Consider the following 243,793-nt stretch of genomic DNA (forward strand, 5'->3'; position numbering starts at 1 on the left):
TAGCTTCTGGGGCTGAAGAATGAAGCCAGTGTGGAAGAATCTTAAGCCTGCATTCCTTCTCTTTTCTTCTCTTTCCAGGTTTTTGTAGTTGTACTATGGTCTGAAATTGGGTATGCTTTTTAATTCTGCTTTATGTTCATCGTGCCAAAATCATTCGTCTCATTTGTGTGGCTGAATGCAGTTTGGGTCAAATATAAACCAACTTTAGATTTCTTTGGCAACAAATATGTAGATCAATAAATTTTGGAAATAGTCCAACAAAGCATTAATTAAACCATTTTAATATTATATTTAAAAACAATCTAAGCTACAATGTTGTCATTGATCTGCAAACACTTTGTGTGTGAGCAGCGAGCAGCAGTTCTCTGGGAAGAAGTGCCTTGTTAGGGTCAGAGGTCAGAGGAGACTGCTTCAAGCTGATAGGAAGGCAGCAGTGACTCAGATAACCACTCGTTACAGCCAAAGGGTGCAGAAGAGCATCTCTGAGCAGACAGCACATGAAGCAGGTGGGTTACAGCCCGAGTACCACGCCTGTCAGCTACCAACAGGAAACGGAGGCTAGGATTCACACCGAAGTAGAATATCACCAACAGAAGATCAGAAACACGTCGTCTGCTCTGATGAGTCTCGATTTCTGCTGCGACAGTCAGGGTCAGAATTTGGTGTAAACAACATGAGAGCATGGATCCATCCTCCACTACAGGCTGCTGCTGCTGCTGCTGGTGTAATGGTGTGAGGGATATTTTCTCAGCACACTTTGGGCTCCTTAGTACCAAATCAGCATCACTTTAATGCCACACACGACCTACCTGAGTATTTTTGCAATCCACGTCCATCCCTTTATGACCACAGTGTACCCATCTTGAGACGGCTGCTTCCACCATGTCACAGAGCTCCAGTCATCTCAAACTGCTTTCTGAACATGACAGTGAGTTCACGGCACTCAGATAGACTCCACAGTCACTGAAAAGAGTCACATCATGGATGTCAGCTGACAAATGTGCAGCAACTGTGTGGCGCTATCATGACAATGTGGACCCAGATCTCAGAGGGATGTTTGCAGCAGCTTGTTGTTGTGTTACCAGTAAAAAAAAAAACCTCCTTTTTAAACATAATTATCACTGACTTTTCAGTGGAGTTTCAGCATGTTTTAATGTCTTTCAGGTGGTTGTTCTGGTTTACTCTCAACTCTTTGGCAAAAAGAACATTTTTGTGTCTTCCTGGTAAACATCGCACAGCAATTTGCAGCTAAAGAGCCACTCGTCTCCCTCAGGAGTAAGTGGAAATGGAACGAGAGCTGAATGGAGGGGAAATATTGGACTTCCACTCATCAGGTCAGAACTAACAGGGCTCTTAATGAATGCTAATGTTGCTTCATATCTGCTGCGTGTTCTCATTCAGCAGGTTAAGTTTAAAAGAAGAAATATGGCTACAGAGTTTATGTTTCCCCCAAGTGGTGAAAACTCATTTATCATTTATTGGCTTGTCTTTGAGTCATGCTCAGCTCCACTGTATGAGTAAATAAAATAAAATTTTTTCTTAACAAACATGAAGAAGTCTCACAGTATGTGTAGCACACCCTGGAGTTTTGTCTTATTTACAGCCCCAACCCCGGACCAGCGATCGATGTGTCGCCTGGGAGATAAAACGCTGCTGTGGGAACACAACGAGGAAAACTGGGACTCCTCAGAGTGAGGCTGGGTCTGCATCACAGTTACATTTGTCCTATAAACATGAGCTAATGGCATATTTTAGGTTTTAATTGAATTGATTATATATTGTATAATAAAATAAGAAGAAGAGCACGAGGGTCATGTGCAAAGAAAATGATGTAAACGAAAAGCAGATGATATTAAACTAGTTATCCATGGTTTTACATTTCCAGAGGGAACAGAAGAAAAAATTACAGCCAAAGATAATTATGTCTGATTTTATACCTAAAGACATAAAAGCTTAAATCTGCACGTATAAAATCGGACACTGTGCTCTGTCCTGCAGCTATTTTTACAAGGCTGATGAAAACCGTGGAGCCCCGCTGCAGAATAAAAAATGGGACCTCTGCGTGTTTTGCATACATACAGTTGGTAGATCTCACAGAAACAAAGCTTCCAGGCTCTGGCTTTGGCTCAGGCAGAAAAACTTGATGCCGCGCAGCAGCAGCATCACTGTCACGAACCAGTATCTGAGACTTTGTCCATCTCCGAGCAGAGAGAGTGATCAATGCGCAGCCACTAATTGGCTTGTGTTTTTTGAAGTCTTCCTCTGACATTTGGCTCCAGCACGTCCTCTCTGCTCCGTTTATTGGCTCTGCAGAGGCAGATGTATCTGTGACACTTGTTTAGCTGCATTGTCAGCGGACACATGAGAGAAAAAGCAATAAAGCCGCGAAATAAATGGCTCGTACATATAAAAATAGGCACCGTGCCTTTTCGGAGCCAGCTCTTTTGCTGAGTGCTCATTTAAAGTAATTATTAATTAAAAGAAGGCCGAGTGAGCCAGCGTGGAAATCAATTACAATCATTTTTTGCCTCTGCTTTTGTTCGGGAATACTTCTAATGAGCTGCATGGATTCCTCCTTACTCCTGTCTAGGCCGGGGCTTAGAGCTTGTGCTCTCACTCCAGCTTTTCTCTTTGCTTGCTTCCTCTCTCCTGCCTGCATATTTCACACAGCTGCCAGGACTCAAAGCCATTTAGCAGCTCGCTTCAATGCCGAGAAGGAGGAAAAAAAAAAATCCCAGTTATTAAAAGCAGGATGGCTAATCAGGGTTTTTGACTTTGGACATGAAAACACAGATGGTGTAAGTCATACTGTACCACCCCACTCCACCGTGTTAGGAAACGCAGAGAGGGTTTCACTTATCTGCATCCTCGTTAATAAGGACTAATCATCAATGCCAGGCTTTAATTAACCCTGCTTTGTCGGGAAAAAAGACACGCTCAGTATTCTGTGAAATCCTCCCTGCTGGCGCCGCAGCCTGAGCCCAGCTTTAGAGGACATCCTCTGTACGACTGTCCATTCAGTTCCACCAAATCGATATCCTCCATATCCACATGCAACACATAAAAAGATGAATGTTTTCAGCTATATTAAAGTCTTCTGAAAAGATCCCTTTGGGGGGAAATAGTTCACCTCTTCAACTCTGCTGGGGAAAAGTGGTTAGTATTCTCTGTGATAGATTATAGGCTCTATCATCTTCCCCTTGAAATGCAGGCACACAGCGTGGTAGGGATGCCACAGCATTAGATAAAGGCTTCATGCTGTCTGGAGTGGTAGCTCTAATTTGAATACGACTTTACACTTAAAAAGTGAGAGCGAGGGGAGTCTGTGAGCTGGCTAATGAGCAGATTGGTAATGCAATTATTGCTGCTTACTGAATATGGAACATGCAGGCCTATTATTATGCATCAGGACCAACGGGGCAGGCTTGTTATTAGGGCCCGAGCACGAACTGTGCGAAGGCCCTATTGTAATTGCTTCGTTTATTATTATTATTATTATTATTATTATTATTATTATTATTATTCAGGCAAATGAATTGGCTTTTTGGGGGCTTTATCATATTCAAAAACTCATGAAACTTTGCACATGCGTCACACCTGGTGAAAATTTAAGTATTTTAATGGGCTCGGGCAAGGGCGCGCCCAAATGGCTCGCTAGCGCCCCCTAAACTGGAGCCCCACCGCTGTGTTTCACGTACATGAATGAAACTTCATACACATGTATATCATGTCCAGGCGCACAAAAAATCCTCTTGGAGCCATGCCCTAAACCCAACAGGAAGTCCGCCATTTTGAATTAATTATGCAAATTTGGCGATTTGCAGCCCTCACACTTTTTCTAATAACTCAGAGGTTTTAGACGTTATCATCTTCATATTTGGTTTGTCTAACCTACACCCCCAGGGGAATCTAAATCTCGAAAATGGTGAGTTTTTGCCAAGGGGGAGGGGTCCTTATGCCCCTTTGAACTTTGATCATTCGCCATGAAATTTTGATTGCCTCTCATTCATACCTACATGATCCAATGTGCATCAAACTTCTCCAGTAGGATGAGGGTGCCCCCCTGAACACATACATATGACAATATTTAATATCAGTCGCAGCGCCACCTAGTGGGAACAGGAAATGTCATATTTTACACTTGGAGGTCCAGCTCCAAGGTGGTTTAGCAGAACCATCTCAAATTTCACCTGGAAAGCCTTAAGAAGTTGGACTTACTGTGTTTTCAAAACTGTGAGTTTTTGACAAAAGGGCGTGACCCTTATGGGACGGCAAAGTTCGATGATTCGCCATGAACACAAAAATGGCTGTAACTCAAAGCCAACTTGCCCAATCTGGCTCAAACTTCAGTGGTGTGATAAGCATGCTGCCCTGAACACACTCATATGCATAAAGTCCATAAACGTTAGAGCGCCGCCTAGTGGCAGCTCGGAATATCTTAAAATAGCAAGTTTTTTGAGTAGCCCCGGAGCTACGTTTTATCTACATGTATGAAAATGTACATGCTCATGTAACATCCTAAGACGTACAAAAAAGTCTCTTGGACCCATACCCTAAACCCTACAGGAAGTCGGCCATCTTCAATTGAAGGTGTCAATTTTTGCGATTTCCACGCCTGCTATTTGAACGAACTTGTCCTAGGGCATTTCACCCAGTGACACCAAATTGGCTCCAGATCATCTACACAAGTAGCCCATCAAAAGTTATTCAGGGTTTTGTAGAATATTGAACGGTGTTGCCATGGCAACCCTCTGAATTTGGACTTTTTTCAATTTCAAATTCACAGAGATTCTAAACATCAGCCCCTGGGCTGTGCTTTCTCTATGTACCTGAAAATGTGCCTGCTGATGTAAGATGCTAACATCTACAAAAAACTCTCTTGGACCGATAGCCCAAACCCAACAGGAAGTCAGCCACGTTTACTTTAAAGTGTCATTTTTGCAGCATTTTTCGCCTTTTTCAGGCCTTTTTGCCTCAACTCCTCCTAGGGCATTTGACCCAGTGAGACCAAAATGGCTCCAGATCATCCACACAAGTAGCCCATCAAAAGATATTCATGGTTTTGTAGAATATTGAACGGTGTTGCCGTAGCAACCCTCTGAATTTGGACTATTTTTCCATTTCAGGCCCAGATAGGTTCTAAACATCAGCCCCAGGGCAGTGCTTGGTCTGTGTACCTGAAATCGTGCATGCTGAAGTAACATCCTAACACGTACAAAAAAGTCTCTTGGACCGATAGCCGAAATCCAACAGGAAGCCTGACATGTTCTAATTAAGGTGTCATTTTTGCAGCATTTTTCACATTTTTCAGGCCTGCTATTTGAATCATCTTCTACTACAGCTTTTCATCCAGTCACACCAAAATGGCTCCAGATCATCTACACAAGTAGCCCATCAAAAGATATTCATGGTTTTGTAGAATATTGAACGGTGTTGCCGTAGCAACCCTCTAAATGTGGGATTTTACTCATATACCACAGTGCACCAAATTGTTACATCTCTGACATACATTGTCCGATCTGCCTCAAACTTCACAGGCTTAATGGGAGGGTAAGGGAGACCGGACACACCCCTCTATCAGCTTTGTTTCACACTCATAACGCCACCTAGTGGCAACAGGAAATCAGTAGGACACTGATACTCATCATCCTATGGTCATTACAGTTTCATTGATGGCTGCAGGCATTACATAGAGCATTGTGACATATTAATTAGTGGGCACTCACCGACGCCACCTAGTGGAAGCGGGAGACGATCGACGCGAAGTACGGCTAGCCTGCTGAGCCGTCAGCAGCCGGGTGAGCCAGCTACTCTCTCGTCTGCGAGAACCTCCGAGCGCGGTTCGGCTGGAGCGTGCCACGGGTCGACGCGCGGCTTGGCTGGAGCGCGCCAGGGGTCGACGCGCGCCGGGTGCGAGGGCCCGCTCATCGCCGCTTGCGGCTTTAATTCTATTAGTTATTCATTATAAAGTTCCAGTGACATCACCGTCTAATTAAAAGTGTTACCTTGCATGACATGTATTAAACACTGTTACCTGCACACAGGACTGTGTTGCACGCTTGTGTTACGGGACGTGTGATCAGAAAGGTTCCAGAAGTCGGCCGATTAAAAAGCAGAAGCCTCACCTGATTTAAATATGGCGGTTTTCCCACTTTAGGTCCTGTTATTGGTGCAGTCAGCTTTCAGGACGGCACCTATTTTTAGATGGCTGCTCAGTCCTGTTCAGGCGACTTTCACTGCACGGCTCAAACACGACTTCTGTTTTAAAGTGAGTTTTACTGGTGATCAGAGTCGAGTCTGCAGCCACCACAGAGTCCACGCTAAAGAAAAGCACATCAGTGAACACGTCCTCCAGAGTGAGACTCTTCACGAGGGTTTCTACTGTAACCTCCTGCCTCCCATTTAAAGGAGCCTGGGAGAGTCTCACTTTCCCTCCCAGACTAAGCAGCTCTCCTTTAGATCAGAGGAGCCTGTTTTTCTCGGTTGTGTCTGTAACAATGACCTCCTGCTCTGTTTGCCAGATTTGACTCCACACTCCTAAAACAGCACGAGGAGATGATCTTAGAGGGGAGAAACTTAAATCAGGCAAAGTTTGTGTTTTTTTATAGGCACTTTTCCAGGAGCTTTTATATTTAATGAGGTGACCTGTTTAGAGTTAAGGATTGGGTCAGAGTCAGGTCTGACACTTTAGCTGGAATTTTCACCAATTTGATGTTCCCAGAACCAAATCTTATAAGAGCAAAACTGTAAAACTTGTTTAGCAGGTGGTTAAACAAATGCTCTCCAACCTTAACCCCACCCCTCAGCTGTGTGCCATCAACCTGTTAACAGCTTAAACTCTCCATTCAACTTAGTAAGCATTAGTTCCACCTCATTAAACATGTTAAACTAGTCTGTAAACAGCGTTTAATCAGGGCAGCATTCATGTGTGCACATCGTACCTAAAACCCAGTAAAAAGCTCTTTCCAAGAACGCAAAAATCACATTAAACACCTGCTTATTTGACCCTTTATGCATTCAGCCAATCACGTGGCAGCAGAGCAATGCATGAAATCGTGCAGAGACAGGAACCTTTGAATGCATTTGCCTTTTGATATTTTATAGCAGCCATGTTGGCTGCTTATCTCTGCTGGCTGACTAACAATCCTGTTTTTGTGTCATAGCAGGAAAAGCACAGGTGAGACCAATTTTATTAAGAAAGCCTCTGTTTCATGAGTGTCCCAGTAAATCATGACAATGAGCCAGCATGCACAATACAGCACCCTGCAAGGAGCTCAGCTGAACAGAACACAGTCATTCTTAATGCTGGCGTTTATACCTGTGCTTTTTCCTCAGTAACAAATTAAAGTGTCGTCTCAGAAGAAGGTCCACACTGTTGGTGAAGGACTGGAGGCTGTATTTAAAGTGGCCTGTCCTACAAATGGACCAAAAGCAAGAGGCACTGTTCCAACACAGGACACTGCACAGATAACAGAGAATGAGCATTTTTTTTTTTTTTTTTACATCTGTTGGAAGTATTTATAGCACACCTCAAAGGAACAAAACCAACAATATATGAACAAAGTTGAGGTTTTTGGTGCATTTGATCCACAGACAGGACCTACTGTAGTATTTGAATCCCCCCAAATCCCTAAAAATGGCAAAGTCCCAGCATGAGCTCCACTTTGGTGATGTTGGCACATCTGCAAAATCCGTCCTCCTACACTCAGGATGAAAGTGTACAAGAGTACACAGTTTATGCAATCCCCACCTTAATGATTAGAAAATGCTGCCAAGTGCAGAAAAACTCAATCTTTATTCTAAGAGCAAAATTAGCTTAAAATTAGCTACTGAACTGCAGCGTCTCCAGCAGCAAACACTTTATATGAACTCGGTGAGTCTTGTATCTTGTTCTCACACAGGTTCAGGGTATTGTCTGCATTTTTACAGTGCTTTATTGACCACTGAAAGCCACATTTACCTTTTACACACATGTTCATTGGCTCTGCCTCGTATCCACACCCATGGCTAATTTGGAATCACTAATCAGGCTAGCATGGCCGTGTTTGGAGCAAACAGTCAACAACAGGAAGCTGTCTCCACACTAAGGCCCCGGGTGGTCTGTTCTGTGTCAGTGGGTCCCTTTCTAGTCTCTGACTTCCTGTTTCCTCACTGCAGACTTCACATAGATTTTTAAAGATTTTCAGATGCTTTTTTTTGACTTTACTTATTTTAAATGTTTTTCTGTTAAAATAATTTAAAGTTGTTGTGAAATAACTAAAGCTATCAGCAGAACATGAAGCAACACCGGCCACGACTTTATGTCCAAAGTGTTTATGAAGAGATATCCAGTAGAGTTGAACTAAGGCCGGGCTGTACTCTGGTGTAATACCAACGTTTACCACAAGTGGTGCAGTGAGTCAATGAACCTTTTGTTTAATCAGGAAAGTCATCAGGAGGCAAGAAGTGTCGACGAAATGCAGGTAGCTGAAAAGAACGATCAGTAGTTAAACAGCAGTGTACCCACCTGTAAATGGTGCCCTCTAGTGGTAGAAGATGTTGTAAAAATGTTTAAAAGGTAACGTCTGTGTAGATTCGTCAGTATTTGGTTGAGAACTGAAGAAGCGTTTTGTATGAGATGTGAAACGTCTTTAAGAAACAAAAAGAAGTCCAGTCGCCCTTTTTCAAGCTCTAGAGACTTTAAAAGGTAACAGATATCACAGAAGGTTTGATTCAGTAACTTCATCATCAGTAACTTGAAGTATTCATTTTCTGTGATGTTCGGTGTTTCACATTATTGTGGAGGAATTCTGAACCACTCTTCTTTATAGCGTTGCTTCAGGTCGGTGAGGATTGCAGGAAGCTGTTTATGCACAGCTCCACAGCATTTCAATCAGGTGGAGGTCCGGAGGTCAGGTCTGTATTTGGGATCATTGTCCTGCTGTAACATTTAACATGCTAACTGAGGCATGAAGGCGGGGGGTAGCATCTGGCTGCTACTTTTTCACAGGACTGCTTATAAAAACTTTCTATGGTTATATTTGTGGCCAATCATGCCCAGTTTTCCACTCATACTTCCCTGAATAATCCATTGTACTGCACATAAAACATTTGATGTGCCAACATGGCTCAATAATATAGTGGTTTACACATTTGCCTCATATTTGAGGAGACACGTATCCCTTTGGGGTTGTGTCAGGAAGGGTATCCTGCATAAAAATCTGTTTTCATGACCTCCTGTAAAACAGTGTTCTTAACCCTTCATGACCCAAACATGGGCGACCACCTCTGAGCGCCTTTGCCTCTGGGGACAGCTTCATTGTTGTATTACAGGCCCATCGATATGTTTCCCAAACTTGAACTGACACCACTGTAAAGATTTACACACACACACACACACACACACACACACACACACACACACACACACACACACACACACACACACACACACACACACACACACACACACACACACACAGTAAAATTCCATTTATGTTGCCATGCTAGGCTAAACTTCTCTTTTGTTGAGGCCTTAAAGGTCTCCCCCCTGCAGTGAATTGAAGTGTTTAACTCAGCTGTTTGTGTAGTTGAGTACATATGCCACAAGCTGCAGCAGGTTTGTGATTTTACATACAAAACAAGAGGGAAGTTTGATTCGCACTCCCCCAAGCCCATCAAGAGATGTTTACGCCTGGTTGCTTTTAATACATCAGCAGTGTGGAGCTACAGTGGGAGGATTTTTCACAGGTATAGGGGAGGTGTAGATTTATGGCTTATGCCTGCCACATTCACTTCTTTCTCTAGGCCTGAGATTAACCAAGCCCTAATGCAACAACTCAGACATGACTGCGTCTGTGTGGAATCAATATCTCATACCGTTGTGAAATTGAGTTTTGGGAGCACAGAGGCTCTGAACAACCGAACTCCAGTTTAATTTTGACACAGAATTAAGATCACTGTTTTCTTTTTTCAGGCTTCATAAAGTTCTCACATAGGACGCAGTTAGCATGTTAGCATGTTGTTATCATACTAGTTAATTTAACAGTTTTGGTGGAGATTTGACAGAATTCTGGTCTGAAAATAATGAGGAAGGAAGTTACATTTTCCATATTTTACACCTCTGCATTTCCATCCATCCATCCATCCATCCATCCATCCATCCATCCGTCACTTATTCAGGTGTGGGTTGTAGAGGCAGCCTCGCCTCCCTCCAGCTCTTCTGAAGGGACACCAAGGTGTTTCCAACCAGCTGAGACAGTTAATCTTTCCTCCTCCTCTTGGTAGGACATGCCTACCATCTCACCTAGGACACACACAGGAGGTATCTTGTTTGATGCCCAAACCACCAAAAAAAAAAAAAAAAGGAACCAGCGTCTGCATCACCTCTGAAATCTGTCATGTTTTAATACTGACAAATCACTGCTGACCCTGTTTTATCTGCTTTTATTGAATTGGTTTAATCCTGGGCTTGGTGGCGTGGTTCGGTAATCTGTCTCTTAAAAATAAGAAGGACCTGAACCAAACAGTGAGGTGGTGCAGTACGCTGATGGCAGAGCTGCAGTTAAATCCAGAGTCTCCAGGCAGCTACAGAGGATCTGCAGATCAGTCTTAAAGGACACTTCTCACCCTCAGCCGTCAGGACTCAGATATAAAATACCCAAATGTAAAACCAAGTGTTATAAAAGCAGTTTTGTTCCTACGGCCATAAGTTTTAACAAATTTTAACCTCTTGCTGTATTTTTATGCTCTTACTATGTTTTTACTTTTTATTCCATTTGTTCTTATTTGTTCTTATTTGTGGTGTTTGTTTTTAGCAGGTTGCGTCTTAGCTTTTTTAATCATGAGCTGACTCACTACACTGCACAACAAATTTACCTTTCGGGTACAAATAAAGGAAGTTGAACTTCAACCGACTCCTTTCAGTGTAGCGGAGTCTCTATTCTGAGCCCCTCCCAAAGAATCCTGCTCCTCAAACCATCTCAGCCCCGACGCTGCAGAGGAAGCTCATTTCTTTGTATCCACAGTCTTATTCTGTCAGTACCCGGGGCTCTTAGCATACGTCAGGCTGGAAACATGAACCAGTAAGTCAGCAGCTTTGCTTTCATGCTCAGCTTCACCACAATAGATATGCAATGTACAGCCTCCACAACTGCAGATGCAAATGTCAATGTCAATCTCCCCTGAGACACTTAAACTCTGCCCTTTTCCACCTGAGGATCATGGCCTCAGATTTAAATGCTGATTCTCACTTCTGCCCCTTCAGACCTGAACACATCATCCATAAAAAGCAGAGAAGTGAAGTTAAAAAGGAAGGCTAAGCTAACTGAAGAAATGATACCTCACAAGCTGCTTTAAATGAAAACTATCGTCCCTGAAATAATAATCATTTTGATGCACTGGCTACTGGGAAATATCTGGATCTTCAGCCTAACCACCTGCTCTCTGATGCTGGGCTGATCTGATCTTTGTGACACACAGCTATGAGGTGTCTCTTCTGATGGAAAATTAAAATGATTTGCTTTATTATTGAAGGCTTTATAAAGCTCTCATATAGGACTCAGTGAGCATGCTGACATTCTGATACCTTATAACATTCACAGCTTGATGAATGAACCATTTATTAGTGTGAAACATTCAAACAAAAATGTTTTATCCAGCATGCTCACCAGCATTGATCGCTATTCTGCAATCTTTGAACCAAGGTCACATCAAGAAAGGAATAAAAATTCGAAAGAATGTTATTCCATGAGAGTTTCTTGGGTTGAGGTTGTCCTGTAACAAATGTGAGGCCTTGAGAATCACACTGTTTGCATCATGAATCTGCAGGTAAAGCTAATTACAGCTACTCAAGTGCATTGTTGCCTCGGGACAGCATGAGCCTCTGTGTGGTAAAGCAGCACCTTTGTTTAAGAGGTGACAAAGCTGAACGCGGTGGTGTAACAGCACCGTCGGCCTCGTGAAGCTAAGCTATTATTCTCAAGCATAAGATATACAAATATTTGCTTTACAGTGCTGGTTGCATCACCTGCAGGGACTCGATTCATTCTATTTATTTAAACATAAAGGTTTTATTGTTTCATTACAGTTACTTTATTTATTTATTGATGTTTTAACGGCCTGTTTTACGTATCGGTGTGGGTGATTTTCTTCAGTCTGCCGATGCAGATTCCTGCCAGCTGCGCTGAGATAAAGTTTTGGATGATTTTCATTGAGACGTTTGAAAAGGATGCTGCTGAACGATGAGTGCATCACACGCACGCAGAACCACGGCTCTTAAATTATCCATCTGAAACTGACGGTTGCCGGTTTGTGGCTTCAGCAGGTTTGCTGCACAAATCAAAGGACAGAGGCTGAAAACAGTGAATCTCAGACTAACAGTGCATATAAAGGTAAGAAGTCTAAATGTGTGATCATAATGTTGCTGTGTTGACAAATATGAAGCATTTCTAAAAAGGAATTTGTGACATTTGGGTAATTATCCTTGAACTTTCTTAACCTTCACCAATAATATGAATATGTTTGCACGCTGCACAGTATTTCTGATACGCCTCTCACCTCTCTGTGTGTTTTTAACAGGGTGCTGTGCAGCATCTATCCCAGCTGTCTCCTAATCGTTCCTGGTAACACTCTGAAAACATACCAGCTTCAGCAGCAGTTCAGTGGAGCACCTGGTAGGACTGAGCTGGATCAATACGTTCACACACACACACACAGTGATCGATGCTGTTTGGTACTCATTCGTTTCTCCTGTTTTACCAGCCTCGTGAGTTGTTGATGCTTTCTCATATAAAGATGTGGGCCTTGAAAAAAACTACTCGCTCTGGTCTCCATTAGATCAGTGGATCCTTCATCATGCTGCAGTTATTTTTTTATTTTTGTCTCACAAAAGACACTGAAGAGATCCTTTAGTTTGCTTTGACAGGAAAAAGGATTAAGAAATTCACAACTGACTGAGAGAATGAGCTGCTGGATACAGAAATTAAGTTCCTGCAGAAAGGTGTCTGTGCTGAGCAGAGCTGCTGCTCCGACTTGGAGGAGATTTCAGAAGGTGTTGGAGAGATAACGTCTATCAGCTGGCTTCAGATCCCAGAAGAGCCTCAGGTTTAGAATGAGGAGAGGGAGGTCTGATCATCTCTGCTCAGACTGCTGCCCCTATGACCCCGATCCCAGATATGATCCGTGTTCACAGGATGAGTGTAAATCAGCCTCTAGATCATCTACACACACAATAACACACACTGATGAATTTTTTCTGTCATCTTTGTGAAGAACGTTTTATTTTTTGGACTTCTGGACTGTGCAGACACGCAGAGCAAATTAAAATGGTCATGATCACCGTATGTTTACATACTTCAGAAATTTGAGTTCTCACACAAACGTTTAACAGATTATAATGTTGCTTTACTCCTCTCAGATCATATTTTAGGATGTGTGTGGTGCTGGCTGCAGGTGTCACATTGAATAGATAACTACACAGACTGTCACTCCTTCAGATTATGGAGCCACAGAGATCCTGGTTCCTTCCTGGTGCCGCACTACACTCCAAATAATTAAAGGGACGCAGATCAGATTTTAATGGAAAAATGGATATCTGTACTGATATGGTAAATGGACTAGTTCTTATATAGCGCTTTTCTACTCAGTATGAGCACTCAAAGCGCTTATACAACATGTGCATTCACCCATGCACTCCCATTCATACAAGCACTTCCATTTTTATGAAGCTAAGTGCTTTTTAATTAACTAACATTCACACGCATTCATACTCCGACAGAACAGTCAGAGAGCAACTTGGGGTTAAGTATCTTGCCCAAGGATACATTGGCATGTAGCCTGGAGTAGCCAGGATTCGAACCGCTGACCTTCCGGTCAGTAGGTGACCTGCTCTACCTACTGAGCTACAGCCACCCCATGGATATGGATTGGGTATTGTGTTAGGAATGAAAGGATGCCACATTGTTTAACAGAAATGAAAGTCATGAACCTACAGAGGCTGAATTCAAAGATAACCTGAAACACAAAGTGATAAAATGAATCATCAGCTGGAACATTTAGCTGAAATTTCACTGCAGCAACTCTAAATGGTTCTCAGCAGCATCTGTTTATGGAAAGAATAAAACACTAATAATTTAAATAAAACTAAAACACAGGAAAATATAAAACCAAAAAGATCAATTTGAAATATATACACACACACATTCTTGTGACTACAATTAAGGCAGTGGCTGATAATGACATAAATCTGGAACATACTGTCTGTATATGTACACATAATAAATTACACTGGTGAATCGTAGTGTCACCTATTTAGGGAGGAGTTATAGGGTTTGATGGCCACCAGGTAGGAATGACCTCCTGTGGTGCATTTTGGTGGGCTGAGTCTTGCACTGAATGTGCTCCTGTGTCCCATCATTGTGCCATAGAGTGGGTGGGAGCCATTGTCCATGATGGCCTGCAGCTTAGACAGCATCCTCCTCTCCAACACTGCCATCAGTGAGTCCAGCTCCTCTCCCACCACATCACTGGCTTTGTGGATCAATTTATTGATTCTGTTGAGATCAGCCACCCTCAGCCTGCTGCCCCAGCATGCAACAGGATGGCACTCACCACCATAGTTCTTCATAGATGTTGAAGGACCTCAGGCATCTCAAAAAATAGAGATGCCTTTGACCCTCCCAGTATAGGGCATCAGTGTTCTTAGCCCAGTCCAGTTTATTGTCAGTGTGTACTCTCAGGTATTTGTAGTCCTCTACAGTGTCCACACTGACCCCCCCGATGGACACAGGGGCCACCGGTGCCTTGTTCCTCCCCAAGTCCACCACCAGTTCCTTCGTCTTCAATTCAATTTTATTAAGTCCCTACAATAATACAGAGAAACTCAACAGTCAACACAACCCCCTATGAGCAGCACTTGGTGACAGTGGGAAGGAAAAACTCCCTTTAACAGGAAGAAACCTCCAGCAGAACCAGGCTCAGGGAGGGGGGGTCATCTGCTGAGGGGGGGCTGAGGGGAGAGAGACAGAGATTAATAATAACTAATGATTAAATGCAGAGTGGGGTATAAACAGACTCAGTGCCTAAGCTGCTGGGAACCCCCCAGCAGCTTAGGCCTATTACAGCATAACTAAGGGAGGGTTCAGGGTCACCTGATCCAGCACCAACTATAAGCTTTAAGGAAAGTTTTAAGCCTAAAAATAAAAATAGAGAGAACTACCGTATTTTCCGGAGTATAAGTCGCACTTTTTTTCATAGTTTGGCTGGGGGTGCGACCTATACTCCGGAGCGACGTATATGTGACATTTATAACACATGAACCAAAATACTCCAGCCACTTGACATCTCCGTGAACTGCAGCTTTAAGGCAGTCTTGCGTAACCTGTGGGCGCAGTGGATGATGGATGGAGAGCACAGCTTAACGGCAACTGGGAGAATGTGCCACCCAACTTTCCTGGAAGTCATTGGATGGATCAAGAAAACATGGGCTTCAGTGACAAACCATCCTGTTGGGATTCAGAAAGGCTGGAATAATTGGAACTGCAGCTGACGACGAGTCTGACTAACGCGACACAGAAGAGGAAGCGGCGCTTCGTCTACGGAGTGTACGGAATTGTTTAGAAGTGACACCGAGGATGAAGAATTCAATGGATTGATGGTTTGGTTAACTTGTTAGTATGTTCTTTATGCTATGGTTATCTGAATAACTTAATGTTACGTTAACATACCGAACACGTGTTCGTTGTGCGTCATGTAGCTGAATGTGCTACGTTAGCATAACGTAGGTGTAACCGTGTTCGTCCTGTTCTTTAATCCATTATTATTTTAAATTGCTGTTCAAGATGGAATTTGTGCTCTGAGTCTCGGATTCTATCAAACCCCCCCCCCCCCCAAAAAAAGTGCGACTTATAGTCCAGTGCGACCTATGTATGTTTTTTCTTCTTTATTATGCATTTTTTGGCTGGTGCGACCTATACTCCGGAGCGACATATAGTCCGAAAAATACGGTAGATACAAACACCTGTGAAGCCATTCCTGTCTGGGGGGGTGTCTCATTGTTGCCCCTCAGGTGCACCTGTTGGTAATTTCATGAACACCAAAGCAGCTGAAACTGGTTAACACCCCCTCTGATACTTACTGACCTCATCAATATCACAGAGGTTTAATTGACTTGATGCTGAACTCTGATTAAAAATGCTCCTTTAATTTTTTGAGCAGTATACACAAGGTCACATGGTAATCACAAGGTAGGCTAACCCCAAAGCATCTCCTGGTTTATGCTCCTGTGGATGTAACTCATTGAGGTCAAAGGGCTGTAACCCTGCAGAATGCATGACTTTCTTAGTTTTAATATTTGTTCTGCTAATTTGTGGCAATCAGGGAACAAATAAAAATGAAAACCCAATAAAGTTATTCCAGGTTTCTTTTTGTCTTTACCCAAAGCAGAAGTCTGAAGTTACTTGTCCTCATTGATGACTTACACCTCCCATTGTGTGTGTTTGAATTACCGCTGCAGAGTTTCATGTACGGATTTTTCCATCATTGTGTTTTTATGGTGTTCCCTAAATTTATAGAAATGTTTGGATTCAAAAACTTTCTGCTGCAGCTGCAGGTGAGCGAACTGTTTGATGACAGGCAGAGAGCCAGACACCAAAACACAGCTGAAAGATGCTACGACGGTCATACATTTATTCATTGTATTATTTAATATCTTTAAATTAAATCAGTTTAAAAAGTTTCACGTTGGCATTCTGGACTGTAACCAGTCTCCCTGAAGGAATTCTGAGTGCTCGTTTGGGCAGTTATTTTCAAGGACATCTCCAAACTAATTTACATTTGTTTGATTTCCCAAAAAGAAAGTTTGGAAATCCTTTTTTTCCCCTCCTGGGAGTCATAGACCTATCAGCATCGTTGCTGCTGCAGAATAATTTCAACTCAGGATTGTTTGAGTGCCAAGTCTGTCTCTGTTAAAGGGTACGACTGGAACTGCTTACAGTACAAATGCACGAATCAGACGGCATTTAAACTCCGCACAGATTCAGCAGCAGGCAAAAGTCCACAACTATCACACCAAAACAAAAACAGCAGCTTGCATGATAAGTAGACCACACTGTGAGACTGAAGATATTAATAAAATACTTGGTGGTGTCTGATAGGCAGCCAGTACGATAGTTACTGTGGACACAGACTTGCTGGTGTCCTAAACCATAAAGAGACTCTTTGTCTTTTTGTGTCTTTATGCACGGAGTTTATTTTCCTTAAGAATCTGGTAGCACCACGCTGTGCATGCTGTGCATGGTGCTGAGTAATTGTCCTGATAATCACAGGTGCAAAACTTTTATTCCCACCTGTGGTTTTGTTGAAGGTCATTAATGACCTCACAACAGAACCTCGCTCAGAGGATGTGACAAAGGAAAAAAAGATGGTGATACGTACATGTGTTACTCTGACAGTTTCCCCACATTTACATTTAGTACAGACCTAACCCAGTGAGGTCTAACTAACCTTTGACCCTGTCAAAGTTTGGGATTTTTCTGTTGCTTCTCAAATCGGAGCGATCTGAGGACTGTTTCCTCATTTCCCTCCAATCACAGTTATTCTCATCATTGGTGAGTGAATTTGAATGTGAACTGGCGTACACCACCTTATCAAATAAATCCAAACATCCATCCATAGATCATCAGTAAATCACTTCCACAGTGACAGATGATGCCCCCCCCCACCCCCATTTTGTCTGTCCTCCTAATCATGTTTATGAGGATCCATTACCTCTTCTCCTCTCACAGCATCCCTTGCTCTCTCTCAAGGCCTCCCGTCACTGACGACTGATGATGAATCAACAGCACGCTGCAGTGTAGCTTTCCAAAAATCAAGCAGCTTGTTGTGTTCCTGTGAGACACGCTTCCTGCCTCCCCCGCCTCTCGTCTGTGAGGACGGGCGCTGGACGGTGTAGGCATTCCATACACATCGACAGCTGAAACGCCCAATTTAAAGGGGAGGTCTGGGAGTTGAGGCCATAGCAAAGGGCCCATAATTGGCATCCTTCTTGTCTTATTAAAGGTGAAAGCACTGGGATGGATCCCCGAAGCCTGATCTCGGCCTTTGTTATTGGCGGTGTATAAACACAACCTCACACAGAGACAGCAGAGACAGATCATTCTCAAACTCACTGCAGCATTTTTTCCCCTCAAGCTGCAAATGAAAATAATTAATACCTGCAAATTCACTGTGGCTGCAACGTCACTCAAATGAGAGCATTAAGGTAAAACTGATGGCAGATGGTCCGTGTCTGAATTTTGTCATGATGTTATTCAGCAGACTGTTTTAGGTTCATCAGGAAAGATTAATGTTTTCATTTAATTCAGACGCATCAAGACTTTCTTGCTCCCTTTTCAAATCTGCAATGATGCTTGTTTTTCATACAGCTGTTCTTTTCATTTGGGCTCAGCCTTGAAGGCTTTTAATGCAGTGGTATTTTGTGATGCTCCCAGACAAAGACCGGGCTGATAGATTCACAGCTGCTCTCCACAGCCTCTTCTGCTTCAGTAAAGCGCGGTGGTTTAACAAGTTTGTGCCGTTCGATGCTCAAGGACTTAATCCCCTAAGGGAGGCAACAAAGATACGTTCAGGGCAAAAAGTGCTCTCAGTTCTTCTGACTGCTCAGTGTTTTCTTCTCTGCATTCTTCAGCTGCCTCCAATGAGGAGAACTATTCAAGATCTGCCGCCCCCTCTGAGGTTGCAGCTACAAGGGGCCCCACTCCTGCTACCGCTCTCAGCTGTGCTAGCAGCTTTTTCCCTTCATGAGCCCCATTTAGAATCCGCTGACATGTGAACAAATCTCACAATTAGCAGTTTGCTGCTTTAGTCAGGCTGCTGCAGCACGGGCGAGTTAATATTTCCTTTGCCAGCTGAGTAAGAAGGTGGAGACGCTGAAAAGGCTCGAGAGAGGGCTTTGATGAAGATGCCACATGTGCAATTATCATGTTGCCCCCTGTGGTTTTCTTTAACGGCCTGTTTTTCAAACGGTGGGTAAATTAGCTCTAGGTGCAAATCGCTGGGCTCTAAACACTTATGTACCGTATACATCGCTGACATTCTGCAGCGTGGACACGCTTTCTGCTTCGCCGGTAGTTTCATTATCCGTGTTCTGTGGAGGCACGAATATGCCTTCATTCTATTGTCACTGACACTGAAGACACTGTAAGAAAGATCATTTGGTAAAGTTGAGTAACTGTATTTGCATCATGATGACTGCTGGCAGAGACGTTCGGCTCTCTGGCAGCGACAGGTCGAGTTTTTATAGGAGAAAGACGAACACGTCTGCATGTTTGTTCTGTTAATGTCGTCAGTGAGTTGGTGGTCATCAAAGACCACAGACTGCGGCTGGTTTTGGGTTTTGTTTTAGACATATGCTAAAAACTAATTTTGACTTTAGATATTTTTTATGCAGGTCTGAAACCTTTTTAAACCTTCTGTTTGCATCTCCTGGTCTTTCCTGACTGGCCTGACTGACTCCAACTACCTACTAATGACTTAGTCCTTAAACATTGTCCCAACAATCAGCAGTCATTGGCTTCTCTAAGCAGCTGTTTGCCACTTTGAAATTTAAACTATCTGAGGCCCTCAAAGCAAGAGAAGGTAAATCAAATCCCCTGTTTGAATCCCATTAGTAGATCCTCAGGAACACCTGCACAATCATGACCTTCATGGAAAAGTCTTCGGTATAAAAAAAATGATTTTGTGCTCAGTACAAAGTTTAGCATCATACTCTGGCACGTGATCGTGGAAAGAAGTTCTGTTGATTGAACTCTTTTGTCTGCAGTGGTTGAAGGTACAGTACCACTCACAGGTTTGGACACATGCTGGTGCTGTGTGTTTGGAGCTAAAGAGGAACTGCATGGAAAGAACCCCTCTGACTGAAGCTCAGGGATGATGATGATGATGATGATGATGCTTTGGGCTCGTGCTGCAGGCAGTGGCACGGAAAACATTACAGCAGATTCAATGAAATCCAAGTGAATTAGTGAAGGAAACAAATGCTGAATTCTAGAGGAAAAGATGATGAAAATGATGCTAAGAACACTTCAAAACGCGCTACAATGTGATTTGCATTGGCCTCATTGTGACACAGTTGATTTTTGCTGCTGTTGTTGGAGGTTGAAGTAACCTCGGCTCCAAGATCCTTAACTAAACTCTACTGTTGCTGTTCTCACAGGCAAAGACTGCTGAGTTATTTTAGAGCTGCAAACACCTGTGTCATCACTATCCAACTCTGCTACAGGAGAGCAAATACAAGGTTCATCGTATCAGCACCATCAGTCACAAGAAGAGAAAGGACCAACTAATCAGAGCAGTTCAGGAAAAGCCCTTTCTGTGCAGATGGCACCAAGATCAGTCTATAAGGGGAAGAATCCTGGTGCAGCCTGATGTGCACGACGCTAATGTCCAACTGGAAATTGTGATTTATAAAATACCCATTAATTTAATGGATTTCTGACTGAAATCATCATCATCATCCTTTCACCTCATTCTGTACGTGTATACCAAAATTATACAGGACACACCCAGTCTGAGTACTTTTCTGTCCTATTTGGCATCTTTCATATGCAGCAGTTTAGTCAAGCCTTAATAGGAAGCTCTCTGGGTGTCTTTCCTGAGTCAAAACAATTACTTGTGATTACTTTATTTATTATTTATCCTAGAAAAGCAGCATGTGAGTGCCTCCTGTCTATAATATGTGCAGAAACTGCACAGCTATAATTAGAAGCTGTTGGATTGTCTTTATTTTTCCTCTGGTTGAAAGAAGCAGCAGCATCATGTGATCATAATGGAGGTGAAATCTGTGAGCATACAGTCTCTGACAGCTCTCTGCTTAATCAAACACTGTGCAGCCACTTGAAGCTCCTGAGCCTTTGTACAGCTTTAATTACACTTTTAAGAAAGTCACACGTGTGAATCCAGGTCAGCCAGGTCGCACAAACCAACAAAGTGACTAAAGGCAAAACACAGAGATGGACTGAAACTGTAAAAACTCAATGAAGTTGTCCCATTCATGCCACTGAATGAGTGCAATTAAAGCAGTCCTTGCTGTGGTTTGTCAAGAGACCAGCATGTTGTCCTGCATGTGCCAAATGTTGTAGCACGCGTCTGGGATTTCAAGTTTGTCCACCAGCTGTTTCCATGTTGGCAAGCCACACGAGCATTGCAGATTGCCTTTGGACATTAAATCTGCTTTTTCTATGAAACTTTATCTCCGTGCATCATTATGAGCCAGTGAAGAGAGGGAGCGACAGAGGAGTGGAGGCGAAGAGGGAGACAAACGAGAGACGGCTGTTTAGAAGAAGTGGAGATGTAGCCTCCAAGATTTTGATCTAGAAGACAGAAGCAGTGACATAAGTGATGTATCTCTGCAGAGGCATCAATAACACCCAGAGAGGACCTAATGGAGGTGTAAAACTGGACAGATAAGACGTTTTGCTCGGAGCTTTCATAAATCAGCCCCTCAGAATGACCTATATAAAAGTGGACAGCACTGACAGGCTGCATAAATTACAAATGGACACTGTAAGAAGCGCTGTTATAATTATCACGAAGCCAGTGAACACGTTAACATTCATTCACGAGTGATTTGTAGTCTCACTGATGCTGCTTTATAACACAGTAACACGGACCTTTATGGGCCGGAGCTCCACCTCCTGTTATCAGCAGCCATTTTCACTGAAATTAAAATAATAATCATTTAATCATGTGCACAGTTGGCTGTGGTTTGGACCACCTGAGTGATGCTGCGTGTGTGTGTGGGTGGCTGACCTTGACCTGGTAATGACTCTGCATCTGAGCTAAATATCAACAGAGTCCATTCTGCTTTGGAGCCGGCTGCCATTTAACAGGGAGCGCGATATTAGCGGCAACCTCCTCAATCTAACTGGAAAATGACCTTTCAAACCCCCACACGTTTCCACGAGAAACAAGAGGTCGATGATGAATTGCATGAGTGTTCCTGCCTTTACACCGTACACCTCACGGTGCCTGCAGCCTCAGGCCAGAACCGCTGCTGCTCTCTCACCATGTTGGTGGGAGAAGGGGGGAAAGGAGAGCCTTCGATTTCTTATTATGACTTTAGAGAATTTATGCGTTGTTGTCAGATGGAAGAAAGATGATTATAGTTATAATCACTGATTAAAGTTTTCACGTGAAACAAGCAGCGCATCACTCCTTCTACCCACAAAGTATTACCCACAATGCACTTGAGCGTGTTTTGCTACGGGTAGCGTAGCATTAACCAGCTTTCCATCCTCAGACCCCCCGCAGATGTGGGCACAGCCCCCTGTGATAAGCCTGATCTGTTTATGGTGATTACTCTGAATATCTGATTTTACAGTCACAGCGAGGAATCACATGCTCTCTTATAAAACTGCTCTCAGTACAATCGTACATGTGTGACAGAGCTCACCACGAGTGCTGCAGTCACCAGAAAACAATGCATTCACCTCTAAAGCTTATTAGTGTGTAAAATTTGATATTTTTCATACCTGCTTTGGTGACACTGGATTATCCTGCTTGGCTATTAACCAGTGACGTCTGAGCAGGCTTTAGTCACATGCAGGTGAACAGTTCAGCACTCAGTTCATCTTTTGCTTTTTATACAGTCCACAGCGGGGAAATAATCATCTGATCCCTGCTGAATTTATACGTTTGCTCACTGACAAAAGAAATGAACAGTCTCTTATTTTTATGGTGGTTTTATTTTAAAGGAGAGAGACAGAATATCAACCAAAAGTCCAGAAAACAAACACATTTCATAAAAGTTAAACTGTGTGTTGCATCTCACTGAGTGAAATATGTATTTGAGCCCCTAAAACTCACAGATTGGCTGTGTGCCACAAGGACACAGATATTACAATCAATCAATCAATCAATCAATTACAGATGCTCCAGATCTCAACTTTTATGTGTATAAAGCACACCTGTCCACAGACTCAGTTTCTTCCATTCCAGCCTCACCACTGCCATCGGCCAAACTAAAGAGCTGCCACAGGCTGTCAGGGAACGGGCTGCAGCACCTGTCAAACTGCAGCCGCCTTCAGTCTGGAGCTCCAAGCAAGATCTGGCCTCTTGGGGTGAGAACGATCATGAGAAGGGTGGTGGATCAGCCCAAAACTACACAGGAGGGGGTTGTTAATGATCTGAAGCCAATCACCAAGAACACCATCAGTAACACTCTACGCTGTAATGGACTGAGCTCATGCAGCACCTGCAGGTCCTCCTGCTTAGGAAGGCCCATCGTAGGTGAACAGCTAAATGCTTCAGAGAAAGCTTTGGAGATGTGCTGCAGTCAGATGAATCCAACAAAGGTTTCTCCTCCGAGTACTGAGTCATGTTTTGCTCGGGGATCAAACACTTATTTCACTCAATGACATGAAAATCAATTTCTAACTTTTATGTGTTTTTTCTGGCTTTTTGGTTGATATTCTGTCTCCATTAAACTGAAACTACCATAGAAATTAGAGACAGTTCATTTCTTTGTAAGTGACCAAACTTAGAAATTCAAGTATTATCTGATGATCTTTAGCTTTTTATTACCTTTTATTTTATCTGCATTAGTAAACAGAACACACAGTCTTGCACACGATCTGCCAAAAACAGTGTAACCCCTGAAAAATTAGCTGCTATCCCCGGAGGCTGCAGACTCACCGGTGGGCTCCAGACTGGTTCCTTTGTTACTCCAGCAGGTAGACGCAGGAGCAGTACGAGCAGAGCCGCACGCCTTCCAGGAAGCAGCAGCAGCACGGATGAAGCTTCAGAGCCGTGCTGTTGTCTAAAAATCATGCTCAGCCTCTGATCAGCATGTGCTTCCCTCGCTCAGCATACTGTTAAACACCATTTTCAGTGGCTCTGAAGGTTTGGCATGCTGTGACGTCCACAGCAGAGTGGTACAGAATCATGATCATCTGCACCCCCCCACACAAGCAAAAACCTCCCACTAGAGGATAACTGTGCTGACCCATGACATGCATCACTGCATATCTGTGCCCCTGCCAACTAGAGCGGCAACAGGAGGCTATTCTCAGTTTACTTTAATACCTCAGTAGCTCATGTCCAACACGGTCATTATAACATTTACTTTGCTTCATTACTGATGGGATGCATCTACATAAAATGCTAATTTACAGAATAACCGCAGCTATTAACTACCTGAATATATATATATATATATATATATATATATATATATATATATATATATATATATAAAAATATATATAGTCACCCCAGAGCTTTGTAGGTCAACAAATGTTGGATGGATTTCTATAAATGTATTTACAGGATGAAGACCACCCGCTCTGATGATCCCCTACTTCCTCTGGGACCACCAGTTTAGTTTAAAGCATAGACTGTATATAAAAGATGACCGTAGCCATTGTGATGTCACCCGTTGTGTTTGGAAGTCTGATGGGAACATCATGACAGATTCAGTGAGATTTAAAATTCCAGACTGAGAGTGTAGACTCATCAGGACGGTGTTCATCGAGAGTAGGCGGAGCTCAAAGCTGGTGGAGTTCATTTTCGCCCCCTGCTGGCCATTAGAAATAATACAGGCACCTGAACATTGGCATCACCTGAACAATGAACAATGCGTTCACACCATGTCTAAATCTGGTGCCCTGATGTGTGTTCCTCACAGTAAGACGTGGCCTGGAAAACCTCACCGTGTTCAAATTTGGCACCATGAGACTTTGGCTATATTTATACAGCTTTATACTCACAATCCAGGAGAATCAGGTATTTAAATGAGTAAATCTGTAGTCAGACCCAAATGTCTTTAGCTATTCAGTAAGGCTACGGCCTCACTGCCATTATTTTCCACCGTAGCTAATGCATCATACTGCAGCATTCATTCTCAGCAGCACAGCTCATTTCCCAAAGAGGCTGTGGAATATACAGAAAAATGTTTTGGATATGCCAAAAAATCTGTGACCCTCTACAATACATCAAGCTTTTCAAAATGTGAATAAACAGCATGCTCTGTAGAAACGTCACTTTCTACATCCTCGTCCTCTTAACTTAAGCAATCAAGTGATGCTGGCTTGGAGACGTGTTTTCCCTTAAACTTCTTAAAGGAAAGAGTTCTGTAACGAGATCTAGCCCTGCCCGAGCAAATGGAGAGGCAGCTGTTCTCAGCCAGTCAGGATGGAAGCCATGGCTTTTTTACTGAGGAATTAGGAGTGATGGAGGGAGGCGAGGGGAGAGAAGGAAAGGGAAAGAGATGTAATTAGGGAGCAAGACAGAGAGATGCAGGAGAACAGTCAAAACGAAGAAGAGATGGAGGGAGAAAAGCATTGAAGGAGAAACAGAGAGAGGGGGAGGGCGTAGCGGGGGAGAGAGGTCGGAGACAGAGACAGTTTGAGCTGAAAATCATTTAGCACTAAGCTAAATGCCAACTAAGAATAGACTTTGAATCAATCAGGCCCAGCTATGTGGCTGGAGAATTAATATGTCCCCTACAAAGCATTGCCTTTCCCCTAAAGGCTGAAGCGGGGCATATGTTTTCTGAAACCTCTCTGAAAGAATCAAAAATTGAACGCTTTCAGAAACCCAAGGGGACCATGCTTATGTAGACAGATTACTTTCATGTTGCACAGTGCAAAGATCAATGAATTTCGAACAACATCCAATAAGAGAGTGACAATCAAATGCACTTTAATATCAAAGCAACTGAACAAGCTTTTGGATAAAGATTGAAAAAAGAGTGCATCAGCAGTAAAGTACATTAAAAGTCAACCCGTATCTAAGCAGAGAGCTCTCTTTGAAGCACCGCAGGTAGTGTGCTTTCTCTGGAGGTGTGACAGCTTGGTTCGGTCCCTCTTCAGAGATGGTGCGACGTGTTGGAGGAGACACAGTAACTGTGTGACAAACGCGGTGCTGAGGCATCTGTCCTCAACAACAAAGGCTCCTCGAACAATAGAAAGGGATGCGGGGTATTTTCCTTCATGCACAGCTTTGTTTAGCGTTAGCCCCATTTTTGTAGCATCTGATTATGTGCAGGGAAAACGAGCTGAGCTAAAGATAGACAGACTGTGCCATGCATTTTGCATTAAACATCTGTGATAACTAGTTCACTGGCTAATTGTCAGGGTCTAGGTAAAAACATTTGCACTTAGAGTTTTAATCCCAACAATATGACAAATTGTTGCCTAATTGCCAAAGATTTTTTTTTAACTCAATGAAACATTCATCAGAGAGCTCCTATTATTGTAAGCAAAGGTTTTTAGGTTTATATATATATATATATATATATATATATATATATATATATATATATATATATATATATATATAAAGACGATGCATTCAAAGACAACATTTCTGCTGCCTGCTTCAAAGGCATGAGCAAAAATGTGGTAAGAGCTTAGAGAGATTTCTTTAGCTGTTGCCACCTTGTGCTTTGAAGAGGCCATTTTCACCATTGATGATATAATGGATGCTGCACGAATCGCCATCCTGCAAAAAAATCCTGTGTCCTCATTCATCACTCTTAATCATTACCAACAGATTTCTCAAGACCACATTTATTGAACGCATCTATCTTTCTCTTGTTGTGGCGGTGGACAAAGATGGATCACTCCAGCCACCAGATTTAAAGACTTCTCAAGCCAAGCAGAGCACGGCCGACAGTCCTTTTAAATTCTGACCACTGCTTGATCTTAAGCATTTTCAGGCACAATTATCCAACCTGTGGACTCACACAATCCTCGATACAAATACTTTACTCTGTGGCAAAACCACTGCATTTTTCTCCAAAACACCCAATATCATCGGAGCAAACTGGGGCATCATCTCGTGTCTCCACCGCAGGGATTGGATGCCAGATTTGTGATATTTATTATTCACAGATTTGTGCTGCACCAGAAGAACTATACTATCTAATATTATGAGGGCTTAAAAGTATATCCAAGCAGCACCGTCCAGGGCTAAAAACATGAAGCTAATGTTAGAAACTGCCGCTCCTTTAATGGCCACTTGAACTCCCGTGTTAAAATGCCCAACTTTAAAGCATGTAACAAAAATGTTTTTTTGCCTCTGTGAATATCAAATCAACTGTACAGGGGATGATTTAAAAAAAAAAAAAATACCATCCATCTGGATACTGTCTTTAAGGGTTTAATGGGCTCCTGTACAATTTATGAATACAACTGGCTTCCTAGCATTAGCTTATAACTTAGCACCTCACCCTGTCATCTAAATATTTCTTCTGGCTTCAAAAAGCTGCCACACTGACGCAAAGAATCTCGCGGAGGGCTCTGAACGACTGACTGCAAGCAGTCTGCAGAAATTTATGGTGAATGGGAAATGTAAACAATCGACTGTGTGACCTGATGAAACAGAGCACGTGCAGATCATGGAAAATTCTGCAGAGAGGTGGCGCCTGTGCAGACGGCGGCCATTTGCGGAGAGTTGATGTGCCGGCCACGTGTGTTGCTGATGGCGGCGGATTGCTCTGTACTGACGGCGGATGTGGTGGAGGGATCACAGCATCCGCTGTTCATCCGCACCAAAAATCATCACAGATGGTCGCGGAACGGCTACAAAAAGGGCCGGAAGCAGATGACGCCAACGCATGCACCCTCAAAATCGGGTAGCAACAGCATCAGTGAGCTAGCAGTGTGTAACAAACGTGAACAATCAGGTTTCTGACCTTTGAATGACTTCTAGCAAATAAAAGCTGCATAAAGGAATCAGTGTTTTCCAGGTAACAAGGAAATGACGTACGGAGCTTCCTGATTGGCAGAGCTAACTCGAAATTTCGAGTTAAGGATGGCAGTTATTTTTTCAAGCTCACACAGTGAAGACCTACCACAAGCTTTCTGCCCTCAGCACCTTAGAACAGTGTCTAACTGTATGAGCGCTGCAGTCAAGAGTGCATTGTATCAGAGCTGCCCCCTGCTCCGCATGCAGAATATGATGCGTACTGCATGTGTGATGGGTTAAATTTCACCACATCTACGTCTGTATGTGACAAAGTTGTTGTGGTTCTTCTATCTATGCCTTTCTTACATTTCAGTCTCAGCTCCTGGTCACACAGTGCAGTTGGCCTGGGTCCACAGCAGCCTGATATGGAAAAGATTCCTCGGCTACAATTGAAGTCATTATCAAACTATCAGACTGAAGAGCCTCTGTGCACTTCTTTAAACTGGCTTCAGATGCAAACCTCCATTATTCATGCATCTCTCCCACACTTGCTGTACACAGAAATCTTTTTCTGTTGCATGTGCCCAGCCAGAGGTCACGACCCACATTAGAAGATGCAGAGGAAGACGTTTTTTAGATGCCTTAAAAGAGTTCAAATATCTTTCTGTTAGCATGTTAGGAAGTGCTGCCTCTGCCTCAGTGCTGCTAATGCTGTGGAGAACTACTTTCCTGTTTTGCCCGCAGTACCATTTCACTATGTAATCACCTAACTCATGAAATTTGCAAAGGTGGTGAATAATTTAAAGTGGCTGCGTTAAAAATTATGTGTTGTATGGTGTCATAACCACGGTGGTCCAGAAACAGGAAGGGAGGTAGTGAAGTAGATAAAAAGAAATTGAAGTGAAACATTTTTCTTATTCACTCATTTATAGTGCTCACATTACACTTTCTTCTGTTTCTAATATTTCGTTATTGTTACTCGAGGGCATGTTTAAATTGAGACGAGGACCCGCAGTTTGGCAGCAGAGCAGGGGGGACGTACTGTACTGGACCTGTGGCGTTACCCATTCTAATCTTGTGCACATGTTGTGCGTGTTGTGAAATGAAATGCAAAATGTTGCATGATTGACTCAAAGTACAATAACTGGCAGTTTGAAGTTAGACCGTTTGCCCTTGCAAGCTGTTCAAGTGAAGGACAGAATATTGAACTAAGCCGTTCAGCCACCCAGGAGAGCCGCGCTGATTTTATTTGATTAACTGCAATCATGAAATCCCAACTCACCGGGGTGTGCTCGAGTCAAGCCCTTCATAAAAACACCATGTATTAAATAAATATTGCTTTGTCAGGGGCAGAATAAACACTGTTATTTGTGCTGATGTATTTGTCTGCTGCTGTGCTGCATGTTAACTAAGCAAGTAATGAATGGTTTCACAACAGCTTGTGTAATGGGTATATTGTGTATTGGCACATATCAAAATCAGCAAGGCATTCCCACATAAAAGGTTCATTAGCATTAGTTATGTCTTTATGTTGTACGGTGCCCCCTAAAGCCCCGTAAGGTGACTTTAATTTGAGCACATTATTTTCCATGAACATGTTCTGTTCTTGTTTCTAGACAATTATCCTGTGCACACTTTTTTTTTTATCATATATACTAAAAATCATGTCTCACCAACAACTTCAGGTCCTCACAGGCACCGTGAGACGTGGACAAACAAAAAACCCACAGTGATCACTGAAATAACTTGAAACTGACAAAAGTAATAATATATAAAAATTTACTGAAATAAACTCGTGAAAATCAGGCATTGATTTTGAATTGTGGTTCAATAGAATTATTTTTTAAAAATAAACTCATGAAACATGCCTGGACAAAAATGAGGGTCTTCTTAACTTAATATTTGGTTGCAAAACCTTTTGATGTAATCACTGCGATCAAGGGATTTCTCAATGAGATGTCTGCACCTGTCGACAGGTATTTTGGCCCATTGCTTGTGAGCAGACTGCATGTTTCAGCTCCTTCCAAAGATGCTCAGCAGGATTTAGATCACGTCCACTGCAGAATGATCTAAAGTTTTGTTCTTAGCCACCTTAAACTTCTGAATAATATGTGCAGCTGTAGTCACAGGAACATCACGCTGCTTGGAGATGGTCTTCTCATCTCCTGAGACAGCTCTCGGCTCAGCTTTCCACACCACACCATGACATCAGACAGCACAGTGACACCCTTTAAATAAGATGGGTCCATGCGTCCCTGAACACGTTTTGGAGAATTCACCCCACAAGATGTCCAATAAGTGGACATGTGTTTTTCAACCTTCTGAAACCACAAACCCTTCACACCATTCTAGGAAAATGTCCACGTCTGAAAGCGATTCATCCCTCAGCTGACAGCAACAGTCCTGTAGCATGTAGTGTACTGCCCGCTGCATTTATACAACACCCCATAATGTCCCATCAGCTTCTTCCCGCTGGAAAAACCCAAACCTTCAGTCCAGGAAGGGTTTCACGTATGTATATAACCATAATATCAGGAAGTCTGGCCTGGAAGCGAGATTGATTTTGTATCAAGTTTAATTGTGGAAGAAAAAAATGAGATGGTCGGAGACTTTTTGCCTTTAGATTTTACCCAGAACGGCCACGAAATAAAGTTTAAATGCCTTTCGTTGGCCCTTCTTTAGCCTGTGGCTTAAAATCAAAGAATTATTCAGTTTATATGTATTTAAAAAATCCCAAGCTATCAGGGGCTTCCTGCTCTGTTTGAATCGGTGCTCTGTTCTCCGTTTTTTCGCTCTCTCCTTCTCCTCAGTGGTGTGTGAAGCTGAAGTCCTGCCATGGCATTTCAGGAGGCGGGGTTCCTGGGAACTGATTGCACACCTGGAGATGATGATCGCACCTGTGGCTCATTATCTCATTTGTTGTGGCTTCTTAAGCAGAAGCGGGCCATTCAGTCAGCACCGGATTGTCAGATGAGTCCCGTTAGTATATCAGCTACTGTATTACTGCTTGCACAGATATTCCACTGCCTACCTGAGTGTGTGTTTTTCCCCTGAGCGAGGCGAGAGAGAGGAGTGACCTCGGAGAATCCTTCTTGGAAACCTGAACCCCTGCTGGATCTGGAGATTCCCGGTTCAGTCCCCAAAATCAGTGTTGGACAATAAACTCGTGAACTTTTCATCAGAATCCTGCATTTTGAGTCCCACCTGTTCACTGAACATTATGACACAAGGTTAAATAATGCAACTTCCTTCCCCACCCCACCCCTCCCAGCCCAAGCATTTCCAGACATTTAGTACTGGCCTCCCCTCTGTCCGAGTCCGATGGCTGTACAGCAAGTTCGGATTGGAATTTCAGGGTACGGGCGAACGCATTTGCACTCAGTGTTGAATATACTGTTTCTGTGCATGAATGGAAGTTAGGAAAGCATACTCACTGATCTTTCTTCTAATTTCAGAGCAGTGGTAGTGTTGGTATCTGTTCATCTGCCTGTGATGGAATTTGCATATCCATTTACTGATGATTCTTTGGCCTTACTAGTGAAGTCTTAACACTACTATTTGCTGCTGATTCAAGGTTTTATTTTCTATTCAGTCAAGTCGACTCTTTATAGACTCAAGAATGTGAGATAAGCAATGATGGCGGTGCTGTAGGAGAGGCGGCAGCAGCTCGGCTTTCATAGAGTTTATCAGTTAAGGAGAGAAAGTGGTTTCCTCTCCTGATGCACTAACAGACAAACACAGTTAAAACAACTTTCTGAGGACCAAAGTTTTTCTGTTATAACCAACACAAAATGGTACAATTACATGTGTGTTGACTGGTGCTTCAAAAGGAAGTTATATAGCTACATTTTTCCTATAAATATAATTTTTATTTATACCAGTGTTGGACTGTCTTACCAAAAAGATGATCTCTGTCTCACTCTCCATCCTGCCAATTATGCCTCACCATGGCTGCTGCTGAGCTGTGAAATATTAAAAAGTAGGTATCGCTGCTGCTTGCCAGCAGTGAGTTATGTTGTTCTTAATAATATAAACTCATCATTAGACACATGTATTTCTTTATTTGCTTTATTTCAAAACATTTTCGTTTTCCAGCCATCGTCTTCAGTTTGGACACACCCAGAAAGTCTCCAATCAGCACAGCTTTGCATACGAGTATGGTGATTCTCTGGTTCTGGCATCAGTTTCCTTGGAAAATATTGGCTCATGTAATTTTGATTTGGACTCATGAAAACAGGCTTGAGAAGAGACACTCGAGTCTACTGAGGAAAACATGAACTCATGGAAAATCCTTAGTGCTACCACTGCTGAATGCAAGTTAGAAGCAAAACTACCAGCCTGATTCATACCAAATCTGATGGACAGTGACCCCTAAATTACATTTTTGCCATAATGGGGTCAAGGTCAGAGGTCAGGTTTCTGAACATCTTGAGAACAATGTGAGGTAGGTTGCTCAAATTCACACCATAGATGCACCTACTAAAAGTCTTGGATGAGTTCCAATCCTGGCACACTTGAGGTCAAGGTCAGAGGTCAAGTTTCTGAACATCTGTGAATGTGATAATTCATGAAAAATGTGACTTAGCATGTTCAAATTCATGCCATAGAAGCATCTAATAAAAATCTTGGACAACTTGGTTCTTACCGTAATAATGCCAATCGCTGAAAATGACAGTATTCTCAGTGGTTTACATTTATTATGATTATAGCATTTTTTAAAATTCCTGGTTCTTATGTAACCATTTGCAAGTCACTCAGGCTCATATATGAGACAGACAATGTTCAAATCAATTGAAACATCTGCTGGGAGCAGTTTGTTGTGCCCATCACCACTTGTTTCACTAGTTCTGCATTTGGCTAGGGTCAGAGTCACTGCTGGTAGCATGAGGTCATACCTGGACCCTACAGAGGCTGCACAGGTAGTCCAACTCCTCCAGGATGGCACATCAATACGTACCATTGGCAGAAGGTTTGCTGTGTCTCCCAGCACAGTCTCAGAGCATGGAGGAGATTCCAGGAGACAGACAGGTACTCTAGGAGAGCTGGACAGGAGAAGGTCCTTAACCCATCAGCAGGACCGGTATCTGCTCCTTTGTGCAGGAGGAACAGGATGAGCACTGCAGAGCTACAAAATGACCACCATCCATTGTCTCATTAGGAGCATGCACCAACATTGTCCGGCATGCACACAAGCATCTTAAATGTTAGGTTCATCACAGTACAATTAGAAAAATGACCAAACAAGTACAACTGTCAGCACAGTGGTGGAGGGGTGATGATTTCGGCTTCTTTTAGAGCCACACTGCTTGGGTGCCTTTCAGTCATTGAGTCAATCACAAACTCCTCTGTATCCTCTTTATTTAAGTGTTTTAGAGTCAAATGTGAGGCCATCTGTCCAACTGCTAAAGCTTGGTCCAAACTGGGTCATGCAGCAGGACAATGATCCCAAGCAAACTGATAAATCTGCAGCAGAAAGACTGAAAAATAAAAGAATTAAAGTGTTGCAATGGCCCAAAGTCCAGACCTCAACCTGACTGAAATGCTGCGGTGGGACCTTAAGAAAATTTTGGATAAATGAATGAACTGAATCAACGCTGTAAAGAAGAGTGGGCCAAAATTCCTCCACAACAATGTGAGAGACAGATAGTCATACAGAAAACAATTACTTACTGTAAAGTAATTAATGCTAAAGGTAGAAAAACTGCATGTGTAAGCCCAGATCATCTTGTGCAAACAAGATCAAATTTCTTCCCTTTTTGGACCAAATGCAACTTCCAGGGAAGAAAAATGAAGCTACTGTCAAAAACTGCAGTTCCTCTTGTGGCCACTTGAGGCTAGCTCAGAAAGTGAGTCATTGCCCATAGACTCCCATGTTAATACTCTGGGGTCGACGGACACGGCAGCATGTCCAATTTACATCACCGGTTTAGGATGACGTAGCAGCAGGACGTTGCCTCATGGAGTCTCCATTTCAGCATGTGTCGAAAGTGCGGACTAAATACTAATTTTTAAATTGTGTTGATAGGCCAAAAAAAAAAAAAAACAAAGTTATGATTGATAATTTACTGGGATATTTGCTAGCAGGAAGTGCTTACGAGCAAAATAAAACCCAAAAGGAATCATGACATCTGCTTTGGTGGAAAAATGCACCACAGCTACCAAACAAACAATTATATGGTAACATGTGACATTTGTTTGCTGAGGAACCGGTGAAAGGGTGACGAAAGACAAGACAGTGATAGCGATAGTGAGGTTCGCCTGTGACAGCGCCCTCTGTCTGTGGTGGACAGGAACTGTTTTTTGGAGCGGTACAAATCATTTGTGTGACACCTGATTGTTCTGTGAATAGTTTTACAAAAATTAGTTGTAGACTGGTTAATAAGGCTTTGTTTAGTTAATATGAAACAACAAACAAATGATCAAAGAATTGGCACGTTGTTCAGCTCTTACCACTTTTAAAAGCAGGTTTGTGGCTTCTGTTCCCAAGGCAAACATGGAATCACAGAAATTACTACGATCCAACTTTAGAGCATAACCTTGCCCAGCGGTATATGCTAAAAGTTGATGCTGCTTTTATTTAGAAATGAAATTGTTTCAGATTTGAAGGCACTCGACGGAGTTGCAAATGAGTAAAAATGCTTTGGGGGTTAAGCAGGCTTGTCAGAGAAACTCAGAAGAATTTTCTCCAAGCATGACATCTCAGTATACTTCAAACCAAGTCACACCCTAAGACAAAAACTGGTTCATCCCAAGGACAAACCCGCCAAACACAAGATCAGCGATGTAGTGTATGCTGTTCAGTGCAGTGAAGAGTGCTCGGACCTCTACATTGGTGAAACCAAACAGCCTCTTCACAAACGAATGGCACAACATAGAAGAGCCACCTCGACAGGACAAGATTCAGCAGTACATCTGCATCTGAAGGAAAAAGGGCACTCTTTTGAGGATGCCAATGTCCACATTTTGGACAGGGAAAACAGATGGTTTGAAAGAGGAGTGAAAGAAGCATCTATGTCCACTGTGAACAACCATCATTGAACAGAGGAGGTGGATTACGTCACCAACTTTCCCCCGCTTACAGTGCTGTCCTGAGCTCCCTTCCCAGACGTCTCAACCCCCATTCACACCTTTGTTCCAGTGACCTCAATAGGCCACAGGAAACAATGGAGCGGAGTCCTAAATTGGTTTCAACTGAAACCACTGATTAAATATGACCCACGCCCCCTTCACACCTGGGCACATGTGTTCAAGCACATGATCAATAGAGGGTCATAACCACCTCCGGGGGACTACGCCCACAGGGGTTTAAATACCTGGGTCTCTCCACCATTTGGTTGAGAACTGAAGAAGCCTTTCGGATGAGAGGTGAAACGTCTTCAAGAAACAAAAAGAAGTCCAGTCGCCTTTTTCAAGCTCCAGAGATGACCTGGATAACTGAGAATCTACACAGACTTTGGGGGTTAAAACAAAACTCTCAGCTAGTCTGCTTCATCGTGACTGTGTGGGTATAGTTTAATCAGATCAGAGTCACCATAATTCTAATTGGTTCAGAGACACAAAGTAAGTGATGTCACCTTTTCTCTTCCTAGGACCTCATCAGCCTCCTAAGGAAACGAGCTGTGTGAGAAAACATTTTGAGGGATTTAAAATTTTCCTTACAGTAGAGATGAGAAAAAGGAGCTGCAAGCTGTAATACTAGAAGAGATGTGGGTGGAAAATAATGATGATAGCTTACTGAATGATAAATGACTGGATTATGAAATTCTACATGCAGGTGCTTCTATGGACAGTTTTAGAACATGGATACTAAAGGGCAGCAGTACGAGCGAGGCGTGGATTAGTGAGCGACTGCACTGAGAAATGAAACACTGGCACGTGTGGAGGTGATATCAGGACTTCAGCTCAGCTCCACTGCCCTCTAACAGGGCGCTCAAATCCTGACATCCCCTTTGGGCCATCCACTGTTTCACTGACTGTTTGAGTCAGAAATTTGATGATTTCCTTTATCCGTCACATTCCTTGGAGGGGTTCTATTTTAGGGAAACATGAAAATCTGCCAGTTGAGGCTCACTTAAAGACTTACTAATAAGGCAGCACGCATCTGTGATACACACCAGCACTGAGATTAAACATTAATCAATTAGTTAATCAGATAATGAACTTTGGTTTGGCTTTGGTTAATGATGACCCCTGTTTATATAATTCCTGCCTGTTGGGAATCACCAAATGGAAAAGCTCTTAGTTTCTGAAAATGTTCCTGCTGAGCATGTACCAGGACCAAATCCCAACCCTAACCCAGACGAGCCGCTGGTGAAGTTCTAAAGTTAACTGACCATCAAAGTCTGAGCTGTGAGGGCCCTGATGGTTTCCTGTTCCCTGTAATTACTCTGATTGGTCTGTTTGTACGATCATGTCTGAATATTTGAGATGGGCCTTGGCCAACTTTGAAGTGAGTCCAGATCCCTGTGGATCCAGGAATTTCACTTAATAGTGAAACTGGGCATTTTGTGTCATAATTTCCATCTTTATTTCCAGTTTCATGTGTAACTGGAAATATTGTCCTGATTTTCTCAGGAAAATATCACAAACTCGTCCTGTTCCAGAAGTCGTTCAGTCTCATGTATGTTGTGCGTGTAAATCTGCACGTTGAAGGATGCAGTCGCTGCATTTTGTGCTTCCTCTTCCTCGTGTTTCTTGCTGTTCAGCCTCTCTTTGATCAGGGACCAAAAACATAATCAATAAGCACATTTCAAGTCACCCACTCATCAAAACCCGACAGTGTTTAAACTCATCTCACCATTCCACACAAAACGATGAGATCTCACATTTGTTGGTTTTAAAGAATCTCCTTTAAATTTGTTACAAATTAGTTTTTTTCTTCAAGTTTACTCGAGTCATTTGTGTTATTTTAACAAAATACTGTTTTTATTTATTTACTTATGTGAAGTGGTTCCAGCTGTGTGAGGTTAGTGATCAGAAAGTGACTGCATGAGTTAACCTGTCAAAACAGTATTTTGTTGAAATAACACCAATAACTCAAATAATCACTGTTTGTTTGGAGTTAACACATCTGTGTGGAACCACTCGACATAACTTTTTTGAGTGCACATCATAAAATCAGTGTGGTGGTAAGTTTATAACCAACATCTTGTTGTTGTCTGAAGTTATAGATTTTTAGTCTTGATCTCTTGTTTCTCTGATTCAGGTGCACCAACACTCGTCAGTGTGCCGGCTGCATGAACGAGCTCTGTAACACCTACTCTGCCCGGGTGAAGCCTGCCTGTGCAGAGCTCCACTCCACACCCACCAGCAGGCCTCTGGGCGTCCTCCACCTGCCATAGCCTTGGTTACTGTCCAGCTCCTGCCAACCTCACCTGCTCTCTCCAGCTTTTAACCTAAGTAACCAAAGCTGCAGTAACTGAGAGGAACCTTGCTCTTCTTTGTCATGACAAATTTTCAGTTTGTTCAACTTAACAGTTTTCTAGCATTGTGATGTGTGATCGTATAATATAGCGAGGGTTACGTGACATGCTACACCAAAATCCTCACACATGTAATTCTTTAAAACATGAAAATATGCAATACACCATTATGTGAGTAACAACCCAGCTCTGCCAGTAACAATATAACCCAATGCTGCGTTTACTCACTCGAGATGCTCCGCAGGCCTTTGCTGCAGCCACTTTCAGTTGTTTATGGGTCTCTGCCTTCAGTTTAGTGCTCACTATCTGAAAGGCTGCTCTGCTGGTTTCAGTTCAGGAAACTGAACTAAAAAAATAATCCCACATTTTTTGCCTTGAGAAACTCCTGGGTTTCTTATCCTTTTGCTCATTATCCATCTGCACTGTGAAGCTCTGTCCAATTACTTATGAGCCACTGAAATCGGGAAACTTTGTATAAAATCATCAATTACCAAAAAAAAGGGGCCATCGTCCAAATACTGACTGAGCTAACACCTGCAGCTCTGTGAGCAAGGCTGAACCTTCTTTCTACAGGTAACATTTGGACAGCAAATCAAACGCTTCCCTGCAGCAGATGCAGATAAATGGTGCAAAATAAATCCAAGTCATCCGGATGTAAACTAGTCGCGTCTCTGTCACATCAACACACCGAGTTAGCCCAGAAAAATGAGCTGTCTGGTGGTTTGTTTGAACACAGTGGCTTGAGATGAATGTGCCTCTGCATGGCTGTAACTGTGCTCATCTGTGTCACTGCAAACGTCGGTGGGACCCCACACCTTCCTGTGCTCCATGCATGTTTGTTTCTGCATCAGGCGTTGTAGTTAAATGGCATCACAGTTCACTCTGATTTTATCCATCATCATGTTTGAATGGGGAGAAACTGGTAAAACATCCAAGCTGGAAAAGGAAGTGAAACTGTGGCACGCTGGAGGTCGGGCTGTCTTTCAGCAAACTTATTGCTCCTGTGAGACCGTCCAGCGGTCAGTAGTCAGAGATACTTGTCACGTGGCAGGCAGGTGTAAAAGTGTGTAACTGTGCAGAATTGAATGTGAAGCGCAGCCCTGCTTACAAAAAGAGTGTGCAGTCAGCAAAGCCTTTAAAGTCTCCCCACAACACACAGAGCTAACTTTCTCTGTGGCCCATCAGTACATCTACACCGGTTTAATCAGCCTCACCAGTGCTTAATAAAACATTCAGAGTTATCCAATTAGACGGTGACCTTTTTAATGTTTGTTGCTATGTTGTGTTTTTTCACATCACTGTGGCATTGAGAGGTTTAGTGAGAAATCTTAGCAGACACTGCACTTCTCCCTCTGATCCAGTCACTGAGCCAGGAGCTGCAAATGCCATCACATTAACGATGCCTCCAGGGTATAGACGGGCCCGGCATCCCTGTGCAGCATGTTTGTTAAACGCTGGGTGGTCACATCACTGTCGCCGTGCGCTCCTGACTGTCCAGTGTCATAACCACGCCGTTTAACTGCAGCCGCGCTCTCACTTTAATTACTTTGCTGTAATGAACTCGAAGAATGAGGCTCCTTTATCACTAAAAGAAATGCTTAGATGGTGGATTTTTCCCCCCTCCCAGATTCATGGCACATCACACACATCTACACCCTTTGATTAATTTTATAGCCACAAGACACCTGAGACGTGTCACACATCCCATTTAAACAGCGAGTCTCGTTCTGCACCACTCATTCCATTTGTTTCATGCTACGATTGCTTCCTATTAAATATGTGTGCGTATGTTTTATACAAATTCACGTCATAATCATTTTTCAGCCCAGACTCACTGAGAAACATGCAGTAATAGAAACACGAAATGGAGGATTAGGACGAGGAGCTCGCGTCGCACCGCTGTCAACGAAAGATTTATCTTTTTATATTATCTGGAGATGAAAGGTTTAATAAGAACGATCAGATCATTCCAGCTCAAATCATCAAAGTTTCAGAACATTTTCTGCTCAAACTCCTCTGATTTTAAATCTGCACAAATATAATGGCTGCTGTGAAATTTCAGCTTCAAAAATCAAAAACATTTTAAAATATATGTTTGTTTTTTTAAATTCCAGCATGTTTTTTTTTAATATGAATATCTCAAAAACTCTTAAAGATAAAAACCTGAATTTTTCACAGTAAAAAATGAACCAACACCTGTAATCTGGTGCAGATGCCGGTTAATTTTTTTACTTTAAAAATAAGCCATCCTGTAACGTTACATATCTGAACACACACGAATAAACAAACAACATTAGCTGTAATTCACAATAATGCAAAATAAAACATGTAGAAGACTTTTTCTCATGAAATTCTTAATAAAAATTTAGAAACTGTCATTTTTATTCAAATTTCATGCTGGATTGTTCAAATATGACAAACAAAAACAGCAGTTTAATCCAGATGTTTCTCTAATTATAACTGAGAAAATAATTTTGTTAATTATCTGCAAATTTTTCAGTTTTTAAACCCACTTTTTTGGCATGCACACCAACCGTAGGAGTCTGATAATAGAGACATTAAAAATGTGAGATTGTAGCATTTTTATAAATATTACAGTTCTTGCAGCATTCATTCCAGCGGTCACTATGGCGATCACCTCATCCCTGCCTGTTGGGATGTTCGGGTTGGGATTAGGGAGTCGGATATATTTCATAGCCACTGTATAAATGCTCCCTCAAAAATGACCTGAAATTTGGCATTTCTCTTATTATGAAATGAATGTTTCACCTGTTTTCTTTAGTTCTCAGGCTAATTTGAGATGTCAGGTGGGATTCTTTTTTAAATTTGAGTAATGAAGATGAAACGACCCAAAAGGTGAAACAGTGACCAAGGTTACAAACACAAGCTAAAATGGATTTTTGACCCCTTCATGTTCCAAATAATGTGACTTCACTCAGCATCTCCATGTTCTTAATAAAGACGATCTCCTCCATAAAGACCTCTGCTGCTCAGAGACCTGACTGCTCCTGTCACAGTTCAGCTCAGGTGTTGCTGACGTGCTGTTTTGTTTCTTAGACCTCAAATGAAAGTGAAAATTCAAAACTTGGAATTCCTGATTTTATGGTTTTATGGATCGACTTTTTTTTTTTTTTGGACTACATAGATGAGCACCTCTCCGTGTGCATGCTAACAACACCATCACATGTGCTGTATGGAGCTGTCCCATTACAGTCTGCACTAAATAATCATGTTTAGTGTAAAATTTTAGTCACTTCATCTAAATACTAATTACTACTGCATCTAACAGGAAAATATATCTCATGTTAAATTTCCACATAAAAATGAACCCTTTCATGCAGATGGTCACTGCAGTGGACAGTTCTTCAAAAGCCGCGTCGTTACCAGGGTTATAATAGTTTTGGATTTTACATTATAGTTTAGTTTTAGTTAGTTTTTACTTTTTTTTCTCTAATTCAGTTAGTTTTAATTAGTTTTCAGAGTGGTTTTGCTCGTTTTTATTAGTTTTTATTTTTGGTTTTATGCTTAGTTTTAGTTAGTTTCAGTATTAGTTTTAGTATTTTCATACTTAATCAGGTACCCTTTAAAGATACCCTTTAAAGAAATATATTCAGCAACCAACTGTTCACAGACAGCAGAACTACATGCTAAATGTGTGTAATATTAAGGACACACATGAACATCAACAGGGAGAAACTGCTAACAATATGAACTCCAAAACTCGATAAATTCTACAATAAACTCCCAATAAAGTTCAGCCTCAGTGCAGCAGATTAACAACAGCTACATGTGGTGTTTGACAAAAACAAACTCTTTGAAGGAGTCAAAGCTCAAATCCAGCTGCATCCTGATGTTCTCTCCACCTGATGCTGCTTCTGTTTTGGAGCTACTTGGTTAGATGCTCGCTGATTAGACTTGCAGGGACTTTGCGGCCTATGTAGCCTACGGAAGTGTCCGACCTCATGTCCGTATTTATGCATGTATAGCTGGATTGCGTGTGTTAATTACCTTGTGGTTGTGTGCTGGGGGTTTTTTGGTCCTCGCTCTTTGTGCTCAGTTTTTAGGGTGCAAACATATTTGTCCCTGTTTTTTCACTTTCTTCATTCCTTCACGTCCATTCCCATAGTTTCAGCAGCTCCCTCCAGGAATTTGCTGACATTTGTGAGTCCTTATATTGATGCTTTGATTATTAGTCCTGATTGTTATTATCTGACTGATAAAGTAGCCGGAAACGCACAAGGACTAAACACAACGTTGTGGGCTGCGTTGACCCGACGAGTAGTCACGTTTCTCTGGAGGTGCAGGCCAGGTTGCCTTGTAGGATGAGAGCGGTTTCCGTAGCTGCCTTGTGTGCGCTTCTCAGGTCTACTTTGATGTTGGTGTTTTTTTTCCTGACTAAGAAGTGTTCCGTACATCATCCACAACATCATCCACAACAAGACACTCGCTGCTATCTGTGCTATCATAGTAAAAAAAAAAAAAAACACCACATGGGACTCTCTGAGGAGCAGCGCGGTGTGCGCACACACACACATGCGCACCCATTTGCCCGACGGCGTTCCGAGCTTAAACTCGGAGAGAGGAAAAAAATGATTTCATATCAATCCACAAGACTTTTGAAAAAATAACAATATCTATAATTTCAGTTAGTTTTAGTTAGTTTTGTAAACTCACAATTCAGTTTTAGTTAGTTGTCGTTTCTTCCTTTTAATTTTAGTTTTTATTTATTTCAGTTAACGACAATGTTTTTTCAATTTCAGTTTTCGTTATTTCGTTCGTTTTCGTTAACTATAATAACCCTGGCTCTTACATATGCATGTGTTTTATTGTTATAGTTGCATATCAGCCGTCACAGTGGATGCTTGTGCACCGTTCAACACACTGCCACCTATTGGCAGTCATGGGAAGTTGTTTTTGTCATCCATCCGTTCTCTTCTGCTTATCCTCTTCAGGGTCTTGACTGAGGTTCTCATGATTAAAATGTTCTTTTCACAGTGAGCATCAACAACAGTGAAACTGCCGCGTTCTTAAACATAAATGCTAACTTGGTGTCGATGTGCTGGTTTGTTGGGGCTGCTGCAAAGCGAGAGGTCAAAGGAGGAGGAAAATTCAAACATTGTTCGGTGTATGGCCAGAAAAATTGGTCTTTATGAAGAAAAATATGTTAATGCAGTATTTAAATCAGCTTTGTAGGACTAATAAACCAGTATCACCTTTTAAACAGACACAAAGCCAAAGGGAAGGAACGGTGATGATGACCTCTGTGCTTCGGTCTCATTGTGCAGTCAGAGGCTCAGCATGGCAGGAATACACCCCCGGGTGTCCTGATGTATATGATTCTCATAAAGCTACGTAACATGAATAAAAGCTGTGTTTTCTGAATGAGCGCGCCCTCAGGAATGCTGACTGGCTGGCTGAAGCTGACTTCCTGCTCAGAGCCCCTGCCAGCAGAAACATGAAGTGGTGACCGTGCAGTCAGCCTGCTGATGGAGCCCGTCTAATAGGAAAGACAGACTGACTGTTTTTCTCGCTCAAGCCCTTTTATTAAACCATAGATTGCAGAGCAGAGCCTCCTCAAAAAACCACAACTCTCCTCGATAAATCCAGAGGCTGACAGGGTGTCTATTTAGTCATAAATATGCACAGTGGACTCAATTACTCAGGATGTTATTTCCACAGCCGCTCTGGCCGTCGTTTACCACGAACCTCTTTCAGAAACCAGAGTGTTATTTATGTGCCTCAGGTGAAGGAATCTGAGCTGCAGGGTAATTGTCACCAGTTTTGAAGTGATTTTGTTTGCGTGCGGTTTCGCAGCAGTGATGGCTTTTGCCATTTTAGTGATTGAAAACAAATGATTCTCCTTAATAGGACAACACAACACAGCATTCACTTTTCCGCCATCAGTGCAGCGCATTCATTGATTCTTAATTTTTTTCCCTGCACCACTCTTGGAGTGAGTTTATGAAATAAGGGGTATAGAAATCCCCCGGAGCACCTGCCCCTCGATGGAACAGATGTGTCCTAATATTCAGATCAGCTCGATCCAGTAATTACGGCCAGTATATTAAATACAGAAAAGATGGAAGATGCTCAGAGAACATGTCTCTGATGTTTAGCAAAAGACGGGGAGCTGTGTTTGAGCTGTTTAGCCAGAAGCAACCAGGCAACGTGACTCTCACCCCCCCGTTTTTTAAATAGATGAAAACGTGTGTGTAATTTCTGAATTCTGAGTAGGCAGCTTCTAATCTGACCACGCATTTAAATGCAGGTAAACAACCGTCCTTCATTATTTTTCTCTGAACTGCGACGACTCCAGACATAAATCATAAACACATAAGATTCTGTCGCCTCTTCTCGTCATTATTCAGCAACATCTCACATCAGGGAACAGATGCTAATAGCTGGTGAGGAGTGAGACAGACTGCTTATTAGGCATGCTCCAACTCAACTGAAAGACCACCCACTGTCTTGCAATTATTCTGCGGTCTCTGCCTCAAATTACAGCTTAATTGAACTTCTCACAATCGTACCACTGCAAACTCTTCCTTGGGTCAAAGTTGACTGAGTGGCGAAGGGCACTGAAACTTAAAGACATCATTAGCACGGCTCATCTTATAATTATCCTCTTAGGCTGGTGGCTCTGCTCAGATGTGAGGTCAATTACAAATATACTTATTTGCATGGAGGTGCATGTCAGTGGGAGGTGTGCAGCTTTATCCTCATGAACAAATTAATCAGTTATCTGACAACTGCAGGAAATACTGCAAAAGATGTGTTCTAACAAACGTCCGCGGGTCTTTAACGCCAGCGTGCCGACAGGTTCGGTTATTAGACTAAGTTTGAAAGAAGCAAAATTCTTTTTTGTCTTTCTCTAATAAATACAAATGAAAATAAAAACACACATTTACTCATTTCAGAGGTTTTCTTCAACCAACAGCTTTATGGGTGTCCAAGATTTTTAGTAGATGTGCCTACGGTACAGCATCTTTGGTCACATCGTTCTCAAGTTATTGTGTTCACAAGATTTTCAGAAAACTTGACCTCTGACCTTGACCTTGAGGTCACAGAGATTCAAACTCGTCTGAGCTTTTCAGTAGATGCATCTATGGTGTGACTTTGAACATCCTGGGTCACATGAGAATTGGCCCCCTGCCCGCCCGGCTGGGCCATCAGCCTGTTTATGCTGAGGGGCTAAAAACAATAACCTAAAAACACCTTGAGGTGAATCTTGGATAACCCGGAGAGCCGCTGATTAGTCTGCTGACTGCCTGAATTTTTGAGTACTCAGACCACATGAACAAATGATGAAGGCCTCGCCACACATCTTTAAAATGAATACTAGTACTATACATGAATACTAGTAGTACTGCTGCTGCTATTACTACTACTAATAATAATCATAACCTTTTGATTTGGATGGTAAGAACAAAAATAGGCTACTGCATGAATCTGACTGCAGATCTGTGAACGCACTCATACGAATGTTTCTGAATACAGCAACACAAACTCATTTCCAACTCATCACGTACTCACACGTGGGCAGGAACTACTTGTTGTTGTGTTTTGGTGTATTTGCACCTTAGTTACACTTTTCTAACACACTGTCAGTGCTGATGTGAACAAAGACCTACAAATGTCTGCTTTAGAAGGCAGGTGGGGGGTAGCAGATGGTACACATCAATTCAGTTTTATTTATATGGCACCAATTCACAATATCTGTACTCTCAAGGAGAGAGGAGAAAAAAGGAGAGCAAAACATTAATTGTGGGAGAGGCAAGAAAAAAGTTAACGACATGCAGCAGAGGGAGTGAAGAAGGTCTTATTGGTCTTATTTAGAAGAGAGTAAATATTTTGATGCTCACTGCAGAAGCCATTTTTAAAGTTTATTTCTCTCTATACTGAACACTTAAATTAATAATAATCCCAATACTTCTTCAGACAGGAAGTAGCAGAGAGCAGCAAAGAACAAGATGCAGGAGAGATCCTGAGCACAGGAAAGTCAGGTGAAGGCTGACGGGTCCTTTGGTCCGTCAGCTGAGACATTAAACAGATCCAGTATCAGGTTCATCACAATATTCAACTTAGTGCAGGTATTTGTATTTAAATGGCACCAAATGACAGCGACAGTCATCTCAAGGCACTGTGCAAGGTAAAGGTAATAAAGAGCCCACGTTACAGCCATCGATCCCCGCGAGTGTTTGGGGACACTGAGGAGAGTCTGTGTGCTGTGAAGCAATCTGAGCAGCTTATAGCTTTTAGCATTTAGCATTTTTTTTATCTTCAAGGACCTCGTGATTACTCAACACGACTCTGTGTGAAGTGGCGCTGCCTGTTTGCTCGAAGAGCCGATGAGTAAAAGAGAGCCTGAACGGTCTATTCATGTGAGAGTGGGGCATCTTCTGGAGTGATGTGGTTTTTTCACGTGTTTATGAATACATTATTTTGAGCACAACTGCTGAAGTAAACAAATCAGCGAGATGAGCTCCATCTGCAATCAAAGAATTGAAACAGATTGTTCGTTTCTAGTCTACTGACTCCAGATAGAAGGAGATGCTGTGCTCTGCCTTCCCTCTGAAGGTCACAGGCACTTTGAGCATCCAGCACAGTGCCCTGAAAATGAGATTCATTAATAATTATTGTTGCCTCACTCTGAGGATACTGGTAATGTTCTTGAGGAGCAAATATTAATATTTCAGCCCCAGTAGGAAAGCTTTTAGAGCCGTCACTCATTTGGCCCTTCAAATAGATTAAGACAGATCTTGTTCTACCTCTTAACCCACCTTTTTCAAACTTTTTTCCTTCCTACTTAGGGTTGATATGAGAACTCAAAATGTTAGCAGGAAGCTGCAGTGACAGCCCCAGAAATGTGCCCCTACCACTCTGCCTCTCTCGAACAGAAAAACCAGCCTGATGAATAGAAGCTAATGGCTTATCTGTGCCTGAATAAAACCTAGTGGATAAACAGCAGGTGGATTTGGTTTCTACTCTGAATGTCAGAAGCACAGCTGATTATGTGTTCAATCACCAGCACTTTATGGAAGAGTCATTTCACCCCTGCAGGATGTTGAAATGGAGGACAGGAGGGGGGGGGGGGGGGGGGCTTCTAGAAAGGCAGAAGAATCTGGATGCTGCTGGTGAGAGCTGCCTTTGTTACTGAAATATTTGCAGTATGAATGAAGCCACTGTGCAATGAAATCCTTCCTCCTTCCTCTGTTGTTCACTAACAATTGTGCCTTCACCATCACACAGTAGTTGTTTCTTTGCCCTGGTAGGTTATATTGCAAGAAAGCAATTTGCTGCTTTTTTCAGGACTGTTTGTGATGTGTCCCCAAAAGTGTCGCTGGACACTGGGCAGAGGGGGAATAAAGTGCTCCAGGATGAAGTGCAGTGTGCTGGGAATTAAAAAAGAAAGTAATCAGTGCATGAAGTGAGCTACCGGTCACATAGAGGTTCTCACATGATAGACTGCACAGTTTGATCGGCTCTGTCAGAGGTAGAGGACATCATGTCAGGGATTATAGCATTACTCAGTATCACTGACATGAGCCCTCACTGCTTTACGTTTGGGTTTCATCCAAGCAGCAGCCTCTGGCTGAAAAATAACACAAGGGCCAAAAACTGCAGTTCCTCGAATGTCCACTTGAGGCTCACCCACAGACCCTGTGCAGTCACTGCTGACAGGTTGACCTCTCTTCAGTCACTCTGCTGGATTTGTTGGTCATCTTTGTGTTGTTGGTGTCTTCTGGAGCAGTGTTAATGAAATGAGCTTGCTCCGGAGTTTATTGTACTGACCGACTGTCCAGAAAGTCTCTGCTCCAGTTTGGTGAGTGAAATTTCAGGATTTTATTAGTCTGTTATTTTTATGTTGCACCTGTGCAGTTTGTGCAGTCCAGTACTTCCAAATATGGTCACTTCTGGCTCCAAAAAACAAACAGGTTTCAAACTGTGCAGTGTCTCAGAACCATGGTTTTATCACCATGGATTATGCAGTTACTGCTTTTCAAATATGACACTCCAGTGCAGCGCTGCAGCTGCCTCGTCCTGTTTGGAGCACTGACTTTGGAAGTAACTGACTGCAGGTCTTTTTCTGCTGGTATCCCTTCTCTTTTTTTTTTCCTTGTGAAAAAGTGGCTTTGATTTAGGCTGCAGCACATTTCTCACAAACTCATATTGTTATGGGTGGACGGTTTTGCAATTAATTGCAGGCTGAGACACAAATATGCCAAAAAATGTTGGAAATTGAAAGATGTTGAACTCAGATGTTGCACCCCTCTCCATGAGCCCATGGCAAACTGATTGCTCCTGACCCCACGTCTGCTCCCTGCAGTGTATGAATACCAATAAAGTGTGTGTGTTACTGGGAAGCTTATTTATCTGGAGTAACTTTCCATTTCAGTTGAACACAGGGAATATAAAAGAGCCATTTACTTAATCTCCCCACCACCCTGTGCCACCCCCGCCCTCTCCGTCCTTGTTTGGCTTCTGTTCTTTACTTCCTTCCTCTTTTCAGCTCCTGCTTGTTCACCTAAAAAAAACCACAAACTTAGCTCTTAAATTTATTGGACTTTTGTCTCTCTTTCTCTTATTTTGAATGTTTTTGGTTTGGAAAAAAAAAGGGGGGGGGGGCATCCCTGTTTGCTCCCCTGAATCCAGCTCCTGTTTGTGATGCTGCTGAGAAGCTTTTATTGGGCTGAGAGTAACCTTAGGAGCTGACCGAGGGAGGGGGGACGCTGCTGTTAAAGTTTTGGTGCCGGTGTTCAGTAGAATGGTTGAAATAATGTGAAGCTTCGAGAACGATAATAAGCACTGTGTTTGGTATATTTTACATTTAATGTTTATCTGAAAAGCCAGACAAGCTCACGGCTACAGAGGAACATTTCAAATGTCAGGAAAAGTGTTGCAGATGCACCGATGCCACAAATCTGAAGCTCTGATCAAACTCCAGCAGTGATGGTGACAAGAAGGACTCCTGTTTACTCAGCTGCTCAGCAAGAATGAGGCAGAAATGGGTACGAAGCCCATTTAACACTTAAGTGAAACTTTTCAAAAGTAATTAGACAAAAAAAAAACCAAACAGCTCAGGCGTCTCAGAGCTCACTGAGACCTGCTATTATACTCATACAGAGCTGTGTACCTGTGCAGGTGAAGACGATCATATTAAAGCCCAAAAGAAAACGGTTGATTAAACAGAAATTAAAGGCAGTTATTTCTCCTGGAGCAGCAGCTGGGGTCATTCTAAAACCTCACACTGACATTATAAATGACTTCATATGGAGCACGGGCATGTTCAAAAATCACTTGCATGATGCTCTTTGAGTGCACAGCAGCTATCACCAGGATGTAAATGGTTACTTTTTAACAAAGCAGACAGTAACATAGAAAAAGAAACCAGCAGAAAACAGGAGGGAAGTATGAGCCGTACACGGTGCATGGAACAGATGTACGCTGCTTTTTGAAGCCTAGCTAGTTTGGTTAGCACACAGCATTCAGAAATGCATATCTGATTATTGCATATGAGAATTTCTGTACAGCAAAGCAAGTCGTGTTATTTGTCAGATAACTCCATTAAAGTGCAAAAAAAAGGCACCAGCACCACAGACACAGTTTGCCCAGCTCAGTGACTACAGTGAGTCACGTTTAGGAGCCCCCAACGTGCCGGTGTGACCATATCTGACAATATTAACCTGTGTGGAAATGATAGAAGCATCTCATGAGCCAAGCATCACCTCATCTGTCCAACATGGTGGTGCTTCCGGCAATTTATTGATGATTTCATCAGCAGGGTACGAGAGCATTTGGTGGGCTCGCATTCAGACAGCTGTCAAAACTCATTGACATTTTTGGGGGCTGGTATATGGCTGATTTGTCACACGCCATCTGTGTCCGACTACGAGGTGTCTTTTAGCGCCGGTCCCTTAATGCTGCTGCAGTATTTACAGGAGTTGCTGTGACAGCGAAAAAAAGTTGCAGATTCCAGAAACCACATTAGGAGCTTTGTTAGATGGTGTTTAAATAAGTCACAGGTTTATCAGCTGGAGACTGTGGCTCATGTCACCGCTCCGCTTTGTTTTCACTCACTCTGAACTTTTCCTGGTTACGTTAATGCAATAAAAACTATAACACATGACCAAATTAACTACCAAGCCTTGGAATAGCCTTTGTTGGCTACGTCAGTCAGCTGACTGAACTGCTGATGATCAGACTGAAGGCAGGCAGATCCACACTGAGCTCAGCCTCTGGTAGGAGATACCTGTGCAGGTAAACGGTCACCTTGAGATGACTGTTTGTTGGGACTGGGCGCTGAATAAATTGAATTGATGTCTGTGTTAGTGACTCCAAATGATTTTTTTACTAAATATCAAATATGATGTTTCTTTGAGCACTTTGTGTTAAAAAGGCTCACACAGCTCTCTCTATGCTCATGTAAACATACACAAATTTGAACTGAGGCTTTAAATTCTTAACGAAAAAGACAAAACTGTCAAACATTTCCACTCTGGACTGCAGGAGTGGAAACCTGAGCAGCTCCACTTGCCTCTGGAAAGGCTTAAAGGCTCATTTTACTATGTTAGATTTGTTTGAAGCCCTGCGGTATATTCCCCGTCCTCATCTTTCACACAAGAACACTTTTCTCTGATTTCTGAAACTCACCACCTTGTTGTGCATTCATAGTCCAAAGGAGTACGCACAAATCAGACAGCCCAGGCCTGCATATTGCCTTTTGCAACATCCTCAAAAATCCATCTCTGCTATTGGCAGGACATCGATTCCCTGTGAATGGATGGTGAGTCCAGACAGGGACAGGAGATGATGTGCTGTGAGACAGTCAGACACACACACACACACACACACACACACACACACACACACACAGACACACACACACACACACACACACACACACACACACACACACACACACACACATACACGAGTTGATAAGTGTCTGCAAGTCATGCAGGCCCTGCCCATTGCAGCACCATTAATCCAGTACAATATGTCTGCCTAATGCTGCGTGCCATGAAGAAAGGCAGCACTTATCATCTTTAACGTCTCTGGTAGAACACGGCCGGGGAGGGTCGGTCACAAGAAAAGTAGGGAGGGTAATTTAAAGGGTCATTTCATCCATATTACCAAAGAACAATATTGAGGGTGAACTGTGAGGTGCAGCAAAATCACGAGTATAGTTTAACCAGACTAATCCAGAATATTTCAGGTCAATATGAGAGTTGATATTTGTGATTTTAAGACAGTATGGTGTGTTCAAAACACACACCCTTAATAGGATTATGCAATATTGATCTTAACCCCTTACATGTGTATTGTTTTTAGAGCAGGTAGAGGCTGACTGTTAAATCCACCGTCATTGGTGCAGGTGTGCACACTGCTCATTGGTGTCTTTTCAGTCACCTCGAGCTCTGTTCCCGTGGAGCAGTGGTGTATTTTCGTGGCAGTGACACCTGTCATTTAGGAGGAGACTGCGGTGAATTGTGCTGATGTCACAGTTCGGAGTGCACACTGATCCCAAACAGGCAGCCGAAGCTTGATTTTCAGCAGGTACCAAAGCAGAAAGACTTGTAGGAGTGTGTATTTCTACAGTGGAATCACTGTTATTACAGCACCTTTCTGTGGAGCGTTCTCTGGGTTGTTTTCACCCACCTTACCGTCAGTTTTGCGTTATTTGTTTGCAGATATGAAAAATGTAGTGTTTTTAAACCGGTAATTACACAGGCAGTGCTGCAGAGTCATTAAAAGTAATGTAACAGGTAGTGTAGCAAATTACTTTGTACAGGAAGAAAATAAGTTCTGCATTACTGTTTTTAAAATGTAAAGAGTAACATGACATATCATATCTCCACGATGCTGCAATAAACTAATATTTTTCTCAGCATCGTTCGGGCTAAAATGAAAGAATAGGACCGTCCTGCATTAGAAAAGATAGAATTTCAGTACAATATGAACCACAGCTCAACTTCACTGTGACAGCCCTCGAGTGACCACAGGAATTATGATGGTAGCAAATGAGGTGGTGAGGCTGGACGGATCCACAAAACCTGAAGGTTAACATGGAAGACTGCTGCTCATTTCCTGTTTCTTTTAACCACGCCCCCTCCAGATCCTGTTTGTAAGCGTCACAGTGAAGGCCCATCGTTTAACTCCTTTGCTAAAGCTAACCAACTTGTTTATGAAGGGGTTAAATCGCAGTGTAAGGCTACACAGTATCAACGATCATTTCTGCTAGACAACTTGAAAATGACTGTTTCAGTGACACTAAGCTCTGAACTCACTCTCACTCTGACACACACAACAAGAACTAACTCAAAATCATGACAGTGTAACACGTAACAGGCTACTGAGGCTGTGTATCACCTCAGGCATGCAGCTCTGCCTGGGAGCACAGCAGCCCCGCCCATATTCAGAAGCTTTTGTTTGGGATGGCCAGCCAATCAGAGGAAAGTTGGCCCCAAAGGAGGGAGTTTCCAACAGAGGATGAACTGAAGGGCTGCACCAAAGCAGAAATAAATACATAAATGAATAAATAAATAAATAAATACAATCCCAATTCCAAAACAGCTGAAACGCTGTGAAGTGTAAATAAAAACAAAGTGCAAAGGGCTGCAAATATCACGTATTTTATTCACAATAGAAGACAAAACATAAAACTTAAACTGATACACTTTAGTATTTCATGAAAAACACGAGCTCGTTCTGATTTTGATGACAGTGATACGTCTGAAAAAAAGCTGGAACAGCCAACAAAAGGCTGGAAAAATGTTACTAAAAGAAACAACTGGGGAAACGTTTTAGAAATAACCAAATATAATTTTCCTGAGTGTAAATTTTCAGAGACTGAATTTCTCATCATCTATGGTGCATAATATCATCACCAAAAGATTCTGAGGATCTGGAGAAATCTCCAAAAATCAGTACTGATGCTCCTCCATCCTTCAGACTAAAGAGGAGAGGGACCAGCTGCCTGCAGCTCTGATTGCACGGCTCATCAGTGCTGGTGGAACTGACAGCTTTCACATCTGGAAAGGCTCCATCAATGCTGAAAAGTATTTACAGGTTTTAGAGCTCCGATCCAGATTCAGGTAAGGCCCTCCTCTTTCAGCAGGACGATGCTAAACCGCATACTGCAGCTATTCCAACAGCACGGCTTTGTAGCAAAAGAGTCCGGATGCTGAACTGACCTGCAGTCCAGACCTCTGACCAACTAGAACATTTGGAGCATATGAAACCAAAAATATGACAAAGACCCAGGACTGCTGAGCAGCTAGAATCCTCCTGTCTGTTAAAAGGAGGCAATGCCGTTACATGGTCCTGACACAACTTTTTAGAGATGTTTGTCATGTGCGCTGTGTAGCTGGAAGGAAGAGGACCCAATCTGCAGACTCCAGAGGCAAAACTCAAACTGAAAATGCAGCTTTGTTTGCTGGCAGTGCACAGAATGAGAGTTTTCTCCTGACCTGCTTCACTGTAGCCTAACTAACTAAGACACAGGACAAGACATGAGTGTGCACAACTGGCAAGGAACACAACGACGACAAAGAACTGCAGAAAACAGACAACACAAAAAGAAGGGTAACAAGGAGAGTGGAAACAGCTGGGGAGAACGGGTGAACAGAACGACAGCAACGAGACAAGGGAAGCAAAACTGAACACAGTGCACGTGATACAAAAGACGTGATGCCAAAGTAACACAAGAAGAAGACGTGAAAACGGAAACGCTGACAAAACATGGGAGCAGGACACAGAGATGAAGCACACAAAGAGTGACCTGGGGAACACAGGAAAACAGGAAGCCAATCTAATCAACTGTAACCAAGAACATGACTGATGACTAAACTAAGAAGCCCGAAAATACAAAACTGCAAAACCCACAATGAATCAAAGGCAAAAGCAAACTAAGAAACACAACTGAAGAAATGAAACAATAACAGGACTGAAACAGTGAGCAACCAGCCGCGGACCACCACGCTGTTCCTGCCATCAAATTCAAACATTTAATGTTTTCTGTGTTTTGCTGTGAATAAATCACTGAATTCTGTTTGTATTTACATTTTACAGCATCCCAACTTTAGGCAGTATATAAATACGTTTTTACTCTGAACTGTGAATTATGCAAAGTTAAAGTTTAAAACATGGAGCTGGAAATGAGCAGAACGGGTCCCTGAAACTTATGAAACTTATAATAACTGTCTAAGCAGCAGCAAACAAAGACAAAACAAGTATCGCTAATGAATTTTCATCAGGAACCATGTCTGTAGTATGGAAACTTGTTTAAAAAAAAAGCTGCCAACCATAACTTGAAATTTCGAGTTAGCTCTGCCAATCAGGAAGCTCCGTGAAGGTACGTCATTTCCTTGTTACCTGGGAGCAGGAGGCTGAAGCACAGTTCAACATGAAAACATTGATGACGTTCATGCAGCTCATTCAAAGGTCACAAACCTGACGAGTTTGTTCATATTTGCTACACACGAACTCCTACTGTCACTGCCCGGTTTTGAGTGCGCATGCGTTGGCGTCATCTGCTTTCGTGATTCACAGAGCTAACTCGATTTTTTAAGTTATGGATAGCAAAAAACAAACAAACAAAAACAAACAAGCTTTAAAGAGTCGCTCTCTGACAGCAGAGGCAGAGTGAGCAGCTCCGTTATCTCCACAGATGGGCCGTTATCAACATATGACTGAAACCAGTGAGTTGATATTCAGCGCACTTTTCCAGAACACAAATGATGCAAATATGTTGGGAGGAAGTATTTTTTCTACACAGGAGTGTTGTTTGGCAATAATTCAGTAAGATTTTATACTTTAATCTGTCGCCTTTAGATATTTTTCCTTGTGGTAAAATAATCACCTCTCCAGGCACAATCTGTCCATTTTATTCCCTCATGGCTGCAAAACAGAACGCAGCCAGCTGCTGTAGTAGTCTGTGGCCATTTGCAGATCCCTTTGTGCTGCTAAATGCTCATCATCATCATCATCATCATCATCATCATCATCATCACCATCACCATCATCATCATCACTAACCTCAACTTATTAGACACAGAGACCTGCAGGGTCAGACAGAAATGAATGCCCAGCCTTGTTATTCCCACTCGCCCCTGTTGCCTGACACTGAACCGTACACGGTGTCTCTCAAAGCATTTAAAGACTCATGACTCAGTCCGCGCTGCGCCGCACAGGTGCCTCTCAGCGTCCCCTCAGCGGGACCGGTGCGCACAGTAAATGCAAACACGTCCTGGAGGGATGAGAGATCAGCTGCGAAATGTACGAAGATGTAAGGTGTAAAAATCTCATGTTCCTATGTGGGCTGCTAAATTCTTTATTGCTGTTTAATAGGTCATGATATGCCATCTATGACAGGGCGCTTAATTGGAAACACATTACTGTGTTCCAATTACCCGAAGCCCCCGCTGAGACCCAGAGGGCCCGACCCGAACAGGTTCATCACAGGTACAATAATCAGTTTCATTTGCTAAATCAAGAGATTTTCCTCCCCGGAGGGAGGCTGGGTGATAAAAGCAGCAACAGGAGAGGAAGAAACTACCTGCAGCAGCTTCCTCTAAAAATGTGGCCGTGAGGAGAAATAAAAGAGCAGCAGAACAAAATGACTGTATCACTGACTGCTTTAATTATAGCCGACCATATGGTGGAAAATAACAAATATGGAGAAAGACAGTCGCAACGTTATCCTTCCATCTCTCAGTCTGGATCTCTCAGCTCCTCCCCCATGCGCGCGGGGCTTCATTTGATCAAACCCTTCAACTTGGACCACTTAGTCTCAGTCGCACTTTTTACAACACCGCATTTGGGCAACGCCGCAACTTGCAGCAGTTCCTCTTCCACAGCCGAGCGCCAGTTTACACCCCGAAAATTCAGAGAGGAGAGTCGAGGGGGGGAAAGGACTTCTAGCATCCACAGCATCCTTCGCTGCCGCCCGCAATGAAGAGGGAGGTCATATTTTGCCCAAAGTGGCACCGCGCGCTTTGGTTTTGGCTTTTCGCGGTGCCCTGCTTATTTCACGCAGCCAAGGCTGAGATAACCTGCCGCTCGTGCCAGCCTGGACATAAGTGGCGCGGACAGGAATTACTGCTGAAATTTCACACAAGTGAATCCGCAACAGGGTTCGGCGGGGAAGTTTTGGGGAACAAGGCGCGGAGATCCGGAGCCGCGAGTGCTGAAACTCCGCGGCTCCGTTGCGCAGCTGGGTCCGCTGAATGCGCGCGAGATCGGGTGGAATACCCGGAGCAGAGGCTGAAACGGAATACAGGAGGTCTGCGCGCAGAAGACGAGAGCGGCGACAGCGAGTTTGCAACGATGAAAGTTTCCAACGTCTTAATGAGTGGCCAGAAGAAGAGCGGCCACGCCGCGGGTTTGAGACTGCGCGCCAGGAGGAACAGTGACGGTAATGAAGTCAGAGCCCCTCATTCAGCCCAGAATCAAGAGCAGGGAGAGGGCACGGGCTCGGCGGCCGCACGCAGACTGACGCGCTCTGAATTGCGCTGGAGCGGAGAGGAGCGGAGAGCAGCCGGTCCGAGGCAGGAGGAGCTAAACTTAACAGTTCGACGTTCGCTTTGACCGGAGATTCGTCTCACAACCAGGCTATGGTGCACTGGTCCGGGCAGAACAGCAGTGTAAGTCATTCAGTATGTCAACTTTAAGCACCCCCGGCCATGTGCGCGAATCCACAGGAGCGAAGTGTGAGCTTAGGCTGGCCGTCAGACGGGCACACACTGCCCTCAGGACACCTGAGTCTGTATGAGGCACCGCTTAAAGTGTGTGTGTGTGTGTGTGTGTGTGTGTGTGTGTGTGTGTGTGTGTGTGTGTGTGTGTGTGAGAGAGAGAGAGAGAGAGAGACACTGAGAGGGAGTGAAAGAGAAGCACAGACCTCCACTTCTTTAATTAAATTGTCAGGTATGAGATGAACTTGCAGCGTGACATCTGTCAGAATCTGCACATTTCATGGTTCAAACGAAGGATTTTGTTTCTAAAACGCACATCAGGACTCATATTCCATAATTTGCACAGGAATCTTTTAGGCCATGGTATTCGGGTCTCATATGAGGCCTAAAAATGCATGTGGTTTTGGTCTGGTGGGTAAAGAATGACCCCCAGGAGGAGGTACAGAGAGGGGGTGGGGTGGGAGTGGGAGCTTTATCTCAGGAGCTTCTGCAGTCTGAGCAACTCCACTGATGTGGGGATAAAGCTGTTCGTGTTGAGCAGGGAGCATCTGTGGCCAGAGGGCAGGATTTTCAAGTAGTGCTGCAGGTTGTGGGAGAGGTGAAGCAATTTGAGCCCCCCCCTCCTTTCTCTAATGCTGACAGGTTTCCTGAGACACTCCAGTAAAAGGAGCTGCAGAGGCTACAGCTGCATTTGCTTGCTGGACTTGCTTTCAGTGGCAGGACTGAGAGGTTTGTCAGGGTAGGAGCTCCTCGTGAGGCAGGAGGAAGAATCCTGTCAGCTCCTGTAAAACGTTGCTTAATTATTGGTTCAGTTTTCCAAGTTCCAGCTGAGGATGGAGCATATTTACAGAGCAGGTGACCAGCAGCTCCAATAAGGTTTCAGATGTTTCAGGGGATCCCCAATCTTCACCCTAACCCTGCATTTTGGAGCAAATCAACTGAAATTTTTGAACAATTACCAAAATAAAAATGACATATTTTGATAGCATAGGGTTAGGATTAATGGTGGGGTCATCCCCGAGGAGGACTTCACCCTCACAGGGTTTAAATGGGGTTAGGTTCAGCTGGGCAGCGTTACAGACCATTGATTTTTTGTGATAAAAGAAGCAAAAATATTAATCAGAAAAAATGTAAATTTGTTAAATGCAATTCTTTTAGGATGCATCAAGAAATTTGACCTAAAATATTATTATTGACCTTTGATGTCAAATATTTTTCTCTTTTCAAATCAATCTTGAATGAGCTAAATATGAAGAACGTTTCTTTGTTTCAACCCGAGGGAAATAAATGACAACAAAAACAGAAAAACTTTGATCAGACTTGTTTCAGATGTCGATGTCAACCAAGAATTTCACAATTTCACAATCGCAGCCATAACATTTTTTAAATTAAATATTCATAAAAATGCATTTTAATGTTTCTTGATTCCAAGATATTTTTAACACTAGTGAAAGAGAATCCAAACGTGCATAGTTATGGAATTTTTTATGTTTTTCCTCGAATAATAACTGCAGAGAGGTTCTTTGTGATGGAGACATTGGTTTATAATTTCAGACACACTCGGGCTTTTCTTTTAATGGACCAACAGGATGAAGAGTGTTAATTGTGTGAGTGTTTCCACATCATTGCCGCTGTCCCGATGATGATGATGGTGCCACACACATCCTTTGCCTTGGTTCAGCTCTCAGAGCAGGTTCACAGCTGCCACACTGCTGGGATTTGAAGCCCTCCACTTAAGTGTAAATGGAATAAAATCAGTGTTAGATGATGTCTAAGAATGTCACAGGGCCCTGTTTCGTTTTACCTCTGAGCCTGTTGGAGTATTAATGTGGTGTGGCTCTACCTCTACATTAGCTGGCAGTGCCACCGGATGTGTCATTCTGCGCCATGTGGTCCACATTTTATCTGAACGTTTTTCCAGCTGCCTTTCATGCGGCATTTTTGCTCCCTCTTCAGAGACCACAAACAGTGGGTGTAGGAGGAGGAAAAGAGCTCAAAGCTTTGTCTTGGCTTGGATCTGAGCATGAATCAAAACCTATACAAAGCATGCTTTATCTAAGCCTAAATGTTTTTGCGATTATTGCTTTAAACTTTAATTAACATCAGGAGATGGGAAGACAGACTTTGGGAAGCTTAACAAAAAAAAAATCACTGGAGCACAGTTCAAATGTATTCATCTGCTGCGAGCGCTGATATCTCGACAAGGCTGCTTGTTCATCTTCAGAGTCAAAACATAATTAGCCGAAACCCAACCCACCACCCCCCACCCCACCCCCCCCCCCCCCCCCCCCACCCCCCCCCCACCCCCCCCCCCCCTCGACTCCGTGTGTCCTCACCCATCCACGACTGCACAGCTCCGTGTTACACCCACACCACGTAGGCCTGCCTGTAACCAAAGCCATTACAGTCAAACACGTATCACCAGCTCCCATGGCCCACACTTGGCTTTGGACTGAAATCCCATCCCGTGCCTCGGGTGTTTCTGTGGGCTTGACAAACTAGCATAGCTCATGACACAAGATGACCGTACAGTGGAGACGAGGGAGGGAAAAATCCTGAGTGTCACAAACTGTTAGGATATTTCCCCCGTTTTTCATTTCTCCCACCGGCTCGTCTTCACCCTCAAAACCCTCTGCTTGGTTTGGTGATGTGAATAGACTCGTGTGGCTCTGAAACAATTTGCCCCTATTCTTTCAGCTGATGCAGGCGACTAACTCGAGGCGCGCGAGAATAGAACATCCTGCATTAAATATGTCGGCTTGTTGCTATAAGCAGGAGCAGACGTGCTCGGTCTTCACAATCGGAGCCGCTGTATAAATAAACAGATGAGTCAACGGCAGCCACGGAGCCAGAGTGAACGGGATGCAGATCAGGGCTCCGGCGCTCCTGATGTTTAACCTTTGAGGCATTTCTGTTTGTCTCTGAGCTGTCCCAGATTACAGGACGCGTCTGCGTCAGGCTGGATTGGAGGTTCTAATTATGACTCATTACACTGTGTTCACAGGAGCCACACTAGCCTCATAAACAAGGAAAGAAAACTACACTCGCAACGAACCAAAACGCTCCCGACGTGCTGCTGAATGTTTGTTTACTGGATTGATTTCAGTAAACAATAACAAACAATAACACAGAGCTCACCCTCTCTCTGACTGAGAGACGGTGAGTTCTGTGTTATGCCCATGATTTGCACTTGCATATTAAGTTACACTTAAGCCTGAGTTGATGTCCGACTCCGGTAAAAATCTATAACTCCAGTTTTGTTCCATGTTGGTCACTGACCTGAAGTTTAACCTCTAAAACGTTTCCCTCTCCGGTGTTTATTAAGGATCGCACTTGTCATTCTGTTGGATTTCTTCCTTTTTTCTTTGGTGCTTGTCAGTCCTTTTCCTTTGTGTCTGTCTCTTTTACTTCCTTACACTCTCCAGAATGATGTTTGACAGCACAGAGAGCTGCTGTGAACTTGTTGTGTTGAGCTGTGTAGGTGGACAGCACTGCACTGGAGTAATGACACAAGCAACATCTAAAGCCCGTGTCCCGGTGCCACTAAGAGTCAGCCAATACTCAAACAGGTCATTTAGAGGCTTTCAAGTCTCTAAATTACAGTTTTTTCTAATTAATTTCCAGTAAAAGTTGTAAAAATATGACGATCATATTGTCAATGAGTCAAACTCATACAAACTGCAGAGTAAATTTATTGTTGGAATCAACAAACAATCAGCAGCACAAAGGTCTCAGGAAGTTTCCTAAAATAGCAGCAGTGCTGGAATTGGTGCAGCACCGCCCGAGGAGATGACCTGTCAGGGGAGGGATCGCCGAAAAATGAAAAATGGAAGAAAAAACAAATTAAAAATAAATAAAACAAAAACAGAGGCCATTTATTTTGACTCCTGGAACTTTCTGACCTTTTTTCGCTGCTCTCTCAGCATTTGATTGTTTCAACACATTAAATATGGCCGTCGGATCTGCTTTAAATATTGCATAAGGAACCAGAACAAAGATGAAAGAACTGCGTTGAGATCTTTGCTTGTGGCTTCAGAGACGGTGGTCTGATGAGGGGTTTATCTTTGTGTTAAATCAAAACCATTCCTGTAACCGGACAGAAATGTAACTACACGTCACCATCAGTGCACAGGTATCAGTGCAGGCCTGTGTTGGCTACATTGTTCTACATTTATTCAAGTGAGAAGTATAATTCAGGCGTTAGTGTGAGAGCTTCATCGCTGTGACCAAAGAAATTTAGGATGACGTCTAAGAGTTTGACTGCTGCTCTGATCTTTTGCTGCCTTAAATTAAACTGGGACTCATGTTGGAACAGAACAGTAATAATTTTGTATATTTTACAGAAATAAAATGTACAAAACCAAAAAAATCTAAGATTCCAAAAAAGAAGAAAATCTAGTTTTGTTCTCCAGACAAAGGGGGCACAGCCTGAAGTGAATCGTGGAGGAAGAGCAGTTGTAGTAGTCCTGTCTACATTTATTAGATCCATGTCAAACACTGTGACCTGCAACAAACTGAGGAAATTCCACAATCCAGGATAAAATCCAATATTACTTTAAAATCGCTCTTGTGTAATTCCAGCTGTTTAATTCCAGCTCTGTTACTGCTCGATTCTTCATTGTCTTGCGGTTTGCTGCAGGATTGATTTTTAAGGTGGTAGTGTTTGCTTTTAGTTCACTGATTGGATTAATGAAGACCTGCATCTTGAGCTTTGATGTATTGACTTCCTCCTGGGAGCTCTGAGCAGATGCATCTGGTTGTTTTAAGATCTACTTGGAGCTCCGAGCGGATTGAGCTGAAAACTTTGAACAGTTTATTCCTCCCAATGTGACATCACAGGCTTTGCATATTGCTGTACTTTAATGCCTGAGCAAAGATTTATGGTGTTAAATGACACGTGTAAAGGTTATTATGATGGTTGGGGTTAGTGGGCCTTTCATGGCAAGTGTAGCTGTATAAATGTGCCACCATTTCATGATCCCAGGCTTCCTGTCTGCAGGCTGGCATCACTGAATCTTAGGAGGTAGGATCAGAAAAGTCTGCAGCTCCACCCATGAAAACAAAAAGCCAAACTTGATGGATGGAAATTTCCACCTTCAGAGGCGTCTGCTTGTGTAGCTCTGCACCACTTCCAGCTCTACTTAGATTTTACGCTATTTTCATTCTTTTCACCCTTTTTCCTTAATGTTTTTGATTGTTTTACTTCTTCATACATTTACTTCATGTGTTGTTCTGCGACTCTGGAGACTGAGTTCAAGAGAATTCATTAAATTGCTGGAGTGGCCTTTAAATATAGGCTCATTGGAGCACCATGAGACCCAGTGGAATAGTTAAATACTACAGTCTGTGCACATCGCCGTCAGAACTGCCAACTGTTTTCAGCTGACATCTACAAGTAATGCAAATAGAGAGAGTCATATCTAACTGATCAAATACTTACTGTGTTCTTGGTACCGGCAGGAGCAGCATTGAAATTCTATGAATAAAGGTTACAGGTAAAGAGCAGAGTCACTTTGGGACCGGTGGCATATTGCTCAGATGGATGTAAGACATGCACCGCCACAGCATTATTTATATTATGAAATGTCAGGCATTAAGTACCTTGGTCTGTCACTCAGAGGGAGTCAGGCTGACATATTGTCTGTCAGTCTAAGACGTTTGCTTCTGAGCTTCCAGAGACATAGGACGAGCCCTGGGGGAACGTAACTAATAAAAGCAAACAGAAGCAGGTAAATTATGAGATGAAACCCCGGAGAGACAACAGAAAGTGTCGGTTTTTCTTACACACACACACACACGTGTAATGCATCATAAGATTCTGTCACAAATTAATGAGGAGTCAATCACGAGACGCTGTTTGAAGACTTGTGAGAAACTCGCTCACATATGCTGTCTCAGCCGATAGTCTCACACCATCTCTGGAGGTGTTGAGAGAATCTATTTGTGCATCCGGTCCCAGCGCCACGGCAACACCCAGTTTACGGCAAACCACAGATCTGTTTCACCAACGCCACATCGCTGGTTCTCTATCAGGCCTGCACGATTTGAGGACCGTCAGCACCATATGGACTTCTGAGACAGAACAGAAACATTCACAGCCTGCTCATCAGACGTGCCATCTAGAACAGACTTGTGCCAAATTAAAAGGAACAATGAAGAAGGGAACACTGGTTTGGCTAGTGAGCTGTATGTGATGTGGGATAAAGCTGATGAGCCCCACCATGAAGATAAGGGAAAGAGTTGTTGGAGCTCGGTTAAGGAAAGAGGTGACAGTCAGTGAGCAGCAGTGGGATTACATCAGGGGTCGGGTCTGAGCCCCTTCCTGTTTGTGATGGAGACGGTTAACAGATGGGGTCGGGGCCCGGCGTCTCCATGGACGAAATGATGGTTGCAGACAAAACTGCGATCTGTAGTGAAAGTAACGATCAGGTGGAGAGAATCTGAAAAGGTGGAGGTATGCTGTGGAGAGAAGAGGAATGAAAGTCAGTAGAAGATGAGAGAATACACGTATGTGAATGAGAGGGAGACAGGTGTAACAGTCAGAATGCAATGAGGCAGTGAAGGTAGATGAGTTTAAATACCTGGAGTCAGCCATCCAAAGCAAGAGGGGTGGAGACGAGTGTCAGGGGTGATTTGGATGTAGTGACGGAGGACAGGCAGATGGCAGGCAGATCATCCACTGTGGAGAGCCTTAAAGGGAGCAGCTGGAAGAAGGAGAGTAAATGTCCTCCTTATAAAAACAGTTTGTTTGTAATCCAATTGTAACAATTATCAGATTTACTGAAACAGAAATGAATACTACAGTTAAATAAGGCAGACTTGTCACTTTTTCACAGACTGATGGTCTGATGGGCCGCCGGGCGGGTGGCCAAGTTTCACCTTTGTGATTGTGATAACTCAAGAACGATGCGGTCTAGGTTGTTCAAATTCACACCACAGATCTCAGACAAGTTCAAATCTCGGTGACCTTGACCTCGAGGTCTTGACCTCTAACCTTGAACTCAAGATCAAGTCAGAAGTCATGACAATGCAGGTAAGAATGTATGGAGATTAAGAGAGCATTCATACATTAAGGCTCAATAATGATGTTTGCTTCAGATGTCATGGGAGTACGGGGGGGGGGGGGGGGGCACACGCGCTAATTAACATGTCAGTTACAATCAACAGTACAATCACTGCTTGTCCACAAAGCTCTGCGGGGTCATGACCTGATCATATTCATCACCTCCCATGTGCCGAGAACCTTCATCGTTTCCGACCTGAAAACATTTCTTCAGTACTTTGTGATGAAGACGACCGCGCTGCATGTATGAGGCAGAGTATCGCAGTGTTTCATTTACACACAGAATTTGCTGCATGTGTGTGTAATAGCTCATCTGATTAGTCACTCTAGTAACTCAGCTTTCAGTTATAGTTCTTACCATAATAATGCCAATCACAGATGATTGTAGCATTTCTTATTACTGGTTCTTGCTCAGCCATTTGCTGTTTTGGTGATGAAGTCACTGAGGCTCATATCCACCCAGTAAGATCTGCAGAGATCGTTCCAGAGCTTCCAGGGGCTTTGTGCCACCTAAAGATTCGACTGTCAGGAGGCTGAGGGGGAGCGCTGGCAGCCGCCAGCATTTCTATAGATATTTTCTTGGCGTCTCCTGACAGTGAAGGCGAGGCAGCAGCTGAGCTATTTCACAGGTGTAATAACACTGCTCCACAGAAACAAATGGTTGTTTAAGATTCACTAAGATTAACTAAGTTTGCTGATGAGAGGATTGGCTCAAGGCTTTTGGGATTTTTATCTAGATAAAAGTGCAGTGATTACATTTATGAGCTGCTTTTTGAGACCTGTATTTTGTACACGAACATCTTTTTTGGAGCAATGCAACAAGTTATGGAGGCTTCAACAAACTCAAGATGATTAATAGAAATGAGCCTGAGTTTAAAATTTGATTTAAAAATCTGATATTTTTATATTTCCTTTTCTTTTGGACACAAAACATAAAGATTTCCAAAAACATTTGTCATGTGTAGTTGTTTATTTGCTCATTGATGCTTTGCGCCCCCTACTGCTAAACTATGCAACGTCAGCACTTGTAGTTGACGGGTGTTTCTCCTTTTTGATTTTCATCAGTTGTTATAAATTCAGATACCTATAGATCAACAAATGGCTAATATTGGCTGTTATGCATGGGCCTGCCCATAAAGGTTACCGTGCTCCCTCAGATGAAATTCTACTTTTACGGTAAGTAAAATTAATCGTACCATTTAAGAATGAAAATTTAAACACTCACATCACCGTTATTGCAGTAACAACCAAACTTGCGAATTATTCGGTAGCTCACCACATCTGCAGCTACTGTGGTAGCATAACTGAGGAGGACGCTCATTTTGGACTGGATGGGCCTATGTGACTCAGTGTTGGTGAGTTCAGATATTAGAAAATCTCTCTCATGACACAATGGCGCTGTGTGTGTGGCTTGCCGTTATGGTCGATCTGGTTACATCTATTTTCTTCAAATCGTCTCTACTCTTCTGGTTTGAGACCATCAATTTCTTCATTGTTGAAGAGCAGTCCTGACTCTGCGCCTTCACCACGGCCCACCTCGCCTTCCTTCCAGCAAGAAACCCCACGGAAAACAGGGGAAACGAGGTGGTGCATCAATGAAGTTTAAAAACTACCAGGCGGATTCTCCGATGGTTGATCCCCGCATTCTTCTGAGCTGACTTGCCCCGGACCTCAAGTGGTTCCTCTCCTGAGAGTCACTGGAGTCCATTTATTGTGGAAGCGTACCTGTGGCTACGCATCCCACTGTCCAGCTTCCACAGCATATTCCCTGGCTCACCGGAATCTTTGTCCCCTGGCTCGTGCATCCCAGTCGGCTAGCGACTCTGTTTTAGCCAGGCTGACTCTGGTTAGTGCTAGGTCACTGGCTACGAAGACTTTTATTGTGAAGGACTTCTCGACGCTTGGATTTTCTTGTGGCTACAGAAACTTGTCCCTCCAGGCTGTAACTACCTCAGTTCACCTGTGATAACCGGCCCAGTTACCCGGTTAGCTGCTTTCTATAAGAAACAGGTTAAACTGCTGGCAGCTAACAGCTGATCTTTACTCCAGCTTTGACCTGCAGTTGTTTGAAACCCAGCTGTGCACTCCGGTGCTGCGTGCTCTTATTTACCGAGCACCAAATACAACAAGGGACTTTATCCAAGACTTCTCTGAATTCCTGACAGGAATCATGCGAGATATGACAGTGGCAATTTTATTATTCACGTTTGCTCCTCTCGCATCTAGCAGTGAAAACCTAAAACTCAGTCTTGCTGAATAGTGCCACCAGGGAACTCCGACAGGTGTGTAGAAATGGAAACAGGATAAACTGCAGGTGTCCTTAGATGCACTCAGAGAATCTCTGTTAAATTATCAGAAGGTTGTAAGAGCAGCTGAAACAAAGTATTTCTCTGAGATTGCGTCTAACAGTTGTCACAGACCTTGTATTTATTTAGCGTTATTAACTCTGTTCTTAATCCTCCCAGTGCTGTTCCACCTTTGCGATTATCAGGTCTCATATTATTCCTCCTGTCACTAACTCATCTACTCACACATCAGCCTCTGTTGCTTTTGACCACTTTTAGCCTGTGTCTTTTTTTTTCACTGCTGAATGAAGCAGTCAGCCACTTGAAACCCATGAGATGATGTCGCCTATTGAAGGATGTGTTTGACACTGTGGGAATGAGTGTGCTGTCTGTTATCAACAGCAGTCTTCATTCTGGGAGTGTCCCTGCTGATTTTAAACATGCTGTGGTGGATCCTGTTCTTTAAAATAAAACCATAATCCAGCAGTTTTATCCAACTTCAGACCAATGCTGCACTTTTTTCTAAAGTCCTGATTAAAGTCTGTCAGAGTCAAAGGGACTGCACTGGAATGGGTAAAATCTTATTCATCCAACAGAAGTTTTACAGTTAGGCTGGGGGATACACCTTCCTCAAAAAGCCTGCTCTTATGTGGGGTCCCCCAGGGGTCCATTCTTGGCCCAGTTCTCTTTTCTTTTTTTTATTTATATGCTCCCCGTGGGTTCAATTCTTTAAAACATGGCATTGCATTTAATTGTTATGCAGATAACTCAAAGATTTACCTGCAAAGGAAATGTAAATCAGTGAGTCCTCTGTAGGCCTTACTGGACTGCTTGGAGGATGTTAAGACATCGATGGCTTTAAGTTTACACGAGAGCGTTTCCAGTGGAAACGGCATCCATTTTGCTGTTGTCGTTTCTGAAAAGTGACGCGTTTACACAGAAACATTTCAGAACCAGTGTTGACACGCTGTAGTTCCCATTCCCAGGCCACAAGTGTTGCTGTTTTTTTTGTTTGTTTGTTGTTTTTTGCAAAGTTTGTTTACATGGAGGGACTCCGAGGGATGCATGGCATTGTTCCTTATTTGTTCACAAAATTTGTTTGTTACAAAATGACCAATGTGAGAACCTTTGTGTGGGCTGATGACGAGGTTGGATTGTGACACTTTGTTGAAGAAGCGCTGTTTAAGGTCAAAAGACTGAGCAGCACAAGCAGAACTGGCGAATTGTTGTTGCTCTGTCTGCGCATTTGCAGAAAAACGTGGCGTCGCAAACATAGTGCGCACAAACCAGTGCCCCCGTTTTCAACAGCAGCATTTTTGGTCCGTTTACACAAAAAACGGAGACCTGACCATTTCAGAAACGCTGCACTCTGGAGCCCGTTTCCAAAAAGTATCGTTTTCACTCTGTTCTCGTGTAAATGCATCAAACTTATCTGTTTTCATCTGGAAACGTTGTTGTGTAAACGGGGCCTAAATCTTCTTAACATGGAGTCAAAAGTTTGGACACACCTTCTCATTGAATGTTTTTATTTTTTCCTAACTTGCGGTTTTGAGGCTGGTAACTCTGACGAACTTATCCTGAGCAAACAATCCTGGGGTGGTCCTGATGAGAGCCACCTTCATCATATCGTTTGATGGTCTTTGCGACTGCTCTTGAGGATGCTTCCAAAGTTATTGAAATTTTTCAGATTGACTGACCTTCATTTCTTAAAGTAATGATGGACTTCTTTGCTTTACTTAGTTGAGTCGTTCTTGCCATAATATGGATTAGAACATTACTCAAATAGGGCTATTCACTGTATACCAACTCTACCTCTTCACAACACAACTGATGGTCTCAAACACATGAAGAGGGCAAGAAATTAACTCTTGATGAGGTGCAGCCGTTAACTGAAAACTGAAAGGTGACTGAGAAAATGCCAAATGGCAAAGCTGTCATCTAAGCAGGAGGAGCCTACTTTGAAAAACTGAAATATAAAACATATTCTGGTTTGTTTAATACTTTTGTATTTATTCTTAGTTTGGATGATTGTAGTATTAATCTACTACTGACTGTAAGTGATCAGAAAACAGAGGTCATTGTGATTGGTGCTCCTGACCTCTATGACCTCGGCCCTTTAAAGATTTATAATAAAAAACCTTTTCAAGGAACGTGGGAGTGATCTGACTTTTGACAAACACATTAATGCAGTCATTAAAACGAGTTTCTTTCACCTCTGGCTGCTTGCAGAAGTGAAGCCTCTGTTTCAGAGACTTTGTTAAGGCATTGCATGGGTTGGTGCCTTCTTACCTCTCTGATCTCTTAACTTTGCACATTCCCTCTACATCACTGAGGGCTGCTGAGCACATGCTCTCAGCTGTCCTGAGGTCCAGATTAAAGCACACAGATCGGCTCTTTGCAGTGTGCGTTTTAAAACCAGATCAGAGAACTCATTTGTGTTATTTTTACTCAGGTTTCTTTATTTTATGTTTCCTTGTTAACGCTTGTCATTTTGTCCTGTTTTATATTAATTGATTATTTTAGATCAACTTTAAAATGTGATATAGAAATGAACCTGACTACACCATCAAAAACAGATACTGTGTCTTTGCGCTTGTGGCCACATTTCTCTGAGTGTAACTAGTGACCGGTCCATGATGTGGTGCAAAGCAGGTTGTTTATGCTTGAATCTGTTGTGTACCGTAAAGGTGTCCCACTGTGCAGGTTATAATTACACAGGACTTCTTTTTAATGTGCATGTCAGTTTATAACCTCTGTTTTGTGTACATAGCATGTGTGACTCCAAACACAACTGGGACATTTTATTATTATATTAATGTTTTTTTTGTTTTGTTTTGTTTGTACATGAAATTGTAAAGTGAGTTGAGCCAAATGCCCAGTTGTCAAGGCTTGTGTCCCTTCCAGTCCATATGCTCTGGCACCCGCTCTGTAAATACCAGCCAATAAATTGGCCTGCCGATTAAATTTGCCGGGCTCTAATTATTAGTATTAACTGATCTTCTCATTATAAACTTTTTGGGTATAAATGGAAAAGTCTATATAATATAATTCCTTAAAATTACTAGTTATACATGATATGTTTACATCATCCTACACACTTGAATCCTAAGTGTGCCCATGAGTGACTTATCCTTTAATGTGACATCTTTTGAAGTTGATTCGGTCACATTTGGTATTTGTACACAGCCAGTTCTGTTTCATGTTTTATTTTCCTTAATCTGTATCCATGTCTGTTTCTTTCTGTTCATTTTGCTCACATGCATCCTGTTGTCTCGGCCAGACTCTTCCTGTGTAACACTTCAATTACAGTGTGAGCTTCCAAATCAGGTTGTGAACATCCAAATTTAATGCGAGTGAGTCTAATCTGTGTGCTTTCAGACCTGTTACTTAGCACATCCTGCTGCGCGACAGGAAAAAAAGCATAAAAGACACATTGAAACAACAAATATAACCGAAGCTGCAGTGTGGGCTAAGCGATCCTTCGGGTACGTGTCTGGGAGTGATCAGGAAGGAGGGACGTTGTCACGCTCCGCCGAGCAGCGTTTACTTGCATCAAGCTGCACATGCTCATAAACAAAACTAGGTTCCCAGTCCCTTTCTCTTTCTACAAGTAAAATCCCAAGTGAGCTTCACACAGATAAGTCCATATTTCTGTCAGTCTGAAGTCACATGCATAAATTCAGCATCTTCCTGCAGGCAACCTCCCTCTTCACGAAAATATACATTTTGTGGATTAATGCTGGATGTCGGGACACTGTCAGCCAGGCTTGTGAGTCTCTTAGGAACACACACTATTTAATAAGTGTTCTCAGGAGATCCTGAGAGTAATACGCCTATAATCCTTTGGTTTTGAATCGTGTAATTATACTGTTTCCACACAATTTGTGACTCCCTCAGTTTTGCAGGAAGTGAGTGAAATTGATAAAGAGCATGGATTACTGAGGCTCTCATACAGGTAGCTGGTGGTTCATGGTTTCCTGTAATATCTGTGAAAACCGTCCAGAATAACATCAGCTGAGAGAAACTTTAAGTCTTTATGCAGGCATCTCTGCCTTTGGCTCATGCCTCCTCATCACTGTACATAATGAATCACTGACACACCCTGAACATTGTTTTCTGGTGATTTCTAATGTATTGTTTAGAAATATGACCTGAGCTGGGATTAAATGAAAGTCTCAGAATTCCCAGAACTGTAGAGCGCCTTCCTAAAGTTATTCCACAACCTTGCAGGAAGGTTAGTGCATAGCAAGCCGGCTCTTTCCCTCTGTGACCAGCTCACAGTCTATATAGACGGCTCAAAAAAGGTAATGGAGCAGTTTTTAATCAGAGTATTGTATCAAGTTCATTAAACTTCTGTGATACTAATGTGGTCAGGTAAGTATCTGAGGGGGGGGGGGGGGGGGGGTGTTCATCAGTTTCAGCTTCTTTGGTGTTCATGAAATTACCAACAGGTGCACTAGAGGGGTGACAGTGAGACCCCCCCCAAACAGGAATGGCTTTACAGGTGGAGGACACTCACATTTTCCCCTCCTCATCTTTTCTGACTGTTTGTCACCAGTTGTGCATTTAGCTAGGGTCAGAGTCACTGCTGGTAGCATGAGGTCCATACCTGGACCTTACAGAGGCTGCACAGGTAGTCCAACTCCTCCAGGGGGAGGCATATCCATGGAGGGACACACAGACCTCTACAGGCTAGGCAATAGACCCTGACTGCCATCAGGTATCAGAATGAAACCCCTGGACCCATTATCAGAGCCTACGCTGGTGCAGTGGGGTCTTGGGTTCCTCCTGGTGCTCAACAATGCCTGGGCGCCTGTGGTGAGAGGATGCAGGCAGTTCTGGAGGAGAGGGAATCGATACCAGTGACTGGCCCCACGCTCGCCTGACCTATCAATAGAACACCTCTGGGACATTATGCTTCAGTCCATTTGGTGCCGCCAGGTTGCACCTCAGATGGTCCAGGAGCTCAGTGATGCTCTGGTCCAGATCTGTAAGATCTCCAGGACACCATCCATCATCTCATAATGAGCCCCGACATGTCAGACATGCATACGAGAATGTGGGGCCACACAAAATACTGAGCACCATTTTGAGCTGCAGCAGTAAATTTCAGCTAAATGTTCGAGCTGCTGCATCATTTTATCACTTTGATTTCAGTGTCTTGAAGTCAGCCGCTGTAGGTTCATCATTTTGATTTCCATCAAACGATGTGGCATCCTTTCATTCCTAACACATTACTGAGTCCATATCAGTGTAGAGATCCAGCATGTTTTCTTCCCCCATTGAGAGCTGATGTGTTTTCAGTGTGTTTCTTTAATTGTTATTGAGCCGTATGCTGGGCTAACTTTCCTTTTGGCTTCTTGGTTTTAGCTTCATTCATAAACCAATGACTGGAACAGATGTTTTGGCTCAGTGTTTTAAACTTATGTCATGTGCAAGAGCTAATCTGCTTCCAATCCTGATTGAACTTTTGATGGAATTTTTACCTGTAAACCAATGAAATCTTTTTCTTAAAATGCCACAAAACAAAGGTCACTAACAAAATGTTTTATTTTGAATTTCATTGACCCGTTTCCTGTCTTAAAGGACATGAAGTGCTCTCCAAGCTAAAGTCTTTTTAAGTGATTTACAGTTCAGTGTAACATACAGTAAGTGTGTTTATCAGGTGAATAATGGGCAAAGAGAAGGTGTGTGTTCTAAGTGTAACCGTGAGACGGCCACATGATTAACGTCCTAAGTCGCAGCTACGGTACGTATGATCTCAGAGAAAAGAACGGCCTTGTGGGTGGATCTCTGAGCGTGAATGACTGGAATCACTGAGTGCGTCTCTGCTTGGTCACTTACTTTATTACTTCCTGATTGTTCAGAAATAAATGGATCATTTCGAAAACGGCTCAGTTAAGTTTGTTTGCCTGAGACAGCAGTTCTGTTTTCTAGGAATTAAAGATTTGATTAAAGATATTTTAGCTTTGTAAAGAGCATTCATAATGAAACCTATTAAAATCCAAACCTGCGAGCTTTAGCCTTGACTTGTTGCATACGCCTCTATATATGCCTTTGTGATACAGCAAACATTTTTTTTACAGCACAATGCCATTTTCTCCTCAGTGCACTCATTTTCTGCTGCTCCTGGTGACATTACTGCAGCTGCCCCGCTGCCCCTGCGATGTGATTGACACTTTGATGTGAATGATGGTGATGGGAGTGATGGGTGTATGGGAGAGAAGAGCTCTGCACACTATTAGGAGAGCAGTGAAGCGTGCCTTAAAGGCTGAGCTGTGAGGTGGAGCACACTCACAGATCAGATTTTGTCTGGACATTTGTGGAAGTTGTTGAAGCAAATGTAATTTATGCAGCACACCGAGTGTATTACACAGGAGCAAGGAGTTAAAATTACTTTGGGATATCTGAAAAAGTTCAGCTTCGCAGGATTGAGTTCATGGAGATTCAGCTGATACCCTCTGAGTGCAGATTTTCACTGTGGCACAAGCATTCAATTGCTGGTCATGGTGTTTATATATTACGCGCTTCCTTTGAAACCTCTTCCCCCACGTAGCAATTCAGATTGACAAGGCTGATTCTTGCAGCTATTGCAAGGCAGCCAGGAGGCTGGAGCCCCATCTCACTCGCTGATCAGGTTGAGAATTGCAGAGGACGTTTCTGTGGCTCAAATTGAATCCCTGGCAATCTGTAAACGACAGGAATGCGTCTGAAAGATGAAAAAAGCTGTTTTCTAAGAACTGCATTGACTGAGAGAAGCAGATGAGACGGCCGGTCAAGTTAATTGACCAAGTGTGATATAACATGGAGACAGGGTGGCAGAAATAGCTCCTGAATCACAGGCAGGGAAGCAGGCGATGGGTGGAGGGGCTCTACTTTAGAAACGCACGCCGGGTGCATTTGATAAGTAGCTGTTTTGCTGTTATTTTATTTATTTCTTTGCTCTGCATTCATAACAGAATACAGCTTCAGAAGAGACTTTGTGTTGCCCACTCATGCTCTTGAAATTGAAATGGTGCATGCCAAACAGTTTCTGTTCAAAAGCAGCAACAAACGGATCCTTTTTCCCTTTTCTCTGCCTTTACAATAGCCCACACTCTGCCTGGCTGTGCTTGCGGAGGTGACCTAACATCACAATTCACAAGTCTTAGAATGAGTCCGCTGTTCATTATGATCCATGTGTTTTCCTGCCATAAAAGCTGCGGCTTGAAAAAAGCATTTGTGTTGAAATCTTTTCCTTGTTTTTCTCTTATCTCATTTGATGGTAAAGTTCACAGTTTCTTTTCTGAATAAGCTGCTGAGGGCTGGAGAAGGCAGTGGACGTGTCCTGCAGAACCACTGAGTAAATAAACCTTATCAAACACAAGACTTTTTAATTATAACTCCCATTTGAATATTTAACATTATTAGAAAAGTTACAGTTAACTGTCTGCTCCAGAGTCTTTGTGCTTACTTATAATTAAGATGTATGAAACATGACTGTAAATCCATCATACACGTGCCATTTAAAGCGTCTGTTAGCCGAGTTAACGCCTGTGTTTAGTGGAAGTGCGTAATACCACATTAGCGCTGCAAATCAGTGCAATGAATTTTAATTGAAAATGAGAAAGTCAGAGTACACGGCGCACACTTGAAGCCGATCCTGTAATTATGATGTTTTGTTGATGGAAAGGTGATGCAGAGACGGTCTTTGCAGAGAGGCTGAGAGTCTCACAGCCGTAATAGAAATTCCCTGCAGATCGCAGAGATTCGGTGCAGCTGAATGTCAGGATGCTCTTGACTGCTGAAAGAGAATCACCTGACAGTTATAGTGTTTTACTTGGTTTACCGTCTTGCTGGAGGTAACATGCTTTGTGAGCTTATGCTGTCAGATGTACTGCAAAGGAGAACTGACACCTCAAACCTTAGGCTGTGTTTTTTACACCCTTTTCTTCTCAGTTATTTACAGATTTATCTTTAAGCAAAGGAACACTCAGAGACTGCATACTGGTTAAAGATGGATGGAGGCACTCTGATGGTACCCATAGGTTCCACTGCCATATCATATTTGTTGGAGACCATATTAGTACAAAAGTGGAGTGCTGAGCTAATGCTAGCAAATGTAGTTAGCAAACGCCACCAGAACTGGAGCACACACTTCTGGGATGGCCTGTATTACACAGGAAGCATATTATCTATCAGATCACTTCATTAAAATACACTGCTCAAAAAAATAAATAAAACAGCCTAGATCTGAATGAATGAAATATTCTCATTGAATACTTTGTTCTGTACAAAGTTGAATGTGCTGACAACAAAATCACACAAAAATCATCAATGGAAATCAAATTTATTAACCAATGGAGGCCTGGATTTGGAGTCACACACAAAATTAAAGTGGAAAAATTCACTACAGGCTGATCCAACTTTGATGTAATGTCCTTAAAACAAGTCAAAATGAGCCTCAGTATTGTGTGTGGCCTCCACGTGCCTGTATGACCTCCCTACAATGCCTGGGCATGCTCCTGATGAGGTGGTGAATGGTCTCCTGAGGGATCTCCTCCCAGACCTGGACTAAAGCATCCGCCAACTCCTGGACAGTCTGTGGTGCAACATGATGTTGGTGGATGGAGCGAGACATGATGTCCCAGATGTGCTCAATCGGATTCAGGTCTGGGGAACGGGCGGGCCAGTCCATAGCTTCAATGCCTTCATCTTGCAGGAACTGCTGACACACTCCAGCCACATGAGGTCTAGCATTGTCCTACATTAGGAGGAACCCAGGGCCAACCGCACCAGCATATGATCTCACAAGGGGTCTGAGGATCTCATCTCGGTACCTAATGGCAGTCATGCTACCTCTGGCGAGCACATGGAGGGCTGTGCGGCCCTCTAAAGAAATGCCACCCCACACCATTACTGACCCACTGCCAAACCGGTCATGCTGAAGGATGTTGCAGACAGCAGATCGCTCTCCACGGCGTCTCCAGACTCTGTCATGTCTGTCACATGTGCTCAGTGTGAACCTGCTTTCATCTGTGAAGAGCACAGGGCACCAGTGGCGAATTTGCCAATCCTGGTGTTCTCTGGCAAAAGCCAAGCGTCCTGCACGGCGTTGGGCTGTGAGCACGACCCCGATCTGTCATGGAGTCGGTTTCTAACCGTTTGTGCAGACACATGCACATTTGTGGACTGCTGGAGGTCATTTTGCAGGGCTCTGGCAGTGCTCCTCCTGTTCCTCTTTGCACAAAGGCGGAGGTAGTGGTCCTGCTGCTGGATTGTTGCCCTCCTACGGCCTCCTCCACGTCTCCTGGTGTACTGGCCTGTCTCCTGGTAGCGCCTCCAGCCTCTGGACACTACGCTGACAGACACAGCAAACCTTCTTGCCACAGCTCGCATTGATGTGCCATCCTGGATGAGCTGCACTACCTGAGCCACTTGTGTGGGTTGTGGAGTCCGTCTCATGCTACCACGAGTGTGAAAGCACCACCAACATTCAAAAGTGACCAAAACATCACCAGAAAGCATAGGTACTGAGAAGTGGTCTGTGGTCCCCACCTGCAGAACCACTCCTTTATTGAGTGTGTCTTGCTAATTGCCAATAATTTCCACCTGTTGTCTATTCCATTTGCACAACAGCATGTGAAATTGATTGTCAATCAGTGTTGCTTCCTAAGTGGACAGTTTGATTTCACAGAAGTTTGATTTACTTGGAGTTATATTGTGTTGTTTAAGTGTTCCCTTTTTTTTTGAGCAGTGTACAACAGAAGACGCAAACATGGTGGAGTTCAGTCACTACGTTAGCTGAGCCAAAGCCTAGGAGACATCTGTTGATCAAAACAGCCACACTCAAACTCCAGTATCCAAAAGGATGCAATATAATGTATAAAAATGTTGTTATGAAGCTTGAACTATCCATAGAGACCAAAACCATTTTCATAGCAGGCTGTAAACGAGCCTTTTAATGATGGAAGGCTGGACAGCTTTAACACGGTCTTGAAGGATTGACTCACTCTTGGAGCTCACTCAAGTGGCCATTAGAGGAACTTTTTTTTTTTTGGACTTTTGTGTTGGCTTAATTTTTGGGGTTAGCATGTCTTTGTTATTATATATGTTCTGGAGCTCTTCAAGACTCAAAAGTTGCCATTACTGTCACATTTGTGCCATCCTGTCTGTATATGTGATTACATTTATGAACTGAATTTAATTACTTGCATCGGGCTCAAACCAGAAAAAGCATCGGGCTCAGCCCAGCGCGGGGGGGTCATCCAAAGCAAGGTCCGGCTGATGCCGAAGAGTACGATGGAATGCGGTACGAGCTATGTGTGTACACAAAACATGGCATGGGCGGAGGATTTCAGCTTTCTGAGCTATCTCCAAAAGTTGCTGATGTCACCAGAAAAAGTTGCTAAAGTTGTTGCTTTTTGGAAAAAAAAAAAGTCACGGGGGGGTGGGGGGTGGGGTCTCAAAAGTTGCTAAAACTATCTTGCTAAGTCGGCAACACTGAGCTCCTGGAAATTTATGGTTAATAGGAAGTCCAGAATTATCCTTTGAGCCCCCTTTTCCTCTGCTTCCGCCTCGCTGTAACGTGGTCGCCATTTTGCTTTCTGTAGCCCCATGAAATCCAGTGTGAACAGGACCATCGTGAGATCACGCGTGCACGTTGTGAATGGAACTGGTCGTACCTGGTGGTGGATGCAAATTGTGGTGAAATAATACTATAGTGCAGCGATCTAGTGACAGATCACAAACCAGTCCGGTATCAGCGATGGGGTGCACACCTGTCAAGTCTCTGTTTTGGCCGGGAAACTCCCGTATTTTACCCCTCTGTCCCGCTGTCCTCCCATGTTATTTTCCCGTAAATTTCCCGTGTTGTAATAGAATAATTAAAAAAAAGTATTCCTGCCGCTCCAAATTGAATTCTGTCACTAACCTTGCAAGGACTGCCACCTGCAGCAGCCTGGGTGGCAGTCCTCGCGAGGTTAGTTCTGACAGCGGGAACAAACCCGGAACAACAACTGGACCTCAGTTGGGCTCAGCGTTGCCAACTTAGCAGCTTTTCAGACCCCCGCAGTAACTTTTTTCCAGAAAGCGACTAGCGACAAATTTAGCGACTTTTTCCAGTAACGTCGGTGACTTTTGGAGATAGACCAGAAACCTGAAATCCTCCACTGTTGCCATGTTTTGTGCACACAAAAGCCTTCGTACGCTTTGGCATTGCTCAGACCTCACTTCGACTCCACCCTCCAACCCGCGGACCTCACTTAAACACCGAGCCTGCCCACCCGCTCCCTCCGCTCCCATCCCCGGTCCTCGCTTCGGCCTTATCGACCTTTGAGAGCCGACAGAGTTTTCTTACACAAGTTGGCAACAGTGGACCAGATAAAGGAGGAGGGTTGAATGTGCTAGCAGTCTCACCCCACACTGTTTTCATTAAATTTGATAATCTAACATTAAACACTACGGGACAAAATTGATCTATGTAATGTGGGTCTAGGCAAAGCATTAAAGTTATTGTTATTTCATTTGTAGTTCTAAATATATTTATAATGATTTTTTTCTTCACTTTTTGTCTCTCCAAAGATGTTTTTCCTCTCTCCTACAGCCTCAATTGCAACTACATACAAATGACCAATTATGCAAATTAGGTGATGACATCATATAGCGACTACTATTTTTGGTGGTGGAAAATTTCCCGTATTTTTTTAATACAAAACTTGACAGGTATGTTGGGGTGGGGGGTGGAGGGTGCGGGGTGCGCGCCCGCTTGCTAATTGCAGTGATAGCAAAGAGTTTGCATGGTGCAGCGCCAGGCCATCAACCGCTGGCTAGAACCCTGTATAATAATCAATAGAGGGGCTGTTGGGTGTTCCAGAGATGAACAGTAATTAATGAGGCCATTCTGAGTGCAAAAACATTTTGTAATATAAAACCAAACTAACCACACGTGCTGTGGGAGACAGTATGTGCTGTGAGTTTTGTCCTAATAGTTTGCATCATGCTTTGGACGACATATAATGTGTAATGTTGCCACAGCAACAAAACACAAACACTTTAATTTAAGACAAAAACAGCCACCAAACATTTTTAGCTGAATTTGGTTCTGTTTGGATTATTAAGCTTCGCTGCATCAGTTATGAACATGTCATGTAAATAATTAGGAAACTTAAATTCTGTGGTAGTTTTTATCCTCCCGCTCCAAATAAAGTGGGAGGATATTGTTGTCATTTAACACTGTTAAGGTGGATCATACATGTCAGAGGAGCAGCAGTTTATTCTAACAAGATGATCAAAGTTATTCACTTCAGCAGTTTTAATGTTGTGACTGATTACTGTACAGAAACCCTCATTAACCCTGTCTGAATATGATCACTTTGTGTCATATGCTTATAAACAGTCTTCAGAGACTAATGCTTCATGAGCCGTCCTGCTGCTCAGTTTCCTTTTTCTTTATGGCCTATATGGTAATAGAGGTACTGACTGAATAACAGCATTTATGAAGCAGTAGTGACTGAAACCATTTCACGTGTGAGACACATGTCATGGACAGATGTGGAATCGTGCATTATGTAATGTTCAGAACAAAAATGTGGACAAATCAAATTGTCCTGAGCTGCTGGTGACTTTTGGCACAGGTTTGTCTTCGTTCCTCTGCGGGCAGTGCCCTGCAAGAGGCGCCCGTGTGTCTCATGAACCTGAAATACCTTCTCTAGAAAAACAAATCACTTCCTGCTTTTTGGCAGGTCCCATCTGTGCATATCGTCATCCTCGAAAGACACACCGGGGAAAGATGAAGACATCTGGAGATACAGTACCTGCCACATCTGCTGATGTCTAAAGACATTTACCTCAACTCTGTCATTATCATGTGAATTACCATGTATCCCTGAGATGATGCTTTGATCGGCCCAGCTTCCCGTGTCACGGCTCCCGAAGCCAGCGCCCAACAATCACCGCGCATTAGCTGCAGTGTCAACAGCCTCACTTTACTGCTGTGTGGAGAAGCACCGCTGGATCAGGTTTAGAAAGCATCCATATGCTCTTAACAGCTCTGAGACAGGCACACAGGACATCTTTCCAAGTTAGTGCATACTTTAAAATTATAAATAATTATAGGAAATACTCAGATAATGGTTTGGGTATTTATCCCAGAAAATAGTATTTCTCCCTCAAACATACAGACTGTTCCTTCTTCTTCTTCTACAGGGTCATTTTCACCAGTAAAGCTTTAAGTTTCTGTGTAATAAAAAATATTGGTTTTAGTCACCACATATTTCACTTTCTTCTGCTTTGTCCTTCTTTGCCCGGGGTCAAGCTACTGCGAGGGTAACCTTTATGAACAGATAGCTGCATATGAAGCTCCTGGAAGGCCTGAAAAATTGGCTGTTGTACTTGGACTCAGTCAGCTGATGGTTCTCTTTGCTCTCAGGGAAACTCAACATTTCCTAAAGATGTTTCACATTAAAAGCCCACCAGGAAAGGAAGGACTGTAATGATTCTTTAGTGCCACTTAAAGGCTTTTAGATGTAAACCTTTTTCTTTTACAGTAGTTCCACACTTAATAAAAGAAAGTGGAAATTCAACTAAACCACGAATTGGTAAACGAGAGTATTTGTTAGAGCTCCAGAGCAGTTTAGCAGCACCAATCCAGCTTCCAACAGTTCAGATTAGAAACTGATCCAATACCAGTGTGAGAGTAATGCAGTCCTCACTCTGAGGAAGAGACCGGGAATATCGGCCTGATTTAGGCTTCTGCTACGATGTAACCAGTCATTGCAGCATTTATGCTTGTGCATTATGTGTTAGTGACCAGGTTGTGTCCTGGTGTTTTACAGTGCTCAGATTTTTGTTTGTTTTTTCCAAGAAAAACACATTTTTCCCCTCACGTTTTTCCATGTTCCTCACATCCAATCCAGTAGTTTCAGGAATTTGCTGACATTTGTATATTTCTCAGTAAGATCATAAATGACAACAGGACAAACCTTTTGTAAAAAATGTGTTAAAAATCATTGGATCAATGGATCAGCCATCTTTTCCAGTCACAACTGGACCAGTTGGATCCAAATACCAGTTTGGTCCATCCCTAATAAATAATAATTAATAACTAATTTGATCACTGTTAATATGTTCAAAAACATAAAGAAGCTCAGCACAGTACGATAAAATGTGCTTTCATAAAGTGGAGAGAAAAATCCCTAAAATTAAAATGTGTAGATTTATAATTGGGCAGCCTACTCGCTAATTTGAATCCGTCTCATTGTCATTCATCCTCGGCTGATGAGATGCGGTCACAGCCAAACACTGTATACCAAACTGGTTCTGGGATGGAAATAATGTTTGTTTTGCTGTAATCTTTATGTAAATCAGCGACTGCAAATGGCAGGGTGATAAATTGGATAAGTGTATCTGACTACAGCAGGAGTTCGCTCATTAGTATTTTAGGTCCTCCCGTTGGACAAGAAGAATACGGCAGCATAATCAATTCATCTTCTCAGCAGTGAGTCGGTCCGGGGGGCTGAGAGGACCTTTTAAAATAGGACTGCCTCATACTGGGAATCCTACTGGGCTGGGGCGGGGGGGCATAAGGCATCGCAGCACTTCAGGTCAAGTAAAAAAGTGGTCGTCACGCCTAATTGAGTGCCGTGTCCACGTGCCGTACCCTCCACGCTTCTTTGTACCGTGGAGGTTCTGCACCGAGTGGAGCTGAGCTCTGTGAGATAAGGCGATACTCCATGTGATTACCATTGTGTGAGCGCTGATAGGCTCTTCACATCTTTGACTCACCACTTGCCCCAGAGGTGCAGTGTGGAGGTGTGGTGGTGGTGGGAGGCAGATAAAAGCAGATTGGTGAATTCGGGATATTGCTTCTGATATTTTTTAAGAATCCAAAACAGTCGCTTTAACTTCCAAATGTTACAATAATTCAGGAATCTGTGGATTTAAAAGTGGAGACATTAGAATTTCTAAATGAGTTTCCTGATCTGCTGAATTTGAGCGCACTCATTAATTTATTAATAAAACCAGCACTTAAGTATTAACTGACTCTAAATCATTAAATCAGTGATTATTGCTGTTTTTTTTCAATCAGTTTCCAGGTGGTAAAAATTATTTGACACACATGAACATTTCTTCTGTTTCGATGTGCTAATAAGAAAAGCCTAAAATAACAAACTGATGCTACGGGATTCGTTTGTGCTGCCAGAACCTAATTTAGCATCTGTGCTCAATATCTCCATTATCTGAACTGTGTCATCATTAGCACTACGCTAACGTGCTCGTTCATCACCACAAACATAAACTTTACTTTAGACTGGCCCCAGTTACCTCACCTGGTTGAGCAGGTGATCCATATGCTAAAAGCTACTGGAAGGGCCTGGATTTGAGGCCATCCTCTAATAACCCAGTCTGATAAAGGCTGAATGCCAAAAATAACATGTTAAAGGAAAAAAACTGACACTGGCTAAATAAATTCTAGCTGTTCCAAATGTTACTTACTCTACAGAATATCTTCAGATATCTTTAAAATGGGGCCGGAGATGCTGAATGAGAAACAAGAAGGATCTAGAAGTTCTGAGGGGTGAAGATTTGCACTTTGAATTTGTTGGAAGGACACGAGTGTGTAAAGTCTAAAGATCTCGTGTATGTTAGCGCAGGGATTTTTGTTGATATGTGTGTAGAACAGAGCTTCATATATGTGAATTCAAATGAGTCAGTTTGTCATCAGCATGGCCATGTGACCCAGAGGTAAAACTTTCAGCAGAGTGCAGGAAATGAAGGCGCTCAGAGTTTTCGCTGGTATTTCCTTGCTTTAAGCCCAGCAGCAGTACATAAACCACTCGTATCAGGTACGTACAAGTTTGGTCTGCGTGGGGTTTCTTTGGATTCTCAGTGCTATTTTTGGATCTGACTTCATGACCTCCTCATCTGCTCTGTGCAGCTTGACATGGCCAGTAAAAAGTGGCCCGGTGATATTTTTAGCAGAGAGCTTGTGAGACGCTTCTGAAACGTGCTGCTCGAAGCTCGGCGAGCTGCATCAGAAGCAGGACGCGGTATTCCTGGTGTTAGTCTGGAGACGGGGTCGGGATCCTCAAACCATTAAAAGATGCGATAGTTGTTGATGTGTTAATAATATTATTACAGAATTTCATCAGGTTTAGACTTCCAATCCTCTCAGTGTTGTTTCAAAGGAACTCGTTATTTTCTACAGTTTAAAGAATCTTATAATAATTTTAGTGTAAACTGCGTTTCTGACTCCATATTTGTAGATTTATTTCCTTATGAGGCTGTTTAAAAACCGTCCCTTTTCAGTTTTGTGCTCTTTGCCAGTGTGAGAAGCACATGCAGCTCCAGCAGAGCTGCCCTTTGAACTTCCCGTGCTCCGTTTGGTAACGTTCCAGCCGGAGGGTCTCCCTGCTGAGCGGACCATCCAAATCAAAGTGGGATCTTTCCAGAGTTGGCGAGTTGCCAGAGAGTGGCTTGCCAGCTTTACCAGGTGCCTGTGGCCCTGGTGTAGGGGGCAGAGTCAGGTAGAGCGCTTCAGGCCAGATGGCCCCTTCACGGGGCTACATCACTCAGCCCTCCCCCTGAGTCCTTCTGGAGACCACTGACCATGAAAATGGCAGAAATATTACTACAAAAAGGAGTAAGGTTGGCAAATAGTCTATAAATATGCTGCATGTGTCTTAAATCAGTATCAGGAGTATGGATGCTCTCTGAGCATACATCTGTCTACCTGCACATTACAGTCCAGCTAAGCTTCAAAATGAAATGGCAGCAATTGTTCACACAGTGTGGCCAATCAGGACAGATTTAAATTCAGAGTCCATCGATGTACTTTACAGAACCGTCGGCCATGTAGCCCCTTTTCAATACCGTGCTCGGCACCTGATTGCTGTAAATCATGAAAGGACTGATCGATGCGTAAATGACAGACTGCACTGCAGCACAGCGTGCTGAGGGAAGTAGGGGCTCAAAGCGATGTGGCCACTCGCGCCACACATAGCACGCGCTTCCCCTGCAGACCCGCACAAGGTCAAGGTTGCCAGCAGAAGAAGCTGTACAAGCATATCTATTTGCTTTATATCTGTAAAAAGCAGCTGAATTGGTGGCACATGTGAAGTGTCCCCGGGGCCTGCATGTCTGAGCTGTCTGCAGATGGAGACCTGAACAGAGATTTCAGGAGGTGATAATGTGTGTGAATGCAGTCAGATCCAGGTTATTTTGACCCTGTATATATTTAGATAAATTCAAATATACACAAACGATAATTAGCTGCATTTTATGAGTCTTATTGTAGCGCCGCTGTTTTTGTCTTTATAAATGTCTCATTGAATATGTTATTACTGCGGTGCAGGAAAAGAAACTTAAAAAGGAACTGCTACCCACAACATGGCACTTCTCAGCGGCAGAGACAAAGATGGGAACAGTATTTGCTTTGTGTGGGGGTACTTCCTTACATCTGCCTCTCTCTCCTCCACCGTCTCTTTTTCCATCTCAGTCTCTGCTGTCAGATGTTGACTGAATCAGGTTAGAGAGGGGAGGCGCAGAAACAGAAGCATCGCTGATGAAAATGACAATGCTTCTCCCCTGTTGTTGGTTATTGAGATGCACAAACTTGCCTCTTTCCCCAGGAAAAACACGAGCTTATGTAACCTGTAAAAACACAGAAGACAAAGAAAGTCGGACCTGCGAATGTGTAGCAGGTGTGATTGGAAAGGAAAACAGATGGATTAAAAACTTACGAGCAAAGACGACTAAGATATTCCTGTAAGCCTGAGACATTTATAATCTCCAACACTTACACAATGCAGAGGTATGTGAAAACAAATGTTTTCTGATTCTCGAGCAGCACAAGACAAAAAGTAATAAAGTGCTTTGTAGATAGCGCTGCAATGATGGAACACTCTGCAGGTTTTATTTGATGTGACTCTGACATTTACTGATTTGTTATTCAAATAAAGTCTGACACAATGAGCACAGATAGTCTCGACATAAAGAGGTTCGATGTGTCCGCCTGTTGTTGGTACTTATGGAGTCGGTACTTGCAGCCAGGACGTGTTCCTGTTTTCCACGCTGTCCTCGCCTCAGACTTCACAAAACAGCAGAATTACATGCAGTCCAGTGTAGATGACTAAATCAGAGTGCCTCTAAATGTTAAATCTTTTTTTTTTTCTCTCAATGCTTTTGGACCTCATTAACACCGGCAGTCAGACAGCCGTGTGTTCATCCACTTTTATCCGACTCAGGGTCACTGTGGTAATAGGAGGGTTTTGACTGTACTCCATCCAAAGACCACAGTTCAGCTTCCAACGTTTGATCGTGTGGTAAACGTTACACCCAATCATAGCTTCAAATCTATACTTACTTAATAATGTAGGACATGTGAGTACCAGAGGAAAGTGTAATCTGAAGGTTGAACTGACCAATTTCAAAAATTAAAAAAATATTTTGCACTCGCAGAACTTCAGGCTCTTTTGGCCCATGTGTAAAATATCTATATTATGATCCGAGATCGGGAATGGCCCAAACCGCAGGCGGAGGAAGAAAAATAAGAAGTCGATTCTTGGGTGGATTCAGATACTGAATGGGCTTTGACGGATGCATCCCAAAGGATCTTGATGTCTGTGTTTCACCAGAACATCTTAATGTGCCTTGGCACTGATTCTGGAAATCTTTGGATCTTTGCTGAGGGATCAACACCCTTCTTCCAGAGATATTCACTTATTTTGTGCTTTCATGATGATGGTGGTTCCTAATGCGTTGGCCAGAAATGTACAATATGCTAGGTGATGTATAACACCGCCCTGAATCATATTGGCTTAAATCTTACACTTGTTCTTTAATAACTTTGGGCAACCAAGCCATGGATACCTGATTCAGTTTGCTCAGTGTGTGTCGAAAATCTCCGAGGATGGACTAAAGGATGGAGGGGGGTTGGGTTTTTGTAGTATGGTTTTGATGACTGCTGCTTCTGTTTAGTCGCTATTTCTGGATACAGTTTCAAAACGAAATCATCTGTCAGTTCCCCAAATCTGCTGTCACCAGTGAGACCTAAAATGCCACCTCTCATTTTTACTGGCTTAGCTGATGAGAAACAAAGAGTCAGACGATGTTTTGTCTCCAGATGTACAACATCCTGGTGATGAGGAGAAGATGAAGAGAAGATCCACCTTCCAGTAGCTCATCTGTCCCCTAGTTATCCACTCAGTGATAGTGTGAGATTTGGACCTGCCAAAGGAAGCAGCTGAGCTCCTCGGGTCGAGGCTCAGTGAGAAAAACCTCCCGGCTTCAGGAACCAAATTTTCTTGTCATAGGCATCAGGAGAAGGATCTTATTCCCTTCTGTGAAATGGATGATGTCTGTATTACTCTGCAGCAACGCCAGCTGCTCATTCTGTCCAGTTTAAAGAAACCTATGAACCTATGAATGAGCACAAAAAGATCATGTGTGAAACAAATGGATTTGCATTTGTGACAAATTGTACATGATTGATTATTTTATTGGTGTTTTGAACTCAGCATATTTAATTAGGCCCATAAGTGTGTTTTCTGGAAAACACACTTATGGGCATTATCGTGACATTTCCTTTATTTGTCAGTCATCTGTATCAAATGAATACATGATTAAATGAAAGTAGCTATTACAGTATCTGTGGTGGAAGATGAGGTCAGAAGCTCAAACCTCTGAGCATCTTAGCTGATGACACGTTCATATTCTGATGATACAGTAATGAACGAGTAAAGAGAGCAGATTGGCAGTAGACGTGTTTACCTGTGCTGTGAAAATGAGCATTTTAACGTGATCTTCTGTGGGGATTGACTTGCCTTTGAGCTAGCCTCAGGTGGGCATTCTAGGCACTGCAGCTTTTGGCACATCGTGCTTTGGCTTCATTTCTTTTTAGCCCCGGAGGGTCCTGCTCACCTGGCAAATGTAAATCTAATATTCACTCTTCCCTAGCTCTATTTTGTTATCTCACAGCATCACCTGAGGGAAATCTCAGAATACACCACTGTGTTCACAAGCTAGCTGCTAACTGCACCTGGATACTGTAGTTCATACTTTGTTTTTGTTTTATTGAAAACCGCTTTCTGCTGAGAGAGGCACGAAGCTAAATGCTGAACTAATCAGTGTTCCTGTAATGTGATGGGGTCACTGTGGACCACATTTATTGTCTAACAGCACATTTTACTTTAGGTTTTCTGTTGAATCTTTTTACCAGCTGGTTCAGCCGATGAAGCTGTGCGGCTTCCCCCTCAGCTGCAGACATTCCCAAACATTAGCAAACTTTACCTGCAAGTTCCTGTAAGGTTAAAAGTTTAAATAAGACAAAATAAGCATTTTTTTATTATTATAATGTTTTGTTTTGGTTTTTTTTTGGGGGGGGGGGGGGTATCAGATTACAAAATGGTCATTTTAAGCATAGCCCCTATCAGTTTGTACTTGAAATGTTCTGGTTAGGTTGCCATGTAGTTAAAGCATTCATGGTCCTCAGCTGATGAACCTCAGGATTTTTGATCTAAAATCAGACCAAAATATCAGCTCTGATCACTGTAATACTTCTCGATTCTGTATTTCATTGTGACTCAAACAAAATTCCTTTTTGGTGACCATCCATCCACCCATTCGCTTCCGCACATCCTGTTCAGGGTCGCGGGGGGGCTGGAGCCTATCCCAGCTGTCATAGGGCGAGAGGCAGGGTACACCCTGAACAGGTCGCCAGCCTGTTGCAGGGCCAACACAGAGTTACAGACAACCTTTCACACTCACATTCACGCGCTCAGTCACACCTATGGGCAATTTAGTGTAGCCAATTAACCTAACCCCATTAAGTGCATGTCTTTGGAATGTGGGAGGAAACCGGAGTACCCGGAGGAAACCCACGCAAGCACGGGGAGAACATGCAAACTCCACACAGAGAGAGGGAGAGGCCTGGGCCAAGGTGGAATCGAACCCAGGCCTAAGCTCACATTCATGGGGGGATGACAAATCTGGAAATCCAAAGAATGGAGATTTATTATGAATATTTAAAAAAAAAAACATAGATATTAATAATTGCTGGCTGTGTGATGATGTTTCTGCAAACTTGGCCCATTGAGGAGGGAATAGGATACATACAGACATATTTACATACACTGTCCATTTTTATTAGCAGCAGAGAGAGAGAGACAGGAAATTGGGGAAAACTGGTGACGAGCCGCGACTTGAACCCGCGCCGCCCACGCCGTGGTATATGCATGTGGTCACCGGCCTCGCCGGGTGCCCCTACACTGATCATTTCAGTAAGATAGTGTGTATTCCCAGGATATTAACCATGTCAATTTATCATTTAGGCCAAAATGTCAAATTCAAAATATTAAATTTCCAGTCCTCATCACTAAGAGAGAAGGTTCTGGGTTCAAACCTGCTAGCTGGTCGGGGCCCAAAGACCTGTGAGGTTAATTGGTGATAACACTTAAATTAGTTCGAGCTAAATTAAAAGTGAAAACGCTGCTGTGGTAATATCCTGAACAAAGAGTTGTCACAGCACAGCTGTTGGATAGCTTGGCAGCTAGTGTGTAAATGCAGTGGAAAAATTAGCTGCTTAAAAACAAATGTTTTCTCACGAATTTGAGACCAAATAAATCGATCTGGCCCGATGGCTGCCGGTTTCATAAACAGCTAATAACTGAGGCTCAGTTATTATCATTGCCTACAGTAATAAACTACCAGATGATTTCAGCCCACAGTGGCAATAAAAAAGAGTTTACTTGATCTTTTTAAAGAAAAGAGAGTATTAGTTATTCAGCACTGCACTGACCTCTGAGGTCAACCACATGCAAAGAACCAATAATGTGGATAATGTGACCTTTGCTTCATTAGTATTAAGATTTCAGTGACTCTTGCTGATTAAAAGTTTATTTCTAAAAACCAAAGTAATGCACTCTTCCTAGCACCAAAGCTCGTAGCTGGCCTCGGAGTTTGCTCCATCAGCGCCTCTTTAGCCGGAGAGTCGACTCGCGTAGAGGTTTCTACCCTCAGCAGCATCTGAACCGCGTCTAGACCTGTTTGAAGCTGTCTATTTATACCTCACACTGACTTTATTCCTGTTATCTTGGGTAGGCTTTTTTCCTGTTTATATGTGCTTCCTATGCGAGAGCTTCTGTTCCTCCACCTGGGAATCTAAAATATTGCTGGTTCGAGCACTTTCACTTCATCTCGCGGTGGGAAATTTGCAGCTCGGTAGCTTTTTTTAAAGACGTCTGTTTCAGTGCCACAGAGGAACATTGAGGCGAGCGGGACGTCTTTGTTTCTTCGGGTTTCTGCTTCTTTTTTTTTCTTTTTTCTTTTCCTTAAACTTGACTGCTGGGATTCCTTAAGCACGACATTGTGATGGGGCAGCTGTGCAGAAAAAGTATTGTGCCTAATGAGATTTCCTTGTGCTTTCCCTTCGCCTGGGGGCTCCGAGCGCCTTGCTTAGTTCAAGTGGAGGTCTTATTACCGTATTCCTCAATCGAAGCACTTCTTCTGATTCACATCTCAAGCAAATTCCAGCCCGTTTGATCCCTCAGTGCTGCACTGATGAGTTGATCTGAGGGTTAAAAAATAAAAGCGCTTCACTCTCAGACAATGAGAGACGGAGCGTGCTGCCTCTACCAGCACTGTGCAGGATTTAATTGCTGGAGAATTGAGGCTCAGGTCAGAATGACGCCTGCATTGTGTCATTAGAGGGAATGAGAAATTTTCTGTCTTGTCAACCAGGATCCATATGGAAAGCATAACTGCAGCAGCTTTAATTAGTATATCTTCAAATGACAGATGGCCGTGTCTTGCTATGTCAATGATATCCAAAAGACACCTTTTTAAAACTTGCAACTTGTCAATCCCAGCGTTTCATTTCCTCTGTGATAAATCTGTCGCCGTTTTTTTATTTGGGGAGCTCACAGACGGCAGGTACAGCTCAGTGTGTTTGTGTGTCTCTGACAGTTTGCCGTTTACATTCCCAGAACTCCAACATAACACAAACTTCTCATTATGGTAATCACGCTGCAGATAAAACAGACATCTCCAGCATCCACGAGGGTGCTGAACTTTGCAAATGGAGCTCACAGGGGAGAGTTGAGGCAGTTTTTTTTCTTTTTTTCATTAGCATCAATCATGAGATTGTTAATTTCAGTGATTAATGTCTGCTTCAGTCTCCTTTGCTATTTCTGCCTGTCTCGATACACACATTTAGCTCATAGGGATGGTTCCAGCCAAAGCAATGTCACAGGAAGGAGAAATGAAGGGTTTTTTTCATATGAATTAATGTTGCAGAAATGAATGTGAATGGATAATTAGAAGTCTTCATTAACGGAGAGCAATTTGAGACTTAATGATGAATAGAAATGAAATGTTTGTTTAAGAAATATGTTATTGAGATGGATAAAAGATGGCTGCATTCTTATGCCTGTGGTTTGGGAGTCAACATGTTACTGTTGGAATATACACTGCTCAAAAAATTAAAGGAACACTTTATAACCAGAGTATTAGTATAGTGGGTGCTGTGCTCACTGCTCACTGTGGAGCATGAAAACCATAGAATGCCAGAATCAGCAGGTCCACCACTGGAGCTCTGTGCTTTTCACAGATGAGAGCAGGTCCACCCTGAATTCAATTCAATTCAATTCAATTTTATATATATAGCACCAAATCACAACAAACAGTTGCCTCAAGGCGCTTTGTATTGTGGGTAAAGACCCTACAACAATACAGAGAAAACCCAACAGTCAAAACGACCCCCTATGAGCACATGTGACAGACCTGAAAGGGTCTGGAGTAGGGTTTAATATTTTTCCCGAAAATGACATGAATCAAATCCCGGGAAATGACGAGCCATTTCCCGGGAATCCCGGGAAAAAGTTTATTTATTTTTTTATTTTAATTAGGCCTTCTGTAGCCTGTGTCGGCCTTAACCTATTCTGATATTGTAGAGGTAGCTTTCCAGCTATGTCCTATTATGCCCAGTAGGGGGTAACGTCGGCTTGATTAATGCAATAAAACCTACATCTCGACATTGGAGTGCTCGAGCTATGCGGTGTTGTATCGTTCCTCAACACTCCCTTAACAAATATAATTCGAATATTCCTCCACTGTACATGGAATTATACCAAGATATTTTACAACTGCTAGTGCAAAACAATACGGTTCATCTCCACAGCATTGATAAAGGCTCAGCCACGCTGTCGTGGCGACATCTGTTGCGCTATATCTCCACCAGTGGAACGCTATAATAGTCATTGAAAAGTTAACTACCGTACTACACTATAATATGACATAACACAGGGCCTTGAGTAATGCACTACGACTTGGTCATTGCCATTCTGGCAACAGCAAATTTATAACACTGTGTCTGAGGGTTAAAGTAGGTTCGCTGTGAATCGTCTATTGAAAAACTGGCTGATCCTTATAGCCTAAAAAATATACATTTTACTCAACTCCATTTTAAAAGTGAAATATGTTAAAGCAATCTATTTCATGATACTTTCTTCACACATTAGGCCCGTATCCTAATTCATGATTGTTAGTAAGCGGCTGCAAACGAGGAAAAGAAACACTCGAAGTTACACAGATATTTCTTTATTGTTCAGGGCAGGCATATTTTATAGGCTATATAATGCAATATAACAATATATAATAATTGTCATGGCCGGGGAGGAAACGGACGAGGAAGGACTCACATGAAGGACTCCAGAAGCAAACATAACTAAAAAGGGGATTTATTTCAACGGGGAAACACAAATACAAAAACCTTGGAAGGGAGGCACAGGGAGACGAAGGGCAGGCACAGGGAACACAGGAACATGCGGGCACAAAACATCAACGACGCGACAAGGAACACATGGAAACTGAGGGCTTAAATACACACTGGGTAATCAGGGCAAGAGGAAACAGCAGGGAACAACAGGTGAGGCAAATGAAACTAATTACACAGGGGAAGCAAAGCTGAACACAAAGCACAGGAAAACCAGACTGTCAAAATAAACAGGAAGTGACAAACCAAGGAACATACTGACTAAACAACAGGCACAGACTCAGGACAGAGACGCAGACATATCACAACACTAGGAAACACAAGACATCAACCTACTGGGAGGACACACTCAGGAAATAAACTAACACAACACGCTGGGCCAACGGCCCAGGACATGACAGTACCCCCCCCTCAAAGGCCGGCTCCCGACGGCCAAAACAAGAAACAAAACCAGACCAGGGCGGGAGGCGGGGGACCAGGAAGGAGGGCCCGAAACAAAAACAGACAGGGAGCAAACAAAGTCAGGAACAAACCCAAAAACACAAGGAAGCACTGGAGCAAGGGTAGAGCACAAGGGCAAAAAACAATAAGCACAAGGAACCGAACAAAGAAAAGCAATGGCACAAGCTGAATACAGTCCAAAAACCAGAGCAAAAACACGGGGATGAGAAAACAAAAAAAACAACCGGATGAAACAAAAAGTGACGGCACAAGGCCGGAGAGCTCCAATGTCCAAAACAGGGGGTCGAAAACAAGGAACAGTCCAGGAGCTATGACAAAACAAAAAACAGCAGGGGAAAAAACAGTCCACAGTTCAGGGGAGTCAGTGGGAAATCCAAAAACAAAAAACACACAGTTCAGGAGGCCGCAGAGGCCAAGGGGCCACAAAGCAAAATCCCAACGAGGGAGGCCGACCGCGCTCCCAGCGGCGGCGGCGACGAGGACGAGAAGGAATCACTGGAGGCCGACCGCGCTCCCAGCGGCGGCGGCGACGAGGACGAGAAGGAATCACTGGAGGCCGACCGCGCTCCCAGCGGCGGCGACGAGGACGAGAAGGAATCACTGGAGGCCGACCGCGCTCCCAGCGGCGGCGGCGACGAGGACGAGAAGGAATCACTGGAGGCCGACCGCGCTCCCAGCGGCGGCGGCGACGAGGACGAGAAGGAATCACTGGAGGCCGACCGCGCTCCCAGCGGCGGCGGCGACGAGGACGAGGGGGAGTCACTGGAGGCCGACCGCGCTCCCAGCGGCGGCGGCGACGACGAGGGGGAGTCACTGGAGGCCGACCGCGCTCCCAGCGGCGGCGGCGACGACGAGGGGGAGTCACTGGAGGCCGACCGCGCTCCCAGCGGCGGCGGCGACGACGAGGGGGAGTCACTGGAGGCCGACCGCGCTCCCAGCGGCGGCGGCGACGACGAGGGGGAGTCACTGGAGGCCGACCGCGCTCCCAGCGGTGGCGGCGACGAGGAGGGGTCACCGGAGGCCGACCGCGGGGCGTGCGGCGGCGGCGACGGGGAGCAGACACTGGAGGCCGACCGCGGGGCATGCGGCGGCGGAGAAGGGCGACCCCGGGCTCTGGTGGGGAACCCTCGGGTGACGTGGAGCGCTCGGACTGAGCAGAGACCCCCACCGGCTCGGACTGAGCGGGACCCCCTGGCTCGGAGCGCTCGGACTGAGCGGAGACCCCCATCGGCTCGGACTGAGCGGGACCCTCGTGCGCGGAGCGCTCGGACTGAGCGGAGACCCCCATCGGCTCGGACTGAGCGGGACCCTCTGGCGCGGAGCGCTCGGACTGAGCGGGACCCCCTGGCTCGGACTGAGCGGAGACCCCCATCGGCTCGGACTGAGCGGGACCCTCTGGCGCGGAGCGCTCGGACTGAGCGGAGACCCCCATCGGCTCGGACTGAGCGGGACCCCCTGGCTCGGACTGAGCGGAGACCCCCATCGGCTTGGACTGAGCGGGGCCCTCTGGCGCGGAGTGCTCGGACTGAGCGGAGACCCCCATCGGCTCGGAATGAGCGGAGACCCCCATCGGCTTGGAGTGAGCTGAGCCCATGGGCTGAATGGGGCCTACATAGTGAGGCACCGGATGCGTAGGCTGGGACCCGCGGAACAGGGCACACTGCTGCTTTATTGAGCAGCAGGGGCTGCTCGAGGAATAGCAGAGGTGCAGGGGACTGCGTGGAAGCAGGCCGGGAGACGACTGGCTGCGTGGAAGCAGGCCGGGAGACGACTGGCTGCGTGGAAGCAGGCCGGGAGACGACTGGCTGCGTGGAAGCAGGCCGGGAGACGACTGGCTGCGTGGAAGCAGGCCGGGAGACGACTGGCTGCGTGGAAGCAGGCCGGGAGACGACTGGCTGCGTGGAAGCAGGCCGGGAGCCAGAGAGAGCGGGCTGTGAGCTAGGGAGATCTGGCTGCGTGGAAACAGACCGAGAGCTAGGGAGATCTGGCTGCGTGGAGACAGACCGAGAGCTAGGGAGATCTGGCTGCGTGGATACAGACAGAGAGCTAGGGAGATCTGGCTGCGTGGAGACAGACCGAGAGCTAGGGAGATCTGGCTGCGTGGAGACAGACCGAGAGCTAGGGAGATCTGGCTGCGTGGAGACAGACCGAGAGCTAGGGAGATCTGGCTGCGTGGAGACAGACCGAGAGCTAGGGAGATCTGGCTGCGTGGAGACAGACCGAGAGCTAGGGAGATCTGGCTGCGTGGAGACAGACCGAGAGCTAGGGAGATCTGGCTGCGTGGAGACAGACCGAGAGCTAGGGAGATCTGGCTGCGTGGAGACAGACCGAGAGCTAGGGAGATCTGGCTGCGTGGAGACAGACCGAGAGCTAGGGAGATCTGGCTGCGTGGAGACAGACCGAGAGCTCGCTGACACTGGGGCCTGAGAGGGAGCTGACACTACTGGAGCTACAGAAGGAGCAGGAGCTGAGGGAACTGGGACCAAAACCGAAGGAACTAAGACAGGGGCTGAGGGAACTGACTGAGAGGGCACTGAAACAGCTGACACTGGGGACCGAGGAAGAGTTACTGGAGCTGACTGAAGGCGAGGGAGAGCGACTGGAGCTAGAGCTGACTGAGACCCTGCTGCTGCAGCTAACACAGAAAACCGATGCGAAGGCTTGGACCTGGTTGCCCCCACCCGCGGAACAGGAACGGGTGCAGAGGTCAGCCCGTCCGTGGCTGCCCCCACCCGCGGAACAGGTACGGGTGCAGAGGTCAGCCCGTCCGTGGCTGCCCCCACCCGCGGAACAGGTACGGGTGCAGGGGGAGCTGGAGCCAAGGGAGCGGGAGCAGGGTGAGCAGAGGGAGCTGGAGCTAACTGAGGGGTCTGAGACTGCGACTGAGGAGGAGCTGGAGCTACAGCTGACTGGGAACACTGCGACTGAGGAGGAGCTGGAGCTACAGCTGACTGGGAACACTGCGACTGAGGAGGAGCTGGAGCTACAACTGACTGGGAACACTGCGACTGAGGAGGAGCTGGAGCTACAGCTGACTGGGAACACTGCGACTGAGGAGGAGCTGGAGCTACAGCTGACTGGGAACACTGCGACTGAGGAGGAGCTGGAGCTACAGCTGACTGGGAACACTGCGACTGAGGAGGAGCTGACACTGGAGGAACTGACACTGGAGGAACTGACAGAGTGCTAGGGTGAACAGACATTAGGGAAACCGACTGAAGGCTAGAGGGGCCTGAGTACGTCAAAACTGGCCGCGTGGAAGCAGGCCGGGAGACAGAAAGAGCAGACTGCGAGCTAGAGAGAGCAGGAGCTAAGGGCGTTAGAGCTGACTGCGAGGAGACTGACTGCGAGCTAGAGTGAGCAGGAGCTAAGGGCGTTAGAGCTGACTGCGAGGAGACTGACTGCGAGGAGACTGACTGCGAGGAGACTGACTGCGAGCTAGGGAGAGGAGCTGACTGCGTGGAAGCAGCCTGAGGCACAGCTGACTGGGGAGACTGAGACACAGCTGACACCGGGCACTGAGAATGCGCTGACACTGGGGACTGAGAATGAGCTGACACTGGGGACTGCTGTAGGTGAAGGGTGGAGGTTAAGAAATCCTGCACTAACCCATGCAGAGAGCCAAATAACCAAGGGTAATCATCGACTAGCCCTTGCAGCTGGGCCGTGAGCTGTTGCTGTTCCTGCTCACATGGGTCAGCCAGAAGGTCCATAACCAGTGAATCCACCCAACAGATAATGGTCTGCTTTGCCACCTCAGGGAGGGGAAAGGCAGGGGGGTGACGGGAATAATTGTCCGCAGGCATAGTAGCGTTGAAGCCAGTGTTACTCACGGAAACGGAGGATTGGGTGTGAAGTGGTGAAGCGGTCCGCGGCGTTATACCGCTCGGGTCTCGGGGTGCCTTCCGCCGTTGCTGCCGGGAACTCCCTCTCCTCCGCGGCTGCCGAGGAAGGGAGGGATCAGCGAAAGGGGAGGCAGGTGAGTGACGATGACGGGGACTGTTCAAAGACGCCGGGCCCCCCAGCGCTAGACGAGTGCCGTCGAAAAAATTGGAGCCGGAGGGGGTTTTGTAATGGTCGCGTCGTTCTGTCATGGCCGGGGAGGAAACGGACGAGGAAGGACTCACATGAAGGACTCCAGAAGCAAACATAACTAAAAAGGGGATTTATTTCAACGGGGAAACACAAATACAAAAACCTTGGAAGGGAGGCACAGGGAGACGAAGGGCAGGCACAGGGAACACAGGAACATGCGGGCACAAAACATCAACGACGCGACAAGGAACACATGGAAACTGAGGGCTTAAATACACACTGGGTAATCAGGGCAAGAGGAAACAGCAGGGAACAACAGGTGAGGCAAATGAAACTAATTACACAGGGGAAGCAAAGCTGAACACAAAGCACAGGAAAACCAGACTGTCAAAATAAACAGGAAGTGACAAACCAAGGAACATACTGACTAAACAACAGGCACAGACTCAGGACAGAGACGCAGACATATCACAACACTAGGAAACACAAGACATCAACCTACTGGGAGGACACACTCAGGAAATAAACTAACACAAAACGCTGGGCCAACGGCCCAGGACATGACAATAATATAAAATTATATAATACAAAATACCTTAGGGTAAACACATTGCCTACGATTTCAACAAATTAAAGAGGAAAAAAGTACAACTGTGTAATACCTCTATTAAAACGCTTGAGATGAAGGCTGAAGCCTTAAACGGAGGCTGAACGTGCCTGAAATGAAGAGTAATGCTTTTCGCATTAAACGAACCCTTCTCTCAATATTTCCTTAAATTTAGCATTCTGAAGCTTTCTTTTCTTTCTGAAAGTCAAATCGACGCGCGCGACTTTTTTCCCGGTTTCCCGTCTAACGTTTCCCGGGAAACGGGAAATGGTTCTGATCGCATTTCCCGGGAATCCTGGATCCCGGGATTAAACCCTAGTCTGGAGAAGCCGTGGAGAACGTTTTACTACCTGTAGCATCATTCAGCCCGACCGGTTTGGTGGTGGGTCAGTGATGGTCTGGGGAGGCATATCCATGGAGGGACACACAGACCTCTACAGGCTAGGCAACAACACCCTGACTGCCATCAGGTATCAGGATGAAACCCTTGGACCTGTCAGACCCTACACTGGAGCAGTGGGTCCTAGTTCCTCCTGGATTCCCAGCCTCATGTGGTTAGAGGATGCAGGCAGTTCTTGGAGGATGACGAAATTGATACCACTGACTGGCCCCTACGCTCACCTGACCTACATCCAACAGAACACCTCTGGGACATCATGTTTTGGTCCATCTGACGCCTCCAGACGGCACCTCAGACTGTCCAGGAGCTCGGTGATGGCCTGGTCCAGATCTGGGAGGAGATCTTCCAGAACACCATCCTTCATCTAATTAGGAGACCCGACTTTGTGAGGCATGCATACAAACACATGGAGCCACACAAACTATTGAGTATCATTCTGAGTTTCTGCAGTGAAATTTCAGCTAAATGTTCGAGCTGCTGCATCATTTTCACTTTGATTTTCAGTGTCTTTGAATTCAGCCTCTGTAGGTTCATCATTTTCATTTCCATCAAACAATGTGGCATCCTTTCATTCCTAAACACATTACTGAGTCCATATCAGGATAGATATCAGCATCATCTTTTTCCTATTTAGGACCGTTGTGCTTTTAAAGTGCTCCTTTAATTGTTTTTGAGCAGTTTATTATTGGGTACAAGTGATGCAGCAGAAGACAATAAATAGAAATGAGGCTGCAATCTGAAAAAGCAACATGCATTCATATTTGTAATTTTTTTTCTCCTTATGTTGGCTGAACTGCACAAACTGCCTCAGACTGGAACCCAAACACATCTTATCTCTCAGCAGTGAATGTGGCATTTGTTATAAATAAAGTCATATACACATCATTTTAAACATTTCAATCAGTCGGTGGTAATCCAGGTAGCTGCTGCTAGAAACTGATGTAGCATAAGTTTAAGATATTTAGATTGTATTTAATTTAAGTTTGTTTGGTTTATCCTCAGCTGTTTCATTCATGTCCCGCTCCAATATTAAACTATTATTATTATTATTATTATTATTATTATTATTATTATTATTATTATTATTATCATTATCAATAGTAATACTATTAGTAGTAGTAGTAATAATAATAAACAGATTGGTGCAAAATAACAGGTTCAGTGGGATGAGTGGAGGCATAGCGTAGGTTTGGTATTAACATTGGAAGATACATAGACCGAATCGGGGAGGGGGGAACATAACAGCCGCCATCTTGGTAGAGACGTGTCCCTCCCAGCCCCCCCTAATTCTACGGCCCTGAATGTGGGAACTGTGTCAAAAGTGATGGAGTCAAATTCAGAAATGGTTTTAAACGTGTGAAATAATAAAACATTTCAAACAAGAATGAATGAGCGCGTTAAAGTTAGGGACTGTCACAATCTTTATTATCTTTGCATCAAATTAATAAATATGGTGCCAGAATAAACTATTGACTGTTTTTGATTAGTTTCTCTTTTTTAATCATCCACAGTTGTTTTTTAATATAACTAACTTTCTGCAGTCAAATCCCCAGGTTATTTCATTTCCTCCTCCTGTTTTTTCTGTTCTAATACAGCTGTTTATTTCATTTATTCTGGTAGAAGTTTTAGATCATGTTTAATTTGTCTGCAGAATATAAAAAAGGAGAAAGAAATGAAGGAAATTAGGCCCAAATCCATTCAATATGAAGAAAAAGGCCGACCTGACCTGTAGCTGACTGTAGAGCTCTGGCAGTACGCTCGTATAATAGCAGTAAGTTTAATTAATTTATCTACATTCTTACCACACACTGCCTAATATATAGCAAATGAATTACCTTCAAGCTAACATGCTGCAGTTGCTTCTCACGTCGTCTTACCTGCAGGAACCCGGCGCCGGCACGAGGAAGCTCTGTTCCCGTTATTGGCAGCGTGGCCTTGGCATATTTAAGTGACAACATCTCATGTGTGAGAAGTGGAAGTCGGCTAACATAGAAACACGTGCCATGAATTATTAGAGCATTTTACCTGAACCCGCCGTCACCTCTGTGTTGATGTTGTTTTGCTGTAGTTACAGCAGATGCAGCAGAATGTGGACCGATGCACTGATGAAGCCACTGTTCTTTATATCAGACGGAGACTGGAGCAGGAGACGGCGGCTGTGCGTTCTGATCATCTCCAAACTTCTGTGCAGAACCTCCCTGAGAAGTTTGATCAGTAACCTCCTGGTCTGCATTCACAATCAGAGGCTGTGTGTGACAAACGGAGAAATTGGATGAAATGGAGGATGAACAATTTGCAATCTAACTCTGTTTAGCTGTAAATCGGAGAGACAGCTGTTTTCTTTTCCTTTTATATTGGCACGCCCCCCACCCCCCCACGTGGGGGTGATAATCCAGCTGTCATCTGAATAGCCTGCTCGTACTGATCCTTGCAGCGTGTGACTGTGTGATGCGTCTGTAGGACCCCCCCCCCCCCCCCCCCCCCTTCCCCCAGGAAGACCATAACTCTCTCTGTAATGGCACTGGCACTTTTTACGCTGCCTTCAGCAGAGAGGACAGGTTGTGTATATCCATCAGTCATTGAGGGCAGTCATTACATGGAGCAGGTAGGAGTTTCAGCACTGTGATGTGCAGCATATTGTAATTTGTAATTCTTTTTCACACCTCCTCGTTGCATCGGGGAAGATTAATGTTGCTGCACAGCTTGGTTTGGAAACTTTTTTTTTTTTTATCTCTCATTGCCGTATGACGGGCATCCTCATCAGAATCACCAAAACCTGAATTAAATCAGCATGTGGCACTTCTACCAAGTCATGGTTTAATGTTCGGAGTTCCTCATCACCAGGAAATATTAGCTAAATTATTCCTCTATTAAAGATAAATGAAAGCAGTTACTCACTGCTTATGAGCTTGTGAGGAAACGAGGATGCAGCAGGTGTGATAAGCCGAGGCAGCCTACATCTCACTAAGTTAATACCTCATTAGGACGTAAAGTTACTCATGCATGTACATTTTTTAATAACAGCTCGAGTCTTTTAGCACTGACTAAGTGCATTCCTGGATTTTTTCCTAAATTAAAGGACCAGACTTTTGTAGAATAAAGGCACATTTTCATTTAATGTTTGGGTTCAGACTGGGAGCCATTTTGTTGCTGTCATGGTGAAAATGAGAAATAAATGAGTTGGTTGTGTTTGTTTTGTGTGAAGAGCAAACCAGTACAGGAGTCTGGGCCTCAGAATAACAGCATGGACTTCTAGGTTTGATGTACACATGGGAGATAAATGACCCTGTATATAAATGAGAGCATGCCACCGTGATGTCACCCAGGGGTTTTTCAAGTCCCCCTTTTGGAGCCGTTACTTCAGCATTTTGGCCCTCATCATTTTTGGGTCCTTGAGTGAGAAACGAGGGTTTGGGGGGGGCGGGGGACTAAGGACACTGTGCTCTCATGCTGTGGCCACTTGTCATCCACGAGCCCCGCCCACCCTAAAACATGGCCAACTTGATCGTGGGGCTGTGTGATTGAATTTTAATTTTACTTGCTTATGAAAATAAGACATTCTGGATGAAACGATCACTTTTTCAACACAAAGCTGATTCACAGTTTAGTTCTCCTCAAACTAAAACGATGGAAGGACAGCCTTTGGTCAACAAGATCCAGTAGTAAAAGTCTGTATGTGAACCTGTGGGAGGATAACTAGCAGCTGCTTTTACTTCTGCGGCTCTTCCAGAGTCACCTGGTCCACTTTTGGTGGTGCACAACTGAGCTGCTGTTTGGCTGTTGGCTTCTAATTGATCTAATGAGCCGTGCCTTTGAGTTCTTCTGCCAAACTAGAACTCAGTTACATGTGATAGGAACATGACTTCTGTACAAACGTTGAACTAACACAAGCTTTAATAATGTTGGCATGTATCATCTTGGGCTCAGGACAGATTGACGCTATATTGACTCACTACACCATCTTGTGGTATAAAGAAGTATTACACCAGAGTACAGCCTAGCACTATTTTAACTTGAGCAGATATCTCTGGAACACAATAGACTGATGTCGGGGACAATGTCATAGTCTTCACATTCTGTTGATAGTTTGTCAATTTAAACAAAGTTTTAAACTCTCTTTAAAGGGTTAACACAAAAACTTTTAGCACACTTTTAGCCTTGATAGCTACAGCTGTGGTCAAAGGTTTACATGCACTCATGGGCATGAATATCATGGTAAGTTTGATTTCTTTGGACTGTTTCCAGGGTAGATTGATTGTGCAGCAGACAGCATTCATCTGTAATGACTTGAATAAAGATGAATTGGATACAACTTTGAAATTATTTTGAATTTTCTCGATCCCACAGGGAGTTAAAAAGTATACATACACCCCCCACAAATACTTGGTTAAATGTCCCTTAGGAAGCTGCAGCTCAGCCAGATGTTTTTGGTATCCATCAACAGTCTTCTGGCATAATTCTGGCTGGATAGATGTTCACCAATTCTGCCAAGATTTGTCGGAGTTCATTTAAATTGCTTGGTTTCCTGACATGGTCCCAGCTTTTTATTTCAATAGGGTTGAGGTTGGGGCTTTGGGAAGTCCATCCCAGAAGCTTAATGGGCCATTTCTAAACAACTGAATATTCCAGGATCATCCATTTAAACAATTTTACACAAGTGGAAGTTATTCAGATGTGGTGTTACTTTGCTGAGGTCCAGAAGAAGACCCAAACCCGTGACCCTGAGAAGAGAAGAAATTCGTCAGGATGTTCAAGAGCAACCCAGGAACCACCAAGACCTGAGCCTGCCATGGACTGGAAACACCTGGAACACCAGCATTAATCTCCACAGTGAAGTGAGTTTGACATCACCGTGGATCACCCTGCTCCAAAATCGACACCTTCAAGCTCGACTGAAATTTGTAGCTGCCCACATTAACATTAAGCTTCTGGAATTTTCTTCCCAAAGCCCTGATTTCAACCTTACCGGAAATTTGTGGACTATGCTTAAAAGCTGGATCCGTGTCAGGAAACCAACCAATTTAAATTAACTCTACCAATTATGCCAAGAAGAGTGGTCAAACATCCAGTCAGAACTTCCTGTAATGTCCTAAGGGACATTTAACCAAATATTAGTGGGGGGGTATAAATACTTCTGACCCTTTTAAAAACCCAAACTTACCATGACATTCATGGCCATGAAGAGTGTATTCATCATTTGGACCTCCAGTTAACAGATCAGGGTAGTGACTCCTCGTGCCCTTTGGGTAGGGGAAGAGACCTTCACGACAGAAATATTTCATTAAACGGTAAACGTGATGACTCAGAGCACGCCTGGTACAGCGTAATAAAGCTGTGGGGGTTCAGGTTTCTGTGTTTTGCAGCTTAGAAACCAAAACATTGCTAAAGGGAGAGTGAACATTAAACTTCAAACTGCAACACTTACAGGAATACGGCTCTAATTAAATTAATGCTAATGTGCCTTTGTGCCTGCTGGATGTGCAAATTGAACACTTGTTGCCAATATTTTAGCTATAAAAGTTTTCAGTGACTAAGATGAGCAACAATACTTTGAGTTTCTCTCCTGCTCATCTTAAACATATTTTAGATTTTTTTTATGTCTGCTGTACATCCTAAAGCTCAGAGACTCTGATCCTTAAATTGAATCCTTCATTTATCAAACATCAAGCTGGAAACTGTAAGAATGACGTGACTCAGCCACTCGACTCTGAATGATTCAGAAATGTGCAGCCCAGGAGGTGAGACAGTGTTACCATTTTACAGTGTGTCGGTCTCTGTATTGATAAAAACCCTTTTCTTAATTTGAAGTGTTTCATGGTCTTGCTCTGATATTTCTCACACCTTTATAACATATGAACCTGCTGTGAGGGGGGAGAGAGACAGGGATTAATAATAACTAATGATGCAGAGTGGAGTATAAACAGAGTAAAAAGATGATATTTTGTTTCTTTCATTCTTTTAACTGCTCTTACTTTCACTGCATGCTTTCATTATACTATTTAAATTGTATTTGTGATGTTTTACCTTTTAATTTGCTTTAAGCTGCTCAGTGCTGCGTGTGATTTTCCATTTTGCTGTTACTCAGTCACCTGTGAAGCAGTTTGAAGTGCACTCACCTGCCTGAAAGGTGCAGGTGCAACACAGAAAGATGTGATTGATTCACTGAGTACATTTAAGTTAGAACATGCACCAGAGTGTTTTTATATCAGAGTCAACAGACTTTAAATTAGACACTACCATATGCTTCTACAGCTGATACTGATGGAGAGCCAGGAAAAATAGACTCCTACCTATATAAGTATTATAATTGATGATGAGCCCCCTCCTCACTGTAACTCTTTGGCTCCTTGGTGCCATGACACAACGTGAACTCGTGAAGACGTTTGTAGCCTCAAATACGATTTCTTTGAGTTGAACAGAGAAAAGTCGGCGTGTCCTTTTCTGCAGTGTTGTGTGTGAGTTTGAATGCTGGCTCTTTGTTATCCCCGTTAAACAGCTGGCTCAGACAGACTGCTGAGCTGCAACCGATTCTGCTTTGGGTTTGTTTTCCCTATCAAAAGGCTGCAGAGAATAGAGCTTTATGGAGAATTGCATTAGTCTGCATAATTACAACAAATTATGCATGATCGTTTGTCATCCCGGCCTAAAAAGCTCATCAGACAAATGTTTGTAATAATATCAACTTTCTCTTCAGAGCAGCAGCAAAGTCTGTCGAGTCATTTAGAAGAGTTTTGGTTGTGTTCACACAAAGGGAAAGAGCTGCTTTCATATTCATGTATATTCAGTGTATTATAGTATATTCACGCTATTATACCTTTAAAGTAGTTGACTAAAAATAAAAGTCTTCCTCATTTTTGAGCTCCTCCTGTTCTCAGCACAGACGGGTGCTCAGAAATAGCCCGTTACAATTGTGAGCTCTTTTTTATTTTAGACCACATTCATTAAATATGATTGTGGGTGCAGCACATATGCAATAGCAGAAATTTCTGCCAACACGTTCTCTACATCATCTTAATGTATTCATAAAGCTTTCATATTTAAAGAAATAGTTCATTATTTATGGGCCTGAGAATGAGCTGCGTCCTGGAGTCCGCAGCTTTGGAAGCGTACTTTGAAAAGTGCACGGAGCAGATCGACTTCCTGCTTCAGCGCTCCAGCAGAGATGGCCGGGGGGGGGGGGATAATGTCACATTTAATATGGAGGGGTAGAGCATTTAGCACATTTGAACTTTACTGGGTGGACGGCCCGGGAATGTTAACAGCTGCTCAAATATATTTTTTATATAATTTTTACATAATTTATATATTTTAGCTTTATTACTTTTAAAAATATAAATGAGGAATTTCCCTGAATTCTTTCACTGGGTGAGTTACATACAGATCCGCACTCCCAACGATCCCCATGGATGTGTCTAAATGAAGCCCTAAATAACAGCAGACTTAGCAGCCTGTGATAAATCTGTCACTTTGTGCCCAGGAGAGCCAGGGGAACAGGCTTCAGCTAAATTTGCTGTCCGACTCGGGACGTGCAGGAACATCGAGCAGCTCGACCCGGGGACTTCAGAGCCTCACAGAAGCTACTCCAGATGATTTATGTGGATTTTTGGGGGTGTAAGTCCCGAGGCAGGCAAGAAATGCAAGAAAGGTCCGTGTATGGGGTGGAACGGTCACAGGACCCGAGACAGCGGATCTTTTTTTTGGCCTGCGTTTGTAGTTAATGAGTGAATATGAACTGTGATGCAGAAATTAGTTTCAAATCATGACAAATTCCAGTTTTTAGCAGCCGAACAAACATCAGCAGCACGGGTCCAAAGGCCTGTTCGTACTTAATGCCACATGATGCAGCGTGAGGCTCTACTGCAGCTTAGCTTCTGCAAATCAATAATTACATTTTCTGTCATTAGGTAACAAGTAACAACTCTGAAAACGTCTCCTGAGAAAGTATCCAGCTGTTTTACTCCCTCCCCTCATGCATCCCTGAGCCATTTTACCCTCTGGCTGCACAAAAGTGCAGAAGATTCAGCGATCGGGCTAAAATGTCGATGCTGCAGATTTCTGAAAAGTATCACTTGAACGTGTCTGAACGCTCTAACGTGTGTGAGCGGGAACGTTAGAGCCGGCGATCTGAGCTCGTGGCGTTTCTCAGCCATGATATTCAAATTTTTTTCATTTCCAAACAAACTCGTGAAATTTGTAAGAATAGCCTACAGGAAATATGTGTGTTTGTCATAGAAAATTAAATTATGGCCGCAGGCTGTCAGCAAATGCACATAAATGAACAAAACCAAATTGGATATCATTGATCCAAACGCTTGAAATATGTGGTGTGAAATAAAATAACTCATTTCATTTTATAACCAGCACAGCTCGCCATCATTCGAATCCCTCATAAGCACCATGGATGTTTATGAGCTATAATGTTGATTGTTACATTATTCACTGACTCACAGTTTGACCTCACAGGTCAGGTGAACTGTTGGGTTCAGATGTTCCTCATCTGTTATGTTTGCGTTATAAATGGGTTGAGAATCTCATTGGGATGTGTGGTCCATAGCATTGGTCCAATCCTCCTCCTTATTGGCCCGGGATGCAGAATATTCAGCTGCAGATGAATTACCCCGGATCCCCGGGCGTTTCATTTGTCAGCACTAATGACCAGAGTTCCTCCCTCTCGCTCTGCTGTTGTTTTACCTGTAATAATGGATTGATTTGCGACTCAGAGGCAAAGCAGCTGTGAGAGAGTGAGAGAAAGTTTGCATTGAACTCATTAAAGTTTGTATTACCCAGTGTTTAGCACACTGATTATAGCAAAAAGAGCCATCTGCTTGGGGGAGCAGGGATCCCATCACAGCTCCGGATAATTTAGCAAACAAAGTTTGTTGCTACCATCAAAAATCAGCAGTCCGGAGGCGTAGAGCAGAGGTTTGTGTCACCCCGTGAACTGAGAGGTGTAGGTGTACCTCGTGTGAATGAATATTATGTAGATGATGTTTTCATGGGGTCCTCCTTGATGCTCTCTGTGTGAGTCAATTAATGAAGTTAGCTATTAATCTGTCCTTGAAAATTGGATTGGCTTGCTCAGAAATGAGATTGACTTGTTTCTCATTAAAGGTCCGTATCGCAGAGCGTTTCCACAGGTCCTTCCTCTGGACGGCATTAGCATATTTCTCTTTAGCCTCGTTAGCGTCCTGGACTGATATATAAGAGCCTCAGGCTTTTTAGGGCCGTAATGAGCGCTAATTAATTTACCTTTATTTCTTTATTTGTTGGTCTTTTCATTGATATACTCAGCTTCCTCTTACTCATATAATGGACATGAGGATAAGATTATTACCGTATTTTTCGGACTATACGTCGCTCCGGAGTATAGGTCGCACCAGCCAAAAAATGCATAATAAAGAAGAAAAAACATATATAGGTCGCACTGGACTATAAGTCGCACTTTTTTTGGGGGGGGGTGGGGGGGGGGGGGGGGGGGGTGGTGGTGGTTGATAGAATCCGAGACCCAGAGCAGAAATTCCATCTTGAACGGCAATTTAAAATAATAATGGATTAAAGAACAGGACGAACACGGTTACGCCTACGTTATGCTAACGTAGCACATTCAGCTACATCACGCACAACGAACACGTGTTCGGTATGTTAACGTAACATTAAGTTATTCAGATAACCATAGCATAAAGAACATACTAACAAGTTAACCAAACCATCAATCCATTGAATTCTTCATCCTCGGTGTCACTTCTAAACAACTCCGTACACTCCGTAGACGAAGCGCCGCTTCCTCTTCTGTGTCGCGTTAGTCAGACTCGTCGTCAGCTGCAGTTCCAATTATTCCAGCCTTTCTGAATCCCAACAGGATGGTTTGTCACTGAAGCCCATGTTTTCTTGATCCATCCAATGACTTCCAGGAAAGTTGGGTGGCGCATTCTCCCAGTTGCCGTTAAGCTGTGCTCTCCATCCATCATCCACTGCGCCCACAGGTTACGCAAGACTGCCTTAAAGCTGCAGTTCACGGAGATGTCAAGTGGCTGGAGTATTTTGGTTCATGTGTTATAAATGTCACATATACGTCGCTCCGGAGTATAGGTCGCACCCCCAGCCAAACTATGAAAAAAAGTGCTACTTATACTCCGGAAAATACGGTATATGGATAACATGATCTTCCTGTAGTGTTGAACACTCTTAGAAAATAAAGGACCTTTCGGTCCCTTTATAGGTTCAACAGCTTCCCACTGTGGTGGGTCCTTATTTTGTGCCCTCGTAGTTTTTACTTCATGGAGACCCGACCCTGAACCTCTGGTGATTTATCTGTACTGTTCCATTAAGGTGCAGTGCTACTTGTTAGTGTATTTTTCACTTTCTTTAAATCCATGTATGTATTTGAGCATGGACTGGTATCATACTGCTCCCTCAGTTTTATCTGCTGCACGTCGACGCTCCAACAAGGTTCAAACCAGCAACCTTGTATCTGTTTGATGCTAACCTCGGTATCACCACATGGTCAAATACACAAGAGAAACTTTTCTGAATGTTATTTAACTTAAACTATGAAAATGGCCCCGTGGTGTTTCTGCAGCTCGCTGTCCACGTCCATCCCGTCCTGCAGCTCCTCAGCCTCAGCTCCTGCAGGCCGGTTCAAATACGCTCTCATATCTCAGTGATTGTTGTTCCCTTCACTGCCTCTCAGATTAATCATGGGCCACTTTGCTTGTTTGTTTTTTTTGTCGTCTAACTTCATGTAGCACAAACCTTTCGCTCTGTCACAGTACAGCTGCTCTGATGACATTTTGCTGGCAGCTGTACTCTTATTATTCTCTATAAAAGCCTCAAACATCACTGACACACACACACACACAGATGGATACTTTATGCGTTTGTCTGCTGATTGTAATTTCAGTACCTGGAACTCTGCTGTGACCCTCTGCTTTTTAAACTGTGGACCTGGTAAAGGTGATTATTGTTTTAATTATGTCCTGATGTGTAGATGTTAATTTTTCACATCTCCAGCTGCATCACAAACACATTAATGAATTCACTAATATGATTAAATTATGGGCACTTTTTATTATTATTATCTGAGTAGGATTATTATTCTAAATAGTCTAAATATTTTTGTTTCTTCATATTGCAGAATATATTCAGTAGAATAACCTGAAAGCCCGTCTCTCATCATAATTTGCTAATTTTGGGCCCGTGGCTGCCTTGTTCTGATTGGTGCATCTTTAACACTCAGCTGATCACAGTTTCCATCCTGCAGCTTTGAACGTAGTCAAACCTGCAGAAACGCTGGTAAAAAGTTAACTTCAGTCTGAAAGCTGAACTGAAGTGAATTTAATGGCTGTGTGAATCCTTGTTTTGGATTTTTGAACGTGATGGACAGCAAACCGGCCGCCTTCCATCATCACAGGAAACAAGATTAATGATGAATTCAGCCTCCATTCTTCAAATGTCAAAACGCAGCCTGAAGCATCTGATGGTCTTAGATCATCTCTGCCTTTGAGGAGTCTTTGTGGAAAAGTGGAGAGGAAGAAGTTGGAGAACAGAAACTCTTCACTGTTTCACATTTTCTCCTGCAGCTCTGGGATTAGCCACCTTCGTATTTTCAGCCAACCTCCCTTTATTAGAAGTCAGTTTTAAGTGTCTGATGTAAGCTTCTTGCTCCAATGTTGTTTCAGCTATAAAGACAGCAGCTTCATAGGGTAAAAAAAATGTTCATGTGGCAAGCCGCAACTGCTTACTTGCTAGATTTTTGAAATGTTGGACCTTCTAAACCTCCCGTCCTAAACATTAGCGATCGATACAGTTGATATTTCTCCTCACGTGTCATTATGCATGTCACTCTGCTTCAATTACTGCGTGCTGCTGGAGTGGATATTGATGCAAAGCTGGTCCTGTCTCCAGTGTTTTACACAGTGTTAGTTAAACTCGTGACAGAAAGATTAGCTCTGATCCTCAGCTAATTGTGGCGAGTTTTCATCATCTATCTGCTGGTTTATTACCCTCAATCCTGGCTCCATCTTTGTGAACCTCTCAGGCAATACTCTCCTCAAGCAGCAGTTCATCTCCATCGTTCCTTCTCTCGCCATCCAGGCGTCTCTTCCGTCTCAGGCAGCTCCTTGATGGTCCGTCTGCTTAGTTTTGTGTTGGTGTAACAGCCCAGAACTGACGCTGATCAGCGTGAACACAGTGTGAGAGACCAAACTTTTTCTGTAGCACCTACGACAAGCCTCGACACATCAGTGACAGTCACGAATAGTTTCTCCACTTTTCCATCACAGGGAAGTTTCAGACAGCATTACAGCGGCTGTAACTTTCTCCGCCCCCTCCCTCATCCTCTCACATCAAAGTTTCTTTCTTCCCCTTCTCCGCCCCTCTTCTCCCCGTTCGCTCGTCACATCTTATGCCTGCCATAAATATAGACACTACCTTAGTATTTTCTAATGCTATTTACATTCAGCCCTATCTACCCATTTCCTTACCTGTTGTGCAGTGCAGTCATTTATATGTATGTGTGCAAGCAGCACTGCGTCTCCCTGTCATCCGCTGATGCAGAGGATATAAATATAGATTCGGATAAACAACATCGTGACTTTGAGCCCCTTAATTGTAATGTACTGTATGCATGTAACACAGTATACTGTTAAAGTATTAAAGCTGTATATCTTTCACCTGGCTCTAGTTCCATTATTCGTCCTAGATAAGAAAAAGCTGGACGCTTTGACCGATGTGGTGCAGCTTTTTTTTAAGTTGGACATTTTATTCTGTTTGTTTTTGCCATCTTTGTTGCATCACCTCCCACTGCTCGGGTTATTGATTAGTTGGATATGGAAACAAAAATAAATCAGCTCAGAATAATCCCTTCAAATGGGCGTTGTTTCATATAAATGCTGCTCCAGTGTTTATAGCACCCGACTGATTCTGGACTTTTTGTGTAAATCTAAATATAAACGCGTGAGAGAGAAAACCAGCTTTTTCTTAACGTTAGTCCTGTTTGGGGCTTTCTTAGCCGCTGCTTGGACATTCTGTATAATGGCAGATTGATAAAGGCATTCTTCTTGTAATTTTTAAAGTGTTCTTGAGCAATACTTCTCCAGCTTTGTGAAGCTTTTTCTTTGGACATTGGCTGCTTTTTCACTCATTTCCAGCCAGTCCATGAACCTGACTATTTTCAGAGGAATGCATTTTGTCATATCACTAAACACTGACCTATGAATTATCCAAGCATTTAAAAAGGCACCCAAGTCAAGGGATTACGGGGACATATGACAGACAGCACCACATCAAATTAAATCTTTAGGCAGTTTCTTTGTTTTTGCAAAAGGCTGTTAGTAACAATTTGTTCTCATTTCTTTACTTGAATCTTTGAAAAATGCCAAAGATGACACAGTTTGACCAGAATAAAATTTTATTTTTGTACCAACAAAGTGATTCAAAAAGAACTATTAGCCAAACACCTGGCACATCTCAGCACAGTGTGCAGTGTGTCCTTAAAAAGATCTGAGGGAACTGGACAAGTGGAGGATAAAAAAAGAGGTGGCACATTTAAAAAGTTATCCACAGCAGAAGAACGGGATCTGAGAGTGATGTTCTCAAGAAATAGGAAAAAATCCTGAGAGATACAGCTAGCCTGTCACTTGATTCATCCACAGTTCACTGGTCATAAATGGTCTCAGTGAAAGGGCGGCTCAAGAAGCCATTCTTCAGGCAGGGAAACGGAGAAAAGGCTGAGGTATGCAAACTTACACAAAAACTGGACTGAAAAATCAGGGGCAGCAGGTCTGATGGAGGGATGAATCCACTCAAATTGTCCACTCAAATTTCAACCAAGATGGCGCCGCTAATGGATGCCCTGGTACTTCGGTGCGCTCTGTTTTGTTTGTTTTTGTGCGTTATTTCTGTGTCTGGACACTCTTCTGGTATTCTTACACCAGAGAAGAGCTTTTCACATGAGGGGGTCCACAACACCTTCGGATTTATTTCCTCTTTTGTCGCATCTGCGGCGGATTTGTTACACACAATCTGGCCGCAGAAAGTGAGACGTCCGAAGAGAGGGAAGCGCGCTGGCGTCCTTGTGAGGCTAAGGAGACGTGGATTACGCACAGCCTTAACCTGGGGATTTTCCTCTCCAACGTGCGTTCACTTAGGAACAAAATGGACCGAACTGACACTGATGAGGACATGAATAGAGACTTTTCCATATCCGGTGTGTTATGCTTCACGGAGTCATGGCTGTGTGAGGAGATACCGGACTGCGCGCTCCAGTTGGAGGGATTTCATCTCCTCCGCGCAGACCGGCAAGCTGCGCTTTTCCGGCAAGGCTACAGGTGGAGGAGTCTGCTTCTACATCAACATTGGCTGGTGTACGGATGTGACAGAGATTGCTAAGCACTGCTCTCCCCTCACTGGAATATCTTTTCATTCACTGTAAAACCGTTCTACTCTCCGCGGGAGTTCGCTTCATTCATACTGGCTGCTGTTTACATCCCGCCGGACGCGGACGTGCACGAGGGCCCAGTGCGCGCTCACAGAGCAGATTCTGTGCATGGAGCGGACATACCCGGACTCTCTTATCATCGTACTTGGGGACTTTAATAAAGCCAGCCTGAGACAGGAACTTCCCAAATATAAACAATATATCACATGTCCGACCAGAGAGGAGAAGACACTAGACCACTGCTACAGCACGATAAGCGGGGCTTATCACGCAGTGCCCCGCGCTGCACTCGGCCTCTCTGACCACGACATGATCCACCTGATCCCCGCGTACAGACAGAGGCTGAAGCTCTCAAAACCTGTGGGTGAGGACAACAAAGCAGTGGACCCGTGAGGCTGTGGAGGAGCTCCGCACATGCTTCGAAACTACAGACTGGGACTCAATGAGGGCTGCCTGGTGACAGTCTGGATGACTACACGGACACTGTAACCTCGTATATCCACTTCTGCGAGGACAGCATTGTGCCATCAACGCAACTGAAGCAGCTGTGGATAGAGAATAGGGAGGCTTTTAAAAAGTGGGGACAAAGACTGCTACAAAGAGGGCCAAGTACAGGTTTAGCAAGGAAGTGGCCACTGCTAGATCACATCACTCTGAGAATATACAGCAGCAGATCTCAGAGAACGACGCGGCCTCTGTATGGAAAAGCTTTAGGCAGATTACCAACTACAAAGCCTAAAACCCCCCACTCCACAGACGACCTACAAACTGCAAATAGACTGAACGAGTTCTATTGTCGTTTTGATGGTCAGGTTCAGCAGCCTTCACACCTCCACCAGTCCCAACCACAATACAGCCAACACAAATATTCACCCCCCAACCTCCCCCACTCCCCCCACAGCCTCAGAGAAGCCCACATCATCAAGGACTCCCACCCCAGAGTCCCCTCCTCCCCCACCCCACAGTCTTTTGTATTCAGGAGGACCAGGTGCTAAAGCAGTTCAGGAGTGTCAAAGCTCGCAAAGCTCCAGGTCCAGATGGTGTCTCACCTGCCACACTGAGACACTGTGCTAACGAGCTTGCCCCATTGTTCACGAACATCTTCAACTCCTCACTGGAGGCTTGCCACGTGCCTGTCTGCTTTAAAACCGCTACCATTGTTCCTGTCCCCAAGAAGCCAAGGATCACTGGACTAAATGACTACAGACCTGTGGCACTGACTTCTGTGGTCATGAAGTCATTTGAGCGTCTGGTGCTGTCCCACCTCAAGTCCCTCACAGCCCCCCTTCTGGACCCCCTGCAGTTTGCCTACAGAGCCAACAGGTCTGTGGACGACGCCATCAACCTGGCTCTGCACTTCATCCTACAGCATCTGGACTCCCAGGGAACCTACGCCAGGATCCTGTTTGTGGACTTCAGCTCTGCCTTCAACACCATCATCCCTGATCTCCTCCAAGACAAGCTGTCCCAGATGAACGTGCCAGATCCCATCTGCAGGTGGATCATTGACTTCCTGATGAACAGGAAGCAGCACGTGAGGCTGGGGAGAATGTCTCGGACTCCCGGACCATCAGCACTGGCACTCCTCAGGGCTGTGTCCTCTCTCCTCTGCTCTTCTCCCTGTATACCAACTGCTGCACCTCTGACCACCAGTCTGTCAAGCTTATTAAGTTTGCAGACGACATGACTCTCATCGGACTCATCTCAGATGGGGACGAGTCGGCCTACAGGATGGAGGTCAAACGTCTGGTGTCCTGGTGCAGCCACAATAACCTGGTACTGAACGCCCAGAAGACAGTGGAGATTATAGTGGACTTTAGGAAGCACACAGCCCCTCTACCCTCCATCATCCTGACTGACACCCCCATCACCACAGTGGACTCCTTTTCGCTTCCTGGGAACTACCATCACCCAGGACCTCAAGTGGGAGCCCACCATCACCTCTGTTGTCAAAAAGGCCCAGCAGAGGATGTACTTCCTGCGGCAGTTGAAGAAATTCAACTTGCCAGCAAGGACCATGGTGCAGTTCTATACTGCCATCATTGAGTCCATCCTCACCTCCTCCATCACTGTGTGGTACGCTGGAGCCAACCACTAGGGACAAACAGAGACTACAGCGCGTTGTGCACTCTGCTGAGAAGGTGATTGGCTGAAACCTCCCAGCTCTCCATGACCTGTACACCTCCAGGACACTGGGGCGTGCAGGTCGGATCACAGCCGACCACTCTCACCCTGGGCACAGACTTTTTGACCCTCCTCTCCCCTCAGGCAGGAGGCTAACGGTCCATACGGACCAGAACCTCCCGCCATATAGAACAGTTTTTTCTTCCCCTCTGCTGTTGGACTCATGAACAATTACCCTAAGACTGTTACCACCACCCTCCACAAACGCTGATGACCCTATGTTTATGCACCTGTCTGACTGCACTGATGTACATATTAGTGGAATATAGTCTACATTTTTTTATCTTTTAATTAGTCTCTGCACTGTATGTTTTGTAATTTTGTAATATTGTGCTATAGTTATAGCTCTAATATCTCTGTATATTTGCAATTTGTATACTTGTATATTGTCTTATAGTTTTTATACTTATTTGTTTTTTTCTGTAAGCAACGAAGTACCGCAGCAATTTCCTAATGCTGTGAACCTGTTCACCCATATGGCAATAAAAACCTTCTGATTCTGATTCTGATTCTGATTCGATCAACATGTTATGAGGAGGTCAGGAAAGAAAACAGTGAGGCATCTACAGCCATCTGGAGAACATGGTGGAGGCTCTGTTATGGTTCTTGAGCTCCATGAAATATCATCTGGAAAGTATCTGATTGGTGTTTCACTGTTTGGCATGACAATGATCTCACACACATGACCAGTGTAGTAAAAGCATATTTGTATAGAAAAATAATAGAACACTATCAGTCATAGATTGGCCTCCCCAGAGCCTGGACCTCAACATTATTAAAGCAGGCAGCCAACATTCAATTCAGTTTTATTTATATGGCATCAAATCATAACAGTTGCCTCAAGGTGCTTTATATTGTAAGGTAAAGACCCAACAATCATACAGAGAAAACACAACAATCAGACAACCCCCTATGAGCACTTGGCGACAGGAAGAAATCTCCAGCAGAACCAGGTTCAGGGAGGGGCAGTCATCTGCTGTGACTGGATGGGGCCTATAGCAGCATAACTAATGGAGGGTTCAGGATCACCTGACCCAAAACTAACTATAAGCTTGATCATAAAGGAAAGTTTTAAGCCTAATCTTAAAAATAGAGAGGGTGTCTGTCTCCTGAATCCAAGCTGGGAGCTGGTTCCACAGAAGAGGCTCCTGAAAGCTGAAGGCTCTGCCTCCCATTCTACTCTGAAGTATTGGGGTGATACATCTGTGATAATATCCAAAGAAGAGCTTTGAAATGTTCTTCAGGAAGCTTGGAGAACTCAGAGAGTTCAGGCTGTGTTGATGAATGAAGGTGGTCATACTGTACCAAATATTGACTTTCAGGCTCATTAAAACTGCACAAACTCTGATTTTGCCTAATGTGCTATATTTACTTATTGAAACACGTTCGTATATGTTTCAATAAATCATTGCAGCTGTTTCCCATTTTGCTAACAATTGTTGTTGTAAAGAAATGAGGGCTGGCTCGAGACTTTTGCGCAGTTCTGTATAAAAATCACATATAGTAAACGCTGCTCCTCGCAGCACACACCAACTCAACTTTACAAAGCCCAACTCCACCATTCATGACTGGTTAAAACAGCCAGCTTGTTGTTTAGCCAGCTAAAATATCAGGAGAACGGTTCTGCTCGTGCTAGCTATAGCATTTATAAAACTATAGCTTTATCCTAATATTTAGGTTAATAATTTAACTTAAGAAACTACAGCACTCTTTAAAGAATGGGGGGGGGGGGGGGGGGGGGAATCACGATGTCTTTCAATCAACGTTTCTATCAGCGACCAAAGAAGTGAACCAACCACTCACAGAGTCAGTGTCATTTTTTTTAATGCTCTGACTTTCTTAATATGTACAGTCACATTTTCAGCACGTTTCCTCGAGCACAGCGTCTGACATTATTTCCTAACATGAAGAAAAGATTACTGCTTGGTCCATTTATCAAGTCACGCTCCTTTTGAAAGTATCTGTCTAATCAGTCTTAGCTCAGAGGAGATATGGTGATGATGCATGATTGACTTTGGTTTTGTGCTTAATTAGCCAACCAGCCATATGCTTCTCAATTAACTGGGCACAGCACAGACCGAGCTGTCCTCACTGTAAACCAGAGATTACTTGATTTGATTAAGCTCTCATGTCATCTGTTTGTTGTAATGTAGCAACAGCAAAATGTCACATTTAAAGATGCCAATTTTTTTAATAGACTGAGTCTTGCAGAAATATTGTGAAGTGACACATTTTTTTATTATGAGTTTGTTTAAGGAGCAGATGGACATTAAACACAGTTTACATTTGAGCTATATACTGAAGATTTTTGAAAGAGGGAAACTGTGTTTCACTGATAAAAAGCACACAGTCTGTCCCGTTGGCCCGCTGTCCCATCCCTGCCGTGCAGCTGTATGATTAATCCGGTTGCTCTGGTGCTCCGGCTGGAAGCCAAGGCTCCTGCCCGAAGCACCTTCCTTACTTCGGGGATAGACCTCTGTGCTTTTAAGCACTGAGAAGAACAATGACCTGTCTAAAGTGATTGATCTCCCTGAACTGGCAGTTGGACGACATATTTCCATTTCTTCCTCCTCCTCGAGCTGAATGTGCAGGAAGACTTGTGAAGGTCAGACAGGCAGACATCATTCACAAGTGACTGCAGGAGTATCCAACACACACATCAGAAACCCTTTTTGGCTCTTACTGATATATGTACAATTTGCTACTCACCGTGTATAACGTTAGGCTGACTAAAGGCTGAGATTATCTCATCCTTGTCACCGTGCTGCCTTTTGCCTTCTTTCTTAGAGAGTTTGCATGAAGGCCCATTAACACCGCAGTTTTATTTCCAGCCAGAACAGATTTGCTGCTCTTAGCAAATTGGGGTAAAGCCATGAAAATTTTGGATGTCGACTTTTAAAAGTGAAATTAAGCCATTTATCAGTTGCAAGTTGTTTGGGGTATGCTAATGATTCATTTTAGCAGGACAAATGGATTCTTGTCATTACAATGAAAAGTATGAAGGCCAAGAGCGAATGAGTCCTCTAGTACATATTTTTCAGTTCAATTCAATTCAGTTTTATTTATATAGCACTAAATCACAACAACAGTTGTCTCAAGGCGCTTTACATTGTAAGGTAAAGACCCTACAATCATTACATAGAAAGCACAACAGTCAAAATGACCCCCTATGAGCAGCACTTGGTGACAGTGGGAAGGAAAAACTCCCTTAACAGGAAGAAACCTCCAGCAGAACCAGGCTCAGGGGGGGGGGGGGGGGGGGGGGGGGGGGGGGGGTCATCTGCTGAGGGGGGGCTGAGGGGAGAGAAAAGACAAGCTGTGGAAGAGAGCCAGAGATTAATAACTATTAATGATTAAATACAGAGTGGAGTATAAAGAGAGTGAAAAGAAGTGAATTAAAAGACCCCCCCCCCCCCCCCCCCCCCCCCCCCAGCAGCCTAGGCCTATAGCAGCATAACTAAGGGAGGGTTCAGGGTCACCTGATCCAGTATAACTATAAGCTTGATCTAAAAAGGAAAGTTTTAAGCCTAATCTTAAAAATAGAGAGGGTGTCTGTCTCCTGAATCCAAGCTGGGAGCTGGCACATATTTGTTTAATATGTGCATTGAAGGACATATCCTGGTCAAAAATGACTCCAAGATTTCTCACAGTGTTACTGGAGGCCAAAGTAATGCCATCCAGAGTAAGTATCTGGTTAGACACCATGTTTCTAAGATTTGTGGGGCAGAGTACAAGAACTTCAGTTTGATCTGAATTTAGAAGCAGGAAATTAGAGGTCATCCAGGCCTTAATGTCTTTAAGACATTCCTGCAGTTTAACTAATTGATGTGTGTCATCTGGCTTCATTGATAGATAAAGCTGAGTATCATCTGCATAACAATGAAAATTGATGCAGTGCTTTCTAATAATACTGCCTAAGGGAAGCATGTATAATATAAATAGAATTGGTCCTAGCACAGAACCCTGTGGAACTGCATAATTAACCTTAGTGTGTGAAGAAGACTCCCCATTTACATGAACAAATTGGAGTCTATGAGATAAATATGATTCAAACCACTGCAGTGCAGTACCTTTAATACCTATAGCAAGCTCTAATCTCTGTAATAAAATGTTATGGTCAACAGTATCAAAGCTGCACTGAGGTCCAACAGGACAAGAACAGAGATGAGTCCACTGTCAGAGGCTCTAAGAAGATCATTGGTAACCTTCACTAATGCTGTTTTTGTACTGTGATGAATTCTGAAACCTGACTGAAACTCTTCAAATAAACCGTTCCTCTGCAGATGATCAGTTAGCTGTTTTACAACTACTCTTTCAAGGATCTTTGAGAGAAAAGGAAGGTTGGAGATTGGCCTATAATTAGCTAAGACAGCTGGGTCAAGTGATGGCTTTTTAAGCAGAGGTTTAATTACAGCCACCTTGAAGGTCTGTGGTACATAGCCAACTAATAAAGACAGATTGATCATTTTTAAGATTGAAGCATCAATAAATGAAAGACTTTTCTGAGCAGTCTAGTAAGAATGGGGTCTAATAAATATGTTGCTGGTTTGGAGGAAGTAACTATTGAAGTTAACTCAAATATCAATTGGAAAGTCTAAATATCAGTAGTCTTGAAAGTACCTTTACATAATGATACATCTTCGAGATGTTTTTTCTCTAATGGTTAAAATTGTATTTGTGAAAAAATTTATCAAGTCCTTACTATATATATATATATATATATATATCTATATATGTATATATATATATATATATAAGATATCTATAGATATAATATATCTATAATATATATACTATATATATATATATATATATATAATATATATAATATCTCTCTCTCTCTTCTCTCTCTATCTCTATCTCTCTCTATCTCTCTCTCTCTCTCTCTCTCTCTCTACTCTCTCTCTCTCTCTCATCTCTCTCTCTCTATACTCTCTCTCTCTTCTCTTCTCTCTCTCTCATCTCTCTCCTCTCTCCTGCTCTCTCTCTTCTCTCTCTTCTCTCTCCTCTTCTCCTCTCTCTCTCATCTCTCTCCTAGCTCTCATCTATCTATCTTCTACTATATATCCTCTGCTATGGAGAGCGAGAGAGAGAGAGCGAGAGAGCGATGTCTAGATTCCCCTCAGAGCTCTGACTCTGACTTCCATTTTGGTTCAAAAATGTTGAAACATTTTCAAGAATTATTTTGGGGTTTTCAGGATATTAGCAACACCTAAAAACTGTAAAGTGAACTGGAGTCATATCATTCTGTTACTCATGTGAGCTAACTGTGATGTGACTCCCAAAAGGAGATTTAGGCCAGGAGAAAGCCTGTGTTTAAATTAGTGAATGTAGTTGTTAGTTTGTAATATTGAGTAAATTGAAAATGAGAGATGTCAGAGCAGCCCTGGGAGTTATATGTAATGGATACAAATTGCTTATACCTAACATAGGCAGTTTATTGGCTAACCTTAACTTGCTTCCTCATGCTGTCACCATCAAATACTGTCATTATTATCAGGCTGTCCTAAAAGCTCCCTGAAAAGCCTTCAGCTGATCCAAAATGCTGCAGCTAGAGTACTGACAGGGACTAGAAAGAGAGAGCAGATTTCTCCCATATTGGCTTCTCTTCATTGGCTCCCTGTTAAATCTAGAATAGAATTTAAAATCCTTCTCCTCACCTACAAGGTCTTGAATATTCAGGCCCCATCTTATCTCAAAGACCTCATAGTACCATATCACCCCAACAGAGCACTTCACTCTCAGACTGCTGGCTTACTTGTGGTTCCTAGGATACTTAAGGTCATACTATCATACTCAGCCCAACCGGTCACAGCAGATGACCCCCCCCCCCCCCCCCCCTCCCCTGAGCCTGGTTCTGCTGGAGGTTTCTTCCTGTTAAAGGGAGTTTTCCTTCCCACTGTCACCAAGTGCTGCTCATAGGGGGTCGTTTAGACTGCTGGGTTTTCTCTGTATGATTGTAGGGTCTTTACCTACAATATGAAGCGCCTTGAGGCGACTGTTTGTTGTAATTTGGTGCTATATAAATAAAACTGAATTGAATTGAAGTCATGACAGTTTTTTGTGCTTATGTATAGTTTGTGTTGGAGTCTGTGTTAGGACATGGCTCATGGTGCTGCTCATTGGGAGCATAAATCAATACATATTTTATTATTTAGCATCAAGACATAATAATGCCAACAATTATGCCCAGTTTCTCCAACAAACAGCTCTAATGTCTACATGATGTTGCTACACATGGTGCTGGCTCGCAGCCTGGCTGAACTATTATAATCTAGTTATACAGGAAATGCATATTGTAAATGAGGACATTTGGTTTCATTACAGGTACTTTTATTGTCATTTCTGTAAGCAACCCAGAGCCCAAATTAGAGCACACCTTTTCCAGTAATTGGGACTCCCTTATTAAATGGTGTTCCTGCCAAAATATATAAAGAAGCAAAAGCTTTTTCATGAAGAGAGAAACTCCCCGGTGTACTCTGCCCCAAGGCTTCATTTGCTGTTTGTCTTTGGCTGGCTACTCATTAGGCCCGTGGATGACGCCCACCTGCCAACATTTGGCTTCCTCCTGATGTAAAATCCTGCGTTCATAAACCGTTTTCTGTATACATGAAGAGTGAAGGAATTAAAGGCTCCAGATAAATCATTTAGCACACAGACTGTTCAGAAACAATCGTCGGGCTTTGGAGAAGCAAACTTTTGATTTTCTTCTGTCAGAAATGTGCCGCTGCTGCCTGCGGACCTTTGAACCTCTCTCGGAGGAAAGCAGCATTGGTGCATGATCACTCCTCGCTGTGAATGATTGATACCACATGTTGGAAGGACTAAATTGCCACAATTTGTTTAGATCCTTGGCAGAGAATATTTTGCATTAATAAAACATTATCAATCATTAGCATGAAAGTGTGTGTGAGCCTGGCTGCAAATTACTCTCCAAATTTAGCCAGAGATGTGCTTCTCATGAAAACAAAAACACATATGTCTTGTCATCTGCAATCCGCCCAAGTCTGCAGATTTGAATAAGTCAAATGAAATGTGTGTTAGTGTGCTCGAGGCTCAGAGCTCATCGTGTTTCTAGGAGCAACGCTGAAAGCATGGCTGGAAAAAACAACAAAACCTTTTTAGCAGCTCTTCCTGGGAGCATACTGTCATCATCAGCTGTAATATTCACAAAACTTATTGGCACTGCTAAGCACTGCAACCTCTGTGTGACTATAGTGACAAGATGTAAAACAAAAAAAAGAAGAATAAATGATGTGAACTTTTAGCTGTCGTGCTTCTGTACATACATCCAAACTCTGTTCCCTAAAAACAGATGACAGCAAAAGGAGTCATAAATAAACCTGAGGCAACTTACCAAAAAAGACAGAGACAAAAAAAAGTAGATCTGATGAGAAGAGAGAGTGAAATATAAAGGCCTAGGAATGGGTAGAACTTCAGAAAATAATTAGTCTCAGTAGAGATGAGAATAAAAAAGAGAAATGTAAACCGAGAGGAGGACACGGATGAAGAGCGAGACAGCTTTTCATTGTAAGTGCTGGGCCTGCTCGGTGCCAAGCCTTTCTTCTTCAGTCCCAGAGAACAGTTTGTTTCTCCTACCTGTGATACTGAGTTAGCGATTATTACAGCTCTGTGTGTGTGTGTGTGTGTGTGTGTGTGTGTGTGTGTGTGTGTGTGTGTGTGTGTGTGTGTGTGTGTGTGTGTGTGTGTGTGTGTGTGTGTGTCTGCAGATCTTTTCTGGGCCAACCATTTTGTGTTACACATGACTGACAGATGTGAAGCTAAATATCATCCACTTGAGTTTTAAATGCTGCATGTGCATGAATGACTGCTGTCTCAGATTTCAGAGGAGACATAAGCACACCTGCCTGCAAATCCTCACACTTGCCTCTAAACGAACCCGGAGTTGTAAAATATACATGGAATAATAATCTGTGCATTACAACTCAACTTTATCATTTCTGCATTCGTCCCACTCGCTGTCTTTCGAGGGTCTGTACCCCCCAATAAACAGAAGGTTGCTGTCTGCAGCTTGGCAGTCTCTCTGGTCCCGATGCTTCACACATGCAAATTAAATAGACAGTATGGCATTTAAGCAAGTGCCATACCGTCACCTTTGACTCCTCCTAGTCCGTCATGCCATCTCATCCTGGAATCGGATGCAGGCAGTCATCAACAAGAAAGCTTTGGCAGAAGAACGTGTGGAACACATATCCTTCAATTACGTCCGACACCAAATTGGCAAAAAAGCCTGCAATCTGGAGGAAATGAGGTCGTGGTGTTTTTTAGAAGGAGCTTCCTGTGGCAGATCACAGGGCCTCCTGCTCCCAGACTGAGTCCTCCAGGCTTTCAGGGGATCCCATGGAGGCCTTTACAACATGTGGTCAGGTCACAGAGAACCAAACCAAACTGGAGGACGATGGATGTCATCTTTTTATGTTACAGCTCAAATGAGAGCTTTGTTAACTCTTTAAGGCTTTGTTTCAGTCCAAGTTACCCCCCCCCCCCCCCCCCCCCACACACACACACACACACACACACGCCCTAAAAAGGAGAGCTCATAAACCTGCACTCTCTTTTCTGTCATTTCTTGAGGCATCTTTCCATATTTATGGAATCTGAACACTGTTTCTTTGAAGGCGATGTCTCTGCAGCATATGAAAAATGTACAAGCTCCAACTGTGTAATACGTCATGTTGTGTGGTGTATGGTGCGACCCACAGTCCTATCAACCCCAGAGAGGCCCCTGTCTTTGGAGCACTACAGACAGCTTCCAGCAGACTGGTGCCTCCATCCTCTTCAAGGTGTTTAAGATAAGACCCCGGTGGTGAAGATGGAGAGGGAGGTACAGGAGACCATTTTCTTTTGTTATCAATCATGCCGGCAGCTCTGCGGGATTTCCCATGAGGTCCAAAGTACAAACCGACCTTATGGGGAATTGACTGAACAAACCTCCTGCAGAACCAGCAGGGCGGCTGCTGTCCCGAGACTTCAAACGTAAACCTGTGTGGATAGCGTTAGCCAGTTAGCCCCCTCAGAGAGCTTAATTCAATCAACACGTGTTGTGCAGTTGCAGCTTTTTTACAGTGTAGTGTTGCAGGGATTTCATGTACGCGTCCTGCCCCTTTAGACCTCATCATTGCTTAAATCAAATCACTCCAAAGAACTTAATCCCCAGTTAAGGTTCAGGTTTATGTGCTGATGAATTTAACGATGCCTCGTTGTTCCAAATTGGATCACAGTTTTCAGCATTTCATTGTGTTCCCCTCAAAGTCTTTGGCGCGTTGAAGCCGTAAGATGCAGGCTGCAGTTTACAGCTGGTCAGCAGTAACGGATTCCTTCTAATCTATTCAGGCTCATTAGCATGCTCGACGGTGCGCATTCACCTACAGCTGTCAGTCTTCAACATGTATTTACAGCATGTGTATGCAAAGTTCTGGATGAGGGGATCAATAACTGTGGAACAGAAAGATCGAACTCTAATGTTGGATGTTATTTTTGGAGGTTCACTCTGAAATCCATCCGTGTGTTTGGGACCAACTCGTTCTCACTCCCCAGCAGCCGGTGATGCAGAGTGCTCTGTGGCACTGCTGCCTTGATGCACTGGTCACTACAGTATTGGATGCTAGGCTACTACCTACATGTATGAGTGGCTGTAATAATATTGAGTTTGTCTCCCTCATTTTAATTATGATTACAGTACCAGCCTTTTTTTTTTTTGCCCCCTTCTCTCTTGTTTTGCTGCTGTTAGTATGAAACATGTTCTCTGAGTCCTTTGTGGTTGCAGAAATAGTGAATATGAGGGCAGAAAGTTCATAATCATATTTTCTTCTATCAATATTTTTCCCCAAGTCAGTAACCACAAGCAGCATCCATCTCAGAGAAATGAACGCTGCTCGTTTCAGTCGATTGTGACTTTGTGAAACTGAATAAACGGATTCAGTGTAACCAGGATGATCTCGGATCACTGAGATGAACGAAAACCCCTCGCAACTGTAATCATAATTAAGAGAAAGACAAACTAAATATTATTCCATCCACTCATACTTGTAGGTAGCAGCCAAGTGCATCAAGGCAGCACTTTGTCTGTATCTTAGAGAGCAGCTGCAGCAGTATTTGGTGCCCGGGGAATGAGGAGGAGTTGGTCCCAAACACATCCATATAAAAGATGGATGGAGCCCCTGTGAAGTCTCATTTTGAAGAGTCAAATGGATCTTTTTCTTGGTGGTTTTAAACTGGACGTGGTGAGAGGGATGCATCTGCTTGAGAAACTGAGGATACTGCACAGGATGGTAACTGTTACATCTGTTTTACCAAATTAGGGGCCATATTTTACACACTGAATATCACTTTTTTTTTTATTGAATTAGACTTGAAACTAGTAAACGAGCCCATGAACCCACCAGGAAATTGTTCACCGAGGTCAAAGGTTAAATCAGCTGTGGAGTCATTTTCTCATATTAAAAGTTTAAAGGAACTTCTGCAATGGCTTCACTTCTCAGACCAGGATGCACGCTCCATCTTTTATGTACAGTCTATATGCCTTGATCCAGTAATGAAAGGTAAACACTTCATATGCAGCTCTTCGACTGCCCCAGTGGAAATCCTGGGTACCTTTAAGAGGATATTCTATTACGGGTTCTTCAGGTACGTTGCAGAGACAGTTTCTCAGTGCCAGTGGGGAGAGAATGACTTTGGTGTCTGGCAGAAGTCCCTGGCCCCCCAGTGGGACATGGAGGACTGAATTTACATAACTAACATCTTGATTTGCTGTAAAGTGAAATTAGGGCCTGCGCTATGTTCAATTAACTCCGCGGATCTTCCTGTAATTAAAACGCAGCGGTTCCCCACTGTTCAATAACTCTGTGCCAGGAGAGGTAGAGAGACTGAAGGGGGGGGGGGGGGGGGGGGGGGGGGGGGGCTGAGAGAGGTAGGTAGAGCCAGAGAAGGAGGGAAAGAGGGAAAAGTGGAAAGATAAACTGCTGCTTCATCATGTTTTCATCAGATATGACCTTGGCAGTCATAATGGTGTGGCAGAAGATATCGCTGGAGAAGAGCCACGGTGTCCATAAGTTGAAAGTTAATGGGAGAAGCATCAGCCACGGCGGCCCTTTTATAGCACCCCTGCCAGCTGTTGTATGGAGATCAGTGGCTGCGCTGCTGCTCCCTAATGAGATGTTTCTGCTTAAATTGATTACATAGGGGAGGGTCTGTGTCCCAGAGTATAACTCCTTCAGGTTTTAGGTTAACTATTAACTATATCCCCTCCTTAATTCCAACATCAAAGGGGTGAAAGTGCACTTTGTTTAATCCTCCTGGAAGGACGGCACTCAGAGCGCGTGACTTTATCTCTGCGATGTTTCTTGGCTTTTTGTTTTTGATTCCTGGGGAGTCACGGCGAGGCGTTACCGAGCGGTGCTGCAGTGCAGATCGCAGTTTGTCACAGGCGGTCATTATGATATGCTGCCATTCTAAAACTGCAGTTTAGCTCCCCAGCTTTTCTTTTATGCAGGCCATTAATCTTTATTATACATTTACCTGAAAATTGCAAAGTGACAGGAAGGCAGCGTCTGTAGTCTCTCCTTTTCCCACACAATGCATCTAAAGTGGCTGTTTTATGGCATCAGTTAGAGAATTTTAACTAAGCCATAATCCCCATATTGATAAAATTGCTTTCAAATCTATTGCAATGTTTAATTCATGAGCAATAATAATATACAAGCAATAAATCTGAAAATAAGAGAAAAGCATCTGCAGCTTCTGCCACATACTGTTCCTAACTTTTAGTTTTTAGTTGGTTGTTGCTGTTTTCATGGCTCATAATGATAAAAATGTGAACTTTGTGACCTCTGATAAATACATCACGTTACAAGGAAAGGCTAAACCTTCAAAATAAAACATATAATCCATTTTAAATGCATTTATTGAATTTCTCTCATTCTATTTTAGCTTCTTGAAGCCATAGAGCAGCGCGGCCGTGCTAATTTCTTTGCATCTTTTGCTTATACGTGCAATTTGTGGTCCAGGCTATCAGCTAATATCCCCCAGCTTACTATAAAATGGGCTGCATATATTATATGTTATTAACTGCTTCAGCCCCTCAAAGCACACACACAGCTGCCTGTTGTGAGCACTTTTTTTTATCCATAAGTCCATCTGCAGCCTGCAGTTGATTCACAGACATAATTAGATTAATATGCACTGTATATAAATTAGAATTAGAGGGCGTGTCCTGCAAAGAAGCTCAGGCTACAGTGTTGGCACTGTGTGTCCACTCGGGACCGTCAGAGAAACGTGGGGCGTGCTGTGAAGCACAGCTCGTGGATATCAGACTTTCGCTGACAGTAATGGGGGCTGTGGGTGGCAGCGTTCAGGGTGGTGGGAGCAAAAGGCAAGGCTGCCTAATGGCCGCACCGAGGTCCTCTTTGAAAGAAGGTTTTTAATCACGAGAAAAGTTAATCCTCAATCAATGAAAATGTAAAGCACTGGCTTTCTGTTGTATTTGTGCTGATAGCAGCTTAAAGGATCACTTTTGAGGGGCTCAGACCTCATTTGCAAGTCCCTGGCACGGCTCCTAGTCATGTCTTATATGGCGCGCACACTGAGGGGAAAAAGCTTCCTATTTTTATTCTTTGGACGCCCCTGAAATGTAGAGAGGGTCATCAATTAATGCCCCAAATTTCCCCCCAATGCTAACTCGTACAGTAAAGGCCTTTAGAGGTTATTAGAAGAAACACACACACACATATTCATATATGACAGTTTGATCTGTTTCACCTTTAATGCCGTCAGATGAGGGTCGTGCAGTCGCCGTAACCACGCTTTGTTTAGCTGACACCAACAACTCTGCTAAGTCATGAAGCTGCACTGTAGTTTGTTCTGGTGATACTTTGTCAGCTGGTGTGTCAGAGTCTGATAAGAGAAGTCGGGACATTATTCAGCCTCGAGTCTTTATGGCTCTCACTAAGCATCTCCCTTTAAGGCAGGCTGCATCAAAGGGATTCAGGTTGTAGAGTAATAGGCAATATTAGAGCTGCATTATGCAGTTGTCAGTGTGCAGTGACAATAAACTGCAGCTTAAACTCGTATACATGTTTGGGAGATGTACTTTAAGTAGTTCTTAGCCCTCTTTTGCAGTTTCTTGGCTCAGAGGCACTAAAGGCACAAACTGAAAATGTCCCAAAGTAATTTTGGAACCAAACCTTGGCTCACCTGTGCTAAACTGCCCCCAGATCACACTCTGCCTCCCCTGCAGGAGGGCGCAGCGTCCCCCTGATGTTGCACAGGCGCGGGGGGGATGGGGGTTGGTTGGTATCATGTGAACACTCCTTACTCAATAAATCATATCTGCTGCCCCTCAGAGGATAGCTCAGAGCTAATACAGACCCCACCACCACCACCTCGACATAGCTGTAATCAGATTGGCCACCTGTTTGTCTCCTTCTGGGACGTTTTTCACCTCGCAGACACCCAATTATGCATCATCTGATGTTCTTTTTGTGATGAAATTATGGGATTGCTGGAAAGGCTTCCACATTAGATTTATGTGAGCGAGCGATCGTGTGTGCTTGTTCATCATTTTCTTTCTGCTCACAGTAGAATTCACTGCATTTAGATCAAATTGAAATGATATCATGGTGCAGCCGTTTCTTTGAAACTGCCTCCTTTCAGAAAGTTAGTGACTGAAAAGTTCCCCGTGGCATTCATCCCGTAGGGAATCTAATTTTAGCCGGGCTGAGGGGGCACTGTGGCTCTGTGCAGTGTTGGAGCGTTAAGCCACAGCTCCGGTTGTGTTGGTGGGTGTCGGCATGAACATAAGTCTGAATTCTTAACTTTTTAAACTGGCATCATCGCTCTCATCATGTCAGATTGCAATTAAGGAGAGTCATCACTGATCATTATCACCGATGTTACTTTGTGGCTGTTCACCCTTATTTATGATTTCATGTCATTCGCCCATTCAGGCCCATTCAGGCCCATTCAGGCCCGTGGAGCTACCTCTGGTGCTAAGCTAGCAGGTTCATCAGCTGCTGCAGAAGAATCCATAAAAATAATTCTTCTTCTTTTAAAGTTTAGTTTCAGCTCATTTCCAGAGCTCTTTGATTTTTATTGTTTAAAATTAGTTATTTTATCTATATTTATATTTTAGCACCCCCCCCCCCTTCCCAATCATATCTGCTGTGTTAACACAATTAAAGTTGAGACTAAAAATAAAGACATATTTCCCACAGGGTTTAATTTGATTTCAGTTAGATTTGCAGGTAAACATTGTTAGTTTCCACAGTTTTTTTTTTTCTATTAACTAAACTGTTTTTATGCCTAGTTTGACTTTTTTAGTTTTAGGTAACTAATAATTCTGATATATATGTACTTTCAGTTACACAAACAAACTCACAAACAGGAACACTTGCTGATACGAGCGGCATGACATTCTTCACCACCGTAGTTAATGACTGCCAAGCCAATTTATTTATAGAGCACTTTAAAACAGTAAGCACTGACCAAAGTGCTGAACATGGAAGAATAAAAACAACAAAAGATAAACGTAAAAGTCAACACCCAGAAATAAGAGCATCAATAAAATATAAAAATAAATAAGAGCATCAGTAACATAAAAATAAAAGAGCAACAATAAAATAAAAATAAAATACACAATCAAAAGTCAGGATAAAATTAGACTAAAAAACAAATAGATACATAAGAAATAAAAACACTGCGATACAAACATCTCAAGCTTGTTTGAACGCCAGGTGAAAAAGGTGGGTCTTAAGAGAAGATTTAAAAAGATTTAAAAGCTCTGCAGTAAGGACATTGAACTGCTCGCTGTTGGTATGAGACCGCACTATCTTCCTCGGGAGTTTTCACATGTTATTGTGATAACTGTGTATGTGCCGCCCTCTGCTAACGCTGCTGCAGCCTGCGATGTCCTCCATGCTACTACCAGCAGACTCCAAACACAGCACCCACAGGCCCTCTTTCTGATCTCAGGGGACTTTAACCACGTCTCCCTGTCCTCCACTCTCCCCACCTTCACCCAGTATGTCACCTGCCACACCAGGAATACCAACACACTGGATCTACTGTATGCCAACATCAAGGAGGCATACAGCTCATCACCTCTGCCTCCCCTGGGGGGCTCAGATCACAACCTGGTTCATCTCCAGCCTGTGTACAAACCCTTGGTACACAGAGAACCAGTTGTGACACACACAGTGAAGAAATGGTCTGAGGAGACTGAAGAAGCTCTGAGAGACTGCTTTAGCTCCACTGTGTGGGAAGAGCTTTGTGCCCCTCATGGGGAGGACATCGACAGCATCACGGACTGCATCACTGATTACATCAATTTCTGCGTGGAAAACACTGTGCCCACCAGGAGGGTACGGTGTTTTTCAAACAACAAACCCTGGATCAACTCTGAAATAAAGGCTCTCCTGAAGGAGAAGAAGAGAGCCTTTAGATCAGGAAATAAGGAGGAGCTGAGAGCCGTGCAGAAGGATCTGAGAAGGAAAATCAGGGATGGAAAAAACATCTACAGGAAGAAGATGGAGGACCAGCTACAGCAGAGCAACATCAGTGGGGTTTGGAGGAGTTTGAACTCAATTTCAGGCCACAAACCAAGCCCTAGGGTTGTGGGAGACTTAGAGTGGGTTAACAACCTGAACCAGTTCTTTAACAGGTTTGACCAGCCACCCACCCCTCCCCCAGCCCAGTCCCCCCTGCTGTCAGCCCCACCATCTTTAATGACTGCCAACCTTTCTTCTTCTTGGGACCTCACACCTCTCAGCTCTCAGCCATCACCCACCCCCTTCACTTCTGAGGACTCCATCTCACAACCCCCATCCCCCACCTCCATCTTGTCCCTCTCAACTCATCATGTGAGGAAGGAGCTACGTAAGATCAAGGTGCGAAAGGCTGCTGGTCCAGACGGCATCAGCTCCAGGCTCCTGAGGTGCTGCGCAGATCAGCTGTGTGGCATCATGGGATACATGTTCAACCTGAGCTTGAAGCTGGGGAAAGTACCACAACTGTGGAAGACCTCCTGTGTGGTACCGGTACCAAAGACCAAACATCCAAAGGATCTCAGCAGCTACAGGCCGGTAGCCCTGACATCGCATCTAATGAAGACCCTCGAGAGGCTGGTCCTCAACCATCTACGCCTCATGGTGTCGTCTTCGTTGGACCCGCTGCAGTTTGCCTACCGGCCTGGCATCGGGGTGGATGACGCCATCATCTACCTCCTGCACCGAGCTCTGACCCACCTGGAGAAGCCTGGAAGCACTGTGAGGATCATGTTCTTTGATTTCTCCAGTGCTTTTAACACCATCCAGCCAAGACTTCTGAGAGACAAGCTGGAACTGTCAGGAGTGGACCACCACATCTCCGAGTGGATACTGGACTACCTCACTGACCGCCCACAGTACGTGAGGACACAGGGCTGTGTCTCTGACAGGCTGGTCTGCAGTACGGGGGCCCCACAGGGAACTGTGCTGGCACCGTTCCTCTTCACCCTCTACACTGCAGACTTCTCCATCAACTCCCCACGCTGCCATCTGCAGAAGTTCTCTGACGACTCTGCCATAGTTGGCCTCATCACAGGTGAGGATGACTCAGAGTACAGACAGTGGACTCAGGACTTTGTGGACTGGTGCCAGCGGAACCACCTCCTGATCAACGCCGCTAAAACCAAGGAGCTGGTGGTGGATTTCCGCAGGCGCAGACCCACCACACGGACACCGGTGAACATCCAGGGAGTGGACATTGAGATAGTGGACTCTTATAAGTACCTGGGTGTTCACCTAAACAATAAACTGGACTGGACTCAAAACACTGATGCGCTCTACAGGAAGGGTCAGAGCAGACTCTACCTGCTGAGAAGGCTGAGGTCTTTTGGAGTGCAGGGGACACTCCTGAAGACCTTCTATGACTCTGTGGTGGCATCAGCCATCTTCTATGCAGCAGTATGTTGGAGCAGCAGCTTGTCTACAGCTGAGAGGAAGAGGATAGACAAGCTCATCAGGAAAGCCAGCTCTGTCCTAGGATGTCCTCTCGACTCAGTGCAGGTGGTGGGAGACAGAAGGACTCTGACCAAAATAACATCACTGATGGACAAGGTCTCCCATCCCATGCATGAAACTGTTGCTGAGCTGGAGAGCTCCTTCAGTGACAGACTGCTGCATCCTAAATGCACAAAGGAGCGTTACCGCAGATCCTTCCTCCCAGCAGCTGTAAGACTTTATAACCATCACTGCTCCCAACAAAAACCACAATAACCTACACAATGTAGGATAATATATAATATACTGTAAATAGTCCGGCACATCATGCACATTGTATATAGTGTTATTATTATTAGTAGTATTAAGGTTAATATTGTTTGTTGATTTTATATATATTCTTTTCTTAATAGTGTGAATTATTATATCTTTATTTATATTTATAATAACTGCGGCTGCTGTTACACCCAAATTTCCCCTCTGTGGGACAATAAAGGCTGTTTCTTCTTCTTCTTCTTCTTCTTAAAAATAGCTAGTGAAGAGGCCTGTTTGATGTGCATAGGCAGAGCGTTCCACAACCTGGGAGCTGCCACGGCGAATGCTCTGTCCCCCCTGAGCCTCCGCTTAGTCCTCGGTACGACCAACAGCAGTTGGTCAGCAGCTCTAAGCGGGCGGGAGGGGGAGTGTAGATGCAGCAACTCTGCGAGGTAGGGTGGTGCAAGGCCATTTAAGGACTTATAAACAAATAAAAGAATTTTAAAATGAACTGAGGTAGAATACCCACAGATTTGTGCGACCAATCAGATGTAGAGTCTTCTTTAAGCTGCTGCCTTTAGGGGTCGCCCCAGTGAATAATCCCACATCTCACACTATGCCTCACAGCCTCTTCCATCACTCCAACCCTCTGCATATCCTCCTTCACCACATCCATGAATCTTCTCTGAGGTCTTCCTGTTTTCCTCCTGCCTGCAGCTCCATCTTCATCATCCTTTGTCCAACATATCCACCATCCCTCTACTGCACATGTCCAAACCATCTCAACCTGAGCTGCTCCTCTGATGGACTCATTTCTAATCCTGTTCATCCTGGTCACTCCCACTGAACATCTTAACTTCCAGCTTGGCCTCCTCACATTCAGTCTTCCCCTTTGGCTTTGCCGTCTCTGTCTTTGCTGTACCTCCCAGTATTCCTGTCTGCTTTCCTTTTCTCCACGAATATTCCACTTTTGGGTGGCTGTAGCTCAGTAGGTAGAGCAGGTCACGTACTGATCGGAAGGTCAGGGGGTCGATTCCTGGCTACTCCAGGCTACATGCCAATGTAATCTTGGGCAAGATACTTAACCCCAAGTTGCTCTCCGACGCAACCGTCGGAGTGTGAATGTGTGTGAATGTTAGATAATTAAAGCACTTAGCTTAGTTAATATGAAAGTGCTTGTATGAATGGGTGTGCATGGGTAAATGTAAAACGTGTTGTATAAGCACTTTGAGTGCTCTGACTGAGTAGAAAAGCACTATATAAGAACTAGTCCATTTACCATTTTTCTTTGCTAACCTCATCCTTCGAATACTTTCCTGCACTTCCTTGTTCCACTAGCACGTCTCCTTGTCCTCTTCCCTGTGTCCAAAGGATGCACCAAACAGCTTCTTGTTTCTCTCAGCACTTCAGCTGCTTTTCCAGTTTCCTGGTTACTCCTTCCTACCACCCAGAGACCTCCCTGAACTCTGTGCAGCATTCCTCCTCCTTCAGCTTCCATCATTTAACCCCTGCCTCTGCCTTCACCCACTTTCTCTTCTTGATTTCCAAAGTCATCATCCGATGCTGCCTAGCTACACTCTCCCCTGACACCACCTTACACTCTTCATCGCTTTCAGATTGCACCTTCCTCCACTCTTACATGTCACCACACGTTCCTCCTCTCCTTCAAGTACGTGTTCACCACAGACATCTCCATCCTTTCTACAAACTCCACCACCACCATCTACCACCATCTGTCCTTCTGCATTTAACTCCACCCAACACCTTCTCATCACCTCTCTTCCCTTCACCTTCATGTCCACTGAGGTTACACAGATTGAGGTGCAAACGATGAAGAAAGTTCTTTATACTCAGAGTTTTATCACATAAATGCTTTACTTACTGAGATTGTAACTGCTGTTAACTTAAGTCAATATTTCATTCAGAACATTTTGCAGAGGTTATATTAAACTTCAGCGTGAAGGGATTTCATTGACATATCACTGCTACAATATCAAATTAAATTACACTTCCAGGCAGTTTTCTTATTATCAGCTGTGTTCTTATTTGGACCAATCAATGGAGGATGTAGAACTTCCCTGTTGTGCTAACCTTTGATCTCCAAGTATTTTTAGCTTAGATGTTGGCGCTTACAGCTTTTGTCATGAAACAGAGAAATAAAAAGCTTAACAGGTCATTTTCTCAGATGTAGGATCCGTGTTCAAAGTGTGTCAGTGAGCGCGCGCCAGCAGAGGAAAGAAAAGAAAGCTATAAATTGTTTTGGAAAAACAGCCCGTGGGATGCTTTGTCTCCTGCCAGAGCTCGGTGAAAATTGAAGTAGAGTGAATGCGTCTGAACATAGACAGATGAGATATCAAATTGGCGGGCAGGAGTGTGATAATCAGGGAATTGGAGAGGGAAAATTGCATCAGAATGGAATCATAAGCCTGGCCAGAAGTGAGGATTTGCTGATCCCTGACCTTCTGTTTCAGAGCTGAGGATTTTAAGTAATGAGATCTATGCAGTGAAACAACTCCACTATCAGGCTGCCAGTCTTCACCACACTGGGGGGAGAGCGTGTCTGCCGCTTCAGAAACCAGGGGATTTCACGCATATTTAGAAATGTGCTATGGCAGCGCTCAAAGCCGCGAAGGGTTAAGAAGGAAGAATGAGTAAAGGAATGACATTTTGTTGCAGTAAATCGACCCCGTGTGAAGGTATAATGTGCTGAGGAGTGTTGCATACGTGATCCAGTGGCTTTCAGTGGCAGGAAGCAACTACCTGCAGAAAATAAAAGACAAAAATCATTTTCTGAGACGAATTTGAGCACATAAAGGTCCTGGTTCAAATCCACCATCCAGCTCCCTGTGTCTGCGAGGGTCCTCTGCAGGTACTCCGGCTCCCTCCCACAGTATAAAGACATGCAGTTAGTGGGGTGGTGGTTCTATAGGTGTTAGCCCAATGGCGACCCCTATGGAAGCTGGGGTAGGCTCCAGCCCTCCCAGCAACCCTGAACTGGATAAGTGGAAGAGAATGGATGGGACGCAGACTCGGAAAAAAAGTTAACAGGTTTGATTTACAGTGAAGCAAAGGCAAGATTCTGACAGCTGATTTTCAGTTAATCCAAGGCTCCAACAGAGACAGGTCCACGGATAAATGTGTCCGCAGGGGAAACTCCCTCTCTGTAACTCATCAGACACACACCGGAACAAACCGGTGAGGCAAAGGCACAGAGCAGGAGCAAGCACTCCGACAGAAGGAGCCACTTCCTGTTTCCAGATTAACAGATGATAACAGGTGAGTTCATTAAGCCCAGGTGTGCAGAGCGGGAGCACAGGAAGGACACAAGGTGTGGTTAACTCAAACACCTACGAGGAGAGAGCGGAGAGAAAGGAAGGATGGGTGAGGCAGCACGGGAGGACTGAGGACGATAATCTAACTGAAGGTTTCCTGTGAAGCTGCAGCTCCTCGTTCCTCTGCTTTCTATTATCAGTGATCCCTTTTTGTGGAGAGGCGGAGTATAACACTGCTGCTGAGCAGGAGTCCTTTCTTCTGCACTTGAATGCTAATTGCTCCTTACATGTTATTTTGGTTGGGAAAGATCCCTGATTTAAAAGCAGTGTTCAGCAGCCAGACGGTGATAATCCCCTCATTAATTCTGCTTTTATCGCGGGGATGATTAGATCATGTTTGGAGAAAGCCAAACAGTTTGAGAAGTGGAATTACAAATTTTCCACAGTCTTCAGAAACCTTTTCTGTGGTGCCATCTTAAGTCAGTTAATTTGTCTCAATAATTAACATAATTGGACTCATTTGGTTCATTATCTTCTTCCAGTGTGTTTGTGGCTGGGCAGTGCGTGTTTGCAACCCTAATTTATCGAAGGCTCCTATAAACAGTCATCAGCTGTTACCAACAAATTTGATTCCCACCATAAAATGAGAATATTTATCGTGATGCTAATGTGTAGATACATTTATTTGCATAATTATTTGACTAAAAGCAATTTTGTACTCCTCTAATTTTAACATATTTTCAGTTATAACTGTCATTTCATGCTTTGAAATAATGGCTTAGATCCATCAAACCATCAAGGTGGTCAAAAAGTGAAAAGGTTTCTTTTTTTTAGTTGAAAACATTGTCTGAAAACATTCATGTTTAATAACTCAGCCATTAACAAAACATGATGGACAACCTGAGCTGTAAGTAGAATAAGTGTGGGTCTGTCCTTACAGAGAACACGGCTGCTGTAATTCAAGGAGATCTGAGCGTTAGCTTCTAGTTGTGTATTTAGTTCCATCCTAAACAAGCAACTTTCAGAAGATGTTTCCTTACTTTGTAACCACGTCTCGTCCATGAGACCGTAAAATTCTTGTGTTCCAGGAGTTTTACTTGGGTTAAAAACAAGTATATGTACAAAGATACATGTAAACGCACCCTAAGCAGGTCACTGGCAGCTCAGTAGATGTTAAGAGGCCAACAACTTGCAAAATACAATGAAAATTCAAAAAAAAAAAATGATGTCCTCCTTTTCTGTTTTGTGAAAGCCATCCAATCAGACTGCTTTGACCACTCTTGTTTACACTGGTATTAGAGATCAGCATTTCAAGCAAAGCTATTCAACTATCCTCTGAAAATCCTCACCGCTAACTGCTTTCCAGCGGCTGTCCTCAGCTGCTGCAGAATTGTGACATGCTAGCTTTTCCTGTGGAGCTTCTAATGGACATAATTTGCTTTCATTTTTGGAGGCGAACTTTAACCTCAGGCTCCTGTTTGCACCATCTGAACTCACTGTGCTGCATTTGTACTACCATATGGATGCCTTCAATACCACCACCTTCTGGCAGCAGTAGCACATTACATACCACCAGGCTCTGGTTAAACAAGGGATGGATGAATGGATGGATGGATGGATGGATATAAAGTCCTCTGTGACAATGCCACTTCTTTATGCACTTTGAGTCTTTGACAGCTGGTGGCAGTAAAGTTAGCAAGCAGCAGGCGACGGCTGTGGCTGAAAATGAAGCTAAAGCCGCAGTTCCTCTAATGACCACCTGAGGTCCAAAAGTGAGTCAATCCTGATAGACTATCGTGTTAAAAATGCACAAATTTTTACATTTCTATGCATATAGTACAAAGTCTTGAGCCACCCCTCATTTCTTTGTGCTTTGCTTCCAAGGAGCCAAACTTTAATTATTAAAGTCATCAATAGCTTTTCAAGCTTTCTGAAGATCTTTCAGGGTTTTTCTGCTTGTTCACTCAGTTTTTAGTCCAGTCCTTGCACCTGTTCATTTTTTCTTTGTTAAGCCACTTAATACTGACTTAGCATAAAAAAGGCACCTAACTCAGTGGATGCAAAAACACATCATTTGTTCTCATCATTTGGTTTTTTTAGTTGAATCTATGGAAAATGCCAAAGATAACACAGTTTGACAGGCATAAATGACTATTTTTGTTATCACCAAGGTGATTCCCAAAGAGCTATAAGCTGAAAACTTGGCATATCTCAGCCTCATGTGTTGTGTGTCCTTAAAAAAGAAGTGTCAGGCTTAAAAATCACCACAGCAGATGAACAGTATCTGAAAGTCATGTCCTTAAGAAATGGGAAAAAATCCAGCAAAGACCTGGGAGATCATCTGGCCCTTCAGCTGATCCATCTCCTGTTCACTGAAGCCTCATCAGAAATGGTCTCAGTGGAGGGGCGGCTGTCAGGCAGCCATTTTTAATGAAGGGAAACAGGGAGAGAGGCCAAGGTCTGCTAAATTACACAAGAGCTGCACTGAACATCAGTGGCAGCAGGTCTGATGGAGTGATTTTGGTTCAAATAGTTGTTGGTATGTATGAAGTAGGCCAGGTAAGAGGTACAACAGGGGTATCTGCAGCCATCTGCACAACATGGTGGAGGCTCTGTCATGGTTTGGGCTGCGTTTCAGCCTCTAGTGTTGAGAACAGAAGAGTATCACACCTATTTCTGCTTTGCAAAACATAAAGAGATGAAGGGTGACTCAAGTCTTTTGCACAGTAGTGTATCTATTCAGTGTGGTACAAACGTCCTTCTTTCCACATTGATTAGATTGGATACTGCTAAGGCTTAAATTTAGGGGCGTGGCCACTTTCACAGTTGATCCTGCACAGGAAGCTGTAATCAGCTGCCGTCTGCTTGGCCTCACCTCCGTTAACTGGAGTCGCTGAGCGCGATCTCTTGCATGTTTTTGCAGCTGATGCCTTTTGGAGCATTTTTAATAAAATTTAACAAACAATAGGGTTTGCTGTCTGCTGCACACTGTCCAACTTTGTGCTTCAGATTTTAGTATCTTATCACTAAGTTACTTAGTACAAATTTTCAGATACTTACGAGGAAGGAAATGCAGATCAATAATTTTGGCCCACTGGGGGCAGCAGAACAAGCTGTAAACATACAGTATCAGGTTACAAAGTTGGTAATTGTGTCAGAAAACTGTGGCCTATTTGTCTGAGTTGTGCTTCTCGCCTCCTTCTGAATATAAATCTGCATCAGTACTTCTTTAAAAACTTATAGTAAACACCACAAGACTAAGTTAAACTGCAGCTTCACACTGAAGGAAATCAAGATTCAGCTGAAGGACTAAACACTGACCACATGACCCCGGAGCCACAGCTGAAAGAGCAAGCGCTAAAAGACACATGGATATCTCGAGGCCCTCATTTGAACCCGTTGTAGCCACCGCAGAGACCAGTGCTAGAGTTCCTTAGAACAATCACTGCTATGCTATGTTGATGGACTTTGCTCAGCTCGCTCCAGTTAGCGCTCACCGCCAGCTCACCACAGAAGTCTGCCCAATTCCAAACATCAGCCTGTGCTGTCACTGAATCCCTGCTTAAAGAGATGGGGATGATGTGATGGTGAAAGGGGCTGGAGAAAAGCTGTCTCAACAGCCAGAAGGAGAGGTGCTACCTTAAATGAGATTGGATGGGTGTGAGGCGGCGAGACGGGGTGCAACACTCTGACTATATTGAGGCTAGATTGCAGAGCAGAATGTCGATGTGGAAAACGGAGCAGAGTACGAACACAAAGACAGAAAAGAGAAAGCAGAGACTTCCTCTCCATCTTCCACCACCTACACATCGCAGCCTCCCCCGAGCTGCTCCTCACCATCCAGAGGTGAACTGACAAGCTAAACTCTTGGACCAGACAAGTCAAGTCTGTCAAACCTTTTCCTAAAACAGGTCTCCAGAAAATTAAAGTATCGAGACAACAAAACTCAAAATTTCCTCACCCTGGAAACAAAGTTGTTCCTGTCACGTTACTTTACGAGCTGCTCTTCACCCTGTACCACAGAGGGCCCTCGCTACATAGGCAGCAGTTTCCATCGTGATTTTGATGAGAGTCAAGACCCGACGTTAGTTTCATGTTTTCGATTTTTGTTTTTTTACAGTTTCAGACTGTAGTAAAATATCTTTCTGTGAGCATTGGAGACATTACAGAATTTACTATTTTAATCTAAAGTGTGAAGCGAGGAGTTGTGGTAGCAGCCCCCTGAGAGCGTCACCTTCAACCAGCTTCTTCTCATATGCACATGAAAAATCATACACATATATTTATATTGTGGGTTAACTACGCTTCAAACTTCCAGTTATGTGTGATGGACATCAAGACAGTGTGTCCTTAACCATCCCATCAGCATGCATCAGCACAGGACTGTTATTTTACTTCAGATATAGATACTGGATTATCAAAAGCTAAGATAAAATATGAGCTTGTTTGTCTGTGATTGATTTCCGTCCTGTTCACTGAGGAATCTCTTGAGTCCTGCCGGCTGAGCTGCAGCCAGTTTCCGTACAGTGGGAATAACAGGAAGTGGAACGGCTCCCCTAGAAAGTCACACAAATGGACACCAAGCGACCAAAAATCTGGCTGTAGGAGAAGTTCAGATTAGTCTCCTGATGTCACCTGGTGGGTGGAGCATAAAGTAAATTTTACAGGCTAACCAGGTGATCGTGGTCCTGTTGACTCGTTTCTGTTGGGACGGTCGTTTTCAGTTTACACCACAGCTGATGGCAGTTAATATTCCTGACATTATTGATTTAAAGGCTATTTAAGGTATCCGTCTGCATGATCCTCCAGTCCCATGGATATTTTGGAATGCAACTCTGGCACAGGAAGATGATGTACCAATTCCTGAGCCTGCCAAGTAGCAGCCAATTAGCACAAAGCCAGATCTCTTTGAACCTCTGCAAAGCTTTGAGATGTTGGCATCTCAGTATGGACACGAGCTCAGGTCGAGGCTGAGGCAGAGACGGGCATCAGGAGCGACCGGTTATCCATGAATAGCACATTTCCTGAACATGTACAGCTTCACTCTTTCCTGACATTCGTAGCGGGACGCTGTCTGTCTGTCGTTCGGGTTTGTGACCATTTTGGACTGAAGTGCTTCTTCTGCCTTTAGTCTCTGAAGCCATCCTCATTTATGGTGTAGCCTCACACACGGCTGGCAGTTACCTCCTCCAGTGAGGAGCCGATTTTTAATTATAGAAGGTAAATATGCAGGCAGTGAATCTGATCAGGCAAATTCCATGTAAGTGCTGACGGGGCAAATATGGTGAGAAGAGGGAAAGACTTAGCGCTGAGCCAGTCCCTTGCTCCTTTAGGCGCCTGTACATCCTTTCCTAATCACAATATGTATCTCGTGGATACACAACAGTAATTACATTTCACTGAGTACACCGTGCTGAAGTACAATAAAGCTTCTCATTCACGTTTCTTGAGCCGCGGCGGAGATTTAAAAATGTCATTTACCCTGATTTTACAGGCCGAAGCCCACAGATCAATCTGCTCAGAGCTGTTTGACAAATGATGCGCTGACCTTTCACAGACTCACTTTGTGCTTTGATCTCAGGATAAGTTTCATTTCAAGTCTGAATTGAAGCCGACGGCTCGACTCCTGCGAATATTAGTCCAGTAAAAGGTTTGCTGTCTTATTCGGAGCTTCCAGTCGTTTCACTGACGGGGGGAAATCGTCCATCCCTGAGCTTATCCGCTTTGTTTTATTAGTAACAATTAAATAATTTTTACAAGGTCAGTTCTCCTTGTTATGGATCTCACTCTCGGTCAATAAGTCATTATTGATAAAAACTTAAAGCTACTTATACACCTGTCAGCTGGTCTCTCCTCAGTCTGCCCCCCCCCCCCCCCCCCCCCTCTGCTGCTTTTAGCTGACCACAGAGATTCCTGCTACTCTTTTTTTTAACGAGCTGAGCCTTTGTTTTGTGGCTATAGCAATAAATATATTTGCAGATAACCTACTACAAAGTTAGTGTTTACCAATAGCTTTGCAGTGGATTTCTCTTTATGGCAGAGCTGCATTCAGAGCTCACTCCTCAGTCCTCTGCTCAGCAGCCCCCCCCCTCACTGAGCCCTTTATTAATTTATGCATTAACTTGGAAAAGGTCCAGTGTGAAATTTCCAACAGCATCCAGTCATCGGTGCAAGCCCAAATGATACCACAGTAAGTAATTGGATGGTGTTAGGACTACCATTAAAACCTATAGAGAGGCTGGCAGAAGCAGGTCAGCCATCAATCACGCTCACATTTCATTTCCTTAGAGCTGCTGTTTAATAGGAATTTGCCTTGTTTGTGTCCGTTGTGGACCTATGGTAAATAAATTATGTTTCGGACCCACCCAGTAACAGAATCTGTGTCAGAACTTTGCAGTGAAGGCTAAATATTTAATTATTAGGTAGGTGTTAGGTTTGGCATTCAAGTATTTGTCTTTTTTTTTGGCCTCTCTGCTCGGCCGCCTGACTTCTCACAGCAGTGACTCTGTCTCCTGATTTCACCACTTCTCGTGTCCCTTTTTCAAAAAGGCCAAACAAAAAGAGGCTGTCGGCCATCTTACTGCCTCACAAAAAGGATGCGTCTCCGCCTCTCTGGTAACTCACCGGGTGAGCAGTGATTCACACACAAGAGAAAAAGATTAAAAAACATTTATGTGGATCGTTTCTTAATAACTGATGTAGAAACTGTCGTGCTGTTCGGGTTCACTCGTTTGGTACTTTTCTGTCCCACCTGATTAGTCTCACCTGTGTTGGATCAGCCACTTCCTGTTTTATTGTGAAATCTCTGGTTTCTCTTACACTTGAGTTTTTTGTACTTCCTGCCACCTGTGTCAGTCACACAGGTCTTCAGGATATATTCCTCTAGTTGTTCACTTCTCACTCTGCCCATCATCTTGTGAGGCTGCTCATTTTTACTGATCGGTACAAACTAAAGAATCAGAAACTGATGAACAGATCATTAATAGAGGGACAGAAATCAGTGCCCTCTCAGTCTGAGCAGACCACAGGTTCACACCGTGCAGCACAACAGACTGAATTTACATGCAAATACACCCAAATGCCGTTAACGTGTTGTTCATCTTGTTCAAACATTTAGTAACCACATTCATTCAGGCAAATCAAATGTAACAAAAACAAAAACGTGCATTTAACGTCTTTATTAAAATCATGTGTAAGAGGGTCTGACTGAGTCTCACTGCCAACACCAACACAGTGTGTTCATGAGTGTCTCTGCCCATGTTAAACAGGATTCTACTTCACATTAAATGTGTGCATTAGATGACTTTAGTATTCTAATGCACATCCAGATCGTGCTTACATCATTTCCTGTTGTTCACTGTGCATGAGAACAAATTCTGAACCCAAGAGATTCAAATTTGAATTAGTTTCATGCAGTTTGATGTGACTTTAGGAGGGAATTATTAAATATATGTTATCTAATCACAGCAGTGTATGAAGCCTGTCAGCTGTACTGAGCTGAGGACACAGTATAGGCCCATCACTGACACCATGCAGGCAGGTCACAGCAGATGGACACTGATCATGTTTACTCTTGTCCTCTACATTAACCTGCAGGTAATGACACCTATTCAGATCAATAGTTCTCGCTGCACCGTCCGCAAATAGATTCTGTGGTTAGAAGCCACTGAGCATCTACAGCTGATACTTAGAGAGAGAAATGACTCAGTTCCTCTGATTCGCCTGCTTCGCTCTCACTTTCAGTCCTGCCAAACTTGCTCATTTGTCCTTGGATTTATTCCTGCATTAGAGGAGCCAGCATGGGTTCTGCCTCCGCTTGTACATGCACACTGGAGCCAAGGCCACGGCCGGCTCAGCAGCCCGGCCTTGAATGACTTCCTGTGTGGGTAGGTTGAATTCTTGGTCAGGAACGGTATCATGAGGAGATGGATCAAATGCCAACAGTAACTCAGCCCGACGAAGTCTATCTGATTTTGACCTTCCCGACTAAACGGCGTGTCTCTTGAAAGCAACCACTGTAGCACATACATCACATCACTTGTTGTTCCTGCAGCACACAAAGTAATCTGCAGATAACTTTGTGTGCTGCATGATTCAATGCTTCTATTAATTGTGTGGGCAGTAATACAACTGTCAATTAACATGTGGAAAAAGGGGTCCAGACTCCCAGGGGATGATGTTTGATCATCTCATTACCGCAGCGTTGAGACAAGGTCGCCAGCGTGATTAATTTACATCCCTTTACGACGTGTTCCTCTTAACAGACGCCTCAGCCTCATCGTCTTTTGTCTTATCATCATCTAATTTTCCATCTTCCCTTTAAATGCTGTCAGTTTCTCATTAGAGAAAGGAAGTAAAGGTAAAATGCCGACATTTGCAGGAGCAATTTATGCAGCGATGATACAGGAGAAGAAAGCAGACAACAAAAGAGGGTCAGTGTCAGCTCTGCATTGTTGTCCATGTTGATTAAGATGTGGTGGAGGAAACAGGAGCCACTTTTTAAAAAAAAATCTCAGTCTTATCTAATCACCTTTAATCAAATGCAAACGATGTGAACGGGGAATCTTTAATTCTGAATTATGTGAACAAAGGGAGAGAAGGGAGGAAACATGAGAGCTTGTTAGTTACCACCATCAGTTTGCTCTCCAGGCAGGTCCTGAGGGAACTTCTTTTAATCTAGTGTTGCCTTGGGCATCAGCCACTCAGCCCTAAAGCATCTAAACTAGATGAAATTAACCAAAATCAATGAGCCTAATTCCCTTTGACAAAGTTGACAAGTTCTCTTTTTTTTTTCACTCTGCTGCCATCGCGTCTTGTCTGGAGATGATGATGATGATGATGTTGTAAATTCCTTTGTAGGCATATTAAACAATTAGCCAACCAGTGGTGCCTCCAAAAGCGCCAATTTGAATAATTAATCTTCTTCAGCAGTAAAATTCCTCTTGTGTGCTGTTCAGAGGCCATCTTCTGTACATATGATAACAGATTTCAGTTATCTGAAGTGATGACATGACAGATCGCCATGAATTTATTTACCAGGGTTCACAGCATGACCTCTACCTTCATTGCATTAAAACTCCTGATTCTGCTTTATTAATACTGCTTGGGGACAAATACATCTGCATCTGGGGGAGGCGGGGCTTGCAGCACCTCTCATAAACCTCTCAAAAGTTGATTTTGAGAGGTGCAATACGTTAATCCAGGATTTCTTCTTCTTATTGCATATGAAAAACATCCCAGGGAGTCAAAAAAAGTGATGTATGTGATTAAAACTTATATATTCACTCTGTTTAAATGACCTGCATAGGAAGATGATATTTCCTGCAGTCAGAAGGTTGTTTTTCATTCAGCACTGTGAGCCCATTATGTGCGTGGAGCGATGCGCCGTCTGTTATCAGCAGGACGAATGTCCATGAATTTCTTTTCAATAATTGTGTCAGGCGTTATCTCCTCTTTATGACAAAGTGCTAAACAGTGATTTATTGTCTAAATGCACCTTCTCTGCAGGAACATCACCAGCAACACAATCATTGTGCAGGTACACAAATTCGGCCCTGAGCAGGCTTTCTTTCACACACACACACACACACACACACACACACACACACACACACACACACACACACACACACACACACACACACACACATCTTGTGAGATATTCTTATGTTTTTACTTTACTTTCAGATGTGCTGTTTAACAATATAAATGTACATAAATGAGCCAGAACGTTACATATCAGTTCAGTCAGGACTGCTATCATCAGAGGAAGATTATTTCTATCTACACCAGAGCTGTGCAATTAATCGAATCTCAATTTCGATTTTATCTCCAACCAGTCATTGACTAAAATAATGGTGATCGTGAGTTTTTCCATAATCGAGCAGCCCTGGGTAGTGACCAACACAATAGGCAGCAGCAGAAATGAGCTCTCTATAATTTTGTGTAACTTACTTTAGTCTGCCGACAGGTGCTGATCACCTGCAAGCTGCTTTGCAACCCACCTCCACTGCTGCTTTTCTTTAGCATTTCTGGGGTTTGTGGAGTCTCCCTTCCTCCAAATTTCCATGTGAACGCTGATCCAGAACCATATCACCAAATATGAATTAACCCCTTAACTGGCAGCAAATAAAATCACCTGAAACAACTACATAACACCCTCTGGTCATTATTGGCTCTGAACAACCCATTTCATAGCCTATTAATCGGCTGCGTCTGGTCCGCGGGCCGAATGAAGTGCATTTATATGGCAGGCTAGACCCGCCCATTTTGACTGACACCTCATTCGGCCAATCATGTTAAGAAATGGGTTTCCCAGAGCCAATAATACTCAGAGGGCGTCACGTAGCTTTGTCAGGTGATTTGGTGCAGCCAGTTACATGATTGGCCGAATGACGTGTCAATAAAAATGGGAGGGTCTAGCCTGCCATATAAAAGGGACTACAAACGGCCCGTCACCGGGCCCTTGCCAGTTAAGGGGTTAATGCAGATTAGGCCTGCTCGATTATGGGGGGAAAAAATCATAATCATAATTATCTTTGGTCTATATTGAGATCATGATTATTTATATTGGTAGGGCCATCTCCCCCCTGTCCCAATCTAATCATACCCCTTGATTGGTTGGGACATGACGGACGTATTTTGATATTGGTCGGGACGTGTCCCTACCATCCCTGCTTAATTCTACGCCTGAGAGGTCTCATCAGAGGTTACTGCGTACGATTCAGAGGGATTTCAGGTTACGATGTAGATTTCCTGATCGGGTAATCGTTGGCCATTTGTGTAGGTTACATTGTAGGCCCCTATCACTACCCACGGCTTGTGGGTCTAGATAAGGTTAGGAAAACAGACTGATAATCTGACTTTGCCTTCACACTCAACTCTGTCTTTACCACAATAGACCAGTACAACATCTGCATGACTGGAGACATTGCACTGATCCATCTGTCTGTCTCCTGCTCCACCCGCCCCTCATTCTTGAACAAGATACTTGAAGTCCTCCACTTGGGGTATTCCCAACCTGAAGTGAGAAATCTACTCTTTTCTGGCCAAGAACCATGACCTCAGACTTGGAGGTGTTAGTTCTCATCCCAGCTGCTTCACGCTCTGCTTCAAATGGTCGCAGTGTGAGCTGAGGCAGTTTTGCAGACCACATTGTTCGCAAAAAGAAAAGACACGATCCCGAGACCACTGACGAGCGGACGCTCCGAACGTTGGCTGCTCCTACAATTCTGTCCATAAACAGACTGTGTGACAAAAGGCAGCCTCAGCTAAGTCCAACGCCCACTTCCCAGCAGCAATGCAGACTAAGTTTTCCCTGTGCTTGTACAGGGGCTGAATAATCATAATTTAAAATAAAATGCAATTAATTGGCCAGCTCGGGTACAGTGTAATTTACATGAATGTATTGCCTGGTTTAGGAGAAGATTTCTTCATCTCAAATGTAACGAGCAGCTGTGTAAGTGAGATGTGTAGATGCAAATATGCCAAACCTGAGAAAGATGTGAGACGATAGGTGTGAATTATGGCTTTGCATGATAAATCATCATCCATATGTTAGCACAGCTTTCCTCATCTTCTTATCTCACAGAGCACTCGAGTTAAAATGAGGAGGGCTTGTACTTTCACGTGTCCCATCATAAAAGAAAACATGAAGATGCAATCATTTTTGCACAATAACTAATCTGTGTACTTTTAATTACCAGCGAGTATCCTATTCCTTAAGCCTTTATTGTCTTCATATGCATTAGCAGCTCCACACTTGAAAGATTGGCAATAATTGCAATAATTTTCATGCACAAAATCCATCAGATGTGCTGTGGAGGAAACTCTGCAAGTTGCAAAGTGGGGTAACAACCAATAAGAGGCTGTGAGGGAAAATAGTAGTGGTTAACCCTGAGACTGCATCATTGTGTTCACTAAAAGACAAAGCAAAGCTGACAGGTCTCTAGACTTCCTCAGTATTCCATAAACATCTGTGCAAACATCACATCCCCCAAAATAACCTGCTCCAATGGAAGTGAAAATAGAAAAATGCATGTTTTCTGTTATCTCCGGAAAAAAAAGAAGAAGAGGAAACATAAATTTATTGCCATAACTTTTCAGCAGCTTGTAGGTGTGATGGTGAAAGAAATCAGGGCACATGAGGACACTGATTATTTACTAATAAGGCCCAGATTGGTGCACATTAGTATGCAGTGGTATGTGGATATGTATACTTCCTCCCTGGGACGTGCTCTGTGACAGGCCTTGATAAGTTCTGCTCTTGATGAAGATGTATTATTTTTAGATATGTGGCAAGCAGCTGAAAACTCTGTTTCCCAGGCATGTTTTCCTTTTATATTAGCAATAGGCACACGTGGTGCATTTTCCAAAGGAAGATGTGACAGGCTAATCCACAGAGAGGAACGTTCCTGACTCAGTGATCCCGGTGAGCCTGACAGTTTGAGGCATCTCCACATGTCGGCAGGTAAAACGTGTTTGCATCATTTCGTGTGTATTGTGCTGGTTTTCCTCCTCGAGTCTTCATTACAGACTTAATTTGTAGATTAAAAGGAAATTTTAAAAAACAGTTTCATTAAATGCATCCGTGTGGCTGCAAACTTTTGTTGCGCTGAATAATGTTTTCTGCTTTTTTCTTTCTTTCTTCCCCCCCAATAATGAAAGGGTCCCCTGGAGAAATGTGGTCTCACGTGATTACAAAAATGAGATGAGAAAAACAAATAGCTGGTAATGCCCCGCAGAACACGAAGCCAGCACATTTCCCTCTTTTGGAAGCTTCAGAATATGTGCTAATACTCTGCATTTCATATTTGTTTATTCTGCCTTCTCACGCCCCAGGAAATGGTAATTGTTGTTTGTATATGCATGTTTGGGAATTTTGATCCATGATGATATTTTCTCTCCTCTATCCAAGGACAATTACCAAACAGTATAGGAGATAACCATGTTTGCTAGCAGCAAAGGCATACTTTTGATTAAAAAGAAATAATAAGGAGATATTTTAAATACCTAAAGCTTTGCACAGACACAGTTGTTACTGATCCTCACCTCGAGCTAAGGCTTCCCTTTGCATGACTAATATCACTGCACTATTTCTTTCTACATTTGAAGGCCTTCTCGAACAACCTCCGGAGACCGACTCGTCTTTTCCTTTGCACTCCGCAGTAGGAACTCCTGTAATTGATCAGAACTTTGGGATTTCAGCTGAGGATGAATCGGATTTGGATGATTTGATAACAAAGGAAGAAGTTATTTTGTTTTTGTTCAGTCCTGAAATGAAGTACCGTATACGTAACCTCCCCGGCATCCGTATGCATGTTTCCTTTCTTTCCAAGATCCATGATTTATAAAAGTTTCCAAAAATCTCTTTATATTTTGCCAGGAAAATGAGAGATACGTACAGCGAATTATTGAAATATGTAGAAACCCCCAAAGAGTTTGTGTAATTTTAATGTGCTTGAAAGTCAATATTTGGTGTGACCACCTTTATTCTTCCAGGCAGCCTGAACTCTGTGAGGCAGACCTTCTTGTAATTACTTTAAATAGTCTTCAGGAATAGTTCTCCGAGCTTCTCGGAGGACATTCAAAGCTCTTCTTTGTAGCAGATACCTGCAAACACTTGTTGTCGTACCTCTCACCTTCGCACATACTGACAGGGATTTCAGATTTGGATACATCGCTCCATTAAACCTGTTCCACTTCAGAGCAGTTCTTGTGGCATACCTCAGCCTTTCCACCCTGTTCATTAATAATGTCGTCTTCACAGCCATCCGTCCATCGAGACCATTTCAGTGAACAGTAGATGGCTCAGGTCTCGGATGTCAGGTCTTTGCTGGAAGTTTTCTTGTTTCAGATGCTGTTCGTTGGCCGTAGTAGTTTTTAGCCCTGCTTCCCTCGTCTTGCACAGTTTCCTCAGATTTTTTAGTGTTATTGAGAAGTGCAGCTCAGGTGGCTCTTTGATAGGATGCAGCTGTAGAACTGGAATATTAATTTTAATGGTTAGAGTTTAGAACTATTGTAGTTACTATTGAAACAAGATGCACATGTTATAAATAAGACTTTAAGATTAAATACAGTTCTATGTAACAAAGAAATGGAAATCACCAAATAAGATGGTATTACAGTCTGTAGAGCTGAATGATGCTTTTGTAACACTTTAGTGCAGCTTTAAAGGCACATTTCTTATTTAAAAAAATAAAGTGTGTGTGAGTGGGGGGGGGGGGGGGGGTCATTTTACTGGTGATTATGTTGAGATGGTATTTAATGGTTCACATTTGTTTTTAGTCTGTTTCCATGAGAGCCCTTTCACAGGGTCACTGTTGTGAATAAGAAGGTGCTCTTAATCACTTGCCTGGTTAAGTAAAGGTTGCATCGACTTTGTGCACCCTCTAGTGGTAGAAAATGTTATAATGTGAAAGTGCAGCCCAGCCCTAGATCAGCTTCAGTTGATATCTTTTCAGAGTCGTTGCATCCATGCATCTGGCAGATGTTTTGGAGATAAAGTCACAGCAGCATAATGTCTGTTTATCACTGAGGTAATGCTAATGCTGAGGTATGTAAGGATGGGAGTGAATCCCCTGCTCAGTCAACAGCAACACACTGAAGCAGCTTCGTACCGGTTCAGCTGTCAGTCTTGCAGAGTGAGCAAAGTTACAGGATGCAGCTTTAACTTAACAACTTCCTGCCAACATAACAATGCTGTTTCTGTTTGTCTTGTTATCGTGATCTGGGCAGGCAGGGGTGGCTGGTGATCCTGAAGCCACATTACTGCATATTTCTGACATATGGCAGCAACTGTTTCATCACAGGACGTCATCCTAGTTATTGTAGGAAGCACATACTGTACCTCTGTGATACCACTGCCTATCAATACAAGTATACACCAGCATTGTACAGTACAATCTTTTGCAAAGGCCCATATGAAGCTTATTTTAAAGCATTTCTTTATCACAGATTCTCACTGTAACACCATCTCATTCTGATGCCTTCATGCTCCTCTGCACTTCTCCAAACTGTCAGAAGTTAGTGCGTGTCTGTTCAGAGGTGCTTTCTGCTGGCCTTGATGGAGTGGAGACTCGCCTCATCGTAGTATTTACAGTGGGAGAAGCCCACAGGCCTAATTGGCGTGAGCAGTGATGGAGCATATGCACTTTCCAGTGGGAGCCCATCTGACAGGGCCGCTCGCTGATGACAGCCCGCATAGTCTCCATATGTGGCAGACAGAAGGGCCCGCACGCACACTGCCCTTCAACTAATGCAACCAAGTCATCGGGCTGCTGCCCCGGCCTTCTACAGGCCTCCATCCAGAGTCGAGAGCTCTACCTTTCACCGTTTGTACACACAAAAATATCCACGCACAAAACATGTACACAAGTCACAAGGGACAACCGAGGGTTGTAAAAGCTTAACTGCTCGTTCACCTCCTCCAACAACCAGACACACACACAAACACACAGCAAAGTGGCTCAGAGATGTTAAAAACATAATTGCATCATTACCCTCACCTTCACCTCCCTCTCCCGCACACTCGGCTCACAGGAGAAAACGTGTTGGGATGTGAAGGAAACAGAAATAAAGAGAGTGAGAGAGCAAAAACAGGAGTGAGCGAGTACAGAGGAAGAGAGAGACTGTGGTGCGGGTGTGAATTAAGCCTCCAGCTGGGCAGCTAAATGGACTTGGTCAGTCATTAGCATGCAAAGGTCTAGTCCGGACATTTAAGGTTATTCATTCCCCAGGCTGATTCTCTCAACACTGAAAACAGCCAGCCACTTCCTGAAGCGCTCTTAATCAATGCCTTTTTACTAGTTGTTGTCCTGACGATTATTTTCCACAACACATCCTCGGCTCCGAAACCCTGCCAGCCGCGGGTCGGCCGAGTGCACCGCACGTTTGAGTGTTTCAGGGGCTGCAGATGTTAGCGCATACTTAATAAGCCTGATCACAGGAGCCCCAACCTCGCAATGTAATTCTGCTACCCAAGGTGCATCTGTTCTGCTTGTACTCACAGGAACCCCATGCTGGTGGAGCTGTTTCACAAAGTCACACAAGTCATTCAGTGGCTCAGCTGCTGCCTCCGTAACAGGCAGTGTGGAGGTATCAAAGGCGGCCGGGCCGAGGGGGATCAGCCGGATATTGGCTGCGTGCAGTGTGTTATGTCTTCAGGGCAACAAGTAAGACTCGAGTTATGCTGCTGTGTGCAGTGGGAAGCATCATGCAGCCAATATCCCAACAGCAAAGTCAGAAAGAGGGATGAGCCGGAGCATCACAAACAATACAGTATGTGCATAGATACCTGTATACAAGCGGTAGCATCGCCCACCTCATATAATTAGACTAGGTTACCCACAATGCATAGGGGTTATCTGATAATGGAAAGGTCATGATGAAAATGAAACATAATGCGAAAGGAAGGGCTCCACACAACTGTTTTTAACAGAGTATATGAAAGTGAAACTGCAGTGCTCCCTGAGAACATTTTCCTGCCTCTTCTGAGTTTTATCCGTTTCAAACATACCTCCAGTCACAAAGTAAACAGAGGCAGAAACATCGCTTTTTGCTCAGAGGGTAAAAGAAGGAAAGCAGCAAACTCACAATCTGTTTTTCCCTCCAGACTTCAGCTGACCCACTTTTCCTCATCGTGGGCACCTTGAGGCAGCGAACGGAATAAGGAACATTTCTGGTGTTTAGAATCAATCTGATATGATTAAGTAACGACTTTGAAACAATTAGACAGGATCGTGTTTACCAACTGCAGAGAAGAAGCTGCTCACATGGTGGAACTGTATGGCTGCAAATCAGTGGTGTTTAAATGAACCGACTTTCATTCTGGCAAATATACACGTTACCTTTACAGACACAATTCCTGTGCACAGACTAGGGGCATGGGATTCTGACTGGGAGGTTTCAGGATCAAATCTTTGTTTTTTGGGAATGATGTAGTCCTGGTTGGGGATGAGTTGCTGCCTCAAGTGAAGGAGGTGTCTTGTGGTCATTCCAGAGGGAGGGTGCTTAGTTTTTGGTCAGGCTGATATTTTCCTGGCCTGCTGTGGCAGAGAAAGGTCCTCCCTCCACGTCTGCGAGAGACAACCTCGATCTGCTGAACACATCGCTCCAACCCGTGAAATCAAGCTGCTACCAGCACAAAAAAGTGGTTGGTTTGAAGTGTAGCTGCTAGCCTCACATCACATTTGAATAAACATAAAAGCAAGTATGGAAATCCTTAATGCTGTTTGCAAAATGTCCAGATTACGTGTTTGTTTTCAGCCAGTATGTGAAAACAGAAGGATTGGTGCTGCAGAGAGCCGGCACCGGCTGCACACATACAGTAGTTTCCCTTTTTTCTAAGGTTTTGAAGGTAGAGACACCATCCCAGGATGTACCTGCGCCTGCTTAGATTAGCATGCAGACTGGTATGGGTCAAGCATCAAGTACCTGTTGCTGGTGGCAACACTGACCTGATGATTTTTGTCACGCTGCTGCTTTTTAACACACTCGAAACTCACTGGATGAATTAGTCTGCTAATTGCAATGCTGTCTTTTGTTTTGCAGGTGATTCTGATGCTGACCAAACTGTTTGACTTCAACCTGAACAGCGTGACCGAGAGTTCATTATGGAGGTGAGCTTATCACACAACACGAGCTCACGACATTTGGAGGAAAGCCTCCAGCGGAGCAGAGCCCGACACAACAAACTGGTTAAAAGGGGTTGGACCTGCTTCTCTGTATTTGTGATGATTGTGATACCGTGGCTCGAACTGCTCCCAGCTCCGTTCGCAGGAATAAAGGAAACCAATTTTTACAAAGATCTCATGATGTCACTTAATGAAACATTCACGGCCTGAAAAGGGAAAAGGAAAGAAAGCTCTGTTAAATGATGAGCCTTAGCAGAATTTCCCTCAATTGGTTTTAATGTCTGTGGGCACCAGAAATTCCTCACATGAAAGTCAGTAATCACTGCCAGTGGAGCTGGTGGTCTTATCCAGCAAATTACCTTGACCAGCCTTGTTAGCAGGCTTGCTTAAATCACCAGCCTCATTTCAGACTCCATTCTGATGTCATTTCTGCAGATGCCTTTTAGGGAAGAGTATTAATGTCTAAAAAAAAAAAAAAAAAGTCTCAACTGTCAGTTTAAAAATATAGAACCTCAGACATAAACACGTCTTTCCTTGAAGAGAATCTAGACGATTTATAGCATGAAAACAGGGCTGAAGAATCACTTTGTTTTCTGAAACTGAGCTCAGCGGAAACCAGTTTTTATGACTGTGAACTGCAGGATTTACATAATCACAAATTTACTGTGAACTTTTTCAGATTTAAAGGGCCAAATTGTTAAAATGCTGAGTGAAACTTTTATGTGAGATCGCTGAAATTAAACTGCAAAAATTAAAGGCTGACAAAAGCTTCAATTTAAACCACACACACCCAAAAAAACACACATTTTATCTCCAGTTTTACCTTCTCACCTGTTCAGCGTGTGAAGCTCCAGCTCCATGTTTGCTGTGTCGGGTTTGAGGCGCCGCCGTTGTGCTGAGCTTTATTCCAAACCGCAGAACTGATTTTAAATTCCAGTGGCGATAAGAGAGACTGTGTGTCAGACAGAATTACGAAGGAGACATGCACAAAACATCCAGAGCATTTCCATTTGATGTAGTGTTGCAGCCATAAAAATATAGCAGCGTGGGTTTGAATGTTTAACTTCATGTAGCTTCAGTGGAGTGTTGAAACAAGCTTGTGTTGCGGTGATATCGAGTGTCAGCAAATGTCAGAGTAAAAAGAAACTCTTTCTCTGTGATATGTTAAAGCAGTGAATGAAAAGATGGGGTATTATATAAGTTAGTCCCACCAAACAGGGAATTCATACTCTGCTCACTGTGGAAATTTACAGCATGAATAGTTTATTCAGTGCATGGTCAAGTGACACTAGAAAATACCAAGGTAGCATGCACTTTCATTTTCCTTCCTCTTATTAGTGAGTCTCAGCCTTTTCACTGCAGCTGTCGTTGTGATGGATTCAGTGCTTTAAGGCATATGAAACTTTAAACTGTCAGAAAGGGCACCTGCGCACTGAGGTTCACGCTCGCCGGGTTCATTGAAAATTGCACATTTTGTACATTTAAGTTTCATCACGCAGGCTATTTTGTGGGTCTGTTCATTTAATTCCACAATTCCAAGGTTATTTTTCAGCCTGTAGGGCAAAAGAGAAAAAAACAAAGAAACCTTAAATGGACTTTGGTGTGTTGGTACAGTTTGTACTTCCTATTAGAAACCAGTGATTTCAAACCCCCACTTTAAGTCTTCTACACAATGTCACCACACACTGCCTCACACAGCAAAGTATAAAATCAGCACTTTACACTTTAAAAATGTCCACCTGGTACAGCTGTTTCTCTGTGCCCTGCTCAGGTGTTCTGGTCTAACCTCAGTACACAAAGTTTTCATGATGAAACTTTTTAACTTTCAATTTCTTTTTGTATTTTTGCTTTTTAAATAACCAAGCAATAAAAACAATAATAAACCTCCATTTCAGTGTGAGACCTTTACAGTTTTGACCCTTCATCCCACTAATTTTGACCTGAGTAACCTTTGACATCACATACTCTTCAGACCCCCCAGCCGGTCACAGCAGATGACTGCCCCTCCCTGAGCCTGGTTCTGCTGGAGTTTTTCCTCCCCACTGTCACCAAGTGCTGCTCATAGGGGGGGGTCATCTGATTGTGGGGTTTTCTCTCTATTATCGGGCCTTGAGGTGACTGTTGTTGAGATTTTGACCTGTATAAATAAAACTGAATTGGCTTTCTGACCCATCCTAGTTTCATCATCCATACTATTGATTAGCAGTGGAAATCACAGTTCTGATTTCACATTTTCTTTTAACCACCGACTTGTGAACACAAAGGAACCTGAGTCACACACTGAGGATCCGGTGTTGCTTCTACACCTAACAGACAAATTAGGAAAGAGCCAGTTTTAAATCTCTGGGCACTTTGCTACTATCAGCCTGTCGTTAAAAACACATCATTTGTTCCAATTTCTGTAGTTGAATTTACTAAAAATGCCAAAGAGAACAATTTGACAGACAGAAAATAATATTGTTGCACCAGCCTATCCCAGCATGATGTGCTGCTTGTGCTTAAAAAATCTGAGGAAACTGTGACATAGGAGGACAAAGGAAGAAGTAGCAGACCTAAAAAACTATCTACAGCAGATGAACAGCATCTGAAGACCTGACACCTTAGACCTGATCCATCTACTGTTCACTGAAACCTCATCAGAAATGGAAGAGTGGCTGTCAGAGAGAAAAGCCCGAGGTATGCAAGATAACACTAAAACTTGACGTGTCAAAACTGATGGAATTATAAACTCAGAAAGTAGATTTTAATCCACGTTACAGTAACTTCTATAAAGTATCTGATTGGCAGTATGTCTGTGTAGGTTCATCTGGGTCATGCTAGTCTCTGGAGCTTGGGGGGGGAATTAGCGACTGGACTTCTTCAGGTTTTTTGAAGATGTTTCCCTCTCATCCCAAAAGCTTCTTCAGCTCTGAACTCAGCCACATTTTTTTGGCAGCTGATTGTCAGTGGATTAATTTTTCAGCAGGACAATGATCCCAAACACACTACCAGTGCAGTGAAAGCATATTTGTATTAAAAACAAACAAACACAGTAAAGCATGATCAGTCATGGACCTCAGTGGGTTCGCACATGAGGACACACCTAGTATCTTGACCTGAGTCTTTCATTTCATTCAGGCCCTTGCACATATTCCTATCAAATATAGTGGATCAAATATGATATTTCAGCCAATAAAGGGACATTTTGGCAGAATAAGTTTTTAGACTTGAATATATTGTACTTTCCACCTGACCTGCCATAACAATACAGTGGCTATGGCTTGTATTTCAGTTTCTATTATTCTGTTACATTGAAATAATGCCAATGCTATTGTGTCACAGTCTGACAGAGTTAGTCGACACCTGCTGAGTTGGTGAAGTCACGGACGAGCAAAGTTAAACAAACGTGTCGTCACCGTGTGAGCCCACCTGTCATCATTACTGGGTTTTTAAAGTTGAGGGTTTTTCAGGTACGCACGATCCTTTGTGTTTGTGTTTCTGTGTGAAGACTTTAAAAGTGGTAAACAGAGTGTCTTCGTGCTGTTTTTCCGATGGAAGTGTGAAGTATGTGAGTTAACTATAACTATAAAATGCTTACATGGTTCATTCCTGTAGGATGGGCTATATGGGCCTGAGAGAGATGCTTCTAAGAGAGAAGCTGAAATACTTTTAAAAAGTAGGAGACTTAAAGACCCCAAAACTTTTTAAAAAGGATTTCCACTTTCTGTCTTCTGCCTTTTCTGGAGCAAAAAGCCATCAGGTTCACAGACCAATCAACACAGAGGCACCCTCAAGGCTTAGGTTCTTATGCACAGCTATAGTAAATGTACCATCATATGACTGCACTTACCTCATAGAGAATCAAGTGAGGCTGTAGCTCCGTGTCTCAGATCATGCTACCACATCAGCCTGGTAATGGTGCATCTGCTACTGATGCTTCGCTAACATCATATAAATCTGATGCCTTGCAAAAACAGAACTTCTTGGACACGCGATTAAAGGTGTGCGTGGAAAAGCAGGACAGACTGACAGAAAGACGAATGAGTGAACAGATGGTGCACATTTTGCGCGAGTGAAGAGGATAATGAGAGCGTAGAAAGTTAGTGGACAGTTTACAGCCAGGAAAATAGAGTGTGGAGCAAAGCAACATAGAGCTACATTTAAGAGAGCCTGCTGCTCTGCCAGGAATCCAGAACCCCTCACTGAAGTATCTCTGCCTGCTGCGGCCCCAAATAGCAGCATGAGGTAACAGCTTGAAATTTCATCATGTCATATACCTGTCATGTGATGTGATGGGTGCATGTCAGCCTGTTATAGCAATAACAAACAAAGTAAAAGGTCTCACACTGATAAGCCTTGATAACCTGGATGCTTTTCTATGTTTGTTTTTAGTTCTTTTATTAATACAGAAGGCTCAAAGCGAGTGTTAAATGCCTAGTCCCAAATAAAGATGTCCAAATATGCTATATTTTCACTTTCTTTCTCCATTACTGACTGTTACAGTCACTGGTGACCCTGATCCATCCCTTATCCATGCTGCCCCTCCCTGAGCCTGGTCCCACCAGAGATTTCTTCCAGTTAAAGGAGTTTTTCCTCCTGACTGTCACCATGTGCTCGCTCATAGGGGTCGTCTGATCCTTGGGATTATTGTAGGGTCTTTACCTTACAATCTGAGGCGACTGTTTGCTGTGATTTGGTGCCATATAAATGAATCAAATTGACTTGAAAATGTTTATTTATAATTTCTTCACATTCTCCAGTTATAAAAATGTGAAACCTATGTAATACATTTAAAAATAAATTGTTGTGTTACCTGTGTTGTCACCTGGTGCCTTTTCCATGGAGACACATGAGCAGCTAGTCTTGAGTCCCCCGATCCATGGATTCCACATCCAAAGATATAAACAAGATCAGGAAAATAGAGAAACGAACAGCATGTCAGTGTTACTAACTTATCGGTGTGTTTGATCAGGAGCAAACATGGATTTTCATCACAACTTTACTTTGTTCTTTTTAGTTGGTAAAAATTATAAAAGTAAAGTTTTCTTTATTTCTTAATTGCAACAAAAACAAGTTCAAGTACCAAATAATCATAAGTAGCCCATAGCAAACAGTCACATTAAAGATTTAAATTATTTACACCTATTAGTAATGTTGATAATAAGGAATGTTGAAATTAAACTTGTCAACATAAATGCTGAAAGCACATTACGTTGGTGACAGCTCCACAATTACAAGGACTAAATTAAGGAGCTCAGGGCCTATGAAAAAAAGACACTTTTAAATAGCACATGTTCCACATTATCAGACCAGAGTGAGATTAGAAATCAGCAAACATCACGACAGTGAGACAGTAGGCACTTTTAATAATGCACCTGCTCCACAAATCCTCAGCTTATACAATAAAGATGAAGCATAAGACGACGGCAGCACGTAGGAACCACAGACTGGACAGGAAACATAGACGTAGCCACTGTGACTTCAGCCACTGGTTTCTGGACTCACCCACGAGTCCTGACACCAAAATCCTTTTTTGTACCAGACTGTAAAGTCACTCATTTAATCTCTGAACTTGGATGTTTTAACACTGGAATCTGTGGGGTTTTTTTGGCTGTTTTTGGCTGTTTTTCCAACCCTGGATGCTTCCTCCTTTGTATTTTAATAATGATTACAGTGGTCCCGGTACGAGAAAAGGCTGCGTGTCAGTGTTATCTCCTGCTCCGTGTTTTTTCCAGTGAACCGTTACTGATCAGACACTCATCATATTGTGTCGTGTCATCTGTACAATGAGCCTTGAAATGTGGCCTCACACCATTGTGTCATCTTTCAGATCATACGGCAGACACACTCAGAATTCAGAAGCCCAAATAAAATGGCAGAAAGTTAATATAGTGCTCTCTCAAGTAATAATTTTATGCCACTGTAACTCAACCAGATTACTATTCTGACGATATGGAGTGTTTTGCCTGTGGACTTCAGACAGATTTATGGATGTTTTCCTCTGCAGAGTAAAGTTTCTGGCACATCTTCGCCTGCTTCAGATGTATGCCAACATACACGAGCATGAGGAGTTCAAAGCTCCAGCAGCACATGCAGTATATAGAACAACTTTATTGATTAACCAATACATTTCTACTTGTGGATTTCATCGGGGTCATCAAATACATCAGGGTCTACTCAGTGCATTCTCATCTGAGGGTGTCAAATACTGCCTTTCTGTCAGATGCTGCAGGTGTTACAGAGATGCACATAGAGTGCTGTCATTGGTGCCTTGACACCTCCAATGAGAAGTGACAGATGTCTATTAAACAGCGATACATCTCTGTGTTTTGCCCTTTGTTCATATTCACTGATGGGATTCGTGATAATTCACTTTTTGTTAACTTTTACTTGCTGGTTCAGTTTAAGACCACAACTGTTGCCACTGCATTGTCACCCCTGCATTTTGAAGCCCTAACGTTGGTGTTCTGGCTGCTAGCATGTTAGCTTTTAGGTACCAGATGTGACCATATTTGGACGAGAGGGTGGAGCATTAAGTTTTCAGCTTACCCTGGAGAGCATGATTAGCAAACTGCATTCATAAACCGTATGAATGCAATGTAGCGATGCAGCTAATATAGTAATTTCATTCACTGAAACTGCCGCACAAACTTCTTGGATGGTGTGTAGCACACAGGAAATCATGTTAACTGTCGGATAATTAAATTAACCATCAGCATAAACACGGCTGGGAGGTCGAGTTCAGTCAGGCAAGCTGAAAGCTAGCAGCTGCAGCCACATGTCAGGACACCTGTCAGTCAAAGCTTACAGCTGGTATGAAGGCAGAAGCCAGACATAGAGTCCAAAATGTATTTTGTCTGTGTGTTGTAAACATGTTTATGTGTACTGTAAATTTGGACATTTTAACATTAGAAGTCTATGAGGAGTGACTCACTTTTCACTGTTCACTTCAGCAGGCTGAAAATGACTGGTTACCACTCTGATTTACCGTTGCTTAAAGGGTTGGCGATGAGACGTATGCTCTGTGCACATTAGACAAATATGTAGGAAGACTTTCTTTCATCTATGCAATATTTCTAAAATTAGAAACATCCTGTCTCAGAATGATGCTAGAAAAGCTAGTTCATGCATTCATTACTCCGAGGCTGGACTATTCATTATTATTAGATCAGTCTAAAAGCCTTCAGCTGATCCAAAATGCTGCAGCTAGCGTACTGACAGGGACTAGAAAGAGAGAGCAGATTTCTCCCATATTGGCTTCTCTTCATTGGCTCCCTGTTAAATCTAGAATAGAATTTAAAATCCTTCTCCACACCTACAAGGTCTTGAATAATCAGGCCCCATCTTATCTCAAAGACCTCATAGTACCATATCACCCCAACAGAGCACTTCTCTCTCAGACTGCTGGCTTACTTGTGGTTCCTAGGATACTTAAGAGTAGAATGGGAGGCAGAGCCTTGAGCTTTCAGGCCCCTCTTCTGTGGAACCAGCTCCCAGCTTGGATTCAGGAGACAGACACCCTCTCTATTTTTAAGATTAGGCTTAAAACTTTCCTTTATGATCAAGCTTATAGTTAGGGCTGGATCAGGTGACCCTGAACCCTCCCTTAGTTATGCTGCTATAGGCCTAGGCTGCTGGGGAGTTCCCATGATGCACTGAGTGTTTCCTCTTCACTCACTTTTTTCCACTCCGCCTGTGTGTTTATACACCGCTTTGCACTTAGAGCAGTGGTTCTCAAACATTTGCTCCACTTCGCCGGATAAAATCTTTTTACGCCTCACGTGAAGCGCGGTCTGGGTGGGGGGGGGGGCTTGGTGGCGAAGCAGCGGCATGATGGCTGTATGTGCACAGCAGACGGTGAAGAGTTTCGCTAGTCGCTGTGCTAACGTACATGCTAACGTTTTCTTGTTCCGCCGTGAGAATTAATCTGATGTTCAACATTGGTTCCTCGTGTCTTTTCTCCCCAGGTTGTTTGCGCCCCACCTGTCATCACCCTGCACCCCACAGTGTGACAAACACTGCCTTAGAGGTGTAAACCATCATTAGTATTAATCTCTGGCTCTCTTCCACAGTGTGTCTTTTGTCTTGTCTGCATCCCCTCACCCCCAACCGGTCGCAGCAGATGGCTGCCCCTCCCTGAGCCTGGCTCTGTCTCAGGTTTCTTCCTGTTAAAAGGAAATTTTTCCTTCCCACTGTCACCAAAGTACCTGTGACTGTTGTTGTGAATTGGGGTATATAAATAAAACTGTACAAAAGAATAAAAATGACCGGTCTCACTATTACCATAACCTGGTGCATCACAGGGATGTGAGATGCCAGAATCTGAATGAGAACAGGCCGGTCTGTCCTCATTCAGTGGATTCCAGCAGCATGCTCTCGTCTGGTGTAGCTTTAAGAATGGGAGTTTGCCACCAAACCTGATGGGCAATAACATGATGGAAAGGGATTGCAGATATAGAAGGAGGGAGGGAAGGCTGTGATTCAGTCTGCTACTCAAAAGATATACTGTGTGAGGTTTCATAAATTCATCTTGGAAAGCTCAGCTCAGCTGCCATTTGTCCAGCGTTCGAAGCAGTGCTGCATGCTGGTGTTTCAGCGCGCTAATGCAGCGAGTGACCTCATGTTAACTATCCCAGGACGCATGCAGTTCTCCATCCTCTGAACCGCTATTAATCAAAATCCCCACAGAGACTGTAAATGTGTAGTAGCTGCCTATCAATGTATACTAGACTGGAAATTCTAATTGAAACTCCATCTAATAAGTCTTTTAATATGCAGCTGTAGACATAATTCTAATCTGTTTCAGAGAGAAGGGGGGGGGGGTATTGAATAAAGGAGATTTGAGGCTTTTGGTTGAGTGTTTCCAGATTTAGTGGGGAGGAGTTCAGTCATCCTCCCAGCATATCCTGAATCCATTTTCCTCACTGAGCCATATCACTGTAATAGGACTGATCACTCTGGTGTCCTCACACAGCAGTTCATTAATTCCCCCCTTTGTTTAATCCGGAGTGTGGACAGTGTGAAGCTTTCCCTCTCACCTGCAGCCCCCGAGGAGCTCACGTCCTCTCACCGCAGACGGGTCAGAGCTGCTTTTCACAAACGCACAAAATCAGCCAACAGCCCGTCAGAAGCCACTAAGAAAGACGAGTTTCACTCAGAATTATTGTCCTTGAGAAACTATCATTTTTCATTTAATGCAGCTTTCATCTTCCCGGGATCTGCTGGGGCTGCGCCATTTTATGGCTTCATGTTCAGAGTCACTGGGCCCTAAATCAAGTGATTCTGTGACAGGAGCTGATCAATAGACTGATGATGTCATTGTCCAATGGTCCTAGCTGTAGAAGGTTTCTGATAAATGATGCCAGACCCATCCAGGAGAGCTCATCGGGTGGGAAAGTATTTGCTCACCATGGAAACTGGCCCAAAGCACATCTCAAAGGGTTACTGAATGAGACGAAATTGACAATTTCCCATGAATATTTCTGTATTTTCACGGCTGGTTGTAAACTTCAAGTGTGGCGCTCTCTGAAATCGCCCAATCCCTTTAAACAAGGACTTCAGTGCGGATTTAACGGCTCCACAGAAAAGACGGTGAACAGAAAAAAAACATCAGTCGATGTACGTGATTGCTTCATTTGAAGTCACACAAGGCATTCGCCGGTGTCTTTGCTGCCTTTTTAAGATTTGTATGCTTTGGGCTTTTTCTTTATCTTCATGTGAAATTAGAATAGCTCCTTGATTGCGCCTCAGGCCTCTCAAAATAAATTTGAGCTGACAGCTCAGATAAGTCGCTCAAACTTTCAGAGATGGTCTGAAATGCAAAAATCCAGCCGAAGACACATTTCACATTAGCACTTTGACCAACATTTGAATATTTCAGCCCTCGTTTGAAGACGGTTTAACGGGTTTATAACTCTTTTCTATGTAAATGAAGTTTAAGAAATGATGAAGCGCCTCTGCTTGCCATTCGTGTCAGACAAAATACACAACTCAAGATGAATGTTATGTGCCGAATGTAATCCAGAGGGTGTGTGGGAATAAAGAGCGCTGGGGTCAGGAAGTCTCCTCGGGACTAGGCTGCCTCTTAGTAGCTTCTTTGAGCCAACGCATCAGCCAGCGTCTTTTGGTCTTAAGCACGTTCCTCAGTTTAGTTTTCGTTTCATATTCGAAGACAAATTGACTCGACTGGATTTAGGGACTCAAACATGTAATTTGACAGTGATCTGAACGCAGAAATAAACACAGCTCTCGATGAACCCAGGCTGACAGCTTCTGCAGCGTTCAGATTTCTGTTCTCGGTCACACAGACGTGTCTGAGCCTGCTGCGAGCCTTCGGTTCGCTCATGGACGTGCTTCTTCTGTCACACCGTGACAGTCTGTGGAGGTCTTTATAGGAAGATGGAAGTTTTGAAGCTTCCATCCTGATCTTACAAAAGCACATTTATCATTATGACTTTAAACTGACAACAGTGGTTTTCAGTCACTGCTGAGCCTGAGTTTAAAGATGCACTGGGTTCATACTCATGTTTAAAGTAACAGTTTGGTGGATAGCTGATAGGTTTTTGTATTTTCTTATTATTTGTTATGTATGATCTTTTTACTGTTTATTTCTCTAACAATAACCCAGAGCTGAATTGATACCATGAACATTCGCCACTGTTTGTGGTAAACATTCATCTTTTTTGCTATGCTGGTATCGACCAATCTGATGTTTGCCCAGTATCTGAGTGCATTTCTAATTTGAATATCAAAGTATTTTAGACATTGCTGCTTTAAAACTTCAGTTTGTCACAGCTGGTACGGTTGCAGTCTGAATTCAGTTTCAGTTATTACTGCTCTGAAGCATTTAAATCTGCCCAATGCATGCACACACTGAGCTGAGCTGCTGGCTGCTGCTTAAGCCTTGAGATTAGCATATTTTTCTGAATCACATATTACCATTGTTATTAGATATAGATATACAATGCATTAGATATATGATAAGTGTAGCTGACTTAATTTATTACTGATAAAATTTTGTAAGGCGATGATTCTCAGGTGAGTTTAGAAGCTTTCCTGTTCCTGCCTCGTTAGTCTAGTGTGAGAGCTCTCAACATGATCTGATCCTGAGACTTTCACAGCTTATAGTAAAACACTGAGTAGTAGGTTATACATATTTATGGGGATGGTTGTCTTGTAAGTTCGTGGCAACACACTATTGAATTCTGTTCCAAGATGGTATTTTTAGTTCTTACAATAGTTACAAATATTAGTCTCTTTGTTATGCTAGAGAATTATGATCAATAATTCAATTCAATTTTATTTATATAGCACCAAATCACAACAGTCACCTCAAGGTGCTTTATATTGTAAAGACCCTACAATAATACAGAGAAAACCCGACAGTCAGAACGACCCCTATGAGCAGCACTTGGTGACAGTGGGAAGGAAAAACTCAGAACCAGGCTCAGGGAGGGGGGGTCATCTGCCATGAGGGGGGGCTGAGGGGAGAGACAGAGATTAATAATAACTAATGATTAAATGCAGAGTGGGGTATAAACAGAGTAAATAAGGTGAATGAAAAGAAACAGTCTATTATGTGAACCCCCCAGCAGACTAGGCCTATAGCAGCATAACTAAGGGAGGGTTCAGGGTCACCTGATCCAGCCCTAACTATATGCTTGATCATAAAGGAAAGTTTGAAGCCTAATCTTAAAAATAGAGAGGGTGTCTGTCTCCTGAATCCAAGCTGGGAGCTGGTTCCACAGAAGAGGCGCCTGAAAGCTGAAGGCTCTGCCTCCCATTCTACTCTTAAGTATCCTAGGAACCACAAGTAAGCCAGCAGTCTGAGAGCGAAGTGCTCTGTTGGGGTGATATGGTACTATGAGGTCTTTGAGATAAGATGGGGCCTGATTATTCAAGACCTTGTAGGTGAGGAGAAGGATTTTCTCTCTTTCTAGTCCCTGTCAGCACTCTTACTGCAGCAAGAGTCATGTTAACATAAATGAGACCAAAGTATTTTCAGATTTTTCTGTGTTGGGATGGAGAAGTCATGAAGTGAATGTATCACAGTAGTATCAGTTTAACCACGGTGTATAGTACTCACACACTCGTGTGTTTGCTGGTTAATTAGATCCTGATGTGACTTTTCCTGAGTTACAGTTTGAAGTGTGAACTAAGCACGTTTGTCACCCGCAGCTGATTTTAACTTCCCCTTTAAGTCATTAAAGAACTGCTGTTACAACAAACCAGCAAAGACTCTGATGACAGATTTGGTCAGTCCTCAGCATGCTCTCAGGTCAACCTGTAAAAAGCTCTCAAAATGTGCTCTTATTTTTGTATTCATGGACATAAATGATCCGTTCTGGATTGCAGACAGCACAACTGTCGTTATGTTTTATACCTGCAACACGTCGAGTCATTACAGGAAACATGTTGCCCTGGCAACCAAGGAAAAGGATCCTTTAAAAAGTCTGTTTTAACACAAAGCGTGATCTTTATTTCCTAAGTCGTTTCATATGGTAAATGTAACCAAGTACTTGTATTAGCATGTAGCTCTTGATGCCTAAATGTAATTGAGTAGATTTTTTTGTGTAAATTAATTGTAGTTTGGTGCCTGCTGCTAACAACAAATTAAAACACAACTGAAGTCCAACAGACTCGGTGCTGTGTGGGACCAGCTGCTTCCAGATGTGAACATCTTTGTTTTCATCAATGAGAACGCTGTGATGAATTAAAGTGTTAGTATAAACAAAAAATGCAACTTTAGTGTAAAATTCATTCAAAAGAAAAAGGAAGAAGCTTTGTTTCAGACATGATTTACACCTCCAGGTGTTACATTTTTCATCGTTTAATCCTGGAAGAGCGTCACTTCCTGCACAGAGACACATGAACAAATATGAGACCGTGTGGATCAAAATACGTGGAAGGTTGCTGTGTGTGTGTGTGTGTGTGTGGGGGGGGGGGGGTATTTGTGTCCAGGATCATGAATCAACCAATTAAATGCTCAAAACTAAAGTGGGACTCTGCTGCAATATTATATGAAATCCATATTTTTAATACACTGCTTTAAAAAAAAAGCATCCAAACATCACAGCTGTGTTCAAGCGCTGCTGAAAACAGGACGTCTAACAAAAAGAGTTTCTGCAAGGACACGCGGGACGGGAAACAAAGTTACAAATCCAAAACAGAAATATGTACCCCTGCTGTTTGTGCTGGGATAGTTGGTGTGAAACTAAAAACCTGAACATCAGATACTGAAACGTGCTTCATTTCATCTGAGTAGAACACATTTTATTGAGCTGTATAGTAAATGTGATAACCTCTTGAATAAAGCACTCCTGAGGCAGGTATCCATATACAGTATACTACAGAGCCGAGTCTCAGTGACTGTCAGAACGCAGCGATTAAAGAAACATTTGATGGCTGTTGGATATAAATATTATCGTCAGGTAGGCTCTGATTGCAGACTGAAGCCCGTGCGTCATTCCTGAGAGAGAACAGCTTTCATGTGTCTGCGTCGCAGCTCGTTTGCTTTTCTTGTGGCTGCACAGCTGCCGATTCTGAATGAAGCTTTTATTTGCTACTGTAGCCGCCTTTCTAGGGAGCTTCAGTCAGGAGTGTTAGTGAGATGATGACGATGCACAACCGACCTAACACCTGAGACTCAAATTCATCCTAGGTGTGTTACTGTAGGTTACCTAACCCTAACCCTAACCCTAACCCTTTGAGGTCAAACAGGGAAAATGAGTCTAAAACAGTCTTTATGAATTTTATTCTGTATGATGGGAATGTTTTGTTGACGTGTGATCCCTAAACTAAAAGTCTCCTGTAATAAGACCTCAGCAGGGCTCAGGGTGCTGTATTTAGTTGGTGCGTCTCAGCAATTAAAAAAAAGAGAATTATAGGAAACATTTTCCATTTCTGAGTCTCAAATTAAAAATTATTTAGCTTTTAATTTCTCCAGTTTTTCAGTTTTCCAGCTCATTGTCGCGTTCCCGTCGTTTCCTTTAAAGCACTCACACAGTCGATCCCTGCACGCACTTCTTTTAGGTTGTTAGCATTTCTGCATCAATGCCAGCAAATCTCCCCATACAGCACGGGTTCTGTTCAGTGTGGCAGATAAAAATCATAATCAATAAAGTTTAAAAACTACAAAAAAACAAACAAACAGTATTTTATATGATGTCCATAGTTTCATGAAATAAAGTTTCATGGGTTTTTTCTGACGCTGGATATTTGGATCTTGGGTGGTAAAAGATGAGACTCCACTGATGGTAAGGTTGTGTCTGCTCTTACATCTGTATGTCTACATGCGGGTTTTAAGGATATGCTGGACGTCTGGATTATAAATCCAGCGGCAGAAGTCACCACTCAGTGACCGTAATACTCCCGCTGGGGTTCATGTTGCTTCGAACACAAAAGAGACTTAATCAAGTCTGTGCTCTTTCCCCTCCAACAGGGAATTCTCAAGAGGACTCTTTAATTGCAACAAGTAATTCAAGTGTTCATCAGACCTTTCTGATTAAATTTCAGGTCAACTGACTACGGAGCAACATACCAGAAGCTGAATGACAAAGTGGGAGCAAAGACAATACTCAGTTATTTGTACGTGAGCCCCAACAACAAGAGAAAGGTAATGTTCCTCTTTTGTCATTTCTTCTGAGTCTGAGTGAAAAAACTGTCTCGACTGTGAGTAGCTTTGGTTTGCTCCTCTCTGTTGGCGCGACAGTCACACAGCATGCAGTGCTGAATACAGGCAGACATATTGATGCTGTCTGACTCATCGTTCTCTGTTTGATGCCCGTCTCTCCTCTGTGCTGCCTGCAATGTCAGTAGGATGCACTGAACTCACTCATTTATTAACAAGTACGATCCACAGTGACAGCTAGCTGGCAGCACAGAACACACCCTCCAAGTTCTAAATGAATAGAAATCAATTAGGAGCCAGGAAGGGTTTGTAAAACCCTCCTTCAGTCGGTGCCCCTGCAGCTCCTTTGGTTTGGATCAGTTGGTGGTTATAACCACCTGTCTCTGCTCACGCTCCCTTTACACAACTCTAATCAGGCCGGGTCATTTCTGAGGTAATTATTGTCTAATTATGAAAAGGAAATGCAGTTCAGATGCTGGCCGGATGATGCAGATAGGTGTTCGGGCAGCGACTGTTACGGCCCTGAGGTCTGTTAAAGGTGCTGAACCAGATGATGAACCCAAACAGAGAGAGGATCCACGACTCCACGGCATGTGCTGCTGCGCTCATCAGTGAAGATCCTTTCTGTGAATATGAGATTTCTTCCTGCATATTTCAGTCAGAAACTGTTATGGAAACTATGTTCTCGGCAGACAGAGTTTTCAGATTTATTTGTCTCCTTTGTAAACACACAAACATGGGGAGTCTGCGGGATACGACGCCCCGCTGCAAGAAACAAGATCTCTTTATACTGTCTGCAACAACTCCCGTCTGTTTCCCAGAAATACCACAGGTGAGGATATTCACCACATATCCTCACCTGATAATGCTGCACAGTATGTTGCAGAAGCAGAGCGAGTACTTTAACCTCTTAACATCCATCTAGGGTTACAAAATCATCTCCTGTTTGAAAAATCTTATTTCAGAAATACTCCAAATATAAAATGTCAAATTCACCATCTTCTGGTTTCTGAACGCGTGGCACAAACTGGACCCAAAGCTTATCTAACACGGACGGCTCGCCAAAGACTCGGCACACGTGTTTAAACCTTTCATGCCAAAGCCCGTCGTCGTCTACAGGGATGCAAACTGAAGGGGAAATCTCAGTCTCAAAAATGCAGCTCGTGACATATTCAAAATATCTCCAGGCTATGACTTCCTGTTTGCCATCACTGAGCCGCTGATGTATCGACGCTCCGGCAAAACAACGAGTTTATCGTATTCTGTCCTACGATCACTGTGCGCTACAGTCTGGATCTTAACTGCTCGTCTGTGTGACACATCGTGTGTTATGTAGGTCAAAGAAGGAATAGATTACATTCACACGCAGTTTTTGCAGCCTTACACTTTTAAACGATCACAGTAGAAAGTCATCATCATAGAAAAAATGTGATAATTGGCTTTCTTCTTTTGATTTCTGCCTCAGTGATGCTGGAAATTTCCAATGATGCTGTTTGAGTAGATGTCATTTGCCCACACCACAAAGTTCGATTGGATCTCGCCGCCAGGAGTCATGTCAGCGGGAGATTGTTACTGACCCAATAATCAAAACACAGGAAAAATAAAACAGGAGAATATCAGCAGTACTGAAGCTTCATCTGGTGCCAAAATACATCGTGGAAAGTTATCGATCAGGCAAAAATATCAGTACCAGTAGAAAAATATAATACCTCAGATTAAAATCACTTTGCCAGAATTGCTGCAGTGCCTTCTGGCAAAAGCCTCGGATGCTGCGTCAGTGGCTTTATAACGCTGCCTTATATAAGCACAGCATACGTGCACATTGTTTACCCGGCACAGAAAAAGTAGATGCTGAACTGAAGCTGAATGTGGATGTTTCCCGCCTTAATCATTAGGAGCCAGTTAGATATAAATCATAGGTTTTCTCAGCTGGTTTAGTTTTGGATGGTGCTGCTGAGCCAAGCTCTCTATACAGGCTCAAAATAAATTAGAGGCAGCACATCAGCAAATGGTCACAGTTAACTACTTTTTCTGTGCTCAGGTCCATTTGGGTCAATTTCATCAGGTTCCATTATGGCTCTGGTCCATTAGAGTTGTGTGTGTGTGTGTGTGTGTGTGTGTGTGTGTGTGTGTGTGTGTGTGTGTGTGTGTGTTCTGTTTTGTCCATTCTGGGTTCATATAAAACTGTAATTAATCCACGTTTTTGCCGGAGCCCAAATATCCAGTTTTTCTCTTGTCTTTATTGGTCACATCGATGTGAATGTTGGTGTATTTGGAGAGAGCAGCAACAACAAAGAGACCAGTAATTACAGTCTTAAGTTTCCCATTGCGAGCTTGTCTGTTTGGGCACTGGTGCAGAGCGCTCTCTGAATCAGTTTCTCTGTGCTCGTATGCTGGTACAGGCTCCGTGGACTTTGTTTTTAGCTTTTAACGTCCATGTTTTTAACTGCACATATTTGGCTAACTGTGGAGCCTTTATGACATGCCGCTTAATTGAATCAAAATGACTGTCAGACTGGGGCAGAAACGTTCGCATTAGCTGGGCTACCTTCTGTTGTTTTGCTGGTAGAGCGGTGGGATCTGAGCAAACCCACTGAGGATGCGTCTAACGAGGCATCAGTGCAGAGATGGAGAGATCACACAAACATTTCAGTCCACAAAACCAGTTTCACAGAGCAGAAAAACACATGAAGACCTGCAAACAACGTGACATGTTGCTAATATCTTTACACACACACACACACACTCACACACACACTTTTAAACACTCCTTCTGCCACGGAGACACAAAGACAAACCACTAAGCACCAGATACACACAAATGTAGCATCTAAATTAGCTACTTCACACAAAGCCGCCCGTTCAAATATTCTGTCTCACACACCCATAGTATCACCAGGATGCTGAAGTCTGACGTGTAAGGTAAAAATGTGAGTGAAAGTCTCATCAGCATCAGGCTATGGAGTGCTTATTACATGCAAACACAGGCTCACAGTGTTGAGTGGAGGGCAGCTGACCAAAGATGAGTTGTTGTTGGGCCATTTCAGATGATTTGTTAGCGAGTCATTAGTCTGAATGGTAAAGCTAGCAAAACACACAAAACTCACTGTTTTTGCTTAGGAATGAATGAAACACAGAATTCATAAGTGAACTGCTAAAGATGATCGATTTTAGAGATTTGGATTTTATATACACTCTTTAGTCCAAACAATGAGCGTTTGGCCTTGGTTAACTCCTTCCTTACCACGTTTCCACCGCCGAGGTGCCGGAGCTCGTGCCAGTGCTGGTGTCAGTTTCAATAAACCAGTGAAACGCTTAAGGACGAGCCCGCGTTTCCACCGCGCTTTGTGAGCTGTGGGCGGGTCCTCGTGTGGAAACCGAGTGCGTTCACGGTGGAAAAAACACTGAGCGTTTGAACACCGGCACCGGGTGAGTGGAAAAAGGGCCTCTGTAATATGTCAGCTTTTTGTGAAGAAAGCAGGATTTTAGAACACAGTTGTTGATTGGGACCAAAGCAGGGGAGGGTCGATCAATGATTATTTTACTCTCAAACTGGGTCCCCACAAATGGCTTGTTCTGTTTCACTTTTAGATTCATCTAAAGCTTGAGTGTCTTCTTCGTGTTCTGTGAAAGAAATTCAGATATGGGTTTTGTTTTGGCAGCAGATGCCCCTGCTTTAAGGTATCTTAAAGTAGTCTTTAAGATGTAGGTGATGTGGGGCCATCAGTCAGTTCATTTTACAACACATCAGCAACGGGAAAGCTGCGCTCCCTTTTTGTCAGATTCAAAGATGATCAGACTTCAGGCTCTGCTGCAGCTTCCCAAATACAGTTAAGCTGTGTTATTATAACTGCTGTTATGAAGGGGACCAAAAGTGATTTTGGATCAGGCTTTAAATATGTTTATATCTGCTGTTTGTGGGAACTGACTTACTTTTGGATCCAGCCTCTAGTGGTCAGCAGAGGAACTGCAGTTCCTTGGATCAGATCCTGGACATCACTGTCCTGGATAATGTGAGCAGAAAATTCTCACCACTCTGATTTTAAGCAGATACGTCATTGTGTCACTGTGAAACAGGGCAGTTATCCTGTCATAAGCTGAGAAGAGAGCATTTATTTTACTTTACTGAACCAAATCTAATGACAGTCTGTTCAATATTTGTTGTAATACTTCATCCTGGATGGCAGCATTAGGCTGACATATAGTTGGACAGACCAACATTGTTAACTACAGCTGGCATAGCTATTAAATAACATTAAATAGAAAGAAGGGCGGAGAAGGGAACCTAACAAGAAGCAACTTCCTCCATGATGCACTCCACACACCTACTCTGCTTTACCTCCAACGTTTCCACACACTTGAAGGAGGCAAACAGCAGAAACTGCAGGTTTGTCAGTCTCTGTCACCCCCGGCGCAGTACCATGTGATCGCTGCTGGTGGCAGACAAAAGCCCCTCTCTTCACTCAGCAGTGGAGTAAATCAGGCCTGTGTGGCTGTGGGGGGATAGAGGGAGTAAAGCACTGGAGAGGGATGGAGACAGAGAAGCAGCACAGGGAGCGAAGGAAAGAAAGGAAGCAGGGAGGGAACGAGACAGCAAATAAACTGACGGGGAGCAAGTGAGCATGGAGGAGCGGAGATGGGAGGCAACGGAGAGAGGAAAAAAGAATGAGAGAGCAAAAAAATAAATAAACAGAGGCACGGCCCAGGGGTCACTCATGGAGAAACCAGTCTGACAACACAGCATTTACATCAATTTTCATATTGTGGCTTCATACTGAGGCTGTACATGAAAGAAGAGGGCTCGAGTACACATTAGGGGAAGTAATTTGGGGTTTTAGCCTGAGATTCTGTGTGAGAGCACATTATTACAGTAAATGGCTGGGGATGCTGAGTGCTGGTTAACCAAAAAAAAAAAAAAAAAGCTCACAGATTGCAGTCATACAAATGGGTATTGCCTCTAATGGTTTGAAAACAAAAGGGAATTTTCCAGGGGAAGCATTTGAGTGACAGCAGCTTCAGTCTGAGCTGCTTTACTCTCAGCCTCAGACGTCTCTGTGAGGAATACGTAACGGCTCTTTCTCATCAACGCACCGAGTAAAAAATAAAAAAAAGGAGTCACAGGGCTCAAATATTTTCTCGTGGCAGAGGCCATGGATGCTCGCTCATTTGTGTGAGAGCGTGCCTGCATTTGCAGATGGAGCGCTCGAGACAATTACGGCCTTATGCGGCTGTGACGGCAACAACGGGCAGGTGGGTGGAATATGAATTCACCTCAGACGAGCCTCGCAGACTTCTGTTCATCGTCTCGCTTTTCGGTGCGAGCTCAAGACTTAAAAGTGAACTTAAATATTTCATGTCCTCAAACTGTCCTCAAAATAGCGATGACAAAAAAAAAAAAAGATTTAGCAGGAAGACAAACTGAATCCATAAGAAAAAAATGTCCAAAGCCTTGCATCATCATGCAAACGCTTCAAGGAATTTCATGCATAAATACTCAGCATTATGTAATATTGATGCAGCAGCAGAAAGGAAAAACATCCTCTCACTCCTTTACTGTTGTTAGTGAAATATACAAATACATATCATCAGTTTACAAACTTGATGTTGAAGATAGAAATGTGGGCGCTCCCTGTGAGCCGAGCAGCGTCCTGGTGGGATGTCACGTGATTGAAGGAAGTGATGAGACCGGGATCGGGAATGAATTCAGTGAAAGGAAGCACATTAGAAAAAAAATTTATTTTAAATAGCATCATCACTGGACTCCACCAATTAGAGAAAAACAAATAATAAAAGTGGGTAAAGTTTGAGAGAGTGTGGAAAAATGCACCGAATGAGCCCAAACAAGAGAATAATGAAGGTTGAGTTTGTTTTACGCTGCGTTTCTTTTTGTTCTGAGCTGAAGCTGCTTTCTCGGCACTGGATGCTACAGCCTTTTTCATGGCTCTCTGGTTCTGGGCGTGCTGGATAAGTGGCGCGTGGCTACTTTCTAAATGAAGCAGTGAAGCACGCCGTCTATTCCAGGGCTGCGGTGGTTTCTTCAGGCGCTGCAGCGGAGGAGATGCTGGAAGCAGTCATGCCGTCAGGGCGTGTGGACGGCTGCGATTGTTTTATGAAGCTGTGAGCTGCACCTGTGGATACTGCAAGTTTGTTACTGCCATCAGAAATATTAATGGAGCGAGGCTGCAGAGAGCTGGATGTTTCCATCATACTGAGTGCAGCTGTTTTCAGCAGCATGAAGTCAGTTTGGTAACCCTGCTGACAGCATTTATGTCCCTACAGGTCCACAGATATACCCCCACCATTAATTATTACACCTCAGGATAAATACACCTTATTCTGCACAGAGTGTTAGAGCATGATTCCCCCTTTTATTGCCCCTGAGGTCACCATCGGTGATGACCCCAAGCCTGCATAGCTCTGATCCCTAACCCTGAGTTTTGGAGAAAGGCAAAAAGGTTTGGTGTGTCGCGCTTATTTGTCAGCTGATTGCCAAAGCAGTTACATATTCTGATAGCACACGGTCAGAGACATCACCTCACAGGGGGAGCCTCCTCATGATCAGTCAGGGCCTTCGATGGGTCACATCCCCGTCACCCAGCAGCTGCACAGGAGGACTTTGGTTCTTTTCACAGGAGTTTTCTGTTACAGGGGGAATGAGTTACATCGTGTCTCCACGATGTCTTCACAATAAAAGCCAGCTTGTGTTTTGCCAGTTGAGTGCTTTTAATGTGAAACAGCAGGAGCAGCAAAGTTGACTTTGGATTAGGTAATAACTTCATCCAGCTCTGACCCAGTGCAAAGACAGTGAACAGTGACACTGCTTTTAATAAGATATAATCACAGTGGGACACACGCATCATTTCCTGTGGATCAGTCGTGAGTGTGGCGACCAGCTAAACTCAGGATGATGATCAGTCAGTGTTGAACATTAAAAAGTTCAAAAACAACCATAAATACTGTTGAAAAATCTGAGTAATAAGTTAAACAGAAACTTCGGTCATTCCCGGTTTGTCTGCGACACTCTTACAGTCACACGTAACATTTATGAGAACACTGAAGCTAAAGCGTTGCATCGTGTGTAAAAAAATCGACTGTATGTTGAATAAATGATTTCTTTAGGAAACAAACACGACACAAAAACACTGAAGGAGAGAAATGAAGATGTGAGCGCGCTCACTGATGATCTGTGCTGATCCCCAGATTTACAAATACTTAAATATCATCTGAGTTATAATATCCATTTTAATTAATACACTCAGAATTTTGACTTTCAGATGATCCTTAATGAAGGGTTTGGCCCTGATAAAAAACAAAGACATTATCATGGATCAGCTGCTTGAAAATGCAGGTGTGGCACACTTTAGGCTCTCAGTGGGAGGTCCGTGCAGTGTATGAGGCCTTGATTGTGTCTGTGCAATGTAGGTTAAAGCTTGATGGCCTCATGCTGCTCATAAATATGTCTGATGTGCTGATGTGATGCCTTTAAAGATATATAAATGTAATTTGTGATTGATGCAGCAGCTTCAGGGACAGACATCTCTAAATGTGTTATTATCTGTGAGCTGATGCTGTGATGAAGTATTATGTGGTAAAAAAAAAAAAAAATTCAGAGTATTTCCAGACGGGCTTTAGTGTCTTTGTTCTGCAAACAGCAAATAAAGACTGCGCCTCTTATTTGAGGACAGTGCTAAACTAAATAGATGTGCTGCAGTTTTCCCCTGAAGACTAAAGAAATCCAGATGAGAATCGCCGTCTATTTATGGAGAATGAATATTCAGAGAGGTAGAGAGCAAAAGAAACATTTTAGTTTGTATTTTTAGCAGAAAATATTACATAAACTAGCCAAGAGCAAAATTAGTGCTACAGTGAAATTATGAAGTCACTTCTAATTAAACAGGTCAGTTCATTACAACACATGCTTACTTACACCAGACATACCTGCAGCGATACCACCTGCTGTATGTGCAGCGCACTGATAGTAGTGCGTGGAGCTGTGGGTTACACGGGGATAACAAACAGAGGTGAGGTGGTCCACCAGCTTTTTAAGGACACGCCAAAAGAATCTCAGCAAATCAGCCATGCTTCTCTGATCTGCACAGCAGTGCTTTAGTTTGAGGTGGTGATGGTGATGGAGGTCGGGGTCGCTCGGAGGGGACGCAACATCTGTCAGGCCTAAGGCACAATCTCCAAATGGCTGCGACGAGCAGAGAGACGAGCACCCGGGAGCCCGTGGAAAGACACAGCGACAGAGGAGGGGAGACAGGCTCAGAGACACAAATCCAGGCAGACAGGGAGATGGAGGGAGACGGAGACAGGCCTGACAGAGTGTGAGGCACTGAGATGGAAGAGGGAGAGGAGAGCAGTTGTAAAGAAGATAGGGGGGGTAAATCTAGGTGAGCCGGGGATATTCCATCAATATTCTTTTACGTGCCTTCGCGGGACATTGCCCACTTTCTCAGCAGGGGACTGAAAGCTGTGCTGCTGTCGGAGAAGGAGAGCCGGGCTCCCCTCGAAAAGCATGCTAATGTAAAATATTGTGGAGAAGACATCTCCAGATGACATATGTGGTTGTGTTATTTATTAATGATCACTGTGAAGGATTCATTATTTCAGTTCCTCGAGACAGATGAAGACGTCTGAGGTGGGATTGCTGCTGGTTAATTATCTAAACGGATCTTGTTTGTCTTGTCTCTGTTCATTCATAATGAACATGTAGCTCTGTGTTTTCACATGCAGCTCACAAGCCTTCCGACTTATGTACCGCCATAAGGGGCAGCTAGCTGAGCCAAGATAGAAAAGCCAATTATACTGAAAGGCAGAAAGTGACGTGTTTGTCAGGTCTGGCAGGAGTCTGGGTGAGCTAAAATGTCAGGCGGCATTCAATTAGCGTCGGGCTTAAATGTCTCCGATCAAGAGACAGGAGTTTGGTTTAATAAGACGGATCTAACAGTTGAAAGCACCTGGTCGATGCAGCGAGGAGAGGAGAAGCGATAATTATGAATATGTGCATCAACTCTTTTTGCCTTCATGTCCTGCACTAAGAGCCATGTAGCACAATGGGGTTTGATGGCAAGTGTTGGCCATGAATATCCATCAGGAAAACGTAGTGACAGGGGTTTGATTTGCTGTGTGCTGTCAGTGCAGACGCTCGGCTAAGTTAACGTGCTTCCACATGGACACACAGCAGCTACTCTTGTACTTGAGGACTACAGTTAAATCATTATATCATTAAATCCTCATATCTTTTAGCATTAGCTTTGTAGCCATTCATCATTGTGTTTGGCACGAGTGACGTGGATAACGTGTTTGTGCTATTGAGATGACACATGACGACCAAGAGGCTCCAATAAATCCCAAAATTTTGCTTTGGGTTCACTTAAAATGACCCTGGCTGTTTGATCCTGTGGGCCGTGCCCAACACCGAAAACACAGGAAGCATTTTTATTGGTTTGAAAAAGATCGCCGTTACATTGGGTTCACAATGCATTGTGGGTCAGTGATGCACCCAAGAGCAATTGTTACAAAGTTGCAATATCTGAACAACTGGAGTTTCCAAAGCAGCTAAAAAAGCTGCACTGTGCTGCTGCTGGATGTGATATCCAGTCAGAAGGAAACAAGCCTAACATAATGTGAAAATCGAGGCTCTCTCCTGCTCCACCCGATCACAGAGGACGATGACAGGCGTCACAGTCAGTCAGCTCCATGACTGCTCAGGATTGTCAAAGTAAGATCAATGCAGAAGGATGTAGACACGCTGGATGCAAGTGAACAGTGGCCAGCAGACTGAAGGGTCTGGACGCTGGGACCAAGACTGTTCCAGCAATAAGGCATCACTACCCAGACTGCACTGCTTCATGAACAAGTGAAAGGATTTTTTAAAAAGTGACAAGCTTGAAATCATAGTGTTTAGTCCACATCATGCACACTTGACTCGGTCCAGTTACACTTACAGACCTCTTCCCTGGAAGGGAAAATAGATTCTGTGTATAAAGTGTTTGGCTCTTTAAATGTAGCGTCATCATACAGCACTGTGTGAAAACCCCAAATTAAGACAAACTGAACTGCATCAAATCTGCAGTCCATGTTAGAAATATTGCTGAGTGTGACTTCAGCAGATGTGATCCTAATTGCTGTGTTATTAAATGTACATCCAACATAACCTCACTGGAGTAAATTCATCTGTTTTTTTCAGTGACGGGGAAAAAAACCATCACTGCCAAAGAGTCCATCTGTTTGTAAAACATGAACTTTGTAGCATCCACCCATCCATCCACCCAACCACTCAACCACCCACCCATCCATCCATCCATCCATCCATCCATCCATCCATCCATCTAACCACCCATCCATCCACCCAACCACTCAACCACCCACCCATCCATCCATCCATCCATCCATCCATCCATCCATCCATCTAACCACCCATCCATCCACCCAACCACTCAACCACCCACCCATCCATCCATCCATCCATCCATCCATCCATCCATCCATCCATCCATCCATCCATCCATCCATCCATCCATCCATCCATCCATCTAACCACCCATCCATCCACCCAACCACTCAACCACCCACCCATCCATCCATCCATCCATCCATCCATCCATCCATCTAACCACCCATCCATCCATCCATCTAACCATCCATCCATCCATCCATCCATCCATCCATCCATCCACCCATCCATCCATCCATCTAACCACCCATCCATCTAACCATCCATCATCCATCCATCCATCCATCCATCCACCCATCCATCTAACCATCCATCATCCATCCATCCATCCATCTAACCACCCATCCATCTAACCATCCATCATCCATCCATCCATCCATCCATCCATCCACCCATCCATCTAACCATCCATCATCCATCCATCCATCCATCCATCCATCCATCCATCTAACCACCCATCCATCTAACCATCCATCATCCATCCATCCATCCATCCATCCATCCACCCATCCATCTAACCATCCATCATCCATCCATCCATCCATCTAACCACCCATCCATCCACCCAACCACTCAACCATCCATCCATCCATCCATCCATCCATCTAACCACCCATCCATCCACCCATCCACCCACCCATCCATCCATCCATCCATCTAACCACCCATCCATCCATCCATCTAACCATCCATCCATCTAACTACCCATCCATCCATCCATCCACCCATCCATCATCCATCTAACCACCCATCCATCCATCCATCCATCTAACCACCCATCCATCCATCCATCCATCTACCCATCCATCATCCATCTAACCACCCATCCATCCATCCATCTAACCACCCATCCATCCACCCATCCACCCACCCATCCATCCATCTAACCACCCATCCATCCATCCATCTAACCATCCATCCATCTAACTACCCATCCATCCATCCAACCACCCATCCATCCATCCATCTAACCATCCATCCATCTAACTACCCATCCATCCATCCATCCATCCACCCATCCATCATCCATCTAACCACCCATCCATCCATCCATCCATCTAACCACCCATCCATCCATCCATCCATCCATCCATCCATCCATCTAACTACCCATCCATCCATCCATCCATCCATCCACCCATCCATCATCCATCTAACCACCCATCCATCCATCTAACCACCCATCCATCCATCCATCCATCCATCCATCCATCCATCCATCCATCCATCCATCCATCCATCCACCAAATTTCAATTCAATTAAATTTTTATTTATATAGCCCCAAATCACAATAAACAGTCGCCTCAAGGTGCTTTAAATTGTAGGTAAAGACCCTACAATATACAGAGAAAACCCAACAGTCAAAACGACCCCCTATGAGCAGCACTTGGTGACAGTGGGAAGGAAAAACTCCCTTTAACAGGAAGAAACCTCCAGCAGAACCAGGCTCAGGGAGGGGGGGTCATCTGCTGAGGGGGGAGAAAAGACAGGACAAAAGAGACACTGTGGAAGAGAGAAGGAGAGACACTATAAATCCATCCAAGTCTGAAAACTGAAGCCAGTCGGTGTCTTAAAATCTGCATTCTTTTCAGTGGCCAGCAGAGGGCAGCTCATGTGGTTGTATAGACAGTAAAGGGAAAATGTCCCTCTGCTGCTCGGCTCATTGTCTTTCAGCTCAGTGATGAGTTTGTGGTTTCAAATGTTCAGTTTTTACATTTTGGGCTGCATTTCTGTCAAAAGGGGGCCAAAGCTTTAGGGGCGGGGCTATGTTGTTCTTGGTGATTTGATAATGTATGAGATGCAGTGTCCCCGTTTCACAGTCAGATTTGTTGCTTGCTCATTACTGCTGGTTTTAAAAAGATGAAGATGGAGATGCTGAAAATGTCCAGCTTGAGGCTTTAAAATATGGGATTCTCAAACAAATGAGTATCACAGCCATTCCCAGCTTTTAGACCCAGACTAAGATTTTTCTTTCATGTAGAAATCCACCTGGTCAGGTTTAGATCAGGTCGGGTTTAAACAGGTCCTTTCAGCCTCATCACCTTGGATGCCAGGGTATCGCTTCCCTCCTGTCCTGTTACAAATCACCATTATTATGGGTTTATTTGTATATTAGTAACAGAGTAAATGCAGTTTCCATCACTTCACTGTGCTTAAAGCTGGATGTCTCTGCACTGAGCGCTCATGTGTAACTTCTAAAACTTGCTTCTGAAAGCTGAAGCACGTTTTCAGCCCAGTTTTGAATTCTGCCTTTTTTTTCTCTTTACAAACAACACGACTGATTTCACGAGAGGTCAAACCAGCACGATGCACATTTTCAAATGGGCTTTAACCCTGTAAGTGCCTGTTCCACCATTTGGCTATATGTTAAAAACAATGTAATGAAATGTAAGTTAAAAAAAAATGATTGTGGTTATTATGGACCCAAATTTGTAAGCGATGCAAAAAAATAAATACATTTTTTAAAGCTGTTTTCTTGGTTGGGCAGTTTAAGGGTTAAAAAAGTGGTATCCGTCATATTTAGACCTAAAGCATGATTTCTTTTTCTAATCATAACTGAGTCATTTCTGCGTGTAAGTGTAACCAAAAAGTGTCTGAAACAGAGTGAGTCATCGGCTCCCTGTGAGGTCATAACTTCAGTCTCTGGTGTGACAAATAAAATCCTCCTTCAAACTGGGAACTTTGTATCCATGGAGACGAATCGGTAAATAAAACCTTGTCTTCATGTCCGCCCTCCACCACAGCCCCACCCGCTCACTGCGACCGAGGGCCGCGTGGTGAACCAGCCTCTTTCTGTTGAAGGTAGGTTTCATGGACGGCTGCAGAAGAAAGGAGACCAAACTGCTTCCAGAGGTTTTTCTCTTATTCTGGATTCACTCGTTTTTAATGTCTGCAGTCCCCTCTCAGCTAAAAAACACACACATTACTGTTTTAAATATCATTTTGCCACCTCTGTGAAATTGCTTTTAACTCCAATACAGTGAGGTTAAAATCACTGAAGCAGGGCTCTCCAGACATCAACACTCAGTAACCTGAAAAGATGCACGAGAACACGCTCCTTCGTGGACGAGCTGATCATCTACGGTTTCTTTGGGTTCTTCCATCTTTGCATTTTTGGCTGAAGGGGCCGGCGGTGACTACAGGGGGTGCTGAGACCTTTAGCCCGTCCAGCAGATTTACCGCTGACATTTTAACAGCCTCCTGGCCGGAGCTGCTCCCCCTTTACTGCCCTCCATCTTCAGTTATGAGACTCACTTCCTCTGGCTTAAGTAGCACCTGAAGCTAACTGTTGCTTCCCCTCCGGCCTGCGTGGAAACGATGTGAAATAATCCAGAGTTTATAACATTTGTATAAAATAACTCAGAGAATCCTAACCAGGATTTTGCATTCTGTTGCTGAATAAAGTCATAGTAAATAATTTAGGAGAAAGTGTGAAATAAGAGAAAAATGCATTTTTCAACACGAGTTCTCGGCTGAAAAGCTGCTGAACATGAAAAAGTGCTTTTTAATCAATCTGAGGAAAATGTGAACTGTCCTTGACCCTCAGCTCAGCGATGCTGCGTCTGAGTTCAGATACATGATATTCGCTGGCTCCTGCTGGCTCTCAGCCCCAGCTCAGACTGTAACCTCGGGTGGTTTTTCTTTGTTTACGTCTTCTCTCTGTTTTAGTAGTAACTTCTATTAAATCATCCCTACGGCTAAAAAATCGACTTTCCCAGAGTGAGACTGAATCTCAGGTTGTTTCCTTTGTTCCTGAACCTGCGTAAAGTCTGAGCAGCACCACCGTTTACTGCTGAGTATCGCAAGAAATTAGTCATAGATTTATTGAGGAGTCGCCACCCAATTATTGGCTGAGTGTGTGAAATGGAAAATACGAAGCTAATTTCATTAATATTCTCGCACCGAGTATTTATGCGACTGCAGAGGTGGAACAGCTGACACACATATGCTTCATTAACCTTTGTCATTTTCAACCTTTTTGGCCTCATAGTTTAGTCTCTCACACACACACACACACACACACACACACACACACACACACACACACACACACACACAGTATCTGTGTGGATTGTTTGCTCAGCCAGTGTTGATTAAAAAATGTTTATGGCTACATATGTTGCATATGTAATCTGTGGTTCCTGTGCTGTGTTTTTGCTACAATCTAACCAGTGAAGGGCAGGAACCATGTTCTCATGGCTAACAGCTACTCTCCCACCTCCTGAAGAGAACCACCGATGGTAATTGGGACATGCCAGAGTGTCGATATTTGGGGATCAGGATGTGTCGCACATTTGTGCCATGATGGATTGTCGGTTGGGTGTGTTTGCCAAAACCCACTCGATGTAGGTGAAAATGAGCCAAATGAAGACCTTATCAAAAACATGATACATCACACATTTCTGAAGCAGGCATTAAGATAAAAGACAAGATGTAGTTTATTAATCCCAAAGTTGGGACTGTCAGAGTTCTTCTTGTTACCTGTAAGTCAAACTGTCTCTCTGTGCTCTGTCCTCGTCTCACAGAGGTCTTTGTCCATGTAGCAGGTGGATAACTTCAGCTTCATTAAAACTTTTGTTCAAAAACAGCAACTGCTTACTGCTGATGTAAGTTTAAGCAGACGATACCGCCGTTCCTCTAAAAACCAAACCATCAGCAAAAAAAGGCTGAAAACCACAGCTTCTGCATTACATTCATCTCTGAATCGCGTCAGCCGTTGCTTTTATTAAAAATATTGATTAGTGGAGCCTCACTCATTATAATGGGTGAGAATGAGCAAAACTTTCTGCCCTGGGAGGGACCGCAGCGTTTCATTGAGCAAAGAAGAAAAGAATACATTTTCTCATCTGCCGAGCTTCTCTAAGATCCATCCATCCTCTTATTATCCTTGTCAGGCTCACAGGGGGTGGAGCCTATCCCAGCTGTCATAGGGCAAGAGGCGGCTACACCTGGACAGGTCCGCCAGCCTGTCACAAGGCTGACACAGAGAGACAGACTCCCACTCACACCTATGGGCAGTTTAGAATCAGCATGCATGTTCTCCCCATGTCTGTGTGGGTTCTCTGGGTTCTCCAGTTTCCACCCACGGTCCAAAGACATGCAGTTATTGGGCTTAGCTTAATTAGTGATTCTTTCTCTTAAATAACAACAATATTACCTGCATTTTCTATGATTGCTTCTTTTTATACATGCAAGAACGTGGAATCTAGCAGGTGTACGTGATTTGTTAGCATTAGCTTCGTGGACCGGGAGGGCCCCCACAAAATCACTCACGTGAGCATGTGCATGGGGAGTTCGATGCCGAGCCTCTTCTGCATGCTGAAAGCTGCACATGGAGCGACTGAATGCAAAGCTGAACATCAACATTATGCTACAGGAATTCTTCTTCATGCTGCGGCGTCTGCTCGACAGCATCATCCATTATTTGTTTGTGTCTGAAAAGGTTAATGAAGTGCTGTTTTTTTTTATATGAGAGAGCAAAGCACCATGCATCATAGCTGTAGTAATTTCCATATTGCATTTACACATGGTAACAGGGTGTATTGATCTCCATATTTTGATGTATACTAGGGGATTACACATTTCTGTAAGCATGCCAACAGTGTTTAATGCTCCTGTAATCCTCCACTTACCAGCAACACAACAGCAATTATAAAGTTGTCTGTTCTCGCAGCTGTGTTGCTGTTCCCGGGAATGAGACAAACCTTAATTGGGATTTGTAGTTCAGGCAGCATTTGAGTGCGTTTGATTGGATTGGTCAGCATGTGGCTCACGTATGTGACATTATATCTGCCTTCTGTGATTGATGAACTGGTGTTAGCGGGTCTGCCCACCACGGCTGCTGTTACCGGAGCGAGTGCTGACAAATGACTCACCAGCGTGAGCGAACAGAAACACTGGAGCGCACGCTGCCACGCTGAGAAGGATATCGACTGTGAGAGCAGCGTGTCTTCTCATTCTCTCTGCTGTCTGATGACATAATGGCCACACGGAGATTGTCATGCTAAAGGCCGTCTCTAACCCTAATGTAAGCCTCGGTGTGCAATGCGGGGACTTTACTTCTCACAGCTGCTGTTATCGACGTGCTGGCGTCAGCGGCGAGGGCTTCAGCCCTTCTGACGGCCTGTGATTGAGAAACAACAGAGCCAGACTTTCAGAGTCAGGAAACTCAGCGAGTAAAGATCGTGCAGTTAAAGAAGTTCCTGAAATAACTCAGAGTATAGAAATGATTTTTTAAGATATGTCGCCTATAAACACAGGGCGAGCATTAGGATGGTGCAAAGTTAAAATGATAATAAGATCTGTATGTGCATGTAAGTAACCTGTTTTATATATATATATATATAATATAGTGAAACGAGCTCTTATTTTGAAAACCTCATCATTTGGAAGGTGTCAAAGGTCAGCTGGACTAACAGTTTATTTCCTACCGTCTAAACATGGCGGAGAACTTTCAGTGTTTCCTGTCTCATCCTGTAAACTTTCGGTTTCTTCATATAATCTTCAGCACATGTGACTGTATTCATATCGCACCACGAAGGCTGTGCTGTAATATTTGTAATGTTGCCCAAATGCAGATCTTACAAGAGAAGAACTGCAAGTCATGTAGAAGTGAGCTTCCTACAGCCTTATAGATAGGGTGAGGAGCTCCATCAGGGTGGAGTCACTTCACTGTTTTGGGCGTGTCCAACTGGGAGGAGACATTGAGGCCAACCCAGGAGACATTACGTCTCTCACCTGGCTGAGGGGAGGGAGTTCTGGGCATCACTCCATAGACTGCTGGCTCCACAAAACATGATCTGGATAAGTGGCAGAAGACGGACTGATGGATGGATGGATGGACGGATGGATGGATGGATGGATGGATGGATGGACAGACGGATGGAGGGATGGATGGATGGATGGATGGATGGAGGGATGGACAGACGGATGGATGGATGGATGGACGGATGGATGGATGGATGGATGGATGGATGGATGGATGGATGGACAGACGGATGGAGGGATGGACAGACGGATGGATGGATGGACAGATGGATGGATGGATGGACAGATGGATGGATGGACAGATGGATGGACAGATGGATGGATGGATGGACAGATGGATGGATGGATGGATGGATGGACAGACGGATGGATGGATGGATGATGGATGGATGGCTTGCTGGTCAGGTGTCCTGCTTTTAAAGCCGACTTAGTTCTGAAGTTTGTTTTTTGCTTGTATTTTTACTCTGGGGTACCTCAGCAACTGTATGCTACTGTACTGCTACTCTTAATGATGGCAGTACTTGTGGCAGTTAAGCTCCACTGATTCAATTATATTTGTATCTGATAATAAGCAGGAACTTAGTTTTTTGTAATTTTTCTGGGGGCTTTGCCAGAATTTAGCACAAACGTTGGACCTCTAAGAAGAGAAAAGAAGCTGGTGGGAAATCAGAGCTTTTAAGGCCTGACTGAGCAGATGCAGCGAGCATGAAGAAAGAGACAAACAGCGGGCGCACACTGCTGCTGCTGCTGTTACACCCATTTGCTGCGAGATGTATCATACTGGTTATATCATCAAACCTAACAGATCCAAATTATTTTTTGGGATATGGTCTCATCAGTGGAAACCTGACTGTGGATGACAAGTTTTTATATGCTAATCTGCAGCCACACTGGTAATAATATGCTTTATATCTCAGATATGGTAATCAGTCCTGATTGACTTGTCTCTGTGTGTTTGTCTTTCACAAGTGGGTGAATTGGAAGAAAAGTGACAAAGAAAAAGACGCTCCTGCATTTTAATGCACAAATATTTCAGCATGAGCGAGCCTGCTTCTGCCTTTCTTTCTCCTCTGTTTGGGCTAACTCACTGCTTTGCTGGTTTTGTTGAAAACCTCCCTAATCTTACATCCTTCTGCCATTTTCAGATCATGCTGCTGACCGATCCAGAGGTAGAGAGCAGCCTCCTGATCAGCTCGGATGAAGGAGCCACGTACCAAAAGTACCGGCTGAATTTCTACATCCTCAGCCTTCTTTTCCACCCCGAGCAGGAGGACTGGATTCTCGCCTACAGCCACGACCAAAAGGTGAGAGAACGGGCGAAGGCGAGTTTAGGAGTCAGTTGTTCAAAAGGAATCAAAGGGAGTGTTAACTAAGATAAGCAACAACAAGGGCGGGATTACAGTGCCGGGAGCAGGCTGGATAAACCTGTTACACAAGAGTTTAGCTCAAGCATGGGGTCAGAGTTCACAAGTTTCACTGGAGCGGGAAGCAGGAAGCGGATCAGTGAGGATCGTAAAATGAAAACTGGTGTGTAAGCCCATTCCAGCAGGAGAAAAGAAGAAAGGTGGGAACTATGATGCTTTTAGTCAGACTTATGTGTCAAAGTTAACTTCAAAAAATCCGCTGACCCTTCATTACTTTGAAACAAGCAGAATTAAGACAGCAAAAAAAAAAAAACTGTGAGGAAAACCATTCTACACATGACGCACTTCTCTGGTTCTTAAATACATTTTCCTGATTTGCCTTAAAGAGTCATTTTTCCCCCTTAATTCTGAATTCCTTTTGGAATTTACTCAAATTAAAATACTTATTTTTGCTAGCCCCCCAAATCCTTTTTTCTTTGCTCTTGGTGGAACTGGGCTTGCGTACACTGCGGCTGTGTGCTTTTTAAAGAACCTTGTTCACGGATAAGTGATTCAGAAGTCAAAATGCACCAAACCAATAATCCAGAACCCACACAGCTCAGCTCGTGCAGGCCTCGAGCTGCATAGTGAGCGCTTTTAAGTCGAGAAATTCCTTTAAATCTCTTAAGCATCTTAGCTGTTAACAAGTCACCTGGTTTGAATGTGCTGCATTTCAAAATGATGCCAAAAAGACTAATGCCTCAACACGGTCATATCCATCAGTCATAGGAAGCCAGACTCTATAACAAACCTTCAGCAGAGATTCTCAGTGAGAAGAATAAAACACATTAAAGCCTCTGAGGGGGCAGACTCACTGTGAGTAATATTAATTAATAGAATTTATTCTGAAACCTCATCACATGATGCATTTATAAAACAAGCTTCAGACTCAGTCGACTTATTTAGTTTGAATGTATACTGTGGCTGATAGCAGGATATCCTTAGCCTCTCCATCCTCAGCCTCTTCCTCTGCAGCCTCTCCATCCTCAGCCTCTTCATCCTCAGCCTCTTCATCCTCAGCCTCTCCATCCTCAGCCTGTCCATCCTCAGCCGTCTGGACTGAAGGCAGTCATGTACCTGAGGATGACATCAGATGCTGAGTCATTCTGGCATCTTTAGTTTAATCTAAGATGAAAGCTCGCAGGTAGCCTGTGTTAATGGCTAACATTTCAATACTTTTGATTCTTTTGCTTGATGTCACGACTTTTATAAATGTAATAATTCTTCATCTGTTGGACTTATAACAGTTTCGTGTGGGTTTTGTGATTTAAACCTTTTTTTCCTTAAAAATCCATAAACCACACAGTCACAGTCTCATTGTGACTTTTGAATCATGAAGAGAAGCTGAAGTAACTGAAGTGAGAAAAACAAGTTTGCAAACTCTAAAAGCTCTAAAAGTTCACCTGAAGCCATTTTTTTTATTTGACTATAAAAAAAAACCTTGCAGAGAAATAATGTGTGGGGTCTGAACTCATGACCTCTGTCACGCTCACGGCTGCTCATTCCTTTGAAATGAAACATCTTTGACTGAATCTGACATGTTTCAAACCCACAGCAGCTTTACATGAAATTGTTGCTGCTTTGTTCAAACTACAGAAACATCTCAGCGCTCTAACGAAGCGTCCTGGGAAGTCACAGTTTCTGTTTTTATTGACCTAATTTGATGAGCTGGGCGAGCTCCTCTCTGCAGTCGTTCAGTTTCTAAAGAACTGAAATTTAGATTTCTGACAAATAAGAACTGAACTGAAATAACTAGAAATAAAGAAACCATCTGGATTAACATCAGGTCACCTAAAAAAAACAAACCAGAGGTTTCCACAAAGCGTTTTTTTGATGAGTCATGATTCTGGGATCATAGAAAACTATAGCTTGTTATCTAACACAGAAGGCAGCCACTGAGCCACAGAAACAAAGAGTTTAGTGCAGTTTATTTAAAAATGACCTGTTGCATTAATAAAAATGCTTTTCTTGGAGCTCGGGTCTAATTTTCTGCTCCTACAGAGAGCTTAAAGTTCTCAATAAATGACTTTAAATAATCTGCAGGTGGCTGCGTCGAGTTGTGGATGTTCTGCTTGATTTTTTTTTAATGCCATGCTTTTTATACCTAATGACCCCGTGTTTAATCTTATCCTCTTTATATGTACAGCTGCTTTCTGCTTAATATTATATTAATTGTGCTGCTGCTGTCTTGGTCAGGACACGCTTGAAAAAGAGATTTTAATCTCAGCGTGTTTTTTGCTGGTTAAATAAAGGTTATAGGTTGCCGTCACGCTGAGCTCACTGTGAATGGATGCAGCGACCACATCACTGCAGATCCACCCGTCAATATTATTCTCCATTTTCGCCCTCTCACGAGCGACACCCTCAGATACTCCACTTTGGTCAGTAACTCCTTCCCAAGTTGGTGGGGACTCCACCTTTTTCCGACTGAGAACCACGGCCTGAAGGGGCAGTGTGTTCCTCAGTGAGGTGTGGATATACTCGTCTGTCAGTCTCAGTCCCAGAGATCCCTCAGATATCCTCCAATTTCCCAAAGCTGTGTGGAAAATCCAACATGGCCTCAGACTTGGAGGTTCATACTTGACTATGAAACATCTCAAGCTGGGGGTTTGATGAAGTCAAGAGAAGCACATCACCTGCAGAAAGCATAGATTCTGCACCCTCCCCACCTCGTCTGCCCCTCTAAGAATACAGTATCAGGATCAGTGACTCTTCACTGACTACAGTAACTATCACTGTTTCACCATCACTGAACTCACTCAGCCAGGAAAGGGTGGAGTGCCCACTCTGGCTCAGGAACGAGTTGCTGCCCCAGGTGGAGGAGTCTTATTCACGAGTGACGGAAGATCTTCAGATGGATCAGACCTGCAGCCGCAGTGATGCGGACGCTGCATCGGTCTGTCGTGGTGAAGAGGGAGCTGAGCGTGAAAGCGCAGCTGTCAATTTAGTGGTCGATCTACGTTCCTACCCTCGCCTATGGTCACGAGCTTTGGGTAGTGACCAAAAGAACAAGATCTCGAATACAAGCAGCAGAAATGAGCTTCTTATGAAGGGTGTCTGGCCTCTCCCTCAGAGATAGGGTGAGGAGAGCAGCCATTCAGGAGGGGCTCAAAGTAGATCTGCTGCTCCTCCACAGTGAAAGGAGCCAGTTGAGGTGGCTCGGGCATCTGATTAGGATGCCTCCTGGGCGCCTCTTGGGTGAGGTGTTGCGGGCATGTCCCACTGAGGGGGAGGCCCTGGGGCAGACCCAGGACACGCTGGAGAGATTATATCTCTCAGCTGGCCTGGAAACACCTTGGGGTCCCTCCGGATGAGCTGGTGGAGGTGGCTGGGAGATGGACGTCTGGGCTTCTCTGCTGAGGCTGCGGCTCCCGCGACCCATCCCTGGATAACCAGGAGAAATGGATGGATGGATTCTGTATAATTGTGTAGTGAATCTCTGATGCCAGCCCTGATCTCCACTGTTATCTGCTGCATTCAGGAAATAAGCAGGGACCAAGAGTCTGATAAAAAGTGCCATCTACTCAGCTTTGACATATTACTGCATGTAATTAAACTAATCAAATTATGATTTAATCAGTAATCCATCATATTCTGCATGTAATATAGACCGTGACATCACTTCAGCTCCAATATTGAGGCCATAATATCTGGATGGGCGTGCTGGAGTGGGTCGGAACACATGATGCTAACATTTAGTGAATGAAAGTCTTTACAGAGGAGGAAGATATTTTCTAATATCAACAATACTTCAGAGCAGAAAATCTCTTTATATTGAAGTTTATATTGAAGGGGTCGCAGAGAGAATCCAAAGTTATGTGTGTTGATGTTTAATAAACAGTATTGTTGTGAATGTTTTATTTGAATTGTTCTCTTTTAATAATCTCACTCGCTGCTACTCCATGTGTGGGATTCGTGCTTTTTAACAAATCCCTTTTTTTCCACTCTAGAAAGTTGGTTATTGCTTGTTTGTGGAAAAATCCACAGCTCCACTTGTCTCCGTGTTTGAGTGTCCTTAAGCGAGAAACTGTGCACCATAACTGGGACAAATGATTGTTTGTGCTACTCTGGCTGAAAAAGTACTGGAAAAACTGCACCATCCAAAAATACAGTGTAGACGGTTTCATCGTCTCTGGGTCTGGATGACGTGTCTGCAAACTCGTCTGAATGTTTCTAATTTTTTTTTTCCCTGTTGTGTTTGACCTGCTTCTGTAAATCTGATTCAGAGACATCAGAACCATATCGAGTATTTCCTTTATCACTGATAAATGAACGAAGGGTCGCTGATGTCCCGAGTCCAGGAGGTGCTGCCTCCATCTGAGGAGCCTTAGATGGGGGTGACCATCAGACCTTTGGGGCCTGAGAAGCTCAATCAGGACATAACTCATCATGGAGTGTGATTACTGCATATAATCTGCATACTTACTGGATATACTCACATACTTTTACTCTTGTTTTTAGCCCATGCTATAGAAAAACAAAGAAAGCTCAGTTATTATTCTTGTTTTAAATTCTGATCGTTTCAAACATGTAGGAGAACAATCATTTTCATACATGCACCAGTCCACACGTGTTCAGAGCATCACTGTAGTAGAAGGTGTAGTTCAGCACTAATCCTGAAGCTAAGCGAGCACTTTAGTGACAAACTGAACGCTCAGTGAAAGCAAAGAGAAACGGAGGGCAGAAAACTGCAGCTGCTGGGTGGAGGGACAGCCCATCACAGCCTCCACCTCCTCATGTGGACTTAGACTCAGATAGGCCTGTTATATCGCTGCAGCACAACAGCACAGAGCGCGCTCAGTGTATCTGTGATGCCAGCGACTTGTTATAAAACACGAGTATTTTTCAGCATTTTTGGTGTTTTTTAATTTTCAGATTTCAGTCTCATTTGTTTCAGTTTAGGTTCAGGAGGGGCCCTTAATGAGGGTTAAAACACAGCCTTTCATTAAGGTAATCATGTGTTAGAAAGTAGCCCAGAAGGCAGTGTGAGTGGCTGCTGATGGTGCTGCGGGGTCGTCTCCATCCTCACATAAACCAGCAGATTATGAAGAAAACGATGTATTAATGTGTCTGTGCAGTTTCTTTCCTCGCTCTATGTCAGGTGTCAGGACCTGCTCAGCCTGCCTCCTCCCTTTCTCTTACACTCTCTGCCTCCCCCATCCACCCACGGTGCCCCCCCCCACCCCACCCCCCCCCACCCCACCCCTAAAGTTCTTCTCTTTCAGTTTCCTCACCATCTTTTTGTTGAATTTGTTGGAGAGACATTTTGGAGGTTGTAAAAGGCTGCTTCAACCCCTCCACCCAACTTCATAGTCTCTGCTCTTCACCGTCACTTGCTTGGCTACAGACGAACTTGCTGTAGGAGGGTAATTAGTCAAAGTGATTTCCTGCCCCCTCCCACTTCCTCCCGCTGGCATCTGCTTAGCACAGCGTCGCATAGATGTCATGGAAATCTTATCGGCCGTGCTGGCTGCCATTTGTCTCCTTCCTCGTTCGACACACAGAGCAGATGTGACAGTCACAGTGAGCATAAAGAGTGCACATGTTTAGGGTGGAGTGAGCAAACGAGGCAGGTATACGTCTGCGAACATCAGGGCTGCAATAAAGTCACGTCTCCCTGATTTTTACTGTAACCTCGCACGCTCAGTGCTCAGCTCATTTCTACTTTAAGATACTCGGCAATATGTTCAAGTAATTAAAGCCCTGACCTATGATTGAAGTGAAACACTGTTAGAAGGTCATTAGCATTTCTGTACTGCAAATATTGATTGACATCAGTTATAATCTATAAGGATTTGGTCTCGTGGGTGTTTTTTGAATGCAGGGCTCCACTCCACCCTTCAACATAGAGCAAATATACACAATTAGAAAATAAATGAATATAAACACACAGAGTTGCATTTCTGTTATCCGCTAATAAATGATTGTTTACACATTGTGCATGGTTGGCCATGCTCAAAATGGAAAAAGGTTGAGCCTGAAACACTGAAATAAGTTTCATGGCTCATTAAAAGCAGCTGTGAGTCACAGAGTCAGCAGATCTGTGCTGTCAGAGGATTCAGCTGTTTGGGACAAAAACACTGACAAGGTTGTTGATTTCCTGAGCAAGCAGCACAATACATTATACAGCATTTTAGATGAACTGAAATTTGGTCTCAACCGGCACATTAAAATACTACGATGTACTGCATCATAGGAGGAGGCTGAGCTGGAGTTTTCATTGAGAGTGAGGAGGATGGGCAGGATTAGAAAGTCAGAGAGGCTGATGTGTTTGGACGTGTGCAGAGGACGGATGGTGGACATATTGCACAAAGGATGTTGAATATGGAGCTGCCAGGCAGGAGGAAGACCTCAGAGGAGCTTCATGGATGCAGTGAAGGAGGACATGCAGAGGGCTGGAGAGACAGAGGAGGATGCTGGGATAGGGGGAGACGCAGGCAGCTGGTCAAGAAGAAAAAGAGGATTATTTTATATTGAGTACACATCTTTTTGATCTCAATGTGTCTTTTCTCATATTTTTCTAACCATCAGGGAGCAGAACCTAAAAATTAAAATCATTTCATATTGTTTTAATTCATAATTAGGTGCAGAGTTTTATTTACACTTTAGCAGGCATGGCACAAAAAGAGCAGTGACTCTGTATATGTGACTGTTATCCTCCTCCTTCAGGTATCAGAGTTTAGTCACTAACTGTTATTGTGCTGCACTGAGTTTATTACAACTGCCAGTGAGTCAGAGAATCACTCAGTGTGTCCAAAGGAGAAAGAAACAATGATTACTGCTGCTGTTCTGTAATAATTATTCTTTTTACTGTTATTTCTGCAGAAACGAGTCCATTAAACAAAGGATGTAAATTAATTCTGTTAAAAGAAAATCTAAAATGGTGCATTGCAATCCACAAATTCAGTTCTGCATCACATCTTTAAGTGTACGAAGTAATCAGTCAGTCTTTCAGTATTTAAAGAATTCAGCTGGAACCGGCTGAAATCTCTCCGTTCTCAGTGGAACGATCTGGAAGAAATGAAGACACTGGAGGGTTCCTGGAGGGTTCCTCTGTCAACAGATTCTCTGCTTACTGTGTAAACGATAAAATCTCAGCATTCCAGCAATTTACCCACGACTGAATGATGTCTGTGTAGAGACCACCCACTACGCTTCGGCTCCTCGTACCTCATTTCTCGTTCCAATTTAGAGGCTTGTTACAGCGAGGCGCATTTCTTTAGTGCAGGAAAACCTGCACTCCACACAATTCGTTCTGTTAACGGATTCCTGACAAAAATTCCCTGTAAGATTTCGGGAGTAATGCACAGCCGTGTGGGGAGGCAGACAATATTCTTAAGCCATGTTATTTGTTTGCAGTGTTCAAATATTATGTAAATTCTAATCTAATTTAGTACCTTCAAATCAAGCCAAATGTGTGTGCGTACGCTTGTGAGAAAGCTTGTCTCCCACTCATCGTTACACCGCTGCTGTTAAACTGGTGAGTAAATGAAGGTGTGAAAACAAAGCCACAGTAATAAAATGCAGATCATTTCACGAGCAAACGCAGCTTTAGATCCGAGGAAGGCTGGTGTTCTATAAAATGGTAACTCTGATTTTAGATGTATGTGAATACTCACTCATACCTGGTTGTGTTTCTGCAGCTCTACAGCTCGGTGGAGTTTGGAAGGAGGTGGCAGCTGGTGCACGAGCGAGTGGCTCCCAATCGTTTCTACTGGTGAGGACAGTGTGTCTGATATTTGAACCAGTTCTAAATTTACCCATGATGCAGCACAGGATTGTGTTTTGTTCAGGTGATGACATCGATTTCCATAAAACATCCAACTGAGCCCAAATATTTCTTAATTTACATTGTTTGCAAATTTAATCCAAACCAGCCAGGTGATAAAATCATTCAAATTTTCCATATTTAGTCAGTGTAATAATGACCACCATGCTGATGCTGTCCACCGCAGTGTTGTCTGCCCTTTATATTACACAGGTGAGACACACCACCTGATTCAGTAGCTTGTAGCACCACCTTTAGCAGCAGTTTTCAGTCTCTCAAATTGTTCCTCCACATTCTTCTTTACAGAGTTGCTGCAGTTCATTGAGGTTTGTGGGCATTTGTTTATGAACAGGGTCCAATCACAGCATTTCAGTCGTGATGAGGTCTGGGTCATTGCAGCACCTGTGCTTGCGATCATTATCTTCTTGCATGTCCCAGTTTCAGCGAAGCTGTCGTCACCTTTGATTCCAGAATACTTTGGTTTACAGAGGAGTTCACGGTGGACTCGATGACTGCAAGGTGTCCATGTCCTCTGGCTGCAAAACAAACCTGAGTCATCAGCCCTCCACCTCTGTGCTGACTGGCAGTGTGAGGTGTTTGTGTTGATATGCTGGTGCAGTGCTTTATAACCAAACATCTCCATCCTTGCCTTTTGCTATCTTCCACTCCTTGGAAGATAGTTGCTTTGTGTCATACACACCCAGCATGGCTGACCGAAGGCTAGAAAGTCCTGATCCCCAAGGATCCCCAGAAGGGACCGGTCCTATCCAGCTACCGGCCAGCAAACTGCCTCAGCACTACATGGAAACTCCTGTCAGGCATCACAGCAGCTACAATGAACAGGCACATGGAACAATACATGAGCGGGACCCAGAAACGAATTGGTGGAAACACCAGCTACTGTAGATAGAGCAGTCTCTGTAAGATAAGGCTGACCAACATGTGCATGTTAATTACAGGAAAGCCTGTGACTCAGTGTCACACACATGGATCCTGGAATGCCAAGAACTGTACAACATCAACAGGACCCACATGCTACTTTCCCACCGCCGAGGTTCCGGAACCGGCGAAACGCTTAAGAACGGGCCCGCGTTCCCACCGCGTTTCTGTGAACTGCTCCTTTACGTATGAGTGTGGGCGGGTCCTCGTCTGGACACGAAGCCGAAGCGCACAAACGTGGGAGAACACGCTCCCCTTTCTGTGCTGCAAATACGTTTTAGGGTCCAAACCAAACTACTGCAGCATCTGTGTGCAGCACAGAGGGAAACACAGACAGCGATTAGAGCAAGACGACAAGTACGCACTTTGTGTCCTTTTATCTGTGATATGAACTGATACAAAGCAGCAAGTTCAGCCTTAGAGCCCAACCTAATTCACAGCCATGAAAATCGCTTCGCTTTTTTCCTGAAATACACATGTAATATGGTAGAAAACTTGATGTTGAGGCGGCAGAGTCACGCCCTTCTGCTGCTTTCGGAACGGGTTCCTGGTTCCAGACCAGCTAGTTTGCGGGGCCGGAATTGAACCCGTTTTTCGGCCGAGCACCGAGTGCTTCGGCGGTGGAAAACCCGCCTAACGGTTCAAATTACGGCACGGGCTCTGGAGAGTCCTCATCAGGAACTCCGTGGGAACGTGGAGAACAACACTAGAGGCCAACTTCAAGCCCACTGCACAAGTCAACATTGAGTGTGGGATTTACCAAGGAGATGCTCTGTCCCCGCTGCTGTTCTGCACAGGCCTGAACCCCCTCAGCCAGATCATCAGCAACTGATCATTCAGCCATAAAAGAGAGGCCCGTCTGGAGTGAATCTGATGAAATTAACTGAAATAATCTAAAGATTCTTTTCTAAGGTATCATCTGAACTTTTCTGTATTGTTTCATTTCATTGTAATTGTTGCAGTGCTCCCTGGCCTTGCCTCTCTCCCTTGCCGCCACCAGCACACAGTTGCTGTCCAATTCAGTGTTATCTAGCATGTCTGCCCTCTGTACAGTAACTAACACGTAACAAAAAGCTTTCACCTCGACTAACTGCAGAGGAACTGTCGGGTAGTAACGAGCTGGGCAGCCAGAAGTGAAGGCAGCCTGGAGGGCTGATGCTGCAGAAGCTGTCAGAGTTCTATTTTGGGACGCTCGCTGTGCAGTAGGTGTGATGGTAGTCCCAGTAATGAGGCTGCAGAGGGAGCTTATATCTGCTGTATACATAGCTGCCAAATATGTAAGGAAGAGTGCAATCTCATTTCACATTTTGGTAAACCTGAGCAGCACTTGGTCACGCACGGCTCTAACTTCGGCCACATTTAATAAATTTGTGAGCTTAGCATGTGCAATTTGCCAGTGACATTACAAATGTGAAAGCATGCGGAGCTGCCTGTGTGTGATATATTTTTGCAAAGCCACGGCTGCAATTTTATGCATTCCTGTTCTGAGTGTCCTCAGAGACCACGCAGCCGTTCATACATGCAGACACCCCCGTGTCGGTCTTATGGCACTGAAAATATACAAGTTTGAACAAACCATATCTCCTTCTTTGCCTGTCTCACACTCTTCCTGGGTACCTGAATGGATTATTCAGTGAAAATGGAAATGTGGCTCGGATAAGTAGGACATCCTATTCACAGGTGTTTCATCTGGGAAATTACCAATACTGCCAATAAGTATAGTGATTAGACGATACAGTGGTCTGTGCCTCTCATTGTGTCTGCTTCTCATTCCCTTCACACACACACACACACACACACACACACGCGCTCCTTTTTTTCTGTGTGTGTGCTACCTGTCGACACAGGCTCTTTCTCAGTTTCTCTCCTCTGTCTCTCCACTCTGCCTTTGCTTCTCCTCTGATCCCCCAGTCTTTTTAATACATATTTAATGCCATAATGATTATATGCTATTCCATCTGCGGGCATCCCTACTGTAGTGAGAAAATCAATGGCTTTTCCTCTCCTAATGATGCCAGGAAACATCTTCCTCCTTTTTTGTGGACGAGAAAGGACCTTGTGGGGACTGTGAACATTTAGATCACATAGTAAACCCGAGGCCCTTTTTTTCCTTTACAAGTTAAACTGCCTTTCACAATGAAGACAAAGACGAGGCAATTCCTGCAGCCAGTTCCTGCTGATGTTTACCACAGCTGTCATAGCACTTGACTTAATCTCAATGCTGTTGTAAATTTGTCTGACTTTGCAGCATGCAATCTCTCAGGTTAGACAGCAGCTACCACAGGTGACATCTGCCTGAAGGCAAAAGCCCAATGGTGACGTTCCTGAAACACATTTGTCTGCCTTTCAGGTCGAAAATGGGTTTGGACAAAGAGCCGGGCTTAATTCACCTGGAAACCAGCATCTCTGAAGGACGTGAGTAATTGAATTCTGAGTTCAGTGCTCCATTTTCTGCTGTCTTTGTACTGTATCGTGAACATTGTGCTAAAATAGAGACGAAGTGGGAGGCGCGTGGACACTTCTGGTGAAGGGTAACACGTAATACGAAGGGACAGCGGAAATGGCCGAGTCTGGGGACACGCAATGACAATGGAGGGAAAAGTAATGCATATATTAGAATGCTTTTAAAAGCAAGTGATTTAGCTCAGGGGGCTCTTTTAAGCATAAAGAAACGCTCTTGGTCCTGAATGGCAATGAATACCCGGTTCATTTTCCTGTGTCTTAGTTCCAGATTATTTCTGCCTGACAAACTCGATTCTTAAGCTTTTAATGCTCGGTTTTCCAAAAAGAACCAAAAAATACCAAAAAATCAGCAAAGAGTTGAATTCAATGCAAAGAGCACTAATTAGTGATAAATCAGGTGCAGCCCGAAGCTTCAGCTGACTCCATCGACCCTTCAAACAGCATGTTCTCAAAGCCACGTTCATAACGAGATTTCACCAAAAACAAAGACCAACAATTAATAAATAAAAAGAGTAAAAGTGCTTTTCTGATTTCTTTTAAAGACACTAGCACTATGATTCATATCCAACCATTCATATAAACATTTTAGGGCCCAGCCCTGAACCTTCAGTGAATCAGATTCAGGAGTGAAATGTTTTTCCTACTTTTATAAACTGGAGTGATTTCGGTTGTTTTCCTGTTTTGTGGAAATGAACCTGTTAGGAAGCACTGACGGCTCGTTACAGTTTCTATCTGTTTTAATTATTTCAATTCCAGTAGAGTGAAAAAAAGGAGAAGAAGTTTGTATGAAAACGACTTAATATTCTGGTCTTATTCCACTGTGTTAGCTAAACAAACATTTCTTTTGTTTTATTTGCAGTTTCATTTTATTTTGTAAAAAATAATTTGGATAATTAGCTCTTCCTGTACTTTTAAAAAATTACTTACACAGTACTTCAGTAGTTTTTAGTGGTACTTCTTTTTATTTGTCTCAGATTCTGTTTCTGTAGCAGCTAAAATCCTATTTTAAAGGAGAACCTCTGGAAAAATACGTACCTGAACCAGTTATGACTTATAGCTTATTGCAGACAGTAGTGTGGTCTTCAGTCTGACCGTTACTAAGACGCGAAAATCAGGGCATACCAGCCTTTGCTGATCCATCCTGATTTATTTGCTAAATGCAGTTTCTAAGTCAGCGTGCCGCCTTCTCCTGAAGCCAATACAACAGAGGAAAGCCAATCATCCAAACGTGCATGCAAACATCAGCGGTGTCAGATGTTGCAGTCACACAGCCAGAGACCATCACTATTGATCATGCACACGTGGAAGGAGCCGACACATATTTGGCAGAGGCTAATGTGTGGGGACAGGCTCTCTCCCAGCACTGCGATTGAAGGCAAAGAAAGCAATTGGCCTCTGTGGTCATCTGTCTTCCCCTCCACCCAGCTCCTCCCTCACTGGGACCACTTTATTGACACGAGTAATGTAGGGGGCCAAAAGAGGCTGCTTGGCTCCGGGTGAAGGCTGCCTTTCTTCATTGGCTAATACCATTGCTGATGCCAGGGCTTGACGTGTGTGTGTGTGTGTGTGTGTGTGTGTGTGTGTGTGTGTGTGTGTGTGTGTGTGTGTGTGTGTGTGTGTGTGTGTGAGCAGAGGCGCTGTATGTCACCTGCAAGCTGCAGAACTGCACTGACGCCAACAAGGGCAAACCATTCCCCGGCTACATTGACCCCAATTCTCTGGTGGTGCAAGATGAGTATGTGTTTGTCCAGGTAGGTAATTGTCCAGTTTGCTCAGTGAAAAATATTACAGGCATGTATGGAGGAGGAAAGATGTTTTCTGGGGAATTTTTCAAGGTCATTCTTAGACAGGGGTGCTGTATGTGTGTGTGTGTGTGTGCTGTCTGCAAACTTTAAGGTGTCAACTGGGGGGAGGCCAATCTACTACGTGTCTGCTAAGAGAGATGTCTTCACCCCTATGAAGCTGCCCAAGTATACCCTGCCCAAGGTAACAAATATACCTTTTACAGTTTTTTTAATAAAAATATGCTTCCAGCTTCTTCAGCACAGAGTCCAAAGTTTCCGGAAAGCACCGGGTGATGTGTGGCGCCCTCTTTGTTATTTATGGGCACATCAAGGCCAGGAGTAACTCAGTGTTTCCAGGATTGTTATTCGGCGCCCGCACGGCCTCTCTCGTCACGTCCCCGTCGACAATTAAACATGTTTTATTCAATCAGGCCCTGGGCACCCCGGTTGTTGTCGGCTTACTGCAAGGTGTTACTGGCACAGTCAGAGGTAGATGAAGCACACAGCTGAACAGCACGGCCTCAGCTGCATAATCTCTGCCCAATAAGCCTGACATAGTGTTAATGATTGCTGTACCCTCTTAGTTGAAATACATGAATACTGAACATGAAGCAATTCTGATTAATGAATATGATTAAGCCCAGCAGGGGTGTGAGAACAATATGTATACAGTATAAAAAAGATTTTATATTTCCTATTAGGATGTTGTTGCCTCAAAGAGCAAATTAAAGCTTTTACACATTTCCATTACAAATTAGAGTAAATTCGTACTCTTTACTGTGTCGTTTTAAACTGATAATGATATTAAGAGCGCATCTAAACAGGAAGACGTTTACTCAGTAAAAACAATGAACAAAATGTTAATATGCAAAATGTAGATCATAAAGTACAATGTGCTCACTGTTGCCAACAGAGTGAATACTAGCTGCTTTGTATCTCAACTATTAATATTTACTTTCCAAAGGGAAGGCCTTTTATTTTTACATTTTTATTAAAAATCTCTCTATCTTACCACCAGATGAGGACGTGTAACAAAACAAATCCATTTCTGGGTCAACGCTTTGCATATAATACAAACTGATGATGTCACATTTTACATGCTAGTTCTAGATACCAGATTACTGCACAATATATGGTCAAAAGTACGGGCCACACCTCCTAATCTGTGAATTCAGGTGTGTTCAGTCCCACTGCTACAGGTGCATAAAGTCAAGCATCTGGCATTTACATCTGTGGGGGGATGCTTTGTTCTAAAGAGCGCACTGAATTAGGAACCACAGGAACTCAGCCACAGAGGTGCAGACCATGTAAATGACAGAGCGGCATCTCCAAACCTCCTCTGGCATTAACATCAGCACAAAAACTGTGTGCCGGGAGCTTCGTGCTGAGAGTCCGTGGCTGAGCACGTAGGGGTAACGTGTGGGTGTCCCTGCATGTATGCTGATTTATTGTTGTTAAAACACTTTTCATGGTGTGTGGAACAGCTGAATATAAATGCTCAAACACAGAATAGGATAAGAAGGATTATTAAAAGGGAAAAACATGATGTTACTGTGATTCCTACCAGGACCTGCATGTGATCAGCACGGATGAAAACCGAGTGGTTGCGGCCGTGCAGGAGTGGAACCAGAACGAAACCTACAACCTGTATGTGTCAGACACATCGGGGGTCTTCTACACCCTGGCTCTGGAGAACGTGGTCAGCAGCATGGGCCCCGAGGGAAACGTCATGGTCGACCTCTACGAGGTAAGAAAAGCATTGATGCAGCAGCCACAGGACGATCACATCTGAGTCACGCAGAGCAGGAACCCAAATGACTCTGAATCAGTTCTCAAGTCTGCACTTTCATTTCAGCCAGTGCTGTTTTTAAATAACAGCGCTGCTTGATGAGCGCCCGGCCTGCGAGTTTATTATGAACACTGATCAATATGTTGGAGCTGCGGGGCAGACATGATGAAATGTACTGGTTTTGTCATTTTGGAGAGGAAGCCTGCTGCTGTAGGCCTACAGTGCTCAGAGTATGTTGTGTGAATATGAAGCAGCTTCAAAGTGCTGACATCAACAAAGGCTAAAGGGCGTCGTGCCAGCGATATAGATTTTTAGGAGCCTGAGATTATTTCTTCCTTTGATTAATAACTGCAGATATCACTTCACACAACACGCCTAATCCAAGAACAGAGAGCGTGTTCTCGATGCTTTCAAGTCCAACATAGAATAGAACTATATCTGTGAATCTAATAATTAAGCTGCTGGTGATGCCGCTCGTGTCTGCCGCGGCCCGAGCAATAGAATCAAATCTACTGTCTTGATTGGGGTCGCCACCTGAAACGTAGGCTGTGCTAAATCTCTCCTCCAAGCAAGATTGAAGTATCTGTCAGTTACTAAAGTGGAGTTTCATTGCCTGATGCCACTGTCACAGACTCAATTCAGCATCCCTGAGCCGTCCTGCAGCTCTCCAACGAGGAGTCAGATTCATTTAAGACGCACATCGATTATTCACAAGTCTCCAGACAGTCGATCATTTCCCACTCAGTGTTTGTGGCTGTGTTTGGGTTTTGTCGGGAATGCAGAAGCAGGCACACGTGGCCAGATTTCCTTGAGGCGTGTGATTTGTTTTTGCCGTGCGTTTCCTTCATTTTCTGCAGCGTGACTTGAAAATAGGAAAATGATCATATTCTTTGGTCAAATAAAGCCTGCCCGAGTTTCATTTGAAGCTGTGAGTTGTTCTGACTCCCCAGGTAGCGGGAATCAAAGGGATGTTTCTCGCCAACAAAAAGACAGATAACCAAGTAAAGACGTACATCACCTACAACAGAGGCAGAGACTGGAGGTTACTGCAGGCACCGAGCAAAGACCTGAGGGGCAACAGCATCCACTGCGTGCTGGTGAGTTTCCGCGCATCTGCCGGCGTTCATACGTGTTTTTATATGTGCGCGCTTCCATCAAAGAGAAGCCTTGACAGGAGCTGACTGATCCCAGCAGCAATGAGAGGCTGAGCTCAGAAAGAGCAGCGCCCGTCAGAGCTGAGTGCTCCGAGGCTGCTGAGCTGAAAGGTCAGCCATTTTGATTCAGTCCAATAAGCTGACCTCCCATTTAAAGAAACACAGAGAGAAAGAGTTGTCAGACAGAAAAGCTTTTTTTTTTCCTTCTGCCTTTCTTCCTGAAAGCCTCTAGAAAGTTGGAGGCTTCACATTTTCTAGTGGAGTTTTCACTCAGTAGCAAAGTTCAGAATTCCAAGTAAATAACCTCACTGTGAAACTGGAGATCGCTTATTTACTGGAGGCCACTTTGGGCCTTTACCGCTGCGATTCCTCTGTTAACTGAAATGTTGAAAGACCAACAACTCAAAGAGGGAATGTAAGGAAACACAACTTTCCTTTCTGCAGAAATTGTGCTATGTCGGCCTTGGATGAGGGGAAGAGGCCGCTGCCAGGACCACAGCAAAGCAGGACATTTGTGCAGATGCTCAAGATGAAGTTAGAAAACAGCAGTCAGTTTGAATGTAGGTGCTAAGAAATGCCAAAAGGCAACAATGGGGAGATTCAGAAAGCACAGCACTGTGCAGATGTGTACTAGCATTGCTAGTTTAACTGTTATTTAAGTAGCAACCAATGAAGTCAAAAAATTGTAGCATAGGTACATGAGGCTGAGTCGGTCTCTTTAGTCTCCCAGGCTCGATCTGACATCATTAAAAACATGTTCAGAACTCTCTCTGTGGAGAGCTTCAGGCTCTCACTGGATGGTCCATGATTTTAGGGGCGTGGCCAGACTGACTGCCAGGCCTCGTCTCTGCTAACTGGACCTGAACCAGACCTCTTCACCACGTTTGTGGTTTTGGTGCCTCGTGGTACAGAAGTTTGTGCTTCAGTTCTAGCAGTATTTCAATAATCTGTACTAATTTCCCACAGGTATCCGTGTCCCTGCACTGCACCTGTTCAGTGTGTGGGTGCAGCATGCTAATCAGACTTGCTAGCATTAGCAGGTAACATAGCATTCCAGATGTGATCTCTTCTGGCTCTAAAGGAACCAGTATGGTGGCCGTTGAAATGCTAATTTTGAAGCTTAAAAAATGCTCAGTTCAGAAGCCAATGAGTGACATGAAGGTGGCGCCGCAGCCATCGTTAGCACGGTCTCTGTCCAGCGACAGAAAGTGAGTCTGAAGGATTAGTGTGTTTCATCAGCACAAGTTTTGGGATGAAGATCACTCACTTTAATCACCTTCTGCTGGAAGACGACCACAGTTTGACAGTTAGTGTCACTGTAGCTCATCTCAGCAGAGGTCCTCTTGAAATGACTGTATGTACAGAAATAATCACCTTTTTTGATAAACCAATTAGCGATTCCGTGGCATGCCTCGCCTTCCACCCATATTATACAGTCATTTGTCAGGAAATGTCAAAGTTTTAATAAACCTCTAAACAGCCCGTCACAACATGGCCTGCACCACTGGCATTTTGCTGGGTCGTAATGAGAACTGTGTCTGTAAAGGTTAACCCAATCAAAACTAATGGTGAGGCCAGCCAATGGGGAAACGGTGTTTGTGATAAAACTTAGGACCTGGGAGGGTTGCCAGTTTTGCACAGATGCGTCTTTTGAAGGTTTTCACTGATGCCATTGGCACGACTTTAAAGTTTAGATAATTGAGTTTTGGATTTTCCTTTTTTTTTTCCTCTGCAGCCGTACTGTTCGTTACATCTCCATCTTCACGTGTCCGCAAATCCCTACACATCTGGAAACATAGCCAGCAGGGACACGGCGCCGGGGATCATTGTGGCATCAGGTGGGTGAGAGGGAATCTGTTTCAGCATCGTGCTCTCTCTTCTCTCGACTTCTGAGGAGTTTTCTCTGAAAACAGGGCTGCTGTTTTTATCAGTCATTAAATTATTTAATGAAAGAAACCTTTGTAGTGCTCACAGGTGTTTTTATGCTCTTTAAAGGCAACAATTAAAACAGATGACAATTAAAAATGATTCCCTATAATTCAGTTAATCAAATAAGGTTAGTATCAATAACAGAGACGTGACAGAAGCTCCAGCGACATTTGTGATTAACAAATGCATCTGTATTTGTGCACATTTTCTATACTGCGTACAGCACGAAGGCAGCTCTCATCACTCGCTCCTCTTTGCAGCTGCATTGTGCTGTTTGCAGCTTTTCTGAGTTCAGCATCAGTATATGACTCCCACAAGCATATGACAACATGCCGGCATCGCCTCAGCTTAAAACAGGGACCGATAGCTTGGTAACAGAAAGCCCTCGGAACAGCGTTGTTCCCAAGAACACGTGAAAAACAAGCAGGGACTCTAATTTATTCAGTCTGCAGAAAGAAAAATAGAGGAATATGAGATCAGCAGCCCCCTAGGTGTATTCACACCTGTGATATTTACTCCCGCGTGGACCGGCACTGTCAATAACACACAGGCAGGTGCCTCAGGTGTCTGGAGAAGGCCAAGCTTACACTGTCAGCATGACTGCCCGGACCTCTGTGGACCTCTGTGAATTCACTGATTTGGGAGTAAAACAACTGACTCGTTTGGTTCAATCTGTCATTATTTAAGATACAGAATGGTGAAAAATGAATGAGGAATATAATTTATTTGCTAAGTCCCACCTGTCTGTCCTCAAGGAAAGAAATCTGTTCTTTTATATCCCAGACCATAGTTTTTAGATCATTTTAGGACACAAATGTTGGGACATGTTCCAACACAGTACAGCTTATTTTAAATCCTAGGCTCTTGGTTTTACACTTTTCTACAACAGATGATTCATGATATCATGGGGTTGTGTAAAAATAGCACGCCACTTCAGGCACATTTCATACGTCTTTTTATAAAGTTACATGACGTGTGAAAAGGTCAGGGTTAACGGAGGGTCATTAAGTTGTCCGTGGCTTGAAAGACGAAGAAGAAGCAAAACATGTTCATTGATAACACGTGTATTTGGTTCTCAGTGCTTAAAAAGACGGTAAGTGGACTTCTTTAGCTTCCTGAATATGTTTGCCGCTCATCGAGGAGGCGTCTTCAGTGCTAAAACAGCTGGTGGAGAAATATATATTCATGCAGTTGTTCATGAGACCACGCCTAAAGATATGCTCAGAACGTTAATGGCCGTGTGTGAGTGCATCCCTGTGATGGTTTCTAATGTGACCTGGGGCGGGCTTTCAAAGGTTCTAATGTGTTTGAGTTCTCGTGGTCTTGTTCATGAGTGGGGGGCAAGTGGAGCGGGAGGCTGACAGATGTAATCCATCAGTGTACTGGACTGGTGTGGTTAAAAGCATATTGGCCAGTCTACACTCCTGTCCATAAGCTGTGGGTCGTGACTGAAAGAATAAGATCGAGGACACGAGCAGCAGGAATGAGCTTCCTCTGAAGGGGGTCTGGACTCAGAGCCATACGGGAGAAACCTGCTTCTTCTCTGCATTGACAGGAGCTGGTTGAGGTGGTTTGGGTGTCTGCCTGTGATACTGTGCCCAGCCTGTACTGTGAGGTTTGTTCGTTCTTCTGTGTCCTGCTGGGAGGAAACTCCCGGGGCAGAACGAGGACATGCTGATGAGATTATGGATGTTGAATGGCTGGGGAATGTCTCCGAGTCCCCCCCGAAGAGCTGGAGGTGGTTGGGGTGAGGGAGGTGTGAGCATCTCTGTTAGACTGCTTCACCGTGATAGTGGATGGGTGGATGTAATTATAGTCACACTTTATTTTATAGTACACTAATAATACTGAACAAGCTGCACTTAGAAATGTTCGTTCTTTTTAGACAGTAGTTATAAGCTAACCTTTATAGCAGTAAGACCGAACACAAGGGGTCCACGTTTATTTAACAGAGATTTACTTTAAGTTCATTTGTTGCTCAGTAATAGAAAGCTGGACTATAAACATGGTTATATTGTGGAGTTTGTGGGCAGTAGGTACTTCCTCATCACTCTCCACTCCTAAGTCATGTAATGTGTCTATCTGAGCACAGCAGGAAAGTTAGGAAAGCTGCAGGGATGTTAGATCTTAATCTTCCACCTTTGGATGCTCAGCAGACGTTCTTAGAGTCTCATTTGTGACACATTGTTGGGTAACGTGCCTAAAGATCAGACTTCTATGATACTATCATCCTACAGTATTTCATCTCCACTCTGAATTACAACATTTGTTTCTTGTCTTTTGAAAACGAACTACTGTCGAGGTGGAAGACTAAAGTCATTATTGATCAGTAAAAGAAGACCAAGAACCATGAAACACAAACAGAAAGACAACATGAGACTAGAGACTGAACATTAGCAGTTCTGGGAAGTTTGTATTCCAGCCATCAGATTACCTGGATACCTGGAAAATTCTTTTCCTGACTTTGTCTGGATGGAAGTTGTAGGTTTGTTGGCCACATAGTACAGATACGCTGTATCTACACCACACCTCTGCATCACTCCAGCATGGTGAGAACATCAACTAGAGGAGTCAGCAGCAATGTAAACATTGTGTAGCCCTCAGATGTTATCAGTGTGAAAGCCTATTGCTTCTCAAGAGGTACTGAGACTAGGGGACAACCGTGCCTCTGTAAAAACCACCACCTGGTGCCAATTACAGGCTAAATTAAAGCAATTACAGCCGTCTGCAGAGAGTTAGGAAAGCTTGTCTTAATGTGGTCAGAACTGCTGAATGAGGGATACAGTAATCGGGATTTATTGGTTAATTTAGGAGTAATGTTGCATTGCACAATAGATCTTTTGGAGGACTGTAATTACAACCCCGGTCTGCAGCTGCAGACTGAAGCCTCCTGCTGTAGCACCAGCTCTCACTGTATAAAAGTCGTGGTGTATTTTGTCCAAAATTAATTTGCTTTTTGTGCATCAGGCTGCCTTTCCACCCCAAAAACACTCAAGTTTGTTTTCTGTCTGTTCTGTGAATTTGCCCCACCTGCAGGCTCCACTGGGGCAGAGCTGAGCACCAGCAACGTCAGTGTGTTTATCACCTCGGATGCAGGAAACACTTGGAGACAGGTGAGACTGCTGTCTTTTTGGACTGTTGTAATGTCCTGCTGGTAAACTAATAGTGCATATGTGTCATATTTGAGGAAGCAACATCTAAGCTTCAAGTCTCTGGGGTGCTTCTGACATGGCAACAGTTGACTGACATTTGGCAGTCAGCAGGAAACACACTGTTAGCGTCTGCAGGGTGAGAACATCACGTTCTAGTTAGCATGAGCAGTCTCTCTTCCAGGTGATGACAAGTGACCAGACTGTTGAACAGAGCGCGCGAGGTTCAGGAAATCTTTCCGTTTAGCATCTGATTATGTATCTAGCACGTCAATGACGTTTTGTTGTAGCAGCTTTCCCCGACTCTTTGGGGAGCCGAGTGTTTGCTCTTTGTCTTTTCTCCTGGGTGATTTTTTGAAAGGTGAAAACAGGAAGGTGGATGAATGAGTCAGCAGTTGGCACCACAGAGGTGAACGTTGTGCGTCGTCTTTTAGAACATCCTCGAGTCTTTCTGTCTGTCTCCATCATTTAATTTAGCTTTCTGTGGACTCCAGCCCCAGTAAATATGGCCGACCATCAATCTGAAATGACCTATGACCCTCATCATAATCATCCATGTGGCAATCCACCACTCCACTTAGTTTCATGAATCAGCCTCACACGTGTAAACAAACCAATGCAGGGATGAGTATGAGGTGATCAGGTCAGAGGTCCCCCCGAGGATGGACGGCCAGAATCCAGTTAGCAAAATGACCAAAAATAATGTGATTTTTTTTTTGTTGTTGTTGTTGTTTTATATCCCAACACACACACACACACACACACACACACACACACACACACACACACACACACACACACACACACACACACACACACACACCTTTTGTGTGACTGAACAGTGGAGGTCGAAGTGCAAATTGAACATAATTCTTATAGCAACACTTGTCAAATTAATAACCAAAGCTGGCTGCATACATACATCAAGTCTGAAAATTCACCGACTCTATTTCAATCAGGAGAGATCGTTAAGGAATTAAACATGGTTTATTGATAAGAAATAAAATTTGGTATTTGGTGATTAGACTCCCAGAGACCCTTGAAGCTGAAGGGAATCCCAGGGAAGTAGGAATTAGGGAAGGACCCCCCCACCCCCAGAGTCTAGACGCTGGTGGTGGTGGAGATCAAGATGGAGGCTTGGAAAGAGCTCTTGGGTGGTGGAGAGGGGGAGGAGGTGGGTGCACGAATGAGTCTGAGTGATATTTAAAGACCGCTGAGTGGAGGCTGATTGGCTCGAGGGAGGCAGGCAGAGAGATGATTGGACTAGAAGTGATGAAGTCATCATTGAGTTTGACAGCATGGGAAACAGGAAGTGATGTAAAATAGACACGCAGCCAAACACCTGGGAAAGCAGGTAGATGAGTGGTTCAGATCTTCTTATTGAACGTCCAGCTAAGCTTCACCTCAGGATCTGACTCCTGTACCCATGTTATTATGGGATGGTTTCTTGATAAAAAACAAGCTAATGTGTGCCATTTTTAAAATGTTGGGCCAATCGCGTAACAGCAAATGAATCAAATAACCAATCAAATAACCTCCTTGGAAAAGGTAAGAGCCAGACCAATCCCTTAAATGTTTATCCACATAGAAATGATACCAATTAAATAATCAGCATCATTGCTCAGAAACAGAACCCATCCCCACAGCTTCTGTTTGTGCTTTCTAACCTTCTAATCAGATCAGTTCTTCTCATTTCCAAGCAAAAACTAATTTTAATTTATAAGCCGCAAAGTTTGCCAAGTCACTGCTGTTGGCTAACATCAACTTCCTGCAATTACACACTCATGCAGTGCAGCAAATATGTTATATTTATTAATATTACAGCCTCGTGTCTGATAATTAATTTTCCCAACGATGTGCCCCGTTAAATCTTTAACACAGAGCCACTCGCCATATGGAGCCCAATGAACTGACTGACCTCCCATCCTCTCACTGAGAACGTCCTCCTCCCCACTCACAGCTACCCTCAAATTTATCATAGAAATCCTCACACAACAGCCAGTGTGTTTAAGATCAACAATCATATTAATTTTAAAGAGCGGTTTAATTCAGTGTCTGCATAAAGCACACATAGACGTGTCCCTGCCTCCCGGATTCACTTCAGTTTATGGCGCTTGTTTCTAATTAAACGCAGCAATGAAAAATAATTATTTGGAAGCTAATGTAGCAAAGCAGGGCCGTGTGTGTGTGTGTGTGTGTGTGTGTGTGTGTGTGTGTGTGTGTGTGTGTGTGTGTGTGTGTGTGTGTGTGTGTGTGTTTGTGTGTGTGTGTTTGCTTGCTTGAAAAATTGCAGGGTGGGTGTGTGTAATTGTGTACAGCAGTAAGATGGAGCATTTTTGTCCCTGCAGATCTTCGATGAGGAGTACGCAGTGCTGTATCTTGACCAAGGAGGGGCCTTAGTGGCAATAAGACACACTCCGCTCCCCATCCGACACCTGTGGTGAGTCATTATGAGGAGACGCCGTTTGTCACAGCATGACTAATTTTCTCTGAGGAAACTCAAAGGCCCAAGTTAGTCACAGAAAGGTAAATGAGTTTGTCTTCAAACGAAGGGACGGTCCAGTTCTGGTGACAGTCGTCGCTCACTTTCACCTTCCTGTGTCTGAAACCGTAATGACTTTACCTCTGATCAGTGTTCTCTGAGCGGAGAACCTTCGGCCCTGCGCGGAATATAAAATAAAGTTGTTAGACGACTCTCAGGGTCATTAGTGTGTGCACACAGTTGAGGGATTAGCAGCGGTCCCTTGTGAAGCAGCTGTTTGCGTTCCCAGGTTGAGCTTTGATGAAGGACGGCAGTGGAACAAATACAGCTTCACCAACACGCCCCTGTTTGTGGACGGGGTGCTCGGAGAGCCGGGGGAGGAAACTCTCATCATGACGTGAGTGGATTTATTTATGTTTTTTATACAAAGTAACAGTAAATTATGTCTTTAAATGTGTGCTCTGTCATGTTGTGACCCACGCCGGCGCTGCTGCCATCTCCAGCTCAGGCTGCTCTGTTCCGAATTCCTGACTGCCTGTTTTCCTTCTCATGAATTCAAAAAAAAGGTTTCTCTCAAGGTCTAGCCAACATCAGAACCGGCTGTCTCCCGATTATGATCACAGGAGATCAATGCTTCAGGAGCCAGCGACAACGTGGCTGCACATTTGAAGAGCATGAAGAAAAATGATCAAAAAAATGCCCGAGAAAACAGACAAGAAAGTTTGTTTTTGTTTTTTTTTTAAAAAGAAAAGTTTTAACTGCATTAAAAAGTGGGGAGACAAGTGGGGATGATTTAGCGTGCCCTCAGAAATCAGATTTATGAAGATTCCTTCTGTGTTCTTTCACATTTATTATTAGAACAGCCCAGAGCAGGAGTGCGTGCATATGGTATGACGCAGCACTGCTCCCTTATTGCGGCAGAGATTTAGGACTTTGGGACGTGTTACCGCAGCCATTACATCAATGTTTCATGATACCTGCCATAAATGACAGACTGACAGGCAGCTGTGGAGTCAGCTCTACAGGAGAGTGATCGGGCACAGCTGGGGAGACAGGGCAGGAGAGGGAAGAAAGGAAAACGCTGGGGGGAGCAGAATAAGTTCTCGAATGCAGAGGCTCTCAGCTGGCAGACACACCATTCGTTTTCATAAGACCATCATGCACTGTTTTCTTATCAATTTGTACTCATTTTTACAGTAAGTGCCTGTCATGGCTGGGTGCCTCAGGAGCTAATTGACAGATTGATTGTGATAAATATGCCGTTGTATGAATGGTGAGGAGGGGTCAGTGCAAAGACGCACAGCCGCTCAATTTAGCCAGAGATGGAATATTTATCCAGTTAGTCTCATAACCTTGGGCTGTGCTTTGTTTCTGACCAGTTTAAAAATACGGCGTTTCATTCTGACTGAGTGGAACTTTAAAAACAATTCTCAGTATTAGCATAATATTGGAGATTATATACTGTGGACTTCACTTTCATGCTGGATAAGGATGGAGCAGTTCAGACCGAAGGCTTTGATGCACGATGTGTCTCATTCTGCATGTTTGTGGGGCGCCTCCAACACGCCCGACGTGGACAGAGAAGCTGTGCGGAGGTGAGACAGTGAGCTGAGCTTTCTCTGCTCACTGCACAGCTATTTCTGTCACATGTGCTTTGAACAAAAAGTCGGATGCCTTCTACAGTCAGATAATATGTTTTCCAATTTTCCAACTCCCTGCTAGAATCTGGCAACCAGCGACTGCTTGTTGAAAAAAAGGATTTATATAACTGGGACTGTTTCTGTTCTAACCTCTGAACATCCAGCAGGTCTGCAGCAGTCTGAGGTCAGGGTTATGGGTGGAGGTTGGGGTTGGGGTCGGGTAACTTCCACTCCTTTTTATAGATGTTTCACCTCTTTGGAACACCCACATTAAAACCCAGATAGAAAACTGTAACTAGAAAATGAATGAGACTTCATTACTGAAGGATGGCGTATTTAGCATGTGACTAAAACAGAGGCCAACCCTACTCTTGCACAAATGGCTGAATAGAATAGAATAGAATAGAATAGAATAGAATAGAATAGAATAGAATAGAATAGTGGTTGGTGGTCTGACCGATGTTAAACTGGACAAAACCAGCAAGCCGGGTGAGTTAAGTGTGAACAAGCAGGTGGGAATAAGATCGTGTATGTGAAGTATGTGAAGTGATCAGAGCGAACAGCTTGTTTAGCTCGGCTAGCATTAGGTCCAGGATAGCTTGTTAGCTCAGAAACTATAAAGGAGACTTGTACACTAGTGCAGCGACGGTCAGCTTCCTGTAGCACTACGTTCGAGTGTCAGACATAATGAGAGTTCCCAGCAGTGTCTTTGTATAACTCATCTCTTCAGCTCATCGCACCAAAAAGGAAGGAGGCGCCACCATGTGGCACTATATAACACTTGTGCTTTACAAGCTAATCAATCACTGGCTCAAACCTCCTTTGTGGTGCTCTGGCTTCCTTCCACAGTCCAAAGTCTGAAGCTTGTTGGGTCAACCAGTGACTCTGTGTCTGTCTCATCTGTGATGGATGAGCGACCTGTCTGAGGTGTGCCCTACCTGTGGCCCTACGTCTGCTGGGATAGGCTCCAGCGCCCCCACAGTCCTCAGCTGGATGAGTGGTTAATAAAATGGATGGATTAATACATTTTCAGAGGCAGACTGCTAAATTTGCAAAAAATACATTAAAAAAACAAACATGATGGATCTGGCAATAGCTGCATGTTTGTACAATTGGCCGACCCTGACGCCTTCCAGGGGAGACGTTATGAAAGCGAGCCTCTCTGTTACGTCTGGTTCTTCCTGTGATGGCTGGTTTTTAAAGCCTTTTTTTAGAGTGAGATTAACACTTTGGCTCTCTGAGAGAACCACGCTTGCAGCCGTTTTCTAGCATCAATCATCTTTTGGAACATTTGGCTTTTTCTAACTCTCAGTCGTCCTCAGCAGATTTAGTGTTGCATGTTTTAAAGCAGTTCTATAATTTCTCGAAACTGCTGTCCACTGCTCGTAGTATCAAAAAGTAATTAATACAGTAGTTAATTCATGGAGGTATTTTCAGTTTGGTGTATTTGGGACATCAGAAAGCTGAATGTGGGATCAGCGTTAATAGACCTCCGTGCTCCGTTCCACCGTAATGATGGATCATGTCGTTCAGCAACAACGAGGCTCACAGATGTGTTTTTAATCATGTGTGGACAAAAAAAAATCAGCTCTGTGGCCTAGATGAATAAGATTCATCAGACAATGCTTATTAGCAGGATGAATGTGGCTTTGATCTTTCTGTGGGATTGGCTCACCAGCCTTTTCCTCATCATTTTAGCTCCATCATTATCCACAGCATGTTTTGGCTGTAACGAGTGCAGCACGTATGGCTTCTTTTTTTTTTTTTTTTCAGGATATTTGGCCACGTTAGTCATCGATCTGAGTGGCAGTTGGTGAAAATAGACTTCAGGTCCATCTTCAACAGGAGGTGCACAGAGGCGGATTATCAGACGTGGCACCTGCACAACCAGGTACGGCCTTCATCAGCGCACAAAGACACCGTTGACTTGTTTGCATCCTGTAGAAAATGTTTCATCTTTTAGGGCATTTAATCTGAGCTCAGAAAAATGCAGTTTTTGACTGTATGGTTATTTACTACTAACAGTTTCTGATAATAATACATATTTTCCCCTTTATTGCCAAGAAAATCCAAAATCCTGATCTTTGATATTTTGCAGTTTCAGAGTTAGGGTTTGGGATGCTGAAATAAAATGGTAGGAAGTAAATGTTGTGCTCCAGGTAGGACTCACCTCATTGTGCATGAACAAACACTCCGAAAGGAATTACATTTTTTACTTAATGAGCTATTATTTTCAACTGAGAAGCAAATTCATTCAAGGAAGTCTGAAATCTGTGGAGACCATCTCGCTGAGCTCCTCAGTTTGTTTTCAGCAGTGAACCTGGACCCCTCTCGGCTCCTGGTGCAGAATCCCTAATAATTCCTCCCTCTTGCTTTAAGTAAACCTCTCTGCATACATTAAACCTGCTGCAAAAGCCCCTCAACCTGGTCAGGCCTGAAGCAGAGCCAGACACTTAAAGCGGGCCTTTATTCATGGCCCACTTCAGTAATTGGTTAAGACACCCATATGGTCAAAGCAGGCTGATGATCAAAACATATGGAAGCATGGAAGATGACAAGAGTCCAAGCCAATTACAGGGCTAAACTGCCCAAATGCAGAGGTAGTGTGGGTCCAGAATAAATGCCACCTGCAAACACAGGCTAGGGTTTCTGTTTCAAGCCAACTGGGAAAGTTAAGGAAGGCGCTGGCAGTCTATTTGTGGATGCAGGCAGAGTTTTTAGGCATCTCACTACTGACACCTAATGCACAAAGACAGAATGTTCTGGTAATAAAGAGAGAGCAGCCGTGTAGGCTGAAGGATGCAGTGGAAACAGGCTGCTGATATCTTCTCATCTTTTTTTGCACTCATCTGATTTCATATTCACTTCCCACACATACACGTGGCTAAAAATGGATCGGGTTCTGGCAGCGTTCGCAGCTGAAGCTCCTTCATAGTCCTTCATCTCAATATCACAAAAAATCCCCTAAAAAAGAACTCGAGCAGCACATCCACAGTGTGACACTCGCAACGGAGGAACAGTTGCTGAGTTTAGCGCGCCGTAAATATTCGCTGAACAGGAACGAGCTGAAGCAACGTGAGGCAGCCGAGCTTGTCACACACACACACACACACACACACACACACACACACACACACACACGGCTGTTCCTGTAAATTATTTATTGTGGTTACGATGTTACAAAATGAGTTTGGTGTTTCTTTCCATCTGAACTTGTTTGTGGCCTGCAGGGCGAGCCGTGCCTCATGGGAGTCAAAAGAATCTACCGGAAGCTGAAGCCCACATCCAGGTGCGTTATGGGAAAGACGTACTCGGTGGCCATGACGTCGGCACCATGTGACTGCACAGAGGCTGACTTTGAATGGTCAGTATGTTTTATTCAACTTATATCCACATATATGTTCTTTACGATAACTACTTTTAAACTGTACATCAAGAACTCGTGACTTTAACCTCTGACCACCCGGCAGGGCCCTGTGAGGTCAGCAAACCCAGGACGTCTGTCCATTAGCTGGTTCACTTACACTGACAGAAGCTGGTTATGAACTCGCCAGGTTCACCCCTGCATGTTCACACCGAAGGGGCGACATTAGCATCATCTGACCAATCACAGTTACACATCACAAAGTGTAGCAGCAGCAGGAAGGTGAAACCACACTACAGTACAGGAAAGTTAAACACACAATACAGACTGAGAGCAACACAGCAGTGTGTGTGTGTGTGTGTGTGTGTGTGTCTGTGTGTGTGTGTGAGGAACAGCACTGTAGGGTGGTACTCAAAGTGTGCGCTTTAAGTGTTTTGGCAGTAAAACTGGAAAAGAGCCACAATATTAATAATATTTAGTGTATTTGAAGCCAGGACAGAAAAGCCAGTAAAACTTCAAACTCTGTAAGTTAGCAGATTTATCAACATGACAGTTCAGTCATTAAGACATGGGAGAATCTCATGGATTATAATTTATATAAATTATTTAATTGCAGCTGCAGCCTCGGTGATGGTCTGAGAGTTTTTCCTTAATTTCCCTCAGGATCAATAAAGTATCTATCTATCTATCTATCTATCTATCTATCTATCTATCTATCTATCTATCTATCTATCTATCTATCTATCTATAATACAAACACATAATTCAAACGTAGGCTTAGACTACGTGCTCTGTTTCAGGATCATATATTCATACTTATACAACAATAAAACTGTTTGCATCCAACAGGAAAAAATCAAGGGACAAAGTTGTTCATAAGAATCTGTATTCAAGCTGATTTTAAAGGAAACTTTTTAAATTTTTAAATCTTTGTTTGTTTTGATGAAATGTTGCCCGACTGTTGGCGACCTGTGAAACAATGAAATCATTCATGATTGTTAATAACCAGTAATAGTTGTAGTAACACTGTCATTAGTTTGTGTAATATTATATAATTTTATGGATTTTATATTTTGTCACAGCTTTGGTAATGAATGCCAAAGGCTGCTGATGTTTGTAATAACATTTTTATACTTCTAAACTTGATACATCATGTTGTGGTGAGACATAAACCATAATGTGTGTAAATGTAACCAAATATTTTTAGCTGCCCAGTTCTGACCAACAAATGAAAAACTAGACAAAGAGTTTTATGATGTCACACACAGTTTAACAGCCTCTAGGCTGACCTTTGACCTCACCTTATGATCATCTGGTTTATTAAAATGACTGCATTTAATTATATTTAAAAATATTAATTCACCAATAATTATTGTAAAAGTTATGAACATTACAAATCATGTGTGATATCGGTGTTAAAATATCAGCCAGCTTTATAACAGCGCAACATTACAACAAATGATTAACCCTAAATAAGTAAATCTTATCATTTCTTTGCTTGTTAACAGTAAAATTCAAGTTTAATAAAGTTTATTTTAAAGTTGAAGTTGAGTAAACAGCGATAACCTTTGTTAAGAAATGATAAACTCTGCTACCTGTTGTGTCATTGCTGATGAAGGGAAACGTTACCAAAATCATGATGACATCACAACTGTCTCAGCTGCACTCGACAAACTTGATGCAGATTTCTGCACGGTGACGAGGAGCAGAGGGTCTACTGAGGGTCTACTGAGGGTCTACTGAGGGTCTAATGCATTTTTACTAAATTATGTATGTAGCATGATCTAGGTCATAGCCCACACTAATTTGCAGAGGCCATCATTAGATGGCCAGTTTTTAAAAACACTCCTTTGTGTGTCACAGGAAATTGGTGGAATTGCCCTTTAAGTTGTGGGTTCAGGTTTGAGAACATATAAATATTAGAAAGAAACCCCCAAAATTAACGACCCCCTATGAGCAGCACGTGGTGACAGTGGGAAGGAAAAACTCCCTTTAACAGGAAGAAACCTCCATCAGAACCAGGCTCAGGGAGGGGGGGTCATCTGCTGAGAGGAGGGGCTGGGGGGAGGGAGCAGAAAGAGGGGGGACCAAAGAGAAACTACAGGTCAGAAAGCTCGAGTCTAATAATTAAGTGTAAAATGAGTGTGTTTCATTTGTCTGCTGTAGTAAAGTTGAAGTAAAATAACAGGATGGACACTGTGGCCTGTTCACAGTATTATGCTAACAGTGCAGCTCGGTCCTGTTTTTCATAGTGTGCTGTTTGTACTGTCAGTGTAGAACAAATCATTGATGCCGGACTCCCTGACAGACCTCATTCTAACTGGGCTCCGGCACCCTGCTGCCAGAAGGATGTGATATTCTTATTTATACATATTTGTTTGCTTTTCTGACACCCACGTACACAAATCTGTTTATCAGACTCAGCTCTGAGTCCTCTGGTTTCTCTGTAAGTAGTCTGTAACTCAAATGTATTCACCACAATATGAAGAATCTCTTTTGTGGGACAGTTGTGCACAGCCTTGTCACACTAACAGCCCGTTTGTTCTGAAAAATTTCATCCTAACTAATGTTCATACTTTCCTAGTGTTTAAAAAAAAAAGCACATTTTAAATCTGAGTGTGTGACGGCATCACCTGGAGGACAGAAAACAACAAAAACAGACACTAATTGTTAAGCGAGGTGTTTTCTTGTATTTGGCACTGAGCCACAGTCTTATCAGTTGCAGAGATGCATTTGCAATATGTCCCAGGGTTTAAGGAAACTGGGTTTAAGTGAGGGATTAAAAGATAAGAGATCACCGTGTAGGATAACATCCTCCAGATTATAACTGCAGAGCACGCTCTCACAGCGGCTGCTGCTAAACGGAAACCAGTCGAGTGTGTGTGTGTGCGCGTGTGTGTATGTGTGTGTATAGGTATGTGTGTGTGTGCGTGTTTGTGTGTGTGCGTGCGTGCACATGCATGCATGTATGTGTGTGTGTGTGTGTGTGTGTGTGCGTGTTTGCATGCGTGCATGTGTGCGTGGTTGTGTTTGCATGCATGCACATGCATGTATGTGTATGTGTGTGTGCGTGGTTGTGTGTGTGTGTGTGTGTGTGCGTGCGTGTGTGCGTGCACATGCATGTATGGGTGTGTGTGTGTGTGTGCACGTGCGTGTATGGGTGTGTGTGCATGGTTGTGCGTGCGTGCACATGCATGTATGGGTGGGTGTGTGTGCGTGGTTGTGTGTGTGTGCGTGCATGTGTGTGTGCACATGCATGTATGGGTGTGTGTGTGTGTGTGTGTGTGCACGTGCGTGTATGGGTGTGTGTGCATGGTTGTGCGTGCGTGCACATGCGTGTATGGGTGTGTGTGTGCGTGTGTGTGTCATCTTCACCTCTTGAAGGACAAAGAGAGGAAAAGGATCTCTCTCAGCTGCTTTTGTTCCGGTGGCTCCAGATATCACAGCTGCAGTCACAGTGAATGTTTTTCCACATTAGACAAAAAAAAATGCTTCCTTTGAATTATCAACATGTTAATTTTGCTTTTTTTATCTTTTTTTTTTATCCTCACTTTGCTCCCATATCTGCAGGTCTCTCGAGGAGGAATGCTGCTGGAATAAGCTCCATCAAAACCATAAATCACTGAGCCTAATAGCTTTCATTAACAATCACAACACTTTTGCATCTGTGTGCATGTCGCACTAATTGGGGCAATTTGTCCCTATCATTTTGGGGACACAGCGCTGCTCTGCCTTTTAATTTATGGCACAAACAACTCGTGGGCTGTGTTTAAAGAGCGCCGAAGAAGCAGCTGCTGCAGCTCCTCTGAAGTCAATACTTAAATGACATTAAGTTTCCATGTTGAATTTTAATATCCAATAATCTTACAATACGGAGCTCTTTTCAGTTTAGAGTGTTTTATTAACTTTTGATTGATTTCCCTGTGAGTATTATCAGTCATTTTATAAGCAGGTGTTACACTTCTAACAGCCTGCATCTCATTTTCGGATTGAATTTTCCAAACAGCATTTCCTCTGTGGCTCCCGGTTTAATGGCTGTGTCTGTTTTGTCGGATCGTTACAGTGATTACGGCTTTGAGAGACGGACGGACGGCAAGTGCACCCCCGCCTTTTGGTTCCATCCGTCATCGATGTCCAGGAGTTGCACAACGGGGATGACTTTCCTTAACAGCACCGGGTGAGGATGAGAGCAGACTAGAATCAGCATGCACAGTCTCAGCCGCGGCTCACAGGGATTGGGTAAAATGAATGGTGCATTTGAGCTGAATAGCTCGGGGTACGTTAATTAGTTTCTCAGGGACGACGTGGTCAGACTGAGGAAAATGTGGGCTGAATGATCAAACCTGCACTTTTAAAAAACAATCATGAGCCAACAAGGATGAAGCACCAGTAAGAAAAAGATCTATTTTGGGGAAAATTGTGTCAAGAATTACAAAAAGGTATGAATGAAAAATTCAATGACAAATCCAGCTTGAGGGCTGCAGTTATGTAAAGCGTGAGGGCTTTTTTTTAATACCTGAAGTGCCCAGAAACAATGTAACCGTGATGAAGACCACGTGATGTAACCGGGAGCTCAGAACTACACGGTCATCAAGAAGAAAAACTAAAGGAAATCTTGCTCCATAAAAAAGGAAAATTAGACAATTTTTTCCCACTTTTTCATACTTAAGTTTTTTTGTATTGGACAAAGATAGACATGAAAAAGCTAAAATGTTCAGAAAATGTAACCAGAGGACGAGAACTGGAGGAAGAATAATTGTGAATTAAACCTGCCTCACCACCTGAGAAAACCACATCACAGAAGATAAGCAGGGTTGGGCCTGGTCACTACCTGGATGGGAAATCACTCAGGAATACCTGGGGAGGAAGCGTGGCAGCACGGTGGTGCACTGGTTAGCTCCGTCACCTCACAGCAGGAGGGTTTTAATCCGCTGAGCAGCTGTGTCGACTTCTCCTGCTGTGGGATGTTTCCAGGTACTTCACCTTCCTCCCAAAGACGTGCCTGTAAGGTTCACTGGTGATTCTAAGGTGAATGGATGCCTGTTTCTCTGAGTTAGCCCTGCATTAGAGTGGCATCAACTCTCCCCCTCTGACAGCTGGGATAGGCTCCAGTGACCCAGTGATAAGACACACCAGTAAAAGGTACTTTAAGAGACGTTAATGTGAGCTTCTGCCGGATAAAATACATTCTTCTTCATCAGCATGCACTGATGAAGAGATGGAGATATAAGCCAGGTCCTGGATGGGGGGTGGCTCTAGTGGGGGCTTGATTGTTCTGTTGTGTGTTACATGGACAAATGGCAAGAATTATAACTGATCTCATCGCTACAATCAACAGCTTTCAGATGGTTCAAAAGGACAGAAATAAATCTGAGAATTAACCACAAATGTTGCTGCCCGGATCACATGACCACGAAGTCATGATTCTGCAGCAGTCAGTTATGGAGCTGCATCCGTTCAGTATACCGAGAGACTTTTCACATGCCGTCTCGGTTGTTTACATCTCTCCCTGCAGACATGAAACTTTGCATCCTGATACATTTTTATTTTAGTGTTCTGTTCTGAACGGCACACGGGGGGTTAGAGGTGGCTTGGTTAGCACTTTTGTCTCACAGAAAAACAGCATCTGTGTTCAAACCCACTGGTCTGCTGGGGCCACACTGTGTGGAGTTTGAATCTTTTCCCTGTGCCTCACAGAGACAAGTGTGTTAGTTTACTTGATGATTCCACATTGGTGGGAGATGTGGATGAGTAGGAACTGTTGTCTCTTTGTGTTGGGCTGGAGGTCCGTCCAGGGTGTGCCCCACTTCTTGCCCGGTATCATCTAAGATAGGCTACAGCCCTCTGTGACCTCAGCTGGATAAACGTGGTTAAGAAAGTAAATGAATGGATGAATGGTCACCTGTATGCTCCAGCACAGGTGTGGATGGTCAGGAGGGTGCAGCTTGATCTCTCACCCACAAACTGCTTTTCATATCTGAACATGAAAATGTAAATATTCAATGGCACACCACTTTTTTTTTTAAATGTAGGTAACAGCTGAAAGCTGAAATGGAGGAGTAGGGTTCAATTCAGTTCAATTCAGTTTTATTTATATAGCACCAAATCACAACAAACAGTCGCCTCAAGGTGCTTTGTATTGTGGGTAAAGACCCTACAATAATACAGAGAAAACCCAACAGTCAACACGACCCCCTATGAGCAGCACTTGGTGACAGTGGGAAGGAAAAACTCCCTTTAACAGGAAGAAACCTCCATCAGAACCAGGGAGGGGGGGGTCATCTGCTGAGGGGGGGCTGAGGGGAGAGAGCCAGAGATTAATAACAATTAATGATTAAATGCAGAGTGGAGTATAAACAAAGTAAATAAGGTGAATGAAAAGAAACAGTGCATCATGTGAACCCCCCAGCAGCCTAGGCCTATAGCAGCATAACTAAGGGAGGGTTCAGGGTCACCTGATCCAGTATAACTATAAGCTTGGGTTGGAGGCGGGTTGCATAGTGGCTTGCAGCTTAAATAGAGCTTCTGACAGTGTGTGAGTTTTTCTAATCGTTGAGCAGTGTTTAATCTCCTGACACACAAGATAATGTAAGCTGGCACTGAGATCAGCTGATCTTATTGCTGACTTTGCAGCTGTGGCAGAACTAATGCTCAAACCTGTATCTTAGATAATCCGGGCTCCATGCACCGAACCCCTGGCATACACCCTTGTTCCCTTTATTCAAAGATACTTTAAAAACATGGATAAAGAAAACATTTATAATTTCGTGTTAAAGATTGTAAAATTTCAAATGCTGCACTCTGAAAACGAACCAATCTGTTTGTGTTTGAAAAACTACAGATTCATCATCACTGGAGCATAAATCAGGCTACGCCCTGTTTTAGACGTCTGAAGCAGCCTCAGCCTGGCTGTTTGTTGCGGGAACACTGACATTCCCACCACATTTTAGATCTTCTGTCAAAGAGCACCCTGTCTGTGTTCCCGTCTACGCCCCTCAGCACACAAACAGCACTCCTGACACTTACAATTAAAGAGCTTTAAATTGAAAAGCTGAAACGAGGGACGTGCAGATTAGGATTGGGTGTTATTTTAAACATAAATATGGTTACATTATCTCACAAAAATATGTGAATATTTTATTTTCGTGGGCCTATAGAAATGAAACTTGGATATAACAGAGTATTCAGTGTACAGCTTGTGTGGCCGTATAGATTTACTGTCCTCTGAAAGTAACTCAACACACTGCCATTAAGGCCCAAATAGCTGGCAACACAATCGGGCAGCTGTGGGGCATCCTCAAGCAGAAGGTGGAGGAGCGTAAGGTGTCATCCACCAGCTCTGTGATGTCATCATGGAGCTGCAGCTCTGGTCAAATCTCTGCCCAAGAGGGTGAAGGCAGTGCTAGATCATAATGGTGGTCACACAAAGTATTGACACTGTGTTCACTGTGAGGTGTACTCACTTGTGTTGCCGGCTGTTTGGGCATTAATGGCTGTGAGTTGAGTTATTTTCAGTTTTCTAGTTTCATTTCTAAAGTGTCCCATGAAAAGATAAAATAAAACATTCACAGATATGTGAGGGGTGCACTCACTTTTATGATGTGTTTACAAAGAATATCACATGAATTGTTACGTTTGTATCCGTATGACTGCACGTCTAACCTGTTTTCTGTGCTGTTCCACCTTCAGCTACAGGAAAGTGGTCTCCAATAACTGTACAGCTGGTGTGAGCGCCGAGTACACAGCCAGGAGGCAGCAGTGTCCTAGCCAAGCACCCAAAGGTCTCCACCTGGTTACCAGCGAGGGCTCGCTGACAGCCGTGTTAGGCACCAATGTCACCTTCCTTGTTTTTCTGGAGGAGGTGAGCTGTTTTCAGTGGTTCCCATAAAGCCCTGTGAGCTGTCACACCAAGTCAGCGTCGTTACATTCAGGATATAAGCAAGAATTGTTTAACATGTACAGTTTAATTGGACGCGGCTGTGTGGATTGTTTCTATAGCAACGGGATTATGCTCAGCTGTATTCATACTCTTCATTTTCCATAAGTTTCAAGTTTAAGGTGTGTAAAATTCCCATTCCCATTTTTATGCCCTACAGCACTCAGGTGGGTCGACATAGTGACGCATCGACACTTCGGACTCCACACAGGCAGCTTTAACTGTGCTATAGTGTTAGGGCTGCTTCTCATCATTAATGATGACACAGAAGAGACTCAGAGACTGCAGAGCTGACTGCAACAGCCCAGACTCTTTTAGGGGGGGCGTCCTCACGGTCGTGGCATCAGCTGTCTTGTTTTTAAATGCATTAAATGCATTTTTAAATAAATGTGTGTGTGGGGGGGGGGGGTGCCTTATGAGATGCACAGTGAAGAGAGACAGGACAGTGGGTGTAGGGGGGGAAGGTACACAGGAAGGAGCCGCAGGTTGGACCTGAATCTGTGCCGCCTGCACCACATGTGGCTCACCTGCTGAGCTACAGAGCCACGCTGGTGCCACACGTGCAGATACATTTTTAAAGTTACAAGAAAAAAAAGAAAGTGATTTCAGCAAATTCACCAGTTGTTTCTCTTGATTCAAGCACAGACAGAATAAACTCAGTGCTGACACTGACTTGGAGAGTAAGACTGATTTTTCCATTTATTTTACTCTGCATGAACAAAACCTTCTGCGAAGCCAAAAAAATCAGAAACACGGTTTTTCATCGTTGTGTAGAGAAGTAGAATAGCATTTGCATTTAATATATTATTTTCTGCAGTGAAACTCAAATCTGGGAATGATGCTGTGTCGTCTCAGAGCGAGATGGCGTCTGCATGGAAAGGCTGAAGGACTTTGGCAGCCAGAGCATCCAGATGTGCGTCCCTGTTGAAAAACTGTGACAAACTGCACTCGTGACCCAAAGTGTCTTTTAGAAGCATCCATATGTAATGAGCTGGGAGCGAGATCCAGCTCACTGTTGGCATAACATAATGAGACTGAGCTGATGCAACTAAATGTACCTCTAACCACACTGAAAATCAAGGCCGTTACCTTTGCAGGAACAGTGAGAAGCATTACCCACACATATTGTGCCAGAGGGAAAATGGTGCTCGGTGTTGGTGGAGTGTAATCAAACCTCAAACACTTCCTGTGTTTGTCCTGTTCAGGGTGACGGGGCAAAGACAAGCATCACTCTGGACTTTGGAGATGGCCATGCTCTTACATATTCCAATGTGAGCTCCATCGAGGATGGGATCAAACACATCTACAAAGCCGTGGGAATCTACCGAGTGACCGCTACTGGGGAGAACAGCCTGGGCTCAGAGACGGCCGTGCTCTACCTGCACGTGACATGTGAGTTTTCTAACCTTTCTCCATCCAGATGTTCTTGTGCATTTATTTAGATAGAAGTTTCTTCACTTTGTTTACTCTTAGTTTCATCTCTTCACACTTTATATCAGTCTATGGAATTGCTGCTGCTTGCTTGTACACAGTGTACAACATTCATGCTTTATCTCTCTGCAGAACATGCTCCCCTCCCTTAGCCAAACAAACAAGTGAGATAGAACAAATCCCATTTCGCTTCCACTCAATTCAGCTTATGCTCCGCAGCCACTCACCCCGCAGAAGCCTCTGCGACCTCATACGTAACAGGGCTGGCCACCCCCGGTGCATTCAGGATGTGACAGATGTAACGGAGTGACTTATTGATCAGGGAGCAGCGTTGCCCCCACCAATCTGCCAATCCTATGTGCCAGCCGTACAAATAGAGCCACGGCAGGCTTGAGAGTGCCACGGATGAAAAATAGTACACAGATGGCAGCCAGCAGTCCCAGAGCGAGAGCAAATCTTGAACAAACTCACCCTCCTTATCCACCTATAAACCCCGTCTCCCCCCTTTCTCTTCCCTCTCGTTTGAACCAGTAAAGTTATTTCTTTCATTTTTATCCTCTATATTGTGGTGCAGAGCATCGAGTTCACACTGTGATGTATATGTGTGCCTGAGTAGGTCAGCTGGAGTATATCCATCTCTCAGCTCCCTTTGTGGCGGTGAGGAATAAGGAAGTGAACCTGACTGCTGTTCTGTGGCCCAGCCAAGTGGGAACGGTCACCTACATCTGGTGGATCGGAAATAACACAGAGGTACAGTGCACTCAAGACATTCCCCGCTTCGCTCTGTACTTCTCTTACTTCTCTGCCCATTTGCAATTAAGTAGGTTGCTGACTCCTCTGCTGCAAACTGTGAGAATCTTTTTTTTTTTTTGAGCTATATTTGTGCATCCAGGTAGGAAAAATTGTAGCCTTGTTAATCTGCTTCGATAAAAATTGTGGAGCATGCTGACCTGTACACAAAGTACCTTAATTACTGATAACCAGTGAAGTGTGTCCATCTTAGCATTCCTCTGAAACGCCTCCAATTATAAGGCCAGCTGCAGTTAGGCAGAGCTGATCAATCACACAGAGTTAAAGGCTCATATCTTTCTGTTAAGCCCTTTGTGCTATTTAGCCAGGCAGAGGGTTTCAGGTTGGGGGCCACAGTTGTAGATCTGACTGAGTAAAACAGGACTCTTTAAAACCCAACAGAGTTTATTTCTGGAAGGTCATTTAGAAAGTGTAAGATTAGTCAGCTTTCACCTTGCTGTTGGGATCAGTGACCATAATGTTTATTGTCCTTCATTTGGCTGAATATTTGCAAGATTATGCCAAAAGTATCAGGCCAAAATTTATGAAACTGGATGAAAGGGTCGAGCATCACTTTTTCCATTACCCTATCACCCCCACTGGGATTTAAATACCTGGGTGTCTCTGCCCTTTAGCTTTAGAAATGAAGAAGTCTTTCAGATGAAGGTGAAACATCTTCAAGAAACTCAAAGAAGTCCAGTCGCCTTTTTTCAAGCTCCAGAGACTAGCTTAGCCGTTAGTAAGATCACGCTGGATCCAAAAACCCAGATGATTCATGAGCCACCTACGAGAACATGAAATGTAGAAGGACGACCGGCACTGACTGGAGAGGTTCACATCTACTCCACACCAATACATCCTGTTGAGAGATGAAGCTAAGGCAAAGCTTGAGCTATGCTGGCATTAACTGCTTAGCATTAGCTTTACCATTCATCAGTAGTGATGTTCAGTCATCATCAAAGAAGAACTTTGGCCATCAGAAGCTGATACTTCTCCTCATCCTTCCATGTGAGGGGGGGGGGGGGGGGGGGGGGGGGGGGGGGGGACAGCTGCATCAGCTGTTAGAAAAGCAGCTCGCCTATTGTTGCTGCTCGGATTCTGTTAGAACGCCATGAAAAAGTAGCTCATTATTCCTTCAAATACAGCAATTCATTGTCAGGGTGCAAATAAGCTGACCTCACAAACAGCTTCGGTAGCATTAATGAGATCGGTAATTCAAATCAGTTTTATTTATATTGCACCAAATCACAACAACAGTCCCGTCAAAGTGCTTTATATTGTGACATAAACATAGAAAAATAAAGTAACTATCAATAAACCAGATATTATAACAACATAATGCCTCTCATGATACAGCACAAAAAAATCAAAGTCTCTCTGGCCCTCAGGACGCACTGTGCTCTGTCTGCCTCGTATGTAGAAATGCTCCACTCGTACTATCTGTCTTTGTATTTTGTAGCTGGGTAAATGTGTTTGCTCAGCACCAGCAGGGGGCTTTCCACAAGGACAGCCAGTTCTGTCAGCTGGTAATAAATAGTGGCAGCATTAGCATCTTAAAGCTATCTGAAGAACAAATGGAGACGTGAGTAATGACAGGAAGGAGCTGCTGGTGTCACACAGGAAACTCTCTGCAGGCCTCTGAGCTGGATGCAGCACAGCACAGACTCGTGCATGTGTGTGTGTGTTTGTGTGTTTTTGTGAGTCCGCCAGCAGGCTGACACCTCTGTAGTGTAAATAACAGCAGTGTGAGATGTTAACCAGCCGTTGATAAGGCTCTCTCACGGGAGCATCTACCCTCCCCTACTTGCTTCTCTCCCTCTCTCTCTCCCCCAGCAGCCAGTAATCACCCTAGAGGGAAGTGTGGCGTACACATTCTCCCGGGAAGGCATCAATACAGTCACTGTGCAGGTGTCTGCAGGGAATACTATTCTGCAGGACAGAAAAACCATCGCTGTCCACGGTGAGGCGACTCTCTAACTCAGTCTCCATGGGAATCTGTTGCTCTGTAAACATGCTGATAAGTTTTGACTCCACAGTCTACTAATAACAGTGCTGCTTCCCTTTAATTATGTTATCTTTATTAGAAAATACTGTTCTTGTTAATGTTTCAAAGTTTCCCCAGATTTGAAGCTCATTTATTAACATTTAATAAAACTTATAGACTCTTTAATTCAGTAAGTTATAATCATAAATAGTATGATGGATGTAGCATCATCATTTGCATTAGCTGATAACTTTCTTTCTGTCCAAATATGGTCATGCTTCAAAATGTGGCGTCAAAACAACAGCATCCATGTGTCCATACTCGGGTCATTATTGTGAGAAAGGAGAGATGAATTAGTCCAAATGTCCCAGGCGAGAGAACTCCAGGAAGAAGTTGTTTTAAACAGCAGCTTTCAAACAAAACAGACTTCATCTGGGACACTTGGAAGAGTTCTGAAAGTTGTTGGATGTTTCAACCTGACAGCTGATAACAGTCTCAGTCTCATAGGGCCCAATATAACGCCGGGCCAGTTTCTTCGACTGGGATTTCACAGGAATGTCTTTGGAGGATAGACATACTTTCTGACCTTGAGTGTCGTAGGGGGGCCGGGGTTCTTCGACGTTCAGCCAGGCGTCGGTTTTGGTCCACCGTGCAAAGCTCTAGTTTGGTTCCAGATCCGCCGGCTGATGGCAATCCGTACCCGATTCCAGCTCAACAGAGACAGTTGTTATCCTTAAGAAACTTCAAAGGGAGACAGAAGGGAAGCTATGGAGGTGAGAGAGGTATGGGCGTACTCAATCCATGATCGCTGCGAACTCCAGGAGGTGGGATTGTTGGAGGCTGCACAGCAGAGAGCGGTTTCAAGCTCTTGATTTAATCTCTCGGTCTGACCATTAATTTTGGGGGGGGGGCAGTGCAAAAGCTTTTCCAAACCTGGGAGATAAATTGGGGACCTGTCAGAAGCTATTTCTAAAGGAACGCCCGAATACATGATCAGTCAGTAAGCTGGCAGTCTCAGTGGCAGAAGGTAGTTTAGTGAGGGCAATGAAGTGGGCTGACTTCGAAAACCGGTCCATGACAGACTTTCCACAGGATGGAGGCAATCCTGTTACTGTTTATCATTGCAATGTAGGAGCAGGGCCTGTGAGGGCCTGATAGGGGCTGAAGGAGGCCTGACCTCAGGTTCTGCCTGAAGAGCCGTTGGATGATGTTTTCTAGTCCCCAGGTTAATGCTCCTACAGTGAAGGTGAATGGCAGGATTTTCATTTTCAGCAGAATACTGGCAAGACTGGTCATCAGGCTTTACGTTCCTGGAACCTGGGCGGTAAGAGATGTTACAATTAAATCGACAAGCGTGCCTGACGAGAACCTTTAACCTTTTAGCATTTTGCAGATAAGTGAGATCCTTGTGATAAGTCCATATTACAAACGGTTGCTTGGCCCCCTCCAACCAATTCTGCCACCCTTCTAGCACCCCCACGTCATGATTCTTTTCAGCAAGAGTTAGATGACGGGAGAAGAAGGTACAGGGCTGGAGCTTACCATTGGGTCCAGATTTGTGGACCCTACCCTGGAACCACAGACGTTCAAATCCACAGTTAACTGCAGCTTGGGGTCAGGCTGGACCAGGATCAGTGCCGAGGTGAACTTCTCCTTTAGCTGGGTGAATGCTGCATCTGCTTCTGTGGACCAAACAAAAGGGTTCTTGGTGGAAGCTAATTGGTGCTGCTACCTGACTGTAATTTTGGATTAAGCTTCTGTAGAAGTTTGCGAATCCAAGGAATCGTTGGAGCCGTTTTCTGGTGCTGAGAGTCTGACACTCCGCTACTGCTTTAATCTTCTCCAGATCAGTCTTCACCATCCCTCCTTCGAAGACACAGCCCAGGAAAGTCACAGAAGACGAATGAAATTCACATTTCTCAGCCTTTACATATAATCTGTTCTCCAATATGCATTGCAGCATACTGCATACATGAACACTATGCTCCTTGAGTGTCCTGGAGTGTCCTATAGTCGGCTGGTGAGCAAGGGAGCTCCAGGGACTTCACTGAGAGGGGTCGCCAGTTAGATTGCGCTGGATAAAGGGAGTTCCAGTAGGGCAGGCAGGGAAGCAGAAGTTTGGTGGCAGTAAGCAGGTGAGGGTTTGTTAGTGAGATGGACCAGTTTCTTGGACACAGGTAAGTTGTGTTTGTCTGGTCGTCTGCTCTGCCCAGAACTCACTCAGGAGTGACTGCATAGCTGATCTTACCTTGGAGTGCCTAGAATGACCTTCTCGGCCTGCCGTCACTGACTTACCTGTTACCTTTGAACTCCCAACATTCATTTTTCAAAGAATCAGTGAATCACGTACGTTTAACTCATGTGATCCACTAATATTTGGTGGATGCTAAGGATAAATTAGTTTACCTTTGAATTATTTTTCTTAACTACAACACAAAGCATCCAGCACACCATGCATGCACAGCGATGGACAGCATGTTTAGAAAATCAGGGGCTATTAAGAGGGGAAAAAATTGCTTGTAAAGATGGCCATGGTGCTCCATCACTGATGTTATCTCCTCATGTTTTTCTTTTTTGTTAAGATCCGAAATAGAGGCTGAAACTGTGAAAATAAACCCTGGATTTCCTTAAAAAACATTTGAAGTACATGAGCTGAATCTCAAAGCTGAACTTTGCATTTAATGACAGATGAAAGGCACAAGCTTCCCTCACACATTTTTTTTTCTTCCTGCAGAATATTTCCGATCTCATCTGCTCGCCTTTTCATCAAACCTGGATGAGCACAACCCCGATATTGCAGAATGGAGGCTGGATGTGAGCCGAGTCATTAAGAACTCTCTGATCCAGGTAAAGCTCTCTCTGGGTATTTCATGGCAACCGTTGCTTTGCTTTGGTAAATACTGTCAGCGCTGGACTGGACCTCGGAGTGCTGCGTGACCTCCCCGAGGCTTGGAGACATGATTCTGACTTTTATGATGATAAATGACAAGGCAAGAGGGAGAAGAGGGGAAAAATGTAGTTCAAGAGCTTGCTGATTGCTGTGGCTCGCACACACTCTGAGTTCAGGGCCATACAGTAACGAGGTTGTGTACAGAAGAATAAATGTCAGTATGGGTCTAATGCGTGTTTTGCACTGACCTGAAGGAACGCTTGGAGATGAGTGCTTTGCAATCTGTCAAGTGGAGGACATGATTCAAAGCCACACATGACATGTTAGGTACAGAGTTTGCCTCATTAACTTCCTGTTATTTTTTGCAGCATCCTCAGAGTGTCAATATGTTTTCTGAATCAGAGGAGGAAGCAATCTGAGCCTTCCATCATATTTTCACACTTTTTGATCTTGCAAATCAAAACGGATGCTAAAAATATACAGTATCTTCAGTCTTCACTGAACATGTCAGATTGGTATTGACATCTTTTTTTTCCGTGACACCCACAGCCTGGAGGCCAGAACACATGTTATAAAAAAAACAAACAACTTTCAGACAAAAATATGGTTTAAAACATTCACAGGAGCAAAAACACAAAAAAAAGAAAATCTGGCAGCCTCAACTGGAATCAGAGATAAACCAGTAAATTCACCGTTTATTTTAATGGCACCAGTCCTCCCAACCCAGCTCATCGTTTTGTAGTTCTTGAAGCACTGATCTATAAGGTGAACTATAAGTGCAGGGCCGCTATTGGCTGATTTAATTCATGCTGGAGATGATAAGCTTCTTTTGTTTTTTAGGACATTTTAAGGGGTTATTTTTTATATATATTCTTTTATTTGTGTTACATAAATCTATTTAATTTTTTTGTGTGTAGTGGCAACACTACCATCTTTGGAACAATAGGTCGGGGGATTGAATCCCGGGCAGGGCATGCTTTCCCAGGTTAGCCCCACCATGCTACCCAAGCCTACCTCAGAATTTGAGCGAGAGACATATTAAGTGAAGCCATTCCGGCTCAGAGGCCACCCGGCTTAGCAAAGTCTGTGTCAGGTGTTGAGGAACCACGGCCTACTGATGATAAGTGGGCTACCGGAACACAGGATACAGCATAAGTGGGCACAAGTTGAGAATAGGAAACTTGTTGGAATGCTACTACATATGTATGAGGATGGGGGACATACTGTATGGATTCTTCGACACCCAACATCTAGACTGACATTGGAGCTGAACACCACTAAGACCAAAGAGATGGTCATTGCCTTCAGAAGGCAGAGAGGGGACCGTGCTCCACGGTGTAGCCTCCTCCAAGTTCCTGGGGACCCACACTTCTGAGGACCTCACCTGGACTGCCAACACAGCAGCACTGGTAAAAAAAAGGCCCAGCAGAGACTCCACTTCCTGTGTGTCCTGCAGAGGAACCACCTGGAGGAGAAGCTGCAGGTGTCCTACTTCCGGAATCTTACTTCCGGTGCTGCGCGAGCAGGCAGCCAGTTTCAGCAGCTCCGCACTAATTCCGTGTTTTTTCTCATTTTGTTTAGTATTAGATGTGTTTTTTGTGTTTCTGTATCTTCTGCTCTTTTTCCTCATGATGGAGCAGACTTTTTTCTGGAAAACTTTGTTTTTATGTACCCTTTTTATGGTGTTTATGTTTGGAGACTGCGAGAGTGGCCACGCTCCTATTGTTTACTCTCAGGACCAGCTGATCTCCATCGGGAGCTCCGCTGTGCCTCCTCCTGCAGAACGACTCGATATTCCCTGCGAACTGAGAAGGAAGAGACGCGGGAGACGTGCGGGCATAGGTCGTCGTAGCCAGGGGAGAAGGTACAGACCCGTCATCCCATCCATCATCATGGGAAACGCGAGATCTCTTCCCAACAAAGTGGACGAGCTGGCGGCGCTAACGCGACATCAAAGGAGCTACCGGGAGAGCAGATCACAACCTGGTTCATCTCCAGCCTGTGTACAAACCCTTGGTACACAGAGAACCAGTTGTGACACACACAGTGAAGAAATGGTCTGAGGAGACTGAAGAAGCTCTGAGAGACTGCTTTAGCTCCACTGTGTGGGAAGAGCTTTGTGCCCCTCATGGGGAGGACATTGACAGCATCACGGACTGCATCACAGATTACATCAATTTCTGCGTGGAAAACACTGTGCCCACCAGGAGGGTACGGTGTTTTTCAAACAACAAACCCTGGATCAACTCTGAAATAAAGGCTCTCCTGAAGGAGAAGAAGAGAGCCTTTAGATCAGGAAATAAGGAGGAGCTGAGAGCCGTGCAGAAGGATCTGAGAAGGAAAATCAGGGATGGAAAAAACATCTACAGGAAGAAGATGGAGGACCAGCTACAGCAGAGCAACATCAGTGGGGTTTGGAGGAGTTTGAACTCAATTTCAGGCCACAAACCAAGCCCTAGGGTTGTGGGAGACTTAGAGTGGGTGAACAACCTGAACCAGTTCTTTAACAGGTTTGACCAGCCACCCACCCCTCCCCCAGGCCAGTCCCCCCTGCTGTCAGCCCCACCATCTTTAATGACTGCCAACCTTTCTTCTTCTTGGGACCTCACACCTCTCACCTCTCAGCTCTCAGCCATCACCCACCCCCTTCACTTCTGAGGACTCCATCTCACAACCCCCATCCCCCACCTCCATCTTGTCCCTCTCAACTCATCATGTGAGGAAGGAGCTACGTAAAATCAAGGTGCGAAAGGCTGCAGGTCCAGACGCCATCAGCTCGAGGCTCCTGAGGTGCTGTGCAGATCAGCTGTGTGGCATCATGGGATACATGTTCAACCTGGGCCTGAAGCTGGGGAAAGTACCACAACTGTGGAAGACCTCCTGTGTGGTACCGGTACCAAAGACCAAACATCCAAAGGATCTTAGCAGCTACAGGCCGGTAGCCCTGACATCGCATCTAATGAAGACCCTCGAGAGGCTGGTCCTCAACCATCTACGCCTCATGGTGTCGTCTTCGTTGGACCCGCTGCAGTTCGCCTACCGGCCTGGCATCGGGGTGGATGACGCCATCATCTACCTCCTGCACCGAGCTCTGACCCACCTGGAGAAGCCTGGAAGCACTGTGAGGATCATGTTCTTTGATTTCTCCAGTGCTTTTAACACCATCCAGCCAAGACTTCTGAGAGACAAGCTGGAGCTGTCAGGAGTGGACAACCACATCTCCCAGTGGATACTGGACTACCTCACTGACCGCCCACAGTACGTGAGGACACAGGGCTGTGTCTCTGACAGGCTGGTCTGCAGTACGGGGGCCACACAGGGAACTGTGCTGGCACCGTTCCTCTTCACCCTCTACACTGCAAACTTCTCCATCAACTCCCCACGCTGCCATCTGCAGAAGTTCTCTGACGACTCTGCCGTAGTTGGCCTCATCACAGGTGAGGATGACTCAGAGTACAGACAGTGGACTCAGGACTTTGTGGACTGGTGCCAGCGGAACCACCTCCTGATCAACGCCGCTAAAACCAAGGAGCTGGTGGTGGATTTCCGCAGACCCACCACACGTACACCGGTGAACATCCAGGGAGTGGACATTGAGATAGTGGACTCTTATAAGTACCTGGGTGTTCACCTAAACAATAAACTGGACTGGACTCATAACACTGATGCGCTCTACAGGAAGGGTCAGAGCAGACTCTACCTGCTGAGAAGCCTGAGGTCTTTTGGAGTGCAGGGGACACTCCTGAAGACCTTCTATGACTCTGTAGTAGCATCAGCCATCTTCTATGCAGCAGTATGTTGGAGCAGCAGCTTATCTACAGCCAAGAGGAAGCGGATAGACAAGCTCATCAGGAAAGCCAGCTCTGTCCTAGGATGTCCTCTCGACTCAGTGCAGGTGGTGGGAGACAGAAGGACTCTGACCAAAATAACATCACTGATGGACAGGGTCTCCCATCCCATGCATGAAACTGTTGCTGAGCTGGAGAGCTCCTTCAGTGACAGACTGCTGCATCCTAAATGCACAAAGGAGCGTTACCGCAGATCCTTCCTCCCAGCAGCTGTAAGACTGTATAACCATCACTGCTCCCAACAAAAACCACAATAACCTGTTAAGGTTCAACACAGGCACATCATGTATATTGTATATAGTATTATTAGTATTATAAATAGTATTATTGTTATTATTATTATTAAGGTTAATCTTGTTTGTTGTTATATATATATATATATATATATATATATATATATATATATATATATATATATATATATATATATATATATATATATATATATATATATTCTTTTTCTTAATAGTGTAAATTATTATATTTATATTTATAATAACTGCGGCTGCTGTTACACCCAAATTTCCCCTCTGTGGGACAATAAAGGCTGTTTATTCTTTCTTCTTCTTCCTTCTATTGAGCCACCATAGAGCCAGTGCTGGTGTACTGTGTGTCTGTCTGGTTCGCTGCCTGCTCGGCTGCAGACAGGAGGGCTCTGCAGAGGGTCATAGGTCTGCTGAAGCGTTCACCAGGTGCCCCGCCTGGTGAACATTGCCAGCTCGCGCTGCATTAGCAGAGCAAAGGAAATCTTGGCAGACCCCTCCCACTCTGGTCAACACCTGTTCAACCTGCTGCCATCAGGGAAGAGACTCAGGTCCCACAAAGGCAGGAGAACAGGCTGAGGAACAGTTTTTACCCCCGGGCCATCAGACTCTTCAACACTACACAATAATACACAACAATAGCTTCACAGACTCACTGCTCACTTCTTCTTCTACTATCTCACTGTGCTATATTAGTACATTCAGTATACCATAACCCTCTTCTGTGCAATAACTGGCATTTGTGCAATATTGGTTTATTTTGTATATTTGTCACCTATTTATTCCCCTGTAAGTGCTTGTGTTGTTTGATATACGTACACATACTGGTTTCACAGTATTTTCCTTATTTTCTTGTTTGAGTTTTATAGAGAAAGGCTGAACTGTGGCAGCTGCTACATTTTCATCATACTCCATGTTTGATGACAATAAAAGCTTTCTGTTGTATTCTATTCAATTCAATTCTATTAAACAACTCGTAGTTCAGTGTTCCAACATCCGCAACACAACTAGAGATTGACGAGGTACAACACAAATGCTGCAGGAAGGGGGAGCCAGGACGTCAGATCAGGGGGGGAGATATCATCATCATCACCCACACTCTGAGATTGGGTACCAAGCCCCAAGAACAACTGGTACGTTGAATGCCAGAGCAGCTGACCTGAAAGATAAGATCATGGCTAAGCTGGAAATCTGGACCCTCCATGGACGATTACCAAGACTACATGAAGTACCCTCTGAAAGTCTCCTAGAAGATGTCAGTGCTCAGTGGCTAGTGGATCTAAAAGTATACCTCAACGGCAGATATCTAAGATACAGTCTCATATATAAAGAGACATGGTTCACACCTACTGGTTAAAGAAGCTAACTGAGCTACATGAGCGCCTGACAGCACAAATAAACCAGCTACTAAAGGCTAAGACACTCCCAGAATGACTGACCAAAGGCCAAACAGTCCTGATCCCCACGGACCTCCAGAAGGTATCAGTCCCATCCAACTACCAGATAATAACCTGCCTCTACATGGAAGCTCCTGTCAGGCATCATAGCAGCTAAGATGAACAGGCAGCAACACCAGCTGCTGGTAGATAGAGCAGTCACTCGAGACTGTAAGATCAGTCTGACCATGTGCACCACCTGGATTGACTACAAGAAAGCCTATGACTCGATGCCACACACATGGATCTTGGAATGCCAAGAACTGTACAAGATAGATCAACAGGACCCTAAGAGCCTTCATCAAGAACTCACTGGGAATGTGGAGAACAACACTAGAGGCTAACTTCAAGCCAGTTGCACAAGTCACTATCAAGTGTGGGATTTACCAAGGAGATGTTCTGTCCACACTACTGTTCTGCATAGGCCTGAATCCTCTCAGCCAGATCATCAACAAGACTGCCTACGGATACCGACTACTGAATGGAGCAAACATCAGCCACATCGGCCACAAAGGATCATAAGCTTAGTGAGTACCTCAGGCAGCAGAAACCCAAGAAAGGAGAGGAGGAACAACAGGAACCATCATGGAAGAACAGGCCTCTGCACGGCATGAACCACCAGCAGATAGAAGAAGTGGCTGACATAGAGAAATCCTACCAATGGCTGGACAAGGCTGGACTGACAGACAGCACAGAGGCACTAATCATGGCAGCACAAGAACAAGCTCTGAGCACAAGATCGATAGAGGCCAGGGTCTACCACACCAGGCGAGACCCCAGGTGCAGGCTGTGCAGAGATGCCTTGAGACAATCCAGCACATAACAGCACGGTGCAAGATGCTAGCAGGCAGGGCAACCAAGTGGCCAGCATAGTATACAGGAACATCTGTGCTGCAATAGTAATATTCTTTAGTCCTGCAGTACAACAGCCATCACGAGAAAATCAATTTTTAAATAAAACATTTGGCGTTTCGGTCTTTAATGAGCGTGATACTCCGAACTGTATTTGCCATCGTGGCGAAGACTGAAATACACCAACCTGGACGTCTCAGGATATCTAATATTAATTCCGGTAACACAGTAAAGATATTTAAAGGAGAGCTCACCTTGGATGCCTATTATATCATGATATTCCTGTTTTACTGCAAAGGAAGTCACTAAATATTAAGTAATGTCAATTACTTTGATACAAAATGTTATCATTGTTTAAATAATAGTGAAATTGTTATTTTTATCTTTTGTAAAGTTAGCAATTTAAAGCTAACAGCTAACATGAAGGCAGCCGTTTTGGAAATGACACAAAAGGCCGATTTTGGGCTGCAGTGCACGTGTCGCCCACCAGATGGCAGCAGACTTTCTTTCAGATTGTATCCAACAGATTTTGTCAGAAATTCAGGCTTTTACAAACACTGTTGGTGACGTAAACGCCTCAGAAAGTCACATGATAGAAACTGTGTCACCAAATTTCCACCTGAAAAAATATCCACAAAGTCAGTCAGTAACTGTGGGCTCTCAGATCGATGGGTGGACGGATTTTATAAGACAGGAACTCATCTTTGTCGCATCGCCGTATGAAAAGCTCCAATAAAAAATTATATCTTTTTTCTGCCATCTGATCAAACCTGTAAACTGTAACATAAATGCTCTATGAAAATGACAGCGTTAAACTGTTTAAAGTAGGAATAAAGTTAAACACGAACTGCAGTCCAGTCAGTAGTTCAGGAGGTAATTGTGGGACATTTTTGGGTCATTCACTCTTTGTCTTTTTCAGTTCTTACCTCGAGAATATTTGTCTTCAAGGTTTTTAATAATTTTTTCCCTTTGAACTCGCATGCTAAAGACATCAAATCCCCTTATTTTTTGTACGTATGAAAACAGCATCTTAGTTTGTGCTAATTAATGAGTTTCATTTTCCACATTCACTTCCCGCTGCAGAGGTAACAGTTGCGCTGATCTCCTCATGTTTGCAGAAGTGAATGAGAATATTTCCTAAACCCTCAGACTGCAGTGAATCTTTAATCTCAAACAAACAGTTTGTGGTTACAAGCAGACTGAGTCTGAATGCGGCTAAATTCTGATATCAATGAGAAACTCTGATCAAAGCAGGGCCAAAAATATCTGAGTGAGCTTTGAGTGCTTTTTCTGTTCCTTCCAGTCACTGTGATCTGAGTGTTGCCTCAGCCAATCTTTTAACACTGTGCTCTGCTGTTCCCCTGCAGGCTACAGGCGTGAGAGAGGATCAGCTCCTGGTCACGGTTCTCCCGGGTTTACCCACAGCAGCAGAGTTTTTCCTCCTGCCTGACAAACAGTTAACTGAGGGGAAACCGGAGAAGAGCTCCGCTCATTTAGATCAGGTGAGGCAACAGCACCTGCTCTCTGACCCGATGCAGAGCCGCTGCTTCCCCCAGCTCCGCCGTGTCGGTGGGTGGATTTCACCTTGTTATCCTCACTCTAATTGTACCAAGTTTGAAGCATTGCTCCCCCCATTTCTGCTTTGTGACTCACAGAGGATTTTTTTTTCTCCTGTAATTGCTCCCTGAAAAATAATCTCAACTTCCTCCTTCCTCCAGCAGATGTCAGTATTAATCTATTCAAGCATGTCCAGCGTTTTTCCAAAGTCTAATTGTGGAATTTGCCTGAGGAATCAATAGATTCTTATTGATAGATTCATCAATAAGCCTGACAGGTATTAACAAGTTACCAGGGGAATGATTTTTACACCTGCCCCAGCCACATCCCGTAGAGTGCGCGGGGGGGGGGGGGGGGGGGGTGGTCAGTGACTAAATCACCAGCACATCAGCATGGACTGATACGCCCTCAGCTTCATGTAATGCCTGATAACTCTGGATGTCCTCTCTGCGGGAAGCTTTCCACGGGCACGTGGAGAGAAGGAAGCTGGGAAGGAAATCAGTGAGATTCTCCTCTTCCCTCCCCTCTCACACCTGGTTGATCGCCTGGAAAGTTCCTCTGCCCTACAATCTGGTGATAAATCTTCATTCAAGGTTGGCATCTTTAAAGTGTAGAGCAAGCTCTGCTTATTAGAATGTATAATAGATTTGCTGACCCTGGTATACAGTGGGAAAAAGTAATTAGTCATAGCATAGTCTAAATTTAAACAGCTAAGAAGTATAAAGGCGAGGATGAAGGACTACAGAAATTACTCATATCACAATTAATTTGGCAAATGAGGCAGATAAGATAAATGAAGCCTCTACAGAGGGAAAAGGCTGCTGCAGGGAGAAAATGGAGAATTTTGTTTAGTTTTGCTATGCAGAGTAATGCAGCAGTATATATGCTAATTCATAAATGAAGAAAAACAGATTAATGATACAGAAATGTCATTTATAAAAAGGCTCATTTGATTTTTCTGGCTGAGAATCGGGGCCGTGGGACAGAGATTCATATAAATGAAAGGATGTGAGTGAGGAAAGTAAGACTTCCTCCTCCTGCTTGCTATAGTTTACCTCTGGGTCACGATAATCTGCCCAATTTATATCAGAGTCAGATGTTCTCAATGCAGAAGGTTACTTGCCTGTCTGGAAAGCAGAGATCAAGTGAGAGTGCATGGTATGCATTATGCATTACACTGGAAAGGTCCCACAGACAAAGACTCTTACATAAACAGAAGAAAGCTCAGATGGGGTTGTCGGTGGAGGTAGTGAGGTTTCTCTGGGTCATGGGCGCTTACAAATAATGCAACAGCCTTGCAATAAGCAGGAAGTTTATAAAGTTTAGTATTTAAAGTGTATTCAGTTTTATGGTAATTTGTATGCAGTGATAACCTGCAGTATACTGCCTACAGTATCGCCTCGTCTGCCTTCACACACACATGAACCTGAGTAACATCATTCTTAATCCAGAGGCTTTAATATGATGTGGGCCCACCCTCTGCAGCTATAACAGCTTCAGCTCTTCTGGGAAGGCTTTCCACAGGTTTAGGAGTGTTTATGGGAATTTCTGACCATTCTTCCAGAAGCACATCTGTGAGGTCAGACACTGATGTTGGAGAGAAGGCCTGGCTCACAGTCTAATCCATCCCAGAGGTGTTCTATCAGGCTGAGGTCAGGACTCTGTGAGCCAGCCTCAAGTGGCAATTAGAGGAACTGCAGTTTTTAGCATCCCTTTTTTTTTAGCCGTGGAGGTTGCTGCTAGTTCCAGATCATTTGATGCTTTTGACCCTTGCATTAAAAACAAAAACACTTTGTGCAGCATAAATATTTTGTGTCCTGATCCCTGTCGCTACCTTCACTTAAGGTAACCTGTTTTCATAATTCACTCTAATGCTGTCAGAGGCAGGTTGTGTTTTATTCACTCTGACATTAAAGGTCTGAACACATTTGCTCCTAAAAACAGAGATAATAATGTCAGAGCCAAAGATGGAGGAGACTGCAGTGGGATGAGCTTCACTTTAACTTTTTTATTGTTATTTGTAACATTTTCCTGTTTTTTGAAACTGAAAGCGAATCGATTTTGTCTCAACAGCTCTCGGAGGTTTTGCTCAGCGCATTGAATCAAAATCTCGTCCAGTTCACGCTGCGGCCGGGGGTCCAAGTCACCGTGTATGCAGCGCACCTGTCAGCAGGTAACGCACCCACTGCTCCTGTGTGCATTCACTGCTGCCCGAGAAGGGCCTTTTTACCTTCTGTAGAAAGTGGGACAAAACATAGAAACAGCAGTCAGTCAGGTATATTTTTATTATTTTTGCTGCCCCCCTTAACTAACAACCCCAACTCTGTGTCTGATTGGCTCCCACCATGTAGCTACACAGAGACATTCAGAGAGTGAACATCGTTACAAGTATGTGTGCCTCTTCCTATTGGGGATGCTGCTACTGTCCTAAAGGGGCTAATAAGATAAAGAGTAAGAGAAGTCCATACTACTGTATAATAAATGATTCATCTTTGATTCACATAGGCTTCATGTCTGTAGACTGCTCATTGCATGATTCAGCTGGGTGGAAATACGGGTGGTGTCGGTGATGTGACGTTTAAGCTCTGGGGTTCTGTCTCCCTATCTCTGCAGCGCCCCTAGTGGACACCAGCGAGAACCACAGTGGCTCAGCCATGCTAATGCTGCTATCAGTAGTGGTTGTGGGTTTAGCTGTATTTGTCATCTACAAATTCAAGAGGTAAAGTGTTCATGTCTATGTAGCGGTCTCATTGTGCGTGATAGGGCGGTGCTGAAAGGTGCGGAGCGTCCCGACAGTTTACAAAGCTGAGAGAAGGTTGAGAGCTGCCTGTCAAACGTCTGCCCTGCTGTACCCAGCACACACACACACAGACACACACACACACCTGCAGAATTTCTTTTATCGGCTCGGTCTTTACAGAAGAAATGTCAGTCAGTCTTCAGCTGCTATCAATATTAAGCCCTTTGAACATTGGCAGTTGACCTTTTTCAAATGTTAAATTATGTCTCCTCGCTAAGAAGCAGCTCTGAGGGGAGGATGATGTAAAGAGTCATGAAGACACAAGCAGAGACAGAATCAAACTTCACATTTACAGCCCGTATCAGTCCGAGTATTCTCGCTGAGTCACGTGTAAATACTGCCACAGCAATGAAGCAAACATGCGATGCGAATGATCCACAGAGCACCGCAGAAACCTGCTAGCAGCGCCTTAGCTCAGGCCGTGCTCTTTATTCCTTTGCCTCACTGTAAATCTTTCCTCAAGGAAGATCCCAGGCCTCAACGTCTATGCGCAGATGCAGAACGAAAAAGAACAAGAAATGAGTCCGGCTAATCCAACGGCTGCCACGCCCGGCTCTCAGCGGGACTTGGTGCATTCTTTGGAGACTCTGGACACAGAGTTGAACTCGCGGCCCATCGGTAAACCTCCGCTCTCTTTGCTTCTTGGCTTGGTTTTCATTTAATTTTTTTTTTTTTTTACTTCATCGTTGATTTCACACCATCGTGTTCTCGTGTTGTTTCGTGACTCATGCTGTGCACTCCTGTCATGTTTCTCAGTGAAAGGCTCGAGTCAGCAGGACAGCTAAACCATGAAATGAGTTTGACAAACAGAGGAACTTCGTCTCAGTGGTACAATTAACACATTCTTCTCTATGTTCACGTCCCTCTTTAATCTCCTCAGGACGCTGACGGGTGGCAAATTAAAGGAAGAGAACTTGTTGCCTGCAGAAGAAGAAACCTCCATAACTCTCTCTCACTTATAGAGCACATTTCATTTTAACGTGCAGCTGTAAGTTTATCACTTCAAGCTGCACGTTCACGTTTCTCCACGATCATAAAGCTGCACCGGATCTATCAGCTGGCTGAGATTTGGTGGTAGCAATACTGTAACATGATTTATACCATTGCATTCATTCTTTATTTCATGTCTCATTCATTCAGCTTTTCTTCCAGTTTGTCACCCGTGTGTTCATCCTGAGACGACCTTTGCTTGGAGCGTGCTAACGTGCTAACGTGCTAACCTTTAACAGCGTTTTGTTGGAGGGGAATTTAGCGACTAACTTTTAGCCTCTTTGTGGATCCTGCTGAAGACAATAATTTGTTTAGTATATTAAAACATTTCCTCTAATGTGTCCATTTTGGATACATTAATACCCTCTGAAAGATCAGAGTTTGAATTCGGAAGCTCACAGAAGGACTTCCCAGAACTTCCAGCTGATCAGCTGTTTCTGTCACCGCACTCACTCCTCACCTCTGATCAGTGTGCTGTCATTTATTATGTTTCAAATTCACATCGTCTGACTCGTGTTTTCATAATCCACGTAATCCGTGATGTCACTGACCCACACGTCTCTGTTCCTCACCTTATGAGGAAACATAAGGTCAGAATGGCTGCAATATAAATGAAATATGTCAGCGCTGCATTCATGCACGTGATGGTAGGGACCAAAACGCAGGTTAAAGGAAATGCTGAAGATCAAATTGCAGATGGAGCTCGTGTAGATGTCCAAACCTGCATGTTTAAAGGAGGATTTTGTTTTGTGTACTGCAGCTAAGTCTAGTATAGAAGAACCTCTGAAACGTGTTTCCTTTCTTCTCTGCAGGATGTATGAAACCTCATGTACATGTGAAATTCTCCACAGAACTCCCCACATACATCGTCTGAACTCCGGACTGGATCGCTGCTCCAGCTCCGTCATGGATATTTTTTTACCATTTGGGACACGATGGTTTTGAGCTTTATACCTGTGCATGTTGGACCCTGCTGACACATACTGTGCTCTGTTCAAACCAGAAGAAACTGTGTACAGGTTTTCAGTTTTTTTTGAACATACGTCTCTGATAAACGAATCCTTTATTTATACGAGTCGCGTGCGAAACGGAGACGGATCGAACAAGGGCGGAGGGAGGGCGCGGCGGCGTTTCGGTTCCATGTCTCAGATTGGTTTGCTGTTCTGTGAAGCTAACAGCAGTAGTGTATTATTTATTCATGAATATACATGAAGTATGTTATTGAAGTGAATTACACCTTTATTTTGTAAATCATGAATATCTATGTTAGAAATAATTTGTGTATTTTAATAACAAATGTCATACTAAAAGGGATGTTATAAAATATGAATAGGGCACTCAAAGCTTTTGGTCCACTGTCTCTCAGAAAGCTGATTTATGGCACAATATACTTTTTTCTACAGAAGATTTTCATTTATTAACAACAGGGTGTGCTTATCTGGATTCATTTAAACCTTGCTGTTAATCTGATGCTTCTGGTACTATTTATGATACATACTACTTTGTATAATGTTTTGTGCTTCAGAATATCACTTGATGGCTCAGGTGCTACACTGCACCGTCCGACTGCAGGTGACCTCCAAATATCAGCAGACCTTTTAGGAACAGGAGACGGGCGGGACGATGACCTGACGACTGCAGAGAAAGGTCACTCCTGGCTCCGGCTCTGCAGCCTCTGCAGGATGCAGAGAGCAGCTTACTGAGGCCCCGATTTAAGATTTAAGATTTAAGGTGGAACTTGAAATGAGATACAGATCCAAAGAGCACGGCAGTGAGAGAGAGAGAGAGAGCCAGGCAGAGGGAGGTTAAGAGAGATGGACGACAGCTTTTAGCGGACACGGCGCATTAAGAGCGTCCTATTGGACAGAATAAGAAGAGCTTGACTTCTTGAATACTTAATGTGGCCTGTCAGGCTCAAGGCTGGCTAAGGTTGGTTACACATTTAGGCTAATATCACAACCTGCTCTCAAGTAGCACCCATCTTCATCCCAGCTCATTATTTCATGCTGCAGGAGCAGGAGAAGTAGAGCGCAGATGCTAGCAGGCTACATGGATGGTTAGCTTGTCGAGAGGACTGCCGAGCCCTCTGGTACTCCGTGTGAAATCTGACAGATGTAAATGCCTGATTGATGTCTTTCAAATCTTCTGAAGCAGCTTTTTTCTTTTAGATGTGCTTTTCTCTTTTTTCCTTTCGTAGGGATGTGAAAGTGCAGCAGAGGAAGTTGCTGCTGAAACGGTGGGGCTGTAAACCATAATGATGAGGCACAGCTCACACTGGCTGCTTTCTGTAGCATTGATTCATTAGTGACAGTTCAGACCCACCGTACTTTGAGCGATTCAGGAAAGGTGGGAAACGACCACCATCTGTGGTTGATTGATGACTAATCGAGGCTCACGTGATTCTGTTTTTGGTCAGAACCTGCACTGACTGAGGCGTCCATATTTTCATCGTGCTTGAACATTAAGAATCATTCTGTTGCCATTCTCTATAATGAGCATTATCCATGTGCATTATGGTAAGCTCCTAAAACCTCATGGTGTACACCAGAGCCCCCCAAGAGTCCAGGACACCAACACTTTAACACCTCTGAGAAGATAAATGACCATCTGGCCAACCAAGATTTCAGATTAAATTTAGGATTATGACTTTTAATAATTTAAGCCACTACAAACATGATTTGCGTGTGCTCGTGCTGTGGATGGTGTCAGGCTGCAGTTTTGTCCTTTGACCAGAAAAATAGACGCTCTCAGTTTTATTAGCCTAACAATACCTGTAGCAATGGAGTTATTATACTAGGTTATAGCAGTGCTGCTAGCTTTCCCCACTAACTTGTAAATCCTCATTTTTATGAAGCTACATTTGATTCAAACACCTGAGAGATCAGATGAACTCATTAATGTTCCCGCAGATATTTTTGGGCTGTTTTATTTTCAGTCAGCATACACAGGAGCTCACATTAATGACTTACTGTAGTACCTTCAGAGTCCACAAATACTGACAGCGAGATGCTGATCTACCTGCAAGAGAACAGACACTCAGCAATCCTGCTTTTAAATCTGAACATAACCACAGTACGACCAGTTGAGTCGACTGTTGCAAAGACACACATCACAGTTGTGTTCATCCTGCAGACTGACCCACGCTGACTGCAGCCTGTTGGCAGGCTGTGTGTGTTTATGTGTTGGTCTGAGCCGAACCACAGCTGACAGGTTCGCTCCCAGAACGCGACCTGTGCAGGCACCTTGTGATTGAAACGTTACGCAGTGGCAGGCAGGCGGTGTGCTCCGGACACACAGCAGAAGAAGCAGTAGGTGGAGTGTGACGTGCTCAGGTGAACAGGTCACGTCCTCGTAGCTTTTAGCAGAGAGACTTTGAAAGCGGTTTTCCATAATCAGCAGCTTTCTGAAGGACTTCATCGTTGTTGAGTGGAGGAGTTACAAACACGTATGTGCTGCAGTTTTAGGGAATCACAACAAGCAGCGGGGTTATCGCCGGGTTGTTGCTCTCACATGTCTGAAGATATTTGCATCACAGTGGACCTTTCTTAGCCTCCTGTCTTTGTATTGGACGTTTGAATGGCAGCAGGTTACACCTGCAGGTTTAGGAGATCCATATCACATTTATTGGCACCTTATCTCACCTGAAATATTTAAACCTGTACACGTGACCAGGAAGTGATGCACAATGAGGCCTCGGATGTGTTGGTATGCAGCCGGTGAGTCGTGCCCTTAAAACGGTGCGCAGACAAAAACGGTGATATTTTCAGTCATGAGTCAGTTTAAGAGGAAGTGTTTATATTTCAGAGCTGCATCCAAACATAATCACATCAGCTTCAGTGCTGTTGTGTTGGATGTGTGCAGTGCGGTGGTGTTACAAGCAGGTGTTTGGAGTTGTGTAAATTGAATGTAGCAATACATTAATAATGTGGTTTCCAGGCTTTGAAACATTTAAGGGGGACCGGTTATGTTTTTGCTTGTTTGAGCTCAAAGTCTCAGAGAAGGAGGTCAGTGTTTGTGTGAAAGCTCAGACTGCAGAAGCCCCACCCACCTGCCATTCAAATCTTATGTTTGCTAGGGGCAGCCAATCAGAAGCTGGCTTAAAGACAGGATGAATTATACCAAAACAGCTTGTTTCAGAGGACAAACACCAAGGCTCAGTATAAGATAAAAAAAATAGTATTTCACTCCAAATCATACAAAACTACTCAGAGTCCAAAATTAAAACTGCAGAGTTAAAAAGGAGCATCGTCGGTCCCCCTGTGAGAGCTGTAAAAGTTTCTTTTCCAGTGTTTCAGTGTAACAATACTGGGAGGAAGTATTTAGTTCATATTTGAGAGGCTAAAGCTTTCATTCCCAGCTCTGTCTGGCTCTGATTTTGGATAGCTTGAGGGAGACACTGTGCAGCAGCCTGTAGCCTCAGACCCGCGGTCAGAAACAGCAGGGCTCTAATCTTAACCTCAACTCCAGGGAACAGGAAACCAGACGAGATCTGGAAGTCCGTCATAGTAACAGCACCTCCTGCCTTTGAGTTTTCCAGGGAGGAAGACAGGAAGCCATGTTAACACGCTGGATGTGTGGTTAGGACGAGCTGTGATGTGACAGGACCCCAGGGTGTGGAAAATCAAGACTAACTCTGAGCTACTCTCTCTCCTCTCCATCTCCTCCGCCCCGCAGAGTTAGCAAGATTATTATTTTTATAGAGAAATAATAATAATGATTCAAAAAAAAGAGTTTTATTACTGTACAGCTTTTGTATAAGAACAGATGGTAAGGTGTTGCAGTGTTTTTGTTCGACCTCAACTGTGCTGTGTGTAATTGTTTTATGCATTTACAATCATATTTATTAAATGGAAAGAAGTCTGTTAACTGTGTTCTCATTTTCTTACAATGTTTGTAAAGAAATACTATGTATTTGCAAAAGTAATAATCAACCTATAAAGAAAACAAGACGAGCCCGTGTTGGTGTTTTCTTCCACACACATGCTGCAGGTCCACCAGCCACACAGAGACTTTCATTTTAGATGGAAGTCTCAGCACGCGTGTTTCCACACTGAAGACCCGAGTGACCCCAACCTGGGGCGAAGTTCATGTCAGGACTGTTTGGCCCACAGAGGTTCAGTGGGGTTAAAGTCCAGTCTGATATCTGCACTTCAGTTTAAAGC

At 43.8% G+C, this 243,793-nt stretch overlaps 1 protein-coding gene across 1 annotated transcript; it reads left to right on the plus strand.

Annotated features, from left to right (window-relative positions):
- Positions 1–54,986: 54,986 nt before the first annotated feature.
- On the plus strand, positions 54,987–243,524 carry sorcs1 (sortilin-related VPS10 domain containing receptor 1). The gene is given in 28 exon segments (XM_030731646.1): positions 54,987–55,644; positions 55,647–55,732; positions 150,073–150,140; positions 164,649–164,748; positions 183,137–183,295; positions 191,038–191,111; positions 194,452–194,516; positions 196,197–196,315; positions 196,461–196,550; positions 197,916–198,095; positions 199,088–199,234; positions 201,027–201,129; positions 204,257–204,333; positions 206,718–206,809; positions 207,141–207,248; positions 210,265–210,382; positions 211,722–211,855; positions 215,919–216,032; positions 219,545–219,716; positions 220,997–221,183; positions 221,839–221,972; positions 223,848–223,971; positions 226,730–226,842; positions 234,652–234,786; positions 236,915–237,014; positions 237,455–237,560; positions 238,105–238,259; positions 239,444–243,524. Coding segments are annotated over 28 exon segments (3,726 nt in total). The 5' UTR covers positions 54,987–55,040; the 3' UTR covers positions 239,506–243,524.
- The last annotated feature ends 269 nt before the right edge of the window (positions 243,525–243,793 follow it).

This window comes from Archocentrus centrarchus, chromosome 1 (genome assembly GCF_007364275.1).
Source record: "Archocentrus centrarchus isolate MPI-CPG fArcCen1 chromosome 1, fArcCen1, whole genome shotgun sequence".
NCBI classification, from domain to species: domain Eukaryota; kingdom Metazoa; phylum Chordata; class Actinopteri; order Cichliformes; family Cichlidae; genus Archocentrus; species Archocentrus centrarchus.